We start from the raw sequence: 268,916 nt of genomic DNA, 5'->3' as shown, positions 1-268,916 counted from the left end.
AATTATGACTCACTTCCACTTGTAATATTCTCCCTTGACATTGCCCTAGTATGGGTCAGTCACCCTTTCTTCCTTGCTGGCTCTTCTTTCTCATTTAGCCCTCTGGGTGGGTGGACATTTGCCCCAGGTTCTATTCTCAACCTTCTTGTTTCTCTTTACCTGCTGTCCTGGGACAACATATTACAATTGCCCATCTCCAGCCTTGATCTGCTTCATAAACTCTAACTTCACATTCCCTCCAACCAGTAAGACATCATCGTCCAGAGGACTCATTACCTCTAGTCAGCATGTCAAAAAATATTGATACTTCCCTTCAAAATCAACTTGTCTCCCTTTTACTCAGTTTTTGTCCGCATTACCTTGACTCCCAGGTACGACTGCCACTTTTCCATCCTCATCTTTAATTCACCTATAGGACTCTCAAAAATCTTTTCTTTATCAGATTCCTCAACTCCACTAATGTGTTTCCATTGCCACCTATCTTGCCAAGATCGCTTTGCTAAGTCAACTGCCTTCATTCACCCCAGAATCCTTGGTGTTCCCCAGGATTTTGTCCTCATCAGTATCTCTAGGGATACAGATTGTCTCCTCCCTTTTTTTTTTTTTTTTAATTTTTTTTCAACGTTTTTATTTACTTTTGGGACAGAGAGAGACAGAGCATGAACGGGGGAGGGGCAGAGAGAGAGGGAGACACAGAATCGGAAACAGGCTCCAGGCTCTGAGCCATCAGCCCAGAGCCTGACGCGGGGCTCGAACTCCCGGACCGCGAGATCGTGACCTGGCTGAAGTCGGACGCTTAACCGACTGCGCCACCCAGGCGCCCCATCTCCTCCCTTTTTCAATTCACCCTCTACATGTAGTCAGATGTCACGTTCTATTGAATCTAACTTCCTAATGTCCTAATGAGGCTTTTTAACTTCCACATTCTCATCATCAGTACCTCAGAGATATTTCCAAGATTATAATTGCTTCTTTTACCCCTACGGTGACATCAAATAAATCTTCATTCCCCTAAAAAGGTTGTTATAATAATTAAGTGAGATATAATCCATCTATCGCACTCAACATAATGCCTGACCCACAGTAAGAGCTATTATTATACACTGATCAGATATAATCATACAAATACCAAATCATGTTGTACACCTGAAACTAATATAATGTTACATATCAATTATACCTCAATTTAAAAAGAAATAACCAATTGCTCCCCATTTCCTGCAGCTCCAAGTCCTAACTCTAAGCTGCATCTACACTGGTCTGCCCGGTATAGTAACCCATCACAATCCCCCCGTCCAAACACTGGACGTTTTCACATTTTCAATGTGAAGTAAGCACAGTTTATGTTTTTTTCTTCTCCCAGAATGCCTTTCTTTGTCCTCAGCCATTCAAATCTTCCCCCTTTCTTCAAGTAACAAGACAAGTCCTACTTTATTGGTACCTTCTAGGTCTTGGCTTGCACTCTTCAATATGGTAAGTCACCAACTCTACGTAACTTTTTAAATTAAATAACATTAAAACTTCAGTTCCTCAGTTGTACAGGCAGCATTTCAAGTACTCAGTAACTACATGTGGCTAAGGGCTTCTGTTCTAATCAGTATAGAGTGAACACTATCATCACTGTAGAAAGTTATATTGAACAGTGCTGATCTAGACCATGACCACAGTGGAGTTACCAGCCTGCTTTAGGACTGCTATAGGACTTCTCTGTGTTAAGTCATTTAATTCCTAAGTGTATAGTGCTCTTTTCTTGGTTAACTATTCCAATATGTTCCTTGTTTACTCAATTAGATTGTTAGCTCCTAGGTCGGGGCTGATGTTTCTTTTTTATTTAATCAGAATAGAAAAGGTGTTTTAGATGTTAAAGGAAAGAGCATAAATAAGAGAAGTGGCTTCAAATTTAACCAAGGAGAGAAAAATAGTACTTGTAAGGGCAGAGATCTTTATGTTCCCCCTTTAGTTTGTATTGGCCCTTCCTACCCTGTGCATAATTGCTTTAAGCCTATACCTTGATTTCTCAGAGTAGGATCTCTAGAAGCAAGAGGGGAAAAAAATCAGTTTTCAGAACAACTACAAATTATTTATCTATGGTTGCATTTTTATCACACAACAAAAAAGAATTCACACACAAGGCACCTGGGTGGCTTAGTCCATTGAGCATCCGACTTCAGCTCAGGTCATGATCTCACGGTTCGTGAGTTTGAGCCCCATGTCAGGCTTTGCACTGACAGCACAGAGCCTGCTTTGGATTCTCTGCCTCCCTCTCTTACTGTCCCTCCCCCACTTGTGCACACTGTCTCTCAAAGATAAAGAAACATTAAAAAAAATTCACATACAAACACAAACAAAAACCCCACTCTAGTATCAAATGGGCTCCTGCCCCACTTATTCTGTTCAATCTGGAGAACCTCTCATTTACAATCATTCTGGACTTTGGTCTTTCCCTTCACTTTAAATTGGATTCTTTGTAACATTTAAGTAAACATGAATGAAAAGAAAGGGAAAATGTATACCCTTTGTCTTCTGACCAAAACACATATTCATTGTAAAGAAATAAGAAAAAAAATACATAAATATTTTGTGATCTCATGAAATCACAGAAGCCAGAAAAAAACGTTTTAACATTTGGGGTGAATTTCCAGAATTTTTCCTGTGTGTGTACATATACCCATATGTGCATTCTCATAAAAGATAACTCTTTTTATATATATTTTGTAAACTGCTTTTGTTGTACACTTAACATTTCTCTAAGAAAAAAAAAAGTTCTTAGAACTGCTTTTGTTTTTTTGAGTAATCTCTATACCCAACATAGGGCTTGAACTCATGACCCCAAGATCAAGAGTCATACACTCTTCTGACTGACCCAGCCAGGTGCCCCAGAACTGCTTTTGACATCCTTTGAAATGTTTAATAGCTGTTACACATAACTAGAGGTTAGCACTCACCCTTATTCAACATATCTCATATATATTTTTTTCATTCTCATTTATACTTTTTTTTTTTTAATTTTTTTTTCCAACGTTTTTTATTTATTTTTGGGGGGACAGAGAGAGACAGAGCATGAACAGGGGAGGGGCAGAGAGAGAGAGAGACACAGAATCGGAAACAGGCTCCAGGCTCTGAGCCATCAGCCCAGAGCCTGACGCGGGGCTCGAACTCCCGGACCGCGAGATCGTGACCTGGCTGAAGTCGGACGCTTAACTGACTGCGCCACCCAGGTGCCCCTCTCATTTATACTTAAAAACCTGAAATTACACGAAGGCAGGATAGAGAAAGTCAAGGGGCACATGGGTGGCTCAGTTAGTTAAGCATCTGACTCTTGATTTTGGCTCAAGGCATGATCTCACAGTCATGGGATCAAGCCACACGTTGGGCTCTGCGCTGACAGCGCGGAACCTGCTAGGGATTCTCTCTCTCCTCTCTCTGCCCCTCCCCTGCTCAGGCTCTGTCTCTCAAAATAAATAAATAAACTTAATATGAGAAAAAGTCAAAATTTCATCTTTCAGATTTGAGACTATTTTTAAAAACTGCTTTAAAAATGTACTTTCATGAAAAATACACTTAAGAAAGATTGTTTCTAATCATAATCATAAAAAAAGACCTTGTAGAAAAGATCTTGCTAATTTACTGACTGTTGTAGCTCATGGTTAATATAAAAGTAAGAATAAACTGACAAAATGGATAATGAAATACTGAATTATAAAAAATATTCCTTCTCATCACTTAAAAAAAGTCAATGTTCATCATTTTCAAGCTAAAAAAAACTCCACACATTGCTGGAAATTGTTACTAAGACCACTTTAATAAGTAGGTAAAAGTACCACAACAAGCAAAAAATATCCTTGTGAATGTTTTCCACTTCTTTTACGTCTCCTGTGTGGTTTGGGGCACATTGCCACTTCAATGCCTGTCTGCTGGCTGGTTAGATGATACTCACCTGCCATTATGACCTACTGTTAGGAATTGGATGGGCAGTGTTGACAATGACTTGTCTTGTGTATCCACCACCCCCTTCTTTCAACCCCACTAATGTTTGTAACAGACTGCCTCTCTCACCAGCAAAACTTCTCCAGTGTAGCCTTCATCGCTTCCGGGAGCCAGGACACTTGTAATTTGTTGTCCACCAATTAAGCTACTCCCCTTATAGATCTCTGTGAGGATGGTGTGCAGGCATTGCCCTCATTCATGGGGACCAACCTTTAGGGAGGTATTTATACCTTTTGTACCTGTCCCCACCTCCCCAGATGTTATTGGCCCAAATCTTTTTCTTTCTGGAATCTGGGGTGTCTTTCTGTACTTTATTTCCTGCTTGTTCTTTTGTGTGCTTTACCAGGTGTAGCAGGAAGGGTGCTAACACTGTAACTCTGAAGTAATTCATTCAACCCCTCCCAACCTAAGTTTCCTTATCTATAAAATGAGAAGCTTGAAATAGATGACCTTTTAGGTCCTTCCAGTTTTAAAATTACAGAGATGCCGATGTTTATTAAGCAACATGTGAGGTGTGTGACACAACCAAACAGGAATGAACAGATGCACCCTCTCTGCTTTTGAAAGCTTTGAGTCTGAATCATTATTTCCTCATTATGGAAATGCAGTGGGGTTTTTTATTTTTTGCTTTATTTAGCCCTAATTATAATAATAGCTACCATTTATTGAGTGCTTACCATATGCCAGGCACTTTGCTTTAAATATGTGATTATCCAAAGCAACCTTTTGAAGTAAATATTATTACAGTTATCCCCATTTTACAGATGAAGAAACTGAGGTATAGAGGGGTTAAGTAATTTCTCCGAGATTACACAAATAAGACATGGTGGAACTGGAATTTGGATTCGAATCTGACTCCATAGCCCACAAGCCACTATGCCTCCAAAAGGCAAAGTTATGCTTTGTGATTATTTGTTAAGCACAGGATTTCTACTACAACAAAGGGTCATTTACCCTAGGTAGTGTGGTTTGGTATCAGGAGCTCAGGACTAAGAGTCACAAAAATTGTAACACTTCTACTTGCCAACCTTAGGCAAGAACCTTAACCAAACAGCCTTTATTTTTTTTGATACCAATATCTGCTCTACCTACCTTGTAATATCATTGAGAGTAATATTTATATTTATGAAGTGATATGAATATATAGTAAATATACACTTAACCAGTAAATATATGAGTGTGTGTATACATATATATGTATATACATGTATATACATGTATATACATATATATGTATACAAAGCATTCTGTAAACTATTAAGCCCCATAAAAACTTAAGGTATTGTTATTTCTTCGTTTTATGTATGCATTTGATTCATCTATTTAGGTATCTTCCTGTGCATCTGTTCAGTGCAGAGTCTAGGCTGTAAATTGCTACAATACAAGATTCATGACTTTTGACAACCTGGGGAGATTCTAGGTAGTAAACTAAGCAAATATTTAAAAATGGCCTTTGGGGCACCTGGGTGGTTCAGTTGGTTAAGCATCCAACTTCAGCTCAGGTCATGATCTTGCAGTTCACAAGTTCAAGCCCCACGTCGGGCTTTGTGCTGACAGCTCGGAGCCTGGAGCCTGCTTCGGATTCTGTCTCTCTCTCTCTCTCTCCCCCTCCCCCACTCATGCTCTGTCTCTGTCTCTCTCTCTCTCTCTCTCAGAAATAAAGAAATATTAAATAAAAATAAAAATAAAAATGTCCTTTTAAGGAGACTTCCGGTTCAACTGACATGAAGTAATCCCATTCCTCTGGGTTTCCCTAAAAAACCCTAGACATGGCACAAAAACTAAGCACAGTAATATTTAGGAAGGTAAGAAGGTAAGGAGAAGTTGGGCTGCATAGGAATCTGGAGACTTGAGGAATGACACCATGGTAAGTTTCCCAGTTTCCTTATTTCCTCTCATGTCTCAGAGCACTATAAAATCCTCCAACCCAACACTACGAATGAGCACAGGCAATAAAAGCTCAGCCTGTTCTCCCTAGCCAAAGGATAGAAAAAAGAGTGGCCTAACAAAGGAAAGCCTTATTGGCAATTTTGTCCTACTTAAGCCAAAGACAGAAAAGCTACATGGTTTTCAGCAGAGCTGAGCAAACAAGGAGTTAATTTTCCATTCGACCTTTCATAATATATGGACATGAGAGGCAGTATTCCAGTTCCTCTGCAGGATGGTTTTGGCATAGCTGGAGTGGGGAGCTGACCTTCCACCTCCTGCCTGGCAAATGCAGGTGGTGCTCCATTTTCCCCAGCAGGTGGTATCAGCAGATTGATAGGGGAGCTGAGTTTATGCCCCCACTCAGATGCAACAAGACAGTGGGGGTTGGTGCCCCACTTTCACTGGGAAGTTGTCAATGGAGTAAGGGGAGAGCTGAACTCCTACCCCACCCATTTGCAACAAGGCAGTGTGAGTCAGTGCTCCACTTTTGCCAAAGTGGGGTTGGCAGGGCTCAGAGAGAAGCTAAACATACACACCCAGCAGCCCATGTGCTAAATCTCAACAGGGGACTTCCTGTTTTAAAAATAAATTCATAAATAATTGATTAAAAAGGATCTAGAGCTTTATAATATAATACAGTAAAACCTTAGATTGAAAGTAACTTGTTCTGCAAGTGTTCCGCAAGATAAATATTTCTAATAAATTTTAACTTGATAAACGAGCAATGTCTCGCAATACGAGTAGTACGTGATGCCAAACATCACATGATCACAACTGAGCAGGTTTCCTCTCTCTCTCTCTCTCTCTCTCTCACTGTGGGATTGTGGGTGATTGCTAATGAAATGTCACATTTCTGCGAAATCCTCAAGAAGAGGCACAAATCCTCATTGGATACATTCGTTGTTAAATTTACACAAAAAGAAAAAATTCTATTCAGCCAATAGATAGCAGTAATTCCTTTAGTGATAGTGAAAGTTGTTCTACACAATAACCCTCCTCTCTCTTGTCTCCCTCACACCAGCCACAAAGGTTTTCAAAGGTAAGTGCAGATTAATTTGTTTATTTTTCTTTATATTTTATATTTTTGCTATTATTTTATATTATATTAAATCATAATTTTTATATGAATATTTTTGGGTTGTAGAATGAATCATCTGAGTTTCCATTTCTTATGGGGAAATTAGCTTTGATATACAAGTGCTTTGGATTATAAGCATGTTTCTAGAACGAATTATGCTTGCAAACCAAGGTTTTACTGTATTATATTATATATAAAATATATAAAATGTCCAAGATTAAAAAAAAAGAAAAAAAATCACTCATCCAAGAATGAAGAGAATCACAACGTGAATGAATGAGAAAAGACAATCAATAGATGCTAATAATGAGATAAATCAAATGTTGGAATTGTCTGATAATTATGTTAAAGCAGCTATCATAAAAATGCTTCATCAATCATTTACAAATACTCTTGAAACAAATTGAAAATAAATATTACAGCAAAGAAATAGAAAGTATAAAAAAAACTAAATGAGGGACGCCTGGGTGGCTCAGTCAGTTGAGTATCTGATTCTTTTGTTTGTTTATTTATTTTTGAGAGAAATAGAGCACAAATGGGGGAGGGGCAGAGAGAGGGGGAGACACAGAATCCAAAGCAGGCTCCAGGCGCTGAGCTTCAGCACTGAGCCAGACATGGGTTCAAACTGACAAACTGTGAGATCATGACCTGAGCTGGAGTTGGACACTTAACTGACTGAGCCACCCAGGCATCCTTTGACTTTTGATCTAAGCTCAGGTCTTGATCTCAGGGTTGTGAATTCAAGGCCCACGTTGGGCTACACGGCATGAAGCCTACTTAAAAACAAAAAACAAAACAAAACAAACCAGCAACAACTAATTAGAAATTATAGAACTGAAAGATACATGAGTAAAATTAAAAAAAAACAAAACCATAAGAGCTCAATAATAAAGTGACGATAACAGAGTTTAGAATCAGTGAACTTGAGGAACAGACCAATGGAACTTACTCAAGCTGAACTATTGGAGAAAATAGGCTGGAATAAAATTAATGGAATCTTAGGGACTTTGAGATATATAATTAAAAAAAAAAGTAGCAATCATATCATTATCACCAGAGGAGAAAGAGAAGAACTAAAAAAATATTCAAAGAAATAATAGTTGAAAACTTTCCTAACTTGGCAAAATATATAAACCTACAAATTTAAGAAGTTATTTCACAAAAAAAGACAAACCCAAAGAAATCCACTCCAAAACATACAATTAAACTTCTGAAAACTAAACACAGAGAAAATATTTTGAAAGCAGCCAGCAAGAAATAACTTTACTTATAGAGGAACACCAATATGAAACACAGCAGATTTCTTACCTGAGGTTCTGTGGAGGCCAGAAGGAAGTGGCACAATATTTTTCAAATATTAAAAGGACTGTCGATTCCAGGAAGATGGCGGCGTAGGAGGACGCTGGGCTCACCGCGCGTCCTGCTGATCAATTAGATTCCACCTACACCTGCCTAAATAACCCAGAAAACCGCCAGAGGATTAGCAGAACGGAGTCGCCGGAGCCAAGCGCAGACGAGAGGCCCACGGAAGAGGGTAGGAAGGGCGGCGAGGCGGTGCGCGCTCCACGGACTGGCGAGAGGGAGCCGGGGCGGAGGGGCGGCTCGCCAGCCAAGCAGAGCCCCGGAGTCTGGCCTGCAAAAGCGGAGGGGCCTGACGGACTGTGTTCCGACAGCAAGCGCGACTTAGCGTCTGGGGGGTCATAAGTTAACAGCTCTGCTCAGAAAGCGGGAAGGCTGGAGGACAAAGGGAGGGAGAGCTGCTGAGCCCCCGGACGACAGAGCTCAGTTTGGTGGGGAACAAAGGCGCTCGCCAGCGCCATCTCCCCCGCCCATCCCCCAGCCAAAATCCCAAAGAGAACCAGTTCCTGCCAGGGAACTTCCTCGCTCCGCGCAAACACCCAACTCTGTGCTTCTGCGGAGCCAAACCTCCGGCAGCGGATCTGACTCCCTCCCGCTGCCACAGGGCCCCTCCTGAAGTGGATCACCTAAGGAGAAGCGACCTAAGCCTGCCCCTCCTGCCCCTGTGCACCTTGCCTACCCACCCCAGCTAATACGCCAGATCCCCAGCATCACAAGCCTGGCAGTGTGCAAGTAGCCCAAACGGGCCACGCCACCCCACAGTGAATCCCGCCCCTAGGAGAGGGGAAGAGAAGGCACACACCAGTCGGACTGTGGCCCCAGCGGTGGGCCGGGGGCAGACATCAGGTCGGAGTGCGGCCCCGCCCACCAACTCCAGTTATACACCACAGCACAGGGGAAGTGCCCTGCAGGTCCTCACCACGCCAGGGACTATCCAAAATGACCAAGCGGAAGAATTCCCCTCAGAAGAATCTCCAGGAAATAACAACAGCTAATGAGCTGATCAAAAAGGATTTAAATAATATAACAGAAAGTGAATTTAGAATAATAGTCATAAAATTAATCGCCGGGCTTGAAAACAGTATACAGGACAGCAGAGAATCCCTTGCTACAGAGATCAAGGGACTAAGGAACAGTCATGAGGAGCTGAAAAACGCTTTAAATGAAATGCAAAACAAAATGGAGACCACCACAGCTCGGATTGAAGAGGCAGAGGAGAGAATAGGTGAACTAGAAGATAAAGTTATGGAAAAAGAGGAAGCTGAGAGAAAGAGAGATAAAAAAATCCAGGAGTATGAGGGGAAAATTAGAGAACTAAGTGATACACTAAAAAGAAATAATATACGCATAATTGGTATCCCAGAGGAGGAAGAGAGAGGGAAAGGTGCTGAAGGGGTACTTGAAGAAATAATAGCTGAGAACTTCCCTGAACTGGGGAAGGAAAAAGCCATTGAAATCCAAGAGGCACAGAGAACTCCCTTCAGACGGAACCTGAATCGATCTTCTGCACGACATATCATAGTGAAACTGGCAAAATACAAGGATAAAGAGAAAATTCTGAAAGCAGCAAGGGGTAAACGTGCCCTCACATATAAAGGGAGACCTATAAGACTCGTGACTGATCTCTCTTTTGAAACTTGGCAGGCCAGAAAGAATTGGCACGAGATTTTCAGTGTGCTAGACAGAAAAAATATGCAGCCGAGAATCCTTTATCCAGCAAGTCTGTCATTTAGAATAGAAGGAGAGATAAAGGTCTTCCCAAACAAACAAAAACTGAAGGAATTTGTCACCACTAAACCAGCCCTACAAGAGATCCTAAGGGGGACCCTGTGAGACAAAATACCAGAGACATCACTACAAGCATAAAACATACAGACATCACAATGACTCTAAACCCATATCTTTCTATAATAACACTGAATGTAAATGGATTAAATGCGCCAACCAAAAGACATAGGGTATCAGAATGGATAAAAAAACAAGACCCATCTATTTGCTGTCTACAAGAGACTCATTTTAGACCTGAGGACACCTTTAGATTGAGAGTGAGGGGATGGAGAACTATTTATCATGCTACTGGAAGCCAAAAGAAAGCTGGAGTAGCCATACTTCTATCAGACAAACTAGACTTTAAATTAAAGGCTGTAACAAGAGATGAAGAAGGACATTATATAATAGTTACAGGGTCTATCCATCAGGAAGAGCTAACAATTATAAATGTCTATGCGCCGAATACCGGAGCCCCCAAATATATAAAACAACTACTCATAAACATAAGCAACCTTATTGATAAGAATGTGGTAATTGCAGGGGACTTTAACACCCCACTTACAGAAATGGATAGATCATCTAGACACACGGTCAATAAAGAAACAAGGGCCCTGAATGAGACATTGGATCAGATGGACTTGACAGATATATTTAGAACTCTGCATCCCAAAGCAACAGAATATACTTTCTTCTCGAGTGCACATGGAACATTCTCCAAGATAGATCATATACTGGGTCACAAAACAGCCCTCCATAAGTTTACCAGAATTGAAATTATACCATGCATACTTTCAGACCACAATGCTGTGAAGCTTGAAATCAACCACAGAAAAAAGTCTGGAAAACCTCCAAAAGCATGGAGGTTAAAGAGCACCCTACTAACGAATGAGTGGGTCAACCAGGCAATTAGAGAAGAAATAAAAAAATATATGGAAACAAACGAAAATGAAAATACAACAATCCAAACGCTTTGGGACGCAGCGAAGGCAGTCCTGAGAGGAAAATACATTGCAATCCAGGCCTATCTCAAGAAACAAGAAAAATCCCAAATACAAAATCTAACAGCACACCTAAAGGAAATGGAAGCAGAACAGCAAAGGCAGCCTAAACCCAGCAGAAGAAGAGAAATAATAAAGATCAGAGCAGAAATAAACAATATAGAGTCTAAAAGAACTGTAGAGCAGATCAACGAAACCAAGAGTTGGTTTTTTGAAAAAATAAACAAAATTGACAAACCTCTAGCCAGGCTTCTCAAAAAGAAAAGGGAGATGACCCAAATAGATAAAATCATGAATGAAAATGGAATTATTACAACCAATCCCTCAGAGATACAAACAATTATCAGGGAATACTATGAAAAATTATATGCCAACAAATTGGACAACCTGGAAGAAATGGACAAATTCCTGAACACCCACACTCTTCCAAAACTCAACCAGGAGGAAATAGAAAGCTTGAACAGACCCATAACCAGCGAAGAAATTGAATCGGTTATCAAAAATCTCCCAACAAATAAGAGTCCAGGACCAGATGGCTTCCCAGGGGAGTTCTACCAGACGTTTAAAGCAGAGATAATACCTATCCTTCTCAAGCTATTCCAAGAAATAGAAAGGGAAGGAAAACTTCCAGACTCATTCTATGAAGCCAGTATTACTTTGATTCCTAAACCAGATAGAGACCCAGTAAAAAAAGAGAACTACCGGCCAATATCCCTGATGAATACGGATGCAAAAATTCTCAATAAGATACTAGCAAATCGAATTCAACGGCATATAAAAAGAATTATTCACCATGATCAAGTGGGATTCATTCCTGGGATGCAGGGCTGGTTCAACATTCGCAAATCAATCAACGTGATACATCACATTAACAAAAAAAAAGAGAAGAACCATATGATCCTGTCAATCGATGCAGAAAAGGCCTTTGACAAAATCCAGCACCCTTTCTTAATAAAAACCCTTGAGAAAGTCGGGATAGAAGGAACATACTTAAAGATCATAAAAGCCATTTATGAAAAGCCCACAGCTAACATCATCCTCAACGGGGAAAAACTGAGAGCTTTTTCCCTGAGATCAGGAACACGACAGGGATGCCCACTCTCACCGCTGTTGTTTAACATAGTGCTGGAAGTTCTAGCATCAGCAATCAGACAACAAAAGGAAATCAAAGGCATCAAAATTGGCAAAGATGAAGTCAAGCTTTCGCTCTTTGCAGATGACATGATATTATACATGGAAAATCCGATAGACTCCACCAAAAGTCTGCTAGAATTGATACATGAATTCAGCAAAGTTTCAGGATACAAAATCAATGTACAGAAATCAGTTGCATTCTTATACACTAACAATGAAGCAACAGAAAGACAAATAAAGAAACTGATCCCATTCACAATTGCACCAAGAAGCATAAAATATCTAGGAATAAATCTAACCAAAGATGTAAAGGATCTGTATGCTGAAAACTATAGAAAGCTTACGAAGGAAATTGAAGAAGATTTAAAGAAATGGAAAGACATTCCCTGCTCATGGATTGGAAAAATAAATATTGTCAAAATGTCAATACTACCCAAAGCTATCTACACATTCAATGCAATCCCAATCAAAATTGCACCAGCATTATTCTCGAAACTAGAACAAGCAATCCTAAAATTCATATGGAACCACAAAAGGCCCCGAATAGCCAAAGGAATTTTGAAGAAGAAGACCAAAGCAGGAGGCATCACAATCCCAGACTTTAGCCTCTACTACAAAGCTGTCATCATCAAGACAGCATGGTATTGGCACAAAAACAGACACATAGACCAATGGAATAGAATAGAAACCCCAGAACTAGACCCACAAACGTATGGTCAACTCATCTTTGACAAAGCAGGAAAGAACATCCAATGGAAAAAAGACAGCCTCTTTAACAAATGGTGCTGGGAGAACTGGACAGCAACATGCAGAAGGTTGAAACTAGACCACTTTCTCACACCATTCACAAAAATAAACTCAAAATGGATAAAGGACCTGAATGTGAGACAGGAAACCATCAAAACCTTAGAGGAGAAAGCAGGAAAAGACCTCTCTGACCTCAGCCGTAGCAATCTCTTACTCGACACATCCCCAAAGGCAAGGGAATTAAAAGCAAAAGTGAATTACTGGGACCTTATGAAGATAAAAAGCTTCTGCACAGCAAAGGAAACAACCAACAAAACTAAAAGGCAACCAACGGAATGGGAAAAGATATTTGCAAATGACGTATTGGACAAAGGGCTAGTATCCAGAATCTATAAAGAGCTCACCAAACTCCACACCCGAAAAACAAATAACCCAGTGAAGAAATGGGCAGAAAACATGAATAGACACTTCTCTAAAGAAGACATCCAGATGGCCAACAGGCACATGAAAAGATGTTCAGCGTCGCTCCTTATCAGGGAAATACAAATCAAAACCACACTCAGGTATCACCTCACGCCAGTCAGAGTGGCCAAAATGAACAAATCAGGAGACTATAGATGCTGGCGAGGATGTGGAGAAACGGGAACCCTCTTGCACTGTTGGTGGGAATGCAAATTGGTGCAGCCGCTCTGGAAAACAGTGTGGAGGTTCCTCAGAAAATTAAAAATAGACCTACCCTATGACCCAGCAATAGCACTGCTGGGAATTTATCCAAGGGATACAGGAGTACTGATGCATAGGGGCACTTGTACCCCAATGTTCATAGCAGCACTCTCAACAATAGCCAAATTATGGAAAGAGCCTAAATGTCCATCAACTGATGAATGGATAAAGAAATTGTGGTTTATATACACAATGGAATACTACGTGGCAATGAGAAAAAATGAAATATGGCCTTTTGTAGCAACGTGGATGGAACTGGAGAGTGTGATGCTAAGTGAAATAAGCCATACAGAGAAAGACAGATACCATATGGTTTCACTCTTATGTGGATCCTGAGAAACAACAGAAACCCATGGGGGAGGGGAAGGAAAAAAAAAAAAAAAAAAGAGGTTAGAGTGGGAGAGAGCCAAAGCATAAGAGACTGTTAAAAACTGAGAACAAACTGAGGGTTGATGGGGGGTGGGAGGGAGGAGAGGGTGGGTGATGGGTATTGAGGAGGGCACCTTTTGGGATGAGCACTGGGTGTTTTATGGAAACCAATTTGGACAATAAATTTCATATATTATAAAAAATTAAAAAAAAAAAAATAAAAAAAAAAAAATAAAAGGACTGTCAACCCAGAATCCTATACCCAGTGAAATATTCTTCAATAATGAAAGGGAAATCAATTTTATTAATTTTTAGCTTATTTTTATTTTTAAAGTTTATTTATTTTGAGAGACAGAGCACAAGCTGGGGAGGGGCAGAGACAGAGAGGGACAGAGGATCCCAAGCAGGCTCTGTACTGACAGCAGTGAGCCCAATAACCGTGAAATGATGACCTGAGCAGAAGTCAGAGGCTTAACCAACTGAGCCACCCAGGCACCCCAAAAAGAATATTTTCTAAACAGAAAGACAATGATAAAAGAAGGAAACTTAGAACATCAGGAAGAAAGAACACAATAAGCAAAAATATTGCTGTATACAATAGACTCTGCTTGAGTTTTATAAATTTCTAAGTTGACACTTGCAAAAATTTTAACACTATTTTATGTGGTTCTAAATGTATGTAAAGTAGGGGCGCTTGGGTGGCTCAGTCAGTTAAGCGTCCGACTTCACCTCAGGTCATGATCTCATGGTCAGTGGCTTCAAGCCCCGCATCAGGCTCTGTGCTGTTAGTTCAGAGCCTGGAGCTTGCTTCGGATTCTGTCTCCCTCTCTCTCTGTCCCTCCCCCACTCACTCTCTGTCTCTGTCAAAAAATGAATAAACAGCAAACTATATATATATATATATATATATATATATATATATATATATATATTTATTTATTTAAATGTATGTAAAGTAAATGCTTAACGCAATTATAAACAGGGAGGGTATTTTTTACCTGTTGTATAGTTTTTTTGGTGATTGCTCTAGGTATTACAGTATATATACATATCACAGTCTACTGGTGTCATCATTTTACCAGCTCAAGTATAGAAGCCTTAACTCCCTTTATGTCTCTGCCCTCCCTGTTTATAATTGTCTTAAGTATTTACTCTACATACATTTAGGGGCACTTGGGTGGCTCGGTTGATTAAACATTTGGTTCTTGGTTTCAGCTCAGGTCATGATCTCACAGTTTGTGATTTAGAGCCCTGCATCAGGATCTGCACTGACAGCATGGAGCCTGCTTGGAATTCTCTGTCTCCCTCTCTCTCTGGCCCTCCCCTGCTCTCTCTGTATCTCTGTCTCTCTAAATAAATAAATAAATAAATAAATACACAAATAAATATTTTTTTAAATACTAAAAAAAATAAAATAAATACTATAGACAAAGGGGAAGTGGGGAGTTACTGTTTAAATGGTACAGAGTTTCTGTATGAGATGAAAGATTCTATAAATGGGTAGTGGTGATGGTTGCACAACATTGTGAATGTACTTAATGCTCCTGAATTACACTCTTAGAAATGTTTAAAAATGGTAATTTTTATGTTATGCATATTTTACCAACAAGGAAAAAAATAGGTAAATTTAAAAAACACTATAGAAGTGGCAATCAATTTTGCAATATATCAGTGTATCAAATCAACACATTGTACACCTTAAACTTACACAATGTTATATGTCAATTATATCTCAATAAAGTTGGGGAAAAACACTATAGATAAATTAGAATTTTCAAAAATGTTCAAGTAACTAACATGATGGCAGGAAAAAAGAAACTACAGAAATGGAAAACAGTACACACAGAAAACAAAATGGCACAATTAAGTTGTATCATATCAATAATTACATTAAATATTAATAGTCTAGTATACCAATTAAAGGATAAAATTGGAAGAATGATTTAAGAACATGGCCTAACTATATGATGTCTACAATAAGGTCATTTCAAGTACAATGATAGAGGCAAGTTAAATGAAAAGGATTTAAAAAGGTACATCATACAAATGTTAAAGGAAAACATGAGTGACTATATTAATATCACATATAGAAGACTCAAGAACAAAGAAAATTATCAGAGATAGAAATGGCCATATTGTGATAAAAGGGTCAGTTCACCAAGAAGACATGGCAATTCAAAATATGCATGCACCAGACAACAGAGCCGCAAACAAAATGTGAAACAAAAACTGATAGAACTAAAATAGGTAAATTCACAATAATAGTTGGAGACTTCAACACCCTTCTCTCAACAGCTGGTAGAACAACTAGACAAAATCAGCAGGGATATAACAGAACTCAACACCAACAACCAGTAGAATCTGGTCAACATTTATAGAATACTTCACCCGATAATAGCTACATACATATTCTTATCAAGTGCTCATGGAACACATACCATAATAGATCATTTCCTGGGCCATGAAACAATTCTCACTCAACTTAAAATAAATGAAATTAAAAACAAAAAGATGAAATCATACCGACTATGTTGTCCAACCACAATGGAATCAAACTAGAAATAAGTAACAGAAGGATAACAGGAAAATCTCCAAACACTTGGAACTAAGCACACTTCTAAATAATGCATGGGTCAAAGAAAAAGTCTCACCTCAAAGAACTAGGAAAAGAAGTGCAAAACAAACTCAAAGCAAGCAGAGGAAGGAAATAATAGATATAAAAGCTGGCAGCAATAAAAGTGAAAATAGGAAAACAATAGAGAAAATCTATAAAAGAAAATTAACCTCTAGCAAGATTGACAAAGAATAAAAGAGGCATGACACTAATTATAAATACCAGGAATGAAACAGACAATATCACTACAGACCCTGTAGACATTAAAAAGATAACAAGGAAATACTACTACAACTGTATACATATAAATAGTTCCTCAAAAAAACACTCAACTACTGCAACTCACTCTATATGAAATATATTATTTGAGTAGTCCTAAGGCTATTAAGGAAATTGAATTCATAATTTTGAAACTCTCAAAAAAGAAATCTCTAGACTCACATGGTTTCACTGGAGAATTCTGCCAAATCTTTAAAGAGTAATTAATGCCAATTCTATACAATCCCTTCCAGTTTAAAATATGACATGATGAATACTTCACAATTCATTCTGTGAAGCTAGTATTACCTGGACACCAAAACGAGATAAAGATAGTAAGCCAAAAGAAAACTATGGACCAATATCTCTCATGAGCTTCATTGCAAAAATGCTCACAGAATAGTAAATTGATTCCTGCAATACATAAAAAGATTTATATATCATAATGTAGAGGGGTTTATTTTAGGAATACAAGGTGGGTTGAATGTTCAATAATCAACTAATGTAATCAACCATATCAGCAGGTTAAAGAAGAAAAATCATATGATCATATCAATTGATGCAGAAAAGGCATTTGGTAACATCCAACATCCATTCATGATTAAAAGCCTTAGTAAGCTAAGCATAAGGGGGGAATTCCTCATCTTGTTAAAGAAAGACTATAAAAACCTACAGCTAATGTCATAACTACTGGTGAAAGGTTAAAAAGACTGAATACTTCTCCCTAAGATGTCCTAGAATGTCCACTCTCACCACCTAGTGAAGCGACAGGAAGTGCTAGCCAGTTCAGTAAAGCAAGAAAGAGAAATTGGAAAGGAGGAAATAATACTGTCCCTATTTGCCAATAACATTAGTGTCTATGTAGAAAATTCCAAGGAATCTACACACACACATACACAGTCCCAAAACTTAATAACTAAGTTCAGCAAGGTCACAAGATGCAAGATTAACACACAAAACCCAATTATATTTCAATATACTAACAACATTAGTTGAGGAAACAAATTAAAAACAATGACATTTATAATTGCTTCCAAAGAAAAATGCTTAGGTGTAAATCTTATGAAACATATACAGGGTCTATATTCTGAAAATTATAAAATACTAATGAAAGAAAAATACCTAAATAAATGGATAAATATACTGTACTCATAAATTGAAAGAGTAAAGATGTCAACTCCCAAATTGATTACTATAGATTTAATGCAATTCTGATTAAAATCTCAGCAAGGTATTTTGTAACATAGGCAATTTTGCTGTAAAATTTATATGTAAAGGTGTAGGAACTGTAATAGCTAAAACAACTTTGAAAAAGAAGAATAAAATGGGAGGAATCACTCTATGCAATGTTAAATCTCAGTGTACAGTGACAGCAATCAAGACTGTATGGTATTGGCACAGGGATAGACACAAAGATCAATGGAATAGAATAAAGAACCCAGAAATAGGCTGACACGAATATGCCCAAGTGATTTTTCACAAAGGTGCAAAAGAAATCAATAGAGGAAGAATAGCCTTTCAGCAAATAGAGTCGTAAAGTATTTTGAGCATTCATAGCTGCCCGCCCCCCCAATAACCTTGATATAAGTCTCACAGTTTTTACAAAAATGTTATCAGGGCACCTGGGTGGTTCAGTCAGTTGAGGATCTGACTCCTGGTTTTGGCTCAGGTTATGATCTCATGATCCAACCCTGTGTTGGGTTCTGCGCTGACAGTGTAGACCCTACTTGGGATTCTCTCTCCCTTTCTCTTTGCCCCTCCTCTCTCTCTCTCTCTCTCTCTCTCTCTCAAAATAAATAAACATTAAAAAAAATCCCAAAACAGATCACTGACTTAAATGTCAGGCAAGTAATACAAAATTTAAAACTTAAAAAAATAGGCAAAAATCATCGGGACTTAGGGCTAAGCAAAGAATTTTTAGATTTGACACCAAAAGCACAATACATAAAATGAAAAATTGATTAAGTTGAATCTCATCAAAATTAAGAACTTTTGCTCTGTGAAACGTCCTGTAAAGAGAATGAAAAAGACAACTATAGACTGAGAGAATATATTTGCAGACCACTTATCTGCCAAAGAACTTGTATCTAGAGTATATAAAGAACTCTCAAAACTCAACAGTAAAAAAACAAACAATCTAATCAGAAAAAAGCAAAGGACATGAACATAATTATCACTGAAGAGGGTATACAGACAACAAATAAGCACATAAAAAGCTGTCCAACAATCATTAACAATTAGCAAAATAAGAATTTAAACAATAATATCACTACACACCTGTTAGGATGGCTAAAATAAAATATAGTGATATACCAAATGCAAGTAGGGATGCAGAGAAACTGGATCACTCATACATTGCTGGTGGGAATGTAAAAAGATACAGCCATTCTTCTGAAGCAGAGTTTGGCAGTTTCATACAAAACTAAACCTGCACTTGCCATGTAACCCAGAAATTGCACTTTTGGGGCATTTATCCCAGAGAAATGAGAACTTATGTTCACACAAAAACCTGTACACAAATGCTCACAGAAGTTTTATTTGTGTTAGCCCCAAACAGGAAACAACACCAATGTCCTTCAACAGGTGGCTGGTTAAAAAACAAAAACAAAAACAAAAACAAAAACAAAAAATGTGGTACAGTCATACCATAGCATACTACTCAGCAATAAAAAGGAATGAACTGTTATACATGCAACATCCTGAATGAATCTCAAGGGAATTATGCTGGAGTGTGGGGAAGCCAGTCTCATAGTTTCCTTTTACATCACATTCTTGAATAATGAAATTCTAGAGATGGAGAACAGATTTTGAATGTTGCCAGGGATTAGGGATAGTAGGAGGGACAGGCTGGCTGTGGCTACAAAAGAGTAATATGAGGGATCTTTGCGATGGAACTCTTCTGTCTCTTGATTGTGGTAGCCACACAATTCTCTATATGTAATAAAATTGCATAGAAGCTTGCCTGTGCACACACACACAAGTGCATATAAAACTGGTGAAAACTAGAGGAGAAAGCAGGAAAAAACCTCTCTGGCCTTAGCCACAGCAATTTCTTACTTGACACATCTCCAAAGGCAAGGGAATTAAAAGCAAAAATGAACTATTGGGACCTCATCAAGATAAAAAGCTTCTGCACTGCAAAGGAAACAATCAACAAAACTAAAAGGCAACCAACGGAATGGGAAAAGATATTTGCAAATGACATATCGGACAAAGGGCTAGTATCAAAATCTATGAAGAACTCACCAAACTCCACACTCAAAAAACAAATAATCCAGTGAAGAAATGGGCAGGAGACATGAATAGACACTTTTCTAAAGAAGACATCCAGATGGCCAATAGGCACATGAAAAGATGCTCAACATCACTCCGCATCAGGGAAATACAAATCAAGACCACACTGAGATATCACCTTACCCTGGTCAGAGTAGCTAAAATGAACAAATCAGGAGACTATAGATTCTGGTGAGGATGTGGAGAAACAGGAACCCTCTTGCTCTGTTGGTGGGAATGCAAACTGGTGTGGCCACTCTGGAAAACAGTGTGGAGGTTCCTCAAAAAATTAAAAATAGATTTACCCTATGACCCAGCAATAGCACTGCTACGAATTTACCCAAGGGATACAGGAGTGCTGATGCATAGGGGCACTTGTACCCCAATATTTATAGCAGCACTTTCAACAATAGCTAAATTATGGAAAGAGCCTAAATGTCCATCAACTGACATTTGGATAAAGAAGTTGTGGTTTATATATACAATGGAACGCTACTTAGCAATGAGAAAGAATGAAATATGGCCTTTTGTAGCAACGTGGATGGAACTGAAGAGTGTTATGCTAAGTGAAATAAGTCAGGCAGAGAAAGACAGATGCCATATATTTTCACTCTTATGTGGATCCTGAGAAACTTGACAGAAGACCATGGAGGAGGGGAAGGGGGAAAAAAAGTTACAGAGAGGGAAGGAGGCAAACCATAAGAGACTCTTAAATACTGAAAATAAACTGAGGGTTGCTGGGGGGCGGCGGGGAGGGGAAAGTGGGTGATGGGCCTTGAGGAGGGCACCTGTTGGGATGAGCACTGGGTGTTGTATGGAAAGCAATTTGACAATAAATTTCATATTAAAAAAAAAAACTGGTGAAAACTGAATAATTCTATGGATTGTACCAGTGTTAATTTTTGGTTGCGATATTGCACTACGCAGAATCTTTCTGCATTATTTCTTATAACTGCATGTCAATCTACAGTATCTCAAAAAATTTTTTAATTGGCCTTTTGAGGTAATTATGATGATGAAGGGGGAAAGGCACCACTCCTTTTATGTCCATAATTTTTTTTATGTTTATTATTTATTTTTGAGACAGAGAGAGACAGAGTGAACAAGGGAGGGTTAGAGAGAGAGAGGAAGACACAGATTCTGAAGTAGTCTCCAGGCTCTGAGCTGTCATCACAGAGCCCGAGTCAGGGCCCAAACCCAAGAACCACAAGATCATGACCTGAGCCGAAGTCAGACGCTCAACCGACTGAGCCACCCAGGCATCCCCTATGTCCATAATTATTATATCTACAGCCACTTCTCTTTGTTCTTACTTTTACTTTGGTTTACTTTTTCCAATGATTAATTCTGAGTTATGTTTTTTTTAATTTTTTAAATTATTTTTTATTTTTTATTTTTTTAATGAGTTGTGTTTAATCCCCCTTTTTCTCTCCTGTCCATTATCCTGTCAAATAATTAATACATCATTTGGATCTGATGCAAGATTATTTAGAGTTACATTTCAATATAAAGACTTGTGGTTCTCAAACCTATGATTGATCTTCCTCATCATCCCAAAGGCAGGGAGAGCATTATGGTTGTTGGGTACTCTTCAATAGCACATGGGAGGTGTGTAAAAAGTGTGCTTTTGTTGCTACAAAAGACAAATGCCTCCATTACTAATTCTCTAAATCACTTTGAGTGTTGAAACCAATGGGGATATTTTTCTGCTCAATTCATTCTGAGCTCCTGCCTTTGCCCTTGGTTGAGAATCAGGCATTATTCTTTCTAAAAAGAGTAAAGGCTTACTAGAATTCAGAGTGTAGTGTTTACCAATAGAAATAAAGGTCAGAATATGAAGAAGACCACATAACTGATTACAAACATTTGAAAGGAATAGTAACATATATCCTTGGCAAGTACAGTGTTGTTTTTGCCCCCCTACCTTAGCCTATGCCATTCCAATCTGTCTGGAATGCCTTCTTTCCAGAAGGCATTTTGCTTAAGTGTCTGTGAATCCTTCTGACCCCTTTATCCTATAGATACAATCATTCCTTATGCTGTACTTCTTCTATAAAGAGTACCTACTTCTATATAAGTATGTATGTAAGATGGAAAGAGGTACAGTACAGTGATTAAGAACTTGAACTCTGAAGCAAAAACAAAACACTCAAACCAAACCAGGTTTGAATCCCAGCTCCACTAGCTGTGTGACAGTGAGCAAGGTATTTAACCTCTTGTTGCTTTAATTTCCTCATCTATAAAGCGGCATGGGAGTTTACCTCATAGAGTTATTGTAAGGATTAAATTAATGTATGTAAAATGCTTACTAAAGTACCTGGCATATAATAAGCACTACATAAATGTTAACTGTTATCTTCATTTTCATGTTTATTTTACTTACTTAGACCATAATCTACTTGAGGGCAGTGTAAGTTATCTATTGCTATATTCAAATTATTCCAAAACTTAATGGCTAAAACAACAAACATGATCTCATGGTTTTTGTGGGTCAGGAATTCAGCAGCAGCTAGTTGAGTCCTCTGGTTCAAGGTTTCTTACAAGGCTGTAATCAAGATGTTAGCTATGCTGGTAGTATAGTTATCTGAAGGCTCAGCTATGCTGGTGATGTAGTTATTGGAAGGCTCACATGGTTGCTAGCATGATTAAATTCCTCATAGATTGTTGGACTGAGGCCTCAGTTCCTCAGAGGCCACCCTTGGTTTCTTGCCACTGGGCCTCTCCATAGGGGCTGCTCACAACATGGCAGTGGCTTCCATCAAATGAACAAGTTGGAGAAGGTGAGCAAGACAGAAGTCACCCTATTTTTATAACCTGACCTCAGAAGTGACATCCCTCACCTTTCCTGCATTGTTTTTAGAAATGAGTCACTAGGTCTAGCCCACATTCAAGGTGAGGGGATTACACAAGAGCAAGGCTAAGAGGAGGCAGGAATCATTAGGATCCAACTTAGAGGCTGCCTCCCAATTATTCCCATTCCTCCCACGTGCAAAATATACTCATTGCCTCCCAATGTTCCCAAAAGTCTCATCCCAATATAGGCAGGGACTATATTTTATTCATATTTGTAACTACAGCCACCTTTTTTTACTGATTTGAGCAAAAGAAAAAGGGTATTCTTTTGGGGAATGAAAGAAAAGTGGAGAACCTCATGTCACTAAAACTTAAGCTATATGAATAAAATTCTATAAATAGGGGTGCATGGGTGGCTCAGTCAGTTAAGCGTTCAACTCTTGGTTTTGGCTTAGGTCACAGATCTCAAGAACTGTGAGACTGAGCCCCACATCAGGCTCTTTGCTTACAGTGCAGAGACTGCTTAGGATTGTCTCTCCCTCTTTCTGCCAAAATAAAATAAATAAATAAGCAAACATTTTTTAAAATAATAAATAAAATTCTATTAAAAATGTAATAAAGAACAAGATTTTTCTTAGCTGATATTTTGAATGCCCTGAAATTTTTGGAGAATTTAATAACTACAGAAATTTTAAGGACTCATCATTTTATTTCATTTCCATGTTTGGTTTGAATGTGAAGATATTTCAAGAGATCAGAAGGTAAAACCTAATCTTGCATCTTAAATTTCTGTAAGCTCATTCATATATTCCTTATCTTCTCTATTTACAGTTGGATTCATGATAGCAAGGGATGTAGGTATTTTAAACTCTTTTTTCCGAATAAACTCCTGATCATGGATGTCCAATAAGGTACAACTAACTAAAACGCATCATTGCATTGAGAAAGAACTTTTCTCATCCAGCCATATCTAGGGCATTCCTCCAATCTCTAAATATAGGTGCATTCATCTGTGAAGTGGAAGGAACATAGTAGGTATATGCCATACCAGATGACTCTGTCTCTATCTCTCTTCTCATCATGCACATGTTTCTGAGGCATAAGCAAAACCACAAAACCAACTGCTTTGCCCTGGAGCCTCTCCTTAGATCTTCAACAGCCTGTTGAAGCAGGACATTTGGAGAAGGGACAGAGGGAGGGTATTTTTCCTTTTAAAAAGCTGAGTTCAATGCCCGTGAGGAAAACCAGAGGAATTGAACCTGGTGGACGAGGTGTATATTTAAATGGCAAAACAATTAAAATCTATTTTTCTTGTTTTTTTTTTTTTATTTTACCAGTCTAGTGGGCCAAAAAACATATTTTTCTCTTTAAAAACTCTGGGATTTTAAGGGTGCCTGGTTGGCTCAGTCAGTTAAGTGTCCAACATCAGCTCAAGTCATGATCTCATGGTTCATGAGTTCGAGCCCTGCCTCGGGCTCTGTGCTGACAGCTCAGAGCCTAGAGCCTGCTTCAGGTTCTGTGTCTCCCTCTCTCTCTGCCCCTCCCCTGCTCACACTCTGTCTCTCTCTCTCTCTCTCTCTCTCTCTCTCTCTCTCTCTCAAAAATAAATAAACATTAAAAAAAATGTTTTTAAACTACTTCCTAGCATGAACTTTCAGTTCTGGTCTAAATCAGTCTCATTTTCTCTTCTCACACCGTTCTTGCTCTTGTCCCCACCCATCTGCCAATCTAATACAATTCTCCCAATCCCCTGAAGTTTGATCCTGTGCTTCAGACCCCAGCTGATTTTTCCTCAAAGCCTCCCTATATCACGAGAGCTGTCCTGGATCTCCCTTCTGTGGATTTCTCTTATAGATAGAATTTTCAGTGCTTAATTTTTTTTCCTAACCTAATACTCTCTTTTTAGTTATCATATAACATTTTCATGAGTGAGTTCTATCATAAAGCTATAGCCTCAGGATATTTGTTTTGTAATTTTAGAGATTAATGGATTATGAAGTGCCAGATATTCCTACAGATGCTGTACAATGCTACCAAGTGGTGGTAAATAGTGCTGCATATTCTTGAGATTGAAGGGTACAGGAGCAGAAGAATGTGTTTTTCATGAATTAAATGGTGGGTTTCTGCATGACTTTATATTAAACTTAGAATTTCAAATCATAGTACCTAAGTAAACTAAAACAACTTGCAATTACAGTAAAAGGTGTATATACCTTTAGCACATCCTACTAAAAAATATGTGTGTGTGCATTTGCCTGTACACCTGTATGTTTGTATTCTATGATATATGTGGATTTATTTCCTCATGGTTTTCTTTTTAACGTTTATTCATCTTTGAGAGAGAGAGAGAGACAGAAAGACAGAGTGCCAGCGGGGAAGGGGGCAGAGAGAGGAGACACAGAATCTGAAGCAGGTCCAGGCTCTGAGCTGTCAGCACAGAGCCCAATGTGGGGCTCAAACTCACGAACTGCAAGATCATGACCTGAGTTGAAGTCAGAAACTTAACCAACTGAGTCACCCAGGCTCCCCCCTCATGATTTCTTAATTATTTCTAAATCCCTTTAATTTTCAAATTTCCCTGACTATTTACTTAAACTAAGTCATTTTGCAGGCAGTTTGTCAAGTTTGCTACTTATTCTGGCAAGAGTTTTGTGCAGCTACTCCTGAGGCTCAGAAGTAAAACATCTATGTGCTTTTGAACTAAATTGCACTAAGAGTCACAGGTTTTTTCACCCCTCCCTGGGCAGCTACTCACATAATTTTCTATTCTCTCTCTTACTTTGCTCTCTGGCCATTTCTCCACACAAAATACACGAAACACTATTTTATAGTCAGCAGCCAAAACTGCTTGTATATTTTCCTCCAAACAGAAGATAATACTAAGCCACTTAGGAAAATCTATCTTGATTTTACCCACTCTCATGACCATCTCAGGGAGGGAGCCAGTTTGGCAATTTTTATTTGCTGACCTAAGTTACCAATTTAACAACTCTTACCAGTTTCCCCTGGCAAATTGTGTGTGTGTGTGTGTGTGTGTGTGTGTGTGTGTGTGTGTGTCTTGTTTCAGTACTTCACTTCGTATTAAATTTAAAGTGACAGTATTCGTTGGTGGGGGGAGGGGAGGGGGGAGAGGAGAAAAATAGCTGGTTTCATCATACTCCATGTCTAAATTGTAGGTTTCTCTTTAATTTTCTCTTTCCTGCACCTCTCCCAACTTAGCATAAGTGTTTAAATAGTATAGTACTACTGAATTAAAATTCTGTTTATAATACAAAAATTATAATATTTAAGGTATTGACTATTACAAAAAGTTCTAGGAGTGCCTGACTACCTCAGCCAGTGGAGCATGTGACTCTCGATCTCAGGGTTGTAAGTTCGAGCCCCACATTGGGTGTAGAGATTACTTAAAGAATAAAATCTTTCCCAAAAAAGTTATAGGTGTTTCCTTTTATATTAATTACCATTAATATTAACCATAATCTTATAAATTTCATTTGTTGGAAATGAGATTTTTAATTTTATGACTAATGCATAATCAGCAATTTGACAAATTACATTTTAAATATCTGATGAGAGTTTAAGACAGTGCAACTGCTTAATTTCTTAACACATTGCCCTTTACTCACACAAGAGAAAAGGGCTCTCTCTCAGACACCCCATGTTCTTGCTGTGATCTGAGTCCTAGTTTTCCCTTCAGAATTAATGAAGTGCCTAAAAATAAAAGTCATAATAATAAATTAAAAATAAAGAATTAATGGAGTGCCTAAAATCCATGACTCAACATACTATAGGAGAAGTGATAAAGCATTGATTCAACAACTCCCAAGAATGAAAACTTCCTGGGCTGGTCTTCCTGTCTCAATATCCAGCTCTCTGGACCCAGAATGAGTTGAGAGGAAATGTCATGATAGCGTTGCTGTATTAGTTTTATATCGCTACATAGCAAATTATCCCAAAATTTAGCAGCTTGAAACAGCAAACATTAATTATCTCACATAGTTTCTGAGGTTCAGAAATCCAAGAGTGGCTTACCTGGGTGGTTCTGGCTCAGCATCTGAAAAACAGAGGATTCTTTTAAATATATACATACAAATGTGCAAACAAGTGAGCACATTTTATTTTATATGAATGTTAATTATACTTAATCAGAATGTATCCTGTGTTTCATTATCATATCAATTGATTTCTCATCTTTTTTTTAAATTGAGGTATAATTAGCATACAATGTTATATTAGTTTCAGGTATGTAACATTGATTCACCAATTCTATACATTATTCAGTGCTCACCATGACAAGTGTAGTTACCATCTGTCACTATACATTATTACCATATTATTAACTATACTCCCTATACAGTACTTTTCATCTCTGTGACTTATTTATTTTATAAATTATAAATTGTACCTCTTAATCCCCTTTATCTATCTCACCCACCCCTCTGCCTACTTTCCTTCTGGCAACCATCAGTTTGTTCTCTGCATTTAAATGAGTGTTTCTGTTTGTTCATTTGTTTTGTTTTTTAGATCCACATATAAGTGAAATCATATGGGATTTGACTTTCTCTGACTTATTTCACTTAGTATAATACACTTTAGATCTATCCATGTTGCCACAAGTGGCAAAATCTCATTAATTTTTATGGCTGAGTAATATTCCGTTGTATATATATTCCACATCTTCTTTATCTGTTCATCTCTCAATGGACACTTGGGCTGCTTCCATACCTTGGCGGTTGTAAATAATGCTGCAATAATCATATGGGTGCATACATTCTTTTGAATTAGTAGGTTTAAAAAAATTTTTTTAAGTTTTACTTATTTAAGTAATCTCTACACCCAATGTGGGGCTTGAACTCATTACCCTGAGATCAAGAGTTGTATGCTCTTCCAATTGAGCCAGTGGGCACCCCTTGAATTAGTGTTTTCATTTTAGGGGGTAGATACCCAAATGGTAGAATTATTGGATCATATAGTATTTGTATTTTTAATTTTTTGAGGATCCTTTCTACTGTTTTCCACAATGGTCACACCAATTTACATCCCCACCAATGGTACACAAGAGTTCCTTATTCTCCACATCCTCACCAACACTTGTTATTTCTTGTCTTTTTGATACTAGTCATTCTGACAGATGTGAAGTGATATCTCATTGTGGTTTTGATTTGCATTTCCATAATGATTAGTGATGTTGAGCATCTTTTATTGTTTCATGTGTATGTTGTTTTGTATATAATCATCTGTATGTCTTCTTTGAAGTAATGTCTATTCAGGTCCTTTGTCCATTTTTTAATCAGATTGTTTGGGGGGTTTTGGTGTTGGTGTTGAGTTATATAACTTCCTTTTTTTTTAATGTTTATTTATTTTTGAGGCAGAGAGAGAGACAGGGCATGAATGGGGGAGGGTCAGAGAGAGAGAGAGACACAATCTGAAACAGGCTTCAGGCTCTGAGCTGTCAGCACAGAACCCGACACGGAGCTTGAACTCACAAACCGCAGGATCATGACCTGAGCCGAAGTTGGATGCTTAACCAACTGAGCCACCCAGGCACCCCTATAACTTCTTTATATATTTTTGATATTAACCCCTTGTTGGATATATCATTTACAAATATCTTAACTAGGCTAATCCATTAACTAGATTGTCTTTTTGTTTTGTGTAAGGAAACTTCATTTATAATGGAGTCAGGAAGCCCTGAAGGGGGAACTTTCACCCATGTATACCTAAATGAGGTTTCCTTAATTTTATACTGCAGCAACATAGCAAATAATAAAGGGAAAAAAATTAAAACATCAGTCACAAATCATGGAAAGATTAAGCAGAGAGCCATTAAAAAGAAATGGACAATCCATTGTAGAAAAATGAAGAAGATGATGATTTCAAAGGGCAAAGAACAGGGAATCAAAAGTTTGGGGTTCCAGCCCAGTTCTCTCAATTGTTTGGCTTTAGGTAAGACATTTACTTCTCTGTGACTTTGTTCCCTCATCTATAAATTAAGGAGGTTGGAAAATCATGGTATCTGAGATCTCTTTCTGATATCATGTGGTTCTGAATTAAAAAAAAAAAAATTTTAATGATGTGGTTCTATGCATCTAAGCTCTAGTTGGCAAGACATAGTGGTATACAATAAAGTAATGGAAAGTCAGCAAAATTCACAATTTAAGGAAATTGAAAAAATTTTTCTGAAGCAAAAACAAAATTTAGAGGTAAAATTTAAGTTGTCTCCAAGAATAATCCTCAAAGAGAGATTCCCACCACTCTCCATCACTAGTCAAGCAAATATGAGAGAATAATCCATCATAAATGAAACAATAAACACAAACATAATTGTAATTAAATATATGAAATCTGCATTTTCAAAAGATTATGATAATGAAGTTAATAAAGATAGAGTAGATTTGAACAATATAATGAATAACATGTAACTGATATAAAATCTGTAAATTTTTTCAAATGAAAAGAGCAAATGAATCTTTTATAAAAACTACACATAAGCATAAAGAGCCTCAATGTATAAATGACTTCATATAATTTCAAATAAATTTTTTAAGTACCCAACCATAAAGAAACTGGTAAACATTATTTTTAAAAAGATTCTCTTCAGAGAGAAAATACAGAGTATAAAAATGAAATTTTTAATTAGCTTTGACGTATAGTTAAAATATAATAAACTACACATATGTGAAGTGTACACCTTGATAAGTTTTGACATAGGTATATACCCATGAAACCATTGCCACAATCCACAATGAGCACAGTCATCACCCCCAGGTTCCTTGTGCCCCTTGATAATCTCTTTCCTGTACTGCCCTGTCTTCTATCCATCTACATGATCTACTTTTTGTAATTCTAAATTTCTTTGCATATTCTAGAGTTTTATGTAGATAAAATTACATAGTATGTACTCTTTTGTGCCTGGCCTCTTACTCAGCATAATTATTTTAAGGCTCATCTATGTTATAGCATATATGAATAGTCATCCTTTTTTTTTTTTTTCTCAGTAGTATTGCATTACATGGATATACCACAATTTGTTTATTCACTCACCCACTGGTGCACATTTGGGTCATTTCTAGTTTGACACTTTTATGAATAAAGCCAATATGAATATTTGTGCACAAGTTACTGTATGGACATATACTTTAATTTCTCTTAGGTAAATATCTAGAAATAAAACGGATGGTAAATTTATGGTGAATATGGTAAGGTTATGCTTAAATTTTAAGAAAGTGTCAAACTGTTTTTCAAAATGGTTGTACCACTTTTTATTCCTATCTCCACATCCTTCTATTCATATCCTTGCCAATGCTTGATATGGACAGTCTTCTAAATTTAAGACATTCCAATTGGGGGTATAGCAGTGTCTCACTTTGGTTTTTAATTTGCATTTCCCTAATAGCTAATGATTTTAAACATCTCTTCATATGCTTATTTGCCATCTGTGGATCTTTAGTGACAAACCATCTTGTTTTGCCCATTTCTATGACAGATTGTCAGATTTTTAAATTTTTTAATGGTTTTGAGAATATTTATGTACCCTAGATCCAAGTCACTAGCAATTATAGTGCCTATCTCATTTGTTTCTTACCTCCCAGGGATCACCTTCCTTCACTGCCCTAGGTGCAGTGTTGAAAACTATTGTTTCAAATATTTTGTCTGATTCTGTTGTTGTTTCAGGTGGGAGGATAAATCCACTTCGCAATGCTCCATGTTGGCCAAAAACTCAAGTCCATTAATCTTTTATAAAAACTACCCAGTTATCTTAAAGAAGCTAAATTTTACCAAAGATTCTATGTAATTTTAAAATTACATTATTTTAGAGTACCAATTTACGTGAGGAAACAGTAAAAATAGTAAATAGTAAATAGTAAAAATTATCTTGAAAAGAATTCTCTTCAGGAGAAAGTCCAGAAATGATAATGGAATATATATTTTTAAAATTCATTTATTTAATTTCAAGTTAGTTAACATACAGTGCACTCCTTATTGCTCATCATCCATGTAGCCCATCCCCCTACCCATCTCCCCTTGAACAACCCTCAGTTTGTTCTCTGTCTTTAAGGATCTTTTATGGTTTGCCTCCCTCTCTCTGTTTTTATCTTATTTTTGCTTCCCTTCCCTTGTGTTCATCAGTTTTGTTTCTTAAATTCCACATATGAGTGAAATCATACGATATTTGTCTTTCTCTGACTGACTTATTTCACTTAGCAGAATACCTCTCGTTCCATACATGTTGCAAATGTCAAGATTTCATTCTTTTTGATCACCAAGTAGTATTCCATTGTGTGTATGTGTGTGGTGTGTGTGTATATGTGTGTTTGTGTGTATACCACATCTTCTTTATTTTTCTATATATTTTTAATCATTTATTTTTGAGACAGAGAGAGCAAGTGGCGGGGGGGGGGGGGAGGTGCGCAGAGAGATGGAGATAGAGGATCTGAAATAGATCATAGATCTCATAGATCTCATAGTCCTGAGTTGGGCTCTGTGCTGACAGCTCGGAGCCTGGAGCCTGCTTTGGATTCTGTGTCTCCCTCTCTCTCTGCCCCTCCCCTGCTCATGCTCTGTCTCTCTCTCAAAAATAAATAAACATTCAAAAAAATTTTTTGTTAATTATTTTACCTACAGATCATAGTACATTAGCATGGCTAGTAAATTATAGATATAACAATCAATAATAATATCCAATGTTCTGAGCAAATATATGTATTTTTGTGGATCTGTTTATTTTGGCTACTAATTAGCCTTCCATTTTTGTGTGACTCTTCCTCCTGATAAAAGGTATTAACTCATAATACCTACTTGATTTCTTTTTTACCTTGTCTTTGTAGATCTGAAATTCTTAACACAAATTCTAACTAAATGAGATTCTAATGAGGTTGGAATGTGGTATATGATATATGTAAGAGTAGTTATTTTCTTTATTTAAAATTAACATATCTTTTTAATCATCTGTTCTTGAAAAAGAATCAGATAGTTAAGATTAGCTTATCTTTCTTGACATTTATCTTATTGCTGTGTCATAAATATTTGAAACTCACAAAACAAATATAATACATTTTTGTTACATAACTGGCTTAAGACAAAATGAAATTTAATTTTTTTAAAGGTAAGGGGAGTAGATTTAATTTACACAAAGGCTGTAAATTGATTTTAATTAACGTTATTTACAATGTGAAATTTACTGACAAGGTTGAAAAGAAACGCTACAGAAAAGTTATAGATAAAACTATAAACCAAGCAATATGAATAAAAGTATGACCTAAGACAGTTTTATTCAAAACAGTATAAAAAAGCATTTCCTTACTCACTGATATGATCAGGCTCCCATTGCAAAATTGCAAAATTATAGACATGTATTACTTCTTTATCTCTTTTATCAGACTACATAAACGCATTGAAAGTATTCTTTTTGAAACTAACACTGAAGAATGAAATTTACCTTTCTGTTGAAACCTGTGTTTGTTCTTTCGTTGGTTCAACACAAAGATTTCATTTTTAACTGAAATAGACAATTTCTGATGCTTGTTAAATAAGAAAAAAGCGTATTTACATATTTCAAAAAGTTTAATACTTCAACAAAATGCCCGTTGTTTTCCCCTGAATAGCAGGATCCCACTTTTGCACAGAAATCCAGAACTTGTCTAGAGGTAGATCAGTAAATCTCATCTTGAGTATACTTATCAGCCTGCAGCTCACAAAGTCCTTTTCTCAAAGTCACATTTTCAGGCAGAAGATTCAGTGAGTGTAATTTAAGTCACTCCCTTGTGTTGACAAGGGAGGGAACATACCAAGGCTGTGGTTCTGTGGTTCTCCCAGGTGGTGTTCAAGAAGATGTGAAAGATGCAGAGGCCCTTCTCACTTCCAAATCCAATCAATAGGGGAAACATGTCAAGATTTCCTTTTGCAGCATAATTTGACAAAAGATTCCATTTCTTTTAAATCCAAGAATCTGGTCAGTTGTAGTCAAAATATTTCCTCTGAGCCTTTGTGATTCATTTTTTTCGCCCCAAACTCCTGTTGAGAATTCTTCCTCCACTAAGCCAGCAGATTTCTGTCTGTAGCAGATTTATGTGCCCTTTATCTAGGTGTTCACACAGTATAAAAAATTTTTCTCAGGTGAATTGTTCTTTCTTTAATAAAGTTGACCATTTTTGTCACATCATGCAGACTTTCAAAATTTCTTCAGTAACAGGCTTCAATACCAACCAGCACCTCTCCGTGAAGAAAACTGTGTGTTGTGATCAAAATCAGATTTTCGCCTCTCCTGGAACCAACCACTGGTGAGCCCTGTCAGTCCAGATGCCTACACAGGTCCTCCAGGTCAGATCTTTTGATTCCAAATATGAAGACTAAGCACTAAATGTTATCTTGGTCTTAACTTGTTTGGACTGCTCTTTCTGCAGCAGAAAAGAAAAAAAAAAGTTGTCAGTATTCACTATTTTTACAAATTTTAACAAATGTTATGATAAGACGTCTAATGGTAAAATCTGCTGACTCATTAACCTCGATACAAAAGCAATATTTGTTCAACTTATTGCACAAAACTTCTTTGACATAATGTTACATGTCATGTATATATGTATGTATGTATGTATGTAATCAGTATGTTGACTCACTGGGATGCTGAAGAGGAACCAGCAGCTTATCCTAATATTTTACTCACTCTACTTTTACACACTGATGTTATTAGGTTCTCACCAACTGGGTGCCTTTTCCTTTCTGGACACTAAATAAATGCTACTAAATAATTTGCTACCTGAACCTTTTCGCTGATTATGACTGTTTGTGTTTTTTTTTTGTTTTTTTTTTTAAACAAGAGCTTTACTCTGTTTTGAGATTTCAGTACCATTTAAAACACTTGTCAAATGACTGTAATTTGGAGTTAAGTGTCTTTGAAGCTTGGGGGGAGACATTGCTTAATGTGTAAGTTGTTTAGCACAGACAATGCACAGAAGAATAGAGCAGCTTGGAAGACCAGACCCCCTTGTCTCTGAGTGCAATGAGGTGTCTCAAAAGATTGAAACACTTCATCATTAACTTTATCAGAAGGGTCCACAGATCCAGGCGCAGAACTGTTCTCTTCTATCTCATCTCTTGTCTTTAAAAAAAAGTCACCATGTTGGACAAAACACATATGTTTAAAAACACAAACCCTAATAAAACATAAAATGATAGAATAATTAATATGTGAAAACAAGGGGCTCTGCATTTTCATTTTGCACTGGGTCTTGCAAATTATGTAACTGATCCTGTTCCAGGGAAGGAAGAAACAGCAAAATTCAAGTACAGGCTGACAGATTTCTCTTTAGGATATCCACAAGCTCCCAGAACTAACATGATGAGAGTTGGTGGGGAAGAGTTCTCCATCTCCAATGAAACTGGGTTTTTGGCAATTCTGGCAAATAGGGGATGAAGCAACTTTGATTTGATTTTGGAGCCCAACATTTCTTGCCCTTCAGGTGTTACAGAGCAAATTCTTACCCCTTTTGTGAAGATTTTATCTTATCAGTCTTATGTTTAAAATTCTGTAGTGGTTCTCCATTATCTGGAAGCTAAAATACAAATACAAACCCTGTCATAAAGAATTTAAGCTTTGGGTGATCTAACATTACCCTAGTCCTGCTGTCCACCAAATTCTCTCTCCAGTCCCCAGTACCAAGTCTTCCCCCCACTCCTGTTCCCCCTCCACTCAGATTCCATACCCGACTCCAAATGGTCAACCACTGATACTAGTTTCTTGTGAGTATGCAGAAACCTTAAATATATATACAAGTAAATAATATGTACTTTGTTTCCTTTCTTACACAAAAGTTGCAAACATAATGGACTCAAAGTTCTATCCATTCTTTTACTTATGCTACTGTCTTTGGTCTGGGATATATTTCTATACCATCTCCATCACCATGTCAGGCAGTCTTTTGACACCCGTTGTAAACACCTCTCCCCGAAGCTTTCTGAAATCTCACTAATTGCAATGAAAGATAATGTTCCTGGGAAATTAAACAGGCACTTTAAAATTAAACTGTAATTAGCTGTTTAACATGTCAGGAAGTACTTTGTTCTTATTTGACATAGCAAAAGACAGAGTCTATATATTAGGGAAAAATCATTTGGAATGGCTGTTATGTGACATTTTTGACTTAAAAATGGTATTTCATATGGGTAATCTGATAGATTTGAATTTAAATAAAACTTTTCCCTACCTCTTCAGTTTCCTATAGGATTCTTTCTTTTCCTACTGACAAACATAGCATTTAGTGACCTATATTCTTTTATTCCAATACTTTCCATCAACAATATTAATCCTGTATGAATCTAAGGCTTTCTAGGTTTATAATTATCTTTTATTTCCATATTATACATGGCTCTTTTACTCAACAGAAGTGACCTTTATTTTATTTTACTACCTCCACTGTTGTTATCATTAGCACAATCTGTACACATCCTTATCAACTTTACATCCTACTGCTTTGATAAGCCAAATATGAAATCACTCAGACATTGCAGCTGGTATTGTTTCCAACAATGTTTTTCCTGCTCTGCTTGCTAGTTCTAAAAGAGGTTATAACAACAGTAGTCAAAGATCATGTTCTCTGATTAATCAATCACCTCATAACTAATTCATGTTAGAAAAGCTTGTGCTGAAGGTCTGTTCTTGCAGATAGACTCTCCATCCCCAGCAGGGGGTATGCCCTCAAACATCTCTGGGCCCACAGCCAAAGAATTCAGTGACCAAACGAGAAGAAAAGAAGACCAGTCCAGTTAGAATATGTTTGGACAAGGATTCTGATTGTTCTGGCTGGGGTCATATGCCTGTCCCTGAACCAGTCATTGTGTCCACAGGGATGGAATAATAGTATTGCCCACTGCTATAACCAAGCACCGGGTTATTAACAGAAAAAAGTGAGAAGGCAAAGACATCCTGAATAGATAAGAACACTAAATACTGCTCCATGTTGAATTAGAAGATTTCCCCACCTACCCCTTTACCCACTGGATTTTGTCTTACCTCTTGTGTTATATAAATACTTGTTACATAAAGTAAGTTTAAGCTCTTTTTCATAAAACCTTCAAATATGTTAACATTACATGTGTTCTCCTCGTTTCTTCCCTTCTTAGGCCAGTGACCCCACTGCTGGTTTCCCCCTGGGTATCTAGCCATTCCTTCCTTTTCTCCTCCTCTGGCCTTTCTTCCCTGGCCCTTACCCCCTTCAATATGTTGGCCCTTTTCTTCACTATGCACATTCTCCCTGGGTTAATTAGCATTGCCCACTGCTCTATCATTAGCACACCAAACCAGCATTTCCTGTGCTTTCGGATTCTTTCTGACTCTATCTAACAGGGTTTGCCTAAGTTTCGTTTAAAATCTTGCAACACCCACCCTTAGGAATTTTATATTTCATCATTTATATAAGTTAGGATTGTATTTGCCTCCATGTAAAAGATAGCTGGTGTCTTAGTCCATTCAGGCTGCTTAGTCCAGTCCAAAAATACCATAGACTGGGTATCTTAAATAACAAGCATTTATTTCTCACAGTTTTGGAAGCTGAGAAGTCCAAGATTAAGGTGGAGGCAGACCTCCCTGAAGCCTCTTTGTTCTTTTGTAAAAAATATATTGATAAAAGCAGTTTTCTAAGATCAACAGCAAAAATACGTATTGATTGCTTTGCCTCTCCTTGAGTAGGATTTTCCTTTTTCCTATTTCTTCTATTTTTATCCATCGTTTAATGTTTCAAGATCCCCAACCCTGAAGAAATCCATCTGCCTTCCTGGCCCTGATTACTGTGAGCTGCCTACTCTAATCCCAATGAAAGCAACTCAATTTGCATTGTATTTGGTTGTTCACAGATTAAAAAAAAAAAAAAAAAAAAAAAAAAGGACATACTAAAAATGAATATTTAAGACTTTTCTCAGCTTGAATTGTTTTCCTTTTCTACCCCAAAGAAAATACATGAGTTTATCACAATCTTCTCTTATGGAGCTTGTCTTAAAGTGATAGTATGTGCACTAAGGGTGAGATTTGTAAATTGGTACAATTTTGTTAAAAGGCAATTTAGAAAATATATCAAAGCATCTTTTAAATGTTCATGTCCTTTGAAAAGGCAATTCTTCTTTTAGGGAATTTCTGCTGATTTGTAGCATCATGTGTTAGAATCAAAGTCTTACTTGGAATCTCAAATAGTTAGAAATGTCTAAGAGTGCTTGGGTGGCTCAGTCAGTTAAGTGCCCAAGTCTTGATTTTGTCTCAGGTCATGGTCTTATGGTTCATGAGTTTGAGCCCTACATCCCACTCTGTGCTGACAGCACAGAGCCTGCTTGTAGTTCTCTGTCTCCCTCTCTCTCTGCCCCTCCCCTGCTCTCTCTCTCTCTCTCTCTCTCTCTCAAAAATAAATAAATAAAACATTAAAAAAATGTCTAAAATTAGGGGATTGATTATATAGGTAATTGTATATCCATACAAAGATGAATGAGGTTGTAGAAATGCATGAAATGAAATGAAAAAAATTTCAGAATATATTGCTAAGGGAAGAAAACAACTTATAAAAAATTATGTATAGTTCTATTGTCCCTTTTTTGTTTTTTTTAAGAATGTATAGAAAAAGTTCTGGGAAGATTTCCACTAAGGTATTAATAAATAGGTGAAATTATGAGACTATGGTAATGATATTCTCTGCTTACTTGCTCATGTTTTTCTATTTTTTCTCTGAAGATCAGGAATTACTTGTGTAATCAATGATAACAATAAATAATGTTTTGATTGCTAGAAAAGTTATGTGAAAAGTTAATGACCCTGCCTCTTCTAATAAGCTGTCACCTGCTCTGGAAGATGTCTTCAAAACAAAGTCATCTAATTTCACATCCTGATCATCTCTGTTCAAGCAATTGCAGAACTATCAGGAATTACAGGTTTCACATATTGAGGCTCTGACGCAGACAATTTGGCCCAAATTTCAACAGATTTGCCTACTTGCTAAATGAGTGAAGTCTTCAAACCTCACTCACTATGTCCAGAATTAAGTATTTTGTCAAAATCTGATACTGTTTCCTTAAAAAAAGAGCTTTTTATATTTAACTTCTCTAAGATACATAGCAAAATATGGCAAATCATTCTATACATTCTAGATTCTCTCAATTATAGCCTCTGCTTACATGCCCTGCTATACATAACATTGCCCTGCTATACAATTATCATTGTCATCAATCACATTATTGAGTACATACAACATGCTAGGCACCACACTATGTACATTATATGTACTATTTAATTTGAACTTCCCAACTCACTTTAAAGCATATGCTTTTATTACCATGTATAATATATATATAACAGCATATATGTGTGTAATTTGAGTCAGGTTATTATTAGCCCTTGTGGTAGACAAGTATAAATGGACAACCAGGCATTTCTCTTCCCCATTTCCTAACAATACCTTGGAAAATGGGGATGATAAGAGTATCTATTCATAGGATGGTTGTGAGCTTTAGATAAGTTAATACACGACTATTACAAATAAAGCTGCTATACATGTTCATTTTCAAGGCTTTGTATGGATACAGGTTTTCTCTTGGGAAAATAAATGAGGACAATAGCTGGTTCATATAACATATGTTTAACTTTAAAAAAAAATCTGATCACTAAAAAAAGTGATTTTTCCAAAGTTGGCATACCATTTTACATTCTCATCAACAATGCGTGAGTTCTAGTTCCTTTATATCATTGTCAACACTTGGAATAGTGAGTTTTAAATTTTAGCCATTCTAGTAAGTGTGTAGTAATATCTCATTGTGGTTTTAATTTATATTTTCCTAGTAGCTAATGATGTTGTGCACCATTTTATATGTTTTATTTGCCAGGTATATATCTTTTTTAATTAAATGTGTATTAAAATCTTTTGCCAACTTTTCATGAGTTATGGGCTTGCTTATAATTGAATTTTTAAAATTTTGTATATTTTGGATGTAAGACTTCTATCAGATATATGATTTGAGAATATTTTCTCTGTCTGTGGGTTCTCCTTTTATTCTCTTAGCAGTGTCTTTTGAAGAATCAAAATGCTTAATTTTGATTAAGAGAAATATATTAATTTTTAATGAATTTTTTACTCTGAGCATAAGAGGCCTTAATTTTTTTTTTAAAGTAATTTTTTTTTAACATTTATTTATTTTTGAGACAAAGAGAGACAGAGCATGAACGGGGGAGGGTCAGAGAGAGAGGGAGAAACAGAATCTGAAACAGGCTCCAGACTCTGAGCTGTCAGCACAGAGCCCGATGTGGGGCTTGAACTCACAGACCGCGAGATCATGACTTGAGCTGAAGTCGGACGCTTAACTGACTGAGCCACCCAGGCACCCCGAGGCCTTAATTTTTTTTGTTTATTTATTTTGAGAAAGAGAAAGTGCATAAACACGCAGGGGAGGGGCAGAGAGAGGGACACAGAAATACCAAGCAGGCTCTGTGCTGTCAGTGTGAAACCCAATGCAGAGCTTGAACTCAGGAACTGTGAGATCATGACTTGAGCTGAAATCAAGACTCGGAGGCTTAACTGACTGAACTACTCAGGCACCCCAAATCTATTCATTTCTTTTAATGAATTGTACTTTTGGTAGCATATCTAAGAAATCTTTAACCCAAGGACACAAAGATTATATGATATTTTCTCTTAAAAATTTTATAATTTTAGGGGCGCCTGGGTGGCGCAGTCGGTTAAGCGTCCGACTTCAGCCAGGTCACGATCTCGCGGTCCGGGAGTTAGAGCCCCGCGTCAGGCTCTGGGCTGATGGCTCAGAGCCTGGAGCTTGTTTCCGATTCTGTGTCTCCCTCTCTCTCTGCCCCTCCCCCGTTCATGCTCTGTCTCTCTCTGTCCCAAAAATAAATAAACGTTGAAAAAAAAATTTATAATTTTAGATCTAAGATCTATTTTGAGTAAATTTTTGTATATGGCACAGGAATGGATGGAAGTATAGTTTATTTGGTTTTTTTTGCAGATGGGTATCCAATTTTTCCAGCACCATTTAATGACAAACCTATCCTTTCTCCACTAAATTGTTTTGCACCTTTGTGAAAAATCAGTTGTCTACTCCCACCGCCCCCGCTGCGGGTCGCAGCAGCTCCGGCGGCGGGAGGAGCGGTAGCGGCCAGGCAGCCCAGCTTCGCGAAGGCTCTCGGCGCGCGGCGGCCCGCAGGCACCCGGCACGCGCCCGCCCCGCCGCCACGATGCCCAAGAGGAAGGTCAGCTCCGCCGAGGGGGCGGCGAAGGAGGAGCCCAAGAGGAGGTCGGCGAGGTTGTCAGCTAAACTTGCTCCTGCAAAAGTGGAAGCGAAGCCAAAAAAGGCGGCGGGAAAGGAGAAATCTTCAGACAAAAAAGTGCAAACAAAGGGGAAAAGGGGAGCAAAGGGAAAACAGGCTGAAGTGGCTAACCAAGAAACAAAAGAAGACTTACCTGCAGAAAACGGAGAAACTAAAAACGAGGAGAGTCCAGCCTCTGATGAAGCAGGAGAGAAAGAAGCCAAGTCTGATTAGTATCATATCCCATGTCTTACCAGTGGTCCCTGTCTCCCTTCTTGTACAATCCAGAGGAATATTTTTATCAACTATTTTGTAAATGCAAGTTTTTTAGTAGCTCTAGAAACATTTTTAAGAAGGAGGGAATCCCACCTCATCCCATTTTTTAAGTGTAAATGCTTTTTTTTAAGAGGTGAAATCATTTGCTGGTTGTTTATTTTTTGGTACAACCAGAAAATAGTGGGATATTGAATATGGGAGGCTTTGATCGTCTTGGGTGTCAGCTTAACATTCCATAGATGGGGTAGTTTTTATATCCTATAATACCAAGCATACTAAATGGCAATTTGGAGTCAGTCGTGCATTTAGTATGTCTTGAACACTTTAAATTACTTCTATTCCCATGTTGTTTTTGGTAGAATTGTTTCCTGAAGAAAACCACTCCTTGATCTTGGCTCTCCCTGTCAGAATTTTGTGCATTCTGTAACATCTTGGTCGTGGTAGTCCAGTTTCCTAGTAACTTTGTTAATGTGCTGTGCGAGATTGAAAATTTGAGTATGTAGCGTATATGACATTAAATTGTGAATTAATGGGACTTAACAGTGTAACAGCATATCAACATTTGAAGATACCGGTACTTGATACACTGTTAAGGGAAGTTTGCCTCCAAATTTTAAGCTGGAAGGTCACTGGAATAACTTTGAGAAAAGAACCACAGCTACATGGTTTTTTTAGGTTTTCGGTACGTACATTAAGAATTATGTACAAATTGAATTGTCTGTACTGATCCTCAGAACAACAAATAAAAACTCAATTATGAAAGAAAAAAAAAATCAGTTGTCTATATATGTATAGGTTTTATTGCTAAACTTTTTTCTGTTTCATGGATATATTTCTAATTTTGTACCAAGACTGCATTGTCTTGATTACTGTAGTTTTATAATAATTTATTTTATTTTATTTTTTTACTTATTTGAGAGAAAGAGAGAGAGAGAGAGAACATGAGTGGAGAAGGGGGCAGAGGGAGAGAATCCCAAGCAGACTCCACACTCAGTGCAGAGCCTAATGCAGGTCTCAATCCCATGACCCTAGGATCATGACCTGAGCTGAAATCAAGATTGGACCCTCAACCAACTGAGCCACTCAGGCACCCCTTATAATTTTTGAAATCGGATAGTGTTAGGTTTGAATCTTCTACTTTTTCAATGATGTTTTCACTTTTTTCAGGTCCTTTGTATTTTCATGTGAATTTTAGAATCAGTTTGTCAATTTCTACCATAAAAAAGTCTGATAAGATTTTGATTAACATTTCATTAAATCCATAGACCAATTTGGGAAGAAATGACATCATAATATTAAGTCTTCTGACCTATGAACACAGTATATCTATTTTATTGATTTCTTTTAGTTTTTTCTCAGCAGTATACTGTCATTTTCAGTGTACAAGTCTTTCATATCATTGTCAGTGCTATCTCTATTCAATATTTTTTATGTTATTATAAATGGTAATTTTTATTTCATTTTTATTTGTTTATTGCTAGTATATAGAAAACAATTTATTTTGTCTATTGATCTTGTGTTCTACAACCTTGAAAAACTCATTTATTCTAAACCCACAATGGAATTGGTTCTATTGAATTTCCTACATAGCCTCTCATGCTATTTCAAATAAAAACAGTTTTACTTCTTCCTATCCAATCTGAATGCCTTTTTCTTTTTCTTGCCTTATTGCACTGGCTAGAATCTCCAGCATGATGTTAAATAGAATGGAAAAGCATTTGTCTTTTACCATTAAGTGTGATGCTATTATAGGGTTTTTTTGTAGATGCTCTTCATCATGGTGAGGAAGCTCACTTCTACTTCTCATTTTCTGAGAGTTTTTATCAGGAATTAACGTTAGATTCTGTCAAATGCTTCTCCAGCATCTATTTAGGTAATTATATGACTTTCTTTTTTAGTTTATTAAGGAAAATAACATTGACTGATTTTCAAATATTAAACAACCTGGCATTCCTGGGGTAAACCACACTTGCTCATGATGTATTATCTTTTTTATTCTTTGTTGGTTTGAATCACTAAGATTTTGTTTAGAATTTTGCATGCATGTTTATAAGGGCTATTATTATATAGTTTTCTGCTGTAAAGATTTTGCTTGGTTTTGATATTAGAGAAGAGTTTATATAATACAATTTCTTTCTTAAGTATTTGGTAGAATTCACCAGTGAAGTAATTTGGACCTAGAATTTTCTTTGTGGGAAAGTATTTAACTATAGATTCAATTTCTTTGACAGATTTGGGGCTACTCAGGCCATCTATTTCTTCCTGAATAAATTTTAGCAGTTTGTATCATTCAAGGAATTTGGCCATTTCCTCTAAGTTGTTGAATTTACACGCATAAAGATGTTTATAATAATCCCTTCTTATCCTTTTATTATCTGCAAAATATGTTGTGATGTCACCTTCTCCTCTTTATGCCATTATTGTCTCTATTTTAGTTTATTTATTTCTGAGAGAGAGAAAGTGCACACGCATGATCAGGGTGGGAGCAGAGAGAGAATGAGATGGAGGATCCAAAGCTGGCTCTGCACTGACAGCAGAGAACCTGACGCAGGGCCCAAACTCATGAACTGTGAGATCACAACCTGAGCTGAGGCCAGCCACCCAACCAACTGAGCCACCCAGGCGCCCCTATGCTATTGTTGTTTTACATTTACCAATACATGTAGTATAAACCTTATAATGCATCTTTATTATTTCATCATTATTTGCATTTAAAAAGTAAGTTCTTTTTTAAAGAGATCTAAGTTAAAAAAAGTCATATATTTACCATATAGTTGACATTTCCAGTGCTTTTCATTCCTTTATGTAGATCTGTATTTCCATCTGGTATCATTTACCTTCTGCTTTTAGGATTTTCTTTAACTTTCTTTCTTTTTTTTTTTTTTCAGTTTATCCACAATGTACTTTATTTTTTCTTCTTTTTCTTTTTTTTTTTTTTTTGTAGTTTCAAGTTTTTCTTTAAATTCCAGTTAGTTAACATATAGTGTAATAAAATTGGTTTTAGGAGTAGAATTTAGTGACTCATCACTCACATAGAACACCCAGTGCTCATCACAACAAGTGTGTTCCTTAATACCCATCATCCATTTAACCCATCCCCCTGCCCACCTCCCTTCCAGCAACCCTCAATTTGTTCTCTCTTGTTAAAAGTCTGTTTTATGGTTTACCTCTCTCTTCTTTTTTCCCCTATGTTCATCAGATTAACTTCTTAAGTTCTACATATGAATGAAATCATATGGTATTTGTCTTTCTCTGACTTTTTTCACTTAGCATAATACACTCTTGCTCCACCCACTGCATTGCAAATGGCAAGATTTCATTCTTTTTGATGGCTGAGTAATATGCCATTATATATATGCACTTCTTTATCCATTCATCAGTCAGTGAACATTTAGGCTTTTTCCATAGTTTGACTATTGTTGATTAGGCTGCTATAAACATTGGGCTACATATATCCCTTTGGATCAATATTTTTGTATCCTTTGGGTAAATACCTAGTGGTGCCATTGCTGGATTGTAGGGCAGTTCTATTTTTAACTTTTTGAGGAACCTCCATACTGTTTGCCAGGGTTCCTGCTCCAGTTTGCTTTCCAACCAATAGTGCAGGAGTGTTCCCCTTTCTCTGCATCCTCGCCAAAATCTGTTGTTTCCTGTGTTGTTAATTTTAGCCAATCTGACAGGTATGAAGTGATATCTCATTGTAGTTTTTATTTGTATTTCCCCAATGAGTGGTGTTGAGCATCTTTTCATGTGTTTGATAGCTATCTGAATGTCTTCTTGGGGAAAATGTCTATTCATGTGTTTGGCCTATTTTTTAACTAAACTCTTTGTTTTTTGGGGGGTGCTGAGTTTAATAAGTTCTTTTTACATTTTGGATACTAACCCTTTATCAGATATGTCATTTGCAAATATCTTCTCCCATTCTGAAGGTTGACTTCTAGTTTTGTTGATTGATTCTTTTGCTGTGCAGAAGACTTATCTTGGTGAAATCCCAATAGTTCATGTTTGCTTTTGTTTCCCTTGCCTCAGGAGACATGTCTAATAAGAAGGTGGTATGGTCAATGTCAAAGAAGTTACTGCCTGTGTTCTCCTCCAGGATTTTAATGGTATCCTGTCTCACATTCAGGTCTTTCATTCAGTTTGAATTTATTTTTGTGTACAGTATAAGAATGTGGTCCAGTTTCATTCTTTTGCATGTTGCTTTCCAGTTTTCCCAGCCCCATTTGTTGAAGACACTGTCTTTTTTCCATTGGATATTCTTTCCTGCTTTGTCGAAGATGAGTTGTTGGTCCATTGCTGAGTTTTATATTCTGTTCCATTTATCTATATGTCTGTTTTTGTGCCAGTACCACACTGTCTTGATCACTACAGCTTTGCAATAGAACTTGTAGTCTGGAATTGTGATGCCTCCAGCTTTGCTTTTCTTCTTCCAGATTGCTTTGGCTATTTGTGATCTTTTGTGGTTCCATACAAATTTTAGGATTATTTGTTCTAGCTTGGTGAAAAGTGCTGGATTGCATTAACTCTGTAGATTGCTTTTGGTAGTATAGTTATTTTAACAATATTTTTCTTCCAATCCATGGGCGTGGAATGTTTTTCTATCTCTTTTTGTCTTCAACTTCTTTCCTAAGTGTTCTAAAGTTTTCAGAGTATAGATCTATTACATCTTTGGTTAGGTTTATTCCTAGGTATCTATGGGTTTTGGTGCAATTATAAATCAGATCAATTCCTTGATTTCTTTCTGCTGCTTCATTATTGATGTATAGAAATGCCACAAATTTCTCTGTACATTGATTTTGTATCCTGCCACTTTACTGAAATTGTGCATCAATTCTAGCAATTTTTTAAATATTTATTTTTGAGAGAGAGAGAGCAAGTGGGGAGGGGCAGAGAGAGGGGGCAGAGGATCCGAAGCAGGCTCTACACTGAAAGCAGAGAGCCTGATGCAGGGCTAGAATTCACAAATTGTGAGATCATGACCTGAGCCAAAGTTGGACACTCAACTGACTGAGCCACCCAGCTGCCCCTGGCAATGTTTTAATTTGGGTCTTTTCTCTTTCTGATGTCTGGCTAAGGGTTTATCAATTTTTAAGTTTTTCAAAGAACTAGCTCCTGGTTTCATTGATCAGTTCTACTGGTTTTTTGTTGTTATTGCTGTTTTTTGTTTGTTTGTTTGTTTGTTTGTTTTAGTTTCTGTATCATTTATTTCTGCCCTAATCTTTATTATTTCCCTTCTTCTGCTGGCTTAGGTTTCATTTGTTGTTCTTTTTCTAACTCCTTTAGGTGTAAGGTTAGCTTGCATATTTGAGATTTTTCTTACTTTTTGAGGTAGGCCTGTATTACTATATACTTCCCTCTTGTGACTGCTTTTGCTACATCCCAAAAGTTTTGGACGGTAGTGTGTCATTTTCTTTTGTTTCCATGTGTTTTTTTAATTTCTTCTTTAATATCCTGGTTGACCCATTCTTTAGTAGGATGTTCTTTAACCTCCATGTATTTGTGGTCTTTCCAAATCTTTTCATGTGGTTGACTCCAAGTTTCATAGTGTTATGGTTGGAAAATATGCATGGTATGATCTCAGTCTTTTTGTACTTGCTGAGGCCTGATTTGTGACCTAGTATATAATCTATTCTGGAGAATGTCCTACATGCATTCAAAAAGAATGTATATTCTCCTGCTTTAGGACGAAATGTTCTGAATATACCTGTTAAATTCATCTGGTCCAGTTTGTCATTCAAAGCCATTGTTTTCTTATTGATTTTCTGCTTAGATGACCTGTCCATGTAAGTGGGATGTTAAAGTCCCCTACTTTTACTGTATTATTATCAGTGGGTTTCTTTTCTTTAATTTTGTTCTTAATGTTTATTTATTTTTTACAGAGAGGGAGCCAGACAGAGTTAGAGCAGGGGAGGGGCAGAGAAAGAGGGAAACACAGAATCTGAAGTAGGCTCCAGGCTCTGAGCTGTCAGCACAGAGCCCAATGTGGGGCTCGAACTCATGAGCCATGAGATCATGACCTGAGCTGAAGTCGGATGCTTAACCAACTGAGCCACCCAGGCACCCCTCAATGGGTTTCTTTGTTTGTTATTGTTTTATATATTTGGGTTCTTTCAAGTTGGGGACATAAATATTTACAATTGTTAGATCTTCTTGTCGGATAGACCCCTTTATTATGATATAGTGCCCTTCTTCATCTCTTGTTACAGTCTTTGATTTAAAACCTAGTTTGTCTGATCTAAGTATTGGTAGTCTGCCTTTATTTTGACATCAATTTGTATGATAAGTGGTTCTCCATCCCGTCACTTGCAATCTGCCGGTGCCTTTAGATCTAAAATGAATCTCTTATAGCATATAGATGGGTATTGTTTTTTTATCTATTGACACCCTATGTCTTTTGATTGGAGCATTTAGTCCATTTACATTCAGAGTAATTATTGATAGATATGAATTTAGTGCCATTTAATCACATGTTTTGTCATTATTTCTGAGAAATTTCTCTGTTTCTTTCTAGTCTTTGTTGCTTTTGGTTTTTCTTTCTCCCTCAAACAGTCCATTAATAATTCTTGCAGGACTGGTTTAGTAGTCATGAACTCCTTTAGTTTTTGTTTGTTCAGGAAAATCTATTTCTCCTTCTATTCTGAACTATAGCCTTGCTGAATAGAGTATTCTTGGCTGCATATTTTCCTATTCAGCACATTGAATATATCATGCTGCTCCCTTCATGCCTGCCAAGTTTCTATGGAGAAATCTGTGGCTAATTTTATTTGTCTTCCCTTATAAGTTAGGGACTATTTTTGTCTTGGTGCTTTTAGGATTTTTTTCTTTATCTCTACAGTTTGCTAATTTAACTACTATATATCTTGGTGTTGGCTTTTGTTGATTTTGATGGGAGTTCTTTGTGCCTCCTGGATGTGGATGTCTGTTTCTTCCCCCAGATTAGGGATGTTTTCAGCTATAATTTCCTCAAAAAACCTTCTGCTCCCTTTTCCCACTCTCCTTCTGGGACTCCTATGATGTGAATGGTATTATGCTTTATGGAATCACTAAGTTCCTATGTCTACATTCATGATCTAATATCTTTCTTTGCCTCTTCTTTTCAGCTTCATTATTTTCCATAATTTTATCTTCTATGTCACTTATTCATTCCTCTGCTTCTTCCATCCTTGTGGTCATTTCATACAGTCAGTTTCAAGTCTCAGTTATATTTTTCATTTCAGCCCAACTAGTTTTTAGGTCTTTTATCTCTGTAGTCCCTAACTTCAGAGATAAAAGGCCTAAAAACTACTGTCTTCTATGCTATTCTCAAACCCAGCTAGTATTCTTATTATTGTTGCTTTAAATTTTGGATCAGGCATATTGCTAATATCTTTTTTGATTAGATTACTGGCTATGACATTTTCTTATTTTTTCCTTTGGGATGAATTCCTCCATCTTGGCATTTTGTCTAGGTCTCTATCACCTCCGTGTTAGGAAAGCCTGTTATCTTTCCTGCTCCTGGGAGTAATGGCTTTATGAAGAAGGGGTCACATACTGTCCAGGGCCTGGCACTTCAGAATTATTCGATATTTATTTAGCTGTGTTTGAGGAAGGAAGCAAGCCTAGGGTCCTCCTCCTACTCCTCCATCTTAGCTCCTCCCCCTCTTTAATATTTCTTAAAATTCATGTTGGTTTATGATAAATCCTTTCATCTCTTCTATATCAGTGGCTTTTAGTATATTCACAAAGTTATATATTAACAAAGTTCACAAAATTACTACCTACCACTTTTTAAAAAATATTACCTCTATCTAACTCCAAACATTTAATCACTAACACCCCTGCCCCCAACCATACCCATACCCATTAGTAGTCACTCTTCATTCTTCTTTCCTCCCAGACCCTGGTAAACACAAACCTACTAATCTACTTTCTGTCTCCATGTCCTTCATTTTTGAAAGATATTTTTTACTACATAAACTATTCTAAGTTGAGAGTTGTGTGTGTGTGTGTGTGTGTGTTTATAGTTTGTTAAAGATATTTTTCTGTTGTTGTCTCATATTACTTTTGACAAGAAAACTATTATTTTCCTCTTATATTTTCCTCTGAGATGTAGCTTTCCACTCTGGCTGCTTTTCAGATTTCCTCTTTATCACTGTTTGTTGTTGTTGTTGTTTATCAATTTGATTATGTCTCCTGGTATCATTTTCTTCATATTTCTTGTTTTTGAGGTCCATTGAGTACCTTGGATCTGTGGGCTTATGGTTTTCATCAAGTTTGAAAAAAAATTTGGTCATTATTTCTTCAGATATTTTTCAATTCACCTAGTTCCCCTTCCACCTTGCCTGAGGACTCCAATGATATATGTATTGAAGTTCAGATATATATATCTGAAGTTGTCCCACAGCTTACTGATGCTCTTTACTTTTTCTTTTCTTTTTTAAATTTTAATTCTAGTATAGTTAACCTACAGTGTTATATTAGTTTCAGGTGTACAATATAGTGATTCAGCAATTCTATATGTTACTCAGTGCTTATCATGATAAGTGTACTCTTAATACCCTTTACCTATTTCCCCAATTCCCCCCCCTTCCATGCTCCCCTTTGGTAACCATAAGTTTGTTCTCTATAATTAAGAGTCTGTTTTTTGGTTTGTCTTCTTTCGTCTTTGTTTTGTTTCTGAAATTCCACATATGAATGAAATCACATGGTATTTGTCTTCTTCTCCCTTATTTCACTTAGCATTATACCCTCTAGATCCATTCATGCTGTTGCAAATGGCAAAATTTCATTCTTTTTTTATGACTGATTAATATTCCACTACATATATATAATCCATTCATCTATTGATGGATACTTGGGCTGCTTCCGTATCTTGACTATTGTAAATAATGCTGCAATATATATAAGGCTGCATATATCTTTTTGAATTAGTGTTTTCATTTTCTTTGGGTAAATACCCAGTAGTGGAATTACTGGATTATGCAGTATCTCTATTTTTAATTTTTTGAGAAACCTCCATACCATTTTCCATGCTGGCTGCACCAGTTTGCATTCTCACTAACATTTCATGAGGGTTCCTTTTTCTCCTCATCCTTGCCAACATTTGTTTCTTGTGTTTTTTATTTTAGCCATTCTGACAGGTATGAGGTACTATCTCATTCTGCTTTTGATTAACATTTCTATGACATATTAGTGATATTGAGCATCTTTTCATGTGTCTGTTGGCCATCTGTATGTCTTATTTGAAAAATTTCTGTTCATTTCTTCTGCCCATTTTTAATTTTGGCTTATTTGGGGGGTTTTTTGGTATTGAGTGTTAGAAGTTCTTTATGTATTTGGATACTAACCCTTTATCAGATACATCATTTGCAAATACCATCTCCCACTCAGTACATCATCTTTCAGTTTTGTTGATTGTTTCCTTTGCTGTGCAGAAGTTTTTATTTGGATGTAATCCCAGCAGTGTATTTTTGGTTTTGTTTCCCTTGCCTCAAAACATATCTAGAAAAAAGTTACTATGGTCAATGTCAAAGAAAGAGCACTGCCTGTGCTCTCTTCTAGAATTTTTATAGTTTCAGACCTCACATTTAGGTCTTTAATCCATTTTGAGTTTATTTTTGTGTATACTGTAAGAAAGTTGTCCCATTTCATTCTCTTGTATATAGCTGTCCTGTTTTCCCAACACCATTTGTTGAAGAGACTGACTTTTCCCTATTGCTTTTTCTTGCCTGCTTTGTTGAAGATTAATTGACCATATAATCATGGGTTTATTTTTGGGCTTTCTATTCTGTTCTGTTGACGTATGTGTCTATTTTTGTGCCAGTACCAAACTGTTATGATTACTATAGCTCTGTAGTATATCTTGAAATTTGGGATTGTAACACCTCCAGTTGGTTTTTTTTGTTTGTTTTTTGTTTTTTTTCAGTACTGCTTTGGCTATTCAGGGTCTTTTGTAATTTCCTACAAATTTTAGTAGTATTTGGTCTAGATCTGTGAAAAATGCTATGTATGTATTTTGATAGGGATTGCATTAAATTTGTAAGTTGTTTTGGGTAGTATTGACATTTTAACAATATTTTTTCTTCCAATCCATGAGCATGGAATGTCTTTCCATTTGTTTTCATCGTCTTCAATTTCTTTCATCAGTGTTTTATAGCTCTCAGAGTGCAGGCCTTTCATCTCCTTGGTTAAGTTTGTCTTCTAGGTATTTTATTATTTTTGGTACCAGTTGGAAATGGGATAGTTCTCTCTCTCTTTCTAAATGTTTATTTATTTATTTTGAGAAGGAGAGAGAGAGAGTATAATTGGGGCAGGGACAGAGAGAGAGGGAGAGAGAAAATCCCAAGCAGGCTCCACACTGTCAGCACAGAGCCCAATGTGGGGCTCAATCCCATGAACCATGAGATCATGCATGACCTGAGCAGAAATCAGTAGTCAGACACTTAACTAATTGAGCCACCCAGGTGCCCCTGGAAATGGGATAATTTTCTTAATTTCTCTTTATGCTACTTTATTATTTGTGTATAGAAATGCAACAGATTCTGTATTTTGATTTTGTACCCTGGGACCTTACTGAATTCATTTATCAGTTCTAGCATTTTTTTAGTGGAGTCTTTAGAATTTCCTGAATATAGTATCATGTCATCTGCAAATAGTGAAAGTTTGACTTCTTCCTTACCAATTTGGATGCCTTCTATTTCTTTTTGTTGTCTCGTTGTGGCTAGGACCTCCAGTACTATGTTGAATAAAAGTTGTGGGAGTGAACATCTTTGTCTTGTTCCTGATCTTAGTGGGAAAACTCTCAGTTTTTCCCCAATGAGTGTGAGGTTACCTGTAGGTTTTTCAATCTTTTTGAATTTGTTGAGACGTGTTTTGTGGCCTAATATGTGATGTGTTCTGGAGAAAGTTCCATGTGCACTTGAAAAGAACGTGTATTCTGTTGTTTTAGGATGGAATTTTCAGAATATATCTGTTAGATCCATCTGATCCAATGTGTCATTCAAAGCCACTGTTTTCTTGTTTATTTTCTGTTTGGATGATCTATCCATTGATGTAAGTGGACTGGTAAAGTCCCCTACTATTATTATATTACTATCAATTTGTTCTTTTATGTTTGTTATTAGCTGTTTATGTATTTGGGTGCTCCAATGTTCGATGCATAAATACTTTCAATTGTTATATCTGTTTGTTAGATTGTTCTCTTTATAATTATATGGAGTTCTTCGCTGTCTCTTGTTACAGTCTTTGGGGTTTTTTTTTTTTGTTTGTTTTATTTTATTATTATTTTTTTAAATATGGAATTTATTGTCAAATTGGTTTCCATACAACACCCAGTGCTCATCCCAACACGTGCCCTCCTCAATACCCATCACTCGCCCACCCCTCCCTCCCATCCCCCATAAACCCTCAGTTTGTTCTCAGTTTTTAGGAGTCTCTTATGTTTTGTTTCCCTCCCTCTCTAACCATTTTTTTTCCTTCCCCTCCCCCATGGTCTTCTGTTAAGTTTCTCAGGATCCACATAGAAGTGAAAACACGTGGAATCTGTCCTTCTCTGTATGACTTATTTCACTTAGCATAACACTCTCCAGTTCCATCCACATTGCTACAAAGGGCCATATTTCATTCTTTGTCATTACCACGTAGTATTCCATTGTGTATATAAACCACAATTTCTTTATCCATTCATCAGTTGATGGACATTTAGGCTCTTTCCATAATTTAGCTATTGTTGAGAGTGCTGCTATAAACATTGGGGTACAAGTGCCCCTATGCATCAGTACTCCTGTATCCTTTGGGTAAATTCCTAGCATTGCTACTGCTGGGTCATAGGGTAGGTCTATTATTGATTTTTTGAGGAACCTCCACACTGTTTTCCAGAGCAGCTGCACCAGTTTGCATTCCCACCAACAGTGCAAGAGGGTTGCCATTCCTCCACATCCTCTCCAGCATCTATAGTCTCCTGTTTTGTTCATTTTAGCCACTCTAACTGGTGTGAGGTGATATCTGAGTGTAGTTTTCATTTGTATTTCCCTGATGAGGAGCGACGTTGAGCATCTTTTCATGTGCCTGCTGGCCATCTGGATGTCTTCTTTAGAGAAGTATCTATTCATGTTTTCTGCCCATTTCTTCACTGGATTGTTTGTTTTTCGGGTGTGGAGTTTGGTGAGCTCTTTATAGATTTTGGATACTAGCCCTTTGTCTGATATGTCATTTGCAAATATCTTTTCACATTCTATCGGTTGCCTTTTAGTTTTGTTGATTGTTTCCTTTGCAGTGCAGAAGCTTTTTATCTTCATGAGGTCCCAATAGTTCATTTTTGCTTTTAATTCCCTTGCCTTTGGGGATGTGTCACATAAGAAATTGCTGCGGCTGAGGTCAGAGAGGTTTTTCCCTGCTTTCTCCTCTAGGGTTTTGATGGTTTCCTGTCTCACATTCAGGTCCTTTATCCATTTTGAGTTTGTTTTTGTGAATGGTGTAAGAAAGTGGTCCAGTTTCATCCTTCTGCATGTTGCTGTCCAGTTGTCCCAGCACCATTTGTTAAAGAGACTGTCTTTTTTCCGTTGGATATTCTTTCCTGCTTTGTCAAAGATTAGTTGGCCATACTTTTGTGGGTCTAGTTCTGGGGTTTCTATTCTATTCCATTGGTCTATGTGTCTGTTTTTGTGCCAATACCATGCTGTCTTGATGATTACAGCTTTGTAGTAGAGGCTAAAGTCTGGGATCGTGATGCCTCATGCTTTGGTCTTCTTCAAAATTACTTTGGCTACTCAGGGCCTTTTGTGGTTCCATACAAATTTTAGGATTGCTTGTTCTAGCTTTGAGAAGAATACTGGTGCAATTTTGATTGGGATTGCATTGAATGTGTAGATAGCTTTGGGCAGTATTGACATTTTAACAATATTTATTCTTCCAATCCATGAGCACGGAATGTTTTTCCATTTCTTTATATCTTCTTCAATTTCCTTCATAAGCTTTCTATAGTTTTCAGCATACAGATCTTTTACATCTTCGGTTAGGTTTATTCCTAGGTATTTTATGCTTCTTGGTGCAATTGTGAATGAGATCACTTTCTTTATTTGTCTTTCTGTTGCTTCATTGTTAGTGTATAAGAATGCAACTGATTTTCTGTACATTGATTTTGTATCCTGCAACTTTGCTGAATTCATGTATCAATTCTAGCAGATGTTTGGTGGAGACTATTGGGTTTTCCATGTATAATATCATGTCATCTGCAGAAAGTGAAAGATTGACTTCATCTTTGCCAATTTTGATGCCTTTAATTTCCTTTTGTTGTCTGATTGCTGATGCTAGAACTTCCAACACTATGTTAAACAACAACGGTGAGAGTGGACATCCCTGTCGTGTTCCTGATCTCAGGGGGAAAGCTCTCAGTTTTTCCCCATTGAGGATGATATTAGCTGTGGGCTTTTCATAAATGGCTTTTATGATGTTTAAGTATGTTCCTTCTATCCCGACATTCTCGAGGGTTTTTATTAAGAAAGGATGCTGAATTTTGTCAAATGCTTTTTCTACATCGATTGACAGGATCATATGGTTCTTATCTTTTCTTTTATTAATGTGATGTATCACATTGATTGCTTTGCGAATATTGAACCAGCCCTGCAGCCGAGGAGTGAATCCCACTTGATCATGGTGAATAATTATTTTTATATGCTGTTGAATTCGATTTGCTAGTATCTTTTTGAGAATTTTTGCATCCATATTCATCAGGGATATTGGCCTGTAGTTCTCTTTATTTACTGGGTCTCTGTCTGGTTTAGGAATCAAAGTAATGCTGGCTTCATAAAATGAGTCTGGAAGTTTTCCTTCCCTTTCTATTTTTTGGAATAGCTTGATAAGGATAGGTATTATCTCCGCTTTAAATGGCTGGTAGAATTCCCCTGGGAAGCCATCTTGTCCTGGACTCTTACTTGTTGGGAGGTTTTTGATAACTGCTTCAATTTCTTTGCTGGTTATGGGTCTGTTCAAGCTTTCTATTTCTTCCCGTTTGAGTTTTGGAAGTGTGTGGGTGTTTAGGAATTTGTCAATTTCTTCCAGGTTGTCCAGTTTGTTGGTATATAATTTTTCATAGTATTCCCTGGTAATTGCTTGTATTTCTGAGGGATTGGTTGTAATAATTCCATTTTCATTCATGATTTTATCTGTTTGGGTCATCTCCCTTTTTTTTTTTGAGAAGCCTGGCTAGAGGTTTATCAATTTTGTTTATTTTTTCAAAAAACCAACTCTTGGTTTCGTTGATCTGCTCTACAGTTTTTTTAGATTCTATATTGTTTATTTCTGCTCTGATCTTTGTTATTTCTCTTCTTCTTCTGGGTTTGGGTGTCTTTTCTGTTCTGCTTCTATTTCCTTTAGGTGTGCTGTTAGATTTTGTATTTGGAATTTTTCTTGTTTCTTGAGATAGGCCTGGATTGCAATGTATTTTCCTCTCAGGACTGCCTTTGCTGCAGCCCAAAGCATTTGGATTGTTGTATTTTCATTTTCATTTGTTTCCATATATTTTTTTAATTTCTTCTCTAATTGCCTGGTTGACCCATTCCTTCTTTAGTAGGGTGTTCTTTAGTAGTAGTGTTCTTTAACGTCCATGCTTTTGGAGGTTTTCCAGACCTTTTCTTGTGGTTGATTTCAAGCTTCATAGCATTGTGGTCTGAAAGTATGCATGGTATGATCTCAATTCTTGTATACTTATGAAAGGCTGTTTTGTGACCCAGTATGTGATCTATCTTGGAGAAGGTTCCATGTGCACTCGAGAAGAAAGAATATTCTGTTGCTTTGGGATGCAGAATTCTAAATATATCTGTCAAGTCCATCTGATCCAGTGTATCATTCAGGGCCCTTGTTTCTTTATTGATCCTGTGTCTAGATGATTTATCCAATGTTGTAAGTGAGTATTAAAGTCCCCTGCAATTACCACATTCTTATCAATAAGGTTGCTTATGTTTGTGATTGTTTTATATATTTGGGGGCTTCCATATTCGGCGCATAGACATTTATAATTGTTAGCTCTTCCTGATGGATAGACCCTGTAATTATTGTATAATGCCCTTCTTCATCTCTTGTTACAGGCTTTAATTTAAAGTCTAGTTTGTCTGATATAAGTATGGCTACTCCAGCTTTCTTTTGACTTCCAGTAGCATGATAGATAATTCTCCATCCCCTCACTTTCAATCTGAAGGTATCCTCAGGTCTAAGATGAGTCTCTTGTAGACAGCAAATAGATGGGTCTTGTTTTTTTATCCATTCTGATACCCTATGTCTTTTGGTTGGAGCATTTAGTCCATTTACGTTCAGTGTTATTATAGAAAGATATGGGTTTAGAGTCATTGTGATGTCTGTAGGTTTCATGCTTGCAGTGATGTCTCTGGTACTTTGTCTCACAGGATCCCCCTTAGGATCTCTTGTAGGGCTGGTTGAGTGGTGATGAATTCCTTCTGTTTTTGTTTGGGAAGACCTTTATCTCTTCTTCTATTCTAAATGGCAGACTTGCTGGATAAAGGATTCTCGACTGCATATTTTTTCTGTTCATCACATTGAAGATTTCCTGCCATTCCTTTCTGGCCTGCCAAGTTTCAGTAGACAGATCCGTCACGAGTCTTATCAGTCTCCCTTTATATGTTAGAGCAGGTTTATCCCTAGCTGCTTTCAGAATTCTCTCTTTATCCTTGTATTTTTCCAGTTTCACTATGATATGTCATGCAGAAGATCGATTCAAGTTACATCTGAAAGGAGTTCTCTGTGCCTCTTGGATTTCAATACCTTTTTCCTTCCCCAGTTCAGGGAAGTTCTCAGCTATGATTTCTTCAAGTACACCTTCAGCACCTTTCCCTCTCTCTTCCTCCTCTGGAATCCCAATTATGCGTATATTATTTCATTTAATTATGTCACTTAGTTCTCTAAGTCTCCCCTCATACTCCTGGATTTTTTTATCTCTCTTTTTCTCAGCTTCTTCTTTTTCCATAATTTTATCTTCTAATTCACCTATTCTCTCCTCTGTCTCTTCAATCCGAGCTATGGTTGCCTCCATTTTACTTTGCAGCTCATTTATAGCATTTTTTAGCTCCTCCTGACTGGTTCTTAGCCCCTTGATCTCTGTAGTAATAGATTCTCTGCTGTCCTCTATACTTTTTTCAAGCCCAGCGATTAATTTTATGACTATTATTTAAATTCATTTTCTGCTATATTGTTTAAATCGTTTTTGATCAGTTCACCAGCCGTCGCTACTTCCTGGAGTTTCTTTTGAGGAGAATTCTTCCATTTCGTCATTTTGGATAGTCCCTGGAGTGGCTCAGAACTGCAGGGCTCTTCCTCTGTGCTGTCTGGAGTAACTTGCGTTGGTGGGTGGGGCCGCAGTCAGACCTGATGTCTGCCCCAAGCCCACTGCTGGGGCCACAGTCAGACTGGTGTGTACCTTATCTGCCCCTCTCCCAGGGGCGGGACTCACTGTGGAGTGGTGTGGCCTCTGTCTGGGCTACTTGCACACTGCCAGGCTTGTGGTGTTGCCTTGATAGGATCTGGTGTATTAGCCAGGGTGGATCCACAAGGTGCACAGGGGCTGTAGGGGCAGGCTCAGCTCACTTTGCCTCCGGTGGGCCGCTTCGGGAGGGGCCCTATGGCACCAGGAGGGAGGCAGACTTGTCGGAGGGATGGATCCACAGAAGCACCGCATTGGGTGTTTGTGTGGTGCAAGCAAGTTCATGATGGGAACTGGTTCCCTTTGGGATTTTGGCTGGGGGATGGGTGAGGGAGATGGCTCTTCCCAGCGCCTTTGTTCCCTGCCAAGTTGAGCTCTGTCCTCCAGGGCTCAACAACTCTCCCTCCCATTGTCCTTTAGCCCTCCCGCTCTTCGAGCAGAGCTGTTGACTTATAACATTCCAGGTGTTAAGTCCCGCTAGCTGTCAGAACACACTCCGTCCTACCCCTCCACTTTTGCAAGCCAGACCCGGGGGCTCTGCCTTGCTGGGTGGGCCAGCTGCCCCTCCACCGCCCTGGGTCCCTCCTGCCAGTCCATGTAGCGCATACCGCCTCTCCACCCTTCCTACCCTCTTCTGTGGGCCTCTCATCTATGCTTGGCTCTGGAGAGTCCGTTCTGCTAGTCTTCTGGCAGTTTTCTGGGTAAATTCACAGTCTTTGTTTTAAAGTCTGTTTTGTCCAATATAAGTATTGCTACCCTGGTTTACTTTTCACTTCCATTTGTATGATAAATTCTCTTCCATCCATTCACTTTCAGTCTGCATATGTCTTTAAGCCTGAAATGAGTCTCATATAGGCAGCATATAGATGGGTCTTAGTTTTCTTTTCTTTTCTTTCTTTTTATCCATTGTGCCTCTTCATGTCTTTTGATTGTAGCATTTAATCCGTTTACATTTAAAGTAATTGTTGATAGGTATGTAATTACTGCCATTTTTTTGCTTGTTTTGTGGTTGTTTCTCTAGTCTTTCTCTTGTTCTTGTCCTTTTGTTTGTTGCTTCTTTCTTTCTTTCTTTCTTTCTTTCTTTCTTTCTTTCTCTTCTTGCTGTCCTTTCTCACAGTTTTATGGCTTACTTTAGTGACATACTTGGATTCCTTTCTCTTCATTTTTTGCATATCTATTGCTGGTTTTGATTTGTGGTTACCATTAAGTTTGTATATAACATCTTCTGTATATAACAGTCTATATTGAGTTGATGGTCGCTTAAGTTTGAACCCATTCCTTACTTTTGCTCCCTCCTCCACCACCACATTTTATGTATATGGTGTTGCACTTTACATCCTTTTATTTTGTGAATCCCTTGACCAATTTTTATAGATATACTTGTTTTTACTGCTTTTGTGCTTTCTATTTTTCTTACTCCTACTTATGGTCTTTCCTTTCCACCCTTTCCTTATGGGGTTTCCCTTGTATGTAACTGTTTTCTTTTCTCTTGCTCTTAAAATTTTTTTTCAATGTTTATTTATTTTTGAAAGACAGAGCATAAGCGGGGGAGGGGCAGAGAGAGAGGGAGACACAGAATCCGAAGCAGGCTCCAAGCTGTCAGCACAGTGCCTGATGTGGAGCTCGAACCCACGAACCGTGAGACCATGACCTGAGCCGAAGTCAGATGTCCCTCTCTTGCTCTTTTAAAATTCTCTCCTTATCACTATTTTTTGCCATTTTAATTACTATGTTTCTTGGCATGGATCTCCTTGGGTTGATTTTGTTGGGGGGGTCTTGTGCCTCTGGGATCTGCATTTCTGTTTTCTTTCCTATACTCAGGAAGTTTTCAGCTATTATTCCTTCAAATAAGCTTTCTGCCCCCCTTTTCTCTCTCTGGGGTCCCTATAACGCAAATGTTGTTATGTATGCTTAATGGTGTCATTGAATTCCCTAAGTCTATTTTCATTTTTATTATTATTTTTTCTCTCTCCTGTTCAGCTTGATTGCTTTCTGTTACTCAATCCTCCAGGTCGCTGATCCATTCTTCTACTTCCTCTAGTCTACTGTTTATTCCATCTAGTGTGTTTTTAATTTCAGTTATTGAGTTCTCCATCTCTGGTTCTTTCTTACATGTTCTATCTCTTTGTTAAGGGTCTCACTGAAAACCTCCACTCTCTTCTCAAGTCCATTTAGTATCTTTATAATCATTACTTTAAGTTCTCTATCAAGCATATTACATATATCCATTTCATTTAGGTTTCTTGCTGTGATTTTGTCCTGTGCTTTAATCTGGGACATATTCCTGTCTCCTCATTTTGTCTAACTCCCTGTATCTGTTTCTTTGTGTTGGGAAAGTCAGCTATGTCTCCTACTCTTCAAAGTAGTGGCTTTATGAAGAAGAGGTCCTGTAGTGCCCTGCAGTGGCCCCTGTTCATCAAAATCTAGTGCTTCAGGGACGTCTCCTATGTGTGTTGTGTGCACTCTACTATTGTGGCTGAGCTGCTTTTGCCTTCAGTCTGGTCATTTACAATGATTCTCTTGCCTCTTGTGGGCAGGGTTTAGTCCCTTTGTTGTTAGTGGGCTAGTTTGGACAGCCTTGGGTTTGAGTTGAGTCAGATCAAATGTTTGCCAAAGATAACAGTAGCATCAAACTGCAGGGCACTTTCCCTTGATAAGCTTTCATTGATAGGTGGGGCCTGCATTCAGACAAGATGTCTGCCCAAGTCCACTGCTGGAGCCTCATTCCTGTGGTTATCTTTCCTTCTTCCCAGGATAGAAGTCACTTTGGAGTGGTGCTAGCTGCAGTTGGGGCAGCTTGCACACAGCCAGGCTTGTGGCACCTCTTTGGATGGTCTCAGTCCATATAGGAGGGTGCAGGTCTACAGGAGAATGTAGGGGGCATGGAAGGCAGTGCCAACAGGGTCTCCATTGGCCTGGTCAAAACTCCTGTCAAGGCCACCGTGTTGGTAGGGGCAGGTTGGCAGAAGCGCATGGGCCGAGCAAGTGGTGTTAGCAAGTTAGGTGGAGAGTGTTGTCCCTGGGCTGGTTCCTGTAAGTGTCCACTTGTCTAGATTGGCGGGTGGGGGGGGGGGTGGAGAGGAGGAGGACAGGGGAGGGAAATGGTGCCTTCAGTTTCTTTGTTCCTGGAGAAGTCTCCCAATGATCCCTGACCCTCTAGCACACCTCTGAGATTAGTAAATAAATCTCCTGGAGTTTTTTAAACTGCTGCTTCTATGCTGTATCTCCCCAGGGCTGTTTGTTGTGCTATCTCTTTAAGGGTGGGGACTCAGTTTCCTGTCACCCTCTAGCTCTTCCAGAGCCCAATTGTGTTGATTTTTAAAGTTCTAGGTGTTAAGCCCTGCTGATAGTAAGAACTTGCCAAATTTGGCCCCTCTGGGTTTCAAAGCCAAATGTTATGGGGGTTCATCTTCCCCATGCCTGGGGTGCCTGGGGTGTCTGTTTCTTCTCCCTCATCTTCCCAACTGTGTCTCCATCCTTCCTACATGCTTCAATATGGACTTTTCTCTACATTTTCTCTATGTATGTCTGTTCTTCCAGTATTCAGGTCAGTTTTGGGGTTATTTAGACTAATGTAGGTATTATCTAGTTATATTCAATGGACAAGGTGAGCTTCGGGTCCTCCTATCCTGCCATCTTCCCCAGAACCCTCATTTTTCTTTTTTAAACTCAACCTCTCTCTCTCTCTCTCTATCTATCTATCTTTCTCTCTCTGTCTCTTTGTATTTCATTTGAATAGTTTCTAGTGCTAGATCTTCACATTTACTAATCCTTTTTCAGTCATGTATAATCTGCCATTAATCACATCCAATGTATTTTTCATTCTAGGCATTGTAGTTTTCATCTCTACAATTTCAGTTTGGATAGTTTTCTATCTTCATGTTTCTACTTAACTTTTTGAACATCTAGAATACAGTTATAATAACTTCTAATTTAGTTGATTTCTTATTCTAACAGCTATGTCAGTTCAAGTTCATTTTTGATTGATTGATTGATTTTTCTCATTATGGGACATATTTTTGTGCTTCCTCCAATGTCTGGCAATCTTTGATTGGATTATGGACATTGCAAATTTCACCTTGTTGGGAGATAGATTTTTTTTTTAAGGATTTACCTTTTTAGGGGCACCTGGGTAGCTCAGTCATTTAAACGTCCAACTCTGGATTTTGGCTCAGGTCATGATCTCACAGTTCATGAGTTCAAGCCCCACATCAGACTCTGTGCTGAAAGCATGGAGCCTGCTTGGGATTCTCTCTTCCTCTCTCTCTTCCTCCCTTACTCACGTTCTCACTCTCTCTCTCAAAATAAACAAATAAATAAAAAAAAAAAGACTTTATCTTTTTAGAACAGTTTTCAATTTACAACAAAAATGGAAGCTACAAAGAACTCATATATTCCCTGTTCCCACACATGCATAGATTCCCTCATTTTCAACATCACTTACCAAAATGGCACATTTACCAAGGATGAATCTACACTGACATGTCATAATTACCCAAAGTCCATAGTTTACCTTAAGATTCATTCTTGATGTACATTTTAGGGGTTTGGATAAAAGTATAATGACACATATCCATCATCATAATTCATACAGAATATTTTCACTGCCCTAAAAATCCTCTGTGCTCTGCTCACTCATTTGCCTTCCTCAATCCCTTTCCCAGGTGAATATTTTTGATCCCTACAAATATTCTTTTTTTATCAATTTATTTATTTTGAGAGATATAAAAAGCATCAGTGGGGAGAGGGGCAGAGAGAGAGAGGGAGAATCTCAAGCAGGCTCTGCGTAATCAATGGAAACTGGGAAATCATGATCTGAGCTAAAATCAAGAGTTGGATGCTTAACTGACTGAGCCACCCAGGTGCCCCAATCCCTACAAATATTCTTAAGCTTTGTTGTGGAATGCAGTTACATGAAAACAGTTTAATACTTTTGGGTCTTGCTTTTATGATTTGTCAGGTGGGACCAGACCAATTTTTGGTTTGAAGATAAGTATTCTTCTATTGAAGTAACATCCATTGTATGCTACCCAATGCCGTGTAAATCATGAAGCTGTTCAGTGTAGCTGGTGGAAAGAGGTAGAATTCCCAGCCTATGTGAATGCCAGTCACAGTTGCCGGTAATCTTTATGGGCAGTTCTTCACCTAGCTTTGGCTAGTTCCCACATACACATGTGCTGATCAATAATCAAGGGGCATATTCTAAAAATCTTCAGAGTAGTCTCTCTGTGAAACTTTTTCCTCTCTGATACTCTGTCCTGCAAACTCTAGCCCCTTTGGTCTTCATGAGCTCTGAATTTCATCTCCTTAATTCATGCAGAGCCTCTACCTGGGCTCCTCCTCCCTGTCATCGCCTTAAAACTCTTCCCACACAGAAACTTGAAACAAAGAGCATCTCATATATACACAATTGTATAACTAACTGTTTAATGATATATTAGTAGTTTAGACATACAGACTTAGCCTAGGATGGGTGTTGAGAAAAGGGTTGTCAGCGTAGGCTGAAGCAGCTGCTTGTGGCCTAATGGATGACACTGGGCTTCAGCTAGTCTCAGTAGAGGAAAAAGAGTATATTCCAGGACTGGGAGCAGCTTCAGGGGAGGTTATCTCCTAGTGGGTATAACCATTAGCTGAGATTCTAGAGGGAGAAGAAGCAGCAAGATAGGGACCTGAGGTTGCTTCATGGAGAAGAAAAGAGCTGAAAATTTAAGAATGATTCTAAACTGGACAGATGGAGAACAGAGAAAGATATTCCAAGGAAATGGTTTGGAGAAATGCTAACATGTGGGAAAGTAAAGTTGAGTGTAAAGAGGAGCTCAGGTATGGCAGACATTTCCAAAGAAGACTCTGTGGAACTGGGTGTTGCATTTGACATGGTCTATGAAGGAGAATTAAAAGCCAATGCTGATTCAGATATTCAGAATTCTGACCACACCTGGGAAGTCTTTGGGGGTAGACTTTGGCTATTTAGTTCAAGACACTGCTAGGGGCGCCTGGGTGGCTCAGTCAGTTAAGCATCCGACTTCGGCTCAGGTCATGATCTCACAGTTTGTGAGTTCGAGCCCCGCATCAGGGCCCCGTGCAGACAGCTCAGAACGTGGAGCCTGCTTCAGATTCTGTGTCTCCCTCTCCCTCTGCCCCTCCCCTGCTCACGTTCTGACTCTCTCTGTCTTTCAATAATAAATAAACGTTAGAAATTAAAAAAAAAAAAAGACACTGCTGACCACCTGTGACAGCTAAGCAAAGACTAGACATATTATGGAGGTGACACACTCAACTCACACAGGGCTGATCTGCAAACCTTTATCTTAAGACAACTGTAAACATTAGTCATGCACCCCCATTTGAGAATTTTCCCCACAGAAGACACGTGAGCGTAGCATGTATATGCAACCTTCAAATAAATTCTGTTTTCTATTGGTAACCCCCAGGTTATTAAATTTGGGGATAAAATTTTTCTAACATTTTTGTCTTTGACTTCGTGTGTGCCAACTTCCTATGTGGAGCACCTCTATATTCTTCTCTCTTTTGTTTGCTCCCAGCAGAGTAGTTGATAACTTCTAAGCCTCCAAGCAGAAAAATTGAGGAAGAAAATAAGAAATGAGAAAGAAGGATGTTTATATTGTGGTTAAATTCTTCTCAGACCTAGGGACAAATTAGGTTCTCCATATACATTGAGGGTTCCCTTTTATTCAATAACAACAATAGCTGGAGTTCATAGAATGATTGCTGTGTACCAGTTTCTTACATGCTTTTCATGCATTATTACTTTGGACTCATACAAACCTTGTGAAATAGACACACATATTCCTTATTTTATAGATGAGTTGAGACACAGAGATTAAATAATCTACGTTTCACATAAAGCAAAGCCCAAGGCAAATGATTCTGGGTGAGTAGTTTAAATGGGGAAATGGGATTCTAGGGACAGGAGTGAGGGAGAAAGGGAGTGAAATGAGAAGGGAAGGAAACCAACACAATATTGCATACTGAGTTGACAAGCATGGTGGAAAACTGGTTGCCTCACCTCATGGGATTTTCTGAGAATTTTCCATCCAAGGAAGACAGAAGACAAACTATCCATTAGCTAACCCAGCCCACACTCCATTGGTCGAAGTTTGCCCTATAGTACATCAAGTGCCATACTTCCAAGCTGCATATGAGTGAGAGCTGAGAGGAGTATTGTAGAATCACCACTAGGCATGTCAGAAAAGCCCTGGGACTAAAATCAAGAGTCATGTGGCTTAGACACTATCAGATTACACCATCTAGGCTTGCATAGTACTGGTCACCTCATCAATGGCCAAATTAAAAAGTGAGGCCAAGGGCTTTTGAAGTGCACAATAGGTATTCTGCTCAAGGCCCAAACACTAGTATGTATTGGAACATGACAGAGCTGGGATGTGAACACAAAGCCCTATGAGAGCCCTTGCCAGCAAGATGGCATTCTTGTTTCATTCTTACTATTGCTGTGGAGACTGAGGGCAGGTGAGGGGAGGTAAATGAGGCATGGGCAATGGTTTTGTGGCTCTATTCATTTTATAATGTACTACAAGTGTACTACATCTTGTAGTCCCTGCTAGGCATTGCATCTTGAGTTGTCAGAGTGGTAAGATCTGCAAGGCTCACACAAATCTACTGCAGGACCAAAGTCCTCTGGAAGAGGGTCAGATACCTACCTGCACCCACAAAGCCACCTGAGGTGGGAGGGTGGACAGCAAGCAGTATGGTAGTGTGGGTACTTTTATCCTGACAAATGATTTTTGCCCATACATTCCTCATGGTTAGTCTGTTTCCCTATTTGATCCTTTCAATACACAGGAGGTTTCTAAGTAAGCCCAGGTTCCTATGATGTCTTTCGCTTTAACTGTTCATGGACTAATACATGGTTTCCAATAAAGTATTCCACTTCCTCTCCTACCCCCTTCATTATTGCCTCTTGTCTTCTATTTTGTATTAAATAATTTTAATTTTTTGCAGCAGCATTGGCTTTGAACTTAGATAGATCATTATTTGAATCCCAGTTCTACGTCTTACTACCTCTGTGACTCTGGCAAGTTTCTTTCCTGATCTGTGAAATAAAAGCAGATCTTGTTCTAAAAACTGAAAACAGGGGCGCCTGGGTGGCTCAGTCGGTTAAGCGACCGACTTTGGCTCAGGTCATGATCTCACGGTCCGTGAGTTCAAGCCCCGCGTCGGGCTCTGTGCTGACAGCTCAGAGCCTGGAGCCTGTTTCAGATTCTGTGTCTCCCTCTCTCTGACCCTCCCCTGTTCATGCTCTGTCTCTCCCTGTCCCAAAAATAAATAAAATGAAAAAATAAATAAATAAAAATAAAAACTGAAAACAGCCCCAGCCCTTATTGGCTATCAAAGTTCTTATCAAAGCACAGATTATGCTCAGTTCATAGTATTTGGCTCTGTTAAGCACCAGGAAATTTCTGGAGCAAATAATAGAGAGCTACTAACCCCTTACATTTATTCAAAAAGTATTTGAACCAGGTATCATTCCAGCTGTTGGAAATAGAGAAGTGAACAGATTAGGCAATAACTCTACCCTTTAAGAGTTTACATTCTAGTTGTGCGATGTCAAGTAATACATTAGTAAATTAATAAATTAAAGATGATAGTAAGTGCTGTGGTAGAAAGAAAATAGGGCACTATATTAAAAAGTGACTTGGGGAAGAAGCAGAGCAGGAAATTACTTTAGCCAGGCTGGTTAGGAAAGGCCTCTCTGAGGAGGTAACACTTGAACTGAGCCATGAAGGATGAGACTGAGCCAATATATGTATTAGTTACCTATTGCTGCATAACAAACTACCTCATAGGTTAGCAACTTAAAACAACAAATGTTTATTATCTCATTATTTCTTTGGGTTGATGATTGAGGTGTGGCTCGGCTAGGTGTCTCTGGCTTGACCTCTCACAAGACTAAAATCCAGAAAATAGCTGGGCAGTGTAGTCAATTTAAGGCTCCACTGGGGGAAGATCAGCTTACAACCTCACCCACACAGCTGTCGGCAAGCCTTAGGTCTTTGCTGGCTATTGGCCTGAAACATCAGTGCCTTGCCACACATGGGCCTGTCGGTAGAGTAACTCACAGTAGTCATCTGGCTTCCCTCAGAAAAAGCCAATGACAGAATGAGAAAGAAAGAGTGCACCCCAATGGGAACCACCTTCTTTTTGTAACTCATCACCTCTACTGCATTCTACTTGCCAAAAGCAAGTCACTAAATCCAACCCGTATTCTAGAGGAGGGACTTACACAAAGGTATGAATACTAGGAGGCAGGAATGGTCAGTACCATCTTAGAGGCTGCCTGCCACACCATGCAAAGAGCTGGGAAAAGAGTGTTCAGGCAGAAAAAAGAGAAAATGCAAAGGTCCTGACTGGGGAGAATCCTAGTTGTGTTTGAGGAAGCTGATGGAGATAGAATGTACTAAATCAAGCTAAAAAAAAAAAGTAGTGGTAGATTAGGTAGTCAAAAGCAGACCATGCAGGGCTGAAAAGAAATTTTGGGATTTTATCTAACTGCTGTGGGGAGCAAGGGAGTCAGTGATGTATTCCAACCACTCAACATTTTCTAGAGCTCTATGGTGGATGTAGCCCCCAACCAGATTTGATGGAGAAAATGTGGTGGGTGAAGGAAAGGGTCTCTTCTGCTAAAAAAAAAAAAAAAAATCTCAGTGCCACCTAAATGCCTATTCAGATAAGTATAAATGTCCTAATAAAATATTCTCAAGCTACCCTTCCAGCCTTATCTCCCACCACTCCCCAAACCTCCAGTCCAAGTGAAGTTTCCTGAGCATGCACTATGTTTTCCTGTCTTGAGCTTATTCTGTTTCCTCTTCCTGCAGGGCTGTCTCTACCATCTCTACCTGTCAAACTGAAGCCCTCTTTGTCAAGACCCTTCTTAAGAGCTACCTCCTTTGTGAAACCTTTCCTGATTCTTTTCTTTTTTGAACCCCCTCTGTTCTTTGTTTAATCTGTTTTGGGATTTTACCATGGCTTTCCTAGTATCAGTAGTTAATGTCTAAGTTGTAAGTTTCTTGAGATGAAGCACTCTGCTTTCTTTATTTCTGTAACCTGTGCACTACCCGGAGTTTTAACATATATAATCTGTGTTCAACAAATATTTGTCAACTTGAATTAAACTGGTACCTAGATGGTTATAGCACCTTTAGTTGGTTGGGAGGGCTTCCTGAGAAATAAGAATTCCTCTTTGGTTGATATTAAGTTATAATTTTCCTACTACAACTCACGAGTCCTACATGATATGTTCTTTGACCATAATGAAATTAGATACTAATAACAGAAATTTGTCTTAGAGTTAAGATGGCAGAGCAGTATGGGAACCCAGAGCTTGTCTCATCCCTGAAATGCAGCTAAATCAACATCAAGCCATTTTGAACACCTAGGAAATTGATCTAAGGATTAACACAACAATCTGCATAATTTGAGCCACAGAACTTTGCAGGTACATGGTGTGGACAGGTGAAATGGGGGAGAGAAAAGCCACGGAGCTGCAGAAAGTAGAGAGCCATTTTCATGGAAAGAGGACAGAGGGAGAAAGAAAAAGGGGGAGAGTGCGGCCCATTGGGATCACACAAGAAAAGCACTCCCCTCAAAAGTAGCTGGAGAGAAAGAGAGAGAGAGAAGGTGAAAACGTTCACAGGGGACTGGACAAGAAATCTGTTGCCCAAAACCATGGACAGGGAGAAAAGAGAAGGTTTCAATACCACCAGTATATAAATTAGTATATAAATAATACTAATATATAAACAACAGAGTACAGAGTCTGAAGGTCTGGAGCTCAGTGCCTGGCGATGCTCTGTAAGCTTCATCTGGCGATGAAGAAGTAAGGTGAATCCCCAGAAGGCAGGCCATGTGGTTTAAGGGGTCCATGTGCCACATGGTGTAGAAGCAGTTTCCCTGCTTGGAGTGCATTTGGTAGAGGACATACATAGAGTTTCCCTGTGGGCAAAGGTCCTGGAGGACCTTAAAAAGCATCCACGTTTGCTGGTATTAGGACAAAGACCAGAGTATGGTGAAACCTAGCATGTACTGTGTGTTGTGATTTACCATAAACTCTGAACCTCTACCACTGCAAACATTTTCTGGGACAAGCCAGCACCTGGCCATTGTTTGATGAAACCTTTCTCCAGGGAATCAGTGTGGGTCCAAGCTGTGGGGGTCTTTGAAACGTGGGGTTTTGAAACACAGTCCCATCTGAGCTAAAACTCTGGAGGGAGGTGTCACCTGGCAGGCAGACAGCTTGCACATGGACAGGGTAGAGGTGGGGAGTAGACGGAGGCTTGAGACAAAGGAGGGATGCTTGATAGCCAGTCCATGAGAGCAGGCAGTTCCTCTACTAAAGACTAGGGAGCTGGGTGAGGCCATTTTCACCCCTACTGTGTACGTACTCTGCATAGGCACATGCATGCATATGCACACGCCCACAGATCCACCCCAGTAAGCTAAGCAGCACCACCAAGTGGAGAACGGAGCCATTACACAAAGCCCCACCCAACTGTACCATCCAGGCACATCCCCCAGAAGATGAGCACAAATCCCTCCACCTGTTTAGTCTACAGACTATAGTGTGCCTCAAAGTTTCACTTCTAGGGGATGGATGTAACTTCATTTGGGTTTCATTGTGTTTGCTGGTTTGTTTATTTGTTCATTTCCTTTGCTTCTGTATTGCTTAAATCGTTTTCTTTTCTCTCTCTTTCTTTTTTTTTTTTTTTTTTTTTTCAACGTTTATTCATTTTTGGGACAGACAGAGACAGAGCATGAACGGGGGAGGGGCAGAGAGAGAGGGAGACACAGAATCGGAAGCAGGCTCCAGGCTCTGAGCCATCAGCCCAGAGCCCGACGCGGGGCTCGAACTCACGGACCGCGAGATCGTGACCTGGCTGAAGTCGGACGCTTAACCGACTGCGCCACCCAGGCGCCCCTTTTTTTTTTTTCCTCTTTATTGGATACAGAAAGACCAAATTATTCTTTATTTTCTTATTTAAAACTTTTTATTCTATTTTATTTTCTTTATTTTATTCTATTTTACTATTTTATTTTTTAAGTTTTAAATTGTTTTAGATGTTTTGTTTCTTTTCTCTCTTTTCTCTATTCTATCAAGCTTTTTTTAACAATCAGACTAAAACACACCTAGGATATAGCTTCCTTTGTTTGATTTTTTTGTTTGATTTTTAATTTTAATTTTTAATTTCATTGTTTTTTCTTCCTCCAAAATGACAAGACAGAAGAATTCACCCAAGAGAAAGAATAAGAAGAAATGATGTTCAGGGACTCAATCATCACAGATTTTATTAAGATGTCGGTACCAGAATTTAAAACCACTATTAAAAGAATACTAGCTGGGGTTTTCCAGAAAACATCAGAAACATCAGAGAATCCTTTTATGTGGAGATAAAAGAGCTAAAATCTAGTCAGGCCAAAATTAAAAATGCTATAACCAAGATGCAATCTCAAATAGATGCCATAATGGTAAGGATGGGCGAAGCAGAGCAGGGAATCAATGAGATAAAGATAAAATTATGGAAAATAATGAAGCAGAAAAAAGAGGAAAACAAAGGCAAAAATCATGATACAAGACGTAGAGAACTAAGTGACTTATGAAAAAAGAGTTAGGGTTAGGGTTCATATCATTCAAATCATAGGAGTCACAGAAGATGAAGAGAGAGAAAAGGGGGCAGAAGTTTTATGTGAGCAAATTATAGCTCAAAACCCTCCTAATCTGGGGAAGGACACAGACATCAAAATCCAAGAAGCACAGAGAACTCCCATTAGATTCAACAAAAACTGACTAACACCAAGACATATCATAGTCAAATTCACAAAATACACAGACAAGGAAAGAATCCTGAAAGCAGCAAGGAAAAAAAGTCCTTAACCTACAAGGGAAAACAGATCAGGTTCACAGCAGATATGTCCACAGAAACATGGCAGCCCAGAAGGGAGTGGCAGAATATATTCAATGTGCTGAATCATAAAATATGCAGCCAAGAATTTTTTTTTAATATTTATGTATTTTTGAAAGGGAGGAGGGGCAAGGAGAGAGGGGACAGAGGATCTGAAGTAGGCTCCACACTGTTGACAACAGAGTCGAATGCGGGGCTCAAACTCACAAACTGTGGGATCGTGACCTGAGCCAAATTCAGATGCTTAACTGACTGAGCCACCCAGGTGCCCCACAGGCATGAATTCTTTATCTAGCAACACTGTCTGTCATTCAAAATAGAATGAAAGATAAAGTTTTCCAGACAAACAAAAACTAAAGGAGTTCATGACCACTAAACCAGCCCTGCAAGAAATTTTAAGGGGGACTCTTTGCATGGAGAAGAAAACAAAACAAAAGTAACAAAGACTAGAAAGGACCAGAGAACATCACCAGAAATACCAATGCTACACATGGCACAAAAGCACTAAATCCATATCTTTTAATAATCACTCTAAATTTAAATGGACTAAATGCTCCAAACAAAAGACATAGGATATCAGGATGGATAAAAAACAATATCCATCTCTGTGCTGCCTACAAGAGACTCATTTTAGACCCAAAGATACCTGCAGATTGAAAGTAAGGGGATGGAGAACCATCTATCATGCTAGCGGACATCAAAAGAAAGATAGAGTGGCCATACTTACATCAGATAAACTAGATTTTAAACCACACTGTAACAAGAGATGAAGAAGGGCATTATATAATAATTAAGGGGTCTATCCAACAAGATCTAACAACAGTAAATATTTATGCCCCCAAACTGAAAGTTCCCAAATACATCAATCAATTAATCACAAACATAAAGAAACTCATTGATAATAGTACCATAATAGTAGGGGACTTCAACAGCCCAATAATGGGCAGATCATCTAAGCATAAAATCAACATGGTAACAATGGCTTTGAATGACACACTGGACCAGATGGACTTAACAGATATATTCAGAACATTTCATCCTAAAGCAGCAGAATACACCTTCTCCTCGAGTGCACATGGAACATTCTCCAGAATAGATCACATACTGGGTCATAAATCAGCCCTCAACAAGTACAAAAAGATTGAGATCATACCATGCATATTTCCAGAGCACAACACTGTGAAACTTGAAATCAACCACAAGAAAAAATTGGAAAGACCATGAATACTTGGAGATTAAAGAACATCCTCCTCAAGAATGAATGGGTTAACCAAGAAATTAAAGAAGAAATTAAAAAGTACATGGAAGCCAATAAAAATGAAAACGCAACAGTCCAAAACCTCTGGGATGCAGCAAAGGCAGTCATAAGAGGGAAGTATATAACAATCCAGGCCTTCTTAAAGAAGGAAGAAATGTCTCAAATATACCACCTAACTTTACACCTCAAAGAGCTGGAAAAAGAACAGCAAATAAAGCCCAAAACCAGCAAAAGGGAAATAATGCAGATTAGAACAGAAATCAATGATATCAAAATCAGAAAAACAGTAGAACAGATCAACAAAACCAGGAGCTGGTTCTTTGAAAGAATTAACAAAATTGATAAACCCTTAGCCAGATTTACCAAAAAGTAAAAGGAAAGGACCCAAATAATTAAAAGAACAAATGAGAGAGGAGATAACACAACCAACACCACAGAAATACAAAAAATAATAAAAGAATATTATGAGCAATTATACACCAACAAATTGGGCAATCTGGAAGAAATGGACAAATTCCTAGAAACATATAAACTACCAAAACCAAAACAGGAAAAAATAGAAAATTTGAACAGGCCCATAACCATTAAAGAAATTGAATCAGTAATCAAAAATCTCCCAACAACTTAGAGTCCAGGGCTGGATGGCTTTCCGGGGGAATTCTACCAAACATTTAAAGAAGAGTTAAAACCTACTCTTTTGAACCTGTTCCGAAAAATAGAAATGGAAGGAAAATTTCCAAACTCATTCTCCAAGGCCAGCATTACCTTGATTCCAAAACCAGACAAAGACTGGTTCACCCACTAAAAAGGTGAACTACAGACCAATTTCCCTAATGAACAAGGATGCAAAAGTTCTTAACAAGATACTAGCTAACCAAATACAACAATACATTAAAAGAATTATTCACCACGATCAAGCAGGATTTATTCCTGGGCTGCAGGACCGGTTCAATATCCAAAAAGCCTGGATCAATATCCACAAATCAATCAACATGATACATCACATTAATAAAAGAAAGGATGAGAACCACATGATCCTCTCAATAGATGCAGGAAAAGCATTTGACAAAATACAGCATCCTTTCTTGATAAAAACCCTCAAGAAAGTCGGGATTGAAGGAACATACCTTGATGTCATGAAAGTCATATATGAAAAGCCCACAGCTAACATCACCCTCAATGGGGAAAAACTGAGAGCTTTCCCCTCAGATCAGGAACACAACAGGAATGTACACTCTCACCACTGTTATTTAACATAGTGTTGGAAGTCCTAGCCTCAGCAATCGGACAACAAAAAGAAACAAAAGGCATTCAAACTGGCCAGGTAGAAGCCAAACTTTCACTCACCACAGATGACATGATACTCTATATGGAAAACCCAGAAGACTCCACCAAAAAACCTGCTAGAACTGATACATGAATTCAGGAAATTTGTAGGATATAAAATCAACATTCAGAAATCTGTGGCATTTCTATACACCAATAATGAAGCAGCAGAAAGAGAAATCAAAGAATTGATCCCATTTACAACTGCACTGAAAACCATAAAATACCTAGGAATAAACCAAAGAGGTAAAAGATCTATATGCTGAAAACTATAGAACGCTTCTGAAAGAAATTGAAGAAGACACAAAGACATGGAAAAACATTTCATGATCATGAATCGGAAGAACAAATATTGTTAAAATGTTGATACCACCCAAAGCAGTCTACATATCCACTGCAATCCCTATCAAAATAACACCAACATTCTTCACAGAGCTAGAACAAACAATTCTAAAATTTGTATGGAACCACAAAAGATCCTGAATAGCCAAAGTAATGTTGAAAAACCAAAACCAAAACCAAAACGAAACAAAGCTAGAGGCATCACAATTCCAGATTTCAAGGTGTATTACAAAGTTGTAATCATCAAGACAGTGTGGTACTGGCACAAAAACAGACAGATCAGTGGAACAGAATAGAGAACCCAAAAATGGACGCATGAATGTATGGCCAACTAATCTTTGACAAAGCAGGAAAGAATATGCAATGGAAAAAAGACAGTCTCTTCAGCAAATGGTCTTGGGAAAACTGGACAGCAACATGCAGAAGAATGAAAATGGACCACTTTCTTACACCATACATGAAAATAAACTCAAATGGGTGAAAGACCTAAATGTAAGACAGGAAACAGTCAAAACCCCAGAGGAGAAAACTGGCAACCACCACTTTGACCTTGACAGCCGCTTCTTACTAGACATATCTCCAAAGGCAAGGGGAAAAAAGCAAACATGAACTCTTGGGACTTCATCAAGATAACTGAGTCATATGGTAGTTGTAGATTTAGTTTATTGAAAGAAATTGCCAAACTGTTTTCCAGAGTGGCTGAGCCATCTTACATTGCCACCAGCAGTGAATGAGTAATCCAGTTTGCTTTGCATCTTCATTAGCATTTGGCATTGCCACCATTTTTATGTTAGCTCTTCTTTTAGGTGTCTAGTGATACCTCATCGTAGATTTAATTTGTATTTCCCTGATGGCTAATGTTGAACATTGTTTCATGTGCTTATTGGCCATCTGTATGTCTTTTTTGGTGAAACATCTCTTCATGTCTTTTGCCTGTTTCCCAATTGGATTGTTTATTATTTTACTGGTAAATTCTGAGAGGTTTTTTGGTTTGTTTGTTTTTTTTTGGTTAGATTTACCAAGGTAAAATTTACATATAATAAAAGTTCTCTTTTTAGGTGTACAGTTTTATGAATTTTGACAAATGCATACAATCATGTGACCACCACTACCAGGGGCTTCATCAAGATAAAAAGCTTTAGCACAACAAAGGAAACAATCAATAAAACTAAAAGGCCACCTTCAGAATGGGAGAAGATATTTGCAAATGACATGTCAGATAAAGGGTTAGTATACAAAGTCTATAAAGAACTTACCAAACTCAACACCCAAAAAAATAAATAATCCAGTGAAGAAATGGGCAAAAGACATGAACAGACACTTTTCCAAGGAAGACATTCAGATGGCCAACAGACACATGAAAAGATGTTCAATATCAGGAAAATACAAATCAAAACCACAATGAGATACCACCTCACAAGTGTCAGAATGGCTAAAATTAACAACTCAGGAAACAACAGATGTTGTTGAGGATGCAGAGAAAGGGGAACACTTTTGCACTGCTGGTGGGAATGTAAATTGAAGTAGCCATTCTGGAAAACAGTATGGAAGTTTCTCAAAAAATTAAAAATAGAACTACCCTATGACCCAGCAGTTGCACTACTAGGTGTTTATCCAAGGGATACAAAAATGCTGATTCGAAGGAGCACATGCACCCCAATGTTTATAGCAGCACTATCAACAATGTGGAAAGAGCCCAAATGTCCATTGACTGACGAATGGATTAAGCAGATGTATATACACGCAGTGGAAGATTACTCAGCGATCAAAAAGAATGAAATCTTTCCATTTGCAACAATGTGGATGGAACTAGAATGTATTATGCTAAGTGAAATAAGTCAGCTGGAGAAAGATAAATATATGATCTCACTCACATGTGGAATTTAAGAAAGAAAAAAAAACATAAGGTAAGGGAAGGAAAATTAAGATAAAAACAGATGGGGAGACAAACCATAAAAGACTCTTAAATACAGAGAACTAACTGAGGGCTGCTGGAGGGGTGTTGGGTGGGGGAATGGGCTAAAGGGGTGATGGGCATTAAAAGGGCACTTATTGGGATGAGCACTGAGTGTTATATGTAAGTGATGAATCACTAAATTCTACTCCTGAAATCATTATTACACTCTATGTTAACTAACTTGTATTTAAACAAAATTTTTAAAAAAGAGCATGAAGAAACGGACTACTTGCATAAGCAGCTGGTGAGAATGCAAAGTGATCCATCATTTAAATTTAGATATAAAGACATAGATATAGATGATACAGCTCAACCACTTACCAGTAGGTAAACAAGTAATCCAACTGTGACATACCATAAAATGGAATACTATTCAGCAATAAAAAGGAATGAACTACTGCTACATATTACACCATGGATGATTCTTAAAATTATCATGCAGAGTGAAAGAAGCCAGACCAAAAAAAATGTACTTATTATATGGATTAAACTATAGAAAATTTAAAATTAATCAGAAAAGAGATTGCTGGCTGCTTAGAGATAGGGGACAAAGTGGTATGGGAGGGAGGAATTACAAAAGTACAAGCAAAACCTTTTGGGGCTGATAGATATCTTCACTATATTTTTTTTTTGAGAGAGAGAAGGGCAGAGGAGAGAGAAAGAGACTGAGAGAGAGAGAGAATCCTATGCAGGATCCTTGCTGAGCATGGAGCCGCACGTGGGACTCGATCCCATGACCCTGGGATCGTGACCTGAGCTGAACTGACTGAGCTATCCAGGCGCCTCAATACCTTCACTATCTTGGTTGTAGTAATGATTTTATAGGTTTACATACATATAAAAATTACATACTTTAAACATGTAGTTTATTATAAACTTTATATGTAAACTTTAGTAAAAAAATACGTACGTATAAACTTTGTGTATAAAATTATACCTCTTTATTGAGTATACCTGACATAAATTATATATCAAACCTTTTTCAGACTTAGGCCCCAAAATGAAAATGTCACTGGCATGAAGTGTTTCACTGGCCAGTGAAAGTCATACGTCCCCTCCCAACTCCAAGGGACCGGGAAAGTGCATCTTACCATGTGCCTAGGAGAGAGTTGACTATTTGTGTATAGTCCTAATGAATACCATACTCAGTAGTAAGCATGCTGTGGTTTTTTTTTTTTATAAATAGTATATGTGCTGCCTAAGCAAGCAGTTTTTTGTTTTTGTTTTTTTTATAAATAGAACACTTGTCCCAGTTGTTACATAATAGAATTCACATTCATTTGCAGAACCACCAAACAATAGTAGACTTAGAGGCCTTACTCAAAACTCCTGCAAAGATTCAGCTGGTTTGTTTATAATGGTGAGGAACACAATTTGAATCAAATAACTCAGAACTTTCACTACTAATTCTGAAATTAGTTCTTCTTATAATCTAAGAAAATAAATAGAAGTAGGAGAAAACATGAAAAACCATTTAGTCTACCTTCTGTTGCCTAGCCAATTAAGTGTAATATAAAACCTAGAAGAGAGGTGAAGGGTCGGAGAGCCCATAATGACAAATTCCTTTTCTTGAATTTATTCTCTTCATAGTTAAGAAATTGTTTCTTACGTCCACCTAAAAAGTTTTTTTTAATTTAAACTAATTTCCTTTTGTTCTGCTCTTATCAGTCACTTTCGTGTATTAGTCAGACATATTAAAGTAAAAGTTCTATGGCATAGAAAAAGGTTAACATCCTTAATGTACTAAAAACTCTTGTAAATCAGCATGCAAAAAAGACAAACATTTTTCTTATTTTTCTAGCAACATGGCAGATTGTGTTAATATAGCCCCTACCTTACCCCAGTACACCTTCTTTCTGAAAAACACACTGAAATGCTGTGTCTGCTCTAATATCTTCTGTACTTTTTATGTGTACTTTTAAATATTTCTAATTTTTTAAGTGAAAAACAAACGTCCTGATTAAAAACAAACAGCCTAATTAAAAATGGCCTAAGGATACAAGGTAATTCACAAAATAAAAAAATGTATACAGACAATAATCATAAGAAGTAAGAAAAGTAATTTATTATGCAAAAGAAGTAATTAAGTCAAAATAGAAATTAGACGCTGCTTCAGATGTAAAACTGGCAAAATGTTTTTTAAAATGAAAACATCCAGTTTCATGGAGGGTATCCAACCTATTTTCATAGTAGGAAAATCAATCAGCACACACTTGTTCTTTGTGTGAGAGCGGTGGGATTGGGCCTATTTTCAATTTTCTTCTTTTTGCTAATATGCATCTTGTAGGTTTTCTATAAAGCTGCATACCACTTTAGTAACAAAATAAACACTTTTAATTGAAAGCAAGGTTGCAATTTCAAAGTTCTTTCTTTTTTTTTTTTTTTTTTTAATTTTTTTTTTCAACGTTTATTTATTTTTGGGACAGAGAGAGACAGAGCATGAACGGGGGAGGGGCAGAGAGAGAGAGACACACAGAATCGGAAACAGGCTCCAGGCTCCGAGCCATCAGCCCAGAGCCTGAGGCGGGGCTCGAACTCACGGACCGCAAGATCGTGACCTGGCTGAAGTCGGGCGCTTAACCGACTGCGCCACCCAGGCGCCCCTCAAAGTTCTTTCTTATCCTTCACCATGCTAACCAATTCCATTTCTATAATCTTTTTGTACAAGCTCTATTTTCCTTCTGAAATTGTATTTCTCAAGATTTTTACAACTTTCTTCATTTTTTCTGTCTTTAATTCAGTTGAGCTTACTCTCTAAATTATTCTACTACAGTTGGTTTGAATTTTTGAAAATGCTTTCTGGTTTCTCATTTTTTTATTTACTTAATGTTTATTTATTTATTTTGAGAGAGAGAGGAAAGGGCAGAGAGAGAGGGAGAGAGAGAATCCCAAGCAGACCCTGTGCTGTCAGTGTAGGACCCAATGTAGGGCTGGATGTCAGGAACTATGAAATCATGATCTGAGCTGAAATAAAAAGTTGTATGCTTAATAGACTGAGCTACCCAGGCACCCTGGCTTCTCTTTTAAATAATAGAGTTATATTTGCATTGCATTTCACGTAAAGCATCCATTAGCCAGATTGACATTTGAAAACGTGTTACAACGTGTTCTTTTATCCAAAAAATAGACTTACTGTGTACCTTTTACGTACCCTGTTACTGTTATAGCAGATGTACAGGTATCATCGTATGTAGGTAAATACATGTATATGTGTATGTCCGTTTGTATAAACCATGCACCAGTCACTGGACTTAGTGCCTTATAAGCTTTGCTTCACTAAGTACTCATAATAATCTTATGAGATTACTGTTATTTCTATTTAACAGATAAGGCTTAGAGAGGGGCTATAATATGTTAGAGAATAGCTGGTAAGCTAAGCCTTGAAGATGACATCCAGGAAGGGAAGCAGTTTATGTACACAAATAAAACTATGTACAAGCAGCCTATGAGAAATGCCACAAATGTGATAAAAAAAAATACAGAATTTTCTGGACCTTCATTGAGTTCAATAAGTCTGTCCCACACAATCGGCTTCATGGGTGTGTGAACAGAGCAGTTGCATAGGACCCCAAGTTCAGAAGGACTCTGAACACTTGGAGTTCAATGCTCCTTAGTTGCCCTCTTGAAATTCTAAGTAAATTTTTCTTTGAATTTGTGTTTTGTAAGTGAAATCTGATGAACATCGGAGCATGTGCCATGACCTTGGAGACTTCAGCTCACATTCGGTCTGCCTGCTGTCAGCTCCCCATCTCCTTGGCAGCCTGCTTTCTATCACCTGGTACCTGGGGCCCTGCCCACTCTTAACCTCCCCATGTTGGCCCTTCACGGCAAGGCTGGGCAGCAGCTGTCCTCACCCAGGGCTGGTAGCACCACAAATGTTTGGAGGGTGAACCTCTGGGGACAGGCGTCTTGCCTACCTCTAGCCCAGGTACTGAGCATGTCTTGGCACAGATGTTGCAATCCTTTCCGGGCCCACCGCTGCCTGAGTGGGGTGGGGTGGGAGGAGGTGGAGGACCTGCGGCTGGAGGGAGAGTTTCGGGGCGTGTGTGAGGACCTGCACTTACCCTGGGAGTATCCCCTGACCGAGGGAGAGTTACATTAAATGGCAAATTACAAACACCATGACGGCTCAAGAAAGCCACTGGAAAAGAAAGGAAAAACTTTAGATAGTGCCTTTTAATGGCACCTTTTCCTGCATTTTGAACAAGGGGCGTGCATTTTCATTTTGTCTGGGGCACAGAAAATTATGTAGACAGCCCTGCTGTCCTAGGGTCAGACCATGTGTCATGTAGCTTCAGGTGATCAGAGGAGGGAACAGTTTACTCCAGGAGGAAAGGTGACTTTTTATTTGCTTACTCCACCCTTGTTTAACTTGGTCTTCAGAGTGTTTATACACAGAGTCCCTAGGCTTGCTCTTCCTGGGCTGGAAGAGGAGAGCACTGGTGAGACTCGCTGGCCGGCTTGCTGGCTGGCCGTGGGAGAAGGGCTGTTTATCAAATGGATGGCAGTGTACAGAGCAGAGCTTCTCCAGGGTGCTTTCATTTCATCTTTATTGAAAGCCACTTTCTGCAGGTATCTGTCTGGCGAAAAGAGGTTCCTCTTTTTGAAGATTCCAGCTTGAATGCCAAATAGGTCTCCGAATATTGCTTTGGGACACCTTTTACTCCAGCAAATAATGGCCTTAATGCACTGGAAAAAGCAACTTGGTACCAATGCTGTGGTGGTAGTCAATAGGGTCATCTCCACACAGAAAGGGTAGGATGTACAGTTCTCACAATCACAGCAGGGGATGTTCCTGGAGAAGACACTTGGGCACTCTGCTTTTCCTGTGGAAACACTGCACTAGCTACATGCCTAAGGCCTTCTTACTCTCAACTCTTCTCTTTTAATGAACATAAATGTCGTATTCAAGTCAGCTATAAAGTACGTAATTGTATGCTGTCCGTTAGTAAGCTTTCAGAATGTGAATCAATTAGTCTGGTAATAAAGAAATCGATCATTTCAGTTATCTTTGTTTAGTTGTTTAACAGTTGTTTGCTATGGTCAGAGAGGGGGAAAGCCAGGAATGGTAGCTTCGGGGGTGGTATGTACACACTGCCTGGTATCACCTCATAACAGTGTGTCTGTAGCAAAGAGCTCCCTTTTTGGGTACGTGGGTGGCTCAGTCAGTGAAACGTTCAACTCTTGGTTTCAGCTCAGGTCATGATCTCACAGTTCGTGGGTTCAAGCCACACATTGGGCTCCATACTGAGAGTGCAGAGCCTGCTTAGGATTCTCTATCTCCCTCTCTCTCTGCCCCTTTCCCACTCGCTCTCTCTGTCTCTCTCTCAAAAATAAATAAAACGAAAATAAAATTAAAAAAAAAAAAAAGAGCTCCCAGAAGACATAGCTGAAGGGTGAGCTGCCCTAAGTCAAGGGCTACCCATATCATCAATTTATTACCAGTTATGAATGAAATTAACATTTATGTGCCAAAATTTGAAATATTAGATATGTTTACATGCTGAGACAGACTTAAAATGGTTCCCTTACCTGCCTCAAATCTGTGCTCAGTGGGATATATCAATTAGATATAATGCTAAACACCTAACCTACCTACAAAGAACTTAGATTTCTAGACTTTTTCTTTAAACCATTGCTAGCCATTTTTACCACCCCCCTTTTTTTTTAACCAAAATGTGTTCTTCATAATGGGGTTAAAAATCAAAGTGAAGAAAAATAGGGTTATTTCCTTTTCATCAGCCACACTTCCTGTCCTCACTAGAAAGGCAAGGCAGTAAATGCTGACATCCCTTTTCCTATGCTCTCTGTCTACCATTCTGAGATTTCTGCAAGCCCCACTCTTGCTGCTCTGGCTCAGTGGAACTGATCACATCTTGGACTTAGAGATGTATTGACAAAAAAAAAAAAAAAAAGAGAGAGAGAGAGAGATAGAAAGAGAGATAGAGAGACAAAAAATACAGACAAGAACAAATCTGAGGGTACCCAGGGCCTGCTATGGTGCAAAGGTGTCCGGGCTGTTCTCTGGGTCCACCTCTCTCCCTAACTACCTAATCTGGAGAGGGCTGGAAGCTGTTTCTGAGGGCCAGGCTTAAAAGGGGTGGCGTCCCACTGGTCACAAGTCCGTCATTTACCCAACCTAATTGCAAGAAAGGCCAAAAGCTGTGCTCTGTCTAGACTGCTGGTCAGAGCGGGGGACCTGTGGCACTATTTCTACTACGTGAAACAATTGGTGCCACAGAATCCAGGAAAGGTTCAGAAATTGGAAGCCTGACACTTTGGAAGCCCAAGGTGGTGGGTGGGACTAAAAACTGGAGGATTTGCTAAAAGTTTCATGAGGTACAGTTTGACCCTGTGCAGCCAGGCACTTGCCCCTTTCTGATCCCAGAGGAAGATGGGGGGGTTTGTCCTCTGAAATTAAGAGATTGGTTCTGGACTTAGAAATTCCTGGCATGGTTATGTAAGGCAGATGAGGAGCTCTAATGATTGAGACTTGATATTCCCAGCCTCCTTCTCTCACTCAGTCTCAGGATGCTGATAACTGTACTTGAACTTTCCAGGCAGGATTCCTTTCTGAAGAAAGCAAACAGCCGAGGAGAAAAACTTCTAGATCTTCCTAGTAAAATGTCTGGGTCCTGACCATTTATCCTGCAGTGAGCCCCACTAACTCTCAGAGAACTTTTCAGTACCTCACATTTATGAAACTATGAACAAGGAGAGAGCCAGGAATCATCAAGTAATTAAAGACAGCCTCTAACATGAAAGACCAAGTCCAAAATAAACAAATTCAAAGTGAACTCAGGTCTAAGGCCTCTTAGAGCAAAAGAAAACTTAGGGGGAAAACTACTGTTAAATAATATTTTCAGAGAGCTATGTGAATGTATTGCATGCATAAAACAAAAAGAACAGAGTGTTACAGAAAAGGCATATCCCTGTGACAATAAAGAGCTTTTGAAAATTAAAAATAAGATAGACAAAATTAAGAATTCAGCAGAAGGGATGACAAACGAAATTGAAAAAAAAGTAGAACAAAAGGCAAAAAGATGAAAACTGGAGAAAGAAGAGAATAAATCACAGGATCAATTTAGGAGATTCAACATCTCATTTACAGGAGTTCCAGAAAAGTGAGAAATGGACTGGGAAATTATCAAAGACTCTTCTAGAACCAAAGGTCATGAGCTGCCATATTAAAAAGGCCCACTGGGCACTCAACACAATGAAGGAAAGGAATCTTGCACTCGGGCACATCATCATAAAAGTTCAGAATACCAAGGAGGAAAAGAATTGAGAGCTTACAGAGAGAACAAATAAGTCACAACAGAAGCCAGAAGGTAATGGATCGATGCCTTCAAAATTCTGAGGGGAAGGGATTTCCAATTTAGAATTCTATATTTGACCAAACTATCATTTAAACAGGGTAACTACAACTAATTCTTAAATGGTTCAAGAAAAAAAAAATGCATTACAGTATAGAGAAAAGACATGTAAAGCAAATATGGTAAAAACATGAATCAGTGAATTGGTGAGGGTACAAAGGGGGTTTTGGTAATGTTCTTTCAAGTCTTCTTTAAGTTTGAAAAAAAGAAAAGAATGAGGAGAGAGTAAAGGAATTTTAGATGTGTAAGGTCTCCAAAGTTTACCTTGGTGTCCGCTTTTTTAATCCTGTCACTGCAGGATGAGATGTGTTCCATGCAAACAAGGAAGTGAAAGAACAAACATGCACCATGGGATCAAGAAACTAGAATCCAACATAGGAGCAAAGGGTAGCCCTGGGATGATAGCTGCATAGTGATCTGGAGAAGAGCCAGTCGAGCCTGGAGCAGGAGAGCCAGGATAGATTTCCAAAAAAATACGGAATTGATACATTAACCATTTGAGTAGTTTTACAGTTCAGACAGAGAATTTGGAGATGAATAAGTGGACAGGGCTATAGAAGACAGAACAACCCCAAATCTGAGTTAATTATTAACTCCAGGGAAAATGAACAATTGCACAAGGAAATATAAATGATGTGGTTCAGCCATCAACAAGATTTATATGGTCACATTAATATAGAAATGAATATATAATATAATCACTTTGGGAATGAGGGAGGGAAATGGTGAGTGAGTAGAGGGTATAAAAGAGATCATTCTTCATTTTCTGTGGCAAGAAATCAATAGATAATGTATAAAATGAAAAGATCAAGAAAAGCAGTAGAAAACTCTAATTTGGAAATACAAAGACAAACATGAGAAAAATGCTTCAAAGAATTTGAAGATAGTTTTTCTCTGAGAAATGATGGTTTTCTTGGAGTGGGTAGGGATGGGCAGACGATCTGTTTTTCACAGTTTGTCTGGCATAGTCCCAGTTTATCCTGGTTAGTCAGGCATAATTTTATTAACTTTTCCCCTTTCACTCTCAAAATTGTTCCAATTTGGATGAAACCTTAAAGTGTTATTTGACTTTTTGTTGTTGGTACTTGACTTTTTAAACTATATTCAGGTAATGCTTTGATAAAAAATAAAATAAAATAAAAAGAGAACTCTTTGGATCCTAAATAAAATAACCATAGTTCATCCAGCTGAGCCAAAGACTTTCATTTTCTTTTCTCTAAAATTAATTATTCATTTTAAATTAAATACAAGCAGGCTTTCAGTTATCAAATGAAGTCACGAGAATAAAAGGCACAGTATGGGGAATATAGTCAGTGATATTATAATAGTGTTGTATGGTGACCGATGATAGCTACACTTGTGGTGAGCATAACATAACATATAGAGACGTTGAATTACTATGTTGACTACCGCAAACTAATGTAACATTGTGTATCACCTATGCTCAAATAAATTTTTTTTAAAAAATAAATGAAAGTAATAAAAGAAAATATGATTAAATATAACGAATTGAACCCCTTAAAGGCAGGAACTAGCTTCTATTTCTTTCATATCTTTTCGTTTGTACTTCTGAATAGTCTGTACTTTATATTGCTTTAGAGAACTCCTATCTTTATTTTTCTTGTATTTGTACTATTAAGTCTACAAGAGGCCTACATTTTTTTTTAACTTTTAAAAAATATTCAATTTTGGAAAGTATCCCTACTAGATTTCAAATAACCTGACAGCAAGGTCTTGTTTGACTTCATCCATGTACATTTCTCAGTAGTAAACTCAGTGACTTGCTCATAAATATTGCTTAAATAAAGGAATGAATACAAAATACATACATACAAAATACATGCATGCATACATACATACAAGCAATATGTCTCTTTCAAAGCACTTTTTACATTCACTGCCTCATTTAATCCTTACAACTGCTTCATGGGGTAAACATACTCTCCCATTTTATAGATGACAAAAATGAGATTTAGACAGATCGTGTGACTTTCTAACAAGGTGATACGACCAGAGAATACGAGGCCACACTGGACCAGGCCCACGAATGATGGTTCCTATGCTCTTGCCACAATATCAAGTAATAAGGATTTAAGTCATCCCACCAATAAACAGAATCTGATATGTAAAATCAAGAACTCAGGTTAACAGCCTGGCTGTTAGAGAAACAGATGATGAAAACCAATGAATGATTCAAACATCCTTTTGTCAGACTGGTCTCTGAACAGAAATTGTAATTAGTCCACCCAGTTAGGCATAGTGGAAGCTGAAATCACCCTCAGGGAAGGACCTCCCACACCTCCCTTGGAGTGGATAAATCCCTGCTGCAAACCTTCAGACCAAGGAAGCAGTCCTAACAGTGAAGTTTTTAGAACATATCTTAAAATGACAAAAACAGTGCATGATTATTTCAGAAAAATAATCAAATAGAGATAAAACACAAAAGAAAAACATTTCAATTATCTAAATCCCATTTCCTAAAAATGAACATGGTTTACATTTTAGTTTATATATCTCTGCCTTTTTCTAACACTAATACAAAAAATAGGATCATATGATGCAAACTTCTCAGTAACCTGCTTTTCTCCCCCAAACTCTCTCTTTCAGACACAGTTTCATGTCTGTAACCAGTTGTCTAATATGGTTTTTAGTAGCTACCTCCTAGTTCACCACTTAGATTACTATATGCTCATTCTTTCTCTTTTTTTTTCTATTATTAATGATTAATAATAATTGTTTTTTCTATTATTTCTATTTTTTATTCTATTATTTTTCTACAACAACAACAAAACTCTGCACACACATCTCTGTGCACATGTCCAATTGTTTCCTCAGGATAACTTCCCTGAAGTGAGATTACTAGGTAAGAGAGCATGTATTTCAGGGAGGCTTCTAACTCATATTGTAAATGCCCTCCTGAAAGGTTGTACCTCCTATCCGTAACAGATGCAAATGCCTGTACCACTGTATCCCAACTCTGTGTGTTCTTTGATCAGTGCTGTCATCTTTTCTAAGAGTTTAACCAGGAGGGAACAGGCAAGGGAGTTGAGATGAGAAGCAGTTGAAACAAACAAGAAATGCCAAAAGAGGTCTTTAGTTCCTTCTTTGGAGTCCCTCCCACACACTAGTATTTTTCCAGTTTGAAACTCTGGCCTGGCTGGTTTCATCCTCAGCTAATAGCCCAACTTTCCCCACTTGGCCCTCTTTTATGTTATTTGATTTGGAGTCTCTCTTTACTAGCAAGTACAGTCCTTTGAGATGAAGGTTCACCTTATATGTCAAGTTTTGGACAGCATTATCACCCCGTAAAAGGTCACCTTGACATGCCTAAGGATCCCCAAATTCCCAAAACAAGCTTGTTAGAATGAACTGTTTAATACAGTCTCCCGCATTGATCTGCCAGCCATGGAAACAAAGCCACATTGAAGCTCGCTAAGACAAGGAGCAGAAGCCAAGAGCTGGTTGTACATTCCTACACCTCCTCCTCTGATTCTTTCTCCCTACTCCCTGGGCCCACTCCCTCATAAGTCCTCCTCCACTAGTTGGCCACTGAAATTCATTTGTGTGCTTTATTTTATTTTATTTTATTTTATTTTATTTTATTTTATTTACCTTTTGTATTTTTAAAATTTAAATCCAAGTTAGTTAACATACAGTGTAATAATAATTTCAGGAATAGAATTTAGTGTGTGTGCTTTATTCTAAAGGGGTGCCATTCTGGCTATATTCTCACCATCCATTCTTTGCTTTCCATTCCTCCTTTGCTTCATGATTGAGGATCACACCTCTATTCTTCCTAAAACATACCCTCCCCCCCCCCCCCCCCCCCCCCAGTTCAGGACATTTGACAGCTTTGCACAATGGCTAACGGTTCTCTTGTAATTCCTGGGTCTTGTCCTTCCTAATCAAGGGAGTTGGTAGAAGCCAGCCTTGTTGGTTTAAGCATGCAACCCTTTTCTCCCTCAAGACTGGCACAGAGTTTGACATAAAGAGTATGCTCCACGGAGGTTAAATACAGAAACTGATAATGCATAGTCACCCACATTACTCACTTTATATACATTCATCTTGCTAGCAGTGGCCACACTCAGGGAGGGTAACAAAAGAAAAGACATGTAAACTTTGCACAGGGACATATTAACACTCAGCAACCTTTGTCCTGGGAACCCAATACCCGCCTCAATACCTGGCTTTTAACACCTCTAACATTGAAGAGGGAGAGGGAAAATTGCAACAGGCGGGACAAGTGGGCCTCATTCTAACTCCCTGTTTCTGCCAAACCTCCTCTAATACACGTGGTGCGCAAACTACATTCTCTCCTTAGAAACGGAAAATCATTGTTTTCTGTGTTTCACCTTCTACCACCTCAAATCAACAGTGCCCAAAGTTTCCCAATTCACCAGGACCTTGCATAAACGTAGTCATCTGGTTTTACTGATTTTAAGAGGATCATTAACTGTCCTATTTGTACAAAAAATACACAAAGTGACAGTCCAAAGTCCAACCCTTAGCCAAAATCATTTACTAAACATCTGCAGGGCAAAATGAAAGAGAGCGGAGAAGACACCAGAGAGGTAAGTTTTGGGGGCTAAAGCTGCGGCCCCGAAATGCTTTCCAGCCCCCGGGTGTGACCGCCCCCTCCCCCCCACACCCACTTTGCCCCAACGCTGGCCTGGCCAGCGCTTCATCGTGGCCCCGCCCGAGGCCCCGCCCCGCCGCCCGAGGCCCCGCCCCGCCGCCGACGTCAGTTGTTATGTCTCGGCTCGGGCCGCGGCCCCAGCTGATCCTCTGCTCCCGAGGCGAGTGCCGCGGCCTCGCGAGGTGGCGGGGGCGTCAGGGACGGCGGCCGAGACCCGCGCCGCCCATCTGAGCGGGGCGGGCGCTGCGTGGCCAGGAAGCCGCCCCAGAGCTGCTCAGGGAGCCGTCGGGGCCTATTTTTGCCTTTCTCCTCCAGGACCGTCGGCCCGCGCGCCCCATTTATCTCTGCAGAGACCGCGACGCCCCCTCCCGGGCCGGGCCGCGGTGCCCGCCCGCCTGAAAGGCGCCGCCCGCCGGTCCGAGCGAATCTGGAGCCGCCGCCGCCGTGCCCGCCGCGCCTCTCGCGGAGCCTGGGTGGCCGGCGGGGCCTGGGGCCTGGCGGCGGGCCGCTCCTCCCCGAGCTGGGCCCGGGGCCTGGCGGAGCCGAGCGCCGCGCCCTCCTGACCAGCCGCCGCGGGAGCCCGGCCGCCGCCCGCCGGCCCCAGCCGCCTCCCCAGCCCGCCGCCCCTCCGGCCCCGGCCTCCCGCCCAGCCTTCCTTTGTGGATCTGAATGATTTGGGGGGCCTCCTCCTTCCCCCTTGAGATTACGGTGCTGGAAGACCGACCCCGCCACCTCGGTCAGAGCCCCCCGCCGGGGGAGACGTCCCTCGTTTTGTTCCCCGAGGGCCCACCCGCGCCCCGCTCCTTTCGGTGTTTGACTGATGGGTTTTTTTTAGTGTTTCCCCCCCCCCTTTATGTCTCTCGCCTCTCGACGGGAAGGCCCCGCGCGAGGCTCTGCGCCTCTGCCCCTCCCCGTCTCTTCCTCAACCCCGCACAAATAGCCGAACCCCCTGCCCCCGGGCCGGCGATGGCGCGACAGTGAGGGCGGCGAGGCCGGACCACGCTGGGATAGTGCCCGCGCCCCGGCGGGCGTGAGCACACACTCCCCCGCTCCGCGCCCCTCTTTTTCGTCTCCTGAGCTCTCCGAGAAGAGAGAAGACGCAGGGGAAGATGTGGCTGAAGCTGTTTTTCCTACTCCTCTATTTTCTGGTCCTGTTCGTCCTGGCCAGGTTTTTTGAGGCCATTGTGTGGTATGAAACTGGCATCTTTGCCACCCAGCTGGTGGATCCGGTGGCGCTGAGCTTCAAGAAGCTGAAGACCATTCTGGAGTGCCGGGGGCTGGGGTACTCGGGGCTGCCCGAGAAGAAGGATGTCCGGGAGCTGGTGGAAAAGTCAGGCGAGTATCGGGCTCCCGTGGGGTCCCCCTCCACCCGGTGGGGGGGCGACTTGTACTTCCTCGTGCCTAGTGGTTCCCTCAGTATGGGGCATTACCTGGGTGGGTTACGCACACAACTTCGAGAGCTGTCCAGGCTTTCTGCGGGGGAAAAAAAAAAAAAAAGTAAATCCCAGTTTTGAGAAGGGGGCTGGAATTATTTGTGGGGGTGTTGCCGTGTCTTTTTAAGCTGTTTTTTTTTTTTTTTTAATAACAGATTTAAGTGCAGCTTCTTAGCAATGTTTAGTAAGAAACCATTTTCTTAAAATTAGGGAATGTCAGCCGGTTGCAGACAAACTGGAAAGCATTATTTGTCAGTCGAAATTCCTAAGGATATAAGAGAAGGAAAACCCCAAAACGTTGTCTGTAGATAGCAGTGTTTGTCACGATAATAATAAATAACAATAATAGCATAATAACAGGAGGGAAAAATATCATTGGAATACTTACTATCAAAGAGGCATTTAGGGCTAAGATTTAATTTTTAAATCATGAGGATAAATATCGAGAAAGGGTGAACTGTACAGTATTGGCTTTTCATACTTTAAGTTTGGTGAAAATGAAGTGAGTTTATTTTTTGTGAATTCCTACCTTGTTTGTATTACTGTCAGGGTTTTTTAAAAAAATCCTTATGTCTTGGATGTAAACTTTTCCCTTGTAGAAGTCACAGACGCTGCTGCATCACTGTAAATGCTCTGAGACATAGAATTGAAGTAGTACTAAGTGAACATTTGTTTAACATTTTAAAGAAAAATGCGTTGGCCGTAACTGTTGGTTTGGGGAAGGATTAAGTAAGATATATAGTTAATTTTTTTTCACCCCTGAAGAAAATACATCTTTGTTTAGGTAAACGTCCTGGAAGGGGAATGTACTGTAACTAGAGAAAGGCATTCTGGGTTGCTGTAGGAAGCAGTTGAAACTGATGGTTATCTTTTTTGTTGTTTCAAGTAGATCTGCTGTGTCTTTAACAAGGCATTTTGTCCCCTTATTTAGTACTGTATAGCCGTGTAGTGTGATAGACAAGAATACTAACTCCAGAGGAGTTGAGCACTCACATATTTCCAGGTTAAGGGTTATCAAATTTGTATTTCAGTACTGGGGTAGTGATATAAATGTGTAATATTTGCATGTAAACGTGATACTTTTTTATAGAGAAAACATAAAATCGGGTTTTTTTTCTTGCCTCTCGTTTACTGACTGGTTTATGGTAACTTAACTTCTACCGTGGGGGCGGGGAATGGGAAATGGAGTAAAGTAGATCCCTAATAAATGAATTTTCTAGGTTCAGAAATGAGAAGTATCTTCACTGCCACAGCCAAATCACTTCTCATGCTAAAAAATTTAATAACACGTTTTTCTTTTGACTTTTATTTGTGTTGCTTCCTTTGGGCCTAAAAATACTTGTCACTTTGAGTGTACAAAGAATGCACATATCATTTAAAGAATGCACACAGCCTACAAAAATATGACTCAGATCACACCTTTTATAGCAGAGAAGTCTTGGTATAGCAGTTTAACTTTATAATTTAAGTATTCGTTATAAATGATTTTGCTGCTATCATGATACAGTGCTTGTTTTCACATTTAAGACAAAATTAGAATGATTTGACATTAGTGTTTTCCTTTTTACTTGATCATATAAGCTCTCAACTTACACTGAAAGTTTGAGTATGGAGTTTTTTCTTACAGGTAATCTTTTGTATCTAATCTTCAAGTCTTACAGGCCCTATTGCTATTTTAAGCAGGTGGTGATGGCAAATTCCGTAAACCCATTTCTAAATCTTACAAGTCTGAAGTATGTAAATCATACTGTTTAAAAATTATTTGAAGCCTGGGCATGTCACACACAAAACTAAATAATACTGTGATGGCTTTTTGGGCTTACCAGGAAATTAAGTAATTTCCTAATAAATTATGTGATGACCTCACTAGCATGTAAGTTCCATGAGAAGATGGATTTTTGTCTGTTCACTTTTGTCTGACACGTACTAGGTTCTTATGACATACTGGCTGACTGAATTTTAAATGGGTGTATTCAGGTTCTACTCTTCTATAGAGGGAAATGGAAGTCCTATGACATGATTTTTAACAGTGTGTAATGGAATTAATCATTGAAGTTGGGAAGGTAGGATTTTTGAAATCTTACTGCTGTTACTTTTTTCTTTCTTCAGGTGACTTGATGGAAGGTGAGCTCTATTCTGCACTCAAGGAAGAAGAAGCATCTGAATCTGTTTCTAGTACCAATTTCAGTGGTGAAATGCACTTCTATGAGCTTGTAGAAGACACAAAAGATGGCATCTGGCTGGTTCAGGTATCAGAAGTAAAGTAATAGAAGTAAAATTATTTTTATCAAAATAGTATTCACCAGCTGGTAGCATTTCTATATATTTGTGTCGTGTTTCTTCAACATAACTCAATTCTCATAGGTAGGCTCCAGTATCCTCTTAAAGAGGTCTACAGACCATGGAAAATGAAGATTGAAGAGTGGGGAAGGGAAGTGTTGGGGAAAGAGGGTTGACTGGTTAGAATCAGCAGAAACAAATCCATTTTGGTTGTTGGATCCTCATGAAAGTAAGAAACACACATCTATTCCTTTTGTTGAGTGATTTGCGCTGTTACAGTTTTGATTAACTCCAGTTTGTAATGCAGTAATCCAAAGGATTTTTGTATCTAGAGGAAAAACCCTGAAGTAAAAGTAAGAAAATCCTGCTATTAGGAAAATAGCCAACTTTGTGACAATAGAGGAAAAGATATTGTGGGGACTGGTGGGGAGTGCCATTACTTTGCTTATGAAATTGATGAGATGATAATTTTAAACCCTAGCTCTTGTGATACCAAAACTGTGAAATTGAGTTAGCATGTTAGAGTTGTAGAGCTATGAAGGGTCTAAAAATTCATCTTTTATGCTTCGCAAAGTGCGGTTTATGTATCACTTGATGGTAAGTGAATGGGCACACATCATCATTTATGGATTTTTATACAAATTAGAAAAATCAATATTGCATTGAACATCTAATTTCACAGATATTTAGGGCAAGGATAAAGTTATTTAATTTTTTTAAAAATGTAAGTTCATTTAAAATAAAATATCAACCAAATTAACAGCATGATTTTGGCTAAAATTATGATTATTGAATCAGGATCAAATCTCAGGACTCCTGATTTTTTGTCAGCTACTTTTGTCATTTCACACTGGGGTTGGCCAAGTTTGATTCAGGGTATAAAAATCAAAATTGCTTCTTCATATTTCTGAGAACAATGATGTCAAAATATGGTAGAAAAAGCTATGAGCTCAGATGCAGTTAGATGCAGATCTGGTCTTGTCATAGATTTGCAATATGATTATAGATAGATTTTCTGTTGTACCTGACCTCAAATAAAACATATACACCTAAGGAAGATGTAACAGTACTGTGGTCCGTGGGGCTAAAGAGTTGAGGTTTGGGAATTCTTCAGGTGATTACGTTGACTATTCATGACTTTCCTTTACATGCAGTCTTCCTGTTGTGTCTGACCTTTTACCTGCCAGATTATCTAATTCAGTAATTTTTAAATTTAGCAAAGGGAGACCCTGGGAGATTATGGATATAGTCTATACGTTATCCATCAAATTCTAGTTTATTTCTCTGAATTAATTGGTATTGAAAAATAAACTAGCATCATGAAAGCTTTAATTTATAAGTGAATAGTTAATTCCATTTCCTTTCCTAGATATTCATATCTGATAGTCTGATCAAGAAAGGCTTGTTGGGGGGTGCCTGAGTGGTTCAGTCGGTTGAGTATCCAACTTTGGCTCAGGTCATGATCTCACGGTTTGAGGGTTCGAGCCTCGCGTCAGGCTCTGTGCTGACAGATCAGAGCCTGGAGCCTTCTTCATATTCTGTGTCTCCCTCTCTCTCTGCCCCTCCCCTACTCACGCTCTGTCTCTCTCTGTCTCTCAAATATGAATAAACATTTAAAAAATTAAAAAAAAAAAGACTTACTGGTTTTGATAATTTTAGTTTTATTACTGAGATTGAGTTGAATAGCCTGTCCCATTTCCCTATGTTCTCTAAGTGTCCATACACTGAATGATCCCATAGAGATGAATAATAAAGATGCAGAACACCTTCCAAACTTGGAAAAGCCATGTCAAAAGTCTAGAAATTCTTTTGGTATATAGGATTCTGCCTATAAAAAATGAACACATTCTGGTTCACTAACGTGTATTCCTGGCTTACAAACGATCTGCTATTTTCTTTTTTAAGTTTGCTTATTTTTGAGAGAGAAAGAGAGAGAGAATCCCAAGCAGGTTCTGCACTGTCAGTGTGAAGCACGGTGCGGAGCCCCATCTCATGACCCTGAGATCATACCTGAGTCAGAATCAAGAGTCAGATGCTTAACCGACTGAGCCACCCAGTGCCCTATTTTTTAATGTTCTATTAAATATAACCATGGATTGGGGTGCCTAGGTGGCTCAGTCAGTTAAGTGTCCACCTCTTGATTTTGGCTCAGGTCATGATTTCATGGTGTTTGAGTTCGAGCCCCACATTGGGCTTTATGCCTCAGGTCCTTAGCTGGGTGTGGAGCCTGCTTAAGATTTTCACTCTCCTTCTGTCTCTGCCCTTCCCCCACCTCAAAAAAACCCCCACAAATATAAAAAAGAAAAAAAGATATAAACTCCCTTAAAATATGAAATAGTTTATTTAGCAGTTAGTTGTATGCCAGGCCCTGGAGATATACCAGGAACATACAGCAGGCTAAGTCTTTGCTCTCTCAGGCAGTTCACATTCCAGTTGGGAGAGGTAGGCAATAAGTGAGTAAATATTTAATACAACATCAAGTTAGTGGAAAATGCTAAGGAGAAAAATAAACAAGGCAAGGAGTCAGAGAATGGCAAAGAATTCTCTGATAAAGTGACACTTGAATGAAATGAAGAACAAATAATGAATGATAGTGAATGTTAGCATTTAAATTGTAATCACTAAATTCTTTTCCTCTGAAAATATTTTTTAAGCCTCACAGGTATTAGTGATTGAAAAATGGCTTCTAAGAAAAGTGGAATGTGTTTATATGGTTTTCTGTGTGTTAATGGTAGTAGGACACACATTTAATTTTTCCAGTGACCTTCAGGATTTGCACTGATCACCAATGTCTGGCTTATATCCCTTGGAGCCAGTGGCTTACATCTGTCAAACTGGCTGGGCTTAGAAGAACAATCTCTGGCAGGACAACTGAGAAGATTGAGATTGAAACCCTGTCCTCTAGAGGGCTTTTAGTTTTGTTGTTGTTGTTTTGTTTTGTTTTTTAAATTGAAAATGTCTGTTAGAAACAAGTATTCTCTTGGTTGCTTGTCATTCTTTCAGCTCAAATCATATTTATCTAATCTCTTGTGAAGGATAACTTAAAGATTCTGTTTTTAATAATTTGAATTATTCTTTCCTATTTATTTTCAAAGAAGCTGACCAATTTTAGTTGGCTCTGTCTTTTTTTTTTTTTAATTTGTGAGAATGCATAGATCCCAGCCAGTTCAGTCCTCTTCATATTGCCTTTATTGTAGGTATCCTGTATAAGAAATACTTAAACACATCAGAGTTCTTTCTTTTCCTCCCATTTTTCTAATATCCTTCCTTACTGCAATGAATTATGGTTTCCTTTTGTATTTATTGAGAAAAAAATGTAGTTAGGCATCATAAAACTGATAATTAGGACATTAGACTTCGTATGTCATTGAAAGGATGTCTGGATTTATTTAGGGAAAGTATGACTTTTTAAAGTTTATTTTGAGAGAGAGAGTGCACACGAGTGGGGGAGGGGCAGAGAGAGAGGGAGAGTCCTAAGTGGACTGCACACTCTCAGTGCAGAGCCTAACATAGGGTTTGATCTCACAGATTGTGAGATCATGACCTGAGCTGAAATCAAGAGTTGGTTGCTTAACCAACTAAGCTACCCAGGCACCCCGAAAATGTGACTTTAATAAATGGGTATATCACTTACCTGTTTCATCACTTGGTCAGTTCATTATTTTTCTGTAGTGGATTGGTAATCTAGGTTGGTTATCTTTTTTGGTGACATGACACATGGAATGACACTACATGAGAAGAATAAATTTCTATAAATTACTTAATTTGTATTCCTTTTGAGTCTGTCTTCTGTGCAGCTCATTCTTTTATTTGCTGCATGATACATGTTAGTGGTCTTTATGTCTTTCTCTTCTTAATTGTTCTAAAATGTGTTAGTGCTCATGAATTATCCTTACATTAAACCAGAATAGTAGGATGCTCCTTTTCATGTGAAGCTTTTCCACATCTATCCTGTAGTCTCTGTAATATCAAGTGAACAGAACTAATTTCAGTTTTCCAGGCAGCAACACATATGGGACATGTAACACACTGTATAACCCATGGAACAACTAAGTCTTCTTTTTTCTAGCAGTTCTAACAATCTAAGTTTCCCTGCTTTGTTCCTAACCTCTGCTCATATCTTGCATTAGTTATTTATCTTCTAGTATTGTGATTCTTTGATTTTACCACCACCCAATCATCTGAGTATCACAAATTGAAGACAGTTACTTCCCCTGCTCCCACCCCAGAAAACTCTTAGGCAGATGGGACAGTGGCTAGCCTGAAATGGAAAAGTTAGCATGCGTTGTGGGGTTTATGGGTTTATCCTTATCTTAACATTTCTATTTCTCTTTTTGACCTTTGTTCAAGGAAGGACTGTGTTATTTGTTCCCTACTGGCTTTATCCCCATCATAAGGAATTTAACGTCACTAGAATTGAGGTAGCAGTGAAAAGCATCACCTGATTTAAAGTAAAACTTTGGGTCAATATTTACCAGAGTATCACGTTACTCTATTTCCTGTTTGGCTAAAAAGAGTTAATAGCTGTTACAAAACTTGTTTATCTTTGTTTCTAGACAAAGCTTTGTTCAGGGAGATTCTAACCCCTTTATTCCTTTCTTGACTCTACTCTAAAGGTAAAATACATGGCAAACCATTGTGCCATTTATTTTGTTCTGGTGAAAAACTTTTATTTCTGTTTAGTAAAAAACTTTTATTTGTGTTTACTCATAAAGAAAGCTAGTGAAGATACCAAAGAAATAATCAAATGCTATTGAGTTTTGTTTTTGTCAATCGTCCCCATTTTTTTATGCTTTTGAATTCATCCATTATTTCTTTTTTTTTTAATTTCTTTTTAAATTTACGTCCAAATTAGTTAGCATATAGTGCAACAATGATTTCAGGAGTAGATTCCTTAGTGCCCCTTACCCATTTAGCCCATCCCCCCTCCCACAACCGTCCAGTAACTCTGTTTGTTCTCCGTATTTAAGAGTCTCTTATGTTTTGTCCCCCTCCCTGTTTTTATATTATTTTTGTTTCCCTTCCCTTATGTTCATCTGTTTTGTCTCTTAAAGTCCTCATATGAGTGAAGTCATATGATATTTGTCTTTCTCTGACTAATTACGCTTAGCATAACACCCTCCAGTTCCATCCCTCCCTCCAGTAGTTGCAAATGGCAAGATTTCATTCTTTTTGATTGCCGAGTGATACTCCATTGTATATTTACACCACATCTTCTTTATCCATTCATCCATCGATGGACATTTGGGCTCTTTCCATACTTTGGCTGTTGTTGATAGTGCTGCTATAAACAGTGGGGTGCATGTGTCCCTTCGAAACAGCACACCTGTATCCCTTGAATAAATACCTAGTAGTGTAATTGCTGGGTCATAGGGTAGTTCTATTTTTAGTTTTTTGAGGAACCTCCGTACTGTTTTCCAGAGTGGCTGCACCAGCTTGCATTCCCAACTTGTCTCCATTTTTAATGGTTTTATACAAGTTGCATGTATTTACTTAAGTTGGTCTGTGATTGAGGCACCTGGGTGGCTTGGTCAATTTAGTGGCTGACTTTGTCTCAGGTCATGATCTCACAGTTTGTGGGTTCAAGCCCTGTGTCAGGATCTGTGCTGACAGCTTAGAGCCTGGACCCTGCTTTAGATTCTGTGTCTCCCTCTCTCTGACTCTCCCCAGCTCATGCTCTGTCTTTCTGTCTCTCAAAAATAAATAAACATTAAAAAAAAAAAGTTGGTCTATGATTTTGAAAGTAGAAACTCCTTATTAAAATGAAATATTGAGGGGTGCCTGGGTGGCTCAGTCGGTTGGGCGTCCGACTCGGCTCAGGTCATGATCTCGCGGTCCGTGAGTTCAAGCCCCGTGTCGGGCTCTGTGCTGACAGCTCAGAGCCTGGAGCCTGTTTCAGATTCTGTGTCTCCCTCTCTCTCTGACCTTCCCCCATTCATGCTCTGTCTCTCTCTGTCTCAAAAATGAATAAACGTTAAAAAAAATAAATAAAATGAAATATTGAGAGATGCAGAAAATATCACAGCACAGCTCTCCTGTTCTGGGGAGTTGTGTTACTTAATTTAGTCTAGATGCTGTATGGCATCTATGGCAGGTACTCTGATTACTAATAAAACCCACCTGTAAACATTAGGCAAAAATATATGGCTTTTTTTTTCCTTATACCAGTGTAATACCTATAATACATGTGGAAGGAAATAGACAGTAAACTGAGCCCCAGGTGGGTTTTTTTTTTTTTTTGTAATTTTAAACTGGACTACACAAGGTTGACATCAGAAAATATGTGCACTTAGCATCACATGCTGTCCAACGTAGTTCCATGCATGGTATGCTGGAGCCAGCTCATACTGCTTCATGAAGAGTGACTGTTAAGATCTCTTCCCAATTCCATGTTTAGAGGTAGCACATTGGTAACTTGAAATTGGCCATATGGGAGTATTTATACCAAGGAAATCAGCAAGTAATAGAAATCAGAGCTTCCTTTTTCTTCTGGAGGGCTGGTTGTTAAACATGTACCAGCAAACCCACTGGTTTCATCCATTCATCCAACCATCTAACAAATATTTATTGAAATCTAATGTGTGCCAGGTGAACCTTGTGATTAGCACTGAGGGCACAAAGATGAATAACCTATAGCCTGTGTCATAAAACAGCTTACAGTTTGGTTTACTAAAATGTGTAGATCAGTAAAAATCTCAGTATATGATTAACTTTCCCAGCTGAGTTAGATCATCTATATTGGTGCTAGCATCTTGAGAGATAACTCTTTAGACAGTGAAGTGGAACCTGGGAAAATTACGGTAGTTTTTTTCTGGAAAAAGTATATTTCTAAATTCATTGATTAGAAGTCCTTATGTCTCACTGGGGTCAAGAACATTGATATGTAATTGGATAGCAAAGTACTATTTACGCTAGCATTTGTCCAGAAAATATTCCAAATGACAGGTTACTGGGGAAGGGACTTACAGTAGATGTCAAAAACTTGGTGGCTTTAGAGAATCTGTATAGGCAAAAGTTGCAGAATGAAGTTACTAAGCTGTAAAAAGCGGAAACAGTTTAGTTCAGCATGAATATTTAATGAGTACCCAAATGAGTTAGGCACTATACTAGCTGCAGGAGATACAATGGTGAGCCAGTGTGGGGATGCCAGTTAGGCAGATACCCTGGGAAAGGGGGAGGGAAAGATTCTTTCACTTCCAGCCTATCCTGCCAAGTCTGTCCCAGACTTGGAACTCAGGCTGTACTTTCATCTAGTTTTTTTCTAGTCTCTGAAAATATTCCCCACAGAGAACACAACATCCTTCCTGAACTGCCGAGGAGTATGTCTCTGCTTTTAATAAGACCAGCAGTGTGAGTGCCACTCAGAATCATCGTGCATACTTTTGGATATGAGCTGTAAGTTGGGAACTCCTACTGGTGTGACCCAGTAGTAATAGGCTTAGAATGTTTGATTGTGCCATGTGACTCAGCCAGATGAGTTATTTTGTGAAGATATTAAAATGTTTAGTGGTGGTTTCATTCAGCCTCTACAAAGTTTAATTTATGCTAGACCTTTAGTTGAGTAATATAACTATATAGAGCATTGGACAGAGCAATTTCTAACTACATAAATATAACTGCAGAGTCAAACAAAATGCTTTCATGCAATGAATGCCTGGGGGAGTTTTCATTTTTGTGTGGCTTTCTCTGTTAGGGATCATTAAACTCTTCAAAAGCAGGTATTAGAACAGCTTGCTGAATAAATAAGGCCCTGGGGTAAACATTGTCACATACCTGCTTAGATGTTCCCACCTCTGATCACAGACTTGTGTTGTCTGTGCTATAACCAGGAGTGCCTGCCAACAACTGCCTCTCATTCTTACTTCCTCTTCTAGAATTGGAGCTCTTGTAAATCTAAAAGATATGTGTGTGGTGGATAAGATCTTCACTGAAGGATGCCCCCAGACTCAGGGCCATACCTTACATTGACTAAAGCAACCTCTTAACCCCTTGATGCAATGTCATTATAAACACAGACCTGAAATTTTTGGGTTATTTACAGCCTTGATTGGGAAATGGGAATGAAAAGGAAGCTCTTTAGGAAAGAGTTCTTTTAAAAAGTAGGGAGTATGGTGATATGATTGCACAGAGACTTCTCAATCCTTCTCAGTAATCTGGAAAATAAGTTCAAGATTTCTTTGATTACTTGATGAAAAGATGAACTACCATTATTGACCCCCTTTTCTTTTTTAATGCTTATTTATTTATTTTGAAAGAGGGCGTGCATGCACAAGCGTGGGAGGGGGCAGAAAGGGGGAGAGAGAGAATCCCAAGCAGTTTCTGTGCTGTCAGTACAGAGCCCAATGTACAGGGGCTCGAACTCACGAATCTGAGATCATGACCTGAGCTGAGATCAAGAGTTGGATGCCCAACCGACTGAGCCACCCACACGCACCTACCGTATTGACTCTTGAGTAGTAGGGAAAAAAAGAAAAGAAATATCTGCCTTGCTTTATCTTCCTCGTTATTCATGTAAAATATATCCAGCCGTTTTGGACCAGGAAAAATACGTGACAGTAGAGACTTAGTGGGTAACCTATAAACCTCAGAAAAAGCTTTCATGTCCTCAGATTGCCCTTTCCCTGGTTACCTCCACCATCTGAACATTTAAATAATAACTGGTGTCTCTCTCCCTCAATAAGACCACCTATTTTCACTGAAAAGCACTATCAAAACCATTTGTTTAGTGCCCTAAATTGTGTATGTGTTTGTGTATTTATTAAGCATCAGAGTTGTTACAAAATGTTAGGTGTGTATGTATGTCTCTGTAGATGTGGGGATGATAGTAGCAATGGTATATGGCAGGGGTTAGTGGACAGTGTTCTGTCTGCACATAAAGTGAATTTCAGGTCACTTGTCACCACCATGTACTCTCTTTCTGCTGCCCTTGAAATTTGTTAGGCTTCCCAGCAGAAAGGCTACCATGAGGTAGCTGGACCGCTCTTGCATCTCCTAGGGAGTAGACTATTGGCACTTATTTCACACACATAACCTGGGATTTCACTTCCTGAAGGCTTTGTGACCATGAAACTGGCCCTTCCTCCCAGGAAGGACCCCAGAGTATTGTGTTGTAATTTTCAATTAGATAACATCAGCTGCATAGCATTTGTGAAAATAAACTTGGCCTATATACCCTGGGCTTAAAATAAATCAAACAGATGGTTCATGAAGACTTTAGACATTTTTGGCTTCCCTTTAAGTTCCCGTTTAGTTGTTTTTGTGGTTTTGTTTTTAATAGATAATTCGTTTTTTATTGGTATCTGTGTTGAAGTCCTGCCTTCATTCAAAGCAGGAAGATTAGGGAATAAAAGGAAAAGGTGTTAACGCTTAGAAAAGCCAAGAAAGATGTCATTACACATTTTGAAGGTTAATTTACAGTTTTTCCCTTTTTCTTTCTTTTCTTTTTTTTTTTTTAAATCTTGTACTTCTCCCAATGTTAATTGTGTTTGAAAGCTATATGCAGATTTGAAGTAGACGTTCAAGAGTGTAGAATTCATTGTGGTAATTCTTTTTATATATTAGAACATTTTCGTGATTGTTAAGAAAAAGCTGTAGAAGTAGTAGTATTGATTTAGTCAAAGCATAGTTTAATAGAAAACAAATGTTTGACTCTTGGCTCCATAATTATACTTTTAAAAAGTGAAATTTGAACTCCTTGAACTCACATGTGATCATTTCTAGTAAGCTTTATTTGTACTGTTGAAAATTTTCATAGTGGAGAAATGACTCCAAAGGCCATTTTCTTCCTCTGTAACTTATTTCTAAAGAATCAGGGTGGAGGATGTGGCTAGCTTTTTAAGATGATTTTGATTCCCCTCAATGTAACTGCCATAAAGTGTGGAAGTTTAATGCACTGTATTCAATGTTTTAAGCCTTTTCAGTCGGACAGTTATTCCTTCTGCAAGAATTGCAATGATGATAGAACAGAACAGAATCTTTTTGTAAAAGGTGAAGATACATTATAGATATAAGTGGTTGGTGTGACTTCATTTTAGGTAATTAAAGTTTCTGTTTTTGTTTCTGGGAGAATAGGTCATAGCAAATGACAGAAGTCCCTTGGTCGGTAAAATCCACTGGGAGAAAATGGTGAAAAAGGTGTCAAGATTTGGAATACGTACAGGCACTTTTAATTGTTCCAGTGACCCCAGGTGAGTTGGTTAGGCAATTCTTAGAATTTGAGTTCTGACCAGAATTGTCTCACTCAATGAAGACCATGATATTAGAAGCCTATTTGAACTGAAAGCTAATCATAATGTTTAGCACGCTTGGGTTACACAGGCACTTGATAAATAGTTTTTGATAAACTGGCAGTTACTTCCTTCCTTTCTGAGATGTCTTTCTCTCTCTATCCCATTCTTCCATATTCTTCCTAGTGGGGGTGACTCTTAAGAGTATGTCTTCAGTCCTTTTGTTTCAGTTTTCTTCCCAAAGAGACTTCAGCACATTTATAGCTTTGTGCTGATCAAAATCTTTTGTCATAATTCTGACTTCTGGTTTACATGTGGACACTCATTTCCATCTGCTGTACAGCTGCCCCTAGATGTGCCCTTTTCCCTAATCCCAGTGTCCTAATTCAGATTCAGTTTCATTTTTGTATTTTTTTTATTTATTTATTTTTTAATATATGAAATTTATTGTCAAATTGGTTTCCACAGAACACCCAGTGCTCATCCCAAAAGATGCCCTCTTCAATACCCATCACCTACCCACCCCTCCCTCCCACCCCCCATCAGCCCTCAGTTTGTTCTCAGTTTCAATTTCATTTTTTTAAATCAGGCATGTACCCTTTCCACCTGTCCTTTTTCTGTTCTTTACTGTTTTTCCCATTTTCTCAGATAAGAATCCTTGCAGGCATTTTTGTGTTCTTTTGTCATCATCTCCACTATTTCATCTGTCATGTTATTTCTTGTTTCATTATTACATTATTTCTTGGAAATGCTTTTTTAATTTTTATTTCTATTTATTTTTATTTTTGAGAGCGGGAGAGGGATGGGTGGGCGGACAGAGGATCTGAAGGGGGCTCTGCACTGACAGCAGCAAGCCTGATGCAGAGCTTGAACTCACGAACCATGAGATCGTGACCTGAGCCCATGTTGGATGCTCAACCGACTGAGCCACCCAGGCGCCCCTGAAGTGCTTTTTATTTCAACTTCTAGTGCCATCAAATTTTCACTTACAAGTATTCATTATTTAATTATCCATTCAGTAAATATAAAATATTAATATTAGATTAATATTAGATTAATAAATATTAGATTTAAATTAATCTAAATATTAGATTAATAAAAGATTAGCATATATAGCATGTTGTGTTTAGTGCTGAGGAGGGGGTGTATGATGTGTGTGTAGAAAACCCCACAACATTAGGTAGTTTCTAATGTAAGTAATATAACTGTATTACTTACTTACATGTGGCCCCAGTGGGAAGCCCATTAACTGTATGTAGAAAACCCTCCTGTGCTACTGTTGTACCGCATATTTTCCTGCCTTTTCTCCTTTAGGCTCATGTTTGCTTCATTTTGCCTCAAGATTGTTTTGCTTACTGGTATTATAGGATGTGATCCACACCATAGGGTGTAGGATCCCCTAGGAGTTGGAGATAAGAAGGAAAGTTCTTGTATCTTCTAACTCACAGTCTCCCCGTCTTCCCACAAAGCTTGCATTCTCATCTTTGCCACAGAGTCTTGATCATATTCTAACAACGCCTTTTGTTGAAATGTCCAAAACAGCCTTAGTGTTAATGTTTTAATGAAAAGCAGATCGTTGTTATTTTTGTCCTTCGTTTATCAAAGACAGTTGCATTTGGTCTGATTCCATCATTCCCAAATAGAGTCTGAGTGAGAGATCTTTTTTACCCTCACTAGTGATTGTAATACCAGAAAAAATGATAGTGCCAACATTTTCTTTTTTTTTTTTTCAGGTAATGCCAAAAGTCAGTATTAACATCACTATTTTATTGAAAAATATTCGGAATTGATTTTTTAAAAAATCAATGAACTAATTAATGTATTTTGACACTGTAACTTACAAATATACTAAAAAATATCAAGTGAAAATAAATTTACAAAAATATAAAGGTTAAACACATGCTATATATAGTTACATAAAATTAATAAAGAATTCAAAAATAAGCTAAGCACAACAGAAAACATATAATCTATTAATATGAAAAACTGAAGGAAATAGCAGTGTTTGACTTCTTTTGGTGTAATCTTATGAAACAAAATGCATCAAAAGTGCATTTTATCATTTCAAATGATAATTGAGTCTAGCGGATTTTAATACAAATTTTTCTAGCTTTTCTTTTGAAAAACTTTTTGATTCTATACTAGGTGAGGAATGGTGAAGAGATACATATAAACTACCTTTGTATATTTTCCTCTAAATCTTTCATCTTTAAATAATATCACCTCTTTGGGCCCCTGGTTGGCTCAGTCAGTTGAGTGTCTGACTCTTGATTTCAGCTCAGGTCATGGTCTCATAGTTCGTGGGTTTGAGCCCTGCATCGGGCTCTGCACTGAAAGCATAGAGCCTGCTTGGGATTCTCTGTGTCCTTCTCTCTTTGCCCCTGCCCCACTCCTTTTCTCTTTCTCTCTCAAAATAAGTAAACTTTAAAAAAATTAAAAAAAAAAATCTCACCTCTTATTTATGGTGGAACAGATCATTTTTGAGCAAATTTTGCTTTCTTTGTTGATTGCAGCTATTATTTTTTGTTATTAAAAAAGCACTTTTACTTCATCTTCAGTTTCATCACAAAATGAAGGTCTTGATGCATAGTTACTTACATCAGTTTTGATATTATCATATTCATGTTAACTTTTATTGGGAAAATCTTACAACTGGAGTAAGAACTACTGCCATAAAAGCTGTGCTTAGGGTTGTTTTTTTCTTTTTTTGAGGATTTTGGAGATCAGAACAAAATGGGGAAATACAGAAATGTGTGTTCAGAGTGTCAATGTCGGGTGGGGCACTGGGGTGGCTCAGTCGGTTAAGCGTCCAGCTCTTGGTTTTGGCTCAGCTCATGATCTCACGGTTTGTGAATTCGAGCCCTGCATTGGGCTCTCTGCTGTCAGTGCAGAGCCCACTTCAGATCCTCTGTCCCCCTCTCTCTTGGCCCCTCCCCTGCTCATTCTGTCTCCCTCTCTTTCAAAATAAGTAAATAACCAACAACAACATAAAGAATGTCAATGCAGGGTATAACTGGGCAGGAAATAGTGTTATTTAGCAAGTGTTTTAATCATATGTTGGATAATTGAGTCATCTTAATTTCAGATTTTTATAAACACTAAACTCTCTACTCCATGTTTATTTTGCTTTGTTTACCGGAGTTTTTTCTCCGGTGTGGCTTCTAAGGCAGCCTCCTCCGATGTGCTGGTCCCATTGCACAGCAGTACTTTCCTGACTTGCTTAGCTCCTCTTAAGAACATTCAGGACCACCACCTCTGGGAAGCACCTGACTCTGCCTGTGGAGCAATTTTAATTTCTTGCCCTGCTTGCCTGGCCCTAATACCTCTCATTCCTCAATCAAGCAATATAGGATAGAGGGCTAAAAAGCCTTCTGTTAGGTCTGTTCTCTTTTCCTTTTTTTTTTTTTTAAATGTTTAAATGGTTTTTTAATGTTTAATATTTTAGATGTTTTTTAAATGTTTATTTACTTATTTTGAGAGAGAGACAGAGAGGGAGGGGCACTGTTAGTGCAGAGCCCAGCGCAGGGCTGGATCTCACAAACTGTGAGATCATGACCTGAGCCAAAATCAGGAGTCCGATGCTCAACCCACTGAGCCACCCAGGTGCCCCTTTTCTTTTCCTTTCTTTTCCTTTTCTTTCCTTTCCCTTTCCCTTCTAAAGTAGAAAACAAGGTGGGGTGTGTCTTTGGGTGGCTGGAAAGATGGGGGATAGTAAAGAGCAGATGGAGAACATTGGAATTGCAAGAGCTGAGTGGCAAACAGGGATCAGGAGGACCTATGGTGAGAGTAGAAGGGCAGGGGGCCTGTGGAATAAGCAGAGAAGGGAAAATAAAGGGGAGATTGGACAGTGAACCTGGAAGGCCAGGGAGGGCAATGACTTTGTCTGAAGAAACCACATTATGTAAACAAATAATAATGTTCCTTTAAAAAAAAATTTTTTTTTAATGTTTGAGACAGAGACAGAGCGCGAGTGGGAGAGGGGCAGAGAGAGAGGGAGACACAGAATCTGAAACAGGCTCCAGGCTCTGAGCTGTTAGCACAGAACCTGATGCGGGGTTTGAACCCACGAACCGCGAGATCATGACCTGAGCTGGAGTTGAACACTTAACTGACTGAGCTACCCAGGCACCCCACTAACGTTCCTTTTTAAGTACACATCCCACGCAAGAAACTGGAGTAGCAAACTCACTGTTTTCTATCATTTTTAATCTTCAGATTCTCTAAGAAATCTCAAAAGGTTTACTTTAAGAACTAGAAGTTATTTTCATGGTATTGTCATTGAATTTATTTGAATTTTTAAAAAAGTGTTTTTTTGAATTGGCAGTAAAAGTTTTTATATCAGTATAAGGTAATGTAAAATTATTTTTAAAAATATGTACATTAGTCTTTATTTCTGTTTAGCAGTAGAATTTTAAAATTGATATGATATACTTTTGTTTGTTAGACTTCTTCAGACCAGTGTTTAGGTAAATATAAGTAGCCTGGTGTTTATAAGTATTAGAGTTTTAGGGCACCTAGGTGGCTCAGTCAATTAAGCCACCGACTTCAGTTCAGGTCATAATCTCACGGTTTGTGGGTTTGAGTCCCGTGTCGGGCTCTGTACTGACAGCTCAGAGCCTGGAGCCTGCTTCAGATTCTGTGTCTCACTTCTCTGCCCCTTCCCCACTCATGCTCTGTCTCTCTCTGTCTCTCAGAAATGAATAAGCATTTAAAAAATTTAAAAAAATAAGTATTAGAGGTTTTTTTTTAAAGTCTGGAAAACCTGATTGAATTCAAAAGATATATGATGACCATATGACATTTTCTTTTCCTTGGTACTCTTAAATTCTATCTGCAAAGGTAAACCTTAAAGCTGTCACTTAATTCTGAACTGAAAGCGCAGAATACATTTGTTTTCTTACATGAAGAAATGTATACACTAAGACTTTCTTTGACTGTTTTGCACAATAAGGTTTTCTGTCACAAAAATTGTCATTTAATTTATGGCACTAAGAAGCCAATATTCCCTGAGGTAGTTATAGAAAGATAGAAAGGATGACCAAGAGCAGAAATGTGTCATCACAAGTATCATATGAAATTTAAGAATTAAAACTACTTAAAGCTTTTTAAGATGTCAATAAGGCAATTACCTATTTGACTTGTTGCTTTTGGGAGTAGAGGGAAAAAATAGAATTCATGTCAATGAATTACTTGCATTATACAAATACAGTGTTAAGGGATAGAAGATATTTTCTCTGTAGGAATTCATAATTCTCAATCCATTTCACTGAAAGCGATGTTGATATTGGGGCACCTGGGTAGCTCAGTTGGTTAATCGGCTGACGTGAGTTTGAGCCCTGCATCGGACTCTGCGTTGACAGTGCAGAGGCTGCTTGGGATTCTCTCTTCCTCTCTCTCTGCCCTCCTCTCTTTTCTCTCAAAATAAACTTTAAAAAAAAAGAAAAGAAAAAACCAATATTGACATTAATGGAATCTATCTTGTTAAGGAAGTATATCAACTCAACAAGAAGCTGAATTGGGGTCTGTGATTCTGAGTCACTCAGATAGTTTCTCGGAGTCATTACTTAACCTTGTCTTTATGACATAACATGCTGTCTTCACTTACCTTAGGTTATATCACAAAATTCCTGAGATACAATTAATTGCATTGTCATCATGAAACTTTATGACATGTCGAGACTTTCAGTCTGATCATGTAAATGTGTAGTGTGCTTGTTTAAATAAAATGTAATCCATGCTTACTAAGTAAAGCATAACACTTATGATTTTTATATCAGTATTTAGAATAGCAAAATAAGAAATTGAGTATTTATAACCATCCAATTACAAATCTATAATGAACAAATTATCTGCATGGTAGATTTTCTTTTTTCCAACCTTATTGAGGTAAATTTACATATCATAAAATTCCACATGGTAGGTTTTTAGAAAGTACTATTTTTAAAAAAGGAAAATGTTTCACTTATAATCTCTACACTGTCCTACAACAGCTGTTTTTATTTTCCAGCATTTCCTTTCATTCCTCATCTAGTTTTTTAGGGAGAGAGTGATGTCACAAGTAGTATAGCAAGAACTTGTCCATTTCCAAAGGATTGGAGTCATGACCACACTGGATAAATCTAAACAAGTGATTTAATTTTAGTTAAATTCTTCTGTGTGTACTCATCCTTGGACCGAATCTCTTCTTAATCTGAAAACGTAACTTTGTTTCGTCTGTATTAAATGCTCACCCTCATGATTTTCATTAAAGAGATGAGAGAATACAAAAAAGTATGGGACTTGGTCTTTCCTAGGTGAGTTTTCGTATGGATTACTTTGTAGCAGTGCCTGTGTGGGGCAGGTATTGGTGAGGGCTTGGGTTAATACATGGGCACAGCATGGCTCCTCCCCTCAAGCATCTTGCATTCGAGTCAGGGACTTGGCATGTAGGGTAACCTAGTCTTTCTCTGCCCATGTGAATCTAACCACCTTCAAGACCTCGTTCAGTTCCCAAACCTTTCATGAAATCTTCACCAACTCAAACTCTCCTTATTCCTTTTTTTTGAACTTTTACATTATTTAGTAATTGAATATATATAGCTTTATACTTCTGTTTTGTTTCCTTAATAGTATTTTCAATTTTCTGTGAGCAGGAATTATTTTCCTATTATCTTTGGATCCTATAAGCACATAATACAGTAGTAGGTACATAATAGATGCTGAAGTATTTTCTGATTTCCCTGACTAAAGGCTATTCTTCAAAAGACTAGAAATACAGAGATATGAAGCAAAAACAAACAAGCACAATAACAACAAAAAGAGAGCTTGCTTTTGTTCTTGTACAACTGCCAGGTATTGGCACTACTTTTGATTATTTGGAGGTTATTTGGTTTGGGGGAAAGAGTATCTTTCAGGTGCTAAAGAAATTTGTTAGGGGGAAACAAGGTGCACAACAGTGAAGATGAGCAAGCTAGCTGATCTACCAGCCTAGTTGTTACTTCTGGTTTGCTCTCTTACAGATACTGCAGGAGAAGAGGCTGGTTGCGATCTACACTCATTATGTCTGTCCCACAAACGAGCACTTCTAAAGGGAAAGTCATGCTTAAAGAATATAGCGGACGCAAGATTGAAGTGGAGCACATTTTTAAGTGGATAACTGCTCATGCAGCTTCTCGGATCAAAACCATTTATAATGCTGAACATTTGAAAGAAGAATGGAATAAAAGCGATCAATATTGGGTAAAAATATACCTATTTGCAAACCTTGACCAACCCCCAGCTTTCTTCTCTGCACTAAGTATAAAGTTTACCGGAAGAGTGGAGTTTATTTTTGTTAATGTGGAAAATTGGGACAACAAGAGTTTTATGACAGATATTGGTGTATATAACATGCCATCATACATTCTTAGAACTCCTGAAGGAATTTACAGATATGGAAATCACACAGGTGAATTTATATCCCTTCAGGCCATGGATTCATTTTTGCGCTCATTACAACCTGAAGTAAATGATCTGTTTGTTTTGAGCTTGGTTCTAGTTAATCTTATGGCTTGGATGGACTTATTTATCACACAAGGAGCAACCATAAAGCGATTTGTGGTTCTCATAAGCACTTTAGGGACATACAACTCTCTGTTAATTATTTCCTGGCTACCTGTGTTGGGCTTTTTACAGCTCCCTTACTTAGATAGCTTTTATGAATATAGCTTAAAATTGTTGCGATATTCTAATACAACCACACTGGCTTCATGGGTAAGGGCAGACTGGATGTTCTATTCTTCCCACCCGGCCCTATTTCTCAGTACGTACCTTGGACATGGTTTACTAATTGATTACTTTGAGAAGAAGAGACGGCGCAACAGCAACAATGATGAAGTCAATGCCAATAACTTAGAATGGTTATCAAGTCTGTGGGACTGGTACACCAGCTACCTCTTCCACCCAATTGCTTCTTTTCAGAACTTTCCTATAGAATCTGATTGGGACGAAGACCCTGACTTATTCTTGGAGCGGTTAGCTTTCCCTGACCTTTGGCTTCACCCTCTGATACCAACTGATTACATTAAAAATTTGCCAATGTGGCGATTTAAATGTCTTGGAGTCCAGTCTGAAGAGGAAATGTCGGAGGGTTCTCAAGATATTGAAAATGACTCAGACAGCGAGAGCACAGACACTTTTAGCAGTGAAAAGGAAGTATTTGAAGATAAACAAAGCATAGTTCACAATTCTCCAGGAAGAGCAAGTCACTGTGATGCTGAGGCTTGTTCATGTGCCAATAAATATTGTCAGACCAGCCCATACGAAAAGAAGGGGAGGTCATATGGATTATATAATGCTAATGAAGATATGGAGCCTGATTGGTTAACTTGGCCTGCTGATATGCTGCACTGTACTGAATGTGTTGTTTGCCTAGAGAATTTTGAAAATGGATGTTTGCTAATGGGGTTGCCTTGTGGTCATGTGTTCCATCAGAATTGCATTGTGATGTGGTTGGCTGGGGGCCGACACTGTTGCCCTGTTTGCCGGTGGCCTTCTTATAAAAAAAAGCAGCCGTATGCACAACACCAGCCCTTGTCAAATGATGTCCCATCTTAACCATGTGCAATTTGTCCTTTATAAGCTTTGAGTATCTTACAGCTTGCCTTTTTAATGTTAGTCACAATGTTTTTGTGGTTTGAAGTTTAGTTTAATGTTAGTGCAGTGACAGGAAATACACATTATGCTAATGTTGATGACAATTATTTGGTTGCCTTGTGTGTCAATTGAATGCATACTTAATTGTAAAAATTTTTATTTACAACATTGGAAATTCAGAAGTTAATGTTTTTTGTAAGCACAAAAGAAGTATGATAGAAATTTATCCTAGCAAGACTTTACAAGGTAGGATCAAATCCTAATGGAATTGAGGCAGTTTCTTATCCTAAATGTTTCCTCCCTTTTTACAATCTCTGTCCAGCACCTCTTGATTAAATAATGTATGCTCTGAGACATGAAATTAAAACGGACCTATGAAATAAATTATTTTAAAACCAGAAGATTACAGCTTTTCCAATGTTAAATTGTTTTTAGTGAGGTGGTTGAATGTTATAGGTGTTTTGCTGGTTTGTTCATTTCACAGGTAAGTGATCCCAGATTCATGAGGAAAAACACAAAAATAAATTATGTTGCTGACACTAGCCAGAGGTCCTGTTAGTCAGCCTCTTAGCTTGGTTAGCTTTGATGGGAAGGGATTTCATGGTGGGCTTTTTTTTAAGTATTAAGTCATTTATGAGAAGTATATTCGTCTAAGTAAAATCAACTATAACATATTAGTCACACATTGATTACTTTGTTTTTCCTGACTTTTATTTTGAAAAATGTCAAAACTGCAGAAAAACTGGTAGCAGTACAATGAACATCTGTTTCTCTAATTCACCAACTGTATGTATTTTGTTACCTTTGCTTTATCTTCTCTATATGTATTTATCTTTTTTTCTTTCTTTTTTTCTGGTTTGTTTTTTTTTTACTATCCCTTTGGAAATAAATTTTAGTCATCCTGATGCCTCTTTACCACTGGATGTATCACCATGTATCTTCTAAGAACAAGGACTTTTTTTTTTTTTTGCATAACCACAATACTATGATTACACCGAATAAATTTATTCACGTCGATTCAGTAATATTTAACATACAATCCCTACTTCCCACTTGCTCCCCAAATATCCTTTATATCTTTAGATGTTTTTGTTTTGTTTTTATTGTGAACTTAGGCACAGTTCATGCGCTGGGTTTGGAGTCCTTCCTTTCATTCTTTTGTAGCAGTTCCCTGCCCTTTTTTTTTTTTTTTTTCCCCTTGTAAATCTTTTCTGGTACATTTTGGAAAAGTACAGGCTAGTTAACTTATAGAATGTCCTACATTCTGAAATTCTCTGAGTGTTTCCTCACGATAAGATTTAAATTAAACAATATTGCCTGGATGATATGTACCTCCCATTTGTATAACATTGGGAGTCACATGATACCAGTTTGTCCCATCATTGGTGAAGCTAAATTTGGTTAAAGTCATAGCTGTCTTCTGTTTCCATCATAAAATACTTTTTCATTTAAGATGGAACCTGTGAGGCTATGTGAATATCCCAACGGTTTGGTGTCTTTTTTGTTTTTAATTTTAATTCCAGTATAGCATACAGCATTATATTAGTAAGCCAACGGTTTTAACATTCACTGATGGTTATTAATCTGAGTCAGTTATTGAATAGGAGTTGTAACATGGGGATTTGCTAATTGCACCCTTCATTCTACATTTTTTAGCTCACATTTTTTGTGAAGAACAGCTTTCCATTTTTCTTTCTGTCATACTTTGAATATTACTGGACTCACAGTTTCTTTTTATATTCGGTGTGTTAAAGTTCATTATTCTTTGTGGCGTCCAAATCATCCCAAATTTGATAAGGGAGAGCCCCCTTCTAGGCTAATTCCATTCTGTGCTATTGATATGTCCCTTTCAATCTTGAAACGGTTGCTTTTTGACACAAGGCATTCCAGGCTCACTTTGTATTTTTTCTGGCCCAGCACTGTGATCATGTCTGAGTTTCATAGTGCACTTTTAAAACCTTTCTTGACTGTCCCACCCCACATGGTAACAAAATGCAATTTTTTCATTCTGAATTATTGCTTGGTTACTAGCAGAAGCCTTCCTCCTCCCCCCACCCCCCCCCCCCCGCCTTCCCCCACTGCCTTCATGGTAGACTTGAGCCTTATTTTCATACATCAATGAAAATAGTAAGGACCAGCTATTACTGGGGTGCCTGGGTGGCTCAGCTGGCTGAGCATCTGGTTCTTGGTTTCAGCTCAGGTCATGATCTCATGGTTCATGAGTTTGAGCCCCACTCGGACTCTGTGCTGACAGTGCAGAGCTTGCTTGGAATTCTCTCTCTTCTCTTTCCCCCCACCTCCACCTTCTCTCTCTCTCAAATAAAAACTGTAAGGACCAGCTGTTCGTATTTGAGAGCTCTTTTAAGTTTTTAAATAAAAAATGCAAAAACTGCTCCTTGTGCTATTTTCCTTTTGAAAAAAAGTAATCACATTGTTGTAAATGTTAGTGTTTCCCAGAGTTCTGCGACTGGTCCACTGCTCTTTTCTTTCATGTTTTCAGTGGTTGTCCCCAGTCTACGTGTCCAGGCAAAGTCCCCTCCCCAGATCTGCAGTTTTTTGTACAGCCATCTGCTGAACAGGTTCCCCTGGGTGCTTCTCAGTGCTTAGTAAGTAAAACAGCTTTTCATTCTGTCCCCTACCCCCCACACCCCAGTCATTCTCCTAGGGTCCTGATTTCAGTTAATGGGTCATAGACATATAATATTGTCACCTTATGAAATGTACACAAAAGTGTAGACACTTTAAAAGACAAAATTTCTCCAGCATCCCAGGGCACACCATACTTTGGAGAATACTACCCTAGGTGATAAAATAATCTCCTTAAAACCAGTTTTCAAGGCCCTTCATAATCTTCCTGGCTGACTTCTTAGACACATCAGACTCTGGCCTGCTTGTCTCTCCAGGCCCATGCTCTAGTTTTTCTCAGCTTGGTGCTTTGCTCTCCCTTCTGCCTAGTGTTCTCACCCCTTCTTCTCTGCTTTGTCTGGCTAAATCCCATTTTTTCCAGAAATTCTACACCCTCCTACCCATCTTTTCCTTCTCCACCAGGTTTATAAAGAGACAAAGATATCTTTACAGTGAAAACTCAGGCAGCTGTCCTCTTACTCAAATGATCAAACTTATCATCACCAACAATGGAGCAAACTGATATGTGCCCTTCTAATCTTAGTGATAGCTTGCCATTCCTGATACGTACGTGTTCTTATATCCTATTGATACCTCACACATTTCTGTCGTATTTAGCTGTATTATATTAAAACTATGCATGGTTTTTTTGGTGAATTTGAAGTAGGAATTGTGCATTATTCACCTAAATATCCACAGTGCAGGGCATAAGATAGACATTTTGCGTATTAGACATGCAATAAAAATAATACAATAAAGTTGGAGAGGAAGTCATTGCCAGAGGTTCAGATCTCCAGGGAAAGCTTGACTCATCCCTTAAATGTTAAGCACAGCAAATAATGTTTTTGTCAGTTTCCTGGAGGTGGAGAATTGAAAGACCTATTCAAGGTTGACAGACTCTAGACTTGAACTGTGTTTAAAAAGAAAGTATGGATTCACAGAACAACCTATTGAATTTAATGAACTAAAGATTCCAAGTATGTGGGCTTTGTAGTTACTGAACTCTGGAGTTAACTGCAATAGTAGGACACATGATTGTGTTCTGCTCAAATGTTTTTCTACTGTCTCTCATTTTTTTGTGTCTTTCTTTAAGGATAATATCCCTGAGGACAGGTGTAATGCTATAATCTACTGTTATATCCTTACAGTATTAGACCCAGAGTTGATACACAGTAATTGTATATCAAATTGGCTTGAATTTTAAAAATCTATGTTAATTTTATCCTTTACCAAACTTTTTACCACCCATCTAGTATTGGTAGAAAAGATAAAAGAAATTATATTTTTAGTACCCATTAGTAGGGACAAAGATAATCGATACTTATGGTCTGCTCCAAGACAAAGATCTTAATTTTTTTTTTTTTTTTTTTTTTTTTTTTTTTGTAGTCACAACCTCTTTTCAGCTCTTCTTTAGATTATTTGGGAATCTTTCTCCTTGCTCCCATGTTTTCCCCTGGGCCATTTTATTGTTACTTAAAACTCTACCCAAGGGATAAAAGATGGCAGAAATAAATAAGTGTTGGGTCCTTTTTGCCATTGGATTTGATTAAAATTTAGAGAAGAAAAAACAGAAATTCAATTGTGAAAATGACATTTTGAATCATCTGTGTTTTAATCATTCTATTCTTGTTCTCATTGCTTCTCTGCCTTTTGGCTAAGATCAAGTGCATTCTTGTTCTTGGTGCCAAATTTTAAATATACTGATTAATGATTAATTTAGGCAATCTCTTTACTTCATCTTTTGTACCATCTTCTCACCCAAAGTTTTTATTGTTTCATATGTAATAGATCATTTTACTGTCTAATATCCCTGTGCAATAGATAGAACAGAAGGAATCCCCACTTAATAGTCAATCGAGTTAAAGATGTGACTCAGCAAAGGACACAGCTTTCAAATTTGAATTGTCTTTAGGGCCCAGTGAAACAGTTTGAGTAGGAGTGGTGAGGGCAACAGTGTGCTTGCTCCATCTAAAGGTATTTAAATATTGTTTTTAAAGATTGCATCAGCCAGTCGAAGCTGGTGGTGGCTTCTTTATAACCTCTGGATGAGATTCTATCTTGTTCAGGGCTCTTTCTACCACATTTTTACTTAGAAATAAGTGCATTTGTGGAAAAGACAATAGGAAACTGTCTTTTGTCAAAATTATATTCTTCATGCCGATGCTAAATTGCATACTTGTTACTGTCAAATTCACTTAGTTTATGGGCATGATGGGATAATAAGCTCTTTATGTTCTATGTTAAATGGTGCTTGAATATTCTTATTTACAGTCTGTTTTAAAATACACTCTTAGTATTGACACTGCCTAACTGACTTGATAACATATTTATCAAATAAGAACAAATATAAGCTTAAAAGTAGACAGGTACCTGGGGTACCTGGGTGGCTCAGACGGTTATGCGTCCAACTTTGGCTCAGGTCATGATCTTACAGTTCCATAAATTCAAGCCCTGCCTTGGGCTCTCTGCTGTCAGTGCAGAGCCCACTTAGGATCCTCTGTCTCCCTCCTTCCCTGCCACTCCCCTGCTTGCACACATGTGTACGCTCCCTATCAAAAATAAATAAACATTAAAAAAAAAAAGAGGGGTGCCTGGGTGGCTCAGTCGGTTAAGCGTCTGACTTCGGCTCAGGTCATGATCTCATGGTTCCTGGGTTCGCGCCCCATAATGGGCCCTGTGTTGACAGCTCAGAGCCTGGACCCTGCTTCCATTTCTGCGTCTCCCTGTCTCTCTGCCCTCCCCTCGCTCTCTCTCTCTCTCTCTCTCTCTCAAAAATAAATAAACCTTAAAAAAAAAAAAAAGTAGCCACCCAAACATGTCAAAGTTCAGGTACTACCTGTCTTCTTTTTTTGTTTGTTTGTTCATTTTAAAATTTATATTTCCCAACTTTATTGAGATAAAATTGACATATATCATGGTGTAAGTTTAAAGTGTATGATGTACACTTGACTTGATAAATTTATACGTTGCAGTATGATTACCAGGGTAGCATTAGCCAACACCTCCAACACATCCCATAATTACTTATTTGTAATAAGAACATTTAAGATCTACTCTCTTGGCAACTTTCAAGTATATAAATACAATATTTTAAACTATAATCACAATGCTATGCATTAGATCCCAAAAACTTACTCATCTTCTAACTGGAAGTTTTCTGTTTCTATGAGTTTGGCTTTTTGCTGTTGAGTTTGTTGTAGATTCCACATGTAAGTGATATCATACAGTTTTTGTCTTTGACTTATTTCACTTAGCATAATACCCTTAAGACGCATCCATGTTGTCACTAATGTCAAGATTTCCTCGTTTCTCGTGGCTGAATAATATTCCGTTGTATAGATGTGGTATGTACATATGGTAGTATATATACCACATCTTTATCCATATATCTGTCGATGGACAGTGTTCTCTTAGAAGCATCTACTGAATGAATGAGGAGTCATACACAGATTCTTACTCAGAATTTATTCTTGCTTTACATAGAACTCAAATGAGCTTAGTAATTTAGCCTCCCAGTCTATAGGGTAGAAGCTACGCATATAGAGACTTTGAAGTAGGGAGTGGAATCTGATAGAGGCAGGGCAGGCAAGGAAGTCATGGTTACAGTAGTTTTGATAGTAAGAGTTAAATGTAAAAGACCCAAACAAAAAACAGTAGTTTGTGCCAGAAGTATAGTGTCAAATAATTTCCCGAGAGAATATCAGTATCTTGCCAAGAATGATTCTGTGTTATCCAAAAAAACATTTTATCAGTACCATTTGCACAAGAAGTCAGGAAAATTCATTTTATTATATTCAAAATCGTTTTAAAACTATTAAACTTTAAAATATTTTGAAACTTTAAAACGTTTCAATAAAGTGAAAGTTTCTGTTTCCTGGAAAACCCATTCAGTGGGCTAGGGTGGGAAAACAGAAATCTTGTTCCTTGCATCCCTATAAAAGGTTAACTCCTCACACCCTCACCGGTTATCCATAGCACGCTGCCAGTTGTATACTAGAAAAAGGATGTTCATATACAATGTATATTTAGTCACCGTCACTACTGTTGGTGAAATTCTGTGAGCTCTTTTCATTTGGGAATGTACTTTGAGATCTTCATCTGTTGATAAAGCAGGGTCTGGTGACATATTTCCACATGGAAACTTATTTGGGGCTTTATGAAGGAAGTCCTTTTACAAAAACAAAGTAGTAGGATTTCAGACCAGCAAAAGAGAAGTTAGAAGAATTCTGGTATTTTCAGGGCTGCTTTTGTTGTTATTGTTTAAATGCTTCCCATTTAGCTTTACTCGATTCCTGAGTTAAGTGGCTAAAACAGTAGGTTTCTGGAACCAAATGCCTCAAGCTGACTCTGAGTTGCAGGAGGCTTGGGTAAGAGACTCCTCTTGCCAAACACAGCAAATTTTGGGCCTTTAAAACAATATTGTTCAAAGTGTTTGTTAGTATTGAGCATGGCGGACTGTGACAAATCTTGAGGTATATTGCTTTACTTTAAAAACACTTGTCTGATGAGAAGGAAAAAAGAAAAGGGACGTGATTCTTACAGTTTTCCTGTTTCAAATAATAGAATCTGAGTGTCAGAAGCAAATAAAAAGGCCATTTTGTCCAGTCTTCTGCCTTAATTTAGGTTGTTGATATCCCAGTCATAAATAAACTGGCACACTCATCATTTGCATGCTACATTTGCAAAAATCTATAAACAACCCACCTGCCAGGATCCACAGAAAAGCATGCCATTAACTGGCAATATAGCAATAGCAGGTGATGAATGCCCAGATTTGGATACTTCCCATGTCGCCATGGGAAGGAGAATGAAATCAGGAGTTCATCTGTTAAAAAAGCCAGTCCTAGGAAAACCTCCTTGCTCTGAAACATATTCTGCTATCTACATTTATTCATCAAAATGGCACGTATTTAACCAGGATCTTTATTTAGAGGAAAACCTGTGAACTGTAAATTCTTAAACCCCAACCTCATGAGTTCAGTGACCAGCTCATCCTGTTACCCTGAATTATCTCTGAAACAGGGAACAGGAGATACGAGATCAGCTTTCTTCTGCTTCCGCTGAGCATATTCTCCACTCTCTGCTGTTACTGAATCAAGGCATATCTACACAGACTCTGCTGTATTTTCATGGCTGTGGAAAGGTTGAGAGGTAAAAGATGGTTTATGGCATGATACGCACCAGACTGGGTTATATAGAAACTGGAGAAACTTATTTGAAAGTTTTCTGAGAGCTGGGATGCCTGGGTGGCTCAGTAGGTTAAGCTTCTGACTCTTGATTTCAGCTCAGTCATGATTTTAGGGTCGTGAGAGCAACCCTGCCTCAGGCTCCGTGCTAAATGTGGAGCCTACTTGGGATTCTGTCTCCCTCTCTCTCTCTCTCTCTGCCCCTACCCTGAATGTGCGCTCTCTCTCTCTCTCTCTCAAATAAACTTCAAAGTTTTCTGAGAGCTAAAAAAAAGACTATAATAATTCATTCACTTACATTCCTTTAAGGAGGAATATATCTAATTAACCCATTCTGGGCAAATATATGCATTTTATTTAGAATCTGGTAATCAGAGACCTAGCGTTTGTTGAAACAGCTTGGAGTTCTTGGTCCGGCAAATGTGTTTGTTGCTTGTTTATCGGAGAATTAGTACATAGTCTGAGTGCAGGACTAATGTTTTCCTATAGGGTAAACCATAGGTAGGAATCAGAAAAGGCTTTTGATGCTTCATGATAAAATTATTGATCAGCTAAAAGGGAGGGGAGTAGGACAAGAGAAGGATGGAACAAAATGAAGATACCCCCACCATCTATTTCTTCTTTAATCACTTCCAGTTATCCAAGGAAAATACATTCTTTTTTCCATTTGAAGTTTTTACTGAAAGGCAATACATCTCCATAAAAGTATATAAATATTAAATGTGCAGGTTATCAGTTTCTCACAAACTCAACACCCATCACCCAGATCAAGAAACAGAACAATTGTCACATCCCTGAAACCTCCCCTGGTTACCTCCTGGTCACTACTTCCACCATTCTGCCCAAATTTAATCTCTATTGATAACTTCTAAAATCCTAGGGTAGTTTTGCCTCCCTTTGAATGCTATATAAATAGAATCGTATAGTGTGTTGTATTTTGTGTATAGTTCCTTTCATTTAAAATTACATATGAGGTTCATCTCTATTATGTGTAGCAGTACTTTGTTCATTTTCATTACTGCATAGTGTTATATCGTCTGAACATACCACAATTTATCCATTCTACCATAATAGGCTTCTTATTTCCAGTTTCTGACAATTGTAAATTATAATATCAAATTTTAGCAAGAATGTAGAACAACTGGGACTCATAGACTGCTGGGGAGGGTATAAATTGATATAACTACTTTAGAAAACTGTGTCTACCAAAACTAAACATAGGCAACTGTCCTGTGATGTCAGTGCGTGTTGTGTTTGCCACTTTATTACACAGCTGAGCAGAACACGTGCTTCATCTTTGGGATGCTGAAGGAGATAAATGGGCTTTGGAGTGAATGTGGCGGTTTAAAAAATACCTTCATTTTTTGGACCGCTAACTCTCTCCCTCTCTCTCTGCCCCTCCCCACTCACACTGTCTCTGTCTCTCTCAAAATAAGTAAATAAACTTTAAAAATAAAAGTAATTTCCTTTCTGGGATCTTCCTCCCTTGCTCCTTCAGAGTTATTGTTCCTCTACAGTTTTGTTCCAGTTCTCAATTCATTTGGGGGATTTCATCAATACTCATGTTCGGGACATCCGGGTGACTCAGTCAATTAAGCGTCTGACTCTTGATTTCAGCTCAGGTCATGATCTCACCATTCCGGGTTGGGCTGACTGTGCGCAGTCTGCTTGAGCTGACAGTGCGCAGTCTGCCTGAGATTCTCTCCTCCCTCTCTCTCTCTGCCCCTCCCGCTTGCATGCACACACGCTCTCTCTCTCTCTCAAAATAAAAAACTTAAAAAAAACACTCATGTTCTAGACTCCAACTAAATATGCTGATTGCTTCTGAATCTGCATCTCCAGAACACTGTATTTGATACTAGATCTCTGTATGGAGCTATCTGCTGGGCATTTTGCTTGGATGACTCACAAGCATCCATGATGGTCAAGCTGATCGTTCTCCCCCAACCCTTCCACTAATCTATTCTCCCCCAACCCTGCCACTAATCTATTCTCCCATTCTTCCATTTTACTAGAATTTTAGCTGAACTGTCTTAGACTGCAGCCCACGTTGTAGTTACGTGTGACCAATGTGACTAATTCTTGACAAATACAAGGTAAACAAAAATGATGCATCCCACTTCTGGATCTTGACTTAAAACATTAGGTATATGTATGAACACTTTCTCTTCTCTACTTTTACCCTGCAAGATATGGTGATAATCGATGCAGTCTTGAAAGTCAGGTGAAACCAGTGCACAGAGCTGCTTCACCAGCCTTGGTCCCTGAATGACCTCAAACAGAGCTACCTGACCATGGAGATCACTAGACTCTCCCACGAAACAAACTTCTATTTAATTTAAAGTCATTGCATTTTGAGGTCTCTCTGTTATACCAGATTAACCTTTAACTATGACCACATCTCAGTCCCATCATACCCAAAATTTACTAATCATCCTTTCATCTAAATATCCTATGTCTATAGTTCCAGTATGAGTAAAGCCTCCTGTAGTTACCTAGTCAGTGTTTCTCTCTCAACCAATTTTCCTAAGTGCGGTTCATACCACTTATTTAAAATAACTCTGGATTTCTATGGGGTGCCTGGGTGGCTCAGTTGGTTAAGCATCTTGACTCTTGGTTTCTGCTCAGGTCATGATCTCACAGTTTGTGGGTTCGAGCCCCGTGTCGGGCTCTGTGCTAACAGGCGAAGCCTGCTTGGGATTTTCTCTCTCCCTCTCTCTCTGCCCCTCCCCTGCTCTCTCTCTCTCTCTCAAAATAAATAAACATTAAAAAAATAAAACATAACAAAAATAATAAAATAACTCTGGTTTTCTACCTCTGATCATGATGGAGTAACTGGTACTGGACTAGTCTTCTTGCCATAACTATAAACCCAGACAAAAATATACGAGCAGTTGTTTTCAGAAAGTGGACAATAGGCAATATAGACTGAGATTGCTGGGGCACCTTGGTGGCTCAGCCAGTTAATGTGTCTGACTTCAGCTCAGGTCATGGTTTCACAGTTTGTGAGTTCAAGCCCCACATCGGGCTCTCTGCTATCATGTCAACAGCACAGAGCCCACTTTGGATCCTCTGACCCCCTCTCTCTCTGCCCCTTCCCCACTCACACTTGTGTGTGTTCTCTCTCGCTTTCTCTCAAAAATAAATAAGTATTAAAAAAAAACAGAGATTGCTGAGAAGCAGGAAACTAACAGGATAAACCCCATGATTACTCAGGTCTCTGCAAAGGGCAGTTTCTTGACTGCGATGCAGAGAGCTCAAGTCCAAGCAAAGCACAGTGAGAAGTTCCACTGAAATTCCATTGATATTGTATGTATCTATAGTTCATTTTTTGTATTGCTGTATTGATTAGTATATTATATGAATATATAAATTGTGATATATATAATATATGTTAATTGTGATAAATATATAACAATTTATATATTCATTTGTTGATGGTTCATTTATTTCCAGATTTTTCCATTATCAATACAGCTGCCTTGAATATTATTATACATGTCTTTCAATGGACAGTAACATTTATGTTGGGTATATAACAAGGGATGGAATTGCTATATCATAAAGTTTATATATATGTTTAGCTTTAGTATACACTGCTAAAGTTTCCAAACTAGTTGTACCAATGTATACTCTAACCGGCAGTATATATGGGTTCCCATATTTTTTCCAACACTTGATATTGTCGATGATTTTAATATTAACCATTCTTGTGGGGATATAGTAGAATTTAATTATGTTTTTAATTTTTATGTCTCTGAATGATGATATGGATCATCTTTTCATACTCTCAATGGCAAATTAAATAATACTTCACATTGCTAATTTAAAAATTGGGGTGAATCTACTGTTATTAATATGTAAGAGTCCTTTATATATGCTGGATATGAGTTTTTATTTTGGAAATATGGAGCAGTTTTGGGCCTCCCTTTTCACCCTCATCTTTTGATGAATATGAGTTCTTAATGTTAAAGAAGTCCAATTTAATGATTTTGTATAGCTCTTAATTTGTGTTCTGTTTCACTTTTGCCTACCCAAAGGGTTGAAAATATTTTCCTATGTTTTGTTCTAGAAGCTTTGCTTTTTTACCTTTCATATTTCAGTCTGTGCTCCATCTCAAATGAAGTTTTGTGTGTGGTGTGAGGTAGGGATCAAAGTTCTTTTTTTTTTTCTTTTTTTATGGATATCTAAATTGTCCTTGTGGAATTTAATGGAAAGAATATCATTTTCCCCCACTGAATTGTGGTGGTATTTGTTATAAACCAGGTGACAGTGTTTATATATGGTTCTACTACTGGGTTCTCTATTCTTTTCCATTAGTCTGTATAATAATTTCATACCAACACCACACCATTTTAGTTATTAGAATTTTATAATACTGTTGATATCAGGTAGCATAAATCCACCAACTTTAGTATTTTGCATTTCCATAGAAAATTTTCAAATTAGCTTATCAAATTCACCACACACACACACACACACACACACACACACACAAAACCCTTCTAGGTTTTAATTGGGATTTTTGAGTGATTGTAAATGGAATTGCATTAAATCTATAGATAACTTTGGGGGTGAACTGATGTCTTTACAATATTGAGTTCCATTTCATGAATATATCTCTCCATTTATTTAGATATTCTTTAATTTCTATCAGCAGTGTTTTGTAGTTGTCTGTAAAAGGGCCTTGTATTCAATTTATTCAATTCAATTTATTCTTAATTGGTTGATTTTTTTATGATTTTATGATTTTTTTTATGGCATAAAAATAGTGTTTTACAAATTTTACTTTTTTGAGGTTTTTATTTAAATTCCAGTTAACATACAGTGTAATATTAGTTTCAGGTGTACAATTTAGTGATTCAACACTTACATACAACACTCAATGCTAATCACAACAAGTGCACTCTTTAATCCCCATCGCCTCTTTAACCTATCCCCCCACTAACATCCCTCTGGTAACCATCAGTATGCTCTCTATTGTTAAGAGTCTATTTCTTGGTTTGCCTGTCTCTCTCTTTTTTCCCTATGCTCATTTGTTTTTCTTAAATTCTACATATGAGTGAAATTACATGGTATTTGTCTTTCTCTGACTTATTTTGCTTAGCATAATACTCTCTAGCTCCATCCACAGCATTGCAAATGCCATGCAAATGTATCACAAATGGCAAGATTTCATTCTTTTTGATGGTTGAGTAATATTTCATTCTTCTTCATCCATCCATCAGTTGATGGACATTTGGGCTCTTTCCATAATTTGGCTATTGTTGATAATGCTTCTATAAACATTGGGTTGCATGTATCCCTTTAAATTAGTATTTTTGTATTTTGGGGGGTAAATACCTAGTAGTGTAATTGCTGGATCATAGGGTAGTTCCATTCTTAACTTTTGGGGGAAACTCCACACTGTTTTCCAGAGTGACTGCATGAGTTTGCATTCCCACCAACAGTACAGGGAATGCACTACATCCTCACTAACATCTGTTGTTTCTTGTGTTGTTGATTTTAGCCATTTTAATAGGTATGAGGTAATATCTCATTGTAGTTTTGATTTGCATGTCCCTGATGATGAGTGATGTTGAACATCTTTTTATGTGTCTGTTAGCCATCTGGATGTCTTCTTTGGAAAAAATGTCTATTCATGTTTTCTTCCCAGTTTAATTGGATTATTCATATTTTAGGTGTTGAGTATTATAACTTTATATATTTTAAGTACTAACCCTTTATTAGATCTTCTCCTATTCTGTAGGTTGCCTTTTAGTTTTGTTGATTGTTTCCTTTGCTATGCAGAAGCTTTTTATCTTGATGTAATCCCAATAGTTTATTTTTGCTTTTGTTTCCCTTGCTTCAGGAGACCTATATAATATAAAGCTGCTACAGGCAACAGATTTTCTTTTTTAATTGTTTATTATATATAGAAAGAATGTGTTTTTGTATTTAGCCTTTTTTAAAAGCAAGAATTGTACCAAACTTGTATATTTTTTGTGGAGAGCACTGATATCTTTACTCTGTTGTGCTTTCAATCCATGAACATTGTATATGTCTCCATTTTATTTGGATCTTTGATCTTTCATGATTCTGTCAGTGTTGTGTAATTTTCAGCATGCAAGTACTATACATGTTTTGTCAGATTTATAGCTAAGTATTTAATTTTTTGAGTGATTGTAAGTGGCACTGTATTTTTAATTTTGGTGTCAACATGTTAATTGCTAGAAATAGTAGATTTCTACCATTTTTGGTAGGTTTCTTGAAATTTCTACATAGACAATCATGTCATCTGTAAATAACAGTTAATTTTTTTCCTTTATGGTTTGTATGTCTCTTATTTCCTTTTCTTGTTGCAGTGGCTAAAACTTTCTGCACTAAATTGAATTAAGAGTGGTGAAAGTGGATATCACAATCTTAGGGGAAAGTATTCAGTTTTTCACCTTTAAATTCAATGTTAGCTGCAGGGTTTTTGTTGATGACTTTTAGCAAGTTGAGGAACTTTCCCTGTTACTATTTTTTGAGTTACTTATTTAATCACAAATGGTATTGAATTTTGTCAAATTTTTTTTCTGTGTTGTGTAATGTGGTCTGTGATTTTCTTCTCTAGCCTGTTATGGTGGATTACACTGACTAATTTTCATATATTGAACAGCCCTAAATCCTTGTAATAAACCCCACTTGGTCATGGTGTTTAATTCTTTTTACATATTACTGAATTCTCTTTGCTTTATTTTGTTAAGAATTTTTGTGTTTATATTCATAAGGGATATTGGTCTGGAGTTTTCTTATTTTATACTGTTTGGGGGAGTCTGGTTTTGGTATTAGGGTAATACTACCTGCATAAAATGAATTGGGACATATTTGCTCCTCTTCTATTTTCTGGAAGAGATTTATTTATTATTTTTAAAATTTATTCTCAAGTTAGTTAACATACACAGTAGTCTTGCTTTCAGCAGTAGATTGAAGTGATTCATCACTTACATATAACACCCAGCACTCCTCCCAGCAAGTGCCCTCCTTAATGCCCAACAACCATTTTCCCCACCCTGAACAACCCTCAGTTTGTTCTCTGTATTTAAGAGTCTCTTATGGTTTGCCTCCCTCTGTTTTTATCTTATTTTTCCTACCCTCCCCCCATGACCTGTTAAGTTTCTCAGATTCCACATATGAGTGAAATCATGGGATGTCTATCTTTCCCTGACTGACTTATTTTGCTTAGCATAATACCCTCCAGTTCCATCCACATTGTTGCAAATGGATAAGATTTCATTCTTTTTCATCACCAAGTAGTGTTCCACTGTAACAATATACCACATCTTCTTAATTGTAGGAGAAGTTTTGTATAGCTGGTGTTAATTGTTCTTTTTTTGTTTCCATTTTCATTGAAGTGTAGTTGACACACAATGTTACATTTCTTTCAGACATACCACATAGTGGTTCTATAACTCTATTCATTATCTTATGCATACAAGTGTAACTACCATCTGTCACCTTACATCGCTATTACAGTACCACTGACTATATTCCCTATGCTTTACCTTTCATCCTTGTGACTTGTTCATTCTACAATTTGAAGCCTCTATCTCCCACTCCCCTTCACCCATTTTGCCACCTCTCTGGCGACCATCAGTTTATTCTCTGTATTTGTGTGTCTGTCTCTGCATTAATTATTCTTTAAACATTTGATAGAATTCTACAGTTTAACCATCTGAGCCTAGAGACTTTTGGGGGGGGGATCTTTTTACATAGATATTTTTGTACTTATTTGTTAATTGTTTTTAAATTATGATTCAAGGGGCACCTGGGTGACATAGTCAGTTAAATGTCCAACTCTTGATCTCGGCTCAGGTCACAATCTTGCAGTTTGTGATTTTGAGCCCCACATCCGACTGTGTGCAGATGGCACAGAGCTTTCTCAGGATTCTGCCTCTCCTTTTCTCTGCCCCTCCTATGCTTGTGCATGTGTTCTCTCTCTCTCTTTCTCAAAGTAAATGAATAAACTTTTAAAAATTAAAAAAATAAATTATGACTCAATATCCTTAATTGAATATTGTCTATCATACTATATATATATAGTATATGTATATATAGTATATATAGTATATATATATATATAGTATATAATATATATATAGTATATATAGTATATATAATAATATCATAATATTATCAATAATATCTATCTTATTATCCATTTCATATCGGGCAAGTTGTGGTAGTTTTTGTTTTTCAGGAAATTGGTCCATTTTATCCCTTATTATCTCTTTGGTGCCTGCAAAGTCTATAGTGATACTCTGCTTCATTCCTGATATTGGTCATTTGTGTTCTCTCAATCTTTTATTCTTATGTCTGTTTTTCTAGGGCTCTGTCAATTTTATTTGAATTTCTGGAAACTGGCTCTTTGTTTCACTAATTTTCTCAATTGCTTTTATGTTTTCAATTTCATTGATTTGTCTTCTCTCTCCTGCTTTAGGTTTATTTCGTTCTCTTTTTTACGTTCTCAAGGTGGAAACTTAGATTACTGACCTAAAACTTTTCTTTTTCTTTTCTTTTTTTTTTTTTTTAATTTTTTAACGTTTATTCACTTTTGAGAGACAGAGACAGAGCATGATCGGGGGAGGGGCAGAAAGAGAGTAAGACAGCATCTGAAGCAGGTTCCAGGCTCGGAGCTGTCAGCACAGAGCCCTACACGGGGCTTGAACCCACAGACCGCGATATCGTGACCTGAGCTGAAGTTGGGCGCTCAACCCACTGAGCCACCCAGGCGCCCCTAAAACTTTTCTTCTTTTTCTAATGGTACATTTAGTTCAATAAATTTTCCTTTCAATATTGATTTAGCTGTGTTCCACAAACATCGATATGTTATAACAATTTTCATTTTTGCTTAGTTCAGTGTATTTTTTAAATTTCTCTTGAAACTTTCTCTTTGATCCATTAATTATTTACAAGTGTGTTTTTTAGTTTCAGAGTGTTTGGAGGATTTTTCTGTCATTGATTTCTAGTTTGATTCCGCTGTGGCTAGAAAACATACTTGGTATGATTTAACTTATTTTAAATTTCTTGAGGTTTATTTTATGCCCCATGATATGGTTTTTCTTGATGTGTGTTCTGTAGGCACTTGAAAAGAATGTGTATTCTGTTGTGAGTAGAGTATTCTATAAATGTCTTTTAGATCCTGATGGTTGATGATGTTCTATATCCTTGCTGATTTTCTTAGTTGTTCTATCAGATGTTGAGAGAGTGGTGTTGAAATCTCAAATTGTAACTGTGTATTTGTCTATTTTTTAAATTTCAGTTCTATCAATTTTTATTTCCCATTATTTTCAGTTCTGTTGTTGATGTATACACATTTGGACTGCTATGTCTTCTTGGTGGATTGATATTTTCATCATCATATAGTGTACATCTTTTTCCTGGTGAATTTCTTTGCTCTTAAGTGTAAATTATCTGATAATATAACCACTTCTGCTTGCCTTTGATTTTTTGCATGATGTAACTTTTCCCATCCTTTTACTTTCATCATGCCTATATCATTATATTTGAAGTGAGTTTATTGCACATGACATATAGTGGTGTTATATTTTTAACCCTTTCTATCAATCTCTTTAAATTGTATTTAGACCATTTACATTTTTTTTAATGTTTGTTTATTTTTGAGAGAGAGATGTAAGTGAGGGAGAGGCGGAGAGAGAGGGGACAAAGAATCTAAAGTGGGCTTGGTGCTGACAGCAGAGAGACCAATGTGGGGCTCAAACCCATGAACTGTGAGATCATGACTTGAGCTGAAATCAGATACTTAACCCACTGAACTACCCAAGCGCCCCTAGACCATTTACATTAAATATAATTATTGATATGTTCAAATTAAGTCTGACTGTATGTTTTATTTTCTGTTTCCTTTCTCTGTCTTCTTTTCCTCTGTTCTTGTGAATTACTCGAACATTTTTTGGAATTCCATTTTGATTTATCTGTAGTGTTTTTAAAACTGCTTTATTGAAATATAATTCATATACTATAGGATTCATTCATTTAAAAATATTTTATAATTGAAGTATAGTTGAAATTTATTATATTAGTTCCAGGGGTACTACACAGTGATTTAACAATTCTATACAGGGGCGCCTGGGTGGCGCAGTCGGTTAAGCGTCCGACTTCAGCCAGGTCACGATCTCGTGGTCCGTGAGTTCGAGCCCCGCGTCAGGCTCTGGGCTGAGGGCTCAGAGCCTGGAGCCTGTTTCCGATTCTGTGTCTCCCTCTCTCTCTGCCCCTCCCCCGTTCATGCTCTGTCTCTCTCTGTCCCAAAAATAAACGTTAAAAAAAAAAAAAAAACAATTCTATACATTACTTAATGCTCACCACAATAACTGTAGTTACCATTTGTCACCATACATTATTACAATATTATTGACTATATTTTCATCTCCATATGTACAATTCAATGAATTTTAGTATATTCACAAAGTTGTGCAACCATCACCACTATTTAATTCCAGAACATTTTCATCACCCCAAAAAGAAAGCCCATACCTATTAGCAATCACATTCCATTCTGCATTTTTCCCACCTCCTGGAAACCACTAGTTTATGTTCTCTCACCATGGATTTGGTTATTCTATACAAAATCGTGTGTCCTTGAATTTGGCTTCTTTTACTTGGCATTATGTTTTCAATTTTTCATCTACATTGTAGCATGAATCAATATTTTATTCATTTTTAATTTTTTATTTTAGAGAAAGAGAAAAAGCATGCATGAGTGGTCGAGACAGGCAGAGGGAGAGGGAGAGGGAGAGAGACTCTTAAGCAGGCTCCACACTCAGCATGGAGCCTGACACAGGGCTTGATCCTACAACCCTGGGTTCATGACCTTAGCTGAAACCAAGTGTCGGATGCTCAACTGACTGAGCCACTCAAGCTCCCCTCTTTCCTTTTAATGACCAAATACTATTCGATTACATGGATAATACATTTTATGTATCCATTCATCAGTTGATGGACATTTGGGTTAATTCTACTTTTTGACTATTATGAATAGTGTTGCTATGAATATCTGTGTACAAGTTCCTATGTGGACATATATTTTCATTTTGGTTTGTATATATCTAGAGTGGAATTGCTGGATCATATGGTATTGTATTTAACTTCTTTAGGAACTGCCAAACTGCTCGCCAAGGTACTGCATTATTTTACATTCCCACTGTCAGTGTGTGAGAGTTCCAATTTCTTTGTATTCTCAGTAACACTTATTACCTGTCTCTTTTATTATTGCCATCCTAGCATGTGTGAAGTGGTATCTCGTGGTTTTGATTTTCATTTCCCTGATGGCTAATATCTATGCCATTTTTTATTATACTTCTTTGTAAATTTTTAGTGGTTGCTCTAGGTATTATATTATATATACATAACTTATCACAGTCTACTGGTTCAAGTGAAGTATAGAAACCCTACCTCTCTTTAGATCTCATTTTCTTCCTCCATTTATAATATAATTATCTTAAGTATTTCCTCTTCGTACATTTAGAACCACATTAGCTAGTGTTATAATTTTTGTTTCATCCATTAAACACAGTTTAGGAAACTCCAAAGGAGAGCAAAAGCCCATTATATTTAATCCATACTTTTGCCTCGTCTGTTATTTTTTTGCTTCCTGGTGGTCCTAGATTCCTTCTTTTTATGGTTTCCTTTCTGTTTAGAGAAATTTCTATTTAGAAACTATCTTTTCATTTAAGGTAGTCTTCTGGGGACACATTCCTTCAGTTTTCCTTCAACTGAAAATGTCTTTGTTTCCCTTTCATTCCAGAAGAACATTATCTTGGGATATAAGATTCTGGGTTGACAGTTCTTTTCTTCTAGCACTAAAAATATTGTGCTACTTCCTTCTATGTCCCATGGTTTTGATAAGAGATCCACTGCTGTTTGAATTGTTTTCCCCATATAGATAAGATGTCATTTTTCTCTGGCTGCTTTCAAGATTTTTTTGTATTTCTTTGGCTATCTCTTCTTTGGGTTTTCTCAGTCTGTTGAATCTGCAGGTTTATGTCTCTTGCCAGTTTGGAGAAGTTTTCAGTCAGTATTTCTTTTCTTTGGCCGTTATTTATTTTTTTTTAACATTTATTTTTTGAGACAGAGAGAGACAGGGCATGAGCTGGGGAGGGGCAGAGAGAAGAGACACAATTCAAAGCAGGCTCCAGGCTCTGAGCTGTCAGCACAGAGTCCAATGCGGGGCTCCAACTCACACACTGTGAGATCATGACCTGAGCCAAAGTCAGAGGCTTAACCAACTGAGCCACCCAGGTGCCCCTGGCCATTATTTAAATACTTTTTCAGTCCTGCCCTATTTTTCTTCTCCTTCCATGACTCTGATGACACAAATGCTACATCTTTTGTTATAGTCCCACAGGTCTGTTCATTCTTTTTCAGTCTATTCTCTGTCATTCAGGTTGGGTACTGTCTTATTATTCTATTTTCCATTTCACTGATTCTTTCTTCTGTCTTCTCCATTGTACTGTTGAGCCTATCCAATGAGCTCTTTATTTTGGTTGTTGTGTTTTTTAACTCTAAAATTTCCCTTTTGTTCTTCTTTGTATGTTCCTTTTTTTAATGAGTTTTTTTTTCATTTGTTTCAATCATGTTTTAAATTCCTTATTGAATTTTAAAAATCATGGAATTAAAAAATCTTTATTAGATGATTTTAATATTTGTCATCTCATTCTTGGCATCTATATTAAGTTTAGTGGAACTGCCACAACAAATGACCACAAACTAGGTGGCTTAAACTAACAGACATTTATTCTCTCACAGTTCTTGAGGCTAGAAATTAAGCTGAAATCAAGGTTTTGGCAGAGCCATACTTTCTCTGAAGGCTCTAGGGAATAATCCTTCCTTGCTCTTTTATCTTTTGATAGGTTAATATTTGGTGTTTCTTGGCTTTTAGATACCCACTCCAATCTCTGCCTCTGTCTCTACATGGTTCTCTCTACTATGTTTCTTTCAAATTTCCCTCTTCTTACACGGACAACAATTTTATTGGATTTAGGGCCCACCTTAATCCTGTATGATCTCACCTTAATTTATGTGCAATGACTCTATTTTCAAATAAGGTAACATTCACAGGTTCCAGTGGACATGAATTTTTGGGAGACACTGTTTACCCTAGTAAGACATATAATGGTTATATTTTTTCATTCAGTTTGAGATCTTCCTGGTTCTTGGTATGATGAGTGATTTTCATTTATTTGAAATCTGGACATTTCACTTTATGTTCTGAGATTATGCATCTTATTTAAACCTATTTTGTTTTTTTTTCCTGACACTGCTTTGGTATAAAAGTGGAGGTGCCCCCTAATTACTTACGGGTGAAGGTAGAAGTCCAAGTTCCCTACTTGGCCTTCAGTGAGATATGAGAGGAGACCACCCCACAACTTTTTTGATTTTTTTTTTTTTTAGTTTTTATTTATTTAGGTAATTTCTACACTGCAGGTGGACTCAAACTCATGACCCCCAAGATCAAAAGTTGCATGCTTTTCCATCTGAGCCATGCAGGCACCCCGAGAGGAGTTCCCCTTTAATGCTAGGTAGAGGTGAGAGATCCAGTTCTCCATTGACCTTATGTTGGGCATAGTCACAGTATCACTGGGTGATGTTGAAAGTCCTAAGTCTCTACTAGGTCTCCTCTGATACCACCCCAGTTGGGTGGGGGAGGGTTGCCTTGTGACTCCCCTGTTCCCATTAAGATTTATTCTTTGACTTATGAGTTATTTGGAAATGTGTTTTTATATTTCAAAAAATTTTTTAATTTTAATTTTTTTGTCATTGCTTTTTAACTCAATTGATATGTGGTCATATAATGGGATGTAAATCAAAATGATTTCTTCACTTGTTTTATATTCCAGTACATAGTCAATTTTGGTAAACATTTGGTATGTGATAACTTATTCTGTTTATTGTGACAATTAGATTAAATGAGTCTTATTTTTGTGTCTTCTTTGTCTTTGCCAAATGTTTGTCTTCTTGATCTACCAATTACTAAAAGAAAAGTTAAAATTTCCCTCTATGATGGTGGGTTTATGGATTTCTCCTTGAAATTCTGTCAGTTTTTCCTTCTTTTTTTTTTTTGAGACTATATGATTAGCCTCCTGATAGATTGAAATTTGTACATTATAAACTTCATTATTCATAAAAAGTTATTTTGCTGTAAAATCTATTTTGTCTGATAATAATATAGCTGTAACAGCTTTGTATTGCCTGGTAAATATGTTTGTCCAGGTCTTTCTTCCAATTTTTTGGTACCCTATGTTGTAGTGTGTTCCTTTTAAATGGCCTCAAACTAAATGTTTAAAAACCTAGGTGGGAATCTCTTTTCACTGGTGAGTTTAGTCCATTTCATTATTAATACTGATATATCTTTATTTCTATCATTGTCTTTTGTGCCTTCTACTTTTCCCGACTTTTCTGTCTCCTTTTCTACCTTATTTAGATTAATATTCTTAATTCCATTTTCCCTCTAATATTTTGGAAGTATCTCTTTTATTTTAGTGATTATCCTTAAAATTCTAACAAGCTTATTTAATATCTAAAGTTATTCAATATCTTTACTCCTTCCCAAAGAATATTAGATAAAGTATATCTTGTTTTCAGTACCTCACTGCTGTGGGGAAATAAGGGAAGATGTTTGAATCCTCTGAGATCATTTCAAATCCAATGACTTAACCACCCCACCCATTTTATCTTTCTCTTTTTTTTTAAGTTTATTTATTTACTTTGAGAGAGAGAGAAAGAGAGTGCAAGCAGGGGAGGGGCAGAGAGAAAGACGAGAGAGAGAGAGAGAGAGAGAGAGAGAGAGAGAGAGAATCCCAAGCAGGTTCCACACTGTCAGCACAGAGCCCAATGAGGGACTCATTCTCATGAACCTCCAAGATCTTAACCTGAGCCAAAATCAAGAGTCAGATGCTTAGCACATCTGAGCCACCTACATGCCCCACTACCCAGTTTTTCATATTACAATTATGGGATGTTTTAGTTTTACTCTTTTAATTTCCCCAAAATCAATATTATTATTGTTTATTGAGTCAACTCTTTTCAGATTAACACATGTTCACTAAATTATTTGTGATCATTTCTTCTTGTATCTAAGGCCTTCTTTTTGAGATCATTGTTATTTGTAAAGCACATTCTTTAGAATTTTGTTTAGTGTTGATCTATTGGTTGGTGGATTTTTTTGATCTGTTATTTTTCCTCCTGAAGATGTCTTTATTTTGCCCTAATTTTGGAAGGATAATTTAACAGGGTATATAATTACAAGCTCACAGTTTGGTTTTTTCTCCCTTCAGGTCACCATGAAGTTATCAACAGTTTAAATTAGGAACTGTTTAAATTAATATCCAGGCTTGGGATTTGCAACACTATGGAAGTAGTATAAATTTAAACCCACAGGAAGGCAGCCTTATAATTACAGCTCCTTAAGGAAGCCTTCTACTTTTATTTTTTCACCAGGCATTTGGCCTGAAACAAACATTTCTTCTTAGCCCCCTTTGCTAGCAGATAGATTTTTTTCCCCCACTATCCTGTAATTTCATTGAGGGTGAAGTCTTCAAGGCTCTCATCTTCAGGAGGTCTTAATTTTGCTTCCGCATTTTCCCTAGCCTTTAAAAGCCTTGCCTCCTGGTCCTCTGCTCAATTATTAAAACGGAGCCTACAATTTGATTTCATTTATGTGATGTTCAAGAAGAGATAAAACTAATCTATGGAGATACAAGTCAGAATAATGATTCTCTTTGGTGGGTATTGACTGGAAACAGGCATGATAGAGCCTTCTAAGATATTGGAAATGTTTTAAATATTGATATATATAGTAGTTTCATATGTATACATACGTAAAAATTCATCAGATCATACACTTAAGACCTATGCATTTTGCCATCTATAAGCTATATTGTTTTTCATTTTTAAATTTTTATTTATTTATTTTTTTGAGAGAGAGGGCGCAAGTGAGTGAGGGGCAGAGATAGGGAGAGAGAGAGAATCCCACGAGGGCAGAGAAGGAGAGAGAGAGAGAAGCAGCTCGTGAACAGGGCTCGTGCTCACTCAATGTGGGGCTCGAGCTCACCTAATGTGGGGCTGGAACTCACGAACTGTGAGATCATGAGCTGAGCTGAAGTTGGATGCTTAGCCGACTGAGCCACCCAGGCACTCCTGGTTTTTTCTTTTTTTTAATGTTTGTTTATTTTTAAAAGAGAGAGAGAGAGAGAGCGAGAGAAAGAACAAATGGGGGAGGGGCAGGGAGAGAGAGGGAGACACAGAATCTGAAGCAGGCTCCAGGCTCTGAGCAGTCAGCACAGAACCTAATGTGGGGTTCAAACCATGAACCATGAGGTCATAACCTAAGCTGAAGTCAGACACTTAACTGACTGAGCCACCAGGCACCCCTGTTTTGTTTTGTTTTGTTTTGTTTTGTTTTGTTTTTTTAACACACAAACAAGGTCCTAAGTTTCTGTTATTGGAGGAAATTACTAATTTCTCTTTTTTTGAGATCAACCATGCACATAAAATAATTCTGGTTATATTTTATCAAGACTTTCTATGTGTTTGTAGTGAGTTTTTCCAGAATATCCAGTCTAACATCATGTTGAATGTGTGAGTCACATGCTATTTTTCCAATTCTGATATTCTGATACAATTTTTGGCAATTTTAGTAAAGTATTGCTTAAATATTCCAGCTGGATTTTTCTTTAAGTTCAGGCTTTGTCTCTGCTGTGCTGTGAGGAAATAAGAAAAGGCATGTGAATCTCCCACGACAGGAGTTTTAATGGCAGAAATGGTGCTTTAGATGGCAATATGCAGTGGCTGCAGTGGTTACTGTGATTCCGCAGGGAGAGTACATCCTCCAAGTTCAAGTCAGGCCTCAGATATTTACTTACCTTTCCCAAGTGGAAACTGTCCCTACTTTGGGGCCACTCATAGAAGACAGAAGTTTGTTTATTTTGAAAGGATTCACCTAACCAGTCACCTTCCACCCTCTATCACCTTCTTTCTTCTCAAAAGTGGGGGTGGGGGCTTGTGTATAAATGAGGATTGTTGTAGGTTAAATTGTACCCTTTCAAAAGATATATTGAAGTCCTAACCCCTAGTACCTCAGAATGTGATCTTATTTGGAAATAGGATCATTATAGATATAATTAGTTAGGACAGTGTGGTGGTGGATTAGGGTGGGCCCTTAATGTGACTGGTGTACTTACAAGAAAAGGAAGAGTGATGCAGAGGGAACGTTGCTATTGACTTAAGTGTGTCACCCCCAAAATGCATATGTTGAAGCCCTGCCCCCAATGTGTTGGCATTTGGAGAGGGAGCCTTTGGGAGATCATTAGGTTTAGGTGAGATTATGAGGGTGGGGACCTCATGATGGGATTAGTGCCCTAATAAAAGAAGAGACGCTAGAGCTTGCTCTGCCTACCATGTGAGGATACAACAAGAAGTCCAAACCAGGGAGAGGGCTCTCTTTAGCACCTGACCATGCTGGCACTTATCTAAGATTTCCAGCCTCCCAGAACTGTGAGAAAATAAATTTCTGTTGTTTAAGCCACCCAACTTATGGCATTTTGTTATAGCAGCACAAGCTGACTAATAAACACCACTTAATGACAGAGGCAGAGATTGGAGTAATGCAGTTGCAAGCCTAGGAATGCCCATGATCAACAGCTCTCAGTAGAACCTAGGAAAAGGAAAGGAAGGATTCTACCCAGAGTCTCAGAGGAAGCATAGTCCTGCTGACACTTTGATTTTGGATTTCGAAACACCAGAACAGTGGGAGAATACATTTCTGTTGTTTTAAACCACCTGGTTTGTTGTACTTTGTTATAGCAGCCCTAGGGAACTGGTACAGGGTTTTCGTAAGGTTGGCGGAGGAATGCTGGAAATGGAAAGATGACTCAAGGTTTTCCTTTACCTTCTTTCAACTCATAGGCTGTGGCTAGGAGCCCCTGCGATGAAGATTCATCAGAAATTCAGATAAATCCATCCCAAAATTATTATATAAGTCATGGGAGGGAATTCAGTTTTCCAAAAGCCAGTTTATATCTAATATTTTCAGAATCCATCTGCTGTATAAAACAAGGCGTATCTTGGTTTTATTAGGCCAAAATTCCTGCTAGGAATTGAGTTGTGATTTTCTTGCCCAGGGCATTTCATTTAACAATCTACCCGGTGAATGGGGAACAGTTCTGAGCCACAATGCTCCCTAAGATGGGAAACATTACAGAAATGAGCAAGGACAAACTGGAGAATGAAGGAAAAACAGTCCTTTCTATTTTTCATTTCAAATCCAAGGGAAATATTTAAAGCATCAGGCATTGCAGTATCTTTCAAGTCAAGGATATGCATCTATTTATAATATTTTTCAGGGATCAGGAGAATTCACACAAAACCTTTGAAGTTGTGTGTGAATAAACGTCTTTGTGAACATATGGCAAGGGAGTGTGATCCTGTTAAACACTTGCTGTGTTTGGCAGGAGTGAAGAGCTAGAATGCCTGCTCACTTAGTTCTTCCCACCCCCTCAGATGTGATTCTTAGCAGGTGGGAGGATCTGGTGCGTAATTCCTGAGGTCCATGTATGAAGGACAACCTACAGCCACAGTTTTGTCCAGTGCCACGGCAATATCAGGACATAAATAGAGTATATGTTGCTCTGACGTTGGAGCCTGGAACATGTGTGGAAGATGCACGGTGCCCTTTTAGTCACTGAGGAACAACTGCATCAACGTGTTTATAGGGCTCTGTCTGTAGCTATGGGCTCTTTTAGTTGGACGCCACATGCCCAATCGAACCTTTCTCCATGCTCCCTTTGGCCTCTCTGCCCTTGATAACCAATTTTCAGGTAAGTGCAGCTTTAGGAACTGAAGTGTCTGTGGTCCCAAGCCTACACCCAGAAACTGGGAAGGCTCTTAGGCACATGCTGTTTCTTTTGTACTGAGTTCTCCTCATATTTCTGCTGGTTCACCCTGCAAGGCTCACTTATGTATAACCTGTTCAGGGAAGATTCACTGATCACCATATTCTTATGGCCAGAATTTTGCACATTTGTAGTAATTCACTTAATTTTATGGATCACCATTGTTTAATACCTGTCCTTCTCACCAGATTGTATGAAGTTCTCTTTTGTTCACTATAGTTTCCCTAGAGCCTACAGAATCCCTGACCCATAGTAGGTATTTGATAAATATTGTTGACTAATTGGAAGTTCAGTGTCCTCTTATGTGAAAAATTTCTGCCTTATGGTTCATTCAAAAAGAAAAAAAAATGAAAAAAAGAGGAGGAGGGATATGGTGAAGGAAACTTTAAAAACATTTCCATAGATTTCTCATTTTCAAAGGTTTCCCTCACATTGAAACAAGGAGGGAAGGAAAAGAGGAAAACAATTCAACGGAAAATGGGCAAAGGATACAAGAAGTAATTTACAGAAGAAATTCAAATATCCAATAAAAAACCAAAAAGATGATCATCTAGACTAGTAATCATACAAATGAAAATTAGGAACAATATTTTATACCATGAGATTGGCAAAATTGCAAAATATTGATAATACTCATTGTTAGCAAGGATTTAGGGAACAGGATGCTCTCATACACTGTTGGTAGTTGAAAACTGTGCAACCTGTGTAGAGAGCAATGGTAGTATTTTTACAATTTAAGCTGTATCTATGTTTATTACTTAATAAGGAAAAATTAGAAACCACTTAATCTCATACAATAGGAAAATGGTTACATAAATTTTAGTCCATTCCCACCAAATTATCCTTCAACTATAATTTTTTTTTTATCAACACAGATGAATTTTTAATAAGATTACTTTAGGGCTTAGAAATCAATTTTTCCATACTTTCAATTAACAATGTTCATTCATCAAACTGTTGTGTTTGGTATTGAAGAGACAGAAATGAGTAAAAGGTATTTTCTGCCTTCGATTTTATGAGTCTGGTGGAATGGTTTTAAAACTTCCCTGTGCTTCAGGGGTGGAATAAATGTTTGATTTGAATTTCATTTTCAAAATATATTTTAACTATTAAGACATCTGTAACTTAAAATAAAATTATTTTAATATTTGTTTATTATGAATTTATTATTAATTTAGTTAATTATTATGAAAATCAACCAATTTAATATAATGCATTTTAATACATTGGGACCACCACTTGCTAATGTCTACCATCAGGTAAACCATTCTTTTTTCTTTTTTTAATGATTTAAAATTTTTTCTTTTTTTAAAATTAATTAATTATTTAATTTACCTCTAAGTTAGTTAGCATATAATGCAATAGTGAATTAGGAGTACATACCAGTGATTCATCTCTTATGTATAACACTCAGTCCTCAGCTATAAATATTAATATCAATGACAATTTATATAAAAATTTTTTAAAAGGAGATCGGAAAACAGTATGTATAATATGATCCCAACTAAGTAAAAATATGTGAAAGCATATTCTCCAAAGGAGAAGATCTCAAAGAATTCATACTATCTATAATTACAGTAATTTAATTATAAGGTTCTTTGAGACCTTTTCCCCTGAGGAAGTAAGAGTGGGATTTTAGTTTTTACACTGAATTTGTACTGCTATTTTAAAAGAACTTTATTTAAGTATGATTGACATAAACTGCACATATTTAAAGTACCCATTTGTTTTGACATTATATACATCTGTGAAGCCATCCCCACAATCAAGAGAATATCCATCACCTCCAAGAGCTTCCTTATGTGTCTCTAATCCCTCCTTCCTGCCTCTTTCCTAACAACCCCTGTTAGCAACCCCTGCCTCTTTCCTAACAACCCCTTTCCTAGCAACCGCTGAGCCACTTTCTGTCACTACAGATTAGTTCACCTTTTTTCGAATGCTATATAAATGTAATCATGTAGTATTTACTTTTTTTTCTGTCTTCTTTCAGCATAATTATTTTGAGATTCACATTGTTGCATGTATCAATAGTTTGTTCATTTTTATTGCTGAGCAGTATTCCATTATATGCATCTATCGCAACTGATTTATCCATTCATCTTTTGATGGACATTTGGATTATTTCCAGTTCTTGGCTATTACAAATAAAGGTGCTATGAACACCCATTTACAAGTCTTTGTAAAGACATTTGCTTTTTCTACTCTTGGGTAACCCGCTAGCAGTGGAATTGCGTCAGATAGGTGTATGTTTAGCATTTTAAGAAATTATCAAAACGTTTTCAAAGTGGTTGTACCATTTACCACCAGAGATGGGAATATGAGGTTGTGGCACTAAATGAATGGCTCTCCACCATGACGTGAGGTAATGACAATAACCATCAGCTCACTGTGTAGGTTCAATCAGATTGCTGGGCTAAAATGCCTCTATTTTAGTCACAGATACCTTTGGGAATCTGATTAAGGTCATGGTCCATGTGAAGTATAAGATGACGGACACACAAGTGCCAGGTAGAAATCATCCACGTTGGAAATAACAATGGCCCGAACAAACGCTGTGACACTTTGGGCGGAAAGGAGAGTGCTGGAGTTCAAAAACATGGAAAAGTTACCATTACTGGTACTTGGTAAAGGGGGTAGAGAAGGTGATGCCCAGGTTAGAGTGACTAGGTGATGGTGGCGACAACAGAGGGGAGGGAGGAACAAGTCTAGCGGGAGAAAGAAGGGGTCGTTTCTGGCTTGCCGCAAGTTACGTGCTTAGGGGACTCATGGGTGATGCCGTGGGAAAAGTGGTTGTAAATGTACCTCGTCTAGGTGGAGATAGACTTCCGGTGCCACAACATACAGGTTTAAGAGAAGTATCAGAAGCAGCTGTAATCACCACATGTAGTTAGTAAGTTCGTATCTTCCAAAGGAATCACTTCCACACCCCACAAAAACACGCCTAATTCGTCACTACCATCTACAAACCCCCTCCCAGAAGGGGCGCAATTGCAACAATCTCTCTGACGAAACTGCGCCTGGCCCAATTCTGCGCATGAGCCGGACGCATGCGCATCACCTTTCTCGCGGCCGCTGCCTTCTCTGGGAGTCTGGGCTCCTTTCCTCACGCCCGCCCCGCCCAGGCGGCTATCCGTGACCTGCCTGGGCGCGGGGAACGGAAAGCCAGAAGGGGCAAGACGAGTTCAATTCGCCATGGGGCTGTTTGGGAAAACCCAGGAGAAGCCGCCCAAAGAGCTGGTAAGGGCTACGGCGGCGGCAGAAGAGTCGGGGGATTTGCGTGGGGCGTAGTGGAGTTGGTAAGCGGCTGGCCCCTCTCCCTCGTAGCACTGGCCAGGTGCCACTCGGCCCCCATTTCCGGGGCCTTCCACTCCACCGAGGTGCCAGAGGAAGAGTTTCTAAGGAGGCGGCCGTGGCTAAAAAGAGCCCTGCTACCTCAACACTCCACAAGGCAGCCTGGGACTAGATAAAGAATTTCTCAGCCTCGGTACAGGGCTCGGAGGTGGCAAGGCGGTCCTGGCCCCTGGAAACCCCTTCCCCTGCCCGCATTGGTACATCCAGCCCGGAACCTTTCCCTGCCGACGCCCCGCCTCTAATGCCCGCCTCCGGCCATCGGCCGCCCTGCCGTTAACCGCAGAGTGGTCCTCCGGGAGCCCAGCCACAGCTGCGGGAAGAGGAGGGACCTGCCGCCCCTTCCACCTGTCCCGCTGCGTTGAGTGGGAGGCTCTGTTTCCTCCTTCCCTACCCTACAGCGTTATGTTGACTGCAGACATATGAATTGTAGTAGGCACCCGACTCGTGCGAATGGTACCGAGGAGAACTCTGGACCTGGCTTAGAATTCTGGGTCCACCTGTTAACGGAGATAATGTCGGGATAATGTGTAGCGGTTAAGAGGGTCCTGCAGAGTCCGTCTTCCTAAATTTGAACCCTGGTTTTCCACAGACCAAGCATTGTGATCTAGGGAAAGTTCATTTCTCTGTGCCTTAGTCTTGTCTGTTAACTGGGAATGATAATAGTTTCACTTCAGAGTCATGGAAGATGAAAGGCTGTAAAGTTTTGGCTAGTAGTGCTAGTTAGGGTTAATTCTTTTTTTTTAAATATATGGTTTTTTTTTTTAAGTTTATTTATTTTGAGAGAGAGAGAGAGTAAGCTCAAGTAGGGAAGAGGCAGAGAGAAAGGGAGAGAGAGAATCCCAAGCAGGCTCAGTGCTGTCAGCACAGAGCTGGACTTGGGCTCCATCCCATGAACCATGAGATCATAACCTGAACCGACATCGAGAGTTGGTCACTTACCCAACTAAGCCACCCAGACACCCCTGGGTTAATTTCTTATATATTCTACAACCTTGACACTTAAGTGCAGACCAGTGTCAGCATCACTTGGGAGGTTTTTAGAAATCGGGAGCCCTACCCAAGACCTATTTAATCCTAATTTGAATTCTAACAGGTTAATCAGGGATTTGTGTGAATATTAAGGTTTGAGAAGCATTGCTTTACAGTATCCAGTACAGATTTATCCATAATGGAAACAAACAAACCCTGAAATCCTTTAATAAATGATCTCACCTGTTCAGCTTTTGTGGGCAAGTTAAAAAAAATTTTTTTTTAAGTTTATTTTTGAGAGAGAGAGGGACAGACAAAGTGTGTGTTGGGGAGAGGCAGAGAGAGAGGGAGACACAGAATCTGAAGCAAACTCCAGGTTCTGAACTGTCAGCAGAGAACCCCTCTCGGAGCTTGAACTCACAAACCGTGAGTTCATGACCTGAGCCGAAACCAAGAGCCGCTCAATGACTGAGCCACCCAGGGGCCCCTACAGGCATGTTTTTAGAACCAGTGTCCTACAACATGAAGTTGCTGGGACATAATGTCTGTGTTTATGTTGATTGTATTTGTTAATCGTACATCCTAGAACAATACTTTATAAATATTAGTTTCTTTAGGCAACTTACTCAACTTAACTCTGTAAAATAAAAATTGTGGTGCTTAAATGAGGTAAGAGTGTGTGACACTACACACTTTTGTATGTGTAAGCTGTAGAGCATTGTAAACATGCATGTTTGGTGGCATGTATGTATTCAGAGATGCTTGTCATTGTAGAAGTATATTTTTGTTGTTAGAGAAAGATTATTTCTTTCAGTGTTTGGCCTCAGCTTTGCCATTCATAAGATAAGATTCTGGGAAAATAGTTTCATACTATTTAAACTGATCTCTTGTATATGTGTTACTTGTTTTTTTTGTTTTTGTTTTTTTTTTTATTTTTGGGACAGAGAGAGACAGAGCATGAATGGGGGAGGGGCAGAGAGAGAGGGAGACACAGAATCGGAAACAGGCTCCAGGCTCTGAGCCATCAGCCCAGAGCCCGACGCGGGGCTCGAACTCACGGACCGCGAGATCATGACCTGGCCGAAGTCAGACGCTTAACTGACTGCGCCACCCAGGCGCCCCTATGTGTTACTTGTTTAACACAGTATTTTCAAATGATAAATATAATTGCTAAGAACATGATGTCAATGTACTCTTTCGAGTAGGGTAACCTACCTAGGAAAGTAAATTCACGCCAGAAAATTTTAGAGCTAATGCGTGAGATTGGTTTTTAAACCAGTGGAATATCATAAAGATGAACTAAAGAGGGGTGCCTGGGTGGTTCAGTCAGTTAAGCGTCTGACTTTGGCTCAGGTCATGATCTCACAGTTCATGAGTTCGAGCTCCACATAGGGCTCTGTGCTGACAGCTCTGAGCCTGGAGCCTGCTTCGGATTCTGTGTCTCCCTCTCTATCCCTCCCCTGCTCATGCTCTGTCTCTCTCTCTCAAAAATAAACTTAAGACAAAAATTTTTTTAATTAAAAAGAAAGATGAAATAAACAGCCAAGGAATGTGTCATCTAGCAAGTAAGATAAGCATTTCAAAAACAAGTCTGGGGGGCGCCTGGGTGGCTCAGTTGGTTGAGAGACCGACATCAGCTCAGGTCGTGATCTCGCAGTTTGTGAGTTCGGGCCCCACGTTGGGCTCTGTGCTGACAGCTCAGAGCCTGGAGCCTGCTTCAGATTCTGGGTCTCCCCTCTCTGTGCCCCTCCCCCACTCTTGCTCTGTCTCACTCTGTCTCAGAAATAAACATTAAAAAAAAATTTTTTTTTTTTTTTTTTTAAACAAAAATAAGTCTGGATTGGGTACTATATACACATTACAGGAAGTAAGACGTTGGAGTCATCACTCTTAGGCTGGGGTGATCAGAAGTGGTTTGGCCCTTTACTATCATGTTTTCAACACATCTCCTGGTATATTGGCTAATATTGTGAATTGGTTCTTGACTAGTTGGTAGGATTTTTAGTATTAGATTATTTACTTAACTGGTGCAAGAGATACCCTGCTCAAGATTTTCTTCAAAGTACTTCAAGCTAACATTTGAGTTCTGATTGTATCTTCTAATTTGTCAGACAGTGTTTCTGTTTGCTTTAGGTTCAGCTTCTACCAAGTTCTCTGTCTAACTTGTGACTTATGACCAAGGAAAGTGTTTTGTCACCTGCCACGGTTCTTTAGCATTGAGTTTGTAATTCCAAAAAGTGCCAATGAAGCAGGAATGAGAACTACTTTTTTTTTTTTTTTCCCCTCTGTGGAGCTACTGACACACAGATAAAGTATTGGGAGTTATATATGATTAAGAAAACATTTAATATCAGGCATTTTAGTTTTAGTTTGGCATTTTTTAAGAGGGAGAAAGAGAAAAATGGTCAGCTTTATAAAAGAACTAAAGGTAAAGCTAAAGATGATGTTGGCAGAGAGAGAAGAAGAGACAAAGAAGGAGAGAATTGACAAATGCCATAGTCTCAGCTGGGCAACTCTTGAGTTAGGATAGATTTATAGTATGTCTTCCACTGGGGGCTGGAAGATGAGGGCATGTGGGTCCTGGTCCCAGCACAGGATAAGCAGGCGCCAGGTGCAGCTGTGTCACACCATCATGATTGTCATTTAGGCCATGGTCACAAGTCAGGCAAGTAAGGTATGTTATGGGTGGTGTTCACACAACTCTGGTATAGTATGAAGCACAGAGTGTGTGCTAAATATGTGTTGAGTACAAATGAATAATGATAAATAAATAATGGTTGGAATAAGATCAAGGTTTAAAGTCAAATAGTCCTAAGATGAACAGTGTTTCGGGGGTTACTCCTGGGAAACATTTTAGCTATTTAAGGAACCTTACAGACTAAAGTCGTCACTCTAAGGCATCTCAGAGGCTTTAATGGAGACGTTTTAGTGGTGAAACTTGTTCTATCTTAAAGTGGCCAAGTGGAGAGCAGATTGGGCCTGCTAAGGATGAAGGAGGCTTGTAATTTATTTAGGAACTTGTGATTGCATTGTGATGGGAATCAAGAGGTCATGTGATTGTGCTGGAAGGAGATTCTTCTCTTGGACTTGAGGTTCTGCTGGAAAATTATGCTGCCCTTGTTAGGGATTTTGTCGATTTAGCCTCTGGGTAGAGTAGTTATAATCATGGCAGCAGAATTCCTAAATCATATGACTAACTTACATCCTAACTTAGTCTACTGAGTCATGTCTCATGGTTGTGGGTTGCTATCAGAAAAGAGAAAAAAATGAGATGGGGGAGATGGAGGAAAAGAGAAAGCTTCATTTACTTTTAGTTCATACAATAAACATTTATTGAGATATTTTAGTGTTCATTGGGTTGGATATGTGGTTTTTCAAAAATAAGACACTGGATGACAACATCAAAGAATACCAATGTTCCTAGGGCAGACTGGCATGTGAACAAATACTTTGCTTTGGTGTCTACAGTTTGAATATGATATCACTAGTGTCATTTTTTGGATTGTTATTCTACTTTTTGTTCCCTTTACTTCCTGGATCTTTGGTTTGGTGTCTGTCATTAATTTTGGAAAGTTCTCAATAATAATTATTTCCAGTATTTTTTCTGTTTGGTTTCCTCCTTTATCTCTTTCAGGTATTCCAGTTATGTGTATGTTAACATCTTTTGAAACCATCCCATAGTTCTTATTTTTTTTCTTTTTGTTTTCATCTTTTTCTTTTTAAATTTCAATTTGGGAAGTTTCTATTCAGTGGCTCAAATTCATTTATTCATTCCTTGGCTGTGTCCTGTCTACTGATAGACCTATCAAAGGTATTTTTCATTCTGTTAGAATATTATGTTTTATATTTCTAGCATTTCCTTTTGATTCTTAGTGTTTCCATTCCCTGTACTTGCTTACATTATTCATCTCTTCTTGGATAATGTCTACTTTTTTTTTTTTTTTTTTTTACAAGAGTCAAAACATGTCAATCTTTTTTTTTTAATTTTTATTTTTTTAATGTTTATTTATTTTTGAGACAGAGAGAGACAGAGCATAAGCAGGAAAGGGGCAGAGAGAGAGGGAGACACAGAACGTGAAGCAGGCTCCAGGCTCTGAGCTGTCAGCACAGAGCCTGACGCGGGGCTCGAACTCACGAACTGTGAGATCATGACCTGAGCCGAAGTCGGATGCTTAACTGACTGAGCCACCCAGGAGCCCCAACAAACATGTCAATCTTTATGTCATATCTAGTCCTGGTTCTGATTCTTGCTTGGTCTCTTCAGACTGCTTTTTCTTGCCGTTTAGAATGCCTTGTAATTTTATGTTGAAAACTGGACGTGATACATGAGGTATTAAGAACTAGTGTGAATTGGTCTTCAGTATGAGGTTTTATGTTAATTAGGCTAGGAGTTTGGCTTTGTTAATATTTTTCTGGAGCTATAGGTGCCATAGGCTTAAAGTTATTCTAGTGTGCCTGTTTTTATCTCCTTGTTATCTTGGACATCCAAAAAAACTCCTCCTTAGATAGATGGATAAAACTTACCTTGCATCTCTTTTAGCTCTAGTTCATTGTTCTACTATTGGTGTGATGGTAAGATGTGGGGGACTGGAGCATTCTATAATCTTATTAAGTGTTTTTGTGGCCTGTGTCCCTGGACTATGACATTTGCAAGTATTTCTTAATTTTTTGCCCACTTCTGGTGACAAAAGAAGATTTAAAAAAGAGCAGTCTGGTACATGCCCTTTCCCAAAGTGGAACAAGGCTCTAGTAAGGTTTATTTTATTGAAGAATAGGCCTTTGTTATGGAAGACAGTCTGTGCATATTTCAGAGTGGTTACTTTCCTCCTCCCTCTGTCAGAAACACAAGGGGGATCTTTCTTGCCTTTTCAAAATGAAAAGCTTCTGGAGGTAAAACCCATGCAATAGTGGTGTCCCCTAGGAGTTTCATTCTCATGATACTTTATACCCATCCTGCAGCAACTAGTCAAAATTACCATTTAAATGTTCCTTCCAGTGTTCCAGGTAAGCGTGTCTCAACTGTGATTTTTCTGTATTCACCTCTCTCTTTCCACATTTGCCCTGTAGTTTGGTTAATAGTTTGCCCTGTAAATTTTTTTTCTTTTCTTTTCTTTTCTTTTCTTTTCTTTTCTTTTCTTTTCTTTTCTTTAATTTTATTTTCTTTTCACTCTTTTTTTTTTTTGTTTGTTATAGGACAGGATGACTTCTGAGCTCTTTATATATTCAGTCAGAGCTGAATCTGAAATTTTTCTCCACTTTTAAGTGCTACTTTTCACTCATATAGAATTTGGGATTGAGATAATTTTTTCTTTCAGCATTTAAAGACGCTCCATTGGGGCGCCTGGGTGGCGCAGTCGGTTGAGCGTCCGACTTCAGCCAGGTCACGATCTCGCGGTCCGGGAGTTCGAGCCCCGCGTCGGGCTCTGGGCTGATGGCTCAGAGCCTGGAGCCTGTTTCCGATTCTGTGTCTCCCTCTCTCTCTGCCCCTCCCCCGTTCATGCTCTGTCTCTCTCTGTCCCAAAAATAAATAAACGTTGAAAAAAAAAAAATTTTTAAAGACGCTCCATTGTCTTCTGATTTGCATAGTTTCTTTTGAGAAGTCTGATGTAATTGTTATTTTTGGTCCTTTGTGATTATGATTAATGTGTATTTTTTCTCCATAGCTGGTTTTAAGATATTTATCTCTGATTTTCAGCATTTTAAATATAATGTGTTTAGGAGCACCTGGGTGGCTCAGTCAGTCACATGTCCAGCTTCAGCTCAGGTCACGATCCCGTGGTTCATGGGTTTGAGCCCTGCGTCAGGCTCTGTGCTGACGGCTCAGAGCCTGGAGCCTGCTTTGAATTCTGTGTCTCCCCTTCCCTCTCCCCCTCCCCTGCTCATGCTCTGTCTCTATCTCTCAAGAATAAATAAACAAAAAAAATTTTAAATATAATGTGTTTAGGTGTGTGGTGTGTAGTGTTACATTCTGTTATTTTGTTTGTTTTGGTGTCTCCATGGCTTTGGATTCTCTAAGCTTAGATCTGTGGTTTGATACTTTTCATTATTTTTGGAAAAATTTCAGCCATTCTGTCCTTAAATACTTTGTTTTCCTTCTCACTTCCTGCTGGAATACCAATTATACATCTGTTAGACCATTTGTTATGTCTCGTAGTTCCTGAATACTTTGTCTTATTTTTTTTTTTAATTTTTTTTAACATTTATTTATTTTTGAGACAGAGAGAGACAGAGCATGAACGGGGAGGGGCAGAGAGAGGGAGACACAGAATCGGAAGCAGGCTCCAGGCTCCGAGCCATCAGCCCAGAGCCCAATGCGGGGCTCGAACTCACGGACCGCGAGATCGTGACCTGAGCTGAAGTCGGACGCTCAACCGACTGAGCCACCCAGGTGCCCCAACTTTGTCTTATTTTATTCTGTTTTTTAGTTTGGGTAACTTTTATTGACTTTAGGTTTGTTGATTCTTTCCTCAGCTGTGTTTGATGAGCCAGTGAAGACATTCTTTGTATATGTTTCAACATTTTTCTACCATATTTAATTGAGACTGAAAGTGGATGTGAGTGCCCATTGTGCCTGTGGTTTCTGAGGTTCTGTGCTCTCCATTAACCCATTCTTGGACTTCATCAATTTATTAAAAACTTTAACCAGGTTTTCCTTAATTGCTCGTAAAGTACCTGCCATCCCATGCTGTGTCACAGCTAGTTTAGTGTTCAGTGTTCCCTCTCTTCTTGGAAGTGAGTTTGTTTATATTTCATATTACTTTGTTACCTTGTAACCTAATTTTTGGCAAGTTCAGGAAAAGTTATTTTGTAGTTCATCCAGCTTTGTCTTACTGTCTTATTGAGAGTCTTCCCAGATTTCAGTATCTCAGCAGAGATGGAAGTCTCAAATTCTTTTTGGAAAGTGCCCCCATTAAATTAGACCCATTTCTTAAGTGCCTTTGTTTACATTTTTTTCAACCAGTGTATATTATATCCTTCTCTATTTTGCATCCATTTGCACATTTTTCTTTTGTGGTATTGTTTTCCTGTTACTATCCTAAATATGCTATATATTGGTCCTTACAGTGGAATGTATGACTTATGATATTGAAGCCTTTTTGAGAGATGAATATGTATTTTTGCTGTTAGAAAACTTGTGACTTTAATTTACTCTGGTTTGGAAATAAGTATAGGTAATTCATTAGTTACTATTTTTCTTGTAATGAAGACAGATTGACTTTAGTTTTCAGTAATCATTTGCCATACATTTTTCATTTATTTTAGAAGATGCTGATTAAATGTCAGTTATGAAACTGAAACAAAATCTGGGGTTTTGTAACTATTTTGAAGTTTTGGGTGATTGTATAACAGAGAAGGGAGTGTGGCATCTAAAACAATTAAAAAGGGGTGCCGACTGGCTCAGTCAATGGAGCATGAGACTCTTGATCTTGGGGTTGTAAGTTTGAGTCCCACGTTGGGTGTAGAGATTACTTAAAAATAAAATCTTTAAAAAAATAAAATAAAATAATTAAAAAATACTCAATAAGTGTTCCTAATATTATGAGATAGAATTTAGAAGTATTTCTGGGGTGCCTGTGTGGCTCAGTTACTTGAGCATCCAACTCTAGATTTCAGGTCATGATCCCAGGGTTGTGGGATTGGAGCCCCGTGTTGGGCTCTGCACTGAGTGTGGAGCCTGCTTAAAGACTCTCTCTCTCTCCCTCTGTCCCCCTCCCCCACTTGTGTGCTCTGTCTCTAAAATTAAAAAATAAAAAGGATTTAAAAATACTTCTTCCAAAGATGATTTGAAGCACTTATAAACTGGGTTTTTAAAAAATTCATAAAATAGTCTTACATTTTAAAATTTTAATTGAGGGGCGCCTGGGTGGCGCAGTCGGTTAAGCCTCCGACTTCAGCCAGGTCACGATCTCGCCCTCCGTGAGTTCGAGCCCCGCGTGGGCTCTGGGCTGATGGCTCAGAGCCTGGAGCCTGTTACCGATTCTGTGTCTCCCTCTCTCTCTGCCCCTCCCCCGTTCATGCTCTGTCTCTCTCTGTCCCAAAAATAAATAAAATAAACGTTGAAAAAAAAATTAAAAAAAAAAATAAATAAAATTTTAATTGAAATAAAGTTGATATAGAATATTAAATTAATTTCAGGTATACAACATAAAGATTCAGTGATCATATACATTATGAATATCCATGATAAATGTATTACAGTATTATTGACTAAATTGTCTATGTCAGGGGCGCCTGGGTGGTGCAGTCGGTTAAGCATCCGACTTCAGCCAGGTCACGATCTAGCGGTCCGTGAGTTCGAGCCCCACGTCAGGCTCTGGGCTGATGGCTCAGAGCCTGGAGCCTGTTTCCGATTCTGTGTCTCCCTCTCTCTCTGCCCCTCCCCCGTTCATGCTCTGTCTCTCTCTGTCCCAAAAATAAATAAAATGTTAAAAAAAAAAATTCTCTATGTCAAACTTTTCATCTCCATGATTTATTTTATAACCAGAAGTACATACCTCTTAATCCCCTTCACCTAATTTGCCCATCCTTCTTCCATTCCTCTCCTGTTTGGCAACCACCAGTACTCTACGAATCTGTTTCTGTCTTTTTTTGTTTGTTTCATTTTTTAGATTCTGCATAGAAATTAAATCTTGTGATGTTTGCTTTTCTTTGGCTTATTTTATTTAGCAGAATACGCTCTAGGTCCATCCATGTGGCCACAAATGGCAAGATTTCATTCCTCTTTACAGCTGAGTAACATTCCATTTGTGTATATGTGCCCCACCTTTATCCGTTTATCTATAGATGGACACTTAAGTTGCTTCCATGTTTTCACTGTTGTAAAGAGAGCTGCAATAAACATGGGGTGTATATATCTTTCTGAATTAGGGTTTTTGTTTTCTTTGTGTAAATATCCAGAAGTAGAATTACTGGATCGTATGGTAGCTTAATTTTTAATTTTTTGAGGAACCTCCATACTGTTTTCCCTAGGGGTTGCACCAATTTACATTCCCACCAGAATGCATGAGGACTTCCTTTTCTCCACATCCTCACCAACACTTATTTCTTGTCTTTTTGATGTTAGCCAGTCTGACTAGTGTGAGGTGATAGCTTACTGTGGTTTTTGATTTGCATTTCCCTAATGATTAGTCATGTTGAGCATCTTTTCATGTGTCTGTTGGCTGTCTGTGTATCTTCTTTGGAAGATATTTAGGTTATCTGCCCATCTGTTAATCAGATTGATTTTCTGGTGTTGAGTTATGGGAGTTCCTTATATATTTTGAATACTAACCCCTTATTGGATATATCTTTTGCAAATATTTTCTCCCTCTGTTGCCTTTCCGTCTTATTGATCGTTTCCTTCATCGTGCAAAAGCTTTTTAATTCCATATAGTCCTAATTGTTTATTTTTGCTTCTGTTTCACTTGCCTGAGAAAAACATCGTGATATTTGATGTTCAACAGATTACTGCCTAAAATTTTCTTTTAGGAGTTTTATGGCTTTAGGTCTCACATTTAGGTCTTGAATCCATTTTGGGTTTATTTTTGTGTAAGGTGTAAAGAAGTGGTCTGGCTTCATTCTTTGGCGTGTAGCTGTCTGTTTTCCCCAACACCATTTATTGAAGAGACTGTCTTTTCTCCATTGTCTATTCTTGTCTCCTTTGTCATAGATTAACTGATGATATATGTATGGGTTTGTTTTTGGTCTCTCACTTTTGTTCTCCTGTTCTATGTATCTGTTTTTCTACCAGTTCCCAAACTGTTTTGTTACTATAGCTTTGTGGTATGTCTTGAAATCTGGGATCATGATACCTCCAGCTTTCTTCTGTCTCAAGTTTGCTTTGGATATTCAGGGTCTTTTGTGGTTGCATACAAATTTTAGTATTAGTTGTTCTAGTTCTGTGAAAAATGCTGTTGGTATTTCTATAGGGATTGCACTGAATGTGCAGATTGCTTTGGGTAGTATGGACATTTTAACAGTATTATTCCCATTCAGAACTCGATGTTTTTCACAATTCTTTTTTTTATCTTTTGTTTTTAAAAAATTTTTCTTGAAATAGGTTATATTTGTACATAATAAAAAATTCAAAAGGCAGCAAATTGTTCGGTTTCCATCTTTGAAACAGCAGTCTAATTTCTTATGGATTCTCCCATTGCTATTCTGTAATGTATGGACATATAAATATTTCTGTCCTCTCCTTTTCTCTCTCTCTTTTCTTCCCCTTCTCTGTTCCTTCATTCTCTCCTTTCTCCTCTCCCTCTCTTTACCCTTATTTCTCTCTCTAACGTATATAATGTCATACTATAAATGTCCTTTACTTTTCTGTTTTCATTTATATTTTGAGAATTAATTGCATGGGTAGTCCTCATTGCATTGCCTTTTTCTGTTTAGTTAGGACATAATGTCCATTCATGGAAATTCTTTAACTAATAGAACTAACTAGTGTTCTTTTGATATACATTTAGATATTTCTAGTCTTTTGCTACTATAAACAATGTAACAATGGATTTTTTACAAAAGACATTTCACCATTGCTGTGTATTGTATTAGATTTGAGTACTCACCCCTTACGGAATATGAGCAGTTAAACATTTATATAATGAGAAACTTTGAAACAACCAGTTTTTAATGACTTTTATTTTAAGCTTCTGGATTTATTTAAGCAATGGATAAGCTTCAGTTGAAAGATAAACTGTAAATAGCTGTAGTAATAAGTTGATAGCTTCTTATCTTTTTGAATTAGAATTTTCTCTGGGACACCTCGGTGGCTCAGTGGTTTAAGTGTCCAAGTTTGGCTCAGGTCATGACCTCATGGTTTGTGGGTTCAAGCCCCATGTTGGGCTCTGCTGACAGCTCAAAGCCTGGAGCCTGCGTCAGATTCTGTCTCCCTCTCTCTCTGCCCCTCCCCTGCTCACACTGTGTGTGTGTGTGTGTGTGTGTGTGTGTGTGTGTGTGTGTGTGTCTCAAAAATAAGTAAGCGTTAAAAAATTTTTTTTCTCGATACTGGACATGTAAGCAAAATCTGGAAATAAATTGGATGCTAAGGTTGTTATAACACTGTAACAACTAATTTAAAGTTTTGTCTTTCATCAGTACAGATAGGCTGTTCTCATTTACTTACTTCATAGTAGTACAAATTTTGAATGTGATCCTATATGATAAGTGTGTGTTGGCATAATACTTCTTGTATTTGTGAAGTTATATATTTATTTATTTGAAAGATTTATTTGAAAGATTTTGCTCTAAAAACAAGTTTAAGAATCACTGCACTGGTTCATTCTGCCTCATTTTAAGGCTTAAATTTGAATTGTGAAACTTATCCTAGGTGTGGTTCCTGGAATTTTAGTAACTGCTACAAGTTGGTACTCTTCATGGGTGCATTGCTTCCACTTGATTGGCTATCCTCAGGGATTAGCAGTTGAAAGCAGAAATAATAGGAACTAATCAATATTTTGACCCATGAAAATAAAAATCTAAAATTTATGTTTAGCTTTATAATACCAGATTAGGAATAACTTGCTGCCTTACAAAACTCATTGCTATAATATAATAGACGTAAATGTTTTTTTCTCGCAACTTGAATCAAATAGCTTTACCCATCAATGTTGCCAGTTCAGACAAACATTATTTAACCACATTTATTTTTGTACTCCGTCCCCTTAGTCTATAGAAAAGGACACTGTTTTGCCTAGGTCCTTTAGTGGTTTTTGTTTTTGCTGAGTAAAATGTTACAGCCCCTTTCTCCTCACCTCCTCCCCAGTCCACCATAGTGGATAGTCACATGGTTCCCTTACAAACTTTTTGAGGTCTCTGCTCAAAAGTCACCTTAGTAGTTGAGCTCTCTTCATCACCCTATAAAAAATAGCAAACCTCCCCCGCCACTGCTCTCATCCTATTTTCCTTGCTTCATTTTCTCCGTAGCACTCGTTTTGTGACAGAGTATTTACTTGTTTATTTGCTTACTGTCTTTTTCCTTATTAGAATGTAAGTTCATAAGGTGGAGTCATTGTCTCCTGCTATATCGCTAGCACATTGAGCGGGTACTCAGTAAACGTTTGAATGGATGTATGAGTCTTGGGTTTCCTTTCCTGCTGGTTCTGAAGTTCTGGTTAGATTATAAGAGTGTCTTCAAATTTCTTCCTATATCTCTTAAAATAACTTTGACAACTTGTGTACCCTTTTGGACAGTTATAAATCAATATGTAATATTTGTTACAATTTTAAGTAAAGTTGCACAGGATGTAATTTTTGGCATATTGTAAATACCGTAAAATTGTTACATCACTCTTTTGAAAGCATCACACAATTTGATCCCCATCAGTATTCATTTGAAACATACATGCACACATTCTTATTTATAGTCAGGAATTTTTTAATTATTCTCTTTCTTCTTCAAAAGAGAATTGCCATTTGTTTCCATTCTACTTTCACCACATGAATTTCTCTTAATGTGATACTTCTATGCTTGAAATAATTTAACAGTCATCCTATTATACTTGTAATAAAATACATACGTACCTCTTATGAGAAAAATGCTCAGCAAACTAGGAATAGAAGAGAGCGTTCTTAACATGATAAATAAAGGGCATTTATGGAAAACTACAGCTAACTATGTAGTAAATTGTGAAAGACTGAAAGCTTTTTTTCTAAGATTAGGAGCAAGACAAAGATACCTGCTTTTGCCACTACTGTTCAATATTGTACTAGAAGTTTTAGCTAGAGTACTTAGGCAAGAAAAATAAATAAAAGATATCCACATTGAAAAGGAAGAAGTAAAACTATATTTGCAGATGGCATGGTTCCATACATAGAAAACTCCCAAAGAATCCTCATGTACAAGATACTTATTAAGTGAATTGAGCAAATTTTCAGGTTTCAAGACAATTATAAAATAATTATTTGTAGTTTTTACACCTGCAATGAAAACTCTTAAAAGGAAATACAGAAAAACATTTGTTTACAAAGGTATCTAAAAGAACAAAATATTGAGGAATAAGTTTAACCAATGAAGCAAAATATTTATACACTGAAAACTACAAAATATTGCTGGAAGAAATTTCAGAATCATGGATTGCAAGACTTAATGCTGTTAAGATGGCGGTACCACCCAAAGCAATCTGCAGATTCAATACAATACCTATCAAAATTTCAAAAGGAAAAGTAGATTCTTAAATTTCATATGTAATACAACAGGCCCTGAATAGCCAAAACACTACTGAAAAAGAAAAACAAATTTGGAGAATTCAGTTTCTGATTTCAGAAGTTACTATGAAGCTATAGTAATGTAAACAGGTGGTATTGGTATAAGGATAGACACATAGGCCCATACATGTATGACCAGTTGATTTTCTGCAAGGGTGCTAAGACCATTTAATAGTGGGTAGTCTTTTCAACAAATGGTGCTGGGACAAATGGATATTCACAAGTAGAGAAATGAAGCTGGACTCATACATCATTCCATATACAGAAATTAAGTTAAAGCTCTTAGAAAACCACTAAATTCTTAGATAAAAACATAGGGATAAATCTTCATGACCTTATATCTGGCAATGGATTTTCAGCTATGACACCAGAAGCACAAGCACCAAAAAGCAAAAATAGACAAATTGAAATTCATCAAAATTAAAAGCTTTCATGCATCAAAGGACATTATCAAGAAAGTGAAAAGGTGAGCTATAGGATGGGAGAATATATTTGTAAATGACATATCTGATAAGGTTCTACTGTCAGAATGTAAAAGAACTCATACAACCAGCAACAACAAGACAGCAAAACTTAAAAAAATGGAAAGAAGACATGAATAGGTGTTTCTCCAAAGAAGATAGCCCAATGGCCAACAAGCACATGAAAAGATATTTAACTTCACTGGTCATTAAAGAAATGCAAATCAAAACCACAATGTGATACTGTTTCCGCAGGTCCAACAGATTGGCGGTAATAAAAAAAAAATGGAGGGTAACAAGTGTTGGTAAGGACGTGGAGAAATAACCCTTGAACATTGCTGGAGTGAATGTAAAATGGTGAAGCTTCTTTCTAAAATAGTTGGGGAGTTTCTAAAAAAGATAAACATAGAATCACCATATGATGCAGCAATTCTACTCCTAGATCTATATTCCAAAGAACTGAAAATAGGAATTCTAATAAATACTTGTATACGAATGTTCATGGCAGCACAGTAACTAAGAGACAGAAACAACCCAGATATCCATCAAAGGATGTATGAGTGAACAAGTTGTGGTGTATATATACGATGAATATTACTCAGCCATGAAAAGTACTGAAGTATTGATACTTCAAACCCCCAAACACTGTACTAAATGAAAGAAGCCAGGCACAAAGGACTACATATTGTGTGATCCCTTTTATATGAAATAGTAAAAATAAGCAGATCAAAAGAGAGCAAATTAGTGGTTGCCAGGGAATGGGGAAGGAGGACATAGGGAGAGATCATTTAAAGGGTATGGTGTATTCTTCTGACATGTTAAAAAAGTTTTGAAACTGGAGAGAGTTGATTGCAAAACATTGTGAAGGCACTAAGTGTCACTGAATTGTGTATTTTGAAATGACTAATTGTAATGTGAATTTTACCTAAAAAATGCCTATAAACCTGTTAAAATTTAAAAAAGTTTATATCCATATGGTTTTAAGTCCTTTACTGTTTACTTTCTTCTTCTTGGTTGGAGTTATTATAGTTGTTGCAAGATAAATTTTGTACATGTTTTGTTAAATAATGATTTTAATGAAATCATTAAAAAGTGAAATTTATTGGAACTACATCTTCTTTTAATTGTATAGATTTTTTTAATGCCATTTAGTTCATGTGCCCATGGATGAATACTGCAAGGTTCAGCATCATTTCTATTCCCATTTTATTTATTATTTTTAATTTAAAATCCCACAGCCATTGTTTATTATAAAGGTGAACCCTGATGCTTATCATGGGCTTATTGGTTGGATTTCTGGAAGTGATCACAGGTAAACTTTTTGGATTGGCAGAGATGGAGGTCAGCTACCAGTAGGGGCCAGTCACACCAGATGAGGATGTCTTTCCTTGGAAGCCTAATCACCTATTTTTAGTACTAGGCCACCATGGCTTGGAGGTGGACCAAATGTGTGAATCTGTGCCATGTGACCACCACCCTCTGTACAGACACAGAGGTGCATGCCAGCGAGTCGCTCCTTGCCCAGAAGCAGGGCAGGTTTCAGTAGCTTGTGTTGCAGCATGCCTAGTTGGACCATCTCCAGGGATCGCCCATTCACCTAATGAGGCTGGTGCCCCAATTGCAGTGTGCCACACCTGTGACCATCCTCCTGCCTCCAAAGACCTGTGCCAACTGCAGAGAGCCTTTGGACGGCACTGGCTAGGGGTATGGACAAGAGAGCCTCATCACAAGGTGCCACAACCTGAAGAAAGCCCTATTTTATGTTTCATTAGACCCTAATGTTGAGAAACATTGTTAATATAAATAGATGGTAATGGAAGTTTTATTATTTCATTGTTCCCGAGTTCTTTGAAATTATCATATGCCAAAGAGCGTAAAGTGATGTAATGTAAATTTAGTTTTAATGGTTCATCAGCTGACAACTCAGATTTTCCTTCGTATTTTTTTTGCAACTGAAGAATTAGAAAACACTTCAGTTGCTTAAGAATTTGATAGTCATTAGAGTAGTTTAGTGTTTCCTCAATACCTACACTAGTATTTCCAGCTGGCCCTATGTTTAGTGCTTTAGAGGTTTTTGCCTCTGAGGGAAATATATCATGGTAATAAGAGACATAGGTCAGAGGAATTTCTGTTGTTTGTAAAATGAAAAAAAACATTGTTAAAAAGGGGAAGGAAAAGGTGACACAGGCAGAGCAAGTTTTGAAATAGTTACGTTTAGATGTTGAAAATCTTCTGATGCCCTTAAAACCTATCTATTTATGCCTGTGCACCTCTTGAAAAATGTTGATGTACCTGCAGGGTGTTGAATTCTCTCTGAGGTCTTCTGTAAAGTGCTTCTTACTGCCTGCATTCAGATAAGAATCTTTAAATACCTTGTGACTTCTATGTACTGTGAATAAAAACATGGAAGAAAAATAGAATTTGGCCCTAAAGCTTTTGTTTGAAAACGGATTTACTGATTTTGTGTCTGGATTGTGTCTGGAATAAATGTAGAGTTAACACAAAATTCTTTAAAATTTGGTGAATTAGGAGTTTTGGCTTTTGTTTTAATTCCTTTTCTAAAATTTTTCCCAGGTCAATGAATGGTCATTGAAGATAAGAAAGGAAATGAGAGTTGTTGACAGGCAAATACGAGGTAAATTATAATTTTATGTCTCCTATTCCTTACCCTTTTGGTGTATTTTGTATTAGTTCATAAAAATAAACTGCATCTACCTATTGTAAGACATAGTTTATTCTTATATGAATTGTTTATAGCTGTCCTAATCATTTTGCTTTCTAATCATTGTAAGAAAAGCATATACATTTTATAAGAGCTAAGTCTTTCCTCTGGCCTTCAATTCAGCTATTCAAGGGGCTATGTTCATTATGTCTGACTTCCTAGAGATTAGGTTAGTGTTGGAAATAAAGCTGGTGCTCACATACTGTGATGGATAGAATAATTACCTTCCAAAGATGTCCACTTTCGAATCTCAAGAATCCGTAAATATGTCACTTATGTGACAAAAGGGACTTTGCAGATGTGATCAAATTAGGGATCATCAGGTGGAGAGATTATCCTGGGTGTCTGGGTGGGTCCAGTGTAATCACAAGGAGCCTTACAAGAAGGAAATATGATGTTGAGAAAAAGTGAGAAAAAAGGAGATGTGGCCATGGAACCAGATGTTAAGGTAATGTCCTTTGAAGATGGAGAAGGAGGTCATGAGCCATGCAGTTGTCCTCTAGAAGCTAGAGAAGGCAATGAAATTGATTATTCCTTGAAGCTTCCAGAAGAACACAGTCCTTCCAACATTTTAATTTTAGAATTTTGGCCACTAGAATTGTAAAAGAAACAGTTGTGTTTTAAGCCATTATAAAAAGGAAGTAAAGAAACCTCATCTCACCTATGAAGAAATGATCTTATGAAATTCATGTTAAATTTTGGGTAAGGAATGCAGTGCAATTCCATTTTCATCACTCTTTTGTTTATCTTAGTATAGCTATAAATTGAGGAAAATACATTAAAAAAAGTTTTTTTAATGTTTGTTTATTTTTGAGGGGGCGGGGTGGGAGTGGAGGGGCAGAGAGAGCAGGAGACAGTATCTGAAGCAGGCTCTGTGCTGACAGCAGAGAGCCAGATGTGGGGCTCGAACTCACAAACTGTGAGTTTGACCTGAGCCAAAATCAAGAGTCGGGTGCTCAACTGACCGAACAACCCAGGCTTGGGCACCCCGAGGAAAATATATTTCTTTCTTTTTTTAAATATATGTTTTAAGTGTACTTATTTATTTTGAAAGAGAGAGAGAACCAGCAGGGGAGAGTTAAGAGAGAGGGGGACAGAGGATCTGAAGCAGGCTCTGTGCTGACAGCAGAGAGCCTGATGTGGGGCTTGAATTCCTGAACCACAAGATCGTGACCTGAGCCCAAGTTAGACACTTAACCTACTAAGCCAACCAGGTGCCCTGCAAGGAAAATATATTTCTAAATGTTGTTGTAAAGTACAACTTAAAATTAAAGTGACTTGCAAAAAGATAGTAATGTTTAAAACTTTTATGATTTTTAACACTTTCATAATTAGAGAAAATACCAGCAGTGTATTCCAGTATCACTCCCTCAAGAAAGGAATTGGAACAGGAAATTCTATTCCCAGCCATGATGGAGTAATGATTTTAGATTTGCACTTCCATCATAAATAAAGAAAAAAACTGGACAAATTCTGTGAAACTTCGGTTTTCAAACCTTGGACAACTGACAGCAAAGGATTTTTTTTTTTTTTTCCAGGAAGAGGGAAACAGAGAGTCTTTTTTTTTTTTTAAGTTTGTTTATTTATTTTGAGAGAGAGTTGGGTCAGGGGGGAGAGGCAGAGGGAGAGAGAAAATCCTAAGTAGGCTCCATGCTGTCAGCATAGAGTCCAACATGGGGCTCAATCGCACGAACCATGAGATCATAACTTGAGTTGAAATCAAGAGTCAGATGCTCAACCGACTGAGCCACCCAGGTGCCCCACAAAGAGAGTCTTAATATGGTCCTGATTTTCAGCCTGGAGAAACTTTCTGATTGTAGCATATGGGAGGAAATTCTAAGCAGAGCATGGTGGTCTTGGGGTTGAGGAGGCAGAGGTCAGGGTTCAGGGAGGCTGTAGTGACGAATTTGTGGGGCAAAATATCAGAGAGAGGGGCAGTACCCAGAGAAAGCTCTAAATGCCTACACAGTGTACCATTGAGTCTTTGGCTGAATTCTAAGCTCTGCATACTTAGAATGAGATTTCAAGAGGCTAGGCAAAGAACAATTACTGGGGACAAAACAAATACACTATAAGCTAAACAATTCTTAAAGCTAACAAAATTGAGAGATGGTAGATAAGACACAGGAAAGAGACTTTGTTGAACATCTTGGACATTCAGTAGAGAACCCAGAAAGATCACGTCTTAATATTAAGGCTAAGGCAGGCCTAAATTAAAGGCAACCATAAGCCCTCACCAGCAAAGCTTAAAAACAGCTCTTGGGGCCTAAACCTGAGTGGCTCAGTTGGTTGAGCATCCGACTTTGGCTCAGGGCATGATCTCGTGAACTCTTGGTTCATGGGTTCATCCCCTATGTCAGGTTTTGTGCTGATGGCGCAGTGCCTGTTTTGGATTCTCTGTCTCCCTCTCTCTGGGGCCCTCCCCCGCTCATGTGTGCGCTTGCTCTCTCTCTCTCTCGCTCTCTCTTTCTCTCAAAAGTAAACCAGAAAAAAAGTTCTTGAAAGCTGATCTGCAGACAGCTTAAATGCCAATAAAGGTAAATGCTCTTTAAAGAAAGACCAAAAAATTCAGGCACTTAAAATGAAACATTTAGAGTGCCCAACATCCCATGAAAAATGACTAGGAAGAAGCAGTAAAGTGTGATTCAGAATCAGGAAAAAAAATCAGGTGATACAAATAGACCCAGAAAAAAAGGGGTGGTTGAAAAAGCAGACAAGCTTTTAAACAGCTATTATAAATATGTTAAGGAATTTAAAGGAAAACATGGATATAATGGGATAAATAGAAGATACAGAAAAGAATAAAATGGAACTTCTAGGATTTAGAAATAAATTGAAATAAAATGAAAACTTCACTGCATGAGTTAAAGAAGCACATAAGACAGTATAAAAATAAGATCAGTGAAAGTAGTACAAACTATCTAAACTATAATACAGAGGGAAAAAAAGTAAAGGAAAATATGTATGAACACAGCATCAGTGACCTGTGGAACAATATCAGGTGGTGTCATGTGTCAAGGATAATACAAACAAAAACATACCACAGCATGTCATATTCAAATTACTGAAAGTTAACAATCAAGAGAGAAGACAGTCCGAGAAAAAAATCACATTAAAAAACAAAATGATAAGGATGATTAAAATTTTCTTTCAGAAGCAATGCAAACCAAAACATCTTTTTTTCCTGTTTCTTAAATTATTTTAATTATTTTTAGAGACAGAGAACGAGCAGGGGAGAGGGGCAGAGAGAGGGAGAGATTCTTAAGCAGGCCCCACACTGAGTTTGGAGCCCAGCTCAGGGCTCAATCCCAGGCTCTGTGATCGTGACCTGAACTGAAATGAAGTCAGGAGTCAGATGCTCAACCAACTGAGGTACCCAGGCACCTCAAACCAAAACATCTTTAATGTGCTGAAAGAAAGAAAAGAACTCAACATTATCCTAGAATTCTATATCCAGTGAAAATAGCATTCTGAAGTGGAGGTGAAACAAAGCTATTTTTATACAAAAGCCAAGAGAATTTGCTGCCAGGAAATCTACAGTACAAGCAATGTTAAAGGAAGTTGTGAGCTGAAGGAAAATTATACCAGATACAAACTGGGATCTACCCAGAGGCATGAAGCATGCTGGAAATATTAAATATGTAAGTAAATGTAAGTTTTTTCTTTTTAAAATTTCTTTTAAAAATTACTGAATTTTCGTGGCTGAATGGCTCAGTCTGTTATGCCTAACTCTTGATTTTGGCTCAGATCATGATCTCAGAGTTCATGGGATGGAGATCAAGCCCCAAGTCAGGCTCTGCACTGAGCCAGGAGCCTGCTTGGGATTCTCTCCACCCGCACCCCTCAAAATAAACATTAATAAAATAAATGTTACTTGCTTATAAAAATTTATCATAGAGAGACTTGTCTTTCATTTGGTTTTATATTAGCAGTCAAGGTGAATAGATTTTGTAAAAAATACCAGTGCAAAACCTAGAATCTGCAAAATTAACCTATGATCTTGAAGTCAGAGTACTGGTTACCCTTGGGGGGCATGGTGCATTAAGGCAGACATAGACTTTTGTAATACTTTGTTTCTTGATATGGTGGTTACATGGGTGTGTTTAATTTGTGAAAATTTGTATATCTCTACAGTAATGTATGCTTTTCTGTGTGTATGATCTACTTGAAAAAAAAGTTTAAAGAGAAAAACAATAGTAACCTCAATAAAGCAAAGTATAAGTACAAGTAATTCTCACCTTCTTATGGAGAACTCATGTAGTCCAGAGTTTTAGCTTTCAGTTAGATGTGTAATACACTTAGAGTACTCATCATAGACAATACTAGAATGAATTTAGACCATATACATTGCCCCCTTCTCAAATGAAAATAGTTTGGTTTCTATATCTCTCCCCATGAGTATAAAAGTAATAATATACATATCGATGCAGAAAAGTATAAATAGGAAAGTTAAAACCACCCTGAAATTCTACCACCCACACATAATACCACAAATATTTTGGTGATCATCCTTTCAGATATATCTGAAACTTATATCTGTACTTGTATTTGTACAAAAATACTTATTTATGAATGGATCATACTTTTCCTGTTGATATTTTATTGATTTATTTCTTATAAAGTCAAAGATACCTAATACAAAACTAGTTTTAAGTATACCGTTCAGTGATATTAAGTACTTTCACACTGCTGTGTAACCATTACCACTATCCATTTTCAAAACGTTTCCTTTATCCCATACTGAAACTCTGTACACATTAAACAATAACTTTCTTTCCCCCCACAATGGATACCAAATTCCCTAGTAACCATTGTTCTACTTTCTGTTTCTATGTATAATTTGACTATTCTAGGTACCTCATGTAAGTGGAATCAAACAATATCTGTCCCTTTGTGCCTGACTTATTTTACTTATCATAATAATGTTTTCAACATTCATCCATGTTATATAGCATGAATCAGAATTAGCTTCCTTTTTTTTTTTTTCCCCTTTTCCTAACCCTACCGATTTAACTTCCTTTTTAAGACTGAGTAGTACTTCATTATATTCATCTTGTGATAGACATTTGGGTTGTTTCCACCTTTGGGCTATTGTGAATCATGCTGTTATGAACATGAGTGTACAAATATCTCATCAAAGCCCTGATGTCATTTTTTTTTTTTTTGGTATGTATATACCCTATAGTGGAATTGCTGGATCAAATGGTAATTCTATATTTAATTTTTGAGGAAACACCATAATGCTTTCCAGAGCACTCCACTATTTTATATTCCTAATATCAACAGCTAAGACATCCAAAAACAACCATATATATGAGGGAATATAAAAGGTCATCATGCACACTGAGGGGAAAATGCAGCTCTGAAAAGATCTGAGAAGACTTTAACTTTACAGTGCAGCAGGTTGGTGCCCAGCACAGAAATACCCTACATCAATAAAAAACAGCAAACCCTGGGGAAGTGGGAGAGTCTGAATACCAGAGTTAAGGATTCAAAGATTCATTTTCAACAATAACAAAAAAATCACAAGATGTACAAACAGGAAAATATGGTCCATCCAAAAGAAAATAAATGAACAAAAAAATGTCCCTGAGAAAGACCAGATGACTGATTTACTCAACAAATATTTTCAAACAGTTGTTTTAAAGGTGTGCAGAGAGCTAAGGTAAGATGTGGACAAGGTCAAGAAAATGACAGAAACATGAACAAATGTTCATGAACAAAATGGAAACATCAGTAAAGAGAAAGCATGAAAAACAAGAAATTCTGCTGAAAAGTACAATAACTGAAATGAAAAATTTGCCAGCGTTATTTGAAAGCAGATATGAGCAGGCAGAAGAGTCAGTGAACTTGAAAATAGTATAGTTGGAATTATCAAGTCTGAGAAGAAGGGAAAAAAATTGAAGTAAACTGAGCCCAAGGGATCTGTAGGACACCATGAAGTAGGCCAGCATACACCCTGTGGGAGTCCCAGAAGCAAAGTAGAGAAAAGGGGCAGGGAGATGATTTAAAGAAATATTGACAAAAACTTCCCCAATTTTATGAAAGACATGAATATAATCCAATAAGTGCCACATATCCCAAATGATGTATATTCAAACAGACTCATGCCAAAGCACATTATAATCAAATTTTAGAAAGATAGTGTTTAAAGTAGGGAGAAATGACTCACCATATAGAAGGGATCCTCAGTGAGATTTTCAGCAGATTTCTCACCAGAAGTGTTGAGGCCCAGAAGGCAGTGGGTCGATATATTCAAATGCTGAAAGAACTATCAGCCAAGAATCCTATATCCAGCAAAATGAGGGAGAAATCAAGATACTCGTAGATAAACAAAAACTGAGGGAATTTGTTAACCACTAGACCAGCCTAGCAGTAAGTGCTATAGGGTGTCCTTTCAGTTGAAATTAAAATAGGACAGTAACTTGAAGCCATGTGAAAAAATAGATATTTCTTTTTTTTTTTTTAACTTTTTTTTTTAACGTTTATTTATTTTTGAGACAGAGAGAGACAGAGCATGAACGGGGGAGGGTCAGAGAGCGGGAGACACAGAATCTGAAACAGGCTCCAGGCTCCGAGCTGTCAGCACAGAGCCCGACGCAGAGCTCGAACTCACGGACTGTGAGATTGTGACCTGAGCCGAAGTCGGCCACTCAACCGACTGAGCCACCCAGGCGCCCCAAAAAATAGATATTTCTGTTAAAGGTAAATACATGGACAATTATAAAAGCTAGCATTTTTGTAACTTTGGTTGTATATCCGTTTTTGTTTTCTACATGATTTAGGAGACTTGAGCATTAAAAAAAAATACGTGTTTGAACTCACAGTACAGAAAAAGTACTTCAGTGACATCAGTAACTGAATGGGCGTAGGGACAGAGCTGTATACAAGTAATGTTTTTGTGTACTATTGAAGTTAAGCTCATATGAATTCAAGTTAGTGTTATAACTTTAGGATATTAAGTGTAATATCCATGGTAATCACAAAGAAAATAGCTATACATTATACCAAAAAGCCAATGAAAAGGGATTTGAAAAGTTCCATTATGAAAAAAGAAATGAGTAAACACAAAAGAAGACGTTAATGCAGGAAATGAAAGAAAAAGCTGTAAGGCCTACAGAAAAATACAACAAATGGCAAAAGTAGGCCCCTTCATATCAGTAATTAAATGTAAATGGATTAAATTCTTTAGTTGAAAGACAGAGCTTGGCAGAATGTATTTTTTTTTAATGTTTATTTATTTTTATTTTTGAGAGAGAGAGCAAGAGGAGGGAAGGGACAGAAAGAGAGGGAGACTCAGAATCCAAAGCAGGCTCCAGGTTCTGAGCTGTCAGCACAGAGCCAGATGCGGGGCTTGAACTCACGGGCTGCGAGATCATGACCTGAGCTGAAGTCGGACACTTAACTGACTGAGCCACCCAGGCACCCTGGCAGAATGGATTTTTTAAAAAATGATTCTACTCTATGCTGTCTGCAAAAGACTTATTTTATTTTCTTTTACTTTAGAGAGAGAGTGCGAATAGGGGAGAGGGGCAGATGGAGAGACAGAATTTTAAGCAGGCTCCACACTCAATATGGAGCCCAACAAGGGACTGGAGCCCATGAACCTGGAATCATGACCTGAGCCAAAATCAAGAGATGCTCAACTGAGTGAGCCACTTAGGTGACCCTGAGACTTAATCACTTTAGATCCAAAAATACAAATAGGTTGAAAGTGAAAGGACAAAAAAAGATAATCCATGGAAATGGTAACCAAAAGAGAGTGGAGGTTGCTATATTTACACAAAACAAACTTTAAATCAAAAAGATTAGAAGAGTCAAAGAAGGACATTATATGTTATTAACAGTTTCAGTAGAATAAGAGGATATAACAATTAATTATACACATCTATGCCCCTGAAAAGATTGTCAAAATATATGAAGTAAAAATTGACAAAACGAAAAGGGGAAGTAATTCTACAATAATAGTTGGAGACTTTAATAACCTACTCTCAAAAGTGAATAGAACAACCAGATAAGGTAAATAAGGGGGGTGCCTGGGTGGCTCAGTCAGTTGAGCATCTGACTCTTGGTTTCTGCTCAGGTCATGATCTTGTAGTTTCGTGAGTTTGAGCCCCATGTTGGGCTCTATGCTGGCAGTGTGGAGCCTGCTTGGGATTCTCTGTCTCCCCCTCTCTCTGCTCCTCCCCTGCTTGTGCTGTCTCTGTCTCTCTCAAAATAAATAAATAAACTTAAAAAAATAATAAGGAAATAAGAATACTTGAATAACATAATAAATCAACTAGATTTAATAGACCTATATAGAATACCCAAAAACAGAATACATATTTTTCTCAAGTGCTCATGGGACATTCTTTAGAATAGACTATATGTTAGTTCAAAAATCAAGTCTCAATCAATTTAAAATATAGTTATATAATGTGTCTTCTCTGACCACAAGGTTGATTAGAAGTCAGAAGATGGAACACTGGAAAATTCACAAATATTGGGAAATTAACACACTCTTTTTTAAATGTTTATTTTTGAGAGAGAGAGAGTGTGAGCGAGGGAGGGGCAGAGAGAGAGGGAGACACACAATCTGAAGCTGGCTCCAGGCTCTGAGCTGTCAGCACAGAGCCTGATGTGGGGCTTGAACTCACAAACAGTGAGATCATGACTTGAGCCGAAGTCAGATGCTTAACTGACCGAGTCACCCAGGTACCCCAACACACTCAAAACAGTATATGGGCCTATATGTATATATATGATATGTACGTCTATATCTGTATCATAGATAGATAGATAGATAGATAGATAGATAGATAGATACACACCATAAGGGAAACTAGAAAGTATTTATAGATCAGTGAAAATCACAATACAGTGTATCAAAACTTATGGTATGTAGCAAAAGCAGTACTCAGAGGGAAATTATAGCTGTAAAAATGCTTACATTAAAAAAGGAGAACTCAAATCAACAACCTAACTTTACATCTTACAGAATTAGAAAAAGAAGAAACTTAACCTAAAACTAGCAGAATGAAAGAAGTAATAGGATTAGAGCAGAGATAAATAAAATGGAGAATAGAAAAACAATAGAGAATAAGAAATCAAAAGTGAGTTCTTCGAAAACACCAATAAAATTGACAAATCTTTGGCTACACTGACTAAAAGGACAAAAGAGAAAGAAAGAAGACTCAAATGCCTAAAATTGGAAATGAAAGTGGGAGTGCTACTACGATTCTAAAAAAAATTGACAATATATATTATAGGGGTACTATGAACAGTTGTATACCAATGAATTGGATAATATAGATGAAATGGACAAATTCCTAGAATCACAAAACTTACCAAGACTGAAACATGAAGAGAAAATCTGAACAGGTGTAACTAGTAAGGAGATTGAATCTGTAAGCAAAAATCTCCTGAGAAAGAAAAGTCCTAGATCTGATATATTCCCTGGTGATTTCTACCAAACATTGTAAGAACTAACCCCAGCTCTTATCAAACTTTTCCAAAACATTGAGAAGAAAACACTTAAGTTCTTTTATAAGGCCATCGTTTCCCTGATACCAAAGCCAGATGACACTACAGGAAAAGAAAACTACAGACCAATATCTCTTATGGACACTAATGCAGAAATAACCAAAAAAGAAAAGAAAAAAAAAAACTAGCAGACAAAATTCAAGAGGATTATTCACCATGGCAAAATTGGATTCCTGGAATGCAAGGATAGTTTAATATATGTAAATCAACCAATGTAATATAGCACATCAATAAAATAAAGGAAAAAATACATGATCATCTCAGTTGATGGAAAAAACATTTGACAGAATTTGACACCCTTTTATGGTAACATTGATAGGAATAGAAGGAAATTACCTCAACATAATAAAAGCCATATGTGAAAAATCCACAGCAAACATTACACTCAGTGGTGAAAGAAAACTTTTTCTGTACCATTAGAAACACCGCAACAATTGCCTGACTTTGCTACCTCTCAACAGAGTACTGGAAATCTCTAAACAGAGCAATTAAGTAAAAGAAAGAAAAGGCGTCCAAATTGAAAAGGAAGAAGTAAAATGATCTCTTTTCAGATAATACAATCTTAATGTGTTTAAAACATCTTAATGTGTATAAAGATTCTACAACAAAACTGTTAGAACTAATAAGTTAATTCAAATTAGGATATAAAACATACAAAAATTAACTGCATTTCTACACACTAACAGTGAATAGTCTGAAAAAGAAATTAAGAAAACAGTCCTATTGGGGCGCCTGGGTGGCTCAGTCAGTTAAGCGTCCGACTTCGTCTCAGGTCATGATCTCACGGTCCGTGAGTTCAAGCCCCACATCAGGCTCTGTGCTGACAGCTCAGAGCCTGGAGCCTGCTTCAGATTCTGTGTCTCCCTCTCTCTCTGACCTTCCCCCGTTCATGCTCTGTCTCTCTCTGTCCCAAAAAATAAATAAACGTTGAAAAAAAAAATAAATAAATAAATAAACATTAAAAAAAATTTTTTTTAAACCAGTCCTGTTTACAGTAGCAACAAAAAGAGTGAAATACTTAGGAATAAGCCAAGGAGGTGGAAAACTTGTACAAAGAAAACTATAAAAACATTACTGAAAGAAATTAAATATCTAAGTAAATGGAAAGACATTCTGTGTCCATGGACTGGAATACTTAGCATTGTTAAGATATCAATAGCACCCAATGTGATCTACAGATTCAATGTAAACCCTTTCAAAATCCCAAAGACTTTTTTTCGGAAATAGAAAAATACACTTTAAAATTCATATAGAATCCCAGGGAAGAGCTAAAACAGTCTTGAAAAAGAACAAATTTGGAGGACTCCCACTCTCTCATTTCAAAACTTACTACAAAACTATAGTACCTGCATGAAGACAGTCATAAAGACCAATGAAATAGAATTGAGAGCCCAGAAATAAATCCTTCCATATATGGCCAAATGATTTTTGACAAGGGTGCCAAGACCATTCCCTGGGGAAAAGAGTCTTTTCAGCAGATGGGGCTGGGAGAACTAGACATCCACATGCAAAATAATGAAGTTGGACCCCTACTTAATACCATATACAAAAATTAACTCAAAATTAAGACCTAAATGTAAAAGCTAAGACTGAAATCCCTAGAAGAAAACATAGGGCAAAAGCATCATGATACTGGATTTGGCAGTGATTTTTTGGATTTGACCCCAAAACTACAGGCAACAAAAAAAAATATAACAAACTGGACTTTATGGAGATCAAAGATTTTTGTGACTCAAAATACATAGTAGAAACAGTAACAGTAAAAAGGTAACCCACCAAATGGTAGAAAATATTTATAAATCATATATCTGATAAGGGATTAATATCCAGAATATATATATAAAGCCCTTAAAACTCAACAACTAAAAAATAGCCCTATCCAAAAATTTGTAAAGGTTTTGAATAGACTTTCAGGCTTTTAGAATATTTCTCCAAAGAAAATGTACAAGTGGTCAATAAGCACATGAAAAAATGTTCAAAATCACAGATCATTAGGGAAATGCACATCAAAACCGCAAAGAGATAACACCTCACACCCATTAGGATGGCTGCTATCAATTAAAACAAAATGGAAAACAAGTGTTGGCAACGATGTAGAGAAATTTAAGCCAGTGGTCACTCTTGGTGGGAATGTAAAATGGCACAACAGCTGTGGAAAACAGTATGACTATTCCTAAAAAAGTTAAAAATAGAATTACCATGTGATTCCACAATTCTGCTTTTGAGTATTACTATGGACTCAATGTTTGTTTTGCTCCCAAAATTCATATGTTCAAGCCCTCATCCCCAGTGTGATAGTATTTGGAGGAAGTGGGGCTTTGGGAAGTAATTAGGCCATGAAGGTGGATCGTTTATGAATGGGATTTAGTGCCTTTATCAGAAGAGATATCTTTCTATTATCTTTATCTTTCTATTATCTACATCTTTCTATTCTGTCTTTATCTTGGCTAGTGTAAATGCTGCAATAAACAGAGGGGTGCATATGTCTTTTCACATTAGTATTTTTGTTGTTTTTGGGTAAATACCCAGTAGTGGAATTACTGGATCAAATAGTATTTCTGTTTTTAATTTTTTGAGGAACCACCATACTCTTTTCCACAGTGGCTGCACCAATTTACATTCCCACCAACAGTGCATGAAGGTTCTCTTTTCTCCACATCCTCTTCAACACTTGTTATTTCTTGTTGTTTGATTCTAGCCATTCTGACAGGTGTAAGGTGATATCTCATTGTGGTTTTGGTTGGCATTTCCCTGATGATTAGTAATGGTGAGCATCTTTTTGTGTGTTTGTTGGTGATCTTCAGAGAAATGTCTATTCAGGTCTACTGCCCATTTTTTAATTGGTTTGTTTGGGGTGGGTTTTTTGTTTTTTGGGGTGTTTTTAGTGTTGATATGTTGTTTAAGTTCTTTATATACTTTGGATATTCACCCCTATCAGATATATTATTTGCAAAGATCTTCTCCCATTTAGCAGGTTGCCTTTTTGTTGACAATTTCCTTCCTTTGCAAAAGCTCTCATTTTGATGTAGCCTTAATAATTTATTTTTGCTTTTGTTTCCCTTGCCTGAGTAGTCTTATCTAGAAAAATGTTGCTAAGGCCATGGTAAAAAAAATTACTATCTGTGTTTTCTTCTAGGAATTTTATGGTTTCAGGTCTCATGTTTAGTTCTTTAGTCCACTTTATTTTTGTGTATGATGTTAGAAAGTGGTATCGTCTCATTTTTTTGCAAGTAGCTGTCCAATTTTCCCAGCACCATTTACTAAAAACAGTGTCTTTTCCCCATTGTATATTCTTGCCTCCTTTGTCATATATTGACCATATAAGTTTGGGTTTATTTCTCGGCTCTGTATTCTGTTCCATTTGTTTATATGTCGTGTGTGTGTTTGTGTGTGCACGTGCGTGCGTGCCAGTAGCATAGGGTTTTGATTACTATAGCTTTGTAATATATCTTGAAACCTGGGATTATGATACTTCCAGCTTTATTCTTTTTTCTCAGGGTTGCTTTGGCTTTTTAGGGTCTTATGTGGTTGCATACAAATTTTAGTATTATTTGTTCTAGTTCTGTGAAAAATGCTGTTGGTACTTTAATAAGGATTGCACTGAATCTGCAGATTGCTTTGTATAGTATAGACATTTTAATATTCTTCCAGTCCACAAGCATGGAATGAATATATTTTCATTTGTTTGTATCATCTTCATTGTTTTTATCATTGTTTTAATAGTTTTCAGAGTACAGGTCTTTCACTTCCTGGGTTAAGTTCATTCCTAGGAGTTTCATTCTTTTTGGTGCAGTTGTAAATGGAATTGTTTCCCTAATTCATCTTTCTGCCACTTCGTTATCAGTGTATATAAATGTAGCTGATTTCTGTGTATTTTATCAGGCAACCTTGCTGACTTCACTTATTATTTCAAAGAAGGAATCGTTAAACAAAAAGGAAACAGAACTTAAAGATTTAGAATAGTCTCAATCTGTACATATTGCAAAAAATGAGAAAGCATGTTTAGAAGAAGACACAAGGGTATGACTGACCAACCATTTGATAAAGAGATTAGAATGTGTGTTAGCCATGGACTTCTTCAGTGACCCCAGCAAGATTACTGCCAATTTGGACTGAAGGAGATGGATACAGGTCAGAATGAACGAAGGCTGTCAGATTCTGCAGGACAGGACAATAAAACAGACCATTAGGCTTCAAACTTGCACTGTTCTTCAAGGAAAGAATGTCTCAAAAGCTGATTCAGAGATCATCAGAGCTACCATCTTGGTTCTAGTAACCCACACTGCTTTTAATCAAAGCTGTAGGGAAGGACTTCTAGTAGACCCCTGGTGGTATGCCCCCCCGCCCCCCCAGCAGAGCCTTAGGTTGGATGGGCCTTTACAGAAAGTCACAGCCTGGTGGTACCCCACTAAAGTATGAGGGTGATATTGCCACCTCAGTGGGTCTGGAAGTCAGAGCACTCAGTCAAAGAAGATTATTCTTGACTTTTAAGGTCTTCTAGAGTTTGCCTTGCTAGGTTTTGGAATTGCTTGGGACTGTCACCCCTTCCTTCCCTATTTCTCCCTTTTGGAATGCCTGTTGCATGTTCATAACTGGAGAATAATTTTGCCTCAGGATCAATCATACCTTGAGTCTCACCCATATCTGATTTAGATTACGTATATATACGGCACTTGGGTGACATCCGGCTTTGGCTCAGGTCATGCGATCTCATGGTTCATGAATTCGAGCCCCGCATCAGGCTCTGTGCTGACAGCTCAGAGTCTGGAGCCTGCTTTGAATTTTGTGTCTCCCTCTCTGTCTGCCCCTCCCTGCTCATGCTCTGTTTGTCTCTCTCTCAAAGATGAATAAACGTTAAAAAAAAATTTAGATTGTATATTTTATATATAATTTATTTTTTAATATAGTTGGCTCACATGTTACATTAGTTTCAGGCATTAGATGAGACTTTGGACTTGAGAAGTTAAAGTTGATGCTGGAACAAGTTAAGACACTTGAGGTGGTTGGGATGGAATGAGTGCATTTTGCATGTGAGAAGGACATAAATTTGGGGAGGGGGCAGAGCAGAATGCTGTGGACTGAATTTTTGTGTCTCTTGGCCATGTCAGGATACAGCAAAAAGCTAACTGTCTGCAAACCAGGAAGTAGGCTCTCAGCAGGAACCAAATTGGTTGTTGGCACCTTGATCTTGGACTTTCCAGCCTCCAGAATTGTGAGAAATAAATCTATGATTTTTAAGCCACCCAGTCTATGGTAATATAGGTATATACACAAAAAATTTGAAAAGGGTCTTGTAGAGATATTTGCATGCTTATGTTCATAGTGTCATTATTCACAATAGCTAAGAGTTAAAAGCAACCCAGATGCCTGTTGATACATGAATGAACAAAATTGGCATATACATGCAGTGGAAAGCCTTAAAAAGAAATTCTGATACATGCTACAACACAGATGAACTTCAAGGATGTTATGCTAAGTGAAATAAGCTAGTCCACAAAAAAAACAAATACTCTATGATTCCATTTATATAAGGTGCTTAGAGTAGTCAAATTCGTAAAGGCAGAAAGTTGAATGATGGTTACTGGGGGGGTGATGGGAGGAGGGAATGGGATGTCATTGAGTAATGGGTTTGAGTTTGAGGTTTTTTGTTGTTTTTGCTGCAAAAAACATTATTGTTTCCATTTGGTACACGGTCAGGGTGGGGCTCCTGGGTGGTTGAAAGCTGCCTGTGGCTGCACGGGGAGGCTCAGGCAGAAGCGCAGACACCAAGGGGGTGCCAGAGGGATCCCTTCAGAGGCTGCTGGGCTATGCAGACTCCGTCTTGCTTGAGGAGTGAGCCTTTCGAAGAGATCTTTGCCCAGCCTAGTGGCTGGCCAGCCTGCGCAGGCAAGCCAGGTGGTCACCATCCTCCTGAGTTTCCCCTCCTCATCCAGGAAATGGTTCCTCAAAAAGTCTCAGACATGGGGGTCTGTGTGGGCAGAACCCCTGGCTTTCAGATCCCAAGGGGCCTGCTTCAGGTTCTTGTCTAGAACCCTGGAGTTTTTGCCCCACTGATCTTGAGGCGGCTTCTGCACCTCCTGGAAGAGGGAGCTGATTTTTCATCTTCAAGAGATGCGAGGTGCCCACTTATGAAGGAAGTGGCCCAGGCCCTGCTGAGTCACATTCTAACAGTTGAAATAGAAGCCCAGGAGAGGCAGGTATAGGAGGTACACAGGTAAATGTTGACCAGGAAGTTGAAGGTGGAATAATTCTTAGGAATCTCAGAACCTCAGTGAAATACTTCAGATGAATCTGGGCACTTGTGTTTAATAGCAGTAAGGAGTTAAGCTGGAAATGTGGTGTTGGCTGATCCCACAGGTGGAGGATGGCAGAGAAGATGATTCCAACAATTGCAACTAGAAAAATGGTATGGGGCCTTTCTGTCTACATACATTGTTAAAGCAAGAGACAGATCCCCATGACCCTGGGCACACAGCCTGAGTTTCAGTTTTGAAAGTTGTAAAGAATTTTGGAGATGGATGGTGCTGATGGTTCACAACAAAATGAATGTGCTTAATACCACTTAGCTGTACACTTAAAATAATGGTTAAGATGGCAAATTTATGTTATGTGTGTTTTACCACAATAAAAGTATTTCTGCTGTTCATAAAGCATATAATACAGACGTATCTTACCTCTGGTTGATGATGTTTTGATACTTTAATATGTTTGGGTTTTCCTCAAGTTGCAGGTTTTTATAAATCATTAATAAATGTACAGAGATTATACTCCCATAATTGCAGAAACATTATTGATTATTAGAGAAAGCTCATTTATAGTATGTTTAAAGTTCCTTAGTACAGTACCAATGAATGTTAGAATGGCCTTGGAAAGGCAGTTTTGAAATTTTGCCTAATGTAATAGGATTTACTTACCTGTTTACTCCTAAGTTACTTTAATGTTGTTTCTGGAAATAATGAAAACCTATCACATTAATTATTTTAATTTTGTTTAAATCATCCTCTCTGTTTTTCTTTTTAGTTTTTTTTTAAGATTTTATTTTTAAGGGGCACCTGGTTGACTCAGTCAGTTAAGTGTCTGACTTTGGCTTAGGTCATGATCTCATAGTAAATGTATTCAAGCCCATGTTGGGCTCTGTGCTGACAGCTCAGAGCCTGGAGCCTGCTTCGGATTCTGTGTCTCCCTCTCTGTCTACTCCTCCCCCACTCGTGCTCTGTCTTTCTCAAAAAAAAATTTTTTTAATGTTTATTTTTAAGTAATCTCTACACCCAACATTGGGCTTGAACTCAAAACCTCAAAATTGAGAGTTGTACGCTCCACTGACTGAGCTACCCAGGCGCCTCTGTTTTCCTTTTAATAGACCCATTTAGATCACCATAAGAATGGATTTGAATGCCAATAAATCTGGTTTACCCTTAATTTTTTGGTGTTTTGTCTTATGTTCTAAATTTAGATATCCAAAGAGAAGAAGAAAAAGTAAAACGGTCAGTGAAAGATGCTGCCAAGAAGGGCCAGAAAGACGTCTGTGTAGTTTTGGCCAAGGAGATGATCAGGTCAAGGAAGGCTGTGAGCAAGCTCTATGCTTCCAAAGCTCACATGAACTCTGTGCTCATGGGGATGAAGAACCAGCTGGGTAAGATGGCCATTATCTGCAGCCTCCTCATTAATGCTGATGGCTCTTGCTGCTTTTATTAGTCCTGGCTGGATTTCTTGAATGGGAAGAACAGACTCCACTCTGGTTTTTATTCTTTATATTGTCTTGGTTGGAGTGTTACACAAATGCAAAATATAATTATTACTATCATTATTTTATGATTCATTTTCTTTTGCAGTGTTGTTGCAATAATGGCAAAATAAGCATATAAATCTGCTTTGCTTAGAATATTCTGCCTCATGTGAACAGTGTTATAAAGTGACCTGATTGTTGAGTCAGAGGAGTAAGAAGTGAGCCGGTGCATTGGAGGAATAAGAAGAGAATTTCCTCTGTTCCGAGAGCAGAGTCACCCAAGGCAGAATGTTAACATAGTCCAGGTCTGGGGCTCCTGAGTGGCTCAGTTAGTTAAGCATTCAATTCTTTTTTTTCAAGTTTATTTGTTTATTTTGAGACAGAGAGAGGGAAAGCATGAGTAGGGGAGGATCAGAGAGAGGGAGAAACAGAATTCCAGGGCTCGAACTCATAAACCATGAGATCATGACCTGAGCCGAGATCAAGAGTCAGATGCTTAATAACTGACTAAGCCACCCAGGCACCCCTAAGCATCTAATTCTTGATCCCAGCTCAGTTCTTGATCTCAGGGTCGTGAGTTCAAGCCCTACACTGGGTATGAAGCCTACTTTAAATAGATAGATAGATAGATAGATAGATAGATAGATAGATAGATAGATAATCACTCAATCCAAGTTTATTTTTGGCTTTAACCCCACCTCCTTTTCTGTCTTATCTCTGGCTCTCTACCTAATGCTTCCTTACATCTTAGGAATCTGCAAACTTGTAATGGGTATTCACACATGTGAGCTATCAGTTTAATTTCTAAAAATGTATTATAATATTTAAAATAAGAATAAACATAATTTAGTTTTCTTTTATTGTCCAGTGTAATACTGTTGTGATCTTTCACATGCATCTGTCTCTAGGCCAGTGACAGCTTGAGTCATAGGTTAAATTTACATCCAGTTGTTTTCTGTTTGTTTTTTAAATTTTTTTTATGTTTATTCATTTTTGAGGGAGACAGAGTCAGTGTGAGTGAGAGAGGGGGAGAGAGAGAGGGAGACACAGAATCTGAAGCAGGCTCCAGGCTCCAAACTGTCAAGCACAGAGCTCTATTCTGGGCTCAAACTCATGGACCGCAAGATCATGACTTGGGCCAAAGTTAGACGCTTAACCATCTGAGCCACTTAAGCACCCCTAGTTTCTGTTTTTTAACTTAATTTCTGTTAAATTAAGAAGTCCTAACTCAGAATTATAGTTCCTTGAGAATGGCACCAAATGACTGTTAGATATTTAGACTTGAGTGTGGACTCAGAAATTACAGAGAAATTTACACTAACAAACATTTTCAGGGGTGCCTGGGTGGCTCAGTCAGTTAAGTGATCGACTTTGGCTCAGGTCATGATCTCACGGTTTGTGGGTTCGAGGCCCGCATCGGGCTCTGTGCTGTGACCCTGATGAGTTTATTTAAAATTTTTTCGGTATTTCCTTTTCTGAGTGAATATTAGAAAACATCTGGCTTATTCTCCCCACACCCCCCATAAAGCTCTGTATGCACAGCCGTTTTTGTTTCCCCAGTTGCAAAGATGAAAGTACACAGGATAATATAGTAGATGTTTAAGTACCTGTCACCCGGAATGAATACAATTTGACATTTTGTTGTATTTGCTTCAGTTTTATATTCTAGAAGAAACAGTATTACTAAAGTTGAAGCTTCTTTAATATGTCTTCCCAGTTCCCTTCTCTCTCAACCACCCCATAAGTAATCACTGTTATGAATCTTGATGTTGGTAGAAATGGTATTCTGTATATACCATTCTGCCTTGTTGTTTTCCATTTATCATTGTATTTTTGAAGCATACCCATAGTGACATATTTTTTTTAACTAGTGGATGGTGTTTCATCAGTTGGATGTATCACATTTTACTTTTCCTCCACTGATGGACATTTAGGCTGTTTTCAATATTTTGCTATTACAGTGCTGCTGTGAATGTCTTTTCTCTTTTGCCCATGTGTAAAGGTTTCTCTAGAACAATTTTATACTCAGAAGTAGAATTGCTGGGTTAAAAATACGTGGGCTGAAATTTGCTACAATTGCAAAATTGTTCTCCAAAGAGGCTTTACTAATTTACATTCCCATAAGCAGTGGATGAGAGTTCCTTTTTCCATACCTTTTCACCAACCCTTGTCAGACTTTGTAATTTTTGAGAAATGTTACCTTATTACAGCAGATAACATTTCTCTGGGAACTAGTGTACTTGATCACTGTCTTCTGTTTAGCTTTTCTTTCTGGTGTACTGATTCCTAAAGACCTTTTCAAGCAGGTAGAGCTCATAGGTAATCATCCATATGAAAAATCTCTTCTCCTATAGCATGTACTTTCAGTAGTAAACAGAAGCTCTTGAATGTACTGCACAGAAGTCAGAGCTTGTTATCCTTTAAATATACACCCATAACAATATATTTTATTGTTTGTTTCAGATACATATTATTTGTGTTTTTCTCACAACTGGAAAGTAAAATATTTGCTGGTTGTTTTTTTTTTTTAAATTAGAGCATACGTGCACAAGTGGGGGAGAGGGGCAGAGGTAGAGAGAATCCTAGCAGGCTCTGCATTCCATGCACAGCCCAGCTTGGAGCTCTGTCCCACGACCCCAGGATCATGATCTGAGCTGAAATCAAGAGCTGGATGCTCAACCAACCACGCTAGCCAGGCGCCCCCTGTTTGGTCTTTAAATGAGTCAGAGTGCCCTAAGACTTCATTCTAGATCCTCTGCTGTTTTCCATATTCACTCTCTTCCCCCAGGTGGCCTTATCTAATGTCGTGCCTCAAAATACTGCTTTCCACATTTTTATCTTCACGCCTGACTTTGTCACCTAGGGTGTGGGTGGCATCTCCACTTATATCTTAATGGTTATGTCAGAATTACTACACCTGCACAGAAATCTTGTCTGGTCCTACTTCATCTGTATCTGCATCTACTCCCTTGTATTTCCCCCTGGGGAACCTAAGACCCCACACAGTTTCATCTGTAAATATTTCCACATGGATTCCTAAAAGACAAGGGTGCTGTCCCTTCAGTTCCCTGGTCTTTTAGTTTTTGGATGTGTTCATGAGATCATTTCCTTTCCACTGTATTTTCTCTTTCTTTCTGGAAGCAGAAGATTTTGTTAGACTTCCCAGACTGATCCTTTAATTTTCTTACCTTTCCTGTTTTCCATTTTGAAAATAATAATAGCACCTTCCTCATAGAGTAGTTGTGAGGCTTATCAACCAACGCCTGGTGTGTGGTGATTGCTCTATATATAGCTCAAAATATCACTGTCACCAATTTTGTTGTTGGGTTTCACTTTCTGAGAAATTTCCTTAACTTTATTTCCCATTTCTTCTCTCAAATTCTTCATTTTGGCTATCTGAATTTTAATTTACAGAAGAGTTCTCTGATTTTTTTTGAAATCATCCTGTTCTTATTTCATGAACACTTCTTTCTGAAATGTTCTAGTGTTCCTTGAACTGTTTGTCAGAGCTCCTTCTCACCACCCTCTTCTTCTCTATCTTTCTTCTTTTTTAAGAAAGAAAAGGAGAGGGTGGGGATGGTGGGGAGGCTGGATTAAGTGTAGGCAGCATGAGAAACTTCCCCAGTCTTCTCGGGCAGACAAAGCTACCAAGGGTGAAATGATAATTCTTTAATAAATCCATTTTTTAGCCCCTATTATGTGGCAGATGTATTGCTAGGCACCAGGGATAGTCAACATTATAGGCACAGTCATTGCCCTCTAGGTATGGGATGCAAGCAGCTAATCTGTAAATTTAATAAAAATACCTAAAAAATAATAAATTTAATAGTCAAGTAAGTGGTGCTTCTCTTGCAAACTGTGATAAGCACCAGGAGACTGGAAAAGGGAACCGGAGTGGAGAATGGCTCCTTTCAGGGACCAACAATACTGAAGGACGACATGGGTGCTCCAACCTGAGTGCCAGGCAGCTCGTAGGAGAGCCCTGGGGCCAAGAAGAACTGCACATTTAGGAAGTTCCGGGAGGTTGGGGTGCAGGAGAACATGGAGGAGGGATGGCCGGAGAGGCTGAGCAGGGAGGTGAGGAAGACAGTTTTTACAGCCGTCAGGAGAGCAAGGGTTTTCAGAGACAAGCTCAGATTGAGATCGCTGTAGGGGTGGCACAGTTAAACTGCAGGACAAGTTCAGAGGAAAAGTATTCTGGGGCGAACCAGAGGCATCTCAGTTCATGGATTAGGGTGCACAAAGGCACAGATGAAATACTTCAGGCTGTGTTCAGCAAACAGTACGTGTTTCAGTTTGACAAGAGCACATTAAGTGGGGCAGTGGGAGGTAGAGCTCCAAAGGTAATTTGGAGTCAGTTTTGTAAGTTGAGCAAGGACTTATCATTCCATTTTGTAGGCAGTAGAGTGCCGTGCACATTGTGAGCACAAACTGTAGGTGCAGCAAGGGACTGGCACAGCAGGATGGCAGGCGGGGGACCTGAGTGGCCATGGGCAGGACCTGAGTAGCTTAGTCAAATGAGATGCACGGAAGAGAGGACACTGGGAAGTTTTAGTCTGGATGCAGAGTAAATGGATGTAGTCAGGGTACAAATAAGCTGGAAATGCTTTAAGACCTTGAACCTGAAAAGAATGCAGGGCCATTAAAAGACACTGGAAACTGAGAGAAGGGAAGCAGCCCTAAAGAGAGAACAGAGCTTCTATTTGGGGCTGTCCAGACTGACTCCAGGAGAATCATCACCCTGCTTCTAAGTACTTAAGCACCAGGCTGGTGGGAGGAAGCCCTGGGGAGGTTGTTGAAAGGCCTTATAGTAGGATGTTCCTGCTGGCAAATTAAATACAGCAGAGAAGGGTGGCACCGAGGACAGAGCAGGAGGGAGGAGTCTATATTTTGGAATGAGAGAAGAGAAAACTAGAAATACTATAATGAGAGTTCCTAAGATTAGGGTCTTGCCCTCAATGTCTGCCCCCCTTCTATCCTAGCCTGTTGTTGCTTTGAAAAGCCACCATTCGATGAAGTCACTTTCCTCAAGATCTTCAGCTAAAATGCAGATATCCCTGGGAAGGGTAACATGTTAAGCCTTGTCAGCTATTAATACGTTATGATTAGATGCTTTCCAAGTGATAGCTTTCTGACAGCAGATTCTTGCAGAATAAGACAGATGATGAGTATGCTTTAAAAGGGGGAGTAAGTTAAGAGAAAGTTTCAAAGGTGAGACAGGAAATAGAATTACCATATGATTCAGAAATAATGTCTCTGGGTATATACCCAAAATAATTGAAAATAGGGACTCAAACAGATATTTGTACATCCATGTTCATAGTCACATTATTGACAATAGGCAAAAGGTAAAGGTAACCCAAGTATCCATTGAAGGATGAATAGATAAACAAAATGTGGTATATATACACACAATATTATTCAGCCTTAAAAGGAAAAAAATGATGGGGCGCCTGGGTGGCTGAGTTGGTTGAGTGTGCAACTCTTGATTTTTGATCAGGTCATGAACTCATGGTTCGTGGGATCGAGCCCTAAGTCAGGCTCTGTGCTGCATTAACAAATGCAGAGCCAGCTTGGGATTCTCTCTCCCCCTCTCTTTGCTCCTCCCCTGCTCGCACTCTCTCTCACTCTCAAACTTTAAAAAAAAAAAAAAAAAAAAAAAGGAAGGAAGGAAGGAAATGCTGACACTTTGTTACAATGTGGAGAAACCTTGAAGGCATTATGCTAAGTGAAACAGGCCTGTCCCAGAAGCACAGATAACTATGATTCTACTTACATGAGGTGCCTAGAATAGTCAGATCCACGGAGACAGAAAGTACACTGGTGGTTGCCAGGAGTTGGAAGGAGGGGAAGTGAGAAGTTGAGAGTTTCAACAAGTTGTTCCCCAGGTGCCATCATTCTATGTAATTGAAAACTGGGGGAGAACTAGTTTCTCTTTGTTAAAGTCCCTCCCCTTCTTTTTGCCATATGAAATTGGTTGATTTTATTTATTTCCAGAAAGAAACGCTCTGGAATTTTTATGGTCAGTACAAGAAAGGAATAACACATTTCTGATCTAAATATGTCATTATATGTAGAGGCATTTGAGTCTTTATTAACCACCTCAGTGTTGCTTGCTGTTAAGACGTGAATATGTTTAACATTTTTTAAAATCCAGTTTGAATATCATAGTTTTGCTTGTTGTCTTCTAAATGCATTCATTGGTTTATTCAACATTTGAGAGTCAGCTGTGTCAGGCACAATGGAAGGCACTGGGAATAAAATCATAAGTCCACCTCCAAATAAAAAAGATATCTTGTCCACTCTTGGGCAGCACATATTACCAGAATGGTGACTTTAATGAGAAGATTCAATGGTCTGTGCAGAAGGATGGTATGCAAATTCATGAAGCATACTATTAAAAAAAGAAATCCATCCATTAGGTCTCCACTCTCTAGAGCTGTTAGTGGGGCCCTGCCCTGCATATTGAGGGAGGAGCATACAGAGACCTTGCAGCTGGAGGAGCCTGGAATGCTGGAAAAACAGCAGGAAGGTCTGGCGGTGGGCTGGGGAGGGACTAGCAGAAAGAGCTATAACCAGGCAATGAGGCTCATGTCATGATCCCTTCCCGTGTGACTTTGCTCTTTCTAATTTTAAATGTCAGGTAGTTTTTATAATGCTAACCTCTTGTTTTCTGTATCATTTTAACCTTTTTGGAGATTCTTTTTTTTATTGTGAAATATGTATAGCTAAAAAATCTTCTGTGCTCTGCCTGTTCACTCCTCCCTCCCACCCCAAGCAACCATTGATCTTTTTACTGTCTCCATAGTGTTTGCCTTTTCCAGAATGTCATATAGTTGGACTGATACAATGTGTTAAGTAAGCCTTTTAGATTTGTTTCTTTCATTTAGTAATCTGCATGTAAGTAAATTTCCTTCATTTTTTTTTTTTAAGGTTTACTTATTTGAGAGAGAGAGAGAGCACGGTGGGGGAGAGGCAGAGAAAGAGGGAGACACAGAATCCAAAGCAGGCTCTAGGCTTCGAGCTGTCAGCACAGAGCCCCATGCAGGGCTCAAACTCAAAAACTGTGAGATCATGACCTGAGCCAAAGTCGGATGCCCAACTGATTGAAGCACGCAGGTGCCCCAGTTACCTTCATTTTTTTAATGGCTTGAGAGCTTTTTTTAACATTGAATATTCCCTTGTATATACCACGCTTTATCTGCTCCATTATTGTTGTTCTTTTGCAAGCAACATCTTGGTTACTTCTAAGTTTGGGCAATAATGAAGAAAGCTGTCAATCTACAGGTTTTTGTGTAGACATACATTTCAGCTCATTTGGGTAAATACCAAGGAGCATATATATAAGAGTAGGTTTAATTTTGTAAGAAACTGCCAAATTGTCTTCCAAAGTGGCTGTACCATTTTGCATTCCCACCAGCAGTTGCTGTTGCTCCACATCCTCACCAGCATTGAGTGTTGTCAGTGTTTTGGATTTTGACATTTTAATAGATGTGTAGTGGTATCTCCTTGTTTTAGTTTACAATTCCCTAATGATATGTTGATCATCTTTTCGTGTGGGGTTTGCGGGGTTTTTGCCATCTTTTTTGGTGAGGTATCTGTTTAGGTCTTTGCCCATTTTTAATTGGATTGTTCATTTTCTTACTGAGTTTTAAGAGTTCTTTGCATACGTTGGATAAACATTCCTTTCTCATTGGTTTTTTGCAAATATTTTCTTCCAGCTTATGGCCTACTTCTCATTCTGATGTAGGGGTGACTTATTATTATAAAACAGTTTTTATCTTCCTCACATGCTTCTTTCCTTGTGGAACATAGAAAGTACATTTTAGTTTTTAGTCTTTTATTTTTCTTTGTATATTCATCTTTCTTTGTTTTGAGTTTCCATTGTAGCATTGGCCTTTTAAAAATCTACTTCCCCCAATCCTGATTGGCAATCAAATTAAAGTCTTTTGGGATTAGTTTTATTTCTAAGTTTATTTTTGCTTCTTCTTTTCCCACTATACTCTTCCTTTTCTTCTTCTTTTTTTTTTTTTTTTTGTTTGTTTATTTTGAGAGAGAGAGAGAGCAGGAGAGGGGCAGAGAGAGAGGGAGACGCAGGGCTCGAACTCCCAAACCATTAGATCATGACCTAAGCCAAAATCAAGAGTCAAGATGCCCAACCAACTGAGCCACCCAGGTACCTCTCTTGTTTCTTTTAACAATCAGAAATCCATACCCTTTTCAAAGTACAAATGTTTTAGTATTTAACACTTATCACACCAGTTTTTTTCTTTAGCTCCCATCTTTTTATTTTTATATTTTTACTAATTCAACTCAAAAAAGTTTATTGAACACATGTCATGTTCAAGCACTCTCTGTGGGAAACTCAGCATGTAAATTAGGATAAAACATGGGCCTGCGTAGACATCAAACTTTATAGTTCAAAAAGAACTATATGGAATAAACTTTATTTTTGCCCTTCTTTCCCTCACTTACCTTTTTACATAACCAATAGTAACTTTAATATTTTAAAACTTTTTTGTATCATTATAATGGCATATATAATTTGTTATTTCAGCCATACAGATTCTTGATATTTCGGCTGTAATATATACTAATCTTAATCTTAATAGATCAGTATTTCACTTCCCCATTCCAATGTTAAGGAGAAATGAAGAATTCTCTGCAACTAACAAACTTCCTTACTCCTTTAGAAAAATCGCAAAATGGTGTGTATGTCACCCAGATATTTCCCTGGTCACACTTGTTTCCTTGCCTCTTCTTTTCCCTTACATGTGAGAGCTGCCTAGAGTCTGGATTCAGATGGGTAAATTTTTAGTAACTTGTGGCTTAGCCAGGCACTGCAGTGCTCAGGCGGTCTCTGTGCCAGTTTTGTTGGACAGCTCAGAACTTTAAGTCTCATGATATTGCAAAACAGATTTGGAAGGCTGCCATATCTTTGACATGTTAAAGATGTGTGTGTGGTGGTGGGTAGGGTGCAGGGCAGAGGGATGATCATTTGCTATTACCATGATTTCTTATATAGAAGTGTGTATATGATCAAATGACAGAAAATGTTTCCGTAGCAAGGAACTGTAACCACCATACAGCAACACGTAGACTCACTATGTATCTCATCCTGACTTCTCTCATTTTCCTGAGGACTAGTGACAAGGCCCTCAGAGAGCAGCAGCCATCCATAGGCTGGTGTATGGGGAACACTAGTTGTGTATAGCCTAAAGTGTTGTATTTTCCAGCGTGGCCCTGGCAAGATCTAGAGCTGTTCCTCCCGTGTGACTTGTCCCGGTATCACAGTCATTCCTAGCGGGCTTCCTTCCCTAAAGCTCAGATGCACGCCTTCAGGCTGCTTTCCACATCAGCCGGATGGTGTGCATGCTCAGAGTTTGTACCTGTTGTAGCTAAAGTGTACGGTTTAGGAAAGTCAGTCTCTTGGTCAACTAGCATAGTAATGTAGGTTCACAGATAGTTTTGGGAGTCTACCTACTACTGTTCTCTTTTATTAGAATAGCTTATAATTTGACTATCACTCTTTTTTTGTTGTTGTTAATTAGGCTTCACACCTGCCACAGAGCGCAGGGCGAGGCTTGAACTCACGACCCTGAGATCAAGACCTAAGCTGAGATCAAGACTCAGATGTTTAACCACCTGAGCTACCTAGGCGCACCTGACTGTCATGCTTTATTCCCAATCCTGTGTCACATTCTGTTGAACGATCCTGTTCCTTTTCCTTTTCAGCGGTTTTGCGAGTGGCCGGTTCCCTACAGAAGAGCACAGAAGTGATGAAGGCCATGCAGAGCCTTGTGAAGATCCCAGAAATCCAGGCCACCATGAGGGAGCTATCCAAAGAGATGATGAAGGTGACCTGGGGCCAACTCTGCATCCTATTCCAAACAGTTAGCAGTCACTTCCAGCAGAGCAGGGGGCTGGGGCTGGGTGGGAATGGACGGACCACTGTTGCCGAACAGAAATGATTTTGAAGACCGAGGAGCAGCTCTTAGCACTGGTTGAAACTGTGTGAACTGAGCATGGCAGAGGATGGGTCAGATTGCCAGTGTTCCTTAGAAGAAGTGAAAGTATACCCAAGGCTCAAGGGGAGGTGGAAGATTCAGGGAGCTAGAGTTTCCAGGCTCCAACATGAGCAGGGAGACAGAAAGAAACCAGGGTCTTCCTCAGGGGAGTATTAGTGACGCTGGGGAGGGAAGTCGTTCCAGACCAGGAATTGGCAAACCTTTTCTGTAAAGGGCTAGATAATAAAATGTATTTTATATTTTATGGGCCATACATTTCTGTTGTAACTACTCAACTCTGCTTTGTAGCACAAAAGCAGCCATAGATAATATAAACAAATGAGCATGACTGTATCAAAGTAAAACTTTACAAAAACAGGCAGTGGACTGGATTTGGCCCACACTCTGTGGAGTTTAATGTCCCCTATTTTAGGCCAGAAGAGGAGAGACTGAGAACCGAAAGCAGTAAGTACCTGCCACCCCCAGGATCAGGGCCTGGAGAGGACCTATACCGGTGGCCTTCAGGCAGGGAGGGACAAGGCTCAGAAGAGCACGGTTACGGAGTTCCCTGCCAGCCAGTGGTATGTCACACGTGCTGTCCTATAGAGTCCTCCCAGTGACCCTGTGGGGGAGATATTTTTTTTACCCCCTTTTACACAGGAGGAAATTGAGTCTTCAAGTTGCCAGGTAATTTACCTAAGTGGCCTTGGTCGTGACAGATCTGGGCTTGGGGCACAGATGTCTGACCTTATTGCTTGAGCTGCCTCAGAAATGGTGGTAGGAAGTATCTCAGACAGGTGTGTTTCACACTTTTGACTTGTGACCTAAGAGCCAACATTGTATACCTCAGCTTGTGCATAGAAATTGCGTTTCTTCTTCCTAGGGAATTTCATTTATGAACTTGAATCATATGCGGGACTCTGAGGCATGGGGGAGAGGAACTGGAGAAAACCAATAGCAACATATAAAGCTCAGAACCTAGGTCTTTGGGATGAGAAATCCTTGGGCAGTAGTAGGAAGGAGGGACCAGGGTCAGGAGTGTGTGTCTTTTAAAAGTGGTACGTGGATCTTTTTTCCCAGTTTTGATGACTGTCCATGTAGAACAGGATAACAGGGTAATTCTTGGAATGACTTTAGGCCCGCTAAATTCTAAATTTGCGACCACTAGGATCTGAGGGGAAGCCCCTTTAAGAACCTGGGGTCTTTGCCACAGTGGTTTCTGAATAGTGAAAGGAGTATAGATTTGGAGGAAGGCCTGCACGTAGTAGATAATAGTTACTGAGGTCATTCCAGGATATACATCCCCAAGTACAAACTGAAGCCTGTGGTAGGGGCCCAGCTCCTCGAGGGCAGGGACATGATATTAGTCATTCCATTTGTCCCAGCCCCTGTCCTTTGTGTGGCACAGAGTAGGCATTTGATGAATGGTTGCTGATTGAATAGGTGGATAAATGAATGAATAACAGTTTCTGCCTCCAGGATGTGGAAGGCTGTTACAGGCAGGATTCCAGGAGGCTCGTGTAACTAGTTAACCAGCATGTACTGCACCTCTTTTCAGTAGCCTCCAGCACTGGGATGACATCCATTCATTCAGGCCATTGAATTGAATCTGAATTGAATCTGTTTATTCATTTTGGTTGAGAGGAAAGGATCTGAGAATGGGTAGAATATGGTTATTCTGATTCATGTTATTAGGAGTCACTTGAGTGTTCTGGCAGCACAAAGGCAGGCAGGAGAGAGGGCTTGCTTTTACATCTGATAGCATCAGTGTAGGTAGTGAGAGTCATGCTCTGCCGAGTGCAGGGAACCAGGGCTGGAGCTGTCACAGGTGACCTTCTCCTTGAATCACTGGATTAGGTACAAAGCAAGGGGCTCAGCTGTTGCAAGTGGTAAAGCAGTTAGGATTTTTCTCTATTGGCAGCTTCTCAGAAGCCCGAACCCTTGCTTTCTTTCTGCCTCTCCGTCCCTTCCCACCTCTTCTCCCCAGGGGGCCTCTTTCTGACATTGGAGGATGCTGTTCTGACCTTTTACTTCAAAACCAAAAAACAGTCAGTAGGGTCCTAGTTGGGAGCTGAGGACAGTGCTTGGCAAGGAAGACTGCGGGTCTGGCCTGTGTTGGCAAGTGTTCAAGAACAGTTTCCTTTTTTTTTTTTTTTTTTAAATGTTTTATCTATTTAAGTGTGGGGCTCGAACTCACGACCCAGAGATCAAGGGTTGCACGCTCTTCCAACTAAGCCAGCCAGGAGCCCTGAGAACAGTTTTCTTGCGTGCCATACTGGAGCCCTGCTACCTCGAGGACAAAGGAGGCTGAGTGGCTGGCTTCAGGCTTCCAGGCACAAGGCTTCCAGTAGAGTCTGGGCATTACCTTGTTGGGTCCAGAAATGCTGTCTGATCAATTCTGTCAGGAATGGAGGATGAGGCTCTGGTGAATTGATGGATCCTTGCCAGACCCCCTGGACTGGCCCTACACCAGCAGCTGTGACCTGGAGGTGCTGAAGTACTCTTCAGGCCTTTTTAGGGTTCCGTGGAGCCCCACTCTGCTCTTGGTACTTGTTATCATAGTGCCCACTAAGACTCCACTCAGCTTTCACACTGTGTTTCAAGTCCGGTGCTCACGGACTCTGCTTGCAACATTAGGGCTCATGCTTCCCAAGACAGCTCAGGGCACACTCACTTTCAACAAGTTGTTCCCCAAGTGCCATCATTACTGTCTGGGTTACTGTGAGAGGCTCCATTGACAGAGGCCCCCGTCCAACCTTGGTGCTGAGTCTGGGAAGTTTCCCTATGGCCGTTGCCTTTCTTCAGAGAGGACAGACAGCATCCTCGTTTCTCATGACCATCTGTCTTGAGTGTTCACCGTCAAAAGGGTGGTCTGGACTTACACTAGAGCTCAGGTGGAACTGGACCCACAGATGTTTCTGTGAGGAACATTTTTACCAGTTGAGGGACGTGATGTGATTTTTTCTGTGTTTAGGCTGGCATCATAGAAGAAATGTTAGAGGATACTTTTGAAAGCATGGATGATCAGGAAGAAATGGAAGAAGCAGCAGAAATGGAAATTGACAAAATTCTGTTTGAAATCACAGCAGGTATGTCCTGAGACTCTTCGACTTTCTCTCCTCTGTTTATGGTCATTCTTCTTGCATTCACTAAATTACCTAGTACCTTTTTCTTTATGACTCTAAATGCAATGCAGTGACTCTTTATGCAAGTTAGCTATATATTGTGCTTATTTTTCAAGATCTTTTAAAAATGCAAAGAGTTTTAAAAATTCCTACAGTTTTCAGAATGGTGAGGAGAAACTGCTCTCACAACACTGCTGTTGGGAGCTTAAATTTTTTTTTTTTTTTTTAATTTTTTTTTAAATGTTTTATTTATTTTTGACAGAGAGAGAGAGACAGAGCATGAGCGGGGGAGGGTCAGAAAGAGAGGGAGACACAGAATCCGAAGCAGGCTCCAGGCTCTGAGCCATCAACACAGAGCCCGATGCGGGGCTCGAACTCACAGACCGCGAGATCATGACCTGAGCTGAAGTTGTACACTCAACCGACTGAGCCACCCAGGCGCCCCAGGGGAGCTTAAATTTCTATAGACTTTCTTGAAAGCAATTAGGCAGTAGCTGTCAAAAGCCATCAACCTGTCAGACTGATTTCTGGGAATTTATTTTAAGGATGTGCTGAAAGATTTAACTCAAGGAAGTCTGTTGTAGCATTATTTATCATATTGAAAAGTTTGAAATAACCTAAATGGATACTAATAGAATACTGGTTGAATTATATCTGTTTTAATGGAATACTTTATAGCTGTGATAGTGTGGAAATACGTTCATTGACATGGAAAGACATTCACCATATAATGTGTGAGAAGAGCCTTGTTATTGAAATACATGCTCGTGTGTAAAAAACATGTCTATAAGAAAAGACTGCAAAGAGGATGAACAAAAACAGTCATCTCTGAAAAATGGTTAATGAAGTTTTAAGCTTTATTTTTACTTCTGGAGTTTGGGTTTTATGTTTAACAAAAAAATTCGTGAGATTTAATTTTTATCTGTTTTAAAATTATTTGTTTAATTATTTGTTTTTAAATTGTTGGGAAAGACTAGTTCCTCCAGGAAAACCTTTTGTGGAAGTTTAAAAACAGTTTAGTTTTACTGAGAGACATGTAACATCTTCATGAATCTTGAAACTTAAGTATTCAATAGTGTTTAGGAATTTAGAACAAGAGTGGCAGTACCAAATTTCTTAAAACCCGAATCCTCTGTTATTATGACCTTGGTATCATCACAAGTTGGCGTTTGCACTTTTGTCACAGTGAGCAAATCCGCCCGCGAACAGCTTGTTTTATTGCCCCTTTTCTGTTTCTTGTTAGGCTCTTCAGGTACGAAAGGCAGAGAGGATAAGGGGCCCCTTCTTTAAAATGATAATTTGTTCATTTGTTTGCTGTTTCTTTTCAGGGGCCTTGGGCAAAGCACCTAGTAAAGTGACGGACGCCCTTCCGGAGCCTGAACCTTCAGGAGCCATGGCCGCATCAGAAGATGAAGAGGAAGAAGAGGCCCTGGAGGCCATGCAGTCCCGTCTGGCCACACTCCGCAGCTAGTGGCTGCCCAGCTGGGCCCTCAGGCTCTTTCACAGCCCACCTACTGGGAGTGGGCACACTCCTCTGAAGCAGTCACCATGTTATGTATCTCTTGCACTACGCCTCTGAGGCACTTTTATTCTGAGAAGGTTCTCTGCTCATATCTCTTCACTTTGCAGAGGTTTGGGGATCTCAATGGGATTGTCCTTGAGAGTTGGGGTTATAAATGCATCATTTTCAGGGGTATAAATAGAAGCATCCTTTGGGGGGGGAGGGCAAAGGAATCTGACTTCATGCGATGCATCATTTTCAGGAGCATAAACAGAAGTATCTTTTGGAGGGAAGGGCAAAGGAATCTGTCTTCTCCCGAAGCACTTCTGAGGATAGAGTTGGCCTGAATGTTGAGGACTGTCCATTTTTTTGTCTCTAAAACACTACATAAAATGGATTTTAATAAATTTTTGCTTTAACACTTGGTCTCATTGTAGATTGTCATGTGCAGTGAATTTTCAAGGTGTTTGCGGTCTCAGATTATATGTTGGCCTTGGAAAGAGAGAAGGTGCTATAGCCAGTCATATGGGACTTGGAAGCCCAGCAGAAGAGGCTTCTGCTCCGTGGATGCTGTTCCCCAGCTTTCACAGATGTGGTGTGGGAGCGACGCTTCTGCTTTGTCATCTGTTTAACCAAAAGGATCCTCAAGAATTGTGACTCCTTGTCCTGTTGGCCGGATGGCTGTATTATGTCCTGACAGGTGTGCATATGTAGTTTGCTTCCCTTCCTTCCCAATGCACGTTGGACCCAGAGCAGACAGCTGTGAGATTAGGACTTTCACCGTCCAGCTGCTTTTCTCTGCTGCTTTTCTCTGCTGCTGCTGCTGCTGCTGCTGCTGTTTGTTGTTCAACTCATTTGGGTAAATACCAAGGAACACAATTGCTGGATCACTGGGAAGACCATATCTGGTTTTGTAAGAAACTGCCAAACTGTCTTCCAAAGTTGGCTGTACCATTTTGCATTCCCACCAGCCATGACTGAGAGTTCCTAGTGCTCCACATCCTCGTGAGTAGTTGATGTTGTCAGTGTTTTGGATTTTGATCATTCTATCAGGTATGTAGTATTATCTCACTGTTGTTTTAATTTGCAATTCCCTAGTGATTTATGATGTTAAACATTTTTCCATGTGCTTTTCTGCCATTTGTGTATCTTTTTGGGTGAGGTGCTTAGGTCTTTGCTCATTTTCAATTGGGTTGTCATTGTTGAGTTTGAAGAGTTCTTTGCATAACAGTCCTATCTCAGATATGTCTTTTATAGATATTTTCTCCCAGTCTAAGGCTGGTCTTCTCACTCCTCCACATTGTCTTTCACGGAGTGGTTTTCAGTCTTAAGTCCAGCTTTCCAATGATTTCTTTCATGATCATGCCTTTGGTGTTAGATTTTAAGTCATGATCATACCCATGATCACCTAGATTTTCTCCAAAATTCTTCCAGGAATTTAATGTTTTACATTTAGGTTTTGATCCATTTTGATTTAATTTTTGCGACGTGTGTAAGATTTGTGTCTAGATTTATTTTTTTGCATGTTGATGTCCAGTTTTGGCACGATTTGCTGAAAAGACAACTTCTGCTGCATTATATTGTCCTTACTCCATTTTCAAAGATCAGTTGGCCATTTTTGTGTGGGTCTGTTTCAGGCCCTCGGTTCTGTTTCACTGATGTTATATTGATGTATTTGCCTTTTCCTTCACTAATTACCACCCTGTCTTATTGCTGTACCTTTATAGTAAGTCTTGAAGGCAGATAATACCATCAAGCTTTGTTCTTCACTGTTGTGTTGGCTATTCTGGGCCTTTTGCCTCTCCACATAAACTTTAGAACTCATTTGTCAATATCTACAAACTAGCTGTGATTTTGATTGGGATTACTTTGAATCTATAAATTAACTTGAGAAGCACTGACATTAACAGGATATATTTTCATGATTGCATTTATCTGGCTAGTTTATTCACAGAATGATAATGGAATTAAGGGATGCTCAGAATCCCTGAGCATTTTTGTTTTATATGGATAATCAGAGTTTATCCAGGTGGATGGATGGACAGAATAATTACAACCACTCTTCCAGCCATTCAAATAAAATGATGTAAATGTAGGGTTGGTTTGTTTTCATTGTTTGAAGAGGTCCTCTTCTCCATTCCTGTTTTCAGGTTAAGGAAATATCATTGTTGTCTTATCATGTTATATAGTCCATTTTCCCTCAGTATTCTTCTGGGCATCATTGGAAATAAGGAGAGTCAGTTACTACACTGGCTCTGTAAGGGTCCACAATCTGGGAAGGGAAATGATGGTGTAAATACCTGCAATAAAAGTTTTCCTCTTTCCTCAGCTTGTCAGCTTAGGTCCAGCACTAGCAGCACCAGCTCCCATTCTCCACCCCAACCATAGACTGAATCTACTTGGTGCCCTAAACAAACAAACAAACAAACAAACAAATGTCAAGAGTAGCATCCCACAACACTGACCCATTTGTTTTGTTTGGAAATATAGCTCACACTAAAAACCACCATCCAGCTTGTGGTGATCACCCAGCATTTCACTCTAGACAGGTTGTAACCTCATTTACTCTGTCCCTCCCCACACTCCCCATGTTGCCTTTCATGCCTTCCTGAGCACTTACCACTCATACAGCTCACATCACCTGGGGCCTCCTTGTCGTGTATTTCCTCATCTATCTCAGGACTCCTGGAGAGAAGGGGTTTTGACTCATGTTTGTTCCCAAAGAGTACTAGTCATGCCTTTCTCTGCACCTCTTCCTGACACCCAACACCTAGTTGAAGAACTATGACCACTTTTCTTGTCCTACCATAGTGACACAGCTGTTCTTCAAATACTAATCTGTAGTATCAGTAAGAAAGGCTCTTAAGTAAAACTGGAAATATTTGGTTCAAATAAAAAGCAAGGTCTTTTCCAACTTTTCAGAGCTTTTCATATACTTTTCCCAAATTTATTTGACCAAGACAGTTTTCTTTTGAGATGCCAGAATTAACATTTCCTTATCACTGAAATCTTTTCAGAAATGCAGGTCTAAATCACAGCATGGAAATGCCTTTTTTTAAAGCTAAGGAATTCCTCTTCTACATATAATTAATGATAGTGTTAAAAAATGTAGAGTGACATCAGGAAAATGGTGGAGTAGATAGCTCCATACACTCACACCTCCAGATTTTCAGAAGTACCAGAAACTGTCAGAACTAACTTTGTCAGAACTGGGAAATGAGAGTTTACAGCAACCAAGTGAACACTGTATTAAGAAAAAAGAAATGTAAAAACAGTAAGAAAGCATTGTGGCATTTTACTTGCCCTTGCCAAAGCCTTCTCCTAACTTGGCAGCAGTCTTAAAGACAGGAGCTCACATTCTGTGTGTGACCCTGGTCCCTAGTTCCAGGGGGAGAACAGAGTAGGCTTAGTCACAAATTATCTGTTTGTCTGTCTGCCCTTACCTGCCTGTGGGCCATCCTGAAGGACTAATGTAAGGTGCTTATCTCTGGTTTGCCTATTTTGTAACTTAGGGTGGAGAAGCAGCAGGCATTGCTTGAAAACATGTTAAGGAAAGAATTTTTAAAAAGTGAGACCACCTGGGGCAACAGATTACACTTGAGACCTACAATAGATCGCTTAAAACCTGGGAAGAAAAGTGAGGGAGAGGGTTTCTTTGGGATATTAGGGCATTCAAAAGCATGTGGAAAGCCACATGCATGCCTAGCACAGGAAATATCAGAAAAGATCTGAGAAGACCCCACACTTTCACCACTCGCTGATCTGTAGACTTGGGTGCAAGCAGGAAGTGAAGGCTGAGACAGAATTGTCAATAGTCTAAGTGTTAAGAGTGTCCCAGCACAGAGCCAGTCCGTAAAGACTGGGACAGGTGTTTTTTGTTTGTTTTTTTTAAAGGTCCTGGCATTCAAAGAAATCTTTGTTAAAATACTGGCTGAAAACAGCAAAGTCTTCAATAATTAAGAAGTACAAACCTTGGGGAAGAGGGAGATTCTGATTTCCAGATTTATGCTGGAATATTCAAATGTTTAGTTTTCAACAACAAAAATCACAAAGCATACAAAGAAAGTGCAAAGTATGGCCCATTCAAAAGAAAGTTAAATTTATAGAAACCATCCCAAGAAAGTCCAGACACTGCACTTCTTAGAGACTCTAAACCAGCTGCCTTAAATATACTCGAGGTAAAGAAAACCAGTAAGACAATGAATAAAACAAAAATATCAGAAGATATTATTAAAAAGGAACCACATAAAAATTCTGGAGCTGAAGATTATAGTAACTGAAGTGCAAAAATACACCAGAGGGATTCAACAGATTTGAGTAGGCAGAGGAAAAAAAAGGTGAACTTGAAGATAGAATAGTTGAAATCTAGTTTGAAGAGCAGAAAGAAAAGTGAACAGCCTAAAGGACTTGTGAGACCATCAAGCTCACCAACATATGGATTATGGGAGTTCCAGAAGAAGAGAAAAAGAAGGGAACAGAATTGATATTTAAGGAATAATGGCTAAACTCCTTCCATATCTGAAATATATGAATCTACACATCCAAGAAGCGCAACAAATTCCAAACACAATAAAGGGATTCACACTGAGACACATAGTCAAGTTGTTTAACAGTAGAGACAATAATAATGGAAGCAGAAGAGAAGCAACTCCTCATGTAAAAGGGGCGCTTCAATAAAATTAACAGCTAATTTCTCATCACAAACCATGGAAGTGCGAGGCAGTGGGATGACCTATTTAAGGTACTGAAAGAAAAAACTCAATGAAGAATTATATATCCAGCAAAACTATCCCTTGAGAATGAAAGAGAAAGTAAGGTATTCCCTTATAATGGGAGTCCTTCAGGCTGAAATGAAAGGACAATAGACAATAACTTAAAGCCATATGAATAAAGAACACCAGTAAAGGTAACCACATTCAAAATAAAAGCCAGCATTATACTTTTGGTTTGTAACTCTTCTTTTTTTTGCATGAGTTAAAGGCAAATACGTACAAAGTAATTATAAATCCATATTAATGGGCACACAATGTATAGAGATGTAAGCTGTGACAGTAACAATATAAAAAGGGACAAATATATTCAGAAGTGCAGTTTTTGTATACTGTTGAAATGTAATAGGTATTATTCAAGCTAGATTGTTATAATCTAGTTTTTCAATCTAGTTTTAATCACAATTGTTATACTGTGATTGCAAAAATTACTAAGAATATACCTAATACAGAAAAATATAAAGGAAATAAAAATCATACAGTACAAAATTTCAGTTATGAAAAAAGGAATTGAACTACATATATAGAAAACATATAAACAGGAGAAGTCCATTATGAGTAATTAAATGTAAATTCTCCAACTAAAAGGCAGAGATTGGGAGGACAGATAAAAAACATCACCTGTATGCTGACTCGTTTTAGATACAAAGGCACAAAAGGTTGGAAGTAAGAAATGGAGGAGGTGCCAAGAAGATGGAGGATTCTAAGTGCAACCTATCCAAGTCAGTAAACCAGACAGCAATTCGAAGACTGGCAGAACAAACTCCATAAGTAAATGTAGAGAAGAAGCTGCATTAGGCTAGGAAGGGCAGAAATGGTTGGGAGTTGCCGCCAGGGCAGAGGGAACTGTAGTCATGGAGAGGAGAAAGCACCAGGGAGCCCACACAGGGAAAACAAATCTCCATAACATCCGGCCTTGAAAACCAGAGGGGCTGAATTCCATGCGTTTGGAGTGTGACTTGGAACTTTAAAAGTCAGCCAACTCAGCCGGGGGCACGCTGGGAGAGTGAATAATAGTTGGGTACAAGCCCTTAAAGACAGAACAGCCTGACAAGAGGCAACAGAGAAGCAATAGGTTACACAATGAAGAGTGAGCTCTTTTATATTGATTTTGGAGTGTGTTATATTTGACAAAATAGACTTTAAAAAGATGAAAGGCACCTGGTGACTCATTTGGTTAAGTGTATTAAGTGTATGACTCTAGATTTTGGCTCAGGTCGTGATCTCACAATTGTGGGATCAAGCCCCACATCAGGCTCCATGCTCAGCAAGGAGTCATACCATGCATCTTTTCTGACCACAATGCTATGAAATTAGAAATCACCACAAGAAAGAATCTAGAAAAACCACAAATACATGGATATTGAATAACATGCTACTAAACAATGACTGGATCAACTGAGAAATTGAAGAAGAAATCAGAAAGTACATGGAAACAAAAGTGAAAACACAATGGTCCAAAACCTTTGGGATGCAGCAAAAGTGGTTTTAGAGGGAAGTTTATAGTAATACAGGACTACCTCAAAAGCAGGAACAAAGCTCAAGTAAACAACCTTACCTTGCACGCAAAGGAGCTAGAAAAGAATAAACAAAGAATAAACAAGAACAAAGAATAAACAAAACCCCAAATCAGCAGAAAGAAGGAAATAATAAAGATTAGAGCAGAAATAAGTGATACAGAAACTAAAAAGACAAGATCAATGAAACCAGGAGCTGGTTATTTGAAAAGATCAACAAAAAATGATAAACCTGTAGCCAGATTCATCCAAACAAAAAGGAGACTCGAATGAACAAAATCACCAATGAAAGAGGAGAAATAACCACCAACACTACAGAAATACAAACAATTGTAAAAGAATATTATGAAAACCTATATGCCAACAAATTAGACAAGCTTGAAGGAATGGATAAATTTCTACAAACATAAAACCTCCCAAAACAGAAACAGGAAGAAATAGACGATTCAAACAGATCAGTTACAAACAATTAAGTTGATTCAGTAATCAAAAAACTCCCAACAAACAAAGCCAGGACCAGACAGCTTCATAGGCGAATAGTACCAAATATTTAAAGAAGAATTAATACCTATTCTACTCAAACTATTCCCCAAAATTGCCTCACTCTATGAGGCAAGTATTGCCCTGATACTAAAACCAGATGAAGACCCCACAGAAAAGGAGAACTACAGGCCAATAACCCTTATGAACACGAATGTGAAAATTCTCTGTAAAATGCTAGCAAACCAAATCCAGCAAAACATTTCACCACCATCAAGTGGGATTTATTCTCGGGATGCAACAATGGTTCAATATTTGCAAATCAATGTGATACATCATGTCATTAAGAGGATAAAAGCCATATGATCATTTCAATAGTTGGAGAAAAACATTTGACAAAGTATAACATCCATTCATCATAAAAGCCCTCAACACAGTGGGGTATGAAAAACCCACAGCAAACATCATACTCAATGGGGACAAACAGAGCTTTCCCCCTAAGGTCAGGTACAAGACAAGAATGTCCACCCTCACCACTTTTACTGAAGATAGTGCTGGAAATCCAAGCCACAGCAATTAGACAACAAAAAGCAATAAAAGGTGTCTAAGTGGTAAGGAAAAAGTAAAATTTTCACTATTTGCAAATGACATGATACTATATATAGTAAAACCTAAAGACTCCACAAAAAAAACTACTAGAACTGATAAATGAATTTAGTAAAGTCACAGAATATAAAATTAATGTGCAGAAGTCTGTTGCATTTCTATAACGAGGCAGCAGAAAAAGAAATTGAGAAAACAATCCTATTTATAATTGCACCAAATGGGTGAAAGACTTGTACTCTGAAAATGATAAAACACTGATGAAAGAAACTGAAGATGACACAAAGAAATAGAAAGACATTCCATGCTTATGGAATTGGAAGAACAAATATTGTTAAAATGTCTATACTACTGAAAGCAATCTACAGATTTAATGCAATCCTATCAAAATACCAACAGTGGGACACTGGGGTGGCTCAGTCAGTTGTGCATCTGACTCTTGACTCAGGTCATGATTGCAGGGTCATGGGATTTGATTTTGCATCAGGCTCTGTGCTGAGCATGGAGACTGCTTAAGATTCTCTCCCTCCAGTCCTCTTCCCCACCCCTCCCTCTCTCTCTTTCTCTCTAAAAGATAGAAATACTACCAGTATTTTTCAGAGAACCATAACAAAAAATCCTAAAATTTACATGGAACAACAAAAGACCATAAATAGCCAAAGCAAAGCTGGAGGTATCACAATTCCAGACTTCAAGTTATATTACAAAGCTGTGGTAATCAGAACAGTATGGTGCGGGCACAAAAACAGACACATAGATCAATGGAACTGAATAGAAAACCCAGAAATAAACCCACAATTATATGATCAGTCTTCAACAAAGGAGGAAAGAATATCCAATGGGGAAAAGACAATCTCTTCAACAAATGGTTTTGGGAAAACTGGACAGCTACATGCAAAACAATGAAACTGGATCACTTTCTTTCATTATACACAAAAATAAACTCAAAATTGATTAAAGAACTAAATGTGAAACCATAAAAATCCTAGAAAAGAGCATAGGCAGTAATTTCTCTGACATCAGACATAACATTTTTCTAGATGTATCTCCTGAGGGAAGGGAAATAAAAGCAAAAAATAAACTGTTGGGATAATATCAAGATAAAAAGCTTCTGCATAGTGAAGGAAACAAATCAACAGAACCAAAAGCAACCTACTGAATGGGAGAAGATATTTGCAAATGACATATGTAATAAAGGGTTAGTATCCAAAATATATAAAGAGCTTATACAACTCAATACTCAAAAAACAATCCAATTAAAGAATGGGAAGACATGAACAGACATTTCTCCAAAGAAGACAACCATGCAGATGGCCAACCAAAACATGAAAAGATGCTCAACATCACTTATCATCAGGGAAATGCAAATCAAAACTATGAGTTATCACTCAGACCTGTCACAATGGCTAAAATAAAAAAGAACATGAGAGACAACAAGTGTTGGTGAAGATATGGAGAAAAAGACCCCTCTTGCACTGTTGGTGGCAATGCAAACCAGTGCAGCCATTCTGGAAAACAGCATGGACTTCCCTCAGAAAGTTAAAAATAGGACTACTTTATCCAGTAGTTAGTTGCACTACTAGGTATTTACCCCCAAAATACAAAAACACGAATTCAAAAGGATACATGCACCCCTATGTTTATAGCAGCATTATTTACAATAGCCAAATTATGGAAGCAGCCCAAGTGTCCATCGAGATAGATGAATGGATAAAGAGGATGTGGTATACATATACATTGGAATATTACTCACTATCAAAAAGAATGAAATCTTGGCATTGGTACCAACATGGGTGGAGCTAGAGAGTATAATGCTAAGTGAAATAAGTCAGTTAGAGGAAGACAAATACTATATGATTGCACCCGTATGCAGAATTTAAGAACAAAAAAGTGTACAAAAGAAAAAAGAGACAAACCAAGAATCAGATTCTTAGCTATTGAGAACTGATGGTTACCAGAGGGGAGTGGGTTGGGGATGGATGAAAGAGGTGATGAGGATTAAGAACTGCACTTGTCATGATGAGCACTGGGTGATGGATGCAATTACTGAGCCACTATAATGTACACCTGAAATTAATATAATACTGTATGTTAACTATAGTGGAATTAAAAAAAAAAAAAAAAACAACCAAAACTCAGTGACTTAAAACAGTACAAATGGAAAAAAAAAAAAGGAAAAAGATAATGCATGTGAATAGTACTCATATGTTACACACATATGGGGCACCTATATTATTATGAGACTAAAACAGATTTTAAGTTGGGGTGCCTAGCTGGCTCAGTCAGTGGAGCATGCGACTCTACCTTGGGGTTGTGAGTTTGAGACCCACATTGGGTATAGATCTTACAGAAGAAAAATCCAATAACAACAATAAAAAAAATACTAACAGGTGATGAAGAGTTTGAAAAATGAGTATATCAAAAATAGATTTTAAGTCAAAATAGATTATAAGAGATAAAGGACATGAAATATTGAAGAAAAAGGGTCACCCATCAAGAAGATATAACAATTATAGGGGGCGCCTGGGTAGCTCAGTCAGTTAATTGTCCGACTTCAGCTCAGGCCATGATCTCACAGTTTGTGAGTTCGAGCCCCACATCAGGGTCTGTGCTGACAGCTCAGAGTCTGGGGCCTGCTTCAGATTCTGTGTCTCCCTCTCTGCCCCTCTCCTGCTCATGCTCTATCCGTCTCTCTCAAAAATAAACATTAAAAAAAAAAAAAAAAGGATATAACAATTATATGTGTACCTAACAATAGAGCCCCAAGATATATGAAGTAAAGGTTGCCAGAATTGAAGAAATAGTTCTATAATAATAGAACTTTCAGTAATAAAGCAGCCAATCATACAATCAATATGTAAATAGAGGACATGGACACTATATATCAATTAGGCCAAATAGACATACACATAATACTACACCCAACAACAGTAAAAATACACATTATTCTAAATGGAATATTCTCCAGGATAAAGCATGTAAGGCCACAAAGTCTCTTGAAATGTAAAAAAGAATGAAACCATACTAAATATCTTTTCTGACCACAAAGAAATGAAACTAGTACTCAGTAACAGGGAAACTGGAAAATCACTCAACATTAAAGAGTCAAGGAAGGGGCGCCTGGGTGGCGCAGTCGGTTAAGCGTCCGACTTCAGCCAGGTCACGATCTCGCGGTCTGTGAGTTCGAGCCCCGCGTCAGGCTCTGGGCTGATGGCTCAGAGCCTGGAGCCTGTTTCCAATTCTGTGTCTCCCTCTCTCTCTGCCCCTCCCCCGTTCATACTCTGTCTCTCTCTGTCCCAAAAATAAATAAACGTTGAAAAAAAAAAAAAAAAGAGTCAAGGAAAAAAAATCACAATGGAAATTAGAAAATACCTTGAGATGAATGAAAATGTAAAGACAACATGCCAAGAGTTACTGCAAAAATAGTGCTTAGAGGGAGATTTATGACTGTAAATGCAAATATTTAAAAATGAAAAATACCTCAAATCTATAAACTGTCACCTTAAGGAACTAGAGAAAGAAAAGCAAAGTAACCCAAAAATAGCAGAAAGAAGAAACTAAAAAGATTAGAGTGGAACTCTAATTGGAAACAAAAATCAGAAAAATCAACAAAACCAAAGACAGTTTTATAAAGAGATCAGCAAAATTGATCTTTACCTAGACTGACTGTAAGAGGGAGGAGAAAGAGGACAGCAAGAAGATTCCAATTACTAACATCAGAGGGTGCATTACTATCAACATTACACAAAAAAAGGTTTATAAGAAAATAACATAAAGAGCTACATGCTAAAAAATTGGAAAAACCTAGGGGCGCCTGGGTGGCGCAGTCGGTTAAGCGTCCGACTTCAGCCAGGTCACGATCTCGCGGTCCGTGAGTTCGAGCCCCGTGTCGGGCTCTGGGCTGATGGCTCAGAGCCTGGAGCCTGTTTCCGATTCTGTGTCTCCCTCTCTCTCTGCCCCTCCCCCGTTCATGCTCTGTCTCTCTCTGTCCCAAAAATAAATAAACGTTGAAAAAAAAAAAATTTAAAAAAAAAAAATTGGAAAAACCTAGGTAAAATGGGAAAAGCCCCAGTAACACAGAAACTACTAAGACTGAGGAACTGAAAAGCTGAAAATGTATATAGACCTGTAAAACAAGGAACAATCAGGAATCAAAAAACAAACAAAAAACCCCCAACAAAGAACACTTCAGGACCAGATGACTTCACTGGTGAATTTTACCAAATATTTAAAAAAGAATGGGCACCAATCATCAAACTCTCCCCCAAGAATGGAACAGGAGAGAACACTACATAACTCATACTATAAGGCCAGCAATACCCCAATACTAAAGCCAGACAAAGACACTACAAGAAGACTACAAGTATCCTCTATGGATATAGCTGCAAAAATCCTCAACAAAATACTGGGAAAGTAAATCCAGTGGCATATTAAAAAGATTCTATACCATGATCAAGAGAGATTTATTCCAGGAATGCAAGGGTGGTTCAACATAAGAAAATCAAGATAATACACCATATTAACAGAATGAAGGAAGAATACCATGTGGTCATCTCAATTGACACCGAAAAGGCATTTTACAAAATTGAATACATTTTCAGAACAGAAAACATTCAATGAACTAGATACATCATAAAGACCATATATGAAAAATGTACAGCTAACATCGTACCCAACAGTAAAAAACAGCTTTCCCCTTAAAATCATAAAAAAGCCAAGAATATACAATGGGGAAAGGACAGTGTCTTTAATAAATGGTGTTATGAATACTGGACAGAATGAAACTGGCAAAAGGCAAAAGAAAGAAACTGAACTTACACCAGACACAAAACCTAACTCAAAATGGATTAAAGATTTGAACATAAGACCAGAAGTCATAAAATGTTTAGAAGAGAACATAAGTAGTAAGCACCTTAGCATAGATTTTGCCAAGGATTCTTCTGAAACTGACCTCAAAAGTAAAAGGAACAAAAGCAAAAATAAACAAAATAAGTGATGAGGGACTTTTTAAAAACCTTGGTATTGATTTCACTCAACCCAGTTAGTATCTGAACTAGTATCTTAGTATCTTAACTAGGTTACTCACCTTGCATCTTCACACTTAAGTCATGAAACCTAGTTTTTCCTTTAGAGGAAGGAAAATAAAAGAGAAAAAAATCCCAGTCTCAAGTCCTAGAGAAAGAAAAAGAAATCATTGTTGAACCAGACACTGAAAATAAAAAAAGATGGTAAAGAGGGAAACTGTAAGTCTGGGGGTAAAAAAGAAGCCTGTCGGATTACAAAGTTAAGTGCAAGAGGAGTCCAGAATTAATCCTCCAGGGGCAACAGCCTTCCTAATTGTCTGAAATGGATAAGAAAGTGTGTCATGAAAATGCAGGGAAATGAGCAAGGGAAGAGCTGTTTGGATTTATTTTAATATACAAGCATGAGCAGGCAAGCAAAAAAAGATCACAGTCAAGACAAGGGTTCCTGCATTGAGGTATTTTTATTCAACATGGAACTGGAAGCTCTGACACGAGCAACTGGTAAGATTAAAAAAGTAAAGGTACCCAGATTGAAAAGGAAGATCTAAAATTACCTTTACTCATATGATCTTTCATGTAGAAAACTCTAAGTATTCTACACACACACACACACGCGTGCGCGCGCCTGCCAGAACTGATAAATTCGGCAAAATTGCAGGATACAGAATCATGCAAAAATTGGTTGAAAGAAAAATCAGTTGCATTTGTATATATCAGCAAGGAACAATCCAAAAAGAAAATTACAAAAACAATCCCCCTTTCAATAACATCAAACAGAATAAAATACTTAGGAATAAATTTAATGAAGGAGGCACAAGACTTGTACACTGAAAACTGGAAAACAGTGCTGAAAGAAATTGAAGACACCACTAGGTAATCACTTAGGAATATGTAAATTTATCAGATCAACACCTTGTACATCTTAAACTTAGACAATATATCAATTATGTCTCAATAAAGCTAGGAGGAGAAAAAAAGACACCAATAAATTGAAAGACTTCTCATGTTCATGAATTACAAGGCTTAACATTGTGAAGATACTACTACTCAAACCCATAAAGGTAGTTTCAGTGTAATCTCTTTCAAAACCCAGATGGATTTTATTTTTTATAAACAGACCCAACTCAACACTCATGTGGAATTTAAAGGGACCCTGAATATTAAAAAAAAAAAAAAAAAATCTTAACAAAGAACAACAAAGAGGGCTTATGGTTCTTGATTTTAAAACTTGCTACACAAAGCTACAAGAATCAAGAGTGTACCCCTGGCATAAGGACAGATATATAGTCTAATAGATTGGAAGTCTAGTTAGTAAATCCTCACATCTATAGTCAACTGTTTTCAATGGGGAAAGAACAATCTCTTCAACAAATGGTGTTAGAAAACTGAAATCCCATGTTCAAAAGAATGAATTTTGAACCTTACTTTACTCAAAATAGACTAAACCTAAATCTGAGAGTTAAACTATAAAACTCCTAGAAGAAATCATAAGACCTTGAATTTGGCAATGTTCTCCCAAATATAACACCAAAAGCACAGCCAAAGAAAGTAAAAAATAGGTAACTCAGACTACTAAAATTAAAAATTTAAGAATTTTTTTACATCATAGGACACTAGCAAGAGAGTGAAAAGACAACCCACAGAATGGGAGAAAATATGTACAAATATTATGTTTGTTAATGGCTTAATATCCAGAATATATAAAGAATTCATAACCACAAAAAGACAACCCAACCCAGTTTTAAAAAAAAATGGGCAAGGGACTTAAGTAGACATTTCTCCAAAGATATTCAAGTAACCAATATGTATACCCAAAGATACCATCATTAGGGAGATGCAAATCAAACAATGGGATGACATTTTATACCTATGAAGATGGCTACACTTTGACAAAAATGGAAAACAGCACACGTTGGTGATGACATGGATGAATTGGAACTACACCAAGCACTGCTGGCAGGAATGTAAAGTGGTACTGCCATTGTGGAATGTGGAAAACAGCTTGGTGATACCTCAAAAAGTTAAATATATGATTACCATTTGACTCAGAAATTACACTTTCAGGTTATATTCTCCAAAGGATTGAGAACAGGGACTCAGATACTTGTACATAAGTGCTCATAGCAACATTATTCACAGTAGCTAAAAGGTGGAAACAACTCAAGTATCCATCAAGTGAATGGATTAACACAATGTGTTATACACTGAAATATTATTCAGCCATAAAAAAGTATGAAGTTTGGAAACATGTTAACGAATGGATGCATCTTGAAAGCATTACCCTGCAAGTTAAATAAGCTACACACAAAAGCATAGATATTTATAAGAAATATCTAAAATATACAAATTCATAGATAGAAACTGATTAGAGGTTACCAAGGGCTGGAGGTAGGGAAGAAAATGGTTATTGCTTAATACGTTCAGAGTTTCTGTTTGGGGTGATGAAATATTTTGGAAATGGATAATGGTGCTGGTTACAGAGATTTGTGAATGCCACTCGTACACTTAAATATAAATCTTTGTTGAATTTTACTACATGATTCTTTTGTATATTTGAGATGATCACATGGATTTTTTGCCTTCTCTTAAAAGTGATGAGTTAATGTCTAAATATTCTGATATTAAGCCAGATTTTTATTCCTTAATCTTTTCTTGGTAGTGACACACCATTTTTAATTCATGCTAGATTTGAACTTGCCAGTAATTTATCTAGGATTTTTGCCAGTATGTTTATAAGTAATATTGGCCTGTAATTTCCTTTTCTTGTCAGATTTTGGTATCAAGTGTACTAGCCTCATAAAATCCACTAAATAGTTCTCAATGTTATCTATCCTCTTGGCTAATTTTGCATAAAATAAGGATTATTTTCTAACCTTGATACAAACTCACTTAAAAAACTGTCTATGCCTGCCGCCTTTTGGGGGTATGGATTGTGCAAAAATTTTAATTAACGATTTAGCTATTTTAATACTATTTATCCAGATTTTCAAGAGTCAATTTTGATAATTTTTCTAGAATACTGTCCAGATTTCATGTTTTAAATAAATTAACAATGATTCATTTAAGATTTTTAAAATCTCTGCCATATTTGTAGTTACATTTTCATTTTCATTCTTAATATTATTCATTTGTACTTTTTCTTCATCAGTCTTGCCAAGAAGTTTGTCTATTTTACTGATTTTTTCAGATTCAGCTTTAATTTTGTTGATCATTTCCATTTCATAAATTTTTTATTAATCTTTTCCTTTTGTGTACTGTGAGAGTACTTTATTTTTCTAGTTTTTTGAGTTAAATGTTTCTTTTTTCTGGTCTTTGTTTTCTCATAAATGCTTTCAAAGCTACACTTTTTCTTTTGTGTAATTCTTCAGGTGCATTCTACAAGTATCTTATTCTATGTACAAGCTAACAAATTAGCCTGCCACATTTTCATGGATGCTAGTAAAGAATTTGAGACTCAATATTCATATATTTGGCCAGTGCCTCAAGCCCCAATTCCCACAGTGATGTCAAGAGGGCCAAATGATACCTCCATCTACAGAGGTTATATTATAGGAGAGGGATACTGGGCTCAGGGAACCCAAATGTTTTGTAATGGGCAGTTTTCCTCCACAGGGATGCAGTATCTCTTATAAGACTGTTTACTATCAAACAGCTTTGAGAAGATAGTCCAGAACAAAGGGTAGTCAGTGCCTCACTCACAGTGTATGCAAAAACATGAAAGAACCAGAAAGAGTTGTTTTCTAACAATCTATAAATCTACATTGGGGAAACTTATCTGAACAATATTGAGCCTTCTAACCCAGGAGCATGGTGTACTTTTCCTTATATACACATCTTTCATTTTGCAGTTGTAGTTTTCAGTGTAAAAGTCTTGCATGTCTTTCAATTAAATTTCCTCTGGGCAATTTTACTTTTATTGCTATTGTAAATGTTATTTTAAAATTTCATTCTAAACTTGTTTATTGCTAATATTTAGAAATACAACTGATTTTTATATATTGTTATTGTGACCTTGCTAAATTAATTTATTCTGGTATTTTATAGATTCTTTTGGATTTTTCATGTACACAATCATGCCATCCAGGAATAAAGACAATTTTACTTCTTACTTTCAAATATTTTTCTCCCCTCATTGAACTGGTTAGGGTCTTCAGTATAATGTTGAGTGGATGTGGTTAGAGTGAGAACATCATTGATTTGTTCCTGACCTTTAGGAGAAAGTACAAAATATTTTACCATTATGTATCATTTTAGCTGTAGCTTTTAATGAATGCCCTTTATCGTATCTAGTTTATTGAGAATTTTTATCAAAAAAAGGCTGTTGAATTTTATCAAAAGCTTTTTCTGATCTACTGACAGTTAAGTTTTTCCTCTTTATTCTGTTAATGCACTGAAATACTTGGACTTACTTCTTTTACTTGTTTTAAGTTTTATTTATTTTGAGAGAGAGAGAGAGCAAAATTGTTGGCAGGGGAGGGGCAGAGAGAGAGAATCCCAAGCAGGCTCCATCTGTCAGCACAGGGTTCAAACTCACAAACATGAGATCAGGACCTGAGCTGAAATCAAGTCTGACATTTACCCAATTGAGCCACCCAGGCACCCCTTGGACTGATTTTCAAACATTAAACTAATCTTGCATTCTTGGAATAAATCATGGTCATATTGTCCTTTATATATATCTATATGTAACACACACATAGATTAGATATAATTAATATATGTTAGATTAATTATATAACTAGCACCTTATAAGATATAATAAAAATATTATAAGAGACAAAGAAGGACATTACATATTGATAAAGGGGTCAATCCAACAAGAGGAGATACATTGGTAAATGTTTATGCACTCAACACAAAAGCAGCTAAATATATAAAGCAAATATTAACAGACCTAAAGGGAGAAATAGATGGCAATACAATTGTAGAAGGGGACCTCAATACCCAAGTTACACCAATAGACAGACCCATATTAGACAAGATGTACTTAACAGACATATACCAGAAACTTTCCATCTAAAAGCAACAGAATATACATTCTTCTCAGTGTACATGGAACATTCTCTAGAATAGATTATATGTCAGGCCACAAGTCTTAATAAATTTAAGGTAACTGAAATCATAAGCTGCTTTTCCAGTGACAATGCTATGAAACTAGAAATCAATTGCAAGAAAAAACCTAGAAAATTCACAAATATTTGGAGATTAAGCAACATGCTATGAACAAACAGTGGGTCAAAGAAGTAATCAAAGAGAAATCAAGAATTACCTTGGGACAAATGAAAATGGAAATAAAGCATACCAGAACTTGTGGGATGCAGCAACAGCAGTTCTTTTTATTAAAAAAAAATTTTTTTTTAACACTTATTCATTCCTGAGAGAGACAGAGTGCACACGGGGGAGAGGCAGAGAGAGAGGGAGACACAGAATCCGAAGCAGGCTCCAGGCTCTGAGCTGTAAGCACCGAGCCCAAGGTGGGGCTCAAACTCACGAACTGTGAGATCACGAACCTGAGCCAAAGTCGGGTGCTTAACCGACTGAGTCACCAAGGTGCCCCAGCAATAGCAGTTCTAAGAGGGAAATTCCTAGCAAGAAATGCCTACATCAAGAAACAAGAAAGAAAAATCTCAACCTGACATGGCACCTTAAGGAACTAGAAAAAGAAAACAAATAAAGCCCAAAGCTAGCAGAAGGAAGGAAATAACAAAGATGAGTGAAACTCAATGAAATAGAGACTGAAAAGACAATAGAACAAAATCAATGAAACTGAAAGCTGGTTCTTTCAAAAGACAAGCAAAATTGGTAAACCTTTAGCTAGACTCACCAAGTAAAAAGAGAAGACTCAAATAAAAATCCAAAATGAAAGAGAAAATGTTACAATGGATACTACAGAAATACAGAGGATCATAAGAGACTGCTATGAACAACTATTCACCAACAAATTTTACAACCTAGAAGAAATGGATAAATTCCTAGAAACATACAACCTACCAAGCTGAGTCATGAAGAAACAGGAAGAAATCCAAACAGACTGAATATTAGTAAGGAGATTGCATTAGTAAACAAAAACCTCCCCCCACCCCCCCAAAAAAAAGTCTAGGACCAGATGACTTCCCTGATAAATTCTGCCAAATATTCAAATTAGAATTAATAACTATCCTTTCCAAACTCTTCCAAAAAATAGAAGAGGGAACACTTCCGAATTCATTTCACAAGGCCAGCATTACAGTGATGTCAACAACAGACAAGTCACCACAAAAAAATTATAAGCCAATATCCCCGATGAACACAGATGCAAAAATCTGAATAAAATATTAGCAAACTGAATTCAACAATACATTCAAAGAATCATACATCATAACCTAATGGATTTATCCTGAGTACAAGGATGGTTCAGCCTCTGCAGATCAATGTGATATACCACATTAACAAAATGAAGCTTAAAAATCATATGATCGGGGCACCTGGGTGGCTCAGTCAGTTAAGTGGCCGACTTCAGCTCAGGTCATGATCTCACGGTCCGTGAGTTCGAGCCCTGCGTCGGGCTCTGTGCTGACAGCTTGGAGCCTGGAGCCTGTATCAGGTTCTGTGTCTCCCTCTCTCTGACCCTCCCCCGTTCATGCTCTGTCTCTCTGTCTCAAAAATAAATAAACGTTAAAAAAAATTTTTTTTTTAAATCATATGATCATGGGGTGCCTGGGTGGTTCAGTTAGTTAAGATCTGACTTTTGATTTCAGCTCAGGTCATGATCTCATGGTTTGTGGGATCGAGCCCTGAATCAGGCTCTGTGCTGTCAGCAGAGAGATTCTCTGTCTCCCACTCTCTCTGCCCCTCCCCCACTCTCTCTCTCTTAAACTTAAAAACATATGATCATGTCAATAGATGCAGGAAAAGCATGTGACAACATTCAACATCTATTTATGATAAAAACTCTCAACAAAGTGTATAGGGGGAATGTACCTCAACACAATAAAAGCCATATATGACAAGCCAATAGCTAAAATAAAATAAAATAAATAAAATAAAATAATAAACTAGAAATATAAAATACGAAACCTGAATAGTCCTAGATCTGTTAAAGAAATTGAATCCATAGTTAGAAGTCTCTCTAGCCTATATTTTCACTAATGAAGGGCATCTATATAAATATTCAAGAAAGAAATATTAGTAGAGCTGATCTTTGCACAACGCAGAGGTTAAGGGCACTGGCCTCCTATGAAGTAAAAAATCTGCATAAAACTTTTTACTCCCCCAAAACTTAATAGCTCACTGTTGACTGGAAGCCTTACAATAATGTAAAAAGTCAATTCACATATTTTGTGTATGTCTTATATAATATATTCTTACAGTAAAGTAAGCCAGAGAAATGAAAATGTTCTTAGGAAAAATCATAAGGGAAAATACACCAGCAGTTCTGTACTGTATTTATCAATACCTTAAATTTACGTCGTCTGTTTACAAGATGAATCACTTGTCAGCACCTACGTCAGTATTGTCTTATGTGACATCAAACACTGTAGACATAACTCTAACTCTAGACATAAAACATGGAAAGGATGTAAGAAAGAAATTCATATATATTTACAAGTATAATGATGTATGCACTGATAATGAAGCAGCAGCAACAGGATTGCTTTATGGTAGCCTAGTGCAATTGATCCAAATGCTTCACAGTAACCTAGCCAATGCACTAATGAATGAATATATAATTTTTATGACCTAGAGTTACAGTCATATTTACAGTACTGGAAATATTACATTAAAAAAACCCACTTACCTGTGATGATGGGCTGATATGCAGTTTCTCAAATTATGAGAGGCATACTGTACAGTAAGAAAAAACTGTTTTCTGTTTGAAAGCAGAAAACAGTAAGAAAACTAACCCTTATTAATTTTATGTTAAAGATCACTCACCTTATATTCTTATTTGCCATTCTTGCCATGCAATTATATTTTCAAATATAGACACATACATACACAACAGATCAGCTTATTAACTGTATGGCATGATTACTTACTATTGATAAAGTGGATCATCATAAATGTCTTCCTTTTCATCTTCATGTTGAGTTGTCTGAGGAAGAGGAGGGAGAGGAGGAGATGGTCTTGCTGTCTCAGGGATGGTGGTGGAGGTGGAAGGGTATAACTTTATGGAAATACATCATAATGTCTGACTTGTCTTTTTATGTCTCTAAAGATGTTTCTATATGATACCAATCCCTCTTCCCCCATTTGCTTTAGTTCCAGTGCCTGTATCATAGAAGGGTCCATGTTACTTCTTTTATGAAAAGAAGTCAAAAGCAGTCTTGAATGATCGGGAACCCTTCTGCCAGATTGTCTAAGGGCAATTTGTCTTCTGGCACTGCTTTGACTGCATCTTCTTCCTCATTGTCAGGCACCGTTAATTCCTATCAAGTCTTAGTTTCTCTGATGCGGTGTCTGTTAGCTCTTGGATTTCTCCAATATCCATACCCTAACACTCTTCAACCCCCACCCTTTTGCCATATTCACAATCTCTTTCATAATTTCCTTGATTGGCTGTCATAAATCCTATTAAGTCATGCACAGTATCTGAACAGTTTTCTCCAGCAAGCATTTATTATTTTGGGCGTGGTAGCTTTCACAGCTTTTTTCTGTAACAATGGAGGGATCTTCAACAGTTTAACCCTTCATCAGGGCTCTCTTCCATAGCGTTTACAATCCTTTCCATAGAGTACCAGGTGTAATGAGCCGTAAAGGTTTTTATGACACCCCAGATCTAGAGACCTTGTGTTTGGGGGGCATGTAGACACTCCAGTGCCTTCAATGTTACTCTCATGGAGTTCTGAGTGGCAAGGGGTATTTGTCCAATTTCAAAAGAACTTCAAAACACAGTCCCTTGCTGGCAAGGTACTTCCTGACTTCGGGGGCATCAATGTAACCAACCCAGAAAAAGGTTCTCATTGTCCAGGGCTTCTTTGTGAGACCAAAAGTCTGGCAGTTGGTGTTTATCTTTTCCCTTCACCTTCCAGCTTGGAGGTTAGCAGCTTCAAAGATAAGGGCTGTCCTGATCAGAAACCCGACTGCATTTGCACTTAACAGTAAAGTTAGCCGATCTATCCCCTTCCCACCTTAAATCCTGGTACTTGCTTCTCTTCCTAATAAATGTCCTTTGAGACTTTTCCAGAATAGTGCTCTTTCATCTGCTCAGGCAGATATCCTTTCTCCTCAATGATTTTCTTAATGGCTTCTGGGAACTCGTCTACTGCTTTTGGGTCAATAGAAACGGCTTCTCTTGTCATCTTATTTTTTAAGACAAACCTTTCTAAAATTATCAAACTATCCTTTGCTGGCATTACATTCTCCAGTTTTAGATTTTTTGCCTTTTAAGTTGTTGTCGAATGATAATAGTCTATAGATATGCCTTTCTAATAGCAATCCTGCACCCACATAAATGCTGCATTTTCAAGAAGATAAAATATTTCACAAAAAAATGTTTTGCACCTTCTGGTGTACCACGACCATGACTTCATGAATTTCCTTTTCTTTTTAACAACAGTCCTTACACTTGGGTTCATTTGTCTTGAAATGGTAGGCATCAGCAGCAGAACTCCATCAATGGTACTCACCAAGCAATTCAACTTTTCCTTATGCCATGACTTTCCTCTGCTTCTTAGAACCTCCAGCACCATTAGTGGCACTTCATGTGGGCCCCCTGTTGTAGTGTATATGGTACTGCACTAAACACAAAAATACATGGCAACTGAAAGAAGGCAGTTTGCAATACAATATGCAATTTACTGAAGATGTGACCTGCTCATGCAGAGAGGACTAGTGTCACATGGTGTTTTACGTGAGCTCACTTCAGCAGCAGGAGGTGGTTATGAAATTATTATGGTACAATATGTACAACTGATTTTATGCAGTTATTTCATACTGCATCTTTGTTTACTTTTCTTGACTGCGAATGGCACCATGTATATATATAGTCTGTGTTTCTGTTCCTAAATTTTATTAAGTTTTAACTTTTCATAATAGTACATTTTATGTAATAAATGAAAAAAGAGCCTAGTGCCTACATATATTTTATACATTTCTGACGTTCCTTTTTCAAATTTTGAGTATTTCCAGTCTACAAGGTTTATCCGTGAGTTTTCAAATTGTTGCAGATCTCCAAAAATGTTTCCAATTATTGAAGTAAACCCATGCATAAATGAACTTCTGCAGTTCCAACCCATGTTGTTCAAGGATCAGCTATATATATATAGATAGATATGTATCAATCTATATATATATATATATATATATTTTCAGCAATTAGATGAAGAGAAAATACTTCCTAACTTGTTTTAGGTTATAACTTCAATATCATAACCCAACATTACAAGGACATTTCAAAATTTTAGATCAATATAAAAAAAAAGTTTTTTTTAGATCAATACCCTTCATTAACAAAAATGCAAAAATCTCCAAAATATATTCTATATTACTTATATACAGTTTAAACCTTTTTCTCATACATTGAAAATTATACGTTCCTCTCTAAGCACTATTGTAACTGAATCTATTTTTGAAATGTATTTTTATTATTCAGTTCCAATAATTTGATTTCAATTGATGTTTTCTTTGATCAGTAGGTTACTTAAAAGTATGCTGCCTAATTTCTCAACATTTGAGAATTTTGCAGTTATCTTTTTACTGATGTTTAAATTCCACTGTCATCACATCAAGAACATACCTTATACAATTTCAATTTACATAATCCATTGAAATGTACAGTCTATGGCCTTTCTGGGTGAACAATCAATATGCACTTGAAAGGAATGTGTGTTTTACAGTCATTGGCTTTAGTGTTCTAATAAATGCTGATTTGGTTGATAGGTTCAATTATTTTGTACTTATACTGGTTTTATGTCTGTTTATTGTATTAATTACAGAAAGAGGTAGAATCACCAACTATGACTGTGAATTTCTTTTCCCCTTTAATTCTGTCAAATTTTGCTTCATATTATTTTGAAGCTCTCCTAATTAGGTATGTAGCCAGTAAGATTATTATATCTTCCAAGTTAACCCTTTTATGACCGCTAAGTTTTTTTTAGCAAGAAAAAATACTTCATGATTTCACTCATATGTGAAGTCTAAAAAAACAAATGAATTAAGACACAAAAAGCAGAGCTAGACGTATAAACTGATGATCACCAGAGGGAAAGGGGGTGGAAGATGGGCAAAATGGGTGAAGGGGAGTGGGAGATATGCTTCCAGTTATAGAATAAGTCATAGGAATAAATGATACAGCATAGGAAATATGGCCAACGATATTGTAATAGCGTTGTATGGTGACAGATAGTAGCTACACTTGTAGTGAGTGTATTATGATGTATAGAGTTGTCCAATCACTATGCTGTACACCTGAAACTAATGTAAAATTGTGTCAACTATAAGCAAATAAAAAATTTTTTCTAAAACAAACCAAAAAAAAAACAAAAAAAAAAACAAACGTTTTTCTCTCCGGTAATACTCTTTATCTTAAAATCTTAAAATTGGTATCAATATAGCCATACTTACTTTAATAGGAGTAGTGTTTACATGGTATAATTCTTTTCTGTACTTTTATTTTTAATCTACAAACCATCTCTTTCATAAGCAGCATATAGTCAAGTCTTTTATTACAGTCAGACCATCCGTATCTTGCATTTGGAGTATTCAGAAAAGTCCCATTTGTTCCTTCTTTCCTGCCCTTCTAATCGGTTTTTTAAAAATAAGAATGTTGTTTTTTTATTTTGGTAAAATATACATAAGAAAAAGTTGAGTATTTTAACCATTTTTAAATGTGCAATTCTGTGGTAGCAAGTACATTTACAATGTTGTGCAACCATCACCACCATCCATCCCCAGAACTTCATCAGAGAAACTCTGTACCCATCAAACAGTAACTCCCACTCCCACTCCCTTCCATTCCCAGCATCATTCTACTGTCTCTATGAAATTTGACTTCTCGAAGATTATGATTATTGTTTTTAATATTTGTTTTTGAGAGAGCGAGCGAGTGAGCAAGCCAGAGAGGGGCAGGGAGGGAGACGCAGAATCCGAAGCAGGCTCCAGGCTCCAAGCTGTCAGTACAGAGCCCGACGGGGAGCTCGAACTCATGAACCATGAGATCATGACCTGAGTCGAAGCCAAACGCCTAACCAAATGAGCCACCCTGGTGCCCCTGATTATTTCTCATAGACGTGAAATCATGTATCTCTCCTTCTGTGTCTGGCTTATCTCACTTAGCATGCTTTCCAGATTCATCCATGTTATAGCATGTGCCAGAATTTCCGTCATTTTTAAGACCGAAAAACATTCCATCGTATGTGTTATGCCACATCTTGTTTATTCACTCATCTGTTGATGAACACCTGGGCTGTTTCCACCTTTTGGCTCTTGTGAATGATGATGCTAAGAACACGAGTGTATGGGTATCTGAATTTCAATTCTTTTAAGTAAGCCTAGGAGTGGAACTGCTGGATCACATATGTTAGTTCTGTTTAACTTTTTAAGGATATTTATCCATACTTTAAAAAATGTTGCTTAACACTATTATTGTTTAAATTCATCCAGAAGTTTATAATTTCCCTTGTACTCCATTTTTTTCTTGCATGCTCTGGGTTTTCTTTCCTAAGGATATCCTTAAAAGTTCCTTCAGCGAGGGCCTGAAAATAAACTCTGGTTTTCATCTGAAATTTTCCATAAAGAACAGGGGAAGAATTTTGCTGTGTCTGTATTTCTGTTTTTGGCTATGTTCTTCAGCACCGGAAGAATGGAATCTATTTTCTTCTGACCTCCACCGTTGCTGTTACGAAGTCAACTGTTCGTCTGTCACTTCCCTGAAGATCATGTTTTCCCCACTCTGGCTGCTTTTAATATAAAACCTACTTGTTTGAGTAGTCTTTTAATTTATTAACATACAGGTGGACTCTTAACTTATCTTGCTTGATTTAGGTGGGCTTCTCTAATCTGATGAGGTCATTAATACTGGAAAATTATCTCTGAACAGCATCTTTCTCCACCCCCCCCCCCCATTCTCTTGGCTTTCACTCACTCATTATCAAACATGTATTTTTCAGTGTCCTGCTTATCAGTTAACACTTCTTTATAGTTTCCTGTTATTCAATGCTGTATTCTATATTTTTACCAATCTCCCAGTTCATAAAAGAATTTTTTCTGTTTAACTCATCTGCTGAATTTCTAATTTTAACCATCATGTCTCATTTCTATAAATTCTATTTAGCTTCTTTCCATATTTGGTCATTTCTGGAAATCTCATTCTTTCATCATATTCCAATACTCTCATTTCTTTTAATGTATTAAACAGTTCAGAATATAAAATAATACTGGATCATTCCAATCTGTAAACCTTTGCAGGTTTAATACGGCAATTTGAAAGTTCTTATCGACTCTTGTTCATGGTGGCTTTCTGTTTTCACACTTGTTACAATCTATTTGATTATGAATAACAGTGGTGTAACTATCGGTGGGACTCCTTTGAGGCCTGGCTTGGAGAGAAGCCCAGGGAAATACAGAAAGGTGGCTTCCTGATGAATTAATTCTCTTCCTTCAGAAAGGATTGTTTTAAGATCCTACTGTTCTAAAATTTCTAATAATTTCCTTTTCCTTCGTAAACTCTTATATTATGAAAGACAAGACAAAGTATTTCAATCTCTTTGAAATATTTTTTTAGAACCATTTAACCAGTCATTATTTGATTTCTTGGTTAACTTCCACTTCCAAATTTAGTTAATTGGCAGTATTTCTTTGCAAAAGTGTGACAAGGCTTCCATTTGGCTAAGAAGAAACTTATTTCCATGTTAGCATTATAAATAATCACAAATCACTACAGCATCTAATTTCTTTGCTTTTAAGAGGCATTCCCGGAGCAACCTCTTATACCTAGAACATTGCAGAAAAGTGTGCTGAATCTATAACCAGAGGATAATAATGCCAATGAGTGGAGTCAAAATATTATATGAATACTTTAATGCAAAATGCTTAACACTTAAAATTAGCAAAGCTTCATTTAAATTAAAACTCCATTTAACTAAAGATGGTTAAACCCAAGAATTGTACAGTAGTTGATTTCTGCTATATAATGCCAGTCCTAATGTAATACAGTAGGAACTGCATCGTTAGCTGTCATTTCCTCCATCGCTCGTCTGAACCCTAAGGGGTAGGGGAGAGGATACTCAGACAGACACAAAACAAAATACAGCCAAATAAACCGTGCAGTGATTCCTAAGAGTTATAAATCCATTTGACTAAGCTGTCCAACCAAACAGCTGGGAATAACTGCAGGTATTGTTCCAGAGCTGAGAAGAGGTTTTGTTTTTACAGCATGGTAGAAGGTCTGCACTAGGTGAAAAGTCACAGTTTAAGGATGCATGTTCTGTAAATAGTTCCTACATATACACATTTAGTGTGTGTAAACACTAGAAATATACATTAGACAGAGTACCCTTACCAGTTGGGTACAGTTTAAAAAAGAAGATGAGGTAACATGAATCTCAAAGTCCACAGGAATCCTGCCTGAAGAATTTGAACAGCTGCCAGTAATTCACGTCCAATGTACAGGGGTTAAGGCGTCTCTTGGACCCCTACGGTTTGCTGAAACTGGATTCGCTGGCTTTCAGCATAGCAATTGCATCTTTCACTGCATGGTAGATAACATTCTTCACCTAAAAGGACAGGAGAAAACATGGTCAGTTCACCAATAAATCTAAAATGTGTCCCTAAGAGTAAACTTTTCCCTTACCAATTTTACTACCATTCTGTCTAAATTAAAATTTTTTTAATTTTTAATATTTTTTTAAATTTAGAGTCAGAGAGAGAGAGAGAGAGAGAGAGAACACATGAGGAGGGGTGGAAGGAGAAAGAGAATCTCAAGCAGGCTCCATGCTCAGCACAGAGCCTGACATGGGGCTTGATCCCATGAACCGGGAGATCATGACCTGGGCCAAAATCAAGAGTTGGACGCTCAACCAACTGAGCCGCTCAGGAAGCCCCTCTCTCCAAATTTAAAACTCAGTATTCAACATGTCAATACCGAAAAGGCCCCTAGACTCCATTAGGCCAGTATTTCATACCTATTTTAAACCCATGCCTTTTCCCCCTCATGCAGGTTTTGATGCCACGTGGCACTGAGCCTGGTGAATACAGGGAGAGGCAAGTCCCAAGGTACAATTTTTCAAAACCTGTATGTTCCCCTAGTTTTCCAAGTATGAAATTATATTTTACACAATTCACTATTAAAAGCATCTTTGAACCCACTCTCTGGATCCTCAAGATTCTGTTCTGCTCTATTCAAGGATAACAACACAGCATTAAGAGTCTTTGTTCAAGACCAATGTCTGGCAGTTGAGCCAGGATCAGATATCAGATCTATTCATTTTCAATACTAAAGCCTTTCTCTTGGGGCACAGTGTTTACAATCTAAACAACAGCAAACCAAGGTAAGATTTCTTCTATGTTTGTTCCTCCTTGGCCTATGTAGACAGTGGAACTAGACAGAAGCCAGTTCATCAACTCATGTGCCAAGTGTGATATGGCCAAGTTCACAGACTCTCTTTATAAGGTCAATAATGGGTCGTGAAGCCAGAGTCAGAGAACACCAGGAATCAGTAGTATTTTTACCTGTAATTTATCTTCATGATTGGTGTGAGTCTGTGACAGATAACGGAATTCCTGAGTAAGCCAGAAACAGTGTTTAACATGCTCTGGAGAAACAAAATCTTCGGCCACTTTGATACAGCTATATAAGTTATGAACCTGGAAAACACAAGCTACATCAGTAACACATATGCAAAAGTTCTTAGTGTAAGGAGAATAAAGAACAAAGTAATGTTTCTTGCCTGATGTGGAGCTCCTGCTGGGATAAATACCACATCCCCAAGAAACTGTACAATAGCCCAGCCTTGAACTCCATACTCTTGGTGAAGACGCTTTCTTAGTGATCGGTCTAAATACCAGCTCTGATCATGAATGGGATCATGGTCTGCTGGGTTTTCTTGACCTTGCTCTTCTGATACCTAGAATACATTTGAAGTATTATGAAACTGAGCAACATATTGAGGCCCAGCGAGGGCACTTCCCCCTCTGAATAGTGTGGGCAGTCAACAGATGTCAGGCCTTCCTTAACAGATACTCTGTTGGCAGAAAGAGACAAGTAATACTCAAAGACATTAATTGAACGAACCAAGAGAAAACTGAAAGAAAATGTGGCTTTCCTTCTGTTATTTCCAATAATCTCTGACTGGGAGTCTGCATATATTTGGAAATGCTATATTTGGACAATATTTTGGTCTAGACTTTTTTTTTTTTAACGTTTATTTTTTGAGAGAGAGAGAGAGAGAGACACAGAGTGCAAGTGGAGGAGGGGCAAAGAGAGAGGGAGACACAGAATCTGAAGCAGGATCTAGGGTCTGAACTGTCAGCACAGAGCCCAACGCGGGGCTTGAACCTACACAGTGCGAGATCATGACCTAAGCCAAAGTCGGATGCTTAACTGAGCCACCAGGCGTCCCTGGTCTAAACTTTTGAACATAAACTGGCTCAAGTTCCTTAGAAACAGACTTGCTGTATTGCAGTTATTAAAAATCTATATTCATTTAACAATCTGAAATACAGTGTTACAGATGAGTCCCAAAGATAGCTATAGAATAAATTTGTTTATTCTAGACACAGTTATTTGGCAGCCCAGACTCAGGTTGACACAATCAAAGGAACAATATGGTGACCAGCAGGTTTTGAAAGAGTCCAATGATCCCAAGTAAGAAACAGCTTTGACTCAAACCAATGCTGGTTAAGGACCTACCTGGTACCAGGCAACAGGCTAGGAGTATTCACATTCATTCCTCATGAACTGAAGAATGTCAGTCACAGATGCCTGGGCTGCAATCAGTAGCCTCAGTGGCAAACAGGTTTAAAGACTGAGTGTGTCCATTTTGCCTAGAACTTTCCACACAGCCCTTGCTGAACAATCTGCCTACTACTAGAAACCTGAAATCTTAAAAACTCCTGCATCCCTTTCCAATGACCCTTCACAAGCTAATGGCCACAAGCAATGCCTGAGGCTTTCCTGACCTACTACTACTAGTGAGGAGACAAAACCTACAGGGACCTAAGTAACTCACTCTGAGCAAAGATATCAAGGGCCAAGGAATTTTATATGAACCTCTAAAGTACAGTGCTTAGATTTTCAAGGCAATAAAAACAAACCGGTACTGGGGCGCCTGGGTGGCTCAGTCGGTTAAGCATCCGGCTTTGGCTCAGATCATGATCTCACGGTCCGTGAGTTCGAGCCCCGCGTCGGGCTCTGTGCTGACTGCTCAGAGCCTGGAGCCTGTTTCAGATTCTGTGTCTCCCTCTCTCTGACCCTCCCCCGTTCATGCTCTGTCTCTGTCTCAAAAATAAATAAACGTTAAAAAAAAAAATTAAAAACAAACCAGTACTAACAGATGATCAGAGGAACTAACCTGAAGATAGAGCACAAAGATCTCCAAATCCACTATAATGTAAAACACAGTCATAAGGAAAAAGGCAAGGCCCCTCTCCTCTTTTCAAAGGTATGAGCCTAATCACTTTGAAGTCTGTTCCTCAGCAACCAGCTTCAGCCACGTCAGTCTGACAGGCACAGGTCTAACTTTTGAGGCCGTGATGACTTCCTGGTAACCAGCTAGTCTCAACATGTGGTAATTTATAATACTGCTACTCTCCACGCCTCTCTCCTCACATGCCATAGGATAAAGGGCACACCTTTTTAAGGAATTCTCGTATTTTCTCTGTGTCCTTTGCAGCGTATATATGCCAGAGGGCTCCCGGCTTCTCTTTTCCCTCGATAAATCGCTTTATTGTGAGTTCATCAGAATCTCCGTCTTGGATGGTTTTAAGGACTTCTGGAGCAAGAGAAAGCAAGTATCACACCAAAGTCTCCAGCTCAGAGAGTAAGCCCCACTTTTATGCTCAGCAGCACCCTACCTTCTTCTTGGTCACACTGTCCTTTGGGAATTCCCACATACACCATGACATTAGCTGCATCAGATACGTCTAAGTGAAGATTTGTTGTTCCATATTTCCTGTCTTCCGGAGTAATCAATCCTGCCAACAGAAAACACCTTAAATTTACTGAGATGTGAAGGCTGCCATTCTCTTTCCCACTCCCTGGGAGATACTTGGTCACAAACTTAAAACCTGCCTCTCTAAATCATGTACAAGACAACAGTATTTAATATTAAATTATCCTTTCAACTTTGAAAGAAAGCAATCTCATCAAATATTTAATCATTAAAACAAAACAAAACAAAACAACAACAACAACAACAAGTTCTAACAGTAGGACTTCTGTTTCTGATGACAGGCAAAGTAGGTCCTTGACACACCCTCCTGTAAGAACTAAAACTACTGGATGAAATTATTGAAGAAAATTTTCTTCTAATGAAATCAGTGTGCTGGCAAAAAAAAAAAAAAAAAAAAGAAAGAAAGAAATACTCATAAGCCAAGAAATCAGAAAGCAGGACTCAGGAATGGTAAAGTGGCTCCTCCAAAAGGACATGTGCTTGACCAGGTGAATCCAAGCCCAGGTTGTCACAGCCTAGAGCACTGTGGGGTAAAACCTAAGGCCCAGGGTCCACTCAGGATGGAGAGTCTAACAGAAATCCCCTTCACATACACATAAAGCTGGGACCTCAAATGACTATACACTCAGAACGAAAGAAAACACTGCCTTGGTTCCTTCAACTGTAAAAACAAAAACAAAAATAGGGAGGGTAGGGTGAGCCACAGCACAAGCTCATAGTCTGAGACTTTAATCTCCTACCCCCTGGAAAAGATCTACTTTGCTCAGCACTCACCTTGAGGCTCACCAAGCCCTGTGGTCACCCTGGACAGCCCACCCTGACATGTGGACTCTGCTTCTTGAATGGGCAGTGAAGGGAAGCCTGGCTTGTACTGGGCAAGCGGAAGTCATTTTCTAACCTGCCAGCCGCCGAAACAGCCCTGTTTTGTCTGGAGGAGGCCAAGGACTTCCCTCTGATTTGTGAGAGCCTACGGTTCTAGGAGCCGCTCTCCACAGCAAAGGGCACCCCATAACGTCCACCTGGGACTGTGGCCCTAAAGCCCTGCTGTGCCTTCCTTTCTTTCCATTCAGTTGACCTATGAGCCCCAAGAGTGGGGAGAGAACATTAGGTATTAGGGCAAAATCAAAGGATGTGCTTTAAAGGCAACACATAAAAGGAGACTTGTTTTAACATGGTAAGGGACAAACATAAAGGGATTGAATAATGAAACACTCATGGTAAAAAACTGATAGCTACTGTGACTGGGTAGTAAGTATATGGGGAGTCACTGTATTAGACTCTGAAGTTCTGAGTGTATTTGGGACATTTTTCTATAATAAAGAGTAAAATTAAAATTTAAGAAGAAAAAGTAATTAATAGGACACAAGAAAAATGAATGAAATGGACAGTAATAAATGATAGCATGGATGAATATCCAAAAGCCTGATTCTATTTCTATAAAGCTCAAACACAGGTTAAATCTCAAAGAATATTCCGCGGGAATACAAATGTATATGGTAGCATCACAAATATGCGGGAACGACAAACACAAATTGCAGGGCGACGGTTAACACTGTGGAAGGAAGCGTGAACAGGTAGGTCTCAGAGCTTCGTCAGGCTGCTTGCTCTTGGATCGGTGCCAAATAGGGGAAAACAGCTGTGCCAACGAGGAAGGAGGTGACACCTACCCAGCCATCAACACAAAGCCCATCCAAATGTGGCCACGGAGACTGCACACTGATAAAACAGTCTCTAAAAGGAGCCTGAACTCCAACAGACTAAGATCATAAAAACATAAAGGTCCCAGGGAAAGGATTCCCAGAAAATAGAAAATCCTGAAACACAGCACCATGGACTGTTACGAAAAGCACGTGAGCGGACACAATCCGGGCTGCTGGGGGTTGGGGGCAGAGTAGAATGGCTCTAGCCTGGAAATCAGGAGACTTGACGTCCTAGGCTCAGACCTGAGAAGGTCACTGTCCCTGCTACTGTCCTGAAGACCTGGACATCTGTAAAACTTCTGGTGGTACTGGAGCTGGAGAGATATTGACTCTCTCTCTCTCCAAAGAACCTTTTCACTCTACTCTGACTGAGGAGTCACAGCTCGATCACTGGACGTTTGAAAATGACCGCTCTTTAATTTTATGAGAAGGTACAAGGTGTTTGAAAACGAACACATTTTCATTATTTTCAATCCCTCACTGCTTATTTTGTCACAGGTAAAGCTTTTAAAGAGTAACACTGCCATCTATCTATGGGTGTCCATGCTGCCAAGCCATTCAAACCAAGCAGACAATTTATTCTGAAAACTTCTCAGATAACCACTTCTACCCCATAAAGCTTCAGGATGTCTACAAAGCAAGGATAATCACTATGCGACATTATACCACTTCCACCATTTCCTTTTGTGGAAAAATACTTTCATTTATGTAAGTTCACCGTAAACCCCCACTGTAAACAGAGTATGCGCTGAGACTCCAACCAACTAACTGCTCCGACAGGCTTGCAGAAAGGCAACTCAACTAGGGAACATGCAACAGCCCCACAGCATATGCAGGGTTCTCTAAACTGAGATCTGGAAAGCAAAGGGAATAGGCCAGGGGACCCCTGCCTGCTGTGTCCTGTCTCCCACAGACCATTTCTCACCATCTCGGGCATCTAGACCGTGGGAGCTTCCCAACATAAACTTCCTTCTCGAAATGTTCCCTGACTCCAGTCCAGGTGGATCCCTGAGCTGACTCCATCCTAATGGAAGAACTGTGGGGCTGAGATCCAAGCCCCTGCTCTTCTCCTCCCCCGACAGTCTCGGGAAAACACAGCAAAGGTGCTAAAGGACTCTGTCTTATCTTCAGGAGGGCTGTCACCCTCAGGCCTGAGAGACTGGAGTTGAGAGTAATTATAGAAGGAAAGAATAAAATCAAAGAAGTAATTTCTAGAAGGACTGGAAAAATGGGATCCAAACAGTATAAAAGACTAAAGCAAATTCAATAAATGATCCAAAAAACTGAAACTTCATTCAACAATCAATGGGTAAATAATTCCTTCAAAACAGCCAACTATCACCAAGACCTAAATAAAGACCCAACATAAAACTATTCAAGATCAGGGGCACACGGGTGGCTCAGCTGGTTAAGCATCCAACTTCAGCTCAGGTCATGATCTCACGGTTTGTGGGTTCAAGCCCCATATTGGGCTCCGTGCAGAGCCTGGAGCCTGCTTCAGATCCTATGTCTCCCTCTCTCTCTGGCCTTCCCCCGCTCGCATTCTGTGTCTCTCTCAAAAATAAAACATTAAAAAATTAAAAAAAAAAAAAAACTAGTTGGTGACCAAGGAAATCAATCTCTATCTTGTACAGTCTTCCTCGCTGGATAGTTTATGGAGTCATGTCTAAACAATGAAAATCCAATTCAAAAGGTGCTTCCAGGGGGCCTGGGTGGCTCAGTCAGTTGAGCAGCGACTTCAGCTCAGGTCATGATCTCACAGTTCATGGGTTTGAGCCCTGCATCAGGTTCTGTGTGTGTGTCTCTCTCTCTGCTCCTCCCTCACTTGCACACCTCTCTCTCTCTCTCTCAAAAATACACATAAAACAACAAACAAAGTGTGCTTCCAATACTAACTTAAGCAACAAACTACTACTCACCAACATGGATTACTTGCATTTAAGTATAGCTGGTTTTAAAACAGCTGCAATGCTAGCAGACTGATTTTAAAATGAGTAACAGAATTGATTTGATGATATACCATACAATCATTTAAAAAATATCACACTAAAAACAATTAAGCACCACAAAGATTTTAAGATATAATATTAGATGTAAAAAAAAGAAAAAGTAAAAACTGCATATGTCTTACAACTGTAACTACGAAAAGGAAATACACACATGGAAAGGAATGAAAGGAAATACACAAAAATGAAGCCAAATGCAGTGTTCTTATTAGGATTATGAATGTTGTCCATCTCCATCTCCCCCAAAAGCAATTTTCCAAACATTCTGACTTAACTCTATTTCCATTATAAGGTTTTCAACTTAGCCGTTTCTTCCTTACCGTAGGCATTATACATCTTGGGACCAAGATCTGGCCTCACAAAGTAGTTTGGCAGCCTGGAAGCCAAGTTTAGTTTGCCATCTCTCCTTGTGTACTCGGGCAGTGGGATATTGGCCATCAGATCATCAAACCTAGGACAAGAGAACCAAGCATTAGCAAAATAAGTCTGCCTTTCTAATCCAACATTGTTTGATCTGTTTTGTTCCTTCTTACCAATAGGAAGATAAAAATGGAGATAGCTTTCCTTACAATATTTAAGATGAGACTTACAGTAATTAGGAACAAAAATGTCTTCCTCCTCTCCTACAGCACACATCTTTAACAAAATGATCTGGAATATTTCAGACAAATGATTTGAGTGATAACTTTCTGACGGTAAGAAGTGACACTCAGGGATGTATTATTAGTTCTAAACATTCTTTTCAAAGTCCAAGCTCCAATCAGGAAAATGGACCTACCAATTCAGCAGTCTTGCTGTCTAATGCAACGGTATCATTGCACTGAACCCTGATGTGTCTGATCCCAGCACTGCCTCCAGCCCAGAGGCTGCACACCTCAGCTGGCCTCTTTCTAGCAGAGCACTACAGTTGAAACTAGTGGACCTTTCATTAGTCAGCCAGATCTCAGAGTCAGGAACTTCTTCATCTCATTTAAAACACACTTCTCCAAGACTAGAAATGAAATATCAGCACCAGTGGAACTATTCCATATTTCATCTTTCCCTTCTGAAAACTGTTTTCTCACCACCTCAAAAAGAATTTATCCTATCAAGTCAAGGACAGTCATCCCTCACCCCACCAATAATCATACCTAGAAGGCATCATATCTCTAAAATCTTCTCCTGGTGGCCAGTCCTTAAGTTTCAACACCATTGGTTCTTTTTCATTCTTCAAACGGTCTGAAAAGTAGCCAGAATTACTGAATTGTTATTATTCATAACTCAGAAACAGACCAAAATAAATGGCAAATTAGCATTTTATGCTTAACAATTCAATAAAATTTACCTCTGCAAAATCTTCACAATCCGATACGTTCAGTACACAAATATTTTTCTTTAATATTCCCCTCCTGCCAATTGCAATAAAATTGCCTATTTTATTTCCATAGGGCCAAGAAATGCATTCGTACCCAGGAGGTAACACAGGAGTAGCAAAATAAAAATTACGAACTAAGCTTTTCTAGATGCTTATTAAACTGCTGCACTTACAGACTTCAGCCACCCCCTTTTGCCCTTTACACATAGTTGGTGTTTTGACAGCTGTCTGTTTCAGATCCAGTCTCTTCCTCCTATACAGTGTTCTGGAAGAAGTTAGTAGCTCTCCAACTAATAAACAGCAGTGCACTTTAAAAATCAGAGGCCACAGATGTTTAGTAGACCAGATTTTCTGAGGCCACCATGAAATATAAATGACTTGTTTTGCCCAGCAAGACTGAAACTACCTGATGTTCTGTCCAGGGATAACTAGGGTCAACAGCACCACAGGGTTTAGTCAGCACTATTACCCATTGTAATGCCAAGGAACCAAGAACCAAGCTCTACTTGAAAAAGATGCTGATAATTACGATTAACAGCAATGACAACTATTATGTCATTTCTTGCTGTGTTCTAGTCTCTGCTAAGTGTTTTAACCATTTAATCCTTACAACTAAAGCCAACATCCCAGTGAGTTTAGGCACTATTTAATATTCCCATTTTGGGATGAGGAAACTGGCAGATGCCCAAGATCAACCAGTTACTAAGTGGCACTGGAACTGGAGCCCAGGTTTGACTTCAGACCCTGTACTCTTGAGGACTAACATTTGTAATAATGTTTTGTAGTCAACCAAGTACTGTCCCATAACCTAGCTTAATTAAGTGCACACTACAGGAGGAAACAAAGAAAAACACAGGGTACAGCGTATGTTCAGAATACCAGCAGTATGTCAGTGTGGGTGGTGAGCTGGGGGTGTGCGCAGCAGAATCGTCAGTAAAGAAAAGGCAAGCTATAGTTGACTCTTAGCTGTTTTTACCATCTGCCGGCATGAGGAAGTTTGAGTCCCAGAAAAATGAAGTTACCAAGCTCATATGCACAAGTACATATCAAGAGTCAGGCTTTGAACTCAGGCCTAACTGGAAAGCTTCATAAGGTCTGCCACAGCTGCACAGGGCTGCCTCGCCAGATCGTGTCCGTCCTGGGACACCAGCATTTAGAGAATAAGGGAGGCAGGGGAATAAAGACCCTGACAATTTCCAACTGCAGCCTAATCAGAGACAATGGAGGGCAATACTCGCTTCAGAACTCCCTGCAAGATTCGCTGAGGCTTTGTTGAGTCTGCATTGCAACTGACTCCTTTGCCTGCTCAGTCCTGCTTCCTCTTCCTTTATTTCGCAGATGTTGATCCCTAAGTAACCATCTTATGTCTGAAACTCCATCTTAGTATGTACTTGTAGAAAACCCCATCGTGCCTTGTATTAAATACTTTGTTACAAATAAAGTATGAGCCATAATCTGTAAATATGGGCAAAAGGAAATAAGGAAGCAGATTCAAAGATGGAAGTGTGTCTAAAAAAGTGAGCGTGATGAATGAGTGACCTTGAGCTACTGAGAGTCTAAAGAATGAACTGGCCAAACCCTCCAGCAGGGATGGAGGACTGGTGACAGATGCCTGTGATGTGAATCCCCAGGGTCAAAGATGAACTTGATGTTCTTGGAAACAGTTTACTACTGATTGGCCAATACATAGAAAGGGCCAAGCCTTAGCACCAGACACACAAGCTGCCTTACTGCCTCAATGTCCCCCTAGCCCAGTTGCAGTAGGCAGTGACCAGGACAACCGGTGTTAAATGAATTCACATTCCCTGGCATCTTCAGGTCTTATTTTGTTAATCAATAATTAAAATTTTTAAACGTAGAAAGGATGTATAAAAGTGAGATACACATAACACCACCAGCCTTGAGTCCCACGCCCTGGCTTTGTGCTCCCCTCCCGCCAGGCACAGGTGGAGGCACAGAATGTCTGTTACAGGACAGACATGGAGCCACCGTAAGTACAGGTAACTAAAACCTCACCTCTTTAAGGAACTACAAAGTGAATGGGCCTCAGGTCAAAAGCATAACCTTTGCAAAAAGAAAGGGGAGGAAGAGAGAACACACTAATTTTAAACTCTAAGATCACAGACAATGCTGTCATTGCCGCTGAAGGGCTTCAGACCCCTGCTACTCCTGTGCTCTCCCTTCACATTCTAACCCCCTTAGAAGGTCTTTAATACATACTTGGAACATCTTCAAATCCATCCCAGAAGTCTCCTACTGTGGCTCCCGTGATGATTTCATTGGTCCTACAGTTAACTAGGTCGACTTCCTGATTCCCAAACTCTTTCCTGAAGGATTCAGGTTTCCAAAGGTCACTGTTCAATTTATGATGCACTCCTGACACCATCACTGGCTAAAAGAGAACAAAGACTTTAGTTTGAACTCCCCCAGCTCTGTCCCCAAACCAGTGGCAGCCCCTTTTCAAACAGCCCCTTGTTTCTCTGTGGCTGGTCCTCAGTGTTAGATCCCAAAGTGACAGCTTAGCGCTCTGAGCTCCCGAAGCATTTGTCTTCACACAGTCCTTGCTCTAACTACATTAGTAACTGTCTACAAGCAAGAATCACATCTTCGACTCAGATCCATTACTCACAGAATATGCTTGCTACCAGGCAGGAACAGGCACCCGAAGAGGCCAAGACAAGCCCAATTTTTTTAATGTTTTTTTTTTTTTTAATTTATTTTTGATAGCAAGAGAGTGAGAGAGTGAGAGAGTGAAGGGGGGGGAGGGGCAGAGAGAGGAGAGAGAATCCCAAGCAGTCAGCACAGAACCTGATGCGGGGCTTGAACTCACGAACTGCGAGATCATGACCTGAGCTGAAGAATCCGTCACCTAATGGACTGAGCCACCCAGGCACCCCCAGGAATCCCGATCTTTATGTGAAACGGTTTGACTAAAATACTGGTGAGTTCAATTTTTTTAAAAAAAATTATGTAATCTAAACAAAACATGGGTGGTGGATCGTATTCAGCCCGTCACTGCCATCATGAACAAATCTTATTAGTTAGTATATGGGGCTGAATTTAAAAATTCTTAAATTTTTTTTGGTTAAATACATAACTCTATTTGCCAATTCCCCAAGCCCTGGCCTTGTCCAAGAACATAGCGTTCCTGTAGTGAGGACTCCATTTGGCCCAGAAGAGAAGCCAAAGATCCCAAATACAAAAACCAAAATAAAAACACTGAGGAGTAGGTCTACAAAGCCATGTATCTCCTAAACCATCAACCAAAACCTAAGATTGAACAAGTCTGCCCTTTAAAAACAGGCCCCTGGGAGACTACACACCAATTCCAAGATGATACCACATGGCTCTGGCCCACCTAAAATTGCCTTCAGCATAAGGGTTTTAACTCTGGGAAGAGGGACACATGATTTGCATAGTATTTTGTCTAATCTCCTAAACCCCATCAGCCTATTAGTCATGCTCTCACTTCTTCTGTTGAGAATCAACACCCAAGAATCACTGAGCCCAGAAAACACTCATCAAAAACCCAGTGATAACTGGTTTGGAAGCAAGCAAAACCTCACTAGTAGAGAGCTCAGGAATGTCCACTGCAAAAAATAAGACTCACAGCTACAGTGCCCTAATTATATTCACCCCAAACAATAAAGTACAAAAGTAGTAGATAAAGTATATACCACTCACAATTGAGAGGTAGAGGCCGGGGGGGGGGGGGGGGAGCAGGGCTGTCAGAAGCCTGCCAAAAGACCTCCAAAAGGGGGTCTGAACTGAGTTGGAGGAGCAGAGGCCCCTCTTACCTGTCCTTGTTTCCAGCACTCCCTAAACACATTCCAGTTGCTCTTGTTGTTGGGATCCTGGAGGCATAGCAAGCGATTATCACACAGCCAATAGTGAGGAGTGTCAAAGCCCAGAATGCTAGGCTTAATAGTCAGTCCTTGAGGCCTCTTAGATAAATCAGTGGAAGTCTTATTTTGCACCAAAGAGGCAAAGATGTCATCAAGGATTTTTGGTGTATTCTTGAGTCCATTTTCTGTCTGAATTTGAGAAAGAACACAAGTCTTAAATATTCCCTACCATCAAAAGACCCATTCCTATAATAGTAGGATGGCCATTACATATCCAGAAAAGATTCCAAGTCAGGACCCTAAGACAAACAGGTAAGTCCCCTTCCCTCACTTGACATTACAACTCACAGGAAGCAGGTATAGAAAAAAGTTTACTAGGAGAAAATGGCCCAGCCCAGTACTACAACCCTGTGAAGGCTGCCTGCCAATGAAACCTGCACCCATGAAGGAAAGCCTAAGATTCAAATCCTTCTTTCTACTTTCTGTTTCAATTTCTCTAGTCTCTTCCTGCTCTGACTGTATTCATCTTTGTAAGGTGGAATACAAACAATAAAACAAATGCATACCTTTCCTGTAGAGGAATTCAAGAGATTTCGGAGGAAACCAGAATTGTTGTTGCTTACAGGTGTTAAAATTGTGCTGTTAAAGGTGTGGAGGACTGTGCTGGATTTGCTCAAAGGGGGGAGGGGTGGAAGGCATTTGATTTCGTTCTTTAGAATTGGCATTGTTGGTTGTTTTTCTAGAAACAAAACGAAAAACATCCATATGAAAAAGCATTCCAAAAGGCAAATCCCTTATTTGTCTTCTATTAGAATTACTTTCGAACTTGGCTTTCATTTACTTTAGAACCAAAAAACTTAAGAGGATAAATACTAATGAAATTACTGATTTAGACAATGATTTCCAACTTGTATTAAAATAATAAATATCCAACATTCAAGGTGATATTATGTTAAAAAAAATTTTTTTTGAGTATAGTTGACACATAGTATTACTTTAGTTTCAGATGTAGCTACCATCTGTCACCATACAACAGTATTACAACATCAATGACTATATTCCCTATTGCTGTGCCTTTTATTCCTGTGACTTATCCATTCCATAAATGGAAGCCTGTATCTCCTACACCCCTTCACCCATTTTGCCCACCCCCTCTCCCCTCTTGCAATTATAGATCTGATTCTACTTTTTGTTTATTCATTTGTTTTTTTAGATTCCACATGAGTGAGGGATGCCTGGGTGGCTCAGTCGGTTGAGCATATGACTTCAGCTCAGGTCATGATCTCATGGTGCGTGGGTTCGAGCCCTACATTGGGCTCTGTGCTGGCAGCTCAAAGCCTAGAGCCTGCTTTGGATTCTGTGTCTCCCTCTCTCTCTCTGCACCCCTTCCCCCAACCCCACCGCTCACACTGTCTCTCAAAAATAAATAAGTGTAAAAAAAAAAAAACACTTAGATTCCACATGAGTGAACTCACATGGCGCAAATGGTATTTTTTAGACTTCCCTCTTCTATTTGTGTGCTCCTGATATACAAAATATAATGGATTTATGTAAATTAACACTGTAACTAGCAATCTTGATAGGTATGTTTATTAAATATGGATACTTTTAGATTTTTCACACGTATAATCAGATTGTCTAAAATATCAACAACTTTAAAAATATATATATCGACAGCTTTATCTTTCTTTCCAATCCTTATATCTTTTTGTTTGCCTTTGCAATAGCCAGGACTTCCAGTACAATGTTTAATAAAATAGTGATGGCAGGTATTCTCTTATTCCTGAGCAGAGGAAAACTGTTAAAAAAATATCAATTAAAAAAACCAATCATTATATTTGCTGTCAGTTTTATTATAGAAACTCATTAAATTGAGGATATTCCCTTTGTTCCTATTTAAGAGTTGTTTTAATCATGAATAGCTATTGAATTATACTACTTTATGTCGTCACATGACTTTTCTCCCACATTTTCAATGTTAAACTACAGCTGCATTTCTGAAGCCCTACTTGGTCATGCTGTAGAATTCCTTTATTCATAGTGAATTTTTTTTTTTAATGCTTATTTACTTATTTTTGCAAGAGATAGAGAGATAGCAAGCAGGAGAAGGGCAGAGAGAGAGAGAGAGAGAGACAGAGAATCCTAAGCAGGCTCTGCATGGTGAGCACAGAGCCCAATGTGGGGCTTGAACCCACGAACCATGAGATAATGACCTGAGCCGAAATCAAGAATCAGACACTTAACCAACTGAGACACCCAGGCGCCCCAGTGTTGAATTCTATTCACTGAAATTTTGATTAGGATGTTTGCACAAAAGAAATTAACCTGCAATTTTTCTTTCTTAAAACATGGCTAAAAAGCATAATCGCCTAAACCTAACGAACTACCTGAATCCAAAGCCCATGTTCTTTATACTGTCGTCAAGCATCCTGAGACAAAGCACAGATGAGAAAAATAAAACTGAAGCCAGAACATTCTAATTAGACAAAACAGAAAAAATACACAGGGTAAGGATAGAAAGATGGAAAATTGCCTATTAAAACAAACAAGTCTCAGCCCCCTCCTTTCTTGCCAAACACAATCTCAACCTAGAGTTCTACAGTCAGCAAAAGTTCTCCCCTTTGGGGTTGCATTTTAAAAATACTTGCATTTGTACCAGGACTCAGGAGAACTACAGGGAACCAATACTTTCCATTCCACACACTTCTAATTACTCTGTTCTCACAACAACTGAGGTTGCCAATTCCTCCCGTGAATGGACTAAAGTTCTCAGGAACCCACAGGAAAGCAGAAAACACTCACCCTTGTTTTCCTTGTTGACATTCCCGCTGGTCAGGTCTGCCAGCCAGTTTAAAGGAGATGTGCTGGCTGGACAGGTGGGCTTCATGCTGCTGGCTGGCTTGGAAGCAGCTTCCCCAGCCACAGGCACTGGCTCCAACACCAAGGGATTCTGCTGGAACCCGGCACCAGGAGTAGGTTTTTCTCCAGCAAAGGAAGTCTGTGTTGAGTATAAAAGAATTTTCCACAAGCTAAAACATTACATTTCCTTTTTCTTATCCTCTTCCCTAACAGCTCACCAGTAAGAGATAAATACCCCAAACAAAACCACCTAATAGTCCTGGACATCACCACAGCTGCAGTAACCTTGCAATAATAGGGCAGAACTATACAAGATAAAAGAGATTTTAATTTTCTTATAGCTTCTAAGTATTACTGGTGAAAACAAAAGACATGTTTCCCTCTCTACCCCTTTACCACCCATCTCTTGCTCATACAAATCCTTATCACTCCCCTTACCACGCTGCTTTAAAATGACTAGTTTGTGTCTATCTTCCCTGTGAGCTCATAATATCTTTTTTTTTTTTTTTTTCAACGTTTATTTATTTTGGGGACAGAGAGAGACAGAGCATGAACGGGGGAGGGGCAGAGAGAGAGGGAGACACAGAATCGTAAACAGGCTCCAGGCTCTGAGCCATCAGCCCAGAGCCTGACGCGGGGCTCGAACTCACAGACCGCGAGATCGTGACCTGGCTGAAGTCGGATGCTTAACCGACTGCGCCACCCAGGCGCCCCATAATATCTTGAATAGGCACTCACAGCATGGCTGATGAATGAATGAGTGAATGAATGAATGAGTGAATGAATGAGGCAGGGTAGGAAAGGTACAGCTGTGATTTCAGAAGGAAATGGGATGCAGAATACAAAATGCTCTTTTGTTTTAGCATAGCATAGTAGGCTTTAAAATGTGATCAACAGCTCTTAAAAGAACTCAAACATTTAAAAAACTGGACAGAGCACACCACTTATTTTTCTGTTACTTAAAAACTGCCTTGACTCAGCTAATGAGTTTATACAAACATAAGGAGGGAAACAACAAATTCCTGCTGTGGTCCTGATCTTTCTTTTATGTGTGATGGATTTCTGTGATACCCAATTATCAGCATTATTATTCTTCTGCTATTGATGAGGAAGTGGAACTCCTCATGTGAAACCGTCCATGTGAGCCAAAGTCATGCAACTAGAAAGTGGCAGAAAAAGATTTCAAATTCAGTTCTGAATCTAAGGGGCACAGCTCTTCTAGCTGTACTGCCTCTGACACCAAAGCTTTATGAAAATGTGAAAGAACTTCTGATTATCAAACACAATGTGAGAGAATGATACACTGGGGTAAAGGGGAAGAAGAGAGAGTGGGGTAGAGGTGATGGTGGAGATGAAAGGGATGCTACCAGGAAAAGTCACATGGGCGCCACAGAAATGTACATTTTTTGAGGTGAGAAATGGGGATATAAAGGTTCATTTCAATATTATTTCCTTCAACCCCTCAAATATATAGGTAAAACATATTCAGTAATTTTAAAAGATTGTGAAGAATATCTAAACAATCTTAACTCTATGAAGCACAAAGTTTTTTAAAAAACCCACATAAAATTCAATAGCAACTCATTAAGTAGACTACAACAGATAGACGTTTTTGCTTTTTCACGGAACAAAAATTAAAACCTACTAAAAGAGACTACAGATGAGGTCCACAAAAATAATGTGGAAAGGGAGAATGGGTCTATGAAGTGTCACATGAAATATATGACTTGCCTCTTTCCACGGACCACTGTCCCCATGTTCCTTTCAAATACACTATAGGAATCCTTGGGTTATTTGAAAAGACAGACAACAATCTCAAGGTTGGTGAATCTAGCATAAACAGTAATACCTGTTTTATGTCTTCCTTTGAGGCTGGCTTTGAAAAGAGTTTGAATTGCCTGTTTGAACAGGGACAATTTGCTTTTATTCCCCATTTTGCTCTCACTGAATGAACAATGTCTCCAACATCATAGAGGGCTACAAAAAAAGGGGGGGGGGCAGAGACAAACATCTGAACAAGGGTATTAGGTACTATCAACCTCAATATTACAAAGTAGAAACTGGTACTTCCAACAGAATTACTTTTTCCTTTCTTCCTTTTTTTTTTTTTTTTTTAGCAGCATGGTGCTTATATTTCCTCCTTTTCATCCTAAGTATGCCTTCCCCCACAAAAGCATTATTTTCCTTCCTTCTACAAAATGATTCACAAGACCTTAATCAAAACGTTTTGGGGGCATTACTTAACACATTTTTGGACAATTTACGATACACACTGAGTTAGCAGGTAATTATACTACAGAAAGTAAAACCAATCACCAGCCCCTGAGTTAACCAGAACAAGGGGAAAAGAAAACCACTGCACTACATGAAATACCTTTTCCAGGAATGATCTGTGTAGGCATCAGGTTCTCTGGTTCATGTATCTGACTCTTCACACATCTTAGCCAAGAGAAAGTCTTGTAGGCAGCACCTACAAAGAAATGATTTGTAGTAATTGCTCCCCATGGACTCTGGCCCTAAATCCTTCAGAAATCCATCAATCACAAATCAATAAACAGCTTAATTTGTGTAAGGGGGGCTTGAAGGAGGGAATCAAGTCATTTCTAACCTTGTTGGCAATTCTTCCTCTTCATCCGGTAGCAATCCACACACACTCCAAACCCACACCTAGGACACACCCAGTGCAGGTTGAAGATGGTGGTGTCACATACGTCACACATTTCCCGAACACCTTTGACAGCTCGCTTCCAAGCAACCTGTCCTACAAAAATCAATAAATCACTTAGTCCTGGGGAGGAGAGTGCTTCTGAAGTAAAACATGAAAGGGGAGAGAAGTTGACATCATTCCTCCCTCTCACTGGAGTTCTCATCAACTTTGTTTAGCCTTAAAACACCATCTCAAATGCCCCCCCAACCTCTCCACCCTCCACCATGACGCTCTCCTGAATTCCTTCAGCACTCCCATCAACTTGTATTTGTATTTCAGACTCAAGCTTCTTCACACTGTATACAGTCAAGTGTAGTTTTACCTCCTCCTAGGAGACTAAACTCTGTCCATGCAGAATCCCTGCTTGGACTGTGCCTTATACCAAACCCACTCTGCATACCACTAGCACATAAGTACTGCTGAATAAATCAATGGAAAAAGCATGAGTAATTACAGAAGCTGCAATAAGACACAGGTATTACAGAGCAGTGGCTCTTTCACCTTTTGTTTGGATCATGAGCCCCTTTCCGAATCTGAAGACAGCGTGGACAATACTTTCTCCAAAGGAAACAAGAATGACTCAGATCCGCCAGCCCAACATAGATTGTCAGGTTATTCACACAGGCCCTGAATCCACTCATACAGCCTAGAAAAAGCCCCAAGGTCTTAGGGAACCTGTTCCTTAGGGAACAGGGGGCACAACAGTACACAGTTGGTTCCTTCATTGGCCAGAATCAGAAACTTGATTTTTTTAGTGCCAGTAGTGATGCAGGCATCCAGGTCTGACTCACACTAACCAAATATCCAACAGGTTGAAGCATAATCCAAGATTCTACAAACTAGTATTTTCTGTTGCAGTGGCCAAGCCCTGATAACTGGATGGGGCAGCCTTACAGGACTGAGCAGACCATCATTCCCCTCCCCTAGTAAGGAGGAGTGCCAAATCAGGTATCAGAAAGCTTCAGGAGTATATGCAAAAGGAAGACATTTTCCTGGATCACACAAAAGCCCAATGTCTGTTAATCAGAAAACTTTTCTGTCTGTCTCTCTCTTCTGAATAACACTGGATCAATACTGCCATGTTCTTATTGTATGGAAAATATCTTTTTCCTAATCCAATCTGTGGTTTATTCATTCTTGCTTCTGATGGGCCAAAACATAAATGATCAACTTCAGCTTTTACCAAATTAATCCAATTGCTAAGTGAACTTCTGCCATTTCATTATAATGTCATAGTTCAGTGCACGATACACAGAGCCTTAGGCGTTTTACAAATGAGGTTTTATGAACTTCACCTTGGTCGTTCAGGTAGACTGTTTTATTACAGAGTATTCTTACATTTCTCAGCCACCCATTTAATGATTATTTGTCATTGAAGAGACAGGATTAAATGTATAAAGGTTGAGACCTGCTTCCCAATCCCAGGATCAGAGGGTAACCCTTTTTGGAACACCTTGTGGTCCATCTGCCAGTATCACTCACAGTGAGTTCCTCTCTCCAACTGACCAACTTGTCACAGAGAAGAACAGGATGATCAAAAAGGCAAGGAGGAAAGGTTAATCATATTTAAATCTTCAAGGACAGAGATTCTTAGTTATTCTCTTAAAAGAAAACTATCTGTACCTTTTTTTATACATTGTTCAAATGACTTCTCTTAAGCAAAGAAAAAAACATCAGTTGCTTATAACAGTCCTGCTAATTCATGAGTGAAGCTACTAATATATTCCAAAAAAGTGTTTCTATATTCCAGTCGTTTATATAATACTTCTAGACTACTAACAATTTTTCTTGGGGCACCTGGGTGGCTCAGTTGGTTAAGTGACTGACTCTTGATTTCGGCTCACGTCATGATCTCACAATTTGTGGGATTAGAGCCCCATTTCAGGCTCTGTGTTGACAGCCCGGACCCTGCTTTGGATTTGCTCTCACCCTCTCTCTCTACCTGTCCCCGTGCATGCACACTCTCTCTCTCAAAATAAACATTTTAAAATAAAACATGTAAAAAAAAAAAAAAAAAAGACTTTTTCTTTAACCCCACTTTTACTTAAATGTATTTAATAAGGAAACTCCATTATCTCTACTAAAAATGGAAACCAGTGTCACTTGTCCTAAATAGAAGATTATAGGAAAAACAACTTTAATAAGATCCTTGACTCATAAGAGTCTCTATTATTTCAACAGAACGGAGTCTACAGCTCTCTTTAGTGTGACTTTGGCTTCCTCCTGGAACCCACAATCCTATTCTCCTTCTAGCTCTGAATTCCTCCTGCTTCTTGGAATGCCTCAGTTCCATTCCTTGGACTTGGCAATTTAACAGTATCTGTACCTATCCAACAAACTACTTTGGTGCTGAAACCAGTAGCTTTAGTTTCTGGTAGCTAGAACCAAAATTCTTAAGACTGGTATATGTGGATGCCAGTACTGAAACATATTTGGTTATGCAAAGTTTGAAAAGATATCTACAGAGAAACAGAAAGGCTTCACTTTTAAACTGCAACCATTTGGGGAAGACAAAATGATGGAAGAAAGTGTGAGACTTAAATAAAATAGCTGCTTCTTGGTGTTTCTGGCGGGATGTCTCACTTCTACAGAGGCATAAAAAAGGGAGGATGTGCTGCTGTTCTCCCAGACATTATATCTTGAGACATCATGAGGGAGGTCTGGCTCTCATGTCACCCACACTGATCCCTGTGATTTATTGGGCCGCCAGATCAGTGTGAGAGTGCTCTCAGAGAGTGGAAGACACTGGCACTCATCCAGCTGGAACCTCCATATATTCTGTTAAAACCCTGACTCTAACAGAATCCTTTTCATCTGAACTTGTTCCCATTCTCATGCCTGGGACCCAGCTCCCCAGACTCTGATTTTTCAGTTAAGTCTATTTTCTTTGAAATGAATTCCTGATTAAGAACCTTTGCCTTAGGGACGCTTCGGCGGCTCAGTCGGTTAAGTGCCCGACTCGATTTCAGCTCGGGTCATGATCCCACAGTTAAGATCGAGCCTCATGTTGGGCTCTGCATTTACTGTGTGGATCCCGCTTGGAATTCTTGCTCTCTCTCATCCTCTACCCCTCCCTGCTTGTGCACGTGCACTCTATCTCAAAACAAACTTAAAAACAAAGAAGAGCCTTCATCTGAAAAAGAACCCAACCAGAGAGGCCTCATCACCTTTTGATGAGCCCACACTGCTGATAAGGCTGTGCAAATTCCACCACTACTTCACCTTCCTTAACAAAGAGTTCCACTCCTTTGGTAACTACTCCAAAACCAACCCCAACGACAAGTGACTGACTCTGACCAACAGGCAGAACCTTATAAAAATTATAAAAGGGAAAATGCAACCTCACTATACCAAAGTCATCTAAACCTCTGGATGAAAATGAAACCCATGCAAATTAGAACTTAGGTGTCATTTAGGAACAAATCAAGTTGGACTCAAAAATCCTACCCCCTAAGAGATGCTCTTACTGTGTGGCTCAATAGTTGACATAGCTTCCTTTTCAGAAATCACCATTTGACAGAAGTGGTCTCCAATGTTGGCCAGGATATACTTTGCAGTGTCCAAATCAGTCCCCACAACGTTTTTGGTTAAAGGCAACCACAAGCCAATTGCTTCACTGTCGTACTTGTTTGGTGTTAAGAACCCTTCCACCCGCAATACACCATGTTTGTTGAATTGTAACCTAGAGGAAGTGGAGGGGGGAAAAGCATGTTACACACATACAAAGAAATGATTTACGCCTTATAGTTACTATTTAAATCAAATTCCTTCCCAGTTTTCTATAATCTCCATGGCTAATTACAGTCAATTGTTACTTAGCAACATCAGTGGAAAGATTTAAAAAATTTTTAAATTTCTAAGTTTTCCCTCAGAAGATGCGGAGAGGGAGGTGGGGGAGAAGTGCTATTTACTTCAACCAAGATATAATCATACTGCCTCCAGAGGCAGGTGTTGAACCTTCCAGACTTGGGACTTAATAGCAAGGACCATCACAAGTCACCACAGAAGAAAACGGAAACCAAACAGCAGGTGATAGATAATCTGATCAGATTTGAATACAAACACTGCTTCAAGAATAATGCTCAGCAAAGGAAGGCTAACTCTAGACAGTCACTGAAGCCATGCCCACATAGATCCTTGAGGAATTCAGCACCCATATGAATACGAGCTACAAATTATTATGTAAGCTTCTGGAATGAGAGGCAGTGTTAAGACAGACCTAAGTACCTGAAGGTGAAGCAAAAGGCAGAATACATTCTCAGGATTTTCTTTCAATATCTTTAGCACCCGAGTGTGTTTCCTAAGTGTTAGTTTTGAATTTTTTCAAAATTTATTCAAAATGACATTCTACGTCAATTGAGTTGGAGACACAGAAGTAGACATAATATACACAGAGAAGTAGGATATGTTAGGTATCATAACAATCGTTAAATCTTATAGGAGCCAGGGAAGGAAGTACTGACTGGGAGTTTTGTGGGACTAATATTAAGACTTTGTGGTAGGGATAGTGATTAACATTGGCCTTTAAGAACAGGTGGATATTAGGTAAGAGAAAGCATGTCAAAGAAACTATATTTCATACAAAAGAAGAAAAAAATGAAGGATCTTGATTTCTCCACTGATCACTGGGCACCTATCAAAAATCTCTGAGTCCATGATACATACCTAATGTATTTTAGAAAAACCATTTGTCCAGAAGAGTGTAGAATGAACTGGAAGGACACTGAGAGTCACTTAACAGAGGCAAATTTGTTTCAAGCAGTCCAAAGGAGAGATGCAAATTTTTAATTGATTGCCCAAATTACAGATAGTCACAATACTAAAAAATGAATCTGAAAAGCTCTTCAAAGGGGTAGATGGCAAACAGGATTTGGCAACTGGGCCTTACTACTGTAACTCTAACCCTCCTATTTTATCTGCAGGAAAATTTAATGAGAAACAAACTTGATGAGGAAGCTAATGACAGCCTTAACTTCTCTCTAAACAGCAGGGGGAAAAAAGACTCTGTTCTTTAAAGTATGATATTCTTTCTAGCAAAGAGGTGGGTTTGTTCTAATTTCTACTAGACTAGCTTCTACCATGCAACATTAAGCAAAGGCACTTTCCCCTTCAAAGAGGTCAAAAATAGGAAAACAGCTAAGTCATAAAATGAGTGATTTCTAGATGGTTACAAAACAGTGGTTACAAAAAAGCTCCAGGGGCACCTGAGTGGATCAGTCGGTTAAACATCCGACTTTGGCTCAGGACATGATCTCACAGTTCGTGGGTTCGAGCTCCGCATCGGGCTCTGTGCTGACAGCTCACAGCCTGGAGCCTGCTTCAGATTCTGTGTCTCCCTCTCTCTCTTGCCCCTCCCCTGCTCGCATTCTGTCTCTGTCTCTCTCTCAAAAAATAAACAAACATTGAAAAAAAAAAAAGCTCCAGTAATATTCAAAAGAAAAAACTATCCCCTCCCTATAAGGCCTCTGCAACTTATACCAAAACCTAGGGAGCCTGGGTGGCTCAGTCGGTTAAGCGTCCAACTTCGGCACGGTCATGATCTCATGGTTTGTGAGTTCGAGCCCTGCTTGGGGCTCTGTGCTGACAGCTCACAGCCTGGAGCCTGCTTCAGACTCTGTGTCTCCCTCTCTCCCTCTGCCCCTCCTCTGCTCACACTCTGTCTCTCTCTTAAAAGTAAACATTAAAAAAAAAAAAAAAAGGAAATACAAAGATCTGTACAACGCATATTTTGTGTTCTCTAAAAAACATATATCAGAACCCACTGCATATGCATCTTCACACACTTACTTGTATAAAAAAACTCTCCAGACAGGAAGTAGAATAGAGCTAATCTGTATTAAGAACTTATTCTGGGCCAGGTGTTATTTAAAATATACACTAATATATGGGTATGGTAACATGCTAACAGTTATTACAGTCCTAAATACTAGACACACACTTTATCATGGTGCTTTTGCAATTTACTCAGGAACAAATGGGGCAAACTACCACCTAAAAAACACTAGAGTTCATTAAATAAGACTGAATCTGAAAGTTACCAGAACAGATATAGTCAATGACCTGAAATATCTGTGCATTTAATTCAGTTATTCATCACTCTTTAATCTTGATAAAACTAAAGGGGAGGGGGTGAATAGGAAGAAATACAAGTCAACACCTGTTTAGGATCAGAACTAGTTGAGCCTAAGAGCGTCTACATTTCTGAGAAAGTGAATCCTACCTAAAGTGAATCTACATCCAGAACAACACTGCTCACTGATATATCAAGAAGAAACAGCCTTTTTCTTCACTAAGGATAGAAAAATTTAGAGAAAATTAATTTGACTTAAAAATACAATGTCAAAATAAAAGATTTTGCCTATACAATTAGAAAAGATTTTTAAAAAAGATACACCTCTTCCTGCTGGCAAAACTGCACAGAGATAGGAAATCTCAACTAATGTCATGGGGCATGGACACAGGTGCAGCCCTCTTGTAGGGCAATTTGGCAGAACATACGTATCAAAGTCTTAAAACACACACTGCTTCTGACCCAGTAATGCCACTTCCAGTAATCCTTCCAAAGTAAACAGTGAGAAATGGGACCAAGGAGATGATTGTTACTGTATTATTTTCAGTGGCAAAAACCACAAAATGATCTTAATGCCAATAAGAAAACTGGTTAAGTGAATTTTCAAACACTGTCACACCCACCTATTTTTTCAAAGATTTTGTAAAAAAAAAAAAAAAAAAAAAGCTAACACTATCAAGTGGTTCCTACTACATCTGGAAAACTAAGATTCAAAACAGTATCTGCAATATACCCAAGTAGAGAAGCTCAAACATATTTTATGACCACATCAAATACTAAATTGCACTGGAAAGTAACAGTGGTTACTTGTACTGGTTTTTTTTAAAAACTTCAGCACTTTTCTATAATGTTAGTGTTAGAATAAGAATTTTTTTTTAAGTTTCTCTACTTTAAAAAAAATGGAAAGGGAGATTGAGAAGGAAATAACATTCAGTAAGATCTAGATGATCAAACCCAAAGACTAAAAATACAATCTGCACTCTTTTTAGTTCTAGATTTACTGTATGCTATCGGGCCCAGATTGTCTGAGCTTTTCTCCAAATGCCTCACCTCCTGAAGTGAAAGAAGCGACAAAACACAGGTGAGTCTTTCTGTTGCTCCTTATCCTTGCGGAGACTGTCCAAGCGACACTCCCGGCACTTAGGCAGTTGTGCAACAATGTTCACGCAGGAGTCATCCTGTACAAAGGCCTCACCACTCTGCTGCAGCTTCTTGACTTTGGCTGGGTCTGTCAAAACCGACTTCCGGGATGGGGCTAGGAAAACACAAGATTAAAAAAATGAGACCTCAAATTTTTAAAAGTCACCACCATTTGACTGAAATCTATTCCAAAGACCAGTTTCCCCAAATGGAGAACTCCTTAAGTTCTGGTTCAACCGTAATTTCTAAAAATGGCTTAACATAAGATAACTATCAGAATAACTGGAAAGTTTTACTATCTTTATAAAACAATCCTCAGGGCTCCAGGATGGCTCAGTCAGTTAAGCCTCCAAATCTTGGTTTCGGCTCAAGTCATGATCTCACAGTTGTGAGATCAAGCCCCACAATGGGCTCCACGCTGAGTGTGGAGCCTGTTTGGGATTCTCTCTCTCCCTCTGTCCCTCCCCCACTTACACTCTCATTCTCTCAAATGAAATAATTCTCATTTGGTAAATCAATTTGGCAAGGCAACTTAAAACCCCAAATTCACCAACTAGACTCATAATTCCAAGTTAGTGTGTACTTCTATTCACAACTCTAGATAAGAAAACTATTTTAGGAAGACTCTTCCAAATCAGATACTTAGACTCATTCCATTAGCAGTGCACAGAGACAGGTTCACCTCAACAGAGGGGTCTGTGTGCAAGCCAAGTTTGTCACTTTTCACACTCAAAGACTGGTTCGTGTTTTCCAAAGCACCGTGCAAAAGCTAACCATTCTAAATATAATAACCAAACAGCTTTCCCACACAGGTCCCTGGGTCTATAAAATAGGAGCTACCTTCTAAATGCTTCCAAGGGGTGTCACTTGACCTTTGATAGGTGTTCAATTTCCTTCACGTGTATGTTCCACTCAGGATTAAGAGCAGTGACTACAGACAGGATGATGATTTTAAGTAAAAGCATTTTTTAAATTTTAACTTGCAATGGGCAGGATAACTTAAAGGAAATGTTAACACAGTTTCTAAAGAAAAGGGGAGAGGGGCACTTCGCTGGCTCACTTGATAGAGCATGCAACTCTTGATCTTGGGGTTGTGAGCTCAAGCCCTGCATTGGATATAAAGGTTACTTAAATAAATAACCACCATAAAGAAAAAAGGGAGAAAAAGTAGAGATTTGACAGGAAAGAGTGATCTTTGTGTCCACTGCATCAGCCCAAACAGCACAGAAATGAACCTATTTATAAATCAAGAGCCTTGAGGAGTATTTTATATGAAATAGACAGACATGACCTTTCTGAGGGCGCCTGGGTAGCTCAGTCAGTTAAGTAAGCATCTGACTTCAGCTCAAGTCATGATTTCAAGGTTTGTGGGTTCGAGGCCCTCATCGGTCTCTGTGCTGACAGCTCAGAGCCTGGAGTCTGCTTCGGATTTTGGGTCTCCCTCTCTCTGCCCCTCCCCTGCTCACACTCTAAAAAATTAAAATAAAATAAAATAAAATTAAAAAAAAGAAAGAAAAGACCTTTCCTCAGGATCCAAGGGAGCAGGGAAGTAGATTCTTTGGCAAACAAACAAAAAACAAAAACCAAGAAACAACTTTTGGGGAGCCAGTTACAGCTGGGAGAAGTTAGTAGTTGTGGGAACAAACCGTAAGATCTCAAAGCAAAGATGGTTTTAAATAAAATAAGCATCTCTAATAACGATCATAGAGGTGTTCCAATCTTACCTCTCTTAAAGCCGAACCAAAGCACACTGTAAAATGCTAAATGGATGCTGTCAAGCCATGATCCCTTAAGCACGCTTATTCAGTTATAGTAAAGAGAAGGTACAGCAAGGAAGGACAGAAAATAAAGAGATCAATAGTTCAAGGATGGAGTTTTAATTACTCAGATACTGAAAAAACATCATCCTTTAAATCGGGCCAGTTTTTCACAGATCATGGGCAAAGAGTCCAAAGGTTATCTGTTCTTCGCTGGCTTATGAGAGGAAATACGTAGAAATAAGCAAGCTGAACTATCTATATCTAGCTCTTTAGTGAGGAGAGCAATAATAGTTGACCCAATAACTGATTCCCTCAATTCAGAGCAGAGCTAAGGGAAAAAGGCAATGCCAACTTCTGAGGAGGCATATATCTACCTAACGGAAAAAAGGGAGCTGTTCTTGCACTCAGCTTGCTTTTGTTTTCTAGTCCCTAAGCGGAGAAGGAACGCAGGGGACAGGAGAACTTCCAGTCAAGTTTTTCCATACCCACAAGCAGTATCAGTGGACACAGTGGAGAGATCCTGATCACAGCCTCTCATTCTTCAACCAAGAGTTCCAGTAGACAGTATGCACTGGGACACTTAACTAGGTTTTTCATTTCTCTTAAAATCACTTTAGCTGGTGCACAGTTGTACAACATACTAAGACAAAGTGAGACTCCATAACTCATTAATACACTTACAATGTGCTTATCGATCTAGAATTGTTACTATTTCTTCAAATATTAAAATAATTTGCCTCAAAAACTAGCTGAATGTAAGGCCTGATGACTCAAAAAGAATAAAAAAATAGAACAGAAATATGGTTATGAATATTCACTTTCTTTGGGGAGTTACATAACTCAAGAGGAAAAGTATAATATTATGCAATTAATTTTCTGCAAATCAACAGTTCTATCAACTTAAACCTCAAGAACGTGGAAGCCGGGCTAGAAGTATCATTAGTCAAAGACAGGTTTTCCCACTCCTCCAACTCTGCATCCAAAGCCCAAGTCAAATCCGCCCATTTTCTCTCTAGCTTCACAGACCTGAAGTAAAAGCTAAATTGTGGATATATTCATGTCTTACTTATCCAAGTGAATAGTGTTTCTCATTAAGTTTTTTTAAAGCTATCAAAAATTCATGCTCCTTTTCCCACACAGCTGACAATTATCAAAGGTATTTTTAAATTGTAATAGCTCTGAACTTTCTGACATACTGAAGCCATTTAGTTCTACTAATTCTAATAAGGGAACTTCTGCTAACTACCGTCAGTGGAATGCATCCTCCAACTTAACAGAAGCTGTATGAAATACAGTGTACCATTTTCTCTAAAGAGTATAGGCATACCTTGGAGACACAGTGAGTGTGGTTCCAGACTACCTCAATAAAGCAAATTATTGCAGCAAAGCAAATCAAATGAATTTTGTTTTCCCAGTGCACATGAAAGTTATATTTACACTATACCGTAGTCTACTAAGCATGCAACAGCCTGGATCCATTAAAAACAAAACAAAACAAAAAAAAAAAAAAACATTATCTATGGCAGCTATAGCCTTACAAAATATATTACTTAAGTAAGACTTGCAAGTCAAAATTATTCCTGGATCCATGGGCTGCAGAATGGATGCTGTGTTAGCAGGCATGAAAACAAAATTAATCTCATACATCTCCCATCAGAGCTCTTGGGTGAACAGGTGCATTGTCCATGAGCAGTAATATTTTGAAAGGAATCTTTTTTTTTTGGAGCCGTAGGTCTCAACAATGGACTTAAAATATTCAGTAAACCATGTTGTAAACAAATGTGCTGTCATCCAGGCTTTGTTGTTCCATTTATAGAGCACAGAGTAGTAGCATAATCTAAGGGCCCCAGGATTTTCAGAATGGTAAATGAGCACTGGCTTCCACTTGAAGTCATCAGCTACATTAGCCCCTAACAAAGGAGTCCGCCTGTCCTTTAAAGCTTTCAAATCAGGCATTGATTTCTCCTCCCTAGCTCTCAAAGTCCTAGATGGCATCTTCTTCCAATCTGTTTAGTCTAGCCATCTTCATTAATTATCTTAGCTAGATTTTTTGGCTAACTTGCTGCAGCTTCTACATCAGCATTTGCTGCTTCATTTTGCACTTTTATGTTATGGAAATGACTTCTTTCCTTAAGCCTCACAAACCAACCTATGATAGCTTCAAACTTTTCTGCAGCTTCCTCACACCTCTTAGCCTTCAGAGAATTAAAGAGAATAATGACCTTGCTCTGGACTTAAAGGAATGTCGTGGTTGGTTTGCTCTCCCATCCAGACCACTAAAACGGTCTCCAAGTCAGCAATAAGGTTGTTTTACTTTCTTATCATTTGTGTTCACTGTAGTAGTACTTTTCATCGCCTTCAAGAATTTTTACTTTGCGTTCCGCAGCTTACCTGTCTGGCACAACAGGCCTAGCTTTATCTTGGCTTTGAGCATGCCTTCCTCACTAAGTCTAACCATTTCTAGCTTTTGATTTAAATGAGAGACGTGTGACTCTTCCTTTCCCTTTAACGCTGAAGAGGCCACTGTAGGGTTATTATTGGGCCTCATTTCACTAATTTTGTGTCTCAAAGAATATGCAGGCCTGAAGAGAGGAAGAGAGATGAGGAAATGGTCGGCTGGTGGAGCAGTCAGAACAAACGCAACATGCTGTCAACTAAGTTCGCCATCTCATATGGGTGCAGTTTGAGGTGCCCCCAAACAATTACAACAGTAACATAAAGATTACTCATCACAATCATAACAAATATGGTAATAATGAAAAAGTCAGAAATACCACAAGAATTACCAAAACGTGACATATAGACTAGAAGTGAGCAAATATTGTTGGGAAAATGGTGCCAACAGATTTCTTGACAGGGTTGCCACAAACCTTCAGTAAGTTAAAACTGCAGTATCTGCAAAGTGCAATAAAGCAAAGTACAAAAAAAATAATAATAAAAAATAAGGTATGCTAGCACATAGTTTCAAATTGTAGGTGCAGCAGGATTTCCCCTTAGGCAAGGAGACTGCCCAGTGTTATAGCCCTGTCCTTAAAATCTTTAACCAAAAGTCCCTTTTCTAGAGGTGCTGGTATAAATTCTGTCTTTAAAAATACATTGCAGATCTGAATTACCTGCATGAGCGTAAAGTGTCGATCATCTCTAACACTCCATCTGGATGCTACCAAAAAATCAGTGATAAGCTTAAGATAAAATAATCATCAGATTACTTTGGGTTGTGTTTCAAAATTATTTTCTTACAACCAGAAATTGAGAACCGCCTAATTATCCATCTAGTAGGAACCAGTTAAGTCATCTAATAAATGCATATATAATGGAATCCTTACAGCCTCTGAAAGGTTGATAGACACTTACACTAATTCACAGGATAAAATTGTTGGTATAAACCCATTTGTGTTATAGTTTATCTGTACTTCTAATACACATGGAACCAGGTACACTAAAATATTGATAGTAATCATTTCTAAGAAGATTTTAGGATGCTACTTTTCCCCTTTAACTTTCCCAATTATATGAACTTTTGCTATAGTCACTTTCATATTATCTTCTCATAAAGTAAGGAGACATATATGTACCCACTACCATCTCTCAGCTTCTACCAATAAAGACATGTAGAAACACTCACCATTCTGGATTTTACTGTTGTTTCTTGTGCAACAGCTTTCATTATCTATTTTTACTGAAGATTCCTTCAAATTCTGTGACCGGCATCCTAAAGTTGAAGATTCTATCTTTTTTTCCACACAACTATTAAAACTATTACTATTGACACCTGCTTTCTCCTCTGGCTTATCTGAAAGGACATCAGATGTGGAAGGCGTATATTCTAGGTGCTTCTGCAGTTCAGGAGTACTGGCAATTTCCAATTCTGCCGTAGAAGAAGGCTTTGTAGGTGAGCACTCCTTAGGAAGGCCAGTCGATGATTGAGAAACAGATTCCGACTGGTTTTCCTGATCAGTGCTAGTCTTCAACTGGGTACAGCTACCTTTTGGTTCACTAAGGGGTTTTAAGTCTCCAGTTCCAATCTGAGAGAACTTTGAAGACAGCAATCCTACTTTGCAGACAACATCTGGTTTTGTTCTCAGTATTTCAGGCTTTGTATTTAGACAGGAAGAAAGTTCTTCTGGTAAAATCTGTTTATGACATCTGAAAAAGAGAATACAAAAAACTAGCATCTAGGTCTCTTTTATCGCTCCTCTACTGCCCAAAAACAATTGTTTGGTACCTTAAGGCAACCACTATTGAGAGAGAAAAGAAACTGCTTATTTTAAAGAATGAAGGATAGGTTTCTGTGAGCTGGAGTTAAAGATAATCAGTCAATGGCTCTGCAAAAATATCCTAAACAAGGGGCGCCTGGGTGGCGCAGTCGGTTAAGCGTCCGACTTCAGCCAGGTCACGATCTCGCGGTCCGTGAGTTCGGGCCCCGCGTCGGGCTCTGGGCTGATGGCTCAGAGCCTGGAGCCTGTTTCCGATTCTGTGTCTCCCTCTCTCTCTGCCCCTCCCCCGTTCATGCTCTGTCTCTCTCTGTCCCAAAAATAAAATAAACGGAAAAAAAAAAAAAAAAAAAAAAAAAATATCCTAAACACTTAGAAAAATACAGTCCTAAATCCTATCTGTACGTGCTCATAAATCTCTAACTACTTCAGGTTAGTTCTATTTATCACAGTATAACGAAACTTAGCTTTCCCTTAAAGCACACAGTAGCTCATGGAAACAAAACCACCAGCAGCACAAAACCCAGTCCAGCTACAAACAACATGTCACTGGCTCTGACATGGGATAATTCCATTCCTGTTTGGTTAGTGATCAAGACCCAAAGCAACTGAAAAGCCAACTAATTACGTGCTTGCTCACAAAATGATGAGGTATTTCTCCTATCCCCTACCTTAATAGGAAGCATCCTTAAAGAACTTTTGTTTCTCTGAAATTCATCTTAAAGTTTTTTCCCCAGCAAAACATAAAGTGCTTTTTTTCCTATTATACTTTTTTTTCTCTAACACAGGACTCCTTGAGAAGATTTTCTTTTCTTTAAGTAAGCTTTACGCCCAAAGTGGGGATTGAACTCACGATCCTGAGATCAAGAGCCACAAGCACTACTAACTGAGCCAGCCAGGTGCCCCAAGAACTTCTTCATTTAAGTACTCACATGAGACATTTGGCTTGGGTAGCACCGAACTTCTTACTGTTCCCTTTTTCTACCCAAAGACTGTTCCTCCTTCCATCTGACTGCTCTGTGGCCACCTTCCAAGCTCATCCCAGGCAGCCCACTTTCCTCCCAAGGAAGCAATGTGCTCAACCAGTCTTCCACCTTATTGCAACAGTCTTCCAAACCCACCTTTCTACATCGTTGTCTCTCTGACCTGTATCTTAGGTCTTTATCAACTGCCTGCACAGGCCGCCACCCCTTCTAAGAGTCTTCCTTTAAAACTCTTTTCGGGGCGCCTGGGTGGCACAGTCGGTTAGGCGTCCGACTTCAGCCAGGTCACGATCTCGCGGTCCGTGAGTTCGAGCCCCGCATCAGGCTCTGGGCTGATGGCTCAGAGCCTGGAGCCTGTTTCCGATTCTGTGTCTCCCTCTCTCTCTGCCCCTCCCCCGTTCATGCTCTGTCTCTCTCTGTCCCAAAAATGAATAAACGTTGAAAAAAAAAATTAAAACTCTTTTCTCTGTAACCTTGTAGCCACTTCAACTCTCTGATTACACTTTACATTTCTTATTCATTTTTTTCACCTATAAACTAGTTACCTATTCCTCCTACAGCTACCGCATCCTCATTTCTATGACTTAATATTTTATCTGCCGCTGCCTATACTTGAGGTCTGGACTGGTAAGAACTACTCTCTATCACCATGTCTCCGTGTTCTGCACACTCCCACTGACCTCAGTCTTCCACATACAACCACTCCGCTCCCTTTTCGTCACAGCAGACGTTTATTCTGCAACTGTCTACAGTATTTCAATTGACCATTCTCACTGTATCAAGTGAAGAAAGTTGCCCTTTCCTCACATCTTCACTTTTTAAAAACGTTTTCCACATTGTTCTATGTGCCTATTTCCCTTTTCACCTCCAAAAAGGCACCTGACCAATTTGAAAACTCTAATGAAAAACCTCTGTGGATAACCTGAGATGTGAGGAACGGCAGGTCATGACGCCGAACGTAGCTGTACTAACACCCTATGAACCACGGAATGCATGTTAAGTCTTGCCACCAGAGCAATGGTTAAGCTCAGACACAGCGAACTACGGCTGAAATCATTTTTCTCCTACTATGACTAAACATCTTTAACAAATATCCCTACTTACCCTTGAGGAATTTTTGCTCCAAGATTGGGTGGCGAGTTGGCAGCCTGAGGAGTGCTCTGCTGCCTCGGGTCCTTACTAGGTGGGGTTGCTGCCGTACAGCCAAGCAGGATCTCCTTAAAAACCGTTGTGGGCACAGACTGTACAGGACACATACTAGGAGAGGCCTAAAAAGATAGCAAACCAACAGACGTTAAAAGGAAAGTACCTAGTTGGAGAATTGTGAAGTCCTAGCAAGATTCACATTTATTTGCCTGGTTTAGTACTAAACAAGCACAACACCATTTCCAAACAAAAAGCACAAAACAGTGAAACAACTGAAAAGTCACAAAATTAAGGACTTGTATCTGAAGGCTGTTAAATCATCCCAGCTTTTCATAAAGCTAGAGTCTTCCTATAAAAGATCACCGGCTGATCTTTTACAGACCTCTGAATCATTATGTCAGGAAAATGCAGCCATGTGGCAATTACTTTAAAAATGCGATACACAAAAGTGAGCTTTCAAGTGACAGTCTTTAAACGGTGGCAGCTTCACATGCATTCAGTTTCGCATGACTCAAGTGCCTACCACGCACTTACTGCAACAGGCTGGCAGGGGACCAGACCACTAGGACTCCTGTAGGCAGTGGTGCCTACTGGGTACCAGGGTAAGCCTCTACAACGCAATAAAGGTTGAGAACATGGCTCTTGCTCTTATGTGGCTCTTCAAGTCACAAAGGCAACCGTAAGCTGCAAAAAATACCAAGTCGTGACAAGCCTGTGGGACAAAGTTGGGACACCTTCTCTTTTCAAGAAGTTTTATCTTCACAAAAATATAATAATGGACCCTCTTCTTTCCAGTTTCTACTATCCACACACGTCAACTTCCCACCAGGGAAAAAGGAAGGGATTAAACTCAACTCCCCGTGACCAGTCTTCAGCAAAACCAGGGGAAATTATTCCGCTTACTCACCAGCCTCTTTGCATGGGCTTTAAACTTTAAGTCCTGTGCCCTTCCCCAGCACAGCTCCTTCATTCCACAATTACCTCTACATTTATCTTACCACCAAATCTAAACCGCAGGAATCTTCAAAGTTTCTTCATCTTCTAGAGATTAGCTTCTAAAATTTGAGGTACAACCTCCCTTAGTTTTTAAAACTTCACAATTCTGAATATATTGATTTACATTCAGTCTACTCATGAATCTTTTTCAGACATTTAACTCTGGCAGCCTCGAAAAAACTGTCTAATATATGCTAAACAGAAATATCTGAAAAATAAAAATCTACTGAATCACTGTCAAAGTTCTGGCACAGTTCAAAACTATATGAAAATATAAAATTATCTGCTCATATATTATACTACTTCAGTCAACTCAATTTTAGTATTAAGTATTAACTTAGCGTTCCCCAGAAAAATTTCTTTGGAGGTGGGGAGGCTTTGGCTATTCTAAGAATATTCTTGGGATGGTCAACTTCGGCTCTCTGAGCCTCAGTTTCCTAATCATTAAGCTGAGGAAGTTAGAGAAGTCCTGAAAGTCCTTTTTGACTCAGTTTCATAATTCTCTAGTAATCACCTATAAAACGATTACCCTCCCAAAGTTTAATTGCCAAGTCATTTCAAAATGCTTACTTGAGGCTCACTTTTACCAAGGATCTTCCCTCATACCGCCTTCCTTGTTCTGAATTATGTTTACAGTTGATATGCTAATACATACCTTTTTTTAAACTACTTTCTTGAGAGAAATTTTGATTGCAAACCTAGAGTAACACACTGAAGAAATTTAGATTGCATAAATTTTTATTCTGTACAACAGCCATTGAGCTGCTTAAGTAAAACAAAAACAAAAACCCTCCATCTCATTTCCTAAATCCAATCAATGGACCAGTAAATCCTGCCTCTATTTCCAAAATATTTACAGAATCTAACCAATTTCTTTACATTCCACCACTACCACCATTTTCCCCCCACATGGGATTACAGTGGGTCTTCTAACTGGCCTGACTTCCCTCCATGTTTGTCCAGATGGTCTGCCTCCTACCCAAAATGTATTCTACCACAGACCAATCTGTAACATATAAATCAATCAGATCATGGCACTCCACAGCCTAGAAGAGTTCTGTGTGGTCTGGTCTCTACCAACCTTCCCAATCCTCTCATTCTACTTGTTCACAGTGTCCCAAATACATTGGCTTCCTTTCCGGTCTAAACTCTTTCTTGCCTGCACCTTCTTACTTGCCATTCATTCCCTCTGCATAGTTTTCATGTGGCTGACTGGTTCCATCCCTTCACTCTCAAATCTGTTCTATTGTCACCTCCTCAGAACCTCTGATTACTCTTTCCAAAGCAGTGCCCCAAAAAGCATCCCGCTACGCTTCATCATATTTCTATGTTTGTTTGTACCCGCCATTGCTTTAGGACACTGCACTGTCAAAGTTCCTTTAAGATACTTTTTTATTGTCAGTCTCCTCACAAGGAATCATACACACCTACAGGCAGACCCTGATCTTGTGTCCACTGTTAAACCTTATAAAACAAGGCACACAGCAGATGCTCAAATAAGACTGGTGGAATGCATGAATGAACGATGCCGTTAGGACTTAATATTTCAAAACAGCTAGGTCAGTCCTATGACTGACAGTAATACTCACCAATGTCTAGCACATATTTAGTATTCAGTAAATATGTTGGAAAGACGGATGGAAGGACAGAGGGAATGAAGCAGGAATCTGCTGTTTTACAGTGGTGACTCACCATACCAAGGAAAAGATTTGGAGAGGAATGGCAACACCAGCACAGTGCCTAAGGGTACTGGGCTTTGGTGGCAGACCTTGGTCTGAATCTGGTCTCTGACACTTCCTAGCACATTATTTAAGCTCTTCGAGTTCAGTTTCCTCAACTGTAAATGAGAATAATGAAGCCTATTTTACAGGGCTGTCCTTCACCAGGATGCCTGGCACACAGATTAGCTGACTGAAAGCAGAAAGATGAAAATTTTCTCAGTGCAGTCACCACGTATTACAAATACATAACTTAGGAAGCTTTTCCTTTTAGACACTGAAATACACTCAACAGGGATAGGGCTCCAATTTCAAAACCCATCTTCACGTGCACATCACTGCACTGGCCTCTGACTTGACAAGGGTCAAGGTTTCTTCTTACCTGAAGAGTTTTCCCTGAAGGTCTTCTATACCAGTCATGGCAATAGTTCCTCCCTGCCAGCAGACGGAGATAATATAATTGAGTGTATGATGGTATTCTAAAAAGGACACTGCTGGCTCACACTACTCAGCAGACTCTCTCAATTAACCAAGCAATGTCCTAACTCTGAGGAATAGTCTGCTAGGCAGAGAAGACCTTCAAGGAGCCAGCTGTTACTGGCAAACAGGTTTATTCTATCCAAAAGTATTCACCAACGCAATCCAGAGTCTCGTCTACCTAATCCCAAACTCCTGTTTTCCAAAGACCACCCTAAAAGTAAACTCTGTGCCAATCCAACACATCTGGAAAGTGCAAACACGGTGAGATGTGTGCCAAGTATGTTACTATACTCACCTTTCGCTCCCACATTTAAGTGAACTCTTTCTTTCCTCACTTCTTCCTATACCTCTCTAGCGCTCTTAAAATCTAGCCCCAGCCACTGTTTCCAAAATTTGCCTGATTACAAGAACCGCCCAGAACAAAAAAGAATATTTACAGATACGGAAAAATATTCATAACACACTGGAAAGGAATCAAGGAGGCTACAAAACGCTATGGTTTTTAGTTTGTTTTGTTTTGTTTAAAGGCCTCCATGATTATACAGGAAAAAATGAAAAACAAAAAACAGTCGAAGGACAGGTATTCCAAAATGTGAATAAGTGACATTTCTTTAGCGTTTTTCTGGGCTAACTAAATATTTTTAAATAAATTTTTTTTTAATGTGAGACTCTTCATTTGACAAATAAATGCAGTATGAGGGGGAGAAAAAGTGTTACAATAAAAATAATAAAAAGCCAATACCCATCTCCAGCCAAATCTATCATCCCAATTTCCTTTGAAATGAGAATTTGACTAGTACAAAGTTTAAGAGCTGAAACAGACATTTTTAAAACATCAAATTTAGTTTTTCAATTTAGATGCAGAAATTAAGCTCAAATAGGTTATGGGAACTTATCTCCTAGCCAACGTTCAGGCTTTTTTCAAAAATAGCCTGTACTGTGCCCAACAATCAGTTCAGCAGCACACAAACCTACTGAGCTGGACAAAATGCTAACAGAGATCAAAAAGACATGCTTCCTGCCCTTGAACAGTAGGAGTCAGGCAGACAGGATCACTTATAGACATATATGTTACCACATTTTACAGGTGTCTCCTTGAAGGCTATACATCTACTTGCTCACCTATCTGTCCCATCACTGATAAACCTGACATTGTTCAGAACTGGCACCTTCTTCCACAGGAGTTCCCTACTGACCCCAGTCCTCTGCCTGCACCCCAGGCTGATTCTTCAATGATCTGTCAGGATGCCATTTCCTATTCTCTGGCCTCTCCTCAACACAACATCATGTGGTTCTCCTTTTCATCTCACCAACTATTTATACTGATGTATTCTCCATGTCAGGCTACACCCAATCAACTTCTCCAAACTGGCCTTTATTACCTCTGGGACCCAAGACTGCTAATAACCTCACAGGTTCTACTCTGTTTCTCTCTCAGCTGCTGATACTGTGGATTACTCGACAATATCCTCTGTGAGCTTAACTCTAAGATATAATAATCACTCCCTACTACATTACTTCCCCCTTGTAAACTTAAAAGCAAAAATGAAAGTAGTAATACTAATTACCTCTTCATTGTTTCCTGAACAACCTAAAGTCAGGCCTACACACTTGGAAGGAAGACAATATTATATACCTTGGTTTACAAAGTTTTTGGTCAAGTGTCAAAGTTCCTATTGCCTGCTCACAGGCTTAAGACTCAGGAAAGGCAATCATCCTAGCCACTCAGATTCTTAAATTTTTTTGTGTAGCACAGCACTTGCTTCGGTTCTACCTGATATTGTTGTAGTCCACTGGGCCCCGATACAGAACCCTGGATGCATTAACTGACTCTGGCCCACTACCATGCCTTACTTGCCTTACTCCTGCAGACCCCAAATTCCCTCTAAAGTGCTGCCAACAATCTTAATACCAACTTGGTCCATTTTCAAAATCTAAGCTCCAGCCTGGAGCAGAGCATCACAAAGGTGTTTTTGTCCCTGTAACATGAGTGCATTTGGATACACAGCTGTGTAAGCTTTTACCTAAGCTGTAAAAAAGTTATGTGTATTGTAATAGGTCCTAAGGATTCAACTCACCTCAAAGACAAACAGTCTTAAGTTTCTTGATCTAAATCCTTACTATTTCAGAATAGAATTAAATCCAGTACTTGAACTCACAGTGGCATTCATACAAGCCTATACTTTTCTGGGCAGAAATTTGTTATGGCAAACCAACACTTCCTTTAAAAATCTAGCATGTCTGTTTAACCAATCATAAATTACCAATCAAACCTATTACCGAAGAGGGAGGAGTCCTATTTCAACACCTACTCAGAATTCTAAGGTTCCTCCCCTTCTCTCATGCCAGGCCTTCTTCCAATTTGATACACACAACTCAGCTTACCCTCAAAAACACTCCTTATGGATGAAAACTGTCGAATCTATTGAGCATTTTCAGCAAATATCAAAAAATAATACACGTTTTACACAAAAAATAGTTAACCAGAAACTTATATTATCTCCATCTGCTTGAGTGTAGAAATTATGGCCAAGATCTGGAACTAGCAAAGAAGAGCAGACAACACAGCGCAGAACAGCACAGAAGAAAGCTTTATAACCACCAAACAAACCACACACCATTAGAGTTCAGGAAACTTTGACACAAGTGACAAAAATAAGGTTACCTCAGAGCAAGATTTTGCTTGTTTGGAAACTAGGCTTCCATTATTCTCAGAAGACTTGCGTTTTACGGCTCCAATTTTTGTGGAATTACCTAAAATATTTAAAAATAAGTAAGTTGGCTTCCCTGTTTCTCTTAACATGGAAAGGAGAAAGAGGAAAGGTCAGAAGGAGAACAAAGGCTTTAATCAAACAGTATCTTACCACATGTCCCAAAGTTATCATGCACAACTTCAACATGAATCAGTGATGGATCAACAATTTTCAGTGCTGGAATCTTAAAAATAAATAAAACAAAGATACTGGGAAACTTAAAAACGCTCAGAAACATACCAGAAATTAGTTGTGTTAACATACAAGAAGAGCTTCTTACAAATAATTTTTTTTAAAAACAATCATGATATTTCTCTTTCTACTCTAATATTTTAATACAAAGATAATAAAACTATTTAACTCCTATAAGATATTATAATTCTTTTTTAGAATTATCTTTCTCTGTCAGGTTATCTTACATGCAATTAGCATCCTCTTTTACCTCCTCACAGTTGACTTGCAGAGTTTTTGATGCTGGGTTTCCGTTTACAATTGTTGCAGAAAACCACTGAGTCGATGGGTCCAAGCTATAAATTTTTACTTCTGAACCAACTAAGTTTTTGTCACCTGAAAAAAAAAAAATCCTTAGAGCAATCTGCATTATCTCCCAACACACCAACATCCAGGATAATCTTTTCTCAAGTCTTTAAAAAAAGCAGTAGACAAAAATAAACAGTAAAAGATACTGTTATAAACACGAGAAGACAGACATTTCAGAAAAGCTAGGAGAAATTTTTTATTTTATTTTAAACTTTTTATTCCATTTTCCTATTAATTTACCTAAAAGTGGCAATATATTTATTCTACCATTTGTATGAGACCAAGCAGAATCCAGGTAACTCACTGAACCCAAACTTACTTTCCTGTGCAGAGTTTTAGGGGATCCAAATTCAGGAACCCCAACAGAACTGCCTAAACAGAACTTAAAAAACTGTAAAATTGACCAGGAAACTCAGTAACATTATATGGGAAGATCAGGATTACCACATTCATGTTTCATCAATTTTATAAGACTGAAATTTCAAACATATCAAATTCCATGTCAAAATACACCTGAGCTTTTTTAATACCTACTTTACTAGTTTTCACATAAGCCCTGAGCTTTCCAAATTTCAGAGGCTTTTGAATATATAAAGTCCTTCAATCATCTAGTTGCATGAAGAAAGCAATTACTAAAAAATTAGAAATTTCAATGAATGAGGACTAAAATGTAGCTTCTTACAAACTAATTATTTGTCAACTCATGAACTGTCATCAACAGATAATCTATATACCTTGTAAAAGATGGCTTTCATCCAAATGTTTCACAATCAAAGCTTGAAATTCTTTACTGACATTCTGATTATCCATAAGGGAAAGTCGAAGATTGTTTACATCCTGAAAAATGGAAGATTTTAAGGTAACAAATAAGAAGCATTAAATTCCAGTAGATATTTCAATCAGCTTAATGTTTAAGTACTGTCAGTAGCCATTTGATGGCACCAAACCACTGCAACTCCAATGAACTGAAAAGGTCAAATAGTAGGAATCCATCAAATGATCACAGGTATAGGGAGACTAAAGTGAAGTCACCCCAAGCTAAGAGCATGACAAATACTAAGGAGTGGCTCAAAGCACAATTTTAAGTATGACACAACTTTGACTACGGAAAATATAATAAACTAGATGGTCAATCCAAGGATTTCCCAGGGGCAAAAGACACACACATAGAAACACACGGATAATGTAGAGTCAATTTGCTGTAATTGTTTTTAACAAATCACCACACAGATTGATTTAACCCAACTAAAATTCCAAATGCATTTTTGTTTACAAATGGTAAAGGGACGTATGAGAGAGACGAAATCTGAATGAATAGCATTAAGTTTTCAGCAAGCCAGTTTTGAAACACTCAATTCTTGGCAGCAGCTCCATTTTGGGCGCTATTCCACAGTCTTCTGGCTTTGTGTGCACACTAAGTTATGATAAATGTATACAGAAAATGTCAACACAAATAACCTGCTGAACACAGCACAGAAGCTCTTCTAATATCAGGGCTTCACACTTTTCTGACACTGAAATGGATACACAGTGGCCAAAATTAGTTCATCCATTCCTCCCACTGGGAAAACTAGTCTTTTAGAGAGGCCATGCTGGAAAAATGCATTTCTTAAGTCAAATAACATTAGACTTAACCTAGGGTCTTCAGAAGAGCTCAACATTAATTATCAGAATGAACCATTTATGGTTGTTTTTTTTTTCCCCTCATGCTGCTGCAATTTCAAAAAAAAAAAAAATGTAAATGTGCGCTCCAATTCTTATTAAGAGATAAAATGACACATTACTAGGGACAGTCACAAATGGCTCTTAAACAAGGTAGAATAATTCTACTCTGCCCAGGAAAGTTTTAGTGCCAGATGACTGACCTGGGTATTTTGTCTTCTTACCCACAAATAAGTCAAATTCAATCCAAAAAACAGACCTTAAGTTTCAATTCCAACTTCTATATATGCCAAATGTTTTTCAGGTTCTCTGTGTATTATATAGGGCAAGCATTCTACTGCAGTAATCACATCTCCCAACACAGTTTCATACAGTAGCAACTGGATGTAACTACCCACATCTACAAGAGAACGCCCTGAAGCACTAAGCTTGGGCCACTATTATACCAGTAAAAGTCAAGAGCACACATCATAATCTACCTCAATTAATATTACTAGTAATATTCACAATGATAGCCATGGTGCACCTTCCTGAGAATAAAAACTTACTGATCTAGATTTTGCTTTTTCCATCTTAAGAAACAAAATTATGAGTTCTGCTTTGACTAAAAAGCTTGGATATACAAAAGATGCAAAACACAACTGTCCAAAAAACAATGCTGAGAAGTAAAAACTACTCTGTCACTAAGTAAAGCAAGATACCCAAAGCCCCTCCTGTATGTTCCTTGGTCCTTAAGAGCAAGGCATTCTTCCTTTTAAGGCAGATAAAACATCAACATGGCTATCTGAACATCACGAAGGTAACCTGCATCTGAAATTAAGCAAAAGCACCTTTTTTTGTTCTGTTTAATCATTGTAAAATAAGGTTCAGAATGTGGACCTTGTTTTCACTCACCTTCAGGATACAGAAATGAGACTTTAGTGAGAAAGCCCGTGCTTTGGGTTTTCCAACACAGGCACATCAATGGCAATGACCATTGACCCTAAACTGTCTTTTAACAACAGTTCACAGAAACAAGTCAGGTCACCAAATGGATGTGGATAAAGGGGATTAAGTTTCATAAATGACCTCTTAAAGACAAATGATATGACATGACCAACTTTATTCCCAAGGTAGTAATCTGGAAATAATCTGTATGTCCTTTCCCCCTCTCTGCGAACATTTTCATGAGGAAAATAATCACATATAAGCAAGACCCAAGAGCCTAAATGTTGTGAAGAAAAGGGTGGGGGTTTTGCAAGCTAATTGGAAAGAACACACATACATGTGCTCTCAATTCTCATTATTCATTGTAATTATGTTTATTAAGTCAACACAAACACTGGAATAGTGAATAGTGAACCACTGCTCCTAGTGGAAAGATAAGGTTAGGTTCCTTTGAGCCTCTGGGTCACAATTTCATCAACCGACCTATATATAACCTTGTTTTATAGGTGTGTGTGTGTGTGCGTGTATGCGTGCTCACGTGCGCGTGCTAGAAAACACATTATTTAATATACGTTACTGCATTATTAACTTAGAAATCACAGCCAACAGCATTATAACTCATGGCTGAACAAAACTTCTCTAACAAATGTATTTCTTCCCTAAGACACATCACAGCCTTCTTGCACTTAGGAAGACTAGACAGTACTTCAGCACTATAGTTGGTGTAGTAAAACCACCAAAAAAAAAAAAAAAAAAAAAAAAAAAAAAAAAAAAAGAGCATAAAAATTCAGCACTAATTAGACCTCAGAAAGGATACTTGTTTACAGTATAAGAGATGAAACAAGAAGGCAGAACATCACTTTATTCAACCTCAGTTGGGAACATTTGTCAGGCAACTCAAATTTTTTGCCACCCTGCCAATGTCTGATGACCATGAAAGTGCCGAAGTACTGATCTGAATGTTACAAATATATTTTAGCAAGTAGGCAACTTCCCAAATAATACAGGATACATAAAATAACAACTTCCATATATGGATATATACTCATGTATATATATACATATGAATGAGAGCCAATCTTTTTAAAATTATTTTTGTATCATCTAGGTGTTTCCATACATATGCGTGCATGCGCGCACACGCGCGCACACACACACACACACACTCCAACCATAGTTTTCTGTCCTTCCAAGACCAAATGGATAGCACCAACCGAATGGCTAACACTGAGGGATGATGTCTAACAACTAACTGCTGGGATGGGTCCTTTTCTGTTAGATAGCTGTTCGAATTAGAGCAATCAACATCAATATTTTAGTTCTCATCTTAAAAGACTCTGTATTTCTATCTTGAGAGTTAAATATTATTTTTATGTTTTACCTGTATAGGCTTCAGGAGGTCTTTAGAAAGAAATACTCTTTGTTGATCTCCCAGAAAGCGAATAGAGGTTATGGATCCCAAACCAGCTTTGTCCAACAGAGACTTATACACCTATAGCAAAACAAAAGAAAATGTTTTGGCATCACAACTGCTATCAGCATAAGTCTGAAAATGGGGACTAGCAATTTTCCACACATACAGAAAGAGATAAAACCATTAAGATTTTTTTATTTACTGCCAGTATCCCAATAATGACTATTTATGCAACCATAATATCACATAATTTTTATCCAAAAGTCAATCATTTAAACCAGATACACATTTGGGACTCATTAACATAGAAGTCTGGGTCCAAAGATACACAGCTTCTCTAAAATTTATGCAAAAAATTGTGTGTATACATTTTTCTGAGGATACAGAACCATGTTTTTAGCCAATTCTTAATAGCTGGGGTGGAAAAATACAAAGACAAAATATAACTTTAACCAAAACCCTACATTACTCAAAAACCTCCAGTAGCTGTTCTCACCTACAGACAAAATCTTAACTTTGCTAATACAGCAGACTTGGCTCTTCACAATCTGGTCAGCCTTTCAGTCACCTTCCTGGCCTTTCCAACTGTCTAAATCTGACCCTTCCACCATTAAGCCCTATGTCTCACAAAACCTGAACTTTCTCCAGACCCTGTGATCACTCTCGTATTCCAACTACACCAGACTTATGACATGGAAATGGTACTGACTACCAGTACCTTCAGAGCCAAAGAATATTATGACTCAGAGAGAACCTTAGGGATCATGAGGCCAAGACTGGCAACTCTCTACAGGAGCCAGGCAACAGCCAGATTTTAAGGTATACTCTCCCCATTTCATAAGCAGACAACTAATTCAAATTTTCTTAAAACACTATGAGGGTCAAGCCAAACAGATCTGTATGTCCATATACAACTGCTGATTTCTGACTTCTGACCTAGACATTACCCATATGACCATCCCCATTTTTCAAGTGAAGAAATAGAGCTGAGAAAGTCAAGGGCCTAGACTTCCAGAATTCCTCGCAGGGGGGCTGACAGGAGATCCCAGATGCTCTTCTAACTCCCCTACACTGTCATGTTTCTGTACTATTATTCTCCAGACGCCAAATATAGGCACTACATATCCATTTCCCTTGTTTCACACATAACCAATACCCTCTTCTCATAAGCCCAAGTTCTACTCACTATTGCAGGCCACTGAACAACTCGTTCAGAAATTTCAGGAGACTTCCGTTCAGCCAAAACCAAGTTATGTTCTACTAAAAATGCTCTCCTTAGAAGGCTGTAAACTTCTATCCATCTTCTCTTCCTCCAAGATTCCCCGTCAAACTCTACGCACACCTAGACAAACAGAAGTAAAAAAAAAAAAAAAAAAATCAGATTTGATTAACAAAAATAAACACGAAAAATGCCGACTTTGAATTATGCCATTATTCTACTTGAATCTTTAATCTGAATATCTGAGTGTTTGCTGTCTTTCTTTCCCACTCTTACTTCCCTTCGCAGTCCACATAAACCAGTCCGACATGTTAATCTAACCAACAAGCTCTAGCTCCCAAATCACTTTGGGAAGCAGCAGCCAAGGGTTTTGGAGGCCAATCTCTGCCCCCCAAAGTAACTTCTAGGAAGCCCATACATACAACAAAAACCCCCCATGTGGAAAGTTTTTACATATGTTAGACATCAGAACTTTAAGAACCAAAAGAAAGAAATTTGAAACCCTAAAAAAAGTACTTACTGCAGGTCATTGTAATTCTAAATTGACGCTGCTTGTGGGCCTAAGATGAGCCCCCCCACCCATTCACCATAATCCACAACTTGCTTTTCAATCCCTTTGGTATTCACAGGATTTAACACTAGGCCTAGTAGAGAGCATATCCTCAATATCCCTTTCAGTTGAATAAACCTGGGAGTTTGGAGTCAAATACTACTTTGCTAAATATAGAAGCAAATAGTTGATAAATTGACCCCAGAGTTAAACTTCCTCAACATGTGGTGTAAAAATCACTTTTTTAGGGGCGCCTGGGTGGCACAGTCGGTTAAGTGTCCGACTTCAGCCAGGTCACTATCTCGCGGTCCGTGGGTTCGAGCCCCGCGTCGGGCTCTGGGCTGATGGCTCAGAGCCTGGAGCCTGTTTCCGATTCTGTGTCTCCCTCTCTCTCTGCCCCTCCCCCGTTCATGCTCTGTCTCTCTCTGTCCCAAAAATAAATAAACGTTGAAAAAAAAATTAAAAAAAAAAAAATTAAATTTGATTTAAAATCCCCTCTCCTACTAAAGCAGCCTCTCGTTTTTGGTTTCAAAGAACTAGTTAATAAACATGCCAACTCTGTTCATAAGTTCACAGATAATCATATCTCCCTTTTCAACGTTTAATTAAAAAAAAAATTTAGTTAACTTCCATTCATCTGTCAGAACCCGATTAAAAAAATCCTTTCCTCCAAGAAGCCTTACCTTACCTTCAAAGAGCCTCCTCCACCCCTCAGAAGAGAGTTCCCTTGTTCATTGCACTCAAAGCCCTATACTTTTCCTTCCTAACACTTACCCACACCTTGAATTATTTACTTGTGGCTGACTGATTGACATAAATTCTAATATGTCAAAGTCTGCATCTGTTTTTACTTAACTGTTGTATTTCACTGGTATCCAGTCCCCAGTCAGTACTCAAATACTTGCTGAATGAATAAATGTCTCTCTGAATTGGGCTCTTACCTTCTGTTTACTCTAAACCACTTAGCAGGCAGGACATTCCCAACTGGTATACCACTATAGCCCCAATCCTAAACCTTCTCCAGTTTCATGGCCTTAGAATATCACTCTTTAAAAGTCAATGAAATTTAAAATCCATCCTGACCTCCTCCCCCAACAGTAAAATCTGCATCCCTAACTTCCCAGGCAACTTCTCCTGAGAAGATGCATATCTTCTTGGCATGGCAGACTTTTAATCTTGCAGTTATCACAGAATACATCCAAATGTGTGAACACCTACTATGTGCCAAGGCCCTGTGTGTGTACTCTCTCTTTGGTTCTACCCACCCCATCCATCACTATACCCAATCAAATGGTCCTTCACAGAGCTGTTCAGAGACTGCTCATCTTCCTGCCTCCCCAGCCACCAGAATCCAGGTCCTCTGATAGCTCCCCTAAATTGGATAGTCTTTCTGACCCACATCACATCAACTCCAAACCCAAACTAGCTTTAGATGGCAGAGTTTTCCCATCAATGTGTAAGAGGAATGAGCATATATAAACTACAGCGCCAGAGAAATCTGGGTTTGAATCCCAGCTGTGTTGAAGCTTTCTTAGAACGATTTTACTTGCATAAAATAAGATACATAGTATTACAAAGAAAACCAATTAACCTGCCTGGCAGGTTAAGAACCCTTACTAAAATCTAAGCTCTTTGAAACTGGTTTTGCTAGCTTCAAAATGAAAGTACTAACATCTACCCATCACTGAACTTTAATATAGATTTTTAAGACAATGTATGTAAAAGCATCTGCCACGGAGACTAGGTAGCCTTAAAAGCTCCATGGGAATTCAAATCTTAATTTATCAAGGTATCAGTTCACTTAGTAGTGGTGGAAAGATCTTAAATATGATTATCCAGTATCTATTCAGCAAAAAACTAAGAAACAAAGACAAAAAAAAAAGTAAAGGATTAAGATATTCAGTGGCTTCCCAAAACTTAAGCAACATCACAATTCTTATCCAACCACCACCTATAAAGCTTACAATCAACCTTAACCCAAAATTTAGACAGGGCCCCTCCTAATTTTTGACTAATTAAAACATTAAGTTTAGCTCCTTAAAAAATAACTTACTTTGTGATTTTGGAGTGTTAGGTTACATGGTCAAAAATTCATATTAACTTTAGTTTAAAAGGTGACTTAAAATATAATGAAACCAGTAAGTTGTGAGCTCTTTTCAACATTTTTTCAAAAGTTTCTTCTCGTAACCACATATACCTTTCATTTGTGCCTTGAAGCTTGAGGTTCTCTACATAAGGGACCTTCTACCACCAAAGCCTCCTAAGCAAAAATTTATATAAAAAGACATACTAATAAAAATTCAGATTCGGGGGGAACTAAAGTGACTTGACCAAGCTTCTGCAAACTTATTGATATAACTAGTTATTTATATTGTTATTCCCCCATGTTCTTTTGGTCCACAAAGGAGATGTTATTTATGCTATCTGATTCCAAAAGCCAAAAAGAGGCCTATCAGTACTCACTACAAATCATTAACAAATTTGCTCTTCTTTTAATTACGACATTTTGTAAATGTGTGCCTTATTCGTCTATTAAATATCTGGACCAGAAACTGGACTATTTCAAACTAATTATTTCAAACTAATTATTTCAAGTTAATTTTTCCCCAACAGAAAATCTCTTTATATCTAATCAAGCTAATCTCACCTGAGTATATGATTAAGAAAACCATCAGAAAGGCCAAGTGAAATATTTCTAAGTTAACGGTAGGTACTTACAGAATGGCATGGTTTATAGGCAAGTTTTGACATATCTATTCTATGCCCAGCACTACAATGCAGAATACCACTTATTTCACTACTCCACAAATTAGAAAATTATTTCATTACGCTTCTGATTAGGTCTTCTTACACCTAAATATAATACTTGTCTAAAATCTCAGAGTCTAGGGGCGCCTCGGTGGTTCAGTCAGTTAAGCGTCTGACTTCGGCTCAGGTCACGACCTCACAGTTCATGAGTTTGAGCCCTGTGTCCAGCTCTGCACTGACAGCTCAGAGCCTGGAGCCTGCTTCAGATTCAGTGTCTTCTTTTCTCTCTGCTCCTCCCCTGCTGGTGTTCTCTCTCAAAAATAAATAAATAAGTGTTTAAAATCCCAGTCTAGCGCTCAATTATGGGGGATAAACAGATTTTATTACACTGTGAGGACTTTCTCATTTTACATGGTTTGACTGGCAGCAGAATCTATCAACATGCAAATTCCAACTGTATGTAAGGATGAAAAGGCTAGGCACTGGTCAAAGCACCCAACTGCCAAAAAGGTTTAACAGCAGGAAATAGTATATGGAGATGGCAAGTACTACTCATCTGCTAAGGATATCCCGAAGGACTAAGAGCAGAAGACTCAAGGATAAGGTAAGTTCAAAGGAAGGAAAAGACCTAGACAGACAAGTTGGGGAAGGAGGCCATTCCCAACATGCATAATGAACAAACCCAAAGCCACCTGTAGAAAGAATAGTATAAAAAGAGGTTCTTACAACCACACTTAATAAAGATTTGTTGTTATTGCAGAGCAAGAGAATGCCACTGCTCCATTAGTACATTTCTGAAGCTGCTTTTCAGTGTAGAATAGTTTTGATTCCTTCCGTATATTCAAATATTTCAGCAAATATTACATGCCAAGCGATCTAAGTGCTAAGGATAGCAAAATAAAGTGCTTTAATCTCACTCTATTAACTGCCTAGTGTTTAAGATCTAGAGACAAACTTGGTCAAGTTATTTAACTTCTTCAAGCCTCAATTTCTAACACTAAAAAATGTGGTTTACCATCTAGGATATTTGTGAGGATTCAATTAGGTGCCACATACTAAATATTTACTCCTTGTTATGTCTTCACTTTGACTCTATATAATCAACAACTAGACATAATGTACCCAAGTGACTTTGTTATAAAGTCTCTCTCTAGGTGAAACAAAGTTAACAAGCCTTGGCTTTATCATCATCCTCAACTAACAGCAAATCAGTCTAGACAAACTTTATTTCTACCGATGCCAAAACAGTTGCATACTACTTGAATCTTATTCATTTATATACATTTTAGCCCCCAGTCCCATTCCACCGCCCCCCCCCCCCAAAACCCAGGATCCTTAAGCCCAAGTATAAGCATGGTCATAGCTACTTACTAGTTCCTGCCTGTATTTCCCCAGCACAATTTGGTTCCAGTGTTCTGAAATTCTGTCTTTGCTAATACAATATGCCCTTAAACTTAAGCCATCTGCTACTCAATTAAGGAACATAATGATGAATTATGACTAGATAAAAAAAAAAATCACAGAATTTGTACCTTACATTAAAGCTGAATTACGAAGTTTGCAGGTAAAGCAAAAATCAAATATAGTTAAAACTGTTCTTGAAATTAAAATCCCTGTTTACCCTCAGGTGAGGCACTTTAGTGCAATGGAAAAGACACAGCCAAACCTAGATTCAAATCCTCCCTCCATCATTTAGTAGCTAACGATGCAAATCTGGACAAGACTCCTTTCCCCAATCTACTTTCTCATTCTGAAAATGAAGATATTACCACCACCTCAAAGATTTGGGGTGGCAGGAAGGTGGGAGATTAAAAAGAACACATAAAAATGACCTCCTGGATTGCCTTCTTAATCCAACAGGTCTATAATTGGGTCCTGTGGGGGAAGGGAACACCTAGTCTGTCATCATCTGCCAAAAAACTAAGGACTTAAATCTTGTTTCCATTCAAATCAGATAAAAACAAATGCACTAGAGAACATTTTACTTGGCAAGTGAAATAAACCACAACAACTATGACTGAAATCTGGTACACAAAGCCCACTTTATGGAAAAAGGTTATTAGCCTAAAGCAAATAGGTTGGCCATCCTTGTGCCACTCTACTTTCTTTCTATAAACAGCAAAACCCAGTTTGCTAGGAGGAATGAAAAGGAGGAGAAAAAACAAACTCCACAGTGTCTGAAGGAGTCCTTTGGTGGCACAGGGAACATAATGGTAAAGAGGGTGGGCTCAGCTATCAAAACTTCCTGGGTTAGAACACAGGCTATGCCAATTTCTATGGGACCTCTGTGACTTAATCTTCCCCAGCCCTGATATTTTTGTCTGTAAAACGGGGCAATATTAGTACCTACTCCCACAGAGCTGCTATAAGGATTAATCAGATCACGGCTATGAAGTGTTCAGCATGATGCCTGGCACGTGGCTAAGTGCTCAACAGTCATCCATTTCAACATGAAGCCAAGGCACCCTGGAAGCTTTAAAAATACAGAACCACACATCCAACAACGCTCTGCAGACTAAAACTGGCTTGCACAGGTACGTCGCCTTAAAGCGTTCAAATGAAAGGTGTGTCCGAAATCAACATGTATTCAGCTGCTGATGCTAAAACCTGCTTCCCAATTTGAACATCGTTCTCAAGAAAAAGCAGTGATGACCAAGTGAAGATACTGAAACACATCCACTACCCAGGGTGGAAATCTCTCCTCTTCTAACAAGCTTCCTTCAAGTTGCCACCACTTTGGAGTCTTTGTTAGGGACCTTTCTCCAGTTATTTTTGCACAAAGGCGTCTTTGTTGGTGGAATGGCTTCTTTACTGGTTGTTCCCAGACAATCCTTTGCCACCAATACTTCTACAAGGGAGTATAATCAAAATTCATCTCTTTTTGAAATGATCTAACTGAAAAAGATTCTGAGCGTCGTTCTGATTAAAAGTCACTGTCCACACTTGTTCTCATTTCTCTCCCTCCCCGCGAACACCAAAGTGTGCTTCAAAGCCATTCCTCTAACACACCATCTAAGGGGTGGCTCCACCCCCGCCCTCCATATACGGTCATAGCCCACACCTACCTACAAACTCATCAGAGGACCAGGAACCCACTTCCACTCTGACCCGCCATATACGGACAAGTACCCACCCTAATATGCCAAACAGAACTAAGCTCCTCCCTCTTCACTCACACTTCATTTCCAACACGGCTAAAAGTTTAGCAAGTTGGGTGAAGAAATTAAGAGCAGCAGACCCAAAAATCCACCCGAAAACACTAGCCCTCAATTCCTAATGATTCCTAACATCACCTACCTGACGAAGCCAATATTAACCATGCTCCCCCTTCGGAGAAACACTCCTACGGTCCTAGTAGGGCACGGCGCGGGCAATAACGAAGCATGTCTGAGCAACCCCAAGGCCGTCATTAAACACGGGCAACTGGAGGCCAAACACACCTCGGCTCTACACGACCAATTTCAAAGACTTTCAAGGTCTAGTCTTCTGCACCTTCAGATCAGATGCCAACTTTCTGGTCGCCCTTTTCTGAAAAGGGGAGTGGGGCCGCTGGCTGTCTCGTTACCAAGGTAACTACAAAACGTCCGACAGCTGAGGCCCGGGAGCTGGTTTTACCTTCAGATCCTTCTTGGTAACGTCGGTGTGGGAGACGGCTCGAATGGTCCCAGAGAGCCAGGGCCACTCGGCGACGCGCTCCACGTCCCAGCTGTCGTGGCCGCCGTCGCTGCCGTCGGCGGCGGACAGACTGAGGAATCGCTTCCCCACCAATACTGGCCAACTTTCTCCGAGCGTGAGCACCATGGTTTCCACGCCTGCAGGAAGGGCTCCTCCCTGCAAAAATACAAAAACAAAATGCAACGGGGGCTGTCGGTGGGAGGGGGCCGGGAAGAGAGGACGCGGGGGAAGCGAGGGCGGAGGGAGGGAGCCTAACCGCGCTCGAAAAGACGAGACCCCAGACGGCGGCGGCCGGTACCAGGCAAGACCCCAACACCCGGTCTCTACACCCGCGTCCTCCCCCGCCCCCCGGATCCCTCCCCCACCGCAAACACGGGCCCAAGCGCCGCGTGACCCTCATTCTCCCAAGTTTCGCTTTTCCAAAACCTTAAACCTAAACGCAGACAGAGTGAGGGGAGAATTATTTGCAGCTTACGCGGTTTTTAAAGTGTTCGCCCCCCCACCCCGGGGAAGAAAAGGCCCGAAGCAAGGGCCCGTCCCGGGCGGCCGTGTCCCCGCCCCGGGCGGCCCCGCGGGAGGGGCGAGCCCGCGGTTCCGCACTTGCCCCGCCGCCCCGCCCCGACACCGCGCTTTCCCGGCCGCGGACCCCCGGGCGTCCGTTGTCCCGGCGTGCGCCGCGGCGCGGGAGCGGCAGGGCCGCGAGCTCCGCGCCTTCATCTTTCTTCCTCCTCTCCCCTCAGCCGAGGCCGCGGCGCTCTTACCCCGCCTCCTGCCTCCCTGAGTCACCAGCGGCGGCCGCCGTTTCCAGCCGCCCAGCTCTAGCTCTGACTTGGTTCAAGAGCTCTCACAAGACACGCACAGCCTCTCGGAGCCGCCCCCTCGGAGCCGCTGCCGCCGCTCATTGGCCTAGTTCGAGGAGCTGGGCGAGGCTCGTGGGTAAACAGCCCGCCGCCATTGGCCGGCCTGGCGCAGGCGGGGCGAGAGAAAAAAACAATTCCTTGGCCGCCTCCTCCCTCTCCCCTCCCCCTTCCGACTCCCGGACGACCCCCATTAGGTTAAAGTACACAGAGCGTAAGCGAGAGATCCCTCCGCCACAGCCATTCTTTCCATTTGTTGCCCACGGGATGCAAAAAAGTCCCGCGAAATCGCTTATCAACTTTAGGGGCCAGAGAAAAATTGCAGTGGTGCATTGATAAGACTGAATGACAAGCCCCAGGGCTGTAGGTGCCTATTGGATTGCTCTTCAATTGCGTAGGCTGTCGACGGAAGGT

At 38.5% G+C, this 268,916-nt stretch overlaps 3 protein-coding genes across 10 annotated transcripts; 2 read left to right on the top strand and 1 right to left on the bottom strand.

Annotated features, from left to right (window-relative positions):
• The first annotated feature begins 40,109 nt into the window (after positions 1–40,109).
• LOC123581079 (non-histone chromosomal protein HMG-14-like) lies at positions 40,110–41,368 on the top strand. Its single transcript, XM_045446769.1, has one exon. It carries the CDS (start codon positions 40,248–40,250, stop codon positions 40,551–40,553), a length of 306 nt encoding a protein of 101 aa, XP_045302725.1. The 5' UTR covers positions 40,110–40,247; the 3' UTR covers positions 40,554–41,368.
• Positions 41,369–86,945: 45,577 nt separating this feature from the next.
• On the top strand, positions 86,946–189,118 carry LOC123581078 (E3 ubiquitin-protein ligase RNF103). Of its 5 annotated transcripts, XM_045446768.1 has the most exons (7): positions 86,986–88,171; positions 90,379–90,518; positions 156,666–156,726; positions 173,792–173,971; positions 183,800–183,921; positions 187,046–187,160; positions 188,525–189,118. In XM_045446768.1, the coding sequence occupies exons 1-7, from the start codon at positions 87,946–87,948 to the stop codon at positions 188,665–188,667; spliced, it is 987 nt and encodes a 328-aa protein (XP_045302724.1). In that variant the 5' UTR covers positions 86,986–87,945; the 3' UTR covers positions 188,668–189,118. The 5 variants fall into 5 exon arrangements, 4 of the variants coding, with proteins under 4 accessions (XP_045302723.1, XP_045302721.1, XP_045302724.1 ...); XM_045446766.1 differs by lacking the exons at positions 86,986–88,171; positions 90,379–90,518 and adding an exon at positions 139,153–139,365; XR_006703587.1 differs by lacking the exons at positions 156,666–156,726; positions 173,792–173,971; positions 183,800–183,921; positions 187,046–187,160; positions 188,525–189,118 and adding exons at positions 97,837–97,944; positions 100,621–100,731 and having other exon boundaries at positions 86,946–88,171.
• Positions 189,119–215,071: 25,953 nt separating this feature from the next.
• KDM3A (lysine demethylase 3A) lies at positions 215,072–268,610 on the bottom strand. 4 transcript variants are annotated; one of them, XM_045446760.1, is made up of 26 exons: positions 268,407–268,610; positions 267,586–267,801; positions 260,640–260,795; positions 259,421–259,531; positions 256,185–256,287; positions 255,353–255,477; positions 255,022–255,094; positions 254,823–254,911; positions 248,922–249,085; positions 246,246–246,766; positions 240,771–240,975; positions 237,118–237,332; positions 233,552–233,704; positions 233,318–233,413; positions 232,793–232,920; positions 230,887–231,082; positions 228,651–228,823; positions 228,037–228,273; positions 226,460–226,631; positions 224,016–224,103; positions 223,206–223,336; positions 219,082–219,201; positions 218,860–218,999; positions 216,957–217,133; positions 216,739–216,873; positions 215,072–215,783 (listed from the first exon to the last, which is right to left on the bottom strand). In XM_045446760.1, exons 2-26 carry the CDS (start codon positions 267,769–267,771, stop codon positions 215,703–215,705), a joined length of 3,975 nt encoding a protein of 1,324 aa, XP_045302716.1. In that variant the 5' UTR covers positions 267,772–267,801; positions 268,407–268,610; the 3' UTR covers positions 215,072–215,702. The 4 variants fall into 4 exon arrangements, with proteins under 4 accessions (XP_045302716.1, XP_045302719.1, XP_045302718.1 ...); XM_045446763.1 differs by having other exon boundaries at positions 218,860–218,996; XM_045446762.1 differs by lacking the exon at positions 268,407–268,610 and adding an exon at positions 268,292–268,395.
• Between the last annotated feature and the right edge of the window lie 306 nt (positions 268,611–268,916).

This window comes from Leopardus geoffroyi, chromosome A3, assembly GCF_018350155.1.
Source record: "Leopardus geoffroyi isolate Oge1 chromosome A3, O.geoffroyi_Oge1_pat1.0, whole genome shotgun sequence".
NCBI lineage: Eukaryota > Metazoa > Chordata > Mammalia > Carnivora > Felidae > Leopardus > Leopardus geoffroyi.
This window is presented reverse-complemented; position numbering and strand designations above follow the sequence as displayed.

Bases quoted from the DNA above. Each gene is read 5' to 3' on its own strand.
- LOC123581079 (XM_045446769.1), top strand. From the start codon at position 40,248: ATGCCCAAGAGGAAGGTCAGCTCCGCCGAGGGGGCGGCGAAGGAGGAG.
- KDM3A (XM_045446760.1), bottom strand. From the start codon at position 267,771: ATGGTGCTCACGCTCGGAGAAAGTTGGCCAGTATTGGTGGGGAAGCGA. The intron at 259,532-260,639 runs GTGAGTAGAACT...GTTTTGCTATAG, and splicing joins TTGTTCAGTGGCCTGCAATA to GTGTATAAGTCTCTGTTGGA. The intron at 223,337-224,015 runs GTATGATTATTG...CTCTTGTCCTAG, and splicing joins AGAGATATGATGCCTTCTAG to GTTTGATGATCTGATGGCCA.
- LOC123581078 (XM_045446765.1), top strand. From the start codon at position 87,946: ATGTGGCTGAAGCTGTTTTTCCTACTCCTCTATTTTCTGGTCCTGTTC. The intron at 88,172-90,378 runs GCGAGTATCGGG...TTCTTTCTTCAG, and splicing joins GGAGCTGGTGGAAAAGTCAG to GTGACTTGATGGAAGGTGAG. The intron at 90,519-100,620 runs GTATCAGAAGTA...CTGGGAGAATAG, and splicing joins ATGGCATCTGGCTGGTTCAG to GTCATAGCAAATGACAGAAG.